At 43.9% G+C, this 243,793-nt stretch overlaps 9 protein-coding genes across 15 annotated transcripts; 5 read left to right on the top strand and 4 right to left on the bottom strand.

Moving 5' to 3' along the window:
• Positions 1 to 246: 246 nt before the first annotated feature.
• Positions 247 to 28,343, top strand: ITK (IL2 inducible T cell kinase). 2 transcript variants are annotated; one of them, XM_065849018.2, is made up of 17 exons: positions 247 to 502; positions 10,327 to 10,431; positions 12,288 to 12,369; positions 13,784 to 13,912; positions 14,578 to 14,618; positions 15,415 to 15,566; positions 15,999 to 16,064; positions 16,254 to 16,308; positions 18,060 to 18,139; positions 18,767 to 18,903; positions 19,681 to 19,755; positions 20,445 to 20,616; positions 21,342 to 21,558; positions 22,287 to 22,351; positions 22,441 to 22,559; positions 25,198 to 25,355; positions 25,885 to 28,343. In XM_065849018.2, exons 1-17 carry the CDS (start codon positions 365 to 367, stop codon positions 25,954 to 25,956), a joined length of 1,863 nt encoding a protein of 620 aa, XP_065705090.1. In that variant the 5' UTR covers positions 247 to 364; the 3' UTR covers positions 25,957 to 28,343. The 2 variants fall into 2 exon arrangements, with proteins under 2 accessions (XP_065705090.1, XP_065705089.1); XM_065849017.2 differs by having other exon boundaries at positions 14,578 to 14,627.
• A 2,923-nt stretch (positions 28,344 to 31,266) lies between these two features.
• CYFIP2 (cytoplasmic FMR1 interacting protein 2) lies at positions 31,267 to 83,249 on the top strand. 3 transcript variants are annotated; one of them, XM_071814691.1, is made up of 31 exons: positions 31,267 to 31,445; positions 38,377 to 38,517; positions 40,557 to 40,646; positions 40,725 to 40,802; positions 42,519 to 42,620; positions 43,836 to 44,017; positions 44,308 to 44,404; positions 44,767 to 44,895; positions 46,072 to 46,176; positions 49,219 to 49,307; positions 51,964 to 52,081; positions 52,940 to 53,059; positions 53,686 to 53,811; positions 54,067 to 54,233; positions 54,500 to 54,647; positions 54,973 to 55,126; positions 55,675 to 55,831; positions 56,537 to 56,633; positions 57,189 to 57,265; positions 58,256 to 58,364; positions 58,715 to 58,834; positions 59,515 to 59,714; positions 60,190 to 60,277; positions 67,375 to 67,518; positions 69,081 to 69,171; positions 69,854 to 69,984; positions 73,068 to 73,140; positions 73,650 to 73,744; positions 77,655 to 77,893; positions 78,377 to 78,524; positions 79,068 to 83,249. In XM_071814691.1, exons 2-31 carry the CDS (start codon positions 38,401 to 38,403, stop codon positions 79,233 to 79,235), a joined length of 3,759 nt encoding a protein of 1,252 aa, XP_071670792.1. In that variant the 5' UTR covers positions 31,267 to 31,445; positions 38,377 to 38,400; the 3' UTR covers positions 79,236 to 83,249. The 3 variants fall into 3 exon arrangements, with proteins under 3 accessions (XP_071670792.1, XP_065704864.1, XP_071670791.1); XM_065848792.2 differs by having other exon boundaries at positions 49,216 to 49,307; XM_071814690.1 differs by lacking the exon at positions 31,267 to 31,445 and adding an exon at positions 37,681 to 37,698 and having other exon boundaries at positions 49,216 to 49,307.
• On the bottom strand, positions 60,376 to 61,762 carry FNDC9 (fibronectin type III domain containing 9). Its single transcript, XM_065849346.2, has one exon. The coding sequence runs from the start codon at positions 61,750 to 61,752 to the stop codon at positions 61,090 to 61,092; it is 663 nt and encodes a 220-aa protein (XP_065705418.1). The 5' UTR covers positions 61,753 to 61,762; the 3' UTR covers positions 60,376 to 61,089.
• Positions 83,250 to 88,844: 5,595 nt separating the features above from the next.
• On the top strand, positions 88,845 to 98,795 carry NIPAL4 (NIPA like domain containing 4). Of its 3 annotated transcripts, XM_071814689.1 has the most exons (8): positions 88,845 to 88,987; positions 90,723 to 90,971; positions 93,656 to 93,712; positions 94,723 to 94,813; positions 95,905 to 96,065; positions 96,166 to 96,749; positions 97,188 to 97,230; positions 98,615 to 98,795. In XM_071814689.1, exons 1-7 carry the CDS (start codon positions 88,951 to 88,953, stop codon positions 97,197 to 97,199), a joined length of 1,191 nt encoding a protein of 396 aa, XP_071670790.1. In that variant the 5' UTR covers positions 88,845 to 88,950; the 3' UTR covers positions 97,200 to 97,230; positions 98,615 to 98,795. The 3 variants fall into 3 exon arrangements, with proteins under 3 accessions (XP_071670790.1, XP_071670789.1, XP_065705275.1); XM_071814688.1 differs by lacking the exon at positions 98,615 to 98,795 and having other exon boundaries at positions 97,188 to 98,262; XM_065849203.2 differs by lacking the exons at positions 97,188 to 97,230; positions 98,615 to 98,795 and having other exon boundaries at positions 96,166 to 97,180.
• On the bottom strand, positions 98,767 to 133,465 carry ADAM19 (ADAM metallopeptidase domain 19). Its single transcript, XM_065849171.2, has 23 exons — positions 133,258 to 133,465; positions 132,940 to 133,025; positions 130,220 to 130,290; positions 120,323 to 120,401; positions 118,923 to 118,999; positions 117,280 to 117,472; positions 116,756 to 116,821; positions 115,192 to 115,263; positions 114,196 to 114,362; positions 112,971 to 113,055; positions 112,591 to 112,730; positions 110,808 to 110,985; positions 110,039 to 110,128; positions 108,623 to 108,818; positions 108,260 to 108,368; positions 107,528 to 107,732; positions 106,869 to 106,949; positions 105,782 to 105,890; positions 105,545 to 105,680; positions 105,248 to 105,314; positions 104,505 to 104,720; positions 101,965 to 102,111; positions 98,767 to 101,221 (listed from the first exon to the last, which is right to left on the bottom strand). Exons 1-23 carry the CDS (start codon positions 133,316 to 133,318, stop codon positions 101,147 to 101,149), a joined length of 2,706 nt encoding a protein of 901 aa, XP_065705243.1. The 5' UTR covers positions 133,319 to 133,465; the 3' UTR covers positions 98,767 to 101,146.
• Positions 133,466 to 138,911: 5,446 nt separating this feature from the next.
• On the bottom strand, positions 138,912 to 147,162 carry SOX30 (SRY-box transcription factor 30). Its single transcript, XM_065849290.2, has 5 exons — positions 146,458 to 147,162; positions 144,986 to 145,225; positions 143,753 to 143,932; positions 141,712 to 142,204; positions 138,912 to 140,198 (listed from the first exon to the last, which is right to left on the bottom strand). Exons 1-5 carry the CDS (start codon positions 147,146 to 147,148, stop codon positions 139,826 to 139,828), a joined length of 1,977 nt encoding a protein of 658 aa, XP_065705362.1. The 5' UTR covers positions 147,149 to 147,162; the 3' UTR covers positions 138,912 to 139,825.
• A 235-nt stretch (positions 147,163 to 147,397) lies between these two features.
• On the top strand, positions 147,398 to 153,453 carry THG1L (tRNA-histidine guanylyltransferase 1 like). 2 transcript variants are annotated; one of them, XM_065849057.2, is made up of 6 exons: positions 147,398 to 147,593; positions 149,001 to 149,177; positions 149,644 to 149,813; positions 150,533 to 150,621; positions 151,231 to 151,338; positions 152,661 to 153,453. In XM_065849057.2, exons 1-6 carry the CDS (start codon positions 147,421 to 147,423, stop codon positions 152,820 to 152,822), a joined length of 879 nt encoding a protein of 292 aa, XP_065705129.1. In that variant the 5' UTR covers positions 147,398 to 147,420; the 3' UTR covers positions 152,823 to 153,453. The 2 variants fall into 2 exon arrangements, with proteins under 2 accessions (XP_065705129.1, XP_065705130.1); XM_065849058.2 differs by lacking the exon at positions 147,398 to 147,593 and having other exon boundaries at positions 149,042 to 149,177; positions 149,648 to 149,813.
• A 2,705-nt stretch (positions 153,454 to 156,158) lies between these two features.
• LSM11 (LSM11, U7 small nuclear RNA associated) lies at positions 156,159 to 166,206 on the top strand. The gene is made up of 4 exons (XM_065849137.2): positions 156,159 to 156,596; positions 160,380 to 160,519; positions 161,254 to 161,337; positions 162,814 to 166,206. The coding sequence occupies exons 1-4, from the start codon at positions 156,179 to 156,181 to the stop codon at positions 163,216 to 163,218; spliced, it is 1,047 nt and encodes a 348-aa protein (XP_065705209.1). The 5' UTR covers positions 156,159 to 156,178; the 3' UTR covers positions 163,219 to 166,206.
• A 14,576-nt stretch (positions 166,207 to 180,782) lies between these two features.
• On the bottom strand, positions 180,783 to 230,712 carry CLINT1 (clathrin interactor 1). Its single transcript, XM_065849172.2, has 12 exons — positions 230,534 to 230,712; positions 205,789 to 205,893; positions 204,661 to 204,757; positions 203,082 to 203,190; positions 202,035 to 202,199; positions 197,998 to 198,172; positions 192,769 to 193,012; positions 192,194 to 192,275; positions 188,246 to 188,323; positions 183,905 to 184,200; positions 182,991 to 183,195; positions 180,783 to 182,542 (listed from the first exon to the last, which is right to left on the bottom strand). Exons 1-12 carry the CDS (start codon positions 230,572 to 230,574, stop codon positions 182,202 to 182,204), a joined length of 1,938 nt encoding a protein of 645 aa, XP_065705244.1. The 5' UTR covers positions 230,575 to 230,712; the 3' UTR covers positions 180,783 to 182,201.
• Between the last annotated feature and the right edge of the window lie 13,081 nt (positions 230,713 to 243,793).

The following is a 243,793-nucleotide window of genomic DNA, read 5'->3' as shown; positions in this document are numbered from 1 at the left end:
TGGGTGAGCGGGAGACAGATGCTTAATCATGCCACACCCCTTTTTAATTAATCCTTAATCATTGACTCACATCTACTGAATGTCCCTCAAGTGTTATTTTTTCCACAACATTTACCTTAGCATGTATTGCAACATGTGCTGTTCATTTTATGACTTCAGAGAGGATGTGGTTATGCTTTGACAGAAAGGAAGCTTTGCTGTAGATGGGAAGATAAAGCTCGAAGCACCTACGCTGCCTTTTGAACACCTTTTTTTTTATTTTTTTCAAATTAACTGTCTTCCTTCTTGTCTCTTTCTTGGACGGGCACCCAGCGCGTAGGACAGGTATCCCGTGTCTTTGGAAAGGACCAATTTTGGCTCAGCCATGAATAACTGTGTGCTCCTGGAGGAACTGCTGATCAAAAAATCCCAGCAGAAGAGAAGAACTTCACCTTCCAACTTCAAAGTGCGCTACTTTGTCTTAACCCAATCCAAGCTGGCTTACTATGAACATCGCCATGGGGTATGTCAGCCATTTTCTCTCTCATAATAGAGTAGCAGAGGGGAGGATGAACTTCATTAAAGGAAAGGAAGGATGGTAATGGAGGGAAGGATGATCTTTGTTAAGTTTTATTAATTTAGCATTTCTAGTCCTTACTACAGCACCGTTCACTGAAAATTGCTAAGTGGTCGGAGGTGTCATGTAGAGCTTCTGGGCAGATGGCAGTTGGTGTGCATGGAGAAATAAGACTACCTTGCTCTTTTATAGAAAAGATCTAGTTTTGTTTTAGCACGGGCTGTTATAACCGGTGTGTAACAGCTGTGTGAGCCTGTGCCTGGCAGGGGTGACCTGGAGTGGTGTATTGCAAAGATCAGAAGTGTACCCTAATCACATCTGTGGGAAAAATCATCCACAGATCTTCAGTCTCATTCTTTTCTTCAGGGCAGCAGACCAATGCTTTTGCATTGCTGCCATGTGTAACAGACTTTGTCTTGGGAGTTAACTTCAGAAGGGATATGATGATGAGATCCGTGCTCAGACTAGGCATTGTTTCCCCAAGCTTGCCTTTCCCCGATTTGCTAAACATGAAGAAAATTACAAGGCAATTTGCGCAACCCCATTGTGCTAAGTGTTCCAGTGAAGTGAGAATTATTTCCCTCTCCTATTTAGCTGGATGTTTGCTGAGCCTCATTACGGTTGTAAATAATATTGCTTGTTTTCCAACAGTCACCGAACACACTGTTAATCCATTGTGTTTAAACAGTGTTGCTGTACTCAGAGCAGAACTGGGGATGCTGCGGCCTTGCTATCCAGCGTTCGCAAGTTCAGACCATCTGATCTTGCTCAGTTGCAGAAAATTAAGTTAAAACTGAATCCCACAAGAAAAATATCATATGCTCTTGTATCATAATGCAGTTGAGGTTGGATATCAGCTTTAAGGGTTAACAATAATTTTTAGTTGAAAATTATTTCTCTCAAATGTGTAAAAAAAGGAAGTTTTTCTTGCTTTTATTTTGTAGTCTGTGTTTTTCTTACCGCCATATTTACATAGAAAAACATTTATTGCTGTGCAGTGTGTCTGTATTTGGTTTGAGACTCTTTCCTATCCAAACTTTCTTTCAAATGCCATTATTTTAAAAGCTTAAGTTCTATTATACCCATTACACTTAATTATTCTGGGTAAAATTTTCAAAAGCATCTAAGTGATTCTTCTGTAGGTATTCAGAGAAATCTTCATAACTAGTTCTCTTTGGCACTTTCTGAATCTTGGTGGACTTGAGGTGAATTCAACGTGCACTTTGCCTATATACAATTGCAGAATCACAGTAGATGTCTCTCATCAGCTTTAGACACTGAAATAGTTTGGAAAATCTGACGTGGTAACTTTCAGTGGGGCACAGATCTCATGGGCTATGTGAATGTCTTTGGAAATTTTCTCCCCTAGCCTTCCTAAAGGTCAATTAGGTTAGATGAGGGTTTGGTATATTATCTACTTTATGTTGTATGTTATGTATTTTAAATGTGTACATACTATATACGTGTAGACATGTACACGCAAACACACATGTAACTTAAGGCTCTTCTACACATTGGGTGGACAGGGGATATGTCTGTAATTACAGGGCAGATTTTCCATGAAATGCTGGTTTTTTGCTGACACGAATCAGGTTGTTATGTGAATAGAACTTCATGCAAAATGGGGAGAGAAGAGTTTGTCCTGTGAAAGGCTCCCAGAACGGATCCTCAGCCTCTTCAATAATCTTCCCCCAAATTAGACCATCCTGACCCGGAGAGGATCAGAAAATGCCAAGCTGCAGAGGAAAGCCCAGGGTAGCCCACGCAAGCACCATCTTGTTTTATGCTGTGAACAAAATGAACCTCCAGCAATTGAATTCACAGCCAGTGAAGGGAAAATTAGGGTACCTGCCCAACACACGGGCTATGCCTATCCCTAAGAGAGAACCAGGACCAGGGAGTGTGCACAGGTGTTGAAATCAGTGATTTGTAGTGCTCATTTTCTGGCACAGGCCCTGCCACAGGTCTGGCTCTGCTCCCCAAGGACTCTTTCAGATAATTTGTGGGGCTGGCAGGGGTTGGCACAGGCTGTCACCACTACCTGTAGGCAGTTTGCATGTGGTCTCCCCGCTCTGGAGGTTTAGGGCAAAGTGGTAAAAGGAGAGAGCTGTTCTCTGCCAGCTGGCTGCAGTGATGGGGAGTATCCCTAGGCGTGTGTACTGCACTGTAGAGATGGGGCCAGCAGCTGTCCAGGCTTTTAAAGCACATATTTTTCAAGGCAAATCTCTGTGGATGTTTGCTCTAAAAGTTTTCAATTAATTTCTTTAAGAAACCCTTACCAACCTGTGCATAAGGTCAGGCAAAACAACCAGCAAACTGCTTAGCAGTTTGAGAAGTCCCACTGATTTCAGTTGGGTGGCTTAAAGTAAAGCATACGCTTATGCATTTAGCCCAGGCTTATATGTTTTGCCTGTATTTAACAGGGTTTGGCACTCAGTCCCTTCCTCTGCATTTTGACACTGTGAGTATAAAAAGATATTTAAGCATTTATTGTAGCAAACCAAAGGTAGGAAATAAGCAGGTCAAAGCGGTACAAGGGTAATTCTGTAAATGATATCAAAAGCTGTCCACACAACCAACATCATAAAGGCAAATTTTTGCAATAACTGTAACAGCATTTTCATCATAGCAGCCATAGCTAGACAGAAAGCACTATTCTCAGGGGCCAAGCACACAATCGCCATTAATGTTAATGAAGGGTATTTACATATCTCATTAGTAGAATGAGCCCTCAATAACTGACAACAATAAGAAGCTGTGTTTTCTGGAATTCATTACACAGTACACAATGCAGGGCTGTCTTAACATCACGCAAAGCCCTGATAACGGGCATGAGTTCAGCCCCTGTCTCTACTATAATACATCAGAAGTGCCTTTATTATAACATGCAAATCAATTCCACAGGCAAAAATTCTTCATTTCCAGGGTCTGATTTTGTAGCTATTGTGCATGTGAGTAAAGGAGCACATGGGAGTAATCATTTTAACTATTTCAATGAGTTTGATCCTCACCAGAATAACTCACAGTGAAGACACTATGTGATCCTCTCAGCGTGCCAGTACACTTGCAGTACTGCAGAAGAAGCAGATGAATGAATCCCTTTGGAGAGGTGCCTAGGACAGATTTTCAAAGGTCCTTACTTAGCAAAAATGCTTAAACTGGTGAGCTATGTGCATGTGATTCACCTAACAGCTTATGTTTTTTGGTAAATCCTTCAGGTTAGCAGACAGGAGACTAAAGAGAGAGAGTTTAGTATTTCAGACACTAAGTAGAGGTGTTCTTTCATGGTCTTCCACTTGTCACATTCCCACCTGAATGGGGACAGCCAGAAATCAGCATCTCTCCCTGTATTTCAAGCCGTCTGTAGTATCAAAGTGGCACAGATGTCTGAGGCCGATGCCACACTTAGTGGATTGGCCACTGGGCTAGTACCATGCTAATGCGGTACTGTCACCATTACATGATCTCCACATCAGGGCTACTCATCTTGGGGTGCTGAGACCTGCAGAGAGTGCTTGAGTCTGTCTGGATCAGCTATGGAGAACTGCTCCTTGTCCCTATGCCACAATTTTCACTCTTCATAAATAGCCATTTTGCCTTATACAGGCATTCTGAAAAGTATTGCAGGGCTGGGAAAGTTGTACCTGACACCTGGGAAGTTCAGTCACATAAATGATTTTATAGATTTTATATCTTCAGGCACTCATGGGCTATTACTGGTGCAGTTTTTAAAGGCAGCAATGAAAGAAGCACACAGAAAAGGACCAACTTCACCTTTCATTTACATCAGCACTATCCTTCCCACACTGCTTGGATGCTCAAGAGGTCACATAGCATGAATCAGCCTTGTCCTGAGCTCCTTCATTCAGATCTTTGATATTGAGATATAAAGATGGCATTTTAGCGTGTCTTGAAATTTGTTTACAGTCTCTTGTTCCAGGAGAATAAAGGATTAAACTTGGGTGAATAGCCTTTAATAGCCTTTTATCAGCACCCTAAAGATTCTTCAGCTGTTCCTGCTCCAGGGGGGTTATTGGACTGGATGATCCTTCAACATCCCTTCCAAACCACAACATTCTGTGATTCTGTGATTGTCTACCTGTTGGGTTACTTGCAGCAGTCCAGCTACCCACAGTAATAAAAGCAGCACTTTGTTCCTCGGTCCATCAATCCATTTTACTTTGATTATTCTACATAGAATCCAACTTGTGCATCTTGCCCTGCAAAGACTTGGGTTTTTTTTCCCCAAGACTCTAATATAAACAGACCAAGACTTCGCTTGTGAAGATCTCTGTTTTGGTGTTCCTGTTAATTAGAGTGACCATTCATACTATTTCTTGTTGTTTAATATAATATTTGCTTTGTGTATTTTGAATACATTAGCAGTCATGAAACTATAATCTTCATCTAAAGTGAATTAACTATGGTTTTAAAGACTGCCTTCCAAATAAATACATATCTGAATAGATGTGTCATTCTTCGTAACTTGTCATATATTTATTAACAAGTCCTGTTTGCTTGCCAGAATCTGCAATACCATCTGTCTTGTGATGCATATCTCTAATTTATTAGTAAGACACATCGCCCACAAAGAAGTCAGGCTTGACATCTATGTACATCACACCTCTTACAATTTTTATGTAAGAAAATCAATACAACCAATGGATACAAGGTACAAACCTGTGCCTAATGTGAAATGAGTCCTTTAGTACATGTCTGTAAATTCAACATGGGTTTTTTTAATAATCCAGTTGATATTATTGGAGTTGAGGGATGATTAAGCTCATATTGTTTGCCACAATAAGCTTTATATCTACTGTGAAATCACAGGATCATAGATACACTGGCTGGAAGACACTTTTTAAATGCATTTAGTCAGCCTTGGTGCTCAGGGCCGGACAGTCGCCAGCGTTAGGTCAGCACTCGCAGCAGGACTATCACCAACACCGAAACACATCACTGTGGTTTGACTGGCCACTGCTTGAAAGCCAGAGATTTCACATCTTTGGGCAACCTGTTCCAATGTGTCATATCAGGTGCTTTTCTGGATATTTACGAAGTTCCCATCTATTGCAGTTCCCGCTCACGGTTTCTGCGGCGTGATTCAAGGTGGTGAGACTGTCTAGACAAGATTGCTTTAAGTAAAATGCGGGTTGTTCTGTGTCTGGTGTCTGTGGCCTTTTTAACTCTACAAATGTGTGGTAGAGTCTGATAATAATAAAAATAGCTCTCTTTTTTCTGGAATAACTCATTTTATCTTCCAGAAGCTGATTACAATAATTTTCTTCTTGCACTTTCTGTGCACACTTGGTTCTGCTCCCGCTAGATCTTTTCCTAGGTATTTATTGACCTTTAATGTTTCAAGAATTATTGAAAATTACTTCTGAGCAGTGTCTTCCCAGCAAACATCAGATACTTCCATTTTCTTTAAATTACAAACTTCAAATCTTTCTTTTGTCGGAAAACGTTAACGATTGGGCCAAGTCTGCAACCCATGTTTTCTTTTATACCATTAAGGAAGGAATAGTCTTAATATGAATATACTACAATAAGTATGGGATTTTCTAATAGTTGCCTGTTATTAGCCTTTTCTACTGTGGCCATTTTTGCTTCCAGTAGCTGCTTTTCTTTACATTGCAATCAGCATTGTAACTGATACTGTTGAAATGCCTTCCTGTTGCTTTATATTTTCTTATATTTTCTGGTCAATTTTTTGTCCTTAAAGCTTATACTTTTTAATGAAAAAGTGATGGCACTTAGTCAATTTAATTTAGCTTCCCTTCTTTCATTGAATCTTTACTGCAATCCACTCCTTCTCCAAGTCATTTCTAGAGTCAAGAATAGTTTTGAATAAACTAATATAGTATTCAGCAGTTGTTCCATATACTTCTCTGCAACATAAAATACTTACTTCCATCATATTAGAAAGTTCATTCGAAAGCCAAGAATCTTTTTTTCTTCTATTTCTTAATGGTGACATTGATTTTCTTGTCAAACCACTTGTGCCAATAGTAGGTATGCGCACCTGGGTGTTCTTCTCCATCTCTACTGCTCAGATGAATGGAGGCATCTCAGGCACTGATTGCAGTTGATTTTGTCATTCAACACAATTCTACAAACTCTGCATCCAGGGAGATAAAGAGGTGAACGCAAACATGTGACAGTGACACAGGGCGAGCAAAGCCCAGCTGCAGCATGGAGAGCCCTTGGTAGCGACTGCTGCTAAAGAGTTTGGGGCCACATGAACCTTAATTGCTCAGTTTTCCACTCACCAGCACAACAGAAATAAGATACAAGTTCTTACATAACTTTTGAGCCAAGCTGGCTTTATGAAACGCGGCATGCTGCCTTTCTGCCTGCCAGAAAAGACTGCCTGCTCTCTCCTCCCATGCTCCTGGAGATAAGGCTGTGCCCACCCCTGCCTTGCCTCTCCGCAGCATCTGGCCTTCCCTTCTTCCCTCTGCTTCCAGCATTGAGGGCTACTTCTTTGGTAAACACAGCGTGGTTCAGCAAAAAACCTTTAAGCATCCACCAAGAGACCTTCAACCCAAATGCTTGGTGTAGCACATTTGATGAATGGGCTTCACAAATAGCAACAGCAAAGTGTTAGCTAGAAAGCAGCAAATTCCTCCGACTGCACAGCTCTATATCTTACAAGATCTTAGATATTAGTGAAGTCAGGGGTTGCAGAGCCGTGGTCAGGAAGTGTGCTCATGGCACAGATCTGGGGCACCTCCAGCAGCCACTGATGGCTTGCTGAACCTCCACCATGGGCTCCACGTCCCCACTCCTTCCCCTACCCCAGAGCCTCAGATGCTAAAAAGTGACTCATTTGGTTGCGTGGCCAAGCTGCCGTGGTGTGGGCGAGTGGTGGTGTTGGTGATTGTGTAGTCTTAGCATGTGACAAATGGCAGGTGGCTCATTCCCCAAGCAAGTATAGTGAGATGCCTTCTTGTGTTGCAGAGCGGGGCTATGTCAATTGTCCCATTGTCATTTGTCCTAGTATCTAAGGCAAATAGGGACCATTGTGGTCATCTAGTTTATGCAGTAGACACAAAATAAAGGATTAATCAGTGAAAGAGCTGCTGGAGCTGTGTGGCAAGAGGAGGTGAAATAGCAAAGATGAAGACCGCAATGCATTTGGCTTGTGATGCACCTGGCTCTGTTTTGACCTGTTAGCCCTCCTTCCTGGAATTGCCATATTGCAAATAAAGGACCAAAGAAATAAAACAGGACAGACTGACGTGCAGCACAGTGGACTTCTCGTGGGACAGCAGCATGCCTTGGTTATCTTTCCCCACACATTATACAGTAAGACCACTGATGTTTTTTTCTGACTGACCAGCTAAAACATCTATATAATTATACTCCAGGCAGACTGAAAACAACAAATAGAGATCTGTCAGCATGTTTTGTCTAGCCCTTTTAGGAACAAGCTTCTGAGGTTTTTGGAGACCACTTTTAAGAGCCTTTTCCTCTCCAATCCCTTCCAAATGGCCCGTTTGCTTTTGTTGGATTCAAGTGCAGTCAGGCATCACAAAAGCAGAGATATGTTTAGCTTCCAGCCCAGTTTCTGGGTAATGCCTGGTTTGTGAGCAGTAATTCCAGTTGTTTGTGCTGCTATGGGACTGTAATTGCTCTTTATCAGCAAAGTCCCATCTGATGACGATCTGCCAGGTAACGCACTGGCTGTTGGAGGCACCCTGACTTTGCACCAAAACATGAGATTATAAAACGCTTCCGTTGCTGGGATTACATGATTAAAAAGAGCACAGTAGGTGATGAGAGCTGCAGGATGACTGCACAAAGCTCCTTGAGAAAGCTGCACCCTGACTCTCATCAGAGTCTGGAAAAATATCACCAAAATCCAGTCTTCAGTGAAAGAGCAGAGTATGTGACAGGCACAGCATCGCTTCCTAAAGCCCCAGAGGAGGAGAGCATGTGGTTAAGCTCTTCAAAGGAATAAGACGAAGGAGGGTTGGATACTAGTAAAATTGAAGGTTTTTATAGGAAATAAATGGCTTGTGTCTCATGGAAGGGGTAGAAGTCCCAGAGGCAGAACAAATGATAGAGGAGGTTTTGGAGACAGAAGAAGCCAAGTCTGAAAGAAATAAGTGAATAGACAGGAATGAAAGAAAATACATGGTAAAAATGGCATGCAGTGAGGCCTTCCAAGGCTTGGCAATACTCTTGATAGTCAATTGGTATTTACATGTAGGGATGCTTTATGGCCTTGAGTTCATTGATATAAAAAAATCCCACTCCACCTCCCAGAGCTATGTAGGCAGATGCTGTCCTGGCAATAAATCCAGAGGCACTGGTTAAACTGCAAGCAAATACAAATACAAAACCCAAATTCACCAGCGAAGTCCAGCAAGAGTAATATGAAACCATACCGTAATAATTTCCCTGTCTTTTCTCAAGTCTGTATACAACAGCAAAATAGACAGTTGTGCAAGAATAAGGCTTGAGGAGCCTTGGGACCTCTCTGTTTCGAGGCTGTTAGAAAGTAGAAACCTCACCCTGTCTCCAGTAGCATCACCTGCTTCCCTGTTTTAGGCTAAATTTACTGACGGAAGGTACCAACAGAGCAGAGTGAGGGTCAGCATAGCATTGGGGATGGCTGCTGCCAGTACGGCAGAGCCACAAGGTCATGGTGACGTGGGGAGCGAGGGACAGGAGGGAGCTGGGGGGCGAGGAACACGAAGCATTGGGTTGGGGGTCTGAGGGAGGATGAGGAGGTTGTCGGAGTCTCGCTGTGTCTCCGAATGGCAACCTGGGACAGGTACAACGCAGTTGTTGAAGTTCATGCTCTCTCCTGTTGACAGTCGCCCATGTTTGAAAAACACAGCTTTTGCTATGTTTTGGGGTTTTGTAAATCTCACCAATTTCCGTCACAGTGTTGCAAAGCTGAGCTGGGAGACAACTACTGTTTAATCCGTACTGAAAACAAATCAAAACAGGAAACCCGTTTGCCTCCAAAGGGCGAATGCGCTCGTTGTGAATCCTTCAGAAGCTGCAAGCAGCAGCTCCCGGGGTTCACTCAGCTCCTGCTTTGCCTGGTCCTGCAAAACCAGGGAGGTTCATAGGATATGGGGTACACCGAGGTAGTTGGGATACCTGGGTATCTGTTCTTACCCTTTCTTAGTTGCCCATACTGTTACCCAGCTATCTGGTATAGGATGAATGATAACCCAGCACAGGCTGCCAGAAAAACAGTTTTTTGAGAATGTTATTTACTTCAAAATTTCCTGTTGTTTTTGCTTAGCTAAAAACCCAGACAGAACAAAAACAGAAGTGTTTTTGTTTCTTGGAAAACAGATGCAGTAAAAATGTTACATTTTAGATAAAATGCTTAGTTTTGAAATTCTCAGTACGCGAATATTTTTTTAAATTAAATAAACATTGGTTTATAGATTTCGGCATGGAAGAGGACTGTTAGTAAACCGAATGCTTCATGAAAATAGTTCTTTTTCATTAAAAAGGTGTTTCATTTTGTTGGAAGTAAAAAATAAAACCTGAAGTTCAGCCAAAAGTTTTGACTGGTTCTCTAAGAATCCATGTGCTGAGCCAAAATCTGTGTATGTGCAATCCATATAGAAGTGCCGCATATGGGAATGGTTCTTTATACTTTTAAATGTCTAACATAATCTGTTACTTTGCTTCTGCTCCATTAAATCTAAATCTCCTATGGACTTGACAGTTTTGTCTAATTATTCTCTTAATCCACAATAATTAGCACTAACCAAATGCTTTTATCTGTCTTTTAGAAAAAAAGGACTTTGAAGGGTTCTGTGGAACTTTCCAGGATTAAATGTGTGGAAATTGTGAAAAGTGACATCATTATTCCCTGTCAATATAAATATCCTTTCCAGGTGAGTCTGGCCTCTGAACATACTGATAGAGATATCACTTCATTTTGTATTTCGATAAAATTGTCCCTTATAGTGCAGTCGGCAATGAACCCAACACCAGGGTGAATGACAATAAAGGAATAAAAAGCAGATTGAGGTTTGAATTGAACTGGAGAATCAGAGACTGTTATTATAATACAACTCTTATACTCATTGGTTTTAAATCGGAAAGGATCATCTAATCCTGTCCCATGTTCAACGCAATATTAATCTATCCCATTAACTTATGTTCAGAGAAAGCTCATCTTTCACATGGGTAATCTATCCAGGGTTTTGGACAATTTACCTATTCGGTGCTGAAACTAAATACATCCAGTAGCCTTTGCATCAGAAACTGGTGGCTGTGGTGTGCCAGGGAGGCTGTTCCAGACTGTTCTTACAGAGATGGCTTTTAGTGACGAAATGGTTCAACGACCAAGAAGCGGACAGTGCTAGCTCTAGTATGAGGAAAACCATGTCTAGCGTTAATTATTAATACATACGGGATACATTTATAACATAAATATGGGATACATTTATAGTATAAATACTACAGAATATTTGCTCAGTTATTGCAACACAAATTCCCTCTGGCAAGTCAGCCCCTCGCAGAGCGGCATGAAATGAGTGATTTTGTGCGGTTGTGCATGCTCATGGCTACGTCTTTTGGAGATCCGCTCTACTGCGTCTTTCAAAATGTGCCTTAGATTGTCAAAACAGTATATAGACATAACAATAATATCAAAAGGGGTGGCTTTAAATGAGTGGGAGCTATTCCACCCCTATTTCTGTTTTTTGCAAAAGAGGTTCTAATTTATCTCTCCATAGCATGCAAAGCAACTGAGTCACACAGCTGTCTGTGTGTGCCTGCAAGGGCTTCAGGCCAAGAGATAGCAAATGTTTCCTGTTCTTTAAACAATAATCAACATTGCCTCACCTACACCTCTGGGAAAAACTTTAAAAAACAGCTGTTTTTTTTTTGTAGAAACCTCTGTTTAAATAAAGTGGTCAAAGTTTTTCAAAGCACCTGTGCATCAAAGAGACCAGGTCCCATTTGGAATTCAATTGTTGAGTTAAATATTGAAAGAGAAACCTAGATTAAGCATTACATAAAATTTTAGGCCCAAATGTAGTCATCTGGTTCCGTTTCTGAGTCATTTTCGTTCTTGTGATGATTTTACTCCCTGGTCTGAAACTTCACAAATATTCCCTATTTCTCTTCACTTGATCATCATTAAGGCCAAGATGATGAAAATGGGATCTTGAGTGCTCCATGTTCATCTGCTCCAGTTTCTTATTTCCCCTCTATTATCATAGAAAAAGCTATTAAAAACTTTGAAGAACAATAGTAATCCAAATAATCTCCAGGGAGTTGCTCAGGTTTTATATTGACATAGAAAAGCTAAATTTGGCTTGTAGATCTTAAGTGAAGGGATCTTATAAGAAATTGCTAAGAAACAGATGCCATTTCCCCAGATATACATTAGCAAAATCACTGCAGTCAGTGAGTAAGTCAGGTTGAACTCTCTGCACATTGAAATTGCTACATCTGTGTTGATTTCACTGGCGTTTCTTAACGGTATAAAATTGAGCTAAAACATTGCTTGTCTAGAATTCTTTCTTGATTGGGGTTTCTGCTCTGTTTTAAATATTCAGAAGTCAATGAGGTTGAGAGATGCTCTGAACAGGCTCTGCTAACTCCGCTTGCCCACATCATCATTTTGTGTGTACATTGTTGGTATGGGGGCTGCTGCCTTGTTCCTTCAGTGACTCCATCATGCCCGGCGTATCTAGAATTGTCTCTAATGGTTTTCTCCCTTCTTTACTCCCCTCTCCAGATCATCCACGATAACTACATCCTCTATGTGTTTGCACCCGATCGTGAGAGCCGGCACAGATGGGTCTTCACACTGAAGGAAGGTAATAAAACCCCTGTGCCCACCTAATTGTTGAAGTTACTTATCCCAGACCAGTTTTCTCTACAAGCTATAATCCAGAGAAAATGTGCAAGAGGAGTCATGTCTCATATCTAAACATGCAAACTGGTAATGGGAAATGAGGTTATAAAATCAAATTGTTTATAAATTGGGTGCATGTGTTTTCAACAGCGGTGGAAAATTTGGACACAGAATGCCTTATTTGCCTCTTTCTAGGATAAACTGTTAATATGTTACTGTAATTTGAGGTTTCTTATTCAGGGAGAGATGAGGATTTGTAGATGGCTATTTTTTTTGTAGAAAGGAATCTTTTCTGGGTGGGAGATTTTGCAGCTCTTATTAATGGTTGTTTTTTTTTTTTTTTGTTTAGATCAAAACCTTCTTGGAGAATCATGAATATTAAAAACAATTTTGTGGGTAGCTTTTATTTCCTGTTCACCTCCTGAATGGTGCTGTAGTTCACTGCAATGATTCTGAAGCAGAGGCACAATAACTAACCACTGCAGGCAGAAATGAAGCATAATACTCAACATAAGGAAGGTGTTACTCAGTTACATGAAAATTGCACCAGGCCTCCGTCATAGCTTTTTCCTGCTGTGTAACACAAGCTGCTGTATTGTTCTCTCTGAAAAAAATGTGCCTGATATAATATTAAGTTAATGCACTTACTCTTGCAACCAGTTGTTTCCCTTCTGGAGAGCACCTGCTCCAAGCTTCTACTTTATCATCTCTTGTTGTTCAATGTCTGGAGACTGTCCACTTACTTGGATAATTCGAATAGTCTCTTAAAACAGGCCAGCAGAAATTTTTTGTTCTTTTTAGGAAAATTATTATTAGAGATAGAGAGGCTTAGCTTCAAAAAGAACCTTTAATCACTTACACAAATATTCAAGACTGGTCTTTACATGTGCAAAGAATGTTTAGTGCTGGTGAATGCCAGTATGTACAGCTCTTGCTGAATACCAAGACAAAGCATCATCTGGGTCCTACATATATACATACTGTAGAGCTGTAGTCTTTCATGGGAATCATCAGTATATGACCTGTCGGGTTTTATTTCTCTTTTTGAGACCTTCCTTCTGTGGTTTTGGTGTTTATCAGTTTAAAGAGAGAGTCACTTGGGTAGGATTCTGTTCTCCTGCAGTAGAGAGGTATGGGTTCCATCACCAGCAGGAAGGCTATTGCTCCACATCAGTGGTGGCATTCACTCCTTTTGAGAGAAAGGAAAACATTAACAGACGAGGCTGATAATATTCACCAAAGTTTGATTTGAAAATAATAAGCAGCTTCTTTAAAGTGCAGATTATTCCCAATCAGTATTAGATGTCTTTCAGAACTGATGCGAGTGCAAATAAATTCATTTTCCCCCTGCTTTTTATTCCCTTAATGTCTTGCAGAAACCAAAAACAACAACAGTTTGCTTTCAAAGTGTCATCCAGACTTTTGGATAGATGGCAAGTGGCGATGCTGTGCCCAGACAGAGAAGATGGCAGCTGGCTGTGTGGAGTATGACCCCACCAAAAATGGTATGGGATTTGTTAATACCATCCTGAAATTGAAAATATTTATTCCTACCAAAAGTAAAGAATCACATCTGTCTCATACAGAACATCAAAGAATATCATGTTACGTTTCCAGCAAGAGACATATTGCTGGCTTCTTGGGACATTCCATATTCTGGCATAGATTTTATTGTATATGGCATTCTTTGCTTTGAGTTAACATTTTCCCCTGTGTGATGCTTGGTGCTGTCTTTGGAATGAGATGGGGAACCAAAAACTTGACCAGCTGTGCTCAGTCAATAAGCCATAGCAACTTTCTTAAGATATGTGCATTTAATCCTGTGTGTCCTGTTTTGTCCTAATTGTATTTCCTCTGCGGTTTTAATGGCCAAGCACAATCTTTACTTTGTCTCCTGAAAAAAGCATGTAAGCAGTCAATCGTTTTTCACCCAAGATGCTTTTTGCTTGTATCTGGGCGATTCCTTAAGTATTCTGTACACTGGTTTCAAACCCATGCTGTGTGGCTGAGAGTCACTGTGTAGGTGCAGGCTGTTGGCACATCTTACTCTGAAAGATCAAGACTTGCTATTCAATGGTTTTGTGTCACCTTTATCAGTTCATTACCTTGGTGGTTTCATCCCTGGTTTTGTCCAGATCTCCTTAAATTAGCTTTCTTGATTTCATTTCAGCCTCAAAGAAGCCTCTTCCCCCCACTCCTGAAGATAACCGGGTGAGTGCAGTGAGGCACGCTAAGCTGTCCTTAGTGCCCTGTGTATTTAACTAGCAGCACTGAAAATATCCTCATTAAGGTTCATCACAGTGCAGTGACCTAGAATATCACCTGTGCTAACATTTCCTGGGCATTCGCTTTACCTTTTCCTATGTTTTCATAAGCTATAAGTCAGCAGCATCCCACTAGATTAAGGTTGTTCTGCAAACCCAGCTTGGTTTCACAAATAGCTTTCCAATGGTGAGTGGAGTTTCAGCTGTGGGGTGGTTTGTTATGTTTCTTTTTGTTTTAATCTATAAAAAGGGAAACTGGGGAAGTAGGAGGGATGTGAGAAAAGTGATTTTCCAAACCCACTTGTGGATGGGACAAAATGTCATTGGCTTACTCAATGAAAAGGGAGAAGTGGGGTGGTTGTCAGGGCTGTGTCCTACTGGAGGGCAGCAGGGCATGGGGACAGTCCCTCTAGGGAGGCCAGGGGGATTTTATGACTAGAGGCTTTCAAGAGGGATTTAGGAAACAGTTGTGAAGAATAGATCAGACAGGTAATCCTGCCCTAAGAAGGAGTAAATAACTATTTTCTGTGCAGCTGAAATTTTTATATGAATTTCATTGTTTGAAAGTGCTAAAAATTCTCATGTTGTCGATATACCCCACTAGACACCCTGGGGTGTTTTCCTAGCTTTGAGGCTTTTGAACACAGAAGACACCAGTGCTGCCAGGGAAACATCACTTTAGAGAGCATGCCATTGTTTTTTATGAATATGAATATGATGACCCTTTTCCCTAATTTGTGCAGAAAATGTTACTAGACCCAAAGGAAGCCTTAGTTGTGGCCATATATGAGTATGAAGCCCAGAATCCGCAGGAGCTGACATTACAATATAACGAAGAGTATTATGTGATTGACAGCTCTGAGGAACATTGGTGGCTGATTCAAGATAAGAATGGGTAAGTCACTTTTCAACAGCCAATTCCTAAATCCACTTTTTTCTTCCATTGACATATATGCTGGCCCCTAGTATAACTTCTGTGAAGCATCTTCTGATATACAGAACAAGAATGATGGAAGGTTATTTACAGTAACTTTCTTCCATTTTATTTCACTTGTATCCAGGCAGCTGAAGAATCCAAAAGTTAAGTAAAAACAAAACAAATCAAAACAACAGTCCTTAGCTCAGGATGATATTTGCTGTCGTACATGCAGGGGGAAAATTGTGAAACTCTACGAGTTGTTTGCTTCGCCCAGTAAGCCTACTAAGTACATAACAACCAGCTTTTCTATCAATGCAAAGAGCAAGCAAATCCTTCAGGGCTGACTCCCACAGATGCAAAGAAAATCCTGTCTGTCTAGCACGCTCATGCTGTGTTGCACTTTAACAGGCATGAAGGCTACGTGCCAAGTAGCTACCTGGTGGAAAAATCGCCTGACAATCTGCAAATGTATGAGTAAGTTGTGCCTATGTTTTTTCTTGTACCTCCATGTGCCCTGGATTTGTTAGAGAAGCTACAAGCCTCCAATGTCCCTGCCCCACAGAATGTGTCGTTCCTAGCGCTGGGGGTGCTCAATTCAGAGGCTTTTGAGCAGAAACTTTAACAGCCTCAAAATGCTGACTCGGAGTCTTTTGATGTTTTCAGATGGTACAATAAGAACATCAGCAGAAGCAAAGCAGAAACACTCCTCAAGGATGAGGTAAACCAGTGTTACGTGCGGAGTGGATGGGCAATAATAATTAATTAATGAGAAATAAGGAGAAGCCTGGGAAGGCTGCTTTGTGTAAGAGACTGCTGAACCCAGGGTCCCTGCTGTGCTGCTGTCCTTGGCTGTTCTTAGTGTGCAATACAAGATAAAGGACCACTAGCAACCCCTCTCACTTCCATGGCCGCCGAGCGTGGGCAGAGCGCTGAGCCATCCTTCTTTGGTCAAACACACCCACCAACTGGGGCTGATGGAAAACGCTGTTTGTGAACACTGTGTCAACTGAAAACCATGATTTTAGCTCATCTTCTCTGTCTCTGTGGGAGGCCTGCAGATGCCAGTAGTTATCCGAAAATCTAACCAATCTCATGCTGAAATATTTTGGGCAAAAGCCAAAAGCATGAGTTTGGGTTTTTTTCTAGTTTTGTGTGTGCATGTGAGCACACATCTGTAACTTTTTAGTTGAGCCAGGGTTTTCCAGTGAGGACTGTAGTGAAAACAAAAAGAACAAACTTCTTGTTGAATTTTTCCACACAAACACAACCTTAGTTTTTAAATCAGCTCTCACACTAACAGGAGATCCAAATACCATGTTGTTTCTTGGAATGATAGTACTTTATGGAAAGAAAAGCATTTTTATGTGGTGTTAAAAATCCTTTTAGTTGCCACATATTGGGGGGAGCTATGGGGGTTGTGAGGTTTTGAACCAGAAGGCTCTGTAGCCACACAGGGGTAGTTGCCACAGGAAAGTTGCGCTGGTAGGATCCAAACGAAAAATAAGATCACTGCACCATGCATGGACACATCCCATAGGAGTTCATAGGAACTAAAAGAATTTTTAAATAATCAGGCACTTGTGATGCCATATGAAAAGCATCTTTTTCTGCAAGCAGAAGAAAAATGCATTTTTTATTATTGATAGATAGGTAAGCACAGCATATTTCATCCAAATTGTGACAGTGAATCTTCTTCTCTGCCACCTGATCCATTAGTGCATGGCCCTGCAGGATCATGGCCTATGATACATTTTAGTATTCAGATGAGTAGAAAACAATTACAATGAAAAAAATAAAGAGGAAAATTGTCCTGTGAGTGCCAGAGTGGAGGAAGCCTGCTTTCCTACACATTTATGTTTAGATACTGTACGACTTAGGTACCTATGAAAGGGCAGGTTCTTGTCCAAACTTCACCCATTTGTGGTAGATTGGTAAATAACCTCCCATATGGATTCTGTGATGTTGAATACATTGTACTCTGGTTCTATAGCTGCTCTTTCCATGAAGGGCACTCAAATCGGTTTGCCTTTCCACTTGGCTGCACATTTCATTGAACTTGTGTGAAATTAATATCACCAGTGTTCTGTCAGATAGGGCTGAAAGCAATCAATGGCTTCAGAATTTCTAGAGGAGAAGCTTGGAGGCACAGAGAGGCACATGCTCTTGTACCCACACCCACGCATACTCAGCACGAGCGCATATGTCTCATTTCCTCAGGAAACCAGCTGAAAATACACAGCACCCAAGAGCCCAGCTGGGTGTACCTGCAGGCCCTGGGCAGCCATCAGAGCTGTGCACGGAACACACCGAGCTCTGTCAGCTGCTCTTGGCTCTTTTTTCCTACATGTTTAACACATCCTCGTGACCGAGCAGTAGACAGGGCTGAAACGAGCAGAGCTCTGCCCCCAGCCCGCTTCTTTTTTTCCATTATGTCTCTAATCAGTCTTCTCTCCTTTGTTTCGGTTACAGGGTAGGGAAGGTGCCTTCATGGTGAGAGATTCGAGGCAGCCTGGCATGTACACAGTCTCTGTTTTCACCAAAGCACTAAGGTACAGCTGAGCTCAGCAGCTTTTCACATCAATTACATCAATGAAATGGCTTCTGTGAGAGTGTAATCTCTCTAGTTATTTTGGCATTATAAAGAGAGAGCAGAAGGCTCATGAAAATAATAGAGGAAAACACTTCCAAAAAAGGCAGAAGAGTTAGTTAACATTCACAAAGTGTATTAAAGGGTCCACTTCTCCCTGCGTATAAATATATGCCTATAAATAGTCCCTTAGACATCACTGGGGTTGTAATTTTCAGAAAATTGTACCCCAAGTGAAGTGTTGGTAAGATCAACATGGACTCATCGGAGGTGGGTAATACAAGACTAGTGAAAGGGTTTCAGTGATGGGGCAGAAAGTTTTGGTTCGGAAAGAAGAGGCAGAGAAGCTTAGTACTCAACCCATTCTTATCAGGAAACCTCAGCCTTTCTAGAGATGAGACCATCTATGAATGAGAGGGAGAACATACAAGTACACAGCTTTTGTTACCAACTGCAGCTCACTCCTTGCTCCCCTCCCCTTAGTTGAGTAGTGAAGGTTCGTCCCCTTGGCTCACTTGCTCCTCTTCCATTTACACCCTGAATTCCTGTCTTTTTGCTGCAACCCCAAAGAAAAACTCCTCTTTTTCAGCACGGACAACAATCCTGTTATAAAGCATTATCACATCAATGAGACAGCTGACTTTCCCAAGCGATATTACTTGGCAGAAAAGCATGTGTTTGATTGCATCCCTGAGCTCATCAACTATCACCAGCACAATGCGGCAGGTGAGTGGAGGCTGATGCTGAGCAGGGAAGCTGCGGTTTTACCATGCATTCAGGTGAAGGTTTTGAATGAAGGAGGGCACTCAAGCCCTCTGTCCTACTATGAAATGTTAAATGGCATCAGCTTTTCTTCCACTTATCCTGGCACTCGGATGGTACAAAAATCACCATCTCAGGCCAGCTTCCAGCATTACATCTTCATTGTGGTTGTCCTTCTAAGGCTGATATGACCAACACAGATGCTGTAATGACATACTGTAGAAAGCCCGTGGGGGTGTGTGACCACTGCCAGACCAAGCTACCTGTTTGAGTTACACTTCAGGGCCTCCTTGCCCAGGAGGTGATATATCTCTGGGATTTTATTTGACACAAAGTTAGGAACATGGCTAGAACCTATAGTCAGACCTGAGAGTCACCAAAGACTGAGACTCCCATCCCTACCATCCAGGAGTACCAAGGGAAACCCTGGGCTTCTAAACTACCCTACAAATAAGAAGTATAATAAAAGGTATAATTTGGAATTTCATCAGAGTTAATAGAGACTCACAGCTCACATTTTCTGACAGAGCAAAAATGGAAAATGGGCTGAAACTGCTCAGAATTGGCTTCCTTTTAGCAGGCAGGAAATCGCAGTCTGAATAGAGGTTCAACTGCCCTCAAGTGGAACTGAGAGCTCAGTACAATAAATCTGCTTCCAGTATCCAGATGGCCTTCTGGGGTAGTGACAGCCACGTTTCCCATGACTGTGACAATAACTGGAACCCATCTTCTCTTATCCAGGCCTTGTCACTCGTTTGCGGTATGCAGTCTCTTCTTGGAGAAAAAAGGCCCCAATCACTGCAGGGCTGAGCTACGGTATGGTACTCTCTACCTAGGAATTGCACTCCTCACTGGTTATCTGAGTGATCCTGAATATCTCCATGGATGCTGATGAATATTCATGTGACTATCACCACAATAAATAGCTTTCTTCAGATCTTTACACTGCACTTTTCACTAGATTATCATCTTTTCATTGCCACTGGTAACTGAATGAACTGATCGTGCAGTGCCTTGAGGGAGGTGATGAGATACCCAGGGTCTCAATGAAGTCAACAGTAGATGCCACGATGAATGCTAAACAAAGCTGATGGGATTAGAAGCATAGCACAACTTGATGAAAGCTGAGTTCTTCCTTAAAGATGCCTCCATTTCCATATTTTGTCCATAGAATTTTGCTAGTATCATCTTTATTGTAACTCTTGACATCAAAGAAATTAAAAACCATGTTGTGCTAGGTAGTGCACATATGCATGATAGAAATAATGCTCCCTGAAGAACTGGATAGACAGGACAAATAGGGAAAGAAAGGGGGTATTGTTATTCCTACTCCTGAACATGCCCTGCAGCATGGATCAGCCAAATGAGCTACCAAAGGTCAGATAGACAATATGGGGGACAGTCAGAGTCTCACTCCGAGTCCTGTCTCAATGTTTAACCCACAAAAGCTTTTTGTTTGTCATTTTACTGCTAGAACCTTACTCTTTCTCCCTTACAATCAACAGGAAAATTGGTCATTAACCCCTCTGAGCTCACCCGTGTACAGGAAATTGGCAGTGGTCAGTTTGGGGTGGTCTACCTTGGCTACTTGCTGGAGAAGACAAAAGTAGCTATAAAGACCATTCGTGAAGGAGCAATGTCTGAAGAGGATTTCATCGAGGAAGCTAAAGTCTTGATGTAAGTAGTAGATTCACCAAGAAAACCAGATCCCATAGGATTCATAAGGTTGAACCAATATGTTGTGATAATGTTCGGGAATATGAATGGGTAATTTAAACTCTGATTATCTACTATATATCTAAATAGTATCTAGAGAGGCCAGTGAGCTCTGGTGGTAACAAAGGGAGGCAATTCAAGGTGTAGGTGAATTGCTGTGCTTGTAAGTCTATCAATATCCAGAATAGCCTTCGAGATCTCTGCTGTTCTGACAGGAAGGGTTAATTGATGGCATGTTTTGAAAAGCAAGGTGGTTTTTCTCAAAAATAGATGGAGAACTCTCTTAACATCTGACGGAAATTTTATTGAAAAATCTTACCTGCAATTTTTATTTTTGTTTCCACAACTGAAAATATTTCTCTTTGCTTTTAGTTACTTTGCTTGTATTATTTACATTTTGTTCCCTTCAAAATAGATAGAAATTGATTTTATTTTTGTTGGATTGGATGATTTTCCATGCAGAAAAGTCTTTTGGTGACTGTTACCATTAAAATGGAACAATAGTGCTACTTGATGTTAGACCTGGTCTACACATTTTCTTCTTTCTACTTTCATAGTTGGCCTTTGCAGAGTGAGGGGCACAGCAGGATGACATAGGCGGCCGTACATATAACACACTTGCTGTAAGGACAGAAGGCACTGAGCTTATTTCAGCCTCTTTCCAACCTTCCCTCCCCATCCCACAGGAAGCTGTCTCACCCCAAGCTGGTCCAGCTTTATGGCGTGTGCTTTGAGAACACTCCCATTTGCCTGGTGTTTGAGTTCATGGAGAACGGCTGCTTGTCCGACTATCTGAGGAGCCAGCGGGGCAGTTTTTCAAAGGAAACTCTGCTGGGGATGTGCCAAGATGTGTGTGAAGGAATGGCTTATCTGGAACAAAACTCTGTCATCCACAGAGACCTGGTATGTCGGTCGCAGACAGACTTTTCCTCTGCTGCTGCTGCTGGGCTTTTCCCTGTGCTTCCTCCCTTCCTTAGTTTCAGCTTTCACACTCCTGCCCATCTGTTGACAAGGGATCAAATATTACCCCTTATTGCAGAAGTAGCAGCAATACTTCAGAAAACAAACAAAAAGCCAAAACACGTCCTCTGGAGAGCTGATTAATCTATTTCCCTTAATTGTGTTTGGGAGAGAAGAAAGGAGGACACAAAGTTTGTCTCTTTTTCTGAGTTGACTCTTTTGCTCCCTGAGAGCCCCAACTCCCACAGTTCCCAGGGACTGACCACTCTTCATGTCTAAATGAAAGTGCCAAAAAGACCTATTTTAATATATGCATAAACATCTCTTTCTGATAAAATACTTTTAATTACATGGTGTTCAATCAATCTGTATCGGTCACTGCTGCTGTTTTGTTAGGGGAGCAAGAACTGTGGATAGCTGTGAGTCTTTCTCTGCCCTTTCTGGGCAACAAGCCCTACAAGTAAGACTGATGGTTGAAGAGCTTTCTTGGCAACAGGAACATGCTGGCCATAAAATGTACAGAAAGCTTGAAAACCTCAAGTTTCTGCCCTCTTTGATGTCACTTTGATTCTCCTTTTTTTAAGCACTAACTGCTCTGCCAGGATAAAACCAAGTGGCTGTGCTAGTTTTTTAGCTGTGACCTTCTGCCTTTGTACCTTCTTTTCTTGCAGGCTGCCAGGAACTGCCTGGTGGGGGAATCCCATGTGGTCAAAGTGTCTGACTTCGGGATGTCAAGGTAATGATACCAAAGCTGTGCCCATTACCTGTGAGGCTGTCACGGGACAGAGGGATTACTCAGCACACTCCCTCTTTTTCCTTTTCCAGGATTGTTCTTGATGACCAGTACACCAGCTCCACGGGTACAAAGTTTCCAGTCAAGTGGTCTGCTCCAGAGGTTTTCTCCTACAGCAACTACAGCACCAAATCTGATGTTTGGTCATTTGGTAAGAATCAATTGTTAGAATGGAAAAAAATTCAACAAACACCAGCTTGGAAAAAAAACAAACTGGGGGCTTTATCCTCAAGTAAAGTCTCTTAAACACTACATTCTTTGGGCTCCAAGGGTGTTTTGCCTGAATAATGGTTTAGAAAAGCAAGCCTAAGTCATTCAAGTGAAAGAAAGGAAATAATAGCAAACTATCTAGATGCTTTGGAACACTGCAAATACTGCCAACTTAGTGTATTGTACCTATGCAAGGTTATACAACACCAAATAATGAACTCTGTTTCATGGTGATATAGCAGGAGTGTCAAAGGAAAGGGTGGAGAGTCACTGACAAGACTATGTAAGGAAAGGAAAGACATTTGGGCACTCCATTTCTCTGCAGACCAGTCCCAGGCACTGATGCTCCACTCAAACCCTCTGCCTTTCCAAGTTTGCTCTGCTGACTCCATTTGCTTTCTGGCAATCTGAAAATATTATTTCACTGCTCACATTTTCTCCCCTCATTTCCTGCTCCCCAATGAATTCTTTTATGATTTGCATCTGTTCTTTCATCTCCCTTCTGGACCCTCATAGATAAGAAAGCCGTTGTATATCTTTTTCCCCCAAGTCTTTGGCACTGGAGATAACAAAGGCTGTCCCTTGGCCTGTTGATCTGGCACACTAACACATCTGGCGCATCTCCAGCTAACATGCAAATCACGGTACTGCAGAATGAATCGGTGCAGTGTGCTGTGCACAGCACACAGTCAATGGGGTGCCACTCAGCTCTGGGCCCAGCAGTAAATAATGCAGGATTATAACCTTTGCTAGTCTGCACTTGTGAATTCTGTGCTTCCCCCTCCCTCTCCCATGCCCTGCTGTGGAGCTCACGCTGCTTCAAGCTGTGCATTCTTGTGGTGGGGGTGCTCAGACCCACGCAACAGCCTTTGAGAACCCAACCCAGATATGCTTCAGAGAGCACCATTCCTCTTTCCATGTGCCCTGGCATGTGGAGGAGGCTGTCTCACCACATAACGCCAAGGGACATTGGCCAGTGGAGCTATCTCAGACACCTCACAGCAAAGTGGCAGTGACATGGGGAGAGTTGCTACTTTGGTAAGAATGTTGTTCTGCTTCACAAACAGGAAACTGGCCTGTACACTGAGAGCCAGATGTTTGCAAAAAGGCTTCTCAGCTTGATTTACAGTCAAGCCAAGCCTGGTGAAGTTGGCTCGCTCCACTTGCAGGGCTGAATGAAATACTGGTGAGCTTTGTTTGCGTTGGTCAGTCCTTCTTTGTGAAATGTGCAGAAAACAGAGTTGTACATCTGTCAGACTTGTTTTCTCCCCATCCAGTGGGGTTTGCATAAGAGGATTTCTCTGTCATGTCATGGTCTCATGACTGTGAGAAGCTTTCTGCTCTGCTACTCCGCAGCCCATTCATCTCTTCTGCCAGGCCTGAAATCCTGCTGTGCCCAGGAGAACAAAGTGGGTGTGAGAAATTCCCAGTGCAGGAATCTGCACACTGGGGGAGTACAACTGCTTTGCTTATTCCTCAGCAGAGCAAATACCATTGGTGACGAGCTGCCATCTCTATGCATCTTCCTATGTGAAGAATTCAAAGCTGGAAAGCAGGTATTATTTAGCAAAGCTGATTGTGGAGTTACACAATATTACTGCAAACCAGTCTACCTATCTGTTTTCTAACACAATGTGGACACAGTTTACCAAGTCAGTCATCTTAGGTGACCAAGGGAATTAAACCCAACAATAACACAGATGCCTTGCATTCACTCAATTTACCCAGCCTCTCTGATCTGGTGGCCAACCACCACATATTCCACAGTCTTTTTGTCTTTACCTGTCGCTCTTCCACTACATTAGAGAAGCATGAGTTTCTGTACTGCTCTGAACAGTAATCATAAGAAAACATTTGACTGTTTAGGAAAAAAGGAAAAATACACTGCAATCCTTTGAAATTCTACTATCATTGCATGTGAATTCATCCCAGTGAATCACACCACCTGGGATGTCTTGCAGGTGGTGATTTCCCAGCACTGAGGCTAAGCCGACTAACAGGAATGGAGCAGTTCACGTTGCTTTCTGGCTCCCGAGTTTCACCAAAATGCAAGCAGATCCTGGTGCAGGACACACCGCAGGCAGGATCAGTGACATGTCTCTTCTGTTGAGTAACTAGAAGCAAAAATAGATAAACTGAATCAGTGACCAAAAGTGGGTTCTCTTTCCCAGATTACACATCTGGATGGAGTACATGGACATCATTCGCTCTTCACAGTTTGGGAGGAGACATGCGACACTTCTCTGCTTTATGACACGTAACACACTTAGACCTCACTGACTCATGGGGAAAGACATTCCTGTCGTGATAGACTATCATGAAGTAGGATGCAGAGAAGTCAAACTTGCAGTGACCAAACTGCTGCAGTCCAGCTGCAGAGATCCCAGTTGGCATCCTCAAACTGTACAGCTGTGTTAGGGCCTGGTTTCTCAGAAGTGCACTGAGAATCTGAGTGAAAATGCTTTTCCAAGTAACAGACACCAACGCTGAACTGCAGAGAAGGGCAGGTGGAAGGTGGCCATGGGCCTGCTAAGGATTCTATTTGCTTTTTTGTGATTTTTCTCATTTGTTTGCTTTAGGAGTGCTGATGTGGGAGGTCTTCAGTGAAGGGAAAATCCCCTATGAGAATCGTACCAACGGAGAAGTGGTGGAAGAAATCAATGCAGGATTTCGGCTTTACAAACCCAAGCTGGCCTCCAAGGCGATTTATGAGGTCATGAGCCACTGCTGGATGACGGTTAGTATTGTAGTTCCCAAAGACAAGAGCTCTCTTCCCTTTGGCTTTTAGCAGAGAGAGGTATACACTCCACATTCTAACACAAGGTAAAATCCTGGAGGTGAGCATTCTGTAGCTTTCATCTTCCCTAGCATGCAAATTCTAGGCTCTTTGCCTTTTATTTAAGCTGCTGTTTCTATAGAATGTGTTGACTTCACCGAGAATTCTATGTAGTGCACCTAACTCAAGTTAATTCAGCAGTTTGCTTCCTAAAAAAGGTGCAGATCTGTGGGGCAGAGTTTTAATAGCGATGGTAAAAATGACAGCCAACCCATTACAAGGTACTTAGTGTCCACTAGGCAATACTCACTTCTAGTAGAAAAGAAACATTGCACAGAAGGAAGCTCGTTCTTCCGTTGGCATTTTTGCTGTAACAATAGATTGTATTTTTGTTAATACTCAGTTTCTTCACAAGGTTTTCCTACCTAACCTCGCCATTCCTCTCAAGTTGACATTAATGTTCTCCTGCTCTCTTCTCTCCCCTGCTCAGAGGAAAGATGACCGTCCATCCTTTTCTGTTCTGCTGTATCAGCTGAGCGAAATCTCTGAGTTTGATCTGTAATCATGGCGCTGGCTGCTAAGTGAAGCTAAGAGAGTCCTGAGACGGCAGATGGCTGGATTTTCCCCACACAAAGCATTAACAGGAATCCTCTTACCATGGACACTTGCCATATGCCTGGGGAGAAGGAGAGGGCAGAGGCTGGTACTTCCAGACCGACAAGATATCCCCAGGTCTTCCAGAGCCTCAACAAACACAAGCTTTGGTTTTGCCAAAAATGTGGTTTGCAGCTTACAAGCAGAACCAGCAACTGAGTACAGTCCTGAACCACACGATCCAGCAAGTGCATTTCTCCTGAGGATACAGCCTCAAAGACTAAGAGAACTGACATTGCTATTCCAGTTCTGTGAACTCCCAAATTAAGTTCTTCCCTGGGGAAGAAAACCCTGTCTTTGATTGACGAGGAATGTTTAGACATATCCATGGCTCTCCAATTCAGAGTGTGTTGGACCTGAAAGCTCTGAACAAGAATAAGCCTGGGACACAGGAGAACAGCCTAGATTTAATGACTGCATTTCTGATGTTGATATTTCAAGGTGGTTCTGTTCTCTCTTTGCATGATTTTCTCTGAAACTGTGGCAAACTAGGAAGAGGTACCCAGTAAGCTGATGAGGTGTCTGCGTGTGCACTGGAGTTTGTAAGGAATGAAGAGAAAAAAGCAACATGTTGAAGAGTCTTGAAATTCTCTCAAATTGCATTGTATAGGGAGTGGGAAAATGGGATTCTGATTCGAATGCAGACATTCTTGGAGGCAGGGAGTCAAACCTGAAAGTTTGTATTAGTTTTTTCTTCAGTCTTTCTACATCAGAAGACAAATATGTTATCTTCATCCATTGTTTTTTTGAGCTGCATACAGAGGACTGAGCGGTGCAGAGTGCTGTGTGCCTCCAGTGCAGGACAAGACACGAATCCATTACCTGATTATCTGTGCAAGGTACAGGACTAATTCCTGAACTCATGTGTTTGGAAGGAAGGAGCCAGAGGGCTCAGGAGAGTAGGTATGGGGAGAAAATATGCAGAGTATGTACTCAGTGCACCAGTGATACTGAAAAGAGTTTTCTCCTACTTCAAAGAGTAACTGAATCATCACAAGTAAAGACTTTTCCACCTCTTCTGTGAACAAACTGGTGAATCCTCCAGGGACTGATCAAAGAAAAAGTCCTGTGCTAATGGACTCCCTGGGTATTTACTCCACAAGGGGTTCCACACTATGTGGTAACAGCAGAAGAAGGTACGAACAACATCAGCCTCCTGGTACTTGAGTGAATATCTGCTTTTTCACTGCAAAACAGACCCTGTTTTGACATTACTGGCCTCAAAACCAAAAGTGTGGGTGTTAGTGTCCTGCAGAATTTGTAAATAAGATCAGGACTTTCTGCTTAGCATTAACAATAACTAGAGAAGTCAGAGGACTCACAGATGATATGTGCATATATGCAGTATTTTTTTGATGCTTCTCTGTTTGGCCAGATGAGAACAGAGGTAAACCTGATGTGACAGCAGTTTACAAAAACTCTGATGTGCAAACTTCCAGCAGGAATCTCTCCCTTCATTACAGAAGTCAGGTTCAAATATGTTTGCCAACAAAAATGGAACAAGGAAATAATGTAATCCCATGATCTCACATATCCTGTGTCAAATTATTTGTTCATAGAAGGACGCTTAACTTTTGGTATTTTTCAGACTCATGGTTCTAGAGTAGCTTTTAGGAGCCAGAATATCTTTTCAGATATATGATTATGGGCAAGGCATTAATTCCTGCCTTATACATCTTTCCACTTTGCTTTGATTTCACATTATTTTCTTTGGTTTACTCCTACCAAATATCATGTAGAACAAGGCAAGGAGAATCCTAACATTCAGACCAAAGGTTGTCAATCCTAAATGCGGGATCAGAGTGCTACCTTCCAATCAGGATTGCTACCAAAATCTCTTGGTAGTCTGAACCAACATGTGGAATGTGAGCATCTATAAACAGATTTTGAATTTTTGCCTGCAGTGAATTTAAGCTAAGTTTCTCTTCGTCCTTCTCACCCTTTACTCTGCGTTAGCCTGTTGTCACATTCTGGTGATGCTGAATTGGGCATTTAGGCAGTGAAGTTTTCAGTAGCTCTAATCATGTTAGACTGCACATCTACAGCTAAATTTGAGGGCAGCTGGCCATAACCCTATTTTCTCACTTTCTCAACTGCACTTAGACAATCCTTATAACCACAGGATACTCTGAAACAATTCTCCCATGAGCACAGATGCTATGACAGGGATATCTGCAGGCTCACAAAGTTCAGCTTCTGGCTTGCTGTCCCTCCAGCCTGCGAGGAACCAGGGGTCTATCAAGCTTGAGGAGGTTGCTATTAAGTAGCAGCAGTATCGCTCTGCTAGGTAATGTTTCTGAGATTATATTTATATTTGGATAAGTGTAATATTTATTAGTTATAGAGTGTTGCACAAAATAATATTGTGATGTTTTATGTTCAGTTTCCTTTTGCAGTATTTCTATGTACACAATACGTATTTTTACAAACAATAAAATTGCTGAGTCCCAACTGTGGGTTTCACTATATGTTAGCAAAACTGCAAAAGCCATCCTCATACTCTTGTAATCATACAGCTTGCTCTTCCTCTGAATCCTCCCCACCAAGAACAAAAAAGGTTTCTTCTGGCTTTCTGAAATATGTCCATTCCCCAGATATTGGAGTATGTGCTGGCTTTATTGGGGGTAGGAAGTATTCATAATCTCTGCAAATTGGGTAATTTGCTATAGGGACACATAAATTTCTACATCTAAACATGCATTGCGGTGGCACTAAATTCTCTGAATCTTCATGAAATGGGGGTAATGACATATGAGTGCTCCCAAAAAGTGTTTTCCCACTATTATTTGTGGGAGACTTCATGAATCTCAAAAGGGCAGTGCCATGCTGTGATAATGTCATGATATTAACACACTGTAACACAGTATTCTCCCACCGTAGCAGTTTCTATGGCAAATTTTGGCTTGTGCCCTTAACGTGGCTTAACTGTAGATGTTCTCCACAAAGCAGAGGTGAGAATGTCAGCTGCTTCTTGCTGCAAAGTGAATGACCCTTCTCTGAATACCCCTTCCCTATCTCCTTGGAAAGTATTTGCAATGTGCTGAATGTTTAAGCCATTCCACCTTTGCCAATTTTATGCTTTTTGCTTAGCTGATCTGCAGAAGGGTGGGAGTTTGTGCTTGTCCCTACCTTTCCTTGCTGGTTATCAGAGGCGGTGGGTGCACAGCTCTGCCTACATTGCACACCTGGCCAGAGGTGAGGCCCAGAGCACTGTCCCAGCACATTCCTGACCTGCTGCCGGGGTGGCCAAACGCCAGCACAGCCAGGGTGTTGTCCCAGCTAGGAAAGGCAGCCAAGCAGCAGCCTCATCTAGAAAGAGCAGCTGATGCTTTTCAGTGGAGACCAAGGGCTGGAGTGCAGCAGCGTTAGCCATGAAAAGCTCTTTCCTGGACATGTGCTGGTCACCCTGGGGGTTGTGGATGCTTGTTCCAGTGGATAACTACCTTAAAATCACAACTGAAAAAATCTAGAATTTCCTGAAACACTTTTTAATGAACATGTTTCCAGATGCTCTCTGGCTTTGCCCTTTCTGAACGCTGTGCTTGTCAGCCTGGCAGGATTCAGGTGAATGGCTCACTAAATCTCACTTGGCAGCCACTTCAGATTTGTGTGTGTTCTTCTGTTCAGACCAGCTCACCATCAAGTTATCTCTCCCCTCCACACATAAGCAGCTGGTGCACACACTCCTGCCCATGCTGCCGTTCTTCCCAGCCTGCAAAGAGATCTGCAGGACACATGCAGAGAAACTCATTCTATTATTCTACAACTGAAGACAATACAGTCTAGAAAATAAAAATAATATCATAACATTCATGGAATTCCCACTGCCCTGCACCTGGCTGATAATGGGAGCAGGTTAAACTACACACACACAAAAAAAAAGTCCACAGCAGGTTTTACTGTCACATTTTTCTTGAACTGACCTTGTTTCACCCAGAGCCTCATAGCAATATTAGCTGCTAAATCTTTTGGATCTGCAGTAATGATGCTTACTTACTGATTTTTTCTGACAAGCAATAAATAGTAAAAGGAGGAATGATGGTTACAAAATGTTCCAATCAAAGGTGAGAGAGAAGAAATGCCATGCAGGGGAAGGAAAAAAGAGGCTACTCTCAGTGATGTTATTTTTTTCAGGTGTGGTCCTGTTTATTAAAACAAAGATTTTTTTCTAAGTCTATCTTGCTGGTTTTGTGGTTTGCAGACCCTGATGCTCTCAGCCCATGGCAACCATTCAACCTATAGTAGCAGCACTATGGTGTAAAGCTGGTGTCAAAGCTTCCCTGCTGAGCCAACATACAACTATGGGGAGCAAGCTCAGCCCCACACTGGCACAGACAACAGAGTAGCAGTCTTGAAGGAATCAGGAGTGGTCACTAATCCAGGACAGGCTGGATGGCAGTGCATTTTTAGCATAGGCTGGTGCTCAGAAAAGTGACACTGCGAGGGCCACCAAGGAAGTATATCTGGACCTATATCTAGACTTTCAACAGTCCTTGGGTATCCATCAATGCATATTAAAAAAAAAGCTGCAGAGAAATGAACGAAGGCCCTGCACAGGGTTTCTATCACCTCACTGTGAGGTGATGTTCCTGTGAAAGCTGTAAGAAGTCCATCCAGTTTGGATTTCACAGCAGATCTGAAGAGCTGTATTGGAGCTTTAGAAAGAAGCATGAGCAGAAGGACTGGAAACGTGTGCCTGAAGAAACGCCAGATGCCAAAAGGAAGATCTTTTGGATACGGTGCTGAGTCAGAAGAGGCTTGGAGCTCTGAGCAAAGGCATTGCCTTCTGGTTTTGCTTCCTTACATGTTCAGTGATCCAAAGCTTCATATGTATTCTATAAACAGGGTTTTTGTTAAAATGGTAGGTAAAATCTAACGATGGTACAGGTCCTCAGAGGGGAAGAAAGGCTGAATAGCTGAGATTCAACAGCAGTGAGATGGGAAATCCCGCCAGGTCCTTGCCTTCTCAGGGACCCAAACGCGCTCACCCAGCGCCGGGTCTCCGGGGGGCTGCGGCAGCCGCCCCCGGCCCTGTCCCCTCCGTGCAACCGGGGGGGGATTGGTGACCCTCCACCTTTCCCCCGGGGAGCCCTCCGGCTCCGCACCGCCGCCACCCCCGCCTGCCCCAGCGGAGCAGCCGCAGCCTGCAGCCCCCAGCCCCGCCGCGGGGGGATGCGGCCCCCGGCCCCGCTGCGCATCCCCCGCTCTGCCCGGGGGAGGAGCCGCCCGCACGGCTCCAGCCCCTTCCCGCGGCGGGGGCCGGGGCTCCCCCCGCCGCCGTGCGGAGGGGCCGGCGGAGAGCCGCGGAAGTGCACTTGCTGCAGCCATTTCCTGCTCTTTGTGCGGGCGGCGCGGAGCATCCCGCGGCGCGGAGCATCGCACCCCGCGGAGCGCCAGGTGAGCGGAGCGGGGGTGGGCGCGGGGGCTGCGCGGCCTCACCCGCCTCCCTCATCCCCTCCCCGGGGCTGCGTCCCCCGCCGCCGACCCCGGTGCCCCCCGGGCCGCTCCGGGCGGGTGCAGTGGGGATGGCGGGGGCAGCGGCGGGGCAGGTGCTGCCGCTCTGGGGCAGAGGGGAGGCGGGAGGCCCGGCCGGGCCGGGATGTGCGGGGATGTATCCCACAATGCTTAGAGCTACCTGCAGCATTCAGCTTCCCCGCAGCCACTGCAAGGCGCCGGGGGGGTGGAAAAATAACGCAAATCTTCTTCTCCCCGTTGCATCCCGGCTCCGCGCCCCCAGGAAGGAACAGGGGCTGACCCCCGGGCCCGGCGGGTGCTGCAGGCCGTGCCGCGGGCAGCAAGGGCAGCGCTAACCCGAGCCGGGGTCGTGGCGATGCTTGGCGCAGGGAGGATGGGGATGAAGGAGATGGAGGAGCGGCAGCGCCGGGCCGGGGGCTGGAGGTGTCCTCGGCGGGGGTCGCGGCCAGCGCCCGGATCACCCGTAACGCGAAAAAATGGTGTCCCTGGGGAGAAGGGGGACGCGACGGGGTCTGTGCCAGGGTTGGGAGCGGTGGGCTGGAGCTGCGCCCGCAGGTTCGTGCTTTGGCGTCGGTCGGAGTTGGCGAAATCCTCCCCTTCCAGAACCGCGGGGTTTGCGCTGCTTGAGCCCATTCGGGAGCAAGGGGCGCCCCGGGCAGGGTTTCTTTGTATTGAACTTTCCACCCGAGGATGCTGGAAATGCGTGGTGCCAGCCACATCCCACCTGGGGAGCAGTGGATGGATTCTGCAGGAAATTTCCGTGGGTCAGAAGGACCAGGAAGGAATGAGGAAAGCAGAAAGAGGCACGTACTAAAACCTGCCTGCCTGCTCAGGGTTGTTTTGGAGAAGGGGGAAGGGTGAGGGTTGTGTGTGCTGTCAGAGGACACTGCCAGCAGCAGAGCTTGTCCCCCTCCGCCATCTGCCGCTTTCCATGGGGGGTTCCTGACTGCGGGGTTTGGATCACAAAGGTTTCCTAGAATCAGGCTGAGTCGTTAAACCCTCTGCATTCCTCCTGCCCTGCACAGACACCAAAAGAAAATGCATCCTCATGTTTTGCATGATGACAGTTGTCTAGGGTTAGTCACTGAGATGGGTGACTAGCCCAGTATTTTAGTGTCTGCCACAGCTGTATAATTCTAGGATAATTCCTTGCAAAGTATAATTATTTTCTCTGTACAGTTAAGCCTGAGGAATATGGAAAAATCTTCCGTTTTCTAACCAGGGTCTATTGAGCAAAGCAGGCTATGCTGATTTAATGATAAGGGTTTTATTAACAGTTATCATATTTGCATGAAAAATAGCAAGATCGTTTTTGGAAGATCAATAATTGGCCAACTATTAACAATGCTGTCCTATATGATTTAATTTCCCAAGATGCACTTCAACTGCCAGCAATGGGGTTGCTTGTGAACTTGCACTAAATTTCTCAACTCTATGGGAGATGTAGCTTCCTATACCTGCCTCCTTCCTTGCCCCTCTTTCTTGGGCATCAGAAAATAACCCAAACAAGCAAAAACCAACCAAACAAAAACCAACCAAACAAAAACCAACCAACGAAAACAAAACCCAAACCAACCAAACAAAAAACCCACCACAAAACAAAAACCAAACAAACAAAACCACAAAGATAAAGTTATTCTAAGAGAAATACATTTCAAATAATTATGTTGCTGAGAGACAAGGACGGTGTAAATGCCTGGAACTCAGCCCTAATGGAATGGCAGAAAAAGTAGAGCGAAGATACAGAAAAACAGCTTCAGGAGTTGTACAGTTTGGCTTCCTTTTTTAATGGGAGGGATAATTTCATGGTAATTAACATCTATGTCAGTGTAGGACAGGAGCTCAGCTCTGCCAGGCTCACTTCTCCTGGCTGTGTTTATTTCCTCCTGCAAAGAACCTTCTGACTGTGGTGGTGGTTGCAATTACAAGTAATTCTTATAGCATGTGAGAAGGAGTTGATGACATGGATGCTAAAACACAGGGAACTTTAATCTCATACATTTTAGGCAACAGTCAAACTAAGTTTTTGTGCCGTGAAGTTATTCTTCTTGGCTAAAAATACATTGATGGCCAGGAGCCATTTATCCTCCTATCGCTGTGAGGCAGTGAGTACCAGAAATGCTTTGCTTTTATGCACCTGAGATGTCAGTCTGCTGGGGTACTTGTTGGGCCAGGATGGTTCCTGACCACAGGTTAGATGCTATTGTGGATTAAGAGGGAGAAGCACTATCACAGGACAAAAATAAGTTGACTTTCCCAGGTTACCCAGGGACTGGGCAGCAGAGCTGGAGGAGAATCCCACATCATCAGGAAGCGACCAGCAGAAGTTTGTCCTTCTCCACATCACCATTTCCCCAGCAAAAGTCATTTTGCTGCTGGTCTCACCCCAGGCTTCCAGCGCTCGAACCCTGTCCTGCTGCCGATCTCCTGGGCAATTCCCTTTTTTTCTTGCCTCCTTTCCTGCTCTTGGTAGCCACTGCAGCTCCAACATGAACGTCTGCTGTAGGAGCAGGCGAGCTGAGAAACCCAAACAGCCCATGCCACTTCCCCAGAGCTATCAGCTGTGCAGCTTCGAAGCTGAGCGCACATGCATGCAACATATTCATTATGGCCCCGCTTTTAAAAGTCTTCCTTTGTTCCCCCAAGCTGCTCTAACAATAAAGCCGGCTTTGTTCCTCTTGCTGCAAAGAGGATGATATTGCACTGATATTTCTGGGCAAGCATTTAGGTGGGGAAGGTAGGACCTACCCTGCAAGTGCAGACATCTAGAAAGTCCATCCTCAGTCCTCAAAGCTTTCCTACGCTGTCTGTTAAATCTGGCTCCCAGGATGCTGCCACAGCAGAATCACCATTTTGGGAACTCTTAATGTCTGCCTTGGGTTGGTGGAGATGTGTGGTCATTTGGCTTTAGAAGATATAAGGGATGTCCAGAGGGGTTGCGATTGAGATGTGGGATGGGGAGAGGAAGTTTCTGCAGCAGATGGGTAGGAAGTGTAGGCAGCACTTGTTAGCACTGATGCTCATTAGCGGAATAGTCAGCTCTCTGGGGTTTCACTGGGGTGGGGTTGGCTCCTGCCAGGCTCATGTTCAGTTTTGTCAAAACACGTAGGACCAGAGGGACTTTGGCTTCTCTGACCCGCAGTGGGATATGGAGAAGAAAGCAGTTTTGTGACATGGCTCCCAGCAGCCAGCGCAGCTGCGTTTGCGTCCACACAGGCAGGATATGCTTCCTGTGTGCGAGGGGAAGCCCTGCCCTGCTGTGCACATGTTACTGCAGCAAAATAGCCCCGTTCCTGGGCAGGATGCTGTGCTGCTCCCCAGCGGTGCAGCCCCCAGCCCCATGGCCACATGTCCCCAAGCACCGTCAGCAAACAGGCGACATGGGCTGACTCCGCTTCCCAGTGAAGCTGCCTCTGCCCAGAGGCCCAGGTGGTGAACGGTGGTTAAGGCTTAATGAGGACTTTTTGATGAGTGTCCTCGGGGATGCCTGTCTTCCCTGGGCAGGAGCCGCTTGGTCACTGCCACGTTACCTGACAGCTGCCCCCCTCCTGAGCAGCCTCAGCTTGTTTGTGTTAGAAACCTTGTTGTGGGAAGATGAGGGAGGGCAGCGTGGGTCTGTGGCAGCGGAACTTCCCCCTTCTGCTCTCCCGGGCAATCCCCATGGTGGGCACACATCACACAGCACCCCATGGTCTGGGCCAAGCAGTCACTGATGCCTTCAGAGCCTTCTCCAGCCTTTGTACCAGCACACACCACCTCTGGCTGGTAGATGCTTGCCACTGGTGGTGATCCCAACCAAGAGCAGGGTCCCCACCAGCCCTACAGCCACCCCAAGGAGCAGGCAAGGGGCCAAGGCACAGGCAGATGGGGAATTGCTCAAGGCTGCTCCTCCATGAATGATCTGGGTTGAGGATCCAGGTCTGCCAGCCCTGGACCAGTGACGGCTCCGTCACGCACTCTGGCTGTGAGGTTGCTGTCGCAGTGTGCTACAGGCATGAGAGCCAGGAGAAGTCCTGGCAAACCATGGTTTTTCTCTGTAGCCTCCACTGGTTTTGCTCTTGGGCTTAAGAAAGCTTAGACTTGAAATTGGGAGTCCCTATAAAAACTCCTCTGTTCAACCTACAAAGTCTGTGAAGTTTTTCCATCTGCGTCCAGATTCTCTCACACTGCTCAGCGATGGTAAAGCTTGGGGTGGGCTGACGGCTGATTGCACTGCTTGCTAACTATCACTTGATGCTTCCTTTTCTGCTCATATGTTTCTACAGCCTACCTCTCTTCCTCTATTTCAGTGCAAGGTCTTTGGGGCAGGAACTCTTATTTGTGTGCTCCCTGGCACAGCAGTACCCTGACACTGTATTTGTGACAGAGTAGAATAGGATAGATTAGAATAGGATAGGATAGGATAGGATAGGATAGAATAGAATAGAATAGAATAGAATAGAATAGAATAGAATAGAATAGAATAGAATAGAATAGAATATTTTCAGTTGGAAGGGACCTACAATGATCATCTAGACCAACTGCCTGACCACTTCAGAGCTGAACAAACCTCTTCTGGTATGGACTAACAGCAGCAATAATTTTTTCCCTTGAGTTCCTGAGCGCTTTGGGTGTCCCAGGGTTATTGGGGAAATGTCTTTGATTACAGCAGACTGCCAGCACCTTGCACAAATGGCCACAGAGTCTGACGTACAGAAAGATGAGAAGTGAGTCCAGATGAATAGCCAGAGTCCTTAAAGCTGTAAAATGGAAGGTTTTTGTCTTCCCAAGCCTGAAGTTTGTAATGAAGCATGTGTGAGTACCAGGGGTGTTGTGCTGGGGTCCTTGCGGCACTGGAGGATGGTGGAGAGCTGGCAGCTGCGGACATTCCGTGGGGCTGGGCGAGTTGAGCCACTCACACAGCACCCGGTGCTCACGGGTGGGGAGGAAGCTGCTTCTGCCTGCGGGTGCTGGGATGTAATGTCTGGTTTTGACAGTTGCTACAATTTGTAACAGGAAACCATTTTAGCAAAAAGGGGTAAAGCAGGAAGCACAAACTCAAGCATGTAAAGAAAAGGCTGCTTGAGGTTGTTTTTCTCCAGACACTTATTTCATGGTGCTTCAGCTGCAGGTATCACCAAACCTGTTTCACAGCTCCCTGGTACCTCGGAGAGGCATTTGTGGAGGTGGAATGTGTTTTACCAGGCTCATACGTATCTTTGCAGCCCATGTGTGCGAGCAGCGATGATAAAAGGCACAGCAACAGACTCGTCCCTCTCATCACTCAACACGAAGCTGCCCCAGGGCTGCACACAGTGTGCAGCCCCCTTGGCCGTGGGCCTTGCTGGGTGCATCCATGTCTATCTGTGGACATCCTGAAGCCATTGTCCTTCTATGCTCCCAGTGCTGGAAGGGTTAAAGCAAAACTCATATTCTTGGAAACACTGACTCAATTTAAAAAAAAAAAAAAAGGACCTGAGGGATTTGTAGCCGATAATCGGCTGAATATGAGCTCCATGGAGCTGCTCTTGCGACCAAAGGAACTGGTGTGACTATGCAAGGAGGGAACCTACATTGCTGTTGTACCTGTCTGGCACTTGTGCAGATGCTGCTGGAGCCCTGTGTCCAGCTACAGTGTCCCTGCTTTGGCAAAAAGTTGCAGAATTGGATCCAGCTTGGAGAAAAGCCAAAGAGGTGATTAAAGGATTGGAAATTATTCTCTATAACGAGGCAGGCCAAGAGCTCCGTCCACTTGCCTGAGCCAAAGCAGTGGTTGCAGGGTGTTTTACTGAAATGTCAGAGGATCTTCACAAGAACTTTGGTAGCAGAGAGTTCTCCTGTCTCGCAGATTAGAGAGGTAAAACGCAACGGCTCATATTTGAAACTAGACAAGCTCTGAGTGGGGGAAAAAAGCAGTGAGGGGGCCAATTTGCTAATCGAATGGTATGTCAGTATTTAAAGCGAGTTCTCTCTCTGCAAATGTTTAAACGCAGCGGGGTGTTTTTCTAAGAGACTGAAGCTCTAGGTCAGCCACAGCACATGGATTAGGTATTAACTGGGGAAGCCTCGTGGCTGTGGTTGTACTGGCGCTCAGCCTGGGTGACAGCAGCCGTCCCTCCATGCTCGTGCCCCTGAAGCAAAGGTCAATGGCCAAGGAGCTGAAGGACAGAGAGGTTTGTCCTGGGGTTGCCGTTAGGTAAGTGCCAGTGAGTGTTCAGAAACGTTCCCCTTTTCTTTTTACCTTATGTGCAACTGGCACCATTGACAGCTCCATGGCAGGCCAGGGCTGGGCAGGGGACACCACATGTGTGATAAAAACAGGGGACATCTTTTATAACAGCAAGTTCTTTATTTGCTGCTCGCGGTGCCCCAGCCTGCCTGCGCAGTGCTCGATCCTTTCCGGGTCAACTTTGAGAACGCAATTTGTTGTTTACGGTTTCCAGCGCTGTTCATGTGTGTCAGAAGGAGAGCATGTGAGTGCCAGCACCAGTCATACTTTTCTAATCGTGCTGTTTCAAGAGATATTTTTGATAGTGCCGCTTTGCATTTCAGAGCGCACACACTTTTACTTGGCGCTGCTAAAGCTGCAGTGCAGCACCCAGCTGTGCTCCGTCTTAAGCAGTTTTGCATAGAGTTAAGCAGAGGGTGGGTAGTTGTGTTCCTCTTATTCGCATTTCTGCTCTCCCGCTGAATCACAGAAGGAGAGATGACATAGAGATGTAGGTTAAATACACAAGAAAACGAGATAAACCGGGATCATGTCTCCTACAGAACCAACCAGTCGTGGTTCCGGTTTTGTCTTTCAGCTCTTTCCCCCTCAGTCTTCTGGCTGCTGTCTGTCTGTCTATCACCTTCTCTTTTCCTTTGGATTTAGTGTGGAAACTGAACACCCAGAACGATGACCACTCACGTCACGCTGGAGGATGCCTTGTCCAACGTGGACTTGCTGGAGGAGCTGCCTCTGCCAGACCAGCAGCCATGCATCGAACCACCTCCGTCCTCCATCATGTACCAGGTACCTTCAGCTCCCAGAGGTGGTGGGGCAGGGGGCTTGTTCTGGTAGCTCATGCAAAGCACAGGGGCACATGGTGCTGTGAGAAGCAGCTGAAAACATCCTGGGTTCACCGTCTTTCAGGAGATGTTCAAAACAGATCTAGCCACAAATCTATTCCCAAAGGTTTTTAAAGTAAAGCACTAGAGATTACTGAAAGGGATCTTTAAGCCTGAGCAAGACATAGCGAAGTTAAAAATGAGGACCAGAGTGCATGAATGGGTAAGAAGCAAGAGATAAGATTTGTGATAACAGCAGAAGGTTCTCAGTGATGTTTTATTGTGCACATATTTCTGTGCTTCCTTTTTATAGTAGTGCGTGCAGCTAAACAGATCAAAATGAAAGTTCTGCCTGACGTTGGCCGGTCTGTGCTGCTCGCACAGCTGGAGCTGCTGGTCTGGGGAGCTGATGGCATGTAAGGGAGGGCGGTCGCTACAGTTGCTTCTCTGCCTTGAACAACCACAGATTTAGCTGCAGCTGCATTGACCAAGCAAACCTTGGCATAAGCCCAGGGCAAGGCTCAACCTCCTGCTTTTGGATCCACAGCAGGATGCCTCAGCTGCTTGGCCACCACACCCAGCTCTATAGCACACACCCAGGGTTAAATATAATGTGGGTTACTTTCTCCATCCTGCCGCTCCTGAATTGCCGACTTACCCATGGCAGTGTATAAATACACCCGTACAGTGATTGCCACGCCATGTACACAGGGGTCTGAAATTACAGTATCTCTTTCAGCAGGTCAGGCTGTGGGCACGTTCAGTAGCGTTGGTATCTCTACAGGTTATCAGACCCAAAGGCAGTTCTGGGCTGCTCAGATTTCAGCTCTCCCTGGAAAATCTTGATATCCTTTTTGCATGTCGCTTCTTTAAAACCTTTTTATTCTTTCCTGTCTTGTATTCTGTGAAGGGATCAGGGTGCAGCCTCCTGTCAGGGCCACAAGTGTGTGCACACAGCTGGGCCTAAAAACCCTCTCTAAACTACATCTAGATGTACCGACCAAGCCTATTTCCTCATCATACCTGGTTTGTGTGTAGCCCTCTCTCCTGCTAGCCAGAAATGCATATGCAGCCTCAGCTTTTGGTGTCACATTAGTCACATGTGATGTCCTGGAGGCACTGAGAAGAGTTGCTCTGTGGCCATAGGTTTGTGCTCCCGGCTTCCTCCTCAGGAAACCAGTTATTGAGGTGAGCATGGTCACCGTGATGCTAATGTTACTGCAAGGAACGGCTCTGGATGCTTCAGACTTCTGTACTCTCTGCCCTGCAGCAGGTACAATCAGCCAGCCTTCGCAGAGGAGATGACCCAAGTGAAGAGCATGTGAATGGGCACTCGGTGCAGAGAGGCTGAGGAGCTGCTTTTTTCATCCCTGCCTTGCTCTGCACTTTCTTATTCCCCCATCTTGACCCAAAGCAGTATCTCAGCTTCCAAAACAACTGTTCCTCCCGAAGCATCTGCTTACAAGAGCAACACTAATGCTGATAATAGTGTCTAGATGAGTGCTGACTTTCATATTTATGTTTTCCAGACATCTCATTCCCTGCCCTTTCTGTGTGTTTATTCTTTGCAATTCCTGCTGACAGGATGTGGTCTTCCCCTAGCAGCCAGGCCACAAATAGAAATTAGTGAGGCTGCATCTGTCTTTGAGTTACCAAGCTAAAATCCTTAAAATAATTGCTGTAGGTTTGCTCTCTGGTGTGGCTGCAGTTCCCTGTAGCTGATCCCCACCTGGTTTGGCTTGATTTCACAAGGATTTGTCAGTCTTGACTGCCATATTTTCACACATATAATCTGCCGGATTTCCTCTAATGAACATGTGTGGTTCAGAAGCGTCTCAGGCTGCACATATGAATCTATTTCAGATCTTGAGGTGCAGAATCTCAAATTGTTCATAAGCTGCTCCTGTCCCCCAAGAGTTGTGCCAACACATTCCATACTCAACTGTATCAGGTGAGCAAACAACTAGCTGTATTTTAACCCCCATCTCTCCATTTCATCCGTAGGCTAATTTTGACACAAACTTTGAAGACAGAAATGCCTTTGTGACTGGCATTGCCAGGTACATCGAGCAGGCGACGGTGCACTCCAGTATGGTGAGTCCTGTGGGCACTGCCCTAGCGATGCTGAGCCTGCGGTGCGTGCCCTGCCCCAGCAACGCCTCTCTCTTTCAGAATGAAATGCTGGAAGAAGGCCATGAGTATGCTGTGATGCTTTACACATGGAGGAGCTGCTCACGAGCCATCCCCCAGGTACTCAAGCCCTTCCCAGGCAGAGATTTTCCCAGAGCACCTAGTTGGTTTTGTCTTCAGTGTGGGTCAGTTTGGACTGGAGACAGAAGAACAAAAATAGCAGAGGAGACTAAAGCAGATTGAAAGGAGAAACCACAGAGTCTTCAAATTGTCTTCTTCTCACCAAAGTCTCAACCACAGATCTCAGCAGCTGGTAGCCATTTCAGAAACAGATCTATACTGCTGCCCTAGCAAAGGTCATCTCCTCTACACTCTCATGTGTGTGCAGGGTCCATCCCTGACATTTCCAGCAGCATCTCTCAGCTCAGTCACACTCAACACAAGCCAGCTGCCTTATATACATTCCATGGTTTCCCGAGTCCCTCCCCTACTCCCCAAAGCAATTGCACCTGAGATTATTTCATCCCCACAGGACCAGTTTGTTAGTTCTACAGCTGCTAATAGGACCCAGCTGAACACAGCTCTGGTCCAGCACAACACTTGGGATAGTGCTGTGTTTTGTCACTTGGGTCTTGGGCAAGACAGTGTCGTCCCATCCTGGTTGTCCCCACAACCTTTGTACCTCTCCAAGTGCAGCTTGTGGGGTCCCTACTCGCTGTCCCATCCTCCCCCCCCAGGCCTGCAGACAATGCCACAAGTGATGGAGGGACCAGACACCACCACAGCAAAACGTTCATTTACACATTCACCAGATTTGATCTTGCAGTTTCCCCTGTGCTTTGCCATGGCGCACATGTCTGCAGCCAGGGGGTCCTATTCTCAGCCCCCCAGTATGGCTGCTTGGTCGTGTCCACCTCCATGTGCTGCATTGGGGACAGTGGTTTTACAGGTGACCAGCAGAGCCTACACCTAAACGTGTACCACTCCACCATACTGTGAGCTGCATCCTCATGGCCATCAATACTGCTTAACTGCACCATGAAACACCAGGGCCGGGACATTAGATTCCCCACTACAGAGAGGGTAACGCTACTTTTGCATCTTCCCACATGTAAAACTGGCTCATTTGTCCCCTTGCACCCTGTGGATCAGAAATTTGCACCAAAGCTCTCAGCCCCATCACAGTCCTGGGTCAGCAACAACTGGAGATAAAACCAGAGGAGGGCAGCAGCATGCACTGCCTTGTGCAGCTGTGGTTTTCCCTAAAAGTCTGGTAGTGACTCCAGGTAACTGTTTGGAAATGAAATGCATGACAGCTGAATAAGCCCTTAATTTAGCTTCCTAGGATTCCAATGAAGGTGACTCACTTCATTGCTAATAGGCACATACAAGCTCAGTGATTTTTAACAGGTCAGCAACAGAACCAAAATTATCCCAGCAAGACTAGCAGAGCCATAGCCTGGTGCCTTATGTGTCCATGGGATGTTGCAACACAAAGTCTCAGATAACTTTGTGATATAACATTCTCGCATTGTGTAACAAGTCCAGGCTCCATACTGCATGTGTTCTGCCCCAGACAAATGTATTAGAGGACTGTCATTTCTCAGAGTCAGGATTGTGCCTGTTTATAATGCATGGGAGGAATTTCATATCTGAGAAATACTCCCTTCTGCTGTCACCTACTTCCTTGAGAACAAGCTCCCTGTTGGGTCTCTCCATTGTCCTCAGATGGGGACAAGATTCACTGTGAAACAAGCAGCAGATGGTGGGCATTGCAGGCCACAGCTCTGTTAGAAACTCTGATGCTGACAAGGATAATTTGTCTTTGTGATGCAGGTGAAATGTAATGAACAGCCAAACCGAGTGGAGATTTATGAGAAGACGGTGGAAGTCCTGGAGCCAGAAGTCACAAAGCTTATGAAGTTCATGTATTTTCAGGTAAAAATAATTTATTACGTTGGTGTTAACATATCTTAAGCAGGGCTGTGCTGTCCTTGCCTGCCTGGCCAGCCTGCAGAGCCCCCAAGCTCCCTGGCAGGTCTCTTCCTTGCAGCCAACAGCAGATGGCCTCAAGTTGCACCAGAGGAGATTTAGGTTTGATATTAGGAAAAAGTTCTTCCTGGAAGGGGTTGTCAGGCATGGGAACAGGCTGCCCAGGGCAGTGATGGAATCACCATCCCCAGAGGAGTTTAAAGGCATTTAAACGAGGTTCTTAGGGACATGGTTTAGTGCTAGAGTTAGGTTAGGTTATGGTTGGATTTGATGATCCTGAGGGTCTCTTCCAACTGAAATGATTCTATGATTCTATACAAGAGACCTATCCAAAGCAAAATCTGTGCCATGTGTCCCTTTTTCAGCCCTGAAATCTCACACACAGGTTGGGAATGAGCACACCTTCATTACATGGAGCTAATGAGTGCCACAGCCTCCTTTTTTTCTGGGATGTTGGCTGGTGGATGTGCAGAGCTGTTTCTCCACCAGCACCTGCACAGCTCATTCTTTTGCTCTTCCCTGTGAAGCAAAGCCAGGAAGAGCTGAGGGCTGGTGGTGCAGCTGGTGCCCAGTGCTGGATCCAGCCCCGCTGCTGGACACCCTCCTCCTGTGCCCACAGGAACAGGGATATGCTCACAGCCCCCTAAACTCGTGAGTCAAATGGCAAGGAGCACCAGAGCTTAAATTTAGCAGTTACTATGCTTGAGGCACTTGACAAAATAATACGCTTAGATCCCAGCAGAGGAGCATGTGGCAAACACAGAGCTGCTATGTGCTCCAGGAACCTCCCCCCGTCACCACCTGCATTTATAACTGGCTGCAGCTGGGTTTCACTGGTTTGTTTATGTTGCGTGTCCTGTGATGCCTTTACGCCCCACTTAAAAAACTGAAGCCTGATTTTACAGAACTCAGTGCAGGTGCAATTAAGAGGCTTTGAGCCCCCATCCTTGCCTCCAGCACTGAGGACATTTGTCTGCACTGGTTTGTAACACTGCTTCACTCCATGGCAACAGTGGAGAGGGACCTGGGAGCCTCCATCCCCATCAGAAAAGTGATATGTTAAAGGAAGGAGATGGTGGGTGGGCAGAGGAGGATCCCATCGGTGGCTTGGTGACCATGCAGGACCTGCTGCTGGGATGACCATGTCCCACTGCGTTGCAGCGCAAGGCCATCGAGCGGTTCTGCAGCGAGGTGAAGCGCCTGTGCCATGCTGAGCGGAGGAAAGATTTCGTCTCTGAGGCTTATCTCCTTACGCTGGGCAAGTTCATTAACATGTTTGCTGTCCTGGATGAGCTGAAGAACATGAAGTGCAGCGTCAAAAATGACCACTCTGCCTACAAAAGGTAAGAGGAGGTGAAGCAGTGGGAACAGGGACAGGACGGTGCCTGGGCTGCCTAGCAGTGAGGCCAGGTGGCTGGGTTTCTGTGCTCTTGTAGGCTCTCTGCGTGGGTTTAGGCGAATCTATGAACCTCACTATGTTTCAGTTCCCTCTTGGTCAAAGGAGGAAAGAGCAGAGCCGTAGTGCAGGAGGTCTGAGGCTGCTGCATTGCAGCTGCAGGTGAAACAGGGAATATGGGTGAGAGTCGCACGTTGGGTGAGTGATCCTTGGTGACGTTGGATTTCTCCCTTCCAGAGCTGCCCAGTTCCTGCGGAAGATGGCAGACCCACAGTCTATCCAGGAGTCCCAGAACCTCTCCATGTTCTTGGCAAACCACAACCGCATCACACAGGCACGTCCCTTTTCTCTGAACCGGTTAACTTCTCCAGAGGTAGAGGCAGTGATCTCACCAGGGCTGACAGCACTTCAGACCAGACTGTGGCAATAGCTGCCTTGTTTGTTGATGGTCCTTGGGTCAGGATGTATAATGCCAGCAGTATCTCCTTCTCATGGGTCATTCTGGGTGGCTTTAGAGGTCTCTTTATATCAAGACAAGGCTGAAGGTTTAAAAGATAAAATAAGAGCTATCGGGAGGAGGTTCTGCCAGAAACTCTTCCATTTTCCCCAGTAAATCCATCCAGTCTGTCTCTGCAACTGCTTGGGACTGCTGTTCCTCTATCCGTGTGGATAATATGGCCCCTGTTGATGTTTCAGTGTCTGCACCAACAACTGGAGGTTATTCCTGGCTATGAGGAATTGCTGGCTGATATTGTCAACATCTGTGTGGATTACTATGAAAACAAGATGTATCTTACTCCCAGTGAGAAACACATGCTCTTAAAGGTGAGATTCGGCCATGCTTATGGGGCTGGGTGTTTGTGTAGTTTCACTTTTGTTTTAGTAAAATGAAATTTCCCTCTCGGGACAATGTTTCTCTTAATTTTCTGTCTTTTTTTCCTCCTTTGTGTCTAAATGCATCCCTTCTCTGCAGGGCCAGCACCCTCTGGCCACATGAGATGGGAAGGCTCTCTGCATGCAACAGCTAAGCTGCCTTCCTCCTCTTCCTGCTTCCCTTCTGACCTCTGTTACTTTGTGTCGTCTGCTGCGATACCTCAATCCTCCCATTTTCTCCTCTTTTACTTCTTCTCACCTCTTCCTCTGTTCTTCCCCATCTCCATCTCTGTCTTTTCCCCTAGTCCTTCCCCAGAAGCTCTCCCTGTTTCGTGTGTGGTTGTGTTCTGCAGGTGGTGGATGTGAGTGCTGGTGGGTGCCCTGTGCTGTCCAGAGCTGGAAGGGGTTTTTCTGTCATTCATGGAGGTGTGATATCATGGGCTTGACCTGGGTAACTCTATAGGACATGCCAAAATCACCACCAGCTTTGCAACCCTGAATTTTCTTCTTGATGCCCATTCCCAGCAATTATTCCCTGCAGAAGGCAGACCCTTCCAGGTTTGGTTTCCTGACTCAAAAGATCCCTCAAGATGAACATGCCGAAGTATCTGCTTGTTTTATGTATTTGTCCTTACTGTAACTCAGTTATTACAGTAATTGCAGTCACTACTACCATAAGAACTTAATTACCACAGTGTGAGTCAACCAATGTTCTTTGAAGGATAATATGGGTAGTCTGAATATCTATAATGATTTGTCCTGAATTAAAGGGAAAAAAAATCAATCCAGGAGCATGTTTTAAATGCTTTCAATTCTTCTCTGGAAGTAAATGTTTGCTTTTGGGTGGAGAAGATGTTTGGGTTGCTGTTATGTGGGAGAGAGGAGGAACAAATTACTGGAGTGAACATCATGTGTTTTTGCACAAGAAAGAGAAGCGATCAATCATGTGTCCTCTATCTGCCATGTACATCCTTGCAGATGTGTGCATGTTTTATAGAGTCTTCTCATGAGTGTCAGGTGGTACAGGAGCCTGAAATGGTCTTTCCTCGTGCTAAGCAATGAAGAACTGGTTTTGACTTGTGCTGCTAACTTCATGCTAATGAAACCTTGTCTTTCTGCCTTCTCCAGGTGATGGGGTTTGGCCTGTATCTCATGGATGGGAATGTCAGCAACATTTACAAGTTGGATGCCAAAAAGAGAATCAACCTTAGCAAAATAGACAAGTTCTTCAAGGTCAGTGACCTGTCTGGGTGAGACTGGAGTTTATTGCAGACCAATGAATTAGCAGCCTGGACCGCTGCACATGCTGCCAGCAAAGAGCAAACCACAGGAACCATTTACAGCTCCAAAAAACACAAAGGTTCAAGAAATTATCTAGGCTGAAGGATGAGGAATTGATTGCTGTGAATGTACACAGACACAGATGAGCAATGCCGGCCCCTAGAGCCAGCAGGCTGTGGATGTGGGAGCGGTGCTGATGCTGGGGAGCTGGTGGGACCAAGGACCTTGCGCATCCTGTTGGGCAGCAGCTGTTGCTGTGGCTCTGTCTGCTTCTGAGGGGTGAAGGACAGTGCTGGCACATGGGAGATCTGTTTTGTGGATGGGGGAATGGTGTGCCTGACTGACATCACTTGTACCTCTTTGCACATTTTTGAGGCAGGTTTACAGTCTGCTGAGGAGCACCAGGATGTCCAGCCACTGGCAAAGCTGGCTGGTTTGCTGAGGTCTGTGCTGGTGATGATTGCACTCCCCTTTTCCTCAGCAAGCTGCTGAGGTGAGGAACAGAGGACACAGCTGGCCAGCCAACATGTGAACTGGCAGTCTTAGTTCATGCATAAACTGTGCTCCCTGTGGGACAGAAAAAGCTTCTTGTGTCAGCTGGGACTTCAGGGTGCTCAGTGAGTTTCTTAAAGGGCTCACCCAGTGGTTTGATGAACCATTTTTGTTGTATCTGAGATCTGGGTTTTGAGCAAAGGCCTGTGAGCACTGGATGCTCCCAGTGACGGGATGGGAAGCAGCCGTGCAGCCTCCCTGTGCCCATGCACATGTGCAGCTGTGTCCAGCCCTGAGCTGGTCCACAGCTGGAGACCAGGCTGCATTGCCCTGGGGCCACTCAGCACGAGAAAGGCTTGGGATAACCCTGTCTGCTTCCCCCCAGTGTGGCAGAAGGAGAGGGGAGCTGAGAGCCCGCACTGCACCAACTGTGGCATCTACGGGTAAAATGACACCCCTTTGTCATCTTCTGCACACAAGCTGGGTCTAGGAGGCATTTTGGGTTTGAGGCAGGTCAGCTCTAGGAGGCATGGTGGGAACTGGCGAAGGACAAATGTATTGGCAACAAAGAATAACAGTATAGTAGGGGGGACAGCAGAATAACTTCCCAGATGGAGCAATTAGTTTTCTTTTAGATGTACTGGACCTGAGCAGTCCTTCCAGAGTCCTGTTGTCTCCACTGTATTTATCTTTCCCCTGAGATGCAAAGATTAGTTTTTGTTACCGACATTTGTTCCACAAAAGGGAAAATGAGATGATTATTTCTTGGGGGGGGACCACAGAGTGCTTCTTCCCCATCAGTCTTTCAGCAGAGTGAATTCTCCCTGCTGCTTTACCCAGAGAGTTGCTGAGGAGCCTGAAAGAAGAGGTCGGTTGTGATGACAGAGGATGCCTCTTTGCTTTTTACTCCAACTTGCAGTTTATAGATGATGTACTGGGACTGTGCAAGAGGAGGGAACGGTCGAGCCCAGATGGCTGGTGTACCAGCTGCCACATCCTCACCCTGAGCGAGTGGGGACTTATTTACCTCAATTTGCATCATGTCCTGGAGACAACCCTGAGATCAGGGCTCAAATGCCTGCATAGGGAACTATGGACAGGCACCATGACCTCATGACAGGGTGATTATGGGGGGTTAGAATACCCTTCAGTCACTGGGGAGACTGCTGAGTACTGCAGCTCTGCAAAGGTGATTTATCGTGCCATCCCTTGGAGTCTTCCAAGTTTTCCCCATCAGCTTTGCTAATTTAACTGATTCTCAGTCTAAATCAAGCCCCCAGTATCATCTGTAGAGTTTGGTCATCTTGGTGCATTCAGACAGGTTTGCTGTTCATTGCAAAGTGCTGTGGGCCATCAGATAATCAGGTAAAATATCTTCCCTTGCATGGAATAACTTTCTCCTTTCCAGATTTTTCTCCATTAACATTTCTCCAACGTCTGCTGTGGTCTCACCTAATCAGTTAAGTACCACTCCAGACTATCAGATCTCAATAAGAAAAGGCCAACTACTCCTCTTAAAACATCTGCTTATTGCATTCTGATTAGATTTCTAGTGGATTGACCAGGAATTTGAGTAGTGAAAATGAACTATCCCTTCATTTAAACCTTTTATGAAAGTGCCACCGGGAATCTCTGGTGAGAGCATTACACATCCTCTGCACGAGTCAGCCTGAGAAGAGAAGCATGTGATAATAAGACACAGAATTTGCCACCATCTTCCCTGAATTTTGGAGCAAGGCTTTTGTAGCTGGGTGAAATTGAAGCTTCATATTTTATTGAAGAAATGTCAGGAGCCCTTGGTTGAATTTTATTTGCAGCTGAAAGCTTAGTGAAGCAGAGACCTGTCTGAGCTTGAGGTACGTTTAGTGCACTTTGAATTTATTTCCCATCCAAATCCTCCTGAGATGTAAAGGGTGAGATAAACCATGTTGTAGTGCCTGTGTCTTTCACTTTGTAGAGAAGTCTGATGACACATCACAGGCAGCCGCAGTGCCGAAGTACAGTCTGAGTCCCTGGGGAAAGACTCCACGTGCCTGGGAGTCCAGGCAGCAAAGCAGCCTACAGCTCCTCTCTGAAGGAAGCCGCAGTGACTTGCTGCCAAAATACCAATGTACTGACTTTTCATCCCTCTTTTCTCTTGGAGGATTAAGATGGGAGGCAATAAGCCCTGCTCAGGAATACACTTTTCTCTTTTTGTTGTAAAAAGGGCCTTTCCTCTGAACCATTCTGGTCATAACCAGCCTGGTATTGGCCTGACCAAGGCTCCAGAGCACTTACATGGGGTGATTTTCCTCACACAAAAGGCCTTGTGATCATTATCAGTCGCTTTCTAGGTGCAAAGTGACCCTGGGTCCAGGTTTGCACCTTGCTTTAAACAGCCTGACACTTTCCATAGCTTCGGAGACACAGGATGCTGTTTTCTAGTCCCTTGTGTTGCGCTGGGGCCAATGGGCTCTCGCTCTCCGCCGTATTTAAACCATCTTTTGTTTTCTTTTCCAGCAGCTGCAGGTGGTTCCTTTATTCGGCGATATGCAGATAGAACTGGCCAGATACATTAAGACCAGTGCTCACTATGAGGAGAACAAATCCAAGTGAGTGCCTGCCGTAATGTCTCTTGGCTTCTGTGTGTGTCCCAAAAAGCCACGGGAGCTGCGACTCCCTGGCGTGTGTGAGGTCTGTGCGCGGGTACCCGTGTGTGTCCTTGTGAGGTGTGAGTCCCGGCGTGCCAGCTCTGTGTCCGCCTCCCTGTCCCTGCATGGGAAGATGTCCCCGCCGGCCCCTGAACCTACGTGTACCGTACCCCCGTGTTCACGGATTGGGGCCGCCGCTGAGTGCTTGCGAGGTGTGCGCGCCCGGAGGTGTGTGAGTGTGAGCAGCGTGTCCCTGCTCTGGAAGATTTTAATCCACATATTTCACCTCAGGGACAAAATCCTCCAGAGCGTGAACACAGCAATGGATCTCTTTGCAGTTAGCCAGGGTGGCTCCTCTAGCCCAGGCAGGTTTCGTGAAGAAGGGCAGCAGGAATGCAGGTTGAAGCAGGGGGTCAGGTGCGCTGGAAATGAATATTGTGGGAGAAATGGAATTTTTACAGCAGTGCTCAGGAGTGTAAGGCACCGCTTCCCAGCCTGGCTCCACAGGCAGTTTGTTGCTCCCATCACTTGAATTTGCAGGCGGCGTTTTGGATCACACCAGGCGTATGGAAGGCCACGCTTCACTTTGTAGCTTTGTATCGTGCTCAGCTATTGCTAGAAGAGTCGGTGTTAGATTTGGATATCCTTGGAAGAGTGTTTGCTGTCACATCTAAGCAAAGCCCCTCTGAGCTGTGTCTGGCTGTAATCGCTGGTGCAACCCAGCTTTCACCAGTGAGTGGCCATTCACCCTGGGACCGTATTGCATGGAAGTCAAATTTCTCTGGTGTGTGTGAGAAGCAGCCCAGCCGAGCTGTCTCTTTAGCAGGACAGGGATTAACCTGCAATCTCATCTCCCAGCTTCTGTTTGCTCGTCCCCTTCCACCCTGGAGGGTCTGGCTTTTCTGGCCCTCCCTTGCCCTCCCGAAGGCTGGTTGAAAAGTGCCAATTAATTGTTCGCGAGCAATTTGCAAACAATGTGGCAAAACTTCCTGAGCAAAAGCTTTTCAATTAAAATTGAAAAAAAAAAATCTACAAACTGTAGTTTTAAAGAATATTTCTGAAAACCCAATTTAAAAGGGAAAAGTTGTCTAAAAGTTTGCACCTTTTTATCCCGAATCATTCAAAAAGCACATTTCAACAAAACGTGTGTCAGCTGTATTTGTTTTCTCATCTCCAAACCAAGGTAGCTCATGGGCTGTTTACCTGTGCACAATTTTAATGTCTGTCTTGAAATCTGTCTTCCCAGGTCTGTGTGCCGTACCTTACTAACCAACATTTCTTCCTCACTCGCTTTCTCAGCAAATTGCATGGGACTCCCAACACTAGCTGTGCCAAGGTGTTTCCATGACTAATACTGTTTTTGTCACTTTCTTTCCCTCCCTGTCTCCATGAAAGTGGAATTAATTGGTGTTTTTCCTGCATGGCGCTTTATTTCTGCACTGTGGACTAGGCTGTGTGTGGCAGGGAGGGCTGGTGCAGCCCTGGCCATTCCTGCCAACCTGCCGATTGTCCGGCGGGGAGCACAGGACATTGGAACGGGTAAGAGTTGAGCGATGGGACTGTGGGAGGATGGATTTCACAAGGGATTACATGGTCCAGCACTTCCAGGACCTTCTACCACCACAAATATTGGCAACAAGTGCCTTGCAGTAAACTGTAGGAATACGTCTTCATGTCTGTGTCCTTATCAGAGGCAAGTTTCTCACCTTCCTTTTGTATGGCCAATCTAGATTGGAGAAGATGACTGCCTATCTTTAGATGCACAATTATTTAGGGGAAAATAAAAAAACACAAACCAAAACAAGATCTGAACATTTACATTGTGATGACAAAGACATGAGAGTCTCACTGATATACATTTGCTTGCAGGAGGCATTTTGGTGGACCCCTTCTGGTTCTACATCTGTGGCTAGTACAGAATGGGGAAAAATGAGATCTTGAATTAAATAGACCTGATTTGCACCATTTCTTTGTATGATTGCGCCTTTGGAAGGGGAGTGCTGCCTTCTTGTAGGACCCCATTACGCTGTTACATGGTACATGTGGCTAAATGCAAATGACGATCTAGTTCATCTAATCACATTCTGCTCATCATTTATGTGTCGTTATATAGTGTCAGCCAGAACCAAAACCAGAGTGGGAGGGATATTTCCTTGCTGGCCTTGTCAGGGTCTTTCCTTGCAGGAGATGGCAGCATGACCCAGCACTTTCAGACCTGGAGGGATGGCCTCTGAAGGCATGATTATCCTTAAGTTTAGCAGAAAGGATGCAAACGATGCCGTGGGTCTGAAGTTCATCCTTCTCTGAAGGCTTGCCCAGCAGTGGCCTGGGAAATAGCCACCTCTGACCATGGGGGTAGGTGAGCCCAACATGGAGAGCAGCCTTCAGGGTGGATGGAGCAGAGATGTTCGGGCTGAAAGGTGGGGTGAGCAACCCTGCCATGTGTGAGATCACCTTTGGAACACCTCACAGACCCAGGGGACATGAGGGAACATGCCCTGAAGGTGCCATGTCTTGAACATGTTAAAGAGAGCAGTTGAGCACAAGACTTTGTCTCCAGGGGTGTCTGAGTGGAGCCCCATGTCCTGTCCTTGAAACGTTTGCTTTTTTTGCCCAGGTGGACGTGCACTCAAAGCAGCATAAGTCCCCAGTACAACATCTGTGAGCAGATGGTCCAGATCCGAGATGACCACATCCGCTTCATCTCAGAGCTCGCTCGCTACAGCAACAGCGAGGTAAGTTCAGTGGGTAGCCACCATCATCAGGCTTGTGAGACAGACAAGGCTGGGAGAAGACAAGTGTGGCAAGAGTATGGTCTGGCAGGAACATACAATGAGGAGGGAAGGACACAAGTGGAACAAACCACTTCTTGATCCAGCAATAAAAAAGCAAGTTATGAAAAGTCCCTGCAGATGCAAAATCGTGCGCACTGGAATATCTACTGCAATAGCTTCTGCTCTTTGGCCACAGCTCAGTTAAAATAAGAAGCAGAAAAATTTTTGCAACTAAATGTTAATTGCCACCCAGGTGGCAAACACCCATGTCTTGCAAAGGGGTCTTTTCTGTTACACAGAGCTGTTGGTCAGGGTTTCGAAGAAAGTTCACAAGGGCATACTGAATGTCGGAGCCCTCTCTGATCTGATTGTGACTGCTTTTTGCAAGCATGTGATCCTCCTTCATCACCATTAGTTTAATGAATTGTTAGCATTCTCAGCTCTTTTATTTTTGGCATTTGTAAGTGCTTATTTGAACTTTAAATCAGGAAAGGATTCTCAAGGATTTCAGTAATATTGGATAATCATGAAGGAACAGGAAAGTGAAACGAAAATAGTCAGTTTTTTGCTCTGAGGTGACAGGTCAGACTCATTTTTCTGTAGGAAATAAATTGACTGCATGGTTAAAAAGAGCTTTGCCAAGTTATACCCATTTTCCTAGGAGACAGTATATGCACTGCACGATTTATCTTGATCATAAGGTCATGAGGAATTCATTTCAGCTGGGATTTGAGAGAGAGATCTATGGCTGTTGTTCAGCTCTGGAGCCTCTGCAGCAAGTTGCTGAGTTTGGCCTTGACATGGTGTGATGTTCTTCAGGTGGTCACTGGCTCAGGACTGGACAGCCAGAAATCAGATGAAGAGTACAGGGAGCTCTTTGATCTCGCCTTACGGGGACTGCAGCTGCTGTCCAAGTGGAGTGCCCATGTCATGGAAGTGGTGAGTGTGTAAGGTCCTCCTCATGCCAGGTGAGCATGGACGTTTTAACATGGCATGTAACAAAGACTGTGGAAAGGTGAGATTGCTTTCATGCCACCTAACTTTAAGCCATTAGGACACATGCTAAGACCAGACAGCTAATGATGCTGAACACCCTCTGTACCAAATGGAGAAAGGGCTTGATCATCTCACCCTAGACCTGAACCACCCTTTGCAGGTGCTGGGGTGTCCCCATTGATGTTAGAGGGGACCTGGGTGACCGTTCTGCTAACCTGGACATCTCAGTTAACTACTGAAAACTGATTGGGATGAGTCTGGGTCTTGAGCAACTAAAACTGTAGTTCAAATGATGATGGAAATTCTATTTGGAAAATTTCAACCATGTGTCTACATAGTCTGTGGATGTCAAAAGCACAACATGACTGGCAACCTCCCAAAATAAACAAAAATATATTTAGTTCACTGATAATAAAGCCAGGAGGAAGCACAAATTCTGCTCCCACGGGAATGTCAAACAACAGTAGTAATGTCCAAGGAGCATTTTCCTGGTATAGGGCCCTCTTCAGTCTCTCTAGCTCTGCTTCTTACTCATTGCAACGTTGACAGTATCTCTTTCCATCTTCCAGTACTCTTGGAAGCTGGTTCATCCCACAGATAAGTTCTGTAACAAGGATTGCCCAGGAACAGCAGAAGAGTATGAAAGAGCCACCCGTTACAACTACACCAGTGAAGAGAAGTTTGCCTTTGTGGAGGTAGGTGCCCACTGCATGATAATAAGAACCAGCAAGAGTCAGGGGCCATTTACAAGAAAGTGGTGGTATAAATGTTCTCCTCAGTTTGTTGTGATCTCTAAAGCAGCTAACATCAAAAAATTAGCCACCTAACTACTGGACCTAAGTTACCTGAGTAGAACTAATTTAGTCCCAAATTTTCTCAATGTTGGATTTATGGACTTCTTCATAGAATGGAAAAATAGCAAGTACATGTGTTTTTAATTTTTGTTTCAGGTAATTGCCATGATTAAAGGTCTGCAAGTGCTGATGGGCCGGATGGAGAGCGTCTTCAACCAAGCCATCCGCAACACTATCTATGCAGCCCTTCAGGACTTTGCCCAGGTGACCCTGCGAGAACCACTCAGGCAGGCGGTCAGGAAGAAGAAGAATGTTCTGATCAGGTCAGTATGTCCTTCAGTGTAATGCAAAGCCCATGTATTTATTTGTGTAACATGTATAAGCACGTGGCCCTGCATATACCTCATGGTATGCAACCAGCCAACATAGCTTGGCCAGCAACTCTTTCCAAGGTAACTTTCAGGTGTAACTGCCCCAATAATGACAGCGTATGTCTCCACCTCAGAAACAGTTCCTGCCATATGTGCACAGCAGTGCATATTTTCATTTGGAGGTAAAATTAAGCTTAAGGACTTTTTTCCCTCTCCAGTGTCCTTCAGGCAATTCGGAAGACAATCTGTGACTGGGAGGGAGGCCGAGAGCCTCCAAATGATCCTTGCCTGAGAGGGGAGAAGGATCCTAAAGGTGGATTTGATATTAAAGTCCCACGACGAGCAGTAGGACCATCAAGTACACAGGTACATGAATCTCCATCTCCTATGTAGGGAATTAATGGCTTTACAGTCATGTCCGAGTCTCCCATCTAGTGGATTAGCAGCTGTTACCGTGGTGTCTTCCACAAAGGCTTCATGCTGTGTTAAATGTTGCTTAGCTTGTTGTGTGGTTCCCAAAGCCTCCTTTTTTAGGGATGTGATTATTTCTAGCTCAGAATGATGGTGGCTTGTGGATGCAGAGAGTAGTAGCCACCTGGGAGAAGTGTTCTTTTTCATTGCAGAACACCATGGCTGTGCCTGATGGTGTCTCACTGGAGAGTGGTAACAGTGTGTTAACTTTCTTCCCAAGCTTTACATGGTGCGGACCATGCTGGAGTCCCTCATAGCAGACAAGAGTGGCTCAAAGAAGACTCTGAGGAGCAGCTTGGATGGGCCGATAGTCTTGGCCATTGAGGAGTTCCACAAGCAGTCCTTCTTCTTCACCCACCTTCTCAACATCAGTGGTGAGATTATGGCGGGAAGAGACTTTAATCCAACTCTTGCATGCTCAGACAGGCAAAGGTAGATAGATCATCTTTGCTCCTCATTGACTGATGCAGAAGATTTTGCCTGATTTTTCCCAAATGTTCTACTTCTGCCTGGTACAGGTGTTTTCTGGTTAGTAATCATTATGTGAACAGCAATGAGTTAGCAATAGTAAATAGCTACAAGTGGTGGTTTGTAGCTGGAGTTTTCTTTCCATCCCAGACAAACTTCTGAGCCACTGGGCACAGAAAAAATGTTCCAGAATAACTCTGAGCCATTGAAATGTTCTCCCTGGAGATCTAGAGCAAAAGGAGTGATCCTTTTTTTGTTCTTCCATTACAAAGTGCTCAGACAGCATGGACATGGTCCAGGTTTAAAAACAGAGACATCCCAGAAAAATGTTCCCCACCCAAAACCTGTCCAACGTAAGGCTGCAGCAGCCACCTCTTGTGCCCTTCTGTCATTGCCATCCCCGTGGGGGTAACATGGGTGCCCTCCCACCGGGGGGATCTCCTCTGCGTTTCAGAAGCGCTGCAGCAGTGCTGTGACCTGTCCCAGCTCTGGTTTCGGGAGTTCTTCCTGGAGCTGACCATGGGCCGCCGCATCCAGTTCCCCATCGAAATGTCCATGCCCTGGATCCTCACGGACCATATTCTGGAAACCAAAGAACCCTCCATGATGGAGTAAGAGCCGATGGGCTGTGTCGGGACTGTGCACGCGCTGAGGCTTGGGATTTTGTTGTGGAGTAGGGTAGGCTGGTGATGAACAGTCTGTTTGAGGCGGGAGGTAAAATAAACGTTTCTTGACATGCTGTCACATGAATGTGCACTGTACAAATACCTCGTGAGCAGATGCACACAGGCTGTTCACACACTGCACTTATGCATCATAAACCAAGCAGCTGGCAGCTGCTGGGTTTGGAGGTGGGCACTGCATGCAGCAGTCAGAGAATATGTGCAACCAAAGGGATGTGGGCCCCTGGCTAAGGCACCTAAACACTTCTTTATGTATACACATGATAAATTATGAGATGAATTGCTGTTACACAAGTATGGTCATGTTCATTATGAAAACTTTGTTTTCCATTTTACGGCCATTATCTGAGCGCTCTGTGGAGTGAGGGCAGGATGAAAGCTTTTTTAACAACAGACAAGAAAGTTTTGATTGAATAAGTCACAATTAGCTCAAATCCAGATCCGTTCTAGCTTTTCCCAATAAGACACAAGGAGAAAGAGGGAGTATTTGAGGGGCTGGAGTGAGGGGAGGTGATAGCAATGAAGTCAGAGAAAAGCCATTTTTTGCCCTGCTCAGGGCATGTGCACTGGCTACCGTTTATGCTGATATGCTCCAAAGTTAATATAAGACATAATCTGTCTTCTTGCCCTCAGGTATGTACTGTACCCCTTGGACCTCTATAATGACAGTGCATACTATGCATTGACCAAGTTCAAAAAGCAGTTCCTATACGATGAAATTGAAGCTGAAGTAAGTTCTCTTCATCTTTATTGTATGGAAAGAGCTCACTGGGGTCACATTGCCCTGTTTGACAGCCCCACCAGCAGCTCAGTGAATTTGTTACAGTTATCTCCTGGTACTACATCGGATTGAGAAGGTTTTAAAAGGTCAACATTTCCAGAGGGTTTACAGGCTCTGCTGATTAAGGGCTTCCCCTCAGTTGTACCCATGGGGAACAGAGGAAGCCAAAGGCTGTCAGACACTGGAGGCGTGGAAGAGGCTGTCTGGGCAGAGGGTGATGAGATATCCATGGAAAACGAGAAACCAGAGATCCCTGACAGGGAAAGGTGATTGAGGATGGGGGACCAGGATCTGTAAGAACATGCAGAAACTAGAAGAGAGAAATGTACCTGCAATTTTCTGCTTATCTTTAGTATATGAGAACTCCAGTGTGGTTTTTCAATAGTGTGACATACGGGTATATATTAAATTAGAGCTTTCTGAGTGGTATTGATCTTGCATGCATAGGAAGGAGCTACTGTGTGCTGGTGACACCCTTACGATGTCTTGTTTTTTCTCCACCAGGTGAATTTGTGCTTTGATCAATTTGTGTACAAGCTGGCAGATCAGATCTTTGCCTATTATAAAGCGATGGCTGGCAGGTAGGAGAACCTGGCTGCTGCTGATGAGCGATGATATCATTGCATCCAAATTGCTGTTAACCAAAGGTTCCCCTCAGGGAGCAGCCACTGCAGGTAGACATAACAAAATAGATCATCCCCATCCCACAGAGCTGGCTGTCCATGTCAGACTAGTGTAGATGGAGAAAATGAATTAGTGGTGGCAAGGAGACACAGTTAGAAATTAAAAAAATAATAATTGACATCCTAAGTAGCTGTCTGAGTACAATTTGTGAAGAACAGCAGAAAAGCAAACCAAGCCTTTCAAAGACATGTCCTTGCTTAACTTCTCTTTGTGTACTAGGCACATAAGGAGTGGAAGCCTCACATCTCTAAGACACAGGAACATGCACTTGTCCTCACCATAGTAAAGCAGCTGGACTTGTAGCGGCCAGAAGGGTACTCAGTATTGTAGGTCACACATCAGACCAACTGACTGGAGGACTTCTGCAGAGGCGCTTGCTCTGCTGTGGGGAGACAGGCCCTTTGTGGCATTTCCTTCTAACCATTTAAAGAACAAGGATGAATTCTAATGGGAGTCCTCCTCCCATGTCCCCAAAGGTGAAGCAAGTCTTCAGTGTAACTCTGCAAGGAGTTTTGTCTCTAGATGGCATTTGGCCTTTAGAGAAGGAGAGCAATCACTATAACCAACCAGATGTTCCAACAGCAGATCTTCGAGAAGGGAGCACACCAGTACCTGGCACTAGTGATATCTTTCAGCACAGTCTTCTATGTTTTGAAATGTTTTAGGCATAAAAGCCAGGAATGATGGACAACAGCACTGCAGTCCTCATATAACAACCGCTGCTCTGTGACTTAGTAGTGAAAGCAGATTTATTGGTGTGTGGAAATTTCTTGGTATTTGGAGCAAGATAAATTAAAAAAAAAAAAAAAAAAAGACGAAAACAACTCTGGAAAAGATCCAGAGAGAAGATGTTTCTTTATTTTCCTGACACTCTTTCCCTTTTTCAGTGTTTTGTTGGACAAACGTTTCCGGGCTGAATGTAAGAATTATGGGGTGATTATTCCATACCCACCATCCAACCGCTATGAAACGCTGCTCAAGCAGAGGCATGTCCAGGTACAGTGCAAGCAGTAGACTCCAGTACTCATAGCTCTTGGTCTACTACCCTTTTGTTGGTGGCTGGTATCCTAGTGCTGGACTCAGTCAAGGTCAGTGTTGAAATGAGAAGGGTTGAAGCTGTTTCTAACGTGCCACACTCAGGGCATGGGGCCTGAGGGGAAAATGAGGAATGCTCCACATTTCCCTCCTTCCCTCTTTAAGTGATGGTAAACTCAAGCAAAATGTTTGCATCGCCACTTTCACACTGAAGCAGACTTGGATATTTGGGTTTAATTTGTGTTGAAAAAAAATAAATAAATTATCTGTTCTCCATCTGTATATAACGTGCAAATATCTTCTCTTCTCAGCTGCTGGGTAGATCAATTGACTTGAACAGGCTCATTACCCAGCGTATCTCAGCAGCGATGTACAAATCGTTAGACCAGGCCATTAGCCGCTTTGAGAGTGAGGACCTGACATCCATAGTGGTAAGAACTGTTATTGATCGAGAATATGAATAGAGAGACTAATGCACTGCCATGGATACACAGTCAACTGTCTTCTGCTTCCAGTCCCACCTACACTAGGTTTCAGCCAGCCATGTATCCTCCTTTATGCTGCTTGGTCTCTACCGTTTCTATTTATGCAGCTTTAATTGCATTATTATTGGACCATTAAGCATCTGCGTTGATCATAAGGTGACAGTCAGCAGTTAGATTTTGCAGAGCTCATGTAAGAGACGCCTGTGATCTGGGAGAAGGAAATCTTGACTTTAATTCCCCTTGTTGGATAAAGGTGGCTGAGACATCATTTTTGTGTGTAGAGATTTGCTGCCTTTGCTATGTTACAGGAGCATCAGAGTCAAGTAGTGTAAAATTACAAGTTTCCACCTTTGAAGGATTCTGATGTGAAAACCAAGCAGTGCTCAGTGGGGAACAAATTAATTTTGCTTCCTGCAGATTTAGGAGATACTGGACCAGGACCCCTTGAGTAAAGTGCTATTGGCCTCAACCTCTGAGTTAAATTGATGTTTTAGCATTTGCAACATTCTCACCTGCAAAGTTCTGCATGGGTGTAGATATAAAATAATTCCTGTGGCAATTAAATCAGCTGTTTCTATTGTCATCCTGGTAATATATTGCATTTGCTGCTGGTTTATGTGCTGCAGGAGCTGGAGTGGCTCTTGGAAATCAATCGCCTGACTCACAGGTTGCTGTGCAAGCACATGACGTTGGACAGCTTCGATGCCATGTTCCGGGAGGCCAACCACAACGTCTCTGCGCCCTATGGGCGCATCACCCTCCATGTCTTCTGGGAGCTCAACTTTGACTTTCTACCCAACTACTGCTACAATGGGTCCACCAACAGGTGAGGAGGAAAAGCAAGGCTCAGGGCACCTGGAGACCTTGCTTTTTTTCACAAAATGTCAAACCTGCCACATGCATTGTGGTGGGGTTTTCATTCCCTATGGGATGCAACATTTACAGTTAAAATGAAGTTAAAGCCCACCAGCTCCCCTTGGCCTTGAAAATGTTAGTTACAAATTCAGGTAACAATCTTGGACAGTGATTGCAAGCAACTGACCTCGTTTGCTTTGGAGGGTTGGCAGAGCTGTGGTAGCTGCTCATATATAGGTTTTTTGCCTGCCTCAAATAAGAAGAAGCCTCACCTTTGGTAGGTTAAACTGATGTTGTACACCATCAATGGACTGGGGCAAGAGTTTGCGTTCTAGTTCATGTAGCTAGTCTGCAACTGCAGTTCGTCCCAAACCCTGCCATATCTGTACTCAACAAGGTTAACCGAGCTCTGACTGCTCTCCTGCCCTCTCCCGTGCCCACCACAGGTTTGTGAGGACAGCAATCCCATTCACGCAGGAACCCCAGCGGGATAAACCAGCCAACGTTCAGCCATATTACCTCTACGGATCCAAGGTCAGTAAATGAGCCACAACAGCCCAAAGGGGTGAATGTTGGAAATATTTATTGAGGAAGAAAGAAATGCAAGAACTAATTCATTAACAGAATGGAGGGTGCAGATGTGCAGGGTCATGTCGCCATGTAAAACCAAAAAGCCATGCAAGAAGTACATTCAGTGTGCTTTTGCTATTGCTTTCCTGTATTCTTCTCCATAACCTGCCTGTGTTAGGGGATGCTGAGACTGCTCAGTGCCTGGTGGTGGCACTGAGACCAAGTCACATATATGTAAGTGCACAGAGAGGAGAGTGAGTTGGAGCTTCAAAGTAGTGCTTCTCCCCGAGGAAGGTACCACTTCAGAAATGCCATTTGTAGTTGAGAATGGGAATTACTATTATACTTGTGTGTGCAAGCATAGACTACTTGAGACTGACAACACTGTGACTGTTTATTCAGGCATTATGAGGGCTTGGAGTGTGATGCTAGTGGAGGATCACTCAAGTGTGAAACTGCTTGAGTGGAGTTTATTTCTTGTGCACATTGATGACTCTGAAGTGAACCTACAGCACTGATGCGGATTAGCTAATGACACTGCAGTCAGCCGTGGCCGTTTCCAGAGAGCTGACTTGGTTTCTTTTAAGAACATTCTCAGCAAATGAGTATATTTTTGTTACTTGACAAAAATCTTTCTCCCTGCAACCAATGTCCCTGCCTCATGTTCTACCCTGGGACAAACAGACCGTGTGGACAGACAGACAGTCCTGTTGGCAAGAACTGGGAAAGAACAGCACTAAACAAACTTCCAGGCAGGGTCTCCCTTTATTTTGCTGTCATTGAAGGCTGTGCTGTGGCAAGATGGCCCTTTTTTCATCAGTATTCTTATAGGAAAAAAAGCAGTGAGGGGAGCTATACGGACTCTCCCATATGAAACTGGAGCTCCTCATTAGCGCAGTAGTCATGGGGACTTCCAGAAGCCCCTCTCTCAGTCCATCATTTGACAGCCCCTCTGGCGAGCGGCTGCCTTCGTCCACTTCTTCAGGGCTGGCATTGGGATGCTTCAGCATCGCAGCCCAGTGACAGCGGGTGGACCAGAACTGCAGGCAGCCGTAGGCCAGGAGAGCGATGAAGCAGAGGAGCAGCAGGCTGCTCACCATCCACATGGAGGTGGTAGGTTCATGCTTAGAGCCGCCGAAAACCAGGGGGGGTTTGTCCAGAGTGTGGAATGTGGTGCAGTGGTTGCCAGAGGGATAAGAGTTCTTGCACGTGATGCAGAGAACGTAGATGGTGGATGGCGTGAGTTGATGGAGGACGACGGAGCTGAGGGGGTGAGGAACTCGCTCCTCACGGTGGAAGTTTTGGCGTAAATAGCCAGCGAAGATGCTGTTCCAGTTGGGGCGGTACATGACATGGTAGTAGTTCTCTGGACAGGGGTTGTTCATGGCCCAGGAGATGGTGGCACTGGTGTAAGTGATGTTGTGCACTTCGATGTTCATTGTGCCCCTGAAAACAGATGCGTGGAGAGGCTGAGTTTCCCAATTCACGCACAGGCTGAAAGGCCACTGACACCACTGAAGTTCTTCCACCAGCTTTACTGGTCCTTAGATTGGACTCAGGACTATGCCTGGCTAGCTTAGATTAGATGCTAGGTCTTAGATGACTAAAATTACAGAAGATGAATCCGGTGGGTGCCCAGACTACTGTGTCATCCTATTTCGTGACAAAAAAAAAACATCTGGGACACAGAGCATACGTTATGCTCTACATAGATTAAAAAAACAACTCTTGTTTCTGACTGGTTCCCTTTATAGGGAGCTTTTTTAGCTTTTTTTGTTTCCCATGGAATAAAAAGGATAATGCAAGTGTGGCTAACATAAACTGATCGTTGCCTTGCAGAGCTTCCAATAGATATTTTGATTTTGCACACCTTTTAAAATGCTATTTTAAAACCTGAATAATGATTAATTTACTGGTTTAAGCTTTTGCTGCATTTCCTGTACCTAACTTGTTGCTTTATAAACTCATTCTGTTCCTACAGCATCTCATAGTGTAATATCAGGATCTTAAACGTGAAATCTGAAGGCCGGTGAAACATAGAATCAGTGCCTATAGAAAGTACAAATATATGCATAATAAGTACAAAGTTCTCCCTCAAATAAAAGATAATGACGACTAACAAACTACTGTTTAGGAACAGCCAGAGATCACTTCAGTACATCACTCCTTTGGATCCCCAAAGTGCTCTCTGAGCACAGGGTCCCCTCTCCCAACTGGCCGAGTGCTCTAAGCAGGAGCTGCACACAACACAACCAGTTTCTTTTTTGAATTCTTCCTCTCACTTTTAGTATAACTAACTTTCCTTTACTTCACTCAAGCAGCAGCTCATTTTAACGACAGTTTTAAGCATTCTTACGTGAAGAGCAGAACAGCCCACGCACCCATTGCTGAGCCCTCCCAGAGCCGCGGGCATCCCTTACCTCCCCGGCAGGTCCATGGTGCCCGTCGGTGCTGGTGAACGGCGTGGCCACGGGCCGGCAGCGCCTTCCCCTCTTCCCACTGCTCGTCTCCCTCCTGCCTCTGCTAAACCACTTCCCTGTACACTGCCTTGTATTATACCCGTCTGGGGCTCCGTCATCTCTCACCATAGCAACCAATAAGAAAGGATGGGCAGGCATCTTCGAGTGATTCGGGAATGTTATTCCTAAAAGCTTCTGCCTGGGAGATGTATGTGTCTCCAAGGCAGAAGAAACAAGCCGGGTAGTTTTGTTTACTGGCTTGTTTGGGGTTTTCTTTTTTCCCCTGTCCACAGTCCCCCGGTAAGACCATCGCTGCCCCTCCAGCAGGGTCTGGGCTTAGAGACACATTGGCACATGGTACGAAATCCAGGATCCTGGCCTGCAGTGCGCAGGGGCACTCAGAGGCATCGTCTTTCATTCTATGATTTCTTGCACGTTTAAACTACTGATTTAAGCCAAAGCCAGTGAGCAGTAGTTTTCTATCCCTGATGCTGCAGTAGGGTCCATCAGCTTTTAAATATTTTCTAAGCTGTGTGATGGGAGCAGGAACTGGATTTTCAATGACCTCAACCCCCTGCTGAGCTCCTGTGGGATCACAACAGGCTCTTCTTTGAATGCCCCCACTTTGCAGGTGACTTGGGGATGTCCCCTGTCTGTGGCCATGAGGGGCAGGACGTAGCAAGGGGCTAGGTAAGGAGAGGCTCTGAACAAGTGACTCACTGCTCTCTGAAGCCAAAATGTGTTCAAGAGAGGAACTTTCCCAGAAGAACTGTTGGTTCTGGGTCTGGAACTACTCATTCCATGTCATTCCTGGGAAGGTGCTTGCAACATTTTGAAGATCTGCTAAATATCAATAGTGTTGAGATGATGCAAACTGCATCAGGAGAGGCTGTTACAAGCCTGAAGTGTGTGTGTGACTTTTGCTTTTGATTTACTTGTTGCCGTTCTGGATGTTTTGGTTTTGTCTTCCAAGATCTGTATTCCCTTCTGTCTCCATGATGAGCTGCGGCTGCCAGCGAACTGAAAACTGGGAGCAGAGATGGAAATAATTATGAACAGGGATGGAAATCAAAGTGCTCCCAGGTGGCATCCTGCCATTTACATGGCTCAGTCCTGCTTACAAGAGCAGGGGGATAGAGAGCTCTTAGCTGGCTCCATGCTGTGAGTAAAGTACATGCTTGCCTGGAAGGAGAGAGCTGAGGGTACAAAACTGTGCTTCAGAAAGGTGGATTACACAAGGTGGTAATGTTTTCATGAGAAAACTGCTTTATTATGGTGTTCGGGTTGTTGAGTTTATCAGTGTACCCAGTTGCTTTGAAATTAAATTTCAGTTGTTCACAAATAAGATGTGTTAGCAGGAGGAGAGGAAACTGAGGAAAATGGGAATAGCTGGATTAGGTCAACAAGTCACAGAATCACAGAGGGTCCTGCTGCCCTTTCTCCATGCAGATATGAGTCCTGCTAGCTCAAAGGGAACCACAGCAAAGCTGTCAGTGCTGTTGATATTACCTACTGCCAAAGTCAAGCTTGAACTTCTCTCATTCGCGAGGATGAGAGGACGCCAAAACCATGCCAGTGCCAGGACTGCTCCAGCACTGGTGTTCCCCATATCTGGAGGTGGACCCAGTTGTGGCCCTGCCTGGGACCTTGCTCCTCACCATGGGATGCAAACAGCCCGTGTGCTCCAGTGGCCAGCAGACACTGAGCCCTTTTCTGTCATTCAGCCACTTACACGACACAGCAGGTTGCCAAGTGTCTGACAAAGAAGCTGCAAAATTACCAGCAACCCACTACTTACTGCTCGTTAACCACTTCTTAGCTCTGTAAATGCTTTAGATTAGGCTTCATTTGTGTATTTTCCTGAGTGCTTCTCTTTTTCTTGGCATTGCTGGACCCAGGGTTACACCGAACTTGCTGGAAATCCCTGCTTCCCTCCCCTGGCTGAATTTGCCCCCCTATTTTTAATGTGCTCGCAGACAGATGTAACCTGAAGGACAGTGCATGCTGCTGGCGCTTGTAAAAATAGTTATGGCATGTGAATGGGATGGAGCAGCTCTATTCTCTGCTGCCATGTCTGCAGCAGCAGCACAAAGGCATTAAGGAGCTGTGGTTGCTACAGGAGGTGTTGGCAGCGGGGGCTGCTGATCCCCTCCACCCCAGGGCTTGGGCTGCACTACCTGGCCCGCCACGGCCATCAGCTTGTTGTAAATCACAGCCATGTGCAGTCTCTGAAAATCACTAGTTGGTATAGCAAGGTGTTATACTGAGACACAGACGAGATACTGACACGGCCACTATACACAGAATATACCCAGACACAGCCTAACACTGTGTATAAGGTGCCTGCTGCGTTGTACATGTCCTGTTCATCCCAGCTGGGGGATATGTATTTTCTTTGCATGAAAGTCTGGTGATAATACAGAGTGGGTAATACAGCTAAATATGGTAAAAGCTTTATAGGGAGAGTGAACATTGATTGTGGCAGGGGAAGGAACCAAGCCATGGCCATATTCAGGCTGTTTGACTTAGAGACCTTTCTCTGACAATTTTGGTCAGTTATTTTTCACTCTCTTATACACCATCTCAGCTGTCACACTGAAGTTGGGCTGGCTGGGAGCCTGGACTAGTCTTGGCTGTGTGCAAGTCCTTTTTTGTCTCTAAGTATATTCCCCTTCTGTTAGCTCTTTTTTTTTTTCAAGGAAGTTCTCGCATAGGCAGCATTATCTGTCTATTGTCTCTTTCTGATCTGTTTTATTAGATAAAACCCTCCCAGCCTTCCCTCAGGTGAGCTCAGACAGTTCTGGGTGATGGCCAACAACATGCTCTAAGACATGGAAATGACAACAGGGCTTTGTTTTGCTTAATTTGCTGTTGAATCCACTCCAGACCATCCCTAGTAACCTCCTGAGCTCCCAAAGCTCCTAAGTACAGGTGGCTTCTCCCTGAGATCTGGGCGCAAGGTGGGACACCAGGAACTCTGCCCCATGCTGCAAATCCCAGCCTGCCTGTGCTCCCAGCCCCAAAACCTGCCTGTTTGGCCCCAAACCAAAGGTGGGGCAAACCCTCTGCAGCGTCTCAGGCAGCTGCTGCTCCCAAGGGGAGGTGAGACCAGGGGCTTTGTTCCAACTCCGAGGGGTGGCAGCGGCTGCCTCAGGCCGGGGAGAGAGCTGTGCTTTGCAGCCAGCTTGCACCTTCAGCTGTTTTGTCTTAAAATACCCACTAGTGTCATTTTTTACATCCTACAGTCTTTACCCCAAGCTGTGTATCTCACCCTTAAATGGAGTTATATTTTTAATTGCTGGCAGAATATTATTATTAGACACAAGCCTACTGCTAGTGCGCTCTGTGGCTCTGCGGAGAGCTCGATGAACCTACCTCATCTTGCAGACATGCGGGGATGAATCATCCTGCTCGCCTGCAGCTAATGCATATCCTAAAATGTGTCTTCTCGCAATCAGGCTTATTGCTGAGACCCCCACTTGAGGGAAAAGCCCACTTGAAAGCTGCTCTCCAGCCCCATTATCCCACTGAGAGGTGAAGGAGTACTACAAGGTGGGCGGCTGAGCCCATACAGTGAAACATCAGCTCTGTTATGGGGAAAATCTGACCAGTTGCTCCACAGCTGTCTCAGGGGACCATTGCATGTGCATGTGATCGTGTTGGCCACTTGTCAAATGTTCCAGGCTGGACATTACCTGGTGTTTAAACAGACACACTTTTCAAAATATAAACTGTTCCTGTTTTTCACGTGTCGGTGTGTATCTAGTGGCTTTAGATCAGTCTGACAAAGAGATTTTTAAAGACTTGGCTGTCTAAATATGCAGATAGAAGCCTGAGCAGGATGCTCGAACACCATTCTCTTAACAGGAGGTGGCAACAATTTCCACATTTCCAAGATTACACTGATAGAGTACATTCCTTGAAATCACTTTGTTTTCTGCTGCTAAAAATTTTGGGAGGCCAGAGCCCTGGGTACTGTTCTCCCTGGACCAGGATTAGATTCCTGCCCTTTTCACAGTCCCATAGGGATGTCTCTTAAGTACAGAGGCAGATTTAGAGCTTTGCAGGATGCAGAGAAAGATATTTTCTGTGTCTCTTCCAGCTGCCCTTATGCTCAGATGCTGCAGTTCCTACTTTTCTTAATAAGGCTCATTTAAAGCAAGTGCCCGTAGAAAAAAGAAAAACCTGTCTGGTTACCTGTATATAAAGCTTTTTGGTTTAGTAGAGAAGAATTTGGGTTTGAAGAGGCAAAGAACTAGCGAATGGAAATCCTTGATCAGGAATGTATGGGAAAGTAAATTACCTTGGAAATGAAAGTGGTGTTGCTACATAGCAGGATAATAAACCTTGTGACATGACAGTGTGTTGAGATTAGAATATGCCCACGTAGGAACATGACTAGAATACGACTACGTAGGAAGAAAAGCCATCTCCTCTTCGCCACAAGAAGCAGAAGAAATGGGACTTGTCATGGGTATTATTATTTCTCCTCCTTTCTTAAAAATTCTTTGAAGTGATGGAACGTAACACCACACTAAGAGAGTTACTTATAGGTCTGGCAAATACTCCTGTCTAACTATCATTGTGCTTCTAATTTCTCAGCCTCTCAACATTGCCTACAGTCACATCTATAGCTCCTACCGCAATTTTGTGGGGCCACCTCATTTCAAGACGATCTGCAGGCTTCTTGGCTATCAAGGGATCGCAGTGGTCATGGAAGAGCTGTTGAAGATCGTCAAGAGCCTGGTAATTCTGAGGCTAACGCTGGCAATGCAAAAACCTCAATGCCTTGAGAGGTGCAAGTTGGACAGTCAGCTTGGGCTTTGGGTTTAGTGTGTTCACGTCTTTGCACCTTTGTGTCCCTTGATCCACACTGAAACACTTGTATTACTGGTGTGATTTTCACTGTTGCTGAGGAATTCCCGTGATTCCCTTGGGATGATGGAGTGTTTCCACCATCTTGAAGTGTTAACTGTGATCAGACACCTACATCTGAGGGTGGGAGAGTTGATAGGCTGCTTTGCTAAAAGCCACTGAGAAGTGATGGGGTGGGATGTGGCACTCACGCAGTCTGGGGGACCTTCAAGACCTGTGCTGGTGCTCAGCGGTAGCACAGGAGCAATGTATCTCCTCACCTTTTGATACCCCTGGAGAACTGCAGGAATGTAGAGGGCAGGCAGTAAAAGTGCTGATACCAGCTTCCCGAGTCTTTATAAGAAAATTCCTGCTATAGGTGAGTCCTTACTCAAGCAATACTGTCCATTTCCATCAGATATTCAGAAGCCAGGGTGCCAATAGCCCTGTCTGCTTTCTAGTTCTCTCTTCTTCAGAAGAAAAATGTGATATCTGCATGGAAATGATCCCATGTCCTCCATAAGTGTACTAACAATACTGAGCATTGAGAGGAGGGAGTGTGCAAAAATGTATAATTTTTCAGGTCATGCTTTTCTACTAAAACACTTGCTTTACTGGAAAGATGATTTTCATTCATTGTAAAGATTTAAATTCTGTTTTGACTGCAGTGATGTAATTTTGAACTTGTCTTAACAAAGCAATATAAAACTGAGAATCTCAAGCATATACCCAGTTTCCCTACTGTGAAGCACCACAGTTACTGAAGATCTAATTTGTGTCACTTAGTTGAAAATATTGTAGCTGGTGTGCAAGATCAGACAGCATTCAACACAAAGACAAAGGTCCTATGTTGGGCTAAACGGTGTTTAGTGCATAATCCTGGATAATGAATGTATCTACAGGATGCAGGTGTATAACTCCAAATGACAGCAAACGCTTTTAACTAAGATATATACTTTGCTCTTGTCCATGTTAGTTTAAAAAATCAGATCTGCAGCAGCTTATTCTACATTTATGTAATTTTTTTAAAAACTCTAAATCTAGTGATCATTCCTCAGGTGGAAGGAGCATTTCCTGTGCTGGGGAATGTCCCCTTTAGTGGCTCTGGTGAAATGCTTTTTGGGTTAGAAGCACCAGTCCAGCTGGATCTAAGACTGAGCCCTGTTTGGATTTCAGCTGCAAAAAATGCAAACACTGCAAGCTGTATTTTGAAGTTGAAAATCCAGGCAGCTGTGATTTATTATTTGGGAGGAAGCTGTAAAATCACTTTTAACTCCATGTACTCGGCCTGAATCTTATATTTGGGTGAAATCCAAATTAAGCAAGCTTCTTAGACTCCAGCTGAAGTTTCATCCTGTGCTGTCAGATGTGAACTCGTCTGCAACCAACCCTCTTTCAAAACCAACGCCAGGAGAAGTCATCATTCCAGTTTAACGAGCCTTTGTCTCCAACAGCTACAAGGCACCATCCTGCAGTATGTGAAGACTCTGATTGAAGTAATGCCCAAGATATGCCGCTTGCCAAGACATGAATACGGCTCTCCAGGTGGGTGCTACAGAAAGATGCACAATGGTTTGAGCAAGGGATCGCCCACATGTTTGTATAGCGTTTACTCGGGCACACACTAGTAATTAAACAAGGTTTAATTAAACGTGCCAGTGCAGAATGCGGCCCAGGCCCACTGCGACTTTCAGCTTCTTTGCTGTCAACACTGGAAGAAGTATAGGAAACTTTTCCAGGAAATCTTTTGGAAATTTCCCTTCGAACACACAGATGACTGATAAGGGAATATCTTCTGGTAGCTTATGTTTTGTTTTCAGGATTTTGTAAGTTTTTGTTATTGTGGGTTCACTGATGTTTTTCAAAAGATCTTCTTAGTTGATGCAAAGATTTTTTGCAGCGTGACTGAAGTCTGCCGTTGAGCTGGATGGGGAAGCACATTCGCCAGCACCAGGACTTCCATTGTCTTGAATCTCTTTTTTCCTCTGATTAGGAAGTCTAAGGACTTCATGTGAATTTCTCCCTGCTTCCCAAGGGTTACTGAAAGCAGGATAAGACACTGCGTGCTAATTCTCCCCAGGGTCAGTCTCCATCCATCCATCCATTTAGCAGTTACAACTTGCAGTTTGTGATTAAGGAAATATCAGGCACTGATTGTCGTTTTATCCAAGTTGTCAGAGGGTGATTCTGCTCTCGCTTTTCTAACTGTCCTTCCTTGTCTTTTAAGGAATCCTGGAGTTTTTCCACCATCAGCTGAAGGACATCATTGAGTACGCGGAGCTGAAGACCGATGTGTTCCAGAGCCTCAGAGAAGTGGGCAATGCCGTTCTCTTCTGCCTCCTTATCGAGCAGGCTTTGGTAAGGCAAAACCCCCTGCACAAACAGATCGTACTTGAAATTACCTGCTCAAGAGCATAAGTGGAAGTGGGTTCTCCAGCAGAAGAGTTTGGCAAATGTTACTTTCCTGCTTCTTGTATACTCAGGGTCTCTATGAGGCTGTGTTATTGGGGTCCGTGGGAGATGACGTACATTGGCACTTGGTCACTGATATCTGGGATTGCTGGAGGAGAATCTGAATACTGGAAGATCTAGATTTAATTTCTGGACCCAAAGCTACTCCATAATTTGTCCTTCTCAGCAATAAAACCAACTGAGGCTTATTTCTAGATTGTAAGCTCTTTGGGGCAGGGATCCTTACTTTTCTATATACATATTTGCACAGTGAGAAGCAGATTTGAGCCCTTTGCTTTTTTTGGGGTGCCAGTGCAATGAAATACTGATTGGTTCTAATGGTGATAAGGATAAAGCAATCCAGCAGGAAGATCTCAGAAGAGCTCGTCCATATATTTCCTGTGACTTATCTTCACCAAATCTTAGCCGGAGCGATGACTTGGTATTACACCCTGCATGAGTGTTTTGTACATGCACAAGTCTCTCAGCTCATGTAATGCCCTTTCCGGTACAGGGCAAAGATTATGGCCAAGAGCCATACATCTTCTTACCGTCTAGGTTTTCACACAATAAATTTACTTTGTAGTGAATTTATCTCGCAGTTTGGCCCAGAGCCAAGTGAGGAGTGTTCAACAACACAATTTTACATTTAAAATGCATATTCCATGTCATAATGGTTTTGGCAGGGTTGTATCTGTTTTTTACAGAAATGGAATTTCCAAGCAAAGCTAAAAAGTTTTGTTTAGAGCAAAAGAAAGTTCAAAGATTTTTAAGTTTTATCTGACCATGGAGCACAGGGAAAACTAAAAATCTCTGCATATCCTCAAAATGTTTATTTCTGCCATTACCTTTGCATCTTAACCCCACATAGAGATACTTTTAGTTCCTAATATGATGTATAAAACACATTCAATGAGTAGTAGTTGCTTAAGATTAGGAAAACTAAAGACGTATATTACCTGGCAGCTTGGCTTTATTTTATAGAATGACCAGAGTTGCCAACTATATCCTGGCAGTTTCTGTTCATTTTATGGCTTTGTAACTGCTCTCTGCTGTTCTCATTGTTGGATTTTATGCTGGATGTACTGCATTTGCCTGTTCCGTCCCATCTTTATGTGGACATTTAAGGGACATAGAGTGGTTTCTTTTAGAAATCCTTCATTTCAGGGCAAAAATGTTCCTTCAGTCCCAGGAGCTGTACATCAGCAGTATATTGGCATTGTAGAATAGCAGAAAATAAAACAAAAGAAGATGGTGAGAACGTGGAGGTCCCTTTAGGAAGGCTGCCCATCCAAGTCCACATCTGCCCACTTTCCATGCCAGCCAAAGTCTCTCCCTCTCTGATCCCCTGGTTTTCTACACTGAAATAGATTTCAGAATATCAAGCCATTTTACATGCAGCAGGCACTAATTCTCGCTCGCTGGAAGATGTCAGATTTGAAGAGCCATCACATAAGATGATTTTCCCTCTAATGGAGGTCTTATGCAGCAGGAGCGATTGCTTTTATGGTGCAGTTATCTTCAGAGCTGTCACAATGAACTAAAGCTGGAGGTATTTGCTGGCAGAGACTGCTCTAGTGAAGACGAGCAGTCTGCTCCATTCTGCTCCTTTTTTATTGTTTAAATTTGAGGAGAGAGGGGTTGCTTGGGACTAAATTTCTAAGCAGAATTCATACTGTCAGGTAATGAGCCTTGGGAAGGAAATCTGTTAATAACATGACTAATTTTGGGACAGATGTCAGGTGACTGCAGGCTGCAAATGGTAAAAATACTCTCTTTATCAGAGGGAAACAGCAGTGAAAAAGCATTCATCTAGGGACAAATAGTGTTTTGCAAACAAATAACCAAGGTGACAGGCACACTCTGTCAGCATCAGCATCTCTCTATACGTGGAGGGACCCTGGGCTGCTCCTGTCATGTCAGCACTGTGTCACAAACTGCACTCCCACAAACTCGCTCTCATCCCAGCATCCATGTGCCGGTACAGCCTCCTGCAGCTCCATGCTACGCTGTCCTCTCCCTCTTGGCTGGAAGGTGGGCTATCCATCCGTGCATCCCAAACAGACCCAGCCGAGCCATTCCATCCGGCCCCCAAGTATCTTTTGCTGCACTGTCATGACCTGCTTTCGAGTATGTCTAAATCTCTATGATAAGCTCAGGACTGAAAGCATGCCCTAGAACTAGACTTTTGTAGGAGCAAACGAATGCCTTGTTGTGACGCAATGCCTCTGTGTTAAACAGCTTTGGTTTCCTTGCTGCTGTTTCCCATTGCAGACTTGTATACAATGTATTGTCAGCCATCGCTCCTCAGTCTCCACCTGCCTATTTCTAGGTTTCTTCTCCTTGTGCATCTGTGTTTGGGATTATTTTTTCTCAAGTGCATCGGCATGCATTCTCTCAGGTGGCATCTCATGATGTTATTCCTCTCTGGACTTCTGTTTTAATCTCCCCAGTGCCTACACCACTGGGATTCTGGTCTGGTAGCCCTGACTGAGAACACCAGATGAACAACCAAATAATTTCTGACCAACATATTCTGTACCTATTTGCAGTAGAGCCATGCATCAGTATATTTTACACAGACACACCCTAAAATAAGTAAGCCAAAGGGTTATTTTCACCTGGGCACTCTCTGTAAAAATAAACAGCAGGAAGTCATCAGGTTAAGATGAAACTGAAATCTCCATGTTCTTTATCGCTTCTTACTTGCAGTGCTAGTAAGTGGGACAGAAAATAAATACAAAGCTCTGGCCTTGTACAGGCAGAAAGTAACTTATTTGAGTTGAGGAAACTTCCTGGCTTAAGTTTAGAGGTATTCCTTCCAGTTTTAGTTCATTTAGGTTGAAACCACCAGGGTTACTACTGAGCTGGGTTGGATTTGAATAGGTGCTGTAGACATGGATTGTGGTGTTGCCCAGGCCCCTGAGCCATACACTCAACCCCTATAGGTATTTTTTAACTTACTTTATCTTTCTTTCTTCCTGCCTCAGTCCCAGGAAGAAGTTTGTGATTTGCTGCATGCTGCTCCCTTCCAAAATATTTTGCCCAGGGTCTACATCAAAGGTAAGAAGCTGAGAGAGAAGCAGTGGACAGACTCAGGGGTCTCTGCCCAGAAGCTGTTTCTCTCCCATTTCTGCTGAGGAGTAGTTCTGGCCCTGCTTCCCCCTCGAAATAGATAAGTGGATACAGCCAAAAGTCAGGTGGAAACAAATGCCAGGGGTGCATTTTCTGTAGCCTAGTTACAGAATGAAACCTTAGTCAGCTTGGGGGTTCCCTTAAGGTTTTAAAGCCATTTCACAGCCTCTTTGGAGAATGACAGCATGAAATGTCCATCTCACCAGGAGCGGTCAGTAACAGGGACACGCTTTTGGACATGTGTGATTAAGCTGCTGCTGAGACTGCAATCGCACATCCCTCCTCTGCATCACTGGTTCCCTCATTTGCTGTCGGTTTGGCTCACTGATCCAAAGGCTCGTTGGATGGTTGCTGGGGGGCAGCTCTGAGCAAACTCGGCGGAAATTGCGGGTCTCCACTTCCTCCTCTCATTTCACTGTTTGCTGCTCGCTTAACAGAAGGAGAACGCTTGGAGGTGCGCATGAAGCGTCTCGAAGCCAAGTATGCCCCACTTCACCTGGTTCCCTTAATAGAGAGGCTGGGCACTCCGCAGGTAAGGATTTCATTGAAAGGGATGGCTGTTGAAAATTCATAGCAGTCCTCAGATGGCCTGTTTGGCCTCAGGAAAGTGATCTAATTTTTTTTTTTTCCTTTTTTTTTTTTTTCCAAAACATCATTCGGACTAGAAAATCAGAATCCTTGCCCTAGTAGACTCCTTGAATGGAAATTTGTGAACAGGTCCAAAGATGGTGTGTTGCTGCCTTCGGGCAGGGAGCTGTAAGGCAAGTGTGCTAGAAGCCAGCTCTGAATATGAGCACCTCTGATTCAAACTCTTTCCTCCCCGTTTTTAAAAAGATGGAGAATTTCTGGGGTGGTTTGAGGGGGAACATGGCAGAGCTGTCCCTGACTTCATCAATTGCCATCACTTTTGGGGATCTCATTTTAGGGCTGCAGTGTGGTCTGTTTTTTAAGCTCATCCCTGTCAAGGAATACATCTGAGAATGGTTTCCCTCCTAGCACATGCTTAGAGCTTCAGCACATGCTTAAAATTACGGCTCCACTTAAGTGTCTTCTTGAGGTGGGTCTCAGCTTGGAAAAGATCTCATTTGTGCCAAAATTGAATACCATTAAAATATCTCCGTAGATTGATCAATGTAATGGGCAAAATTCGAGCCTCATTGATATCAATTACTAAACTTCCACTGCCTACTTAGTGGGGTCAATAGGATAAAAATCATGCAAAATATTAAATGAATCAACACCTTTTGCTGTCATGTCCTGCCAAGGGAATGGAACGAACACTCCATTGTATGAGGTGACAGATCTATGGCAGGTGGGAAGTTGTTCATTTTTTTCTTGTTTTTCTGATGAACCAAGGACATTTTGGACTTGGTTTCATTGGAAATTATATGAAACAAAGAAACTGGCTGGTAACCGAGGGGTTTGTCTTACCTCCTAGACACTTCTCTCACTTCCCATCAGCTTCCTTTTAAAGGAGACACTCGAGAAAAAGAATTCGCCTCTGTGTTTTTGTGTCTTTGTCTTGGTCTTTCTATCTCTCCTCCTTTCCATGCAAAATCATCATTGAAATCTGCTATTAGAGTCCACTCGTTGCTTATCCCTGACCTACTTATAACGATGATGAAAACAAAATGTATTTCTTGTCCTGCTAAAAATTATTTCTTTTCCGTAAACTCTTCCCACATTCATCACACAGGTACACTTGAGTACCAGAACTTTTTGGAGCTCAGATTTAGATCAACACAAGAGTCACTTTCTAGAGGTGCCTCCATAGCTTCTAAGCTTGCTCCTGGAAATGCAGTTGTGGACACAGGCCATACGGGGTTTTTTCCTGCGTAAGCATAAGCACATTTTAGCAATTGTCCAGAATCTAAGCAGAAGTTGCCTGCTAGATGCCTCTCCCAAAATGTGGCCCTATGCATTTCATATAATTACATGCTGTGAAGGGGCTTAGACAGAGGCTGCAGTAGTTGGTGGGGATCTACCAGTCTTTGCAGGCTTTGGGTACCCTTCTTGCAGGCTTGCTAGTTAACAAGCTGCCAAAGAGGTATAGCGCAATAGCAGGAAACCTGTCAGTGATTATTGTAAATAATCAGTGTGCATTATGAATCCACAGGCAGCTGTCTGATAGGTGATTCATAAAGAACCAGGGAGGCCAAAGTGGTTTGTTAAAGGAATCCTCGCCCTTTTAATGCTGATCATATGGATATTTAGTAAGGGGTTTTCAAAAGTGCTTGATTAGTTTCATTTTTTCATTGGAAATAATAGGAGCCTTTCCTTTTGAAGACCGAAGGAATAGTTGAGCCAGTACAGTGGCATCATTTGACAGTTTATCTTGAGAGCACCCTTCTTATCCTGATCTTAGAGGTTGGTGGGACCCCAGACTGTGAGGCAGATCTGGCCACAAGCCTAATACCTCTCCAGCTGCCTTCAGCATGTTAGATACCTACCCAACAGTAGTAGTCCTGTATCAGAGACTGGTCTTAGGGTGATGAATTTTAGAAACAAATTCCATCTGTGAATATGTGTAACTGAGTGGCACTACATCCTTTGAAAGCCAGGTATGTCCCTTTCTAGATTAAGATTTCTCCAGAAACAGTAGACTGAGATAATTGGACCAGTGTGTTCTCAAAAGTACTTGTTCTGTCACTATACCTTAGCAAACAGTAATGCTAACACCTTTGTATGTGAAATGGCTTTACTTCTTCTCTGTCCCCATTTTGCCATCATAGATTATGCAGATACTACTCTGTACCCATAAGAGTTTGGAGCAGATGAGGAAAGTACACAGCCTTTCACTGTAAAAACAAGCTGGGTAAAATAAATCTTTACTTGCTAAGCAAACATACGCAAGCGCGTGCCGTGAAACTGCTGATATCATTCCTGTGTTTAAGAAATCAAAAGATCCCAATATGGCCTCTGCACAGCAGTACAGCTTTCCCTTGATATTTGCTATTAGTTGAACATTAATTGATCAGAGGTTCCCAGAACGTCCTTGAAATTGTGGCACAAGCAGGAATTGTAACACTTCTAATCTCAACAGCCACCAAACTAAAAATGCTTTAGGTTACTGCCAGCATAAACTAATAGTCAGGAAAGGGGATTTGCAGGCACATGCGTGTTTTTTAGAGTGGAATAAAGATCACCCAAGTAAACCGAGCATAATTCATCTTCTTAAATGTCTGGCCAGGACACGTGCCTGCCTGTTGTGCCAGATGCTCTGAGCCCACACTGTGATTCTGCTCAGGATGATGTTTTTATAGGCTTTACAGGGACAGCTGGAAACAGAGCAAATGCTTAAGAACTACTTAAAGCTCCAGGAGGTCCTCTGGGATAGGCGGGGGGCCGGTAATTCCCATGTGCACTCTGCATGCCTCTGCCAAAGTGGTGAGGGGTACAATGTCCTGTGGGACCAGGGTGCCGGGGCAGCCGCTCATCTACGGGGATGAGTGTGGCAGAGCTGGGGCCTCCCCCAGCCATGGGCATGACCGACAGCACTCGGCGCCCATTTCCCATGTTATTTTTGGCAGTGCTGCAAAGAGAAGTGAGCAATGCTGCTGGAAATGGGAAGAAAAGGGGCAGCTACAAGGATATCAGGCAGCGAGCGAACTCCGCACTTGCAGCCCAGCCGCAGTCAGTGGGGTCAGTGCTCCCATACTGGGGGGGAGACCCAACTTATTTAAAATCCCCTTTTTTCTTTCCTCAGGGAGAGCAACGGGGCTGAAATGAAGCCAATTCTCTTTTAATTTTCTGATAGTGTAAAAGCCAAATGAACTCCATCCAGTGGAGCCATTTCAGATTTTTACAAGTAAATCTCAGTGGGGATGTCACAGAAATCCTCCACACATGTAAAGCTTCCACATATGTAAAAAAATATTATTTGAATTTTTTATGATCCACAGGTTTTCCAGTATTAAGGTTCCAGTGGCTTCTCATCTTCCTCAGAGCTTTTATACCCTAACTACAAAAGAAATCAAGAAAGCTACAGGCTATCTACATTTTAAAGAGATAGTGGCAATGTCCTGGGAAGCAAAATGTCCCTGTTCTCTCCTGTTTTATCTTCATAATCTGCAGAAATGATGAAATTAAATCCAGCAACGCTGAGTATCACTAACATAACAGAATAGTGTGCTAGAAGAATTAAGGATCAGTTTTTCTAGTCAGAGCTTTGCCTTCAACTTTTGTTTTCTGACGTACATAGTTATTTCAAAAGATACTTAGCTTAGTGAAATCTAATTGAGGACAATATTAAGTCTTCCATTTGAGGGATGAGTGTTCTCTGGTGGGGAGTGCCACAGGAGCAGCCATCAGAGGTAAGGTTGGACCCTGCACGGGATGTGCGTTAACTTGGAAGGAGCCGGGGACACCAGGAAGCGTTAAGTCCAGCGAGAAGGTCCGTATTACATTGTCACTTCTGTTTCTTTGGCTGTCCTCCTCCCCAGCAAATAGCCATCGCCCGGGAGGGTGACTTGCTGACCAAGGAGCGGTTATGCTGCGGGCTGTCCATGTTCGAGGTGATCCTGACACGGATTAGGAGCTACCTGCAGGACCCCATCTGGCGCGGGCCACCCCCGACGAACGGGGTCATGCACGTGGACGAGTGCGTGGAGTTCCACCGGCTCTGGAGTGCCATGCAGTTTGTGTACTGCATCCCCGTGGGCACCAACGAGTTCACTGCAGAGTGAGTCCCTCAGCTGGCTCTGCCCTCAGTGCTGTTCATGAGGTAGCGGGATGCTAGGATGCTCTCAGCCAGGCTAGAGGTGGAGGGAGAATGGGGGTCTTTGATGAAAGGACTTTGTCATGCACGGACATAAAGAGTCGCTCAGCTTTTTATCTGAACAGCTGTGGAAAAGAGCAATGTAAAAGGACATACCCAAGGCGACATGCAGAAGGAGATGGGTAGATGGGCAAACAACCCAAGTCAGGGGCTAGGTCCTCTTCCATCGTACCCTGTGATGTGCCCTGCACAGCCTGGCCCTGGTGTTAATTCTGCATATCTCCTTCCCAGTTCGTTTTCTCTAGGTTTATACCACATTCTAGGTGTAGGACTGCATCTGAATTCCCCAGGAATTCACCAAGTAAAGTTCCTGGTGCCACAGGAGGACTTCTCTTACCTAACTCTATCCTGTCATCTCTCCCCACTGTTACCCTGTGTTCCTTCCAGGCAGTGCTTTGGAGATGGTCTGAACTGGGCAGGTTGCTCTATCATTGTTCTCCTTGGACAGCAACGGCGCTTTGACCTCTTTGACTTCTGCTACCACCTGCTGAAGGTGCAGAGGCAGGACGGGAAGGATGAAATCATAAAAAACGTGGTAAGTTGAATCAGTACACTTCTCCCTCTCTGTTTCCTGTCTTGCCTTGTTCAAACTCATAAATTACAACCATGCCCCGTGTTAACTTTATTCAAACTGGACATGCTCACTGTGAGATTTCCATCTGCAGCTTCATCAGAGAGGCCAAGGTTTTAATTGGCTTAACAATCAAATCTTTTTTCTCCCAAAGCTTTTCCCTTCTTCCTGGGATTGGGAAGCTGGAGCAGAGAAGCTGGTATTTCCAGCAACCATACTGTGATCTCAGTGGCTTTATCAATAAGGAGTTGGTAGTCTACACTTCAGATCAGTTAACTTAGGACCACTCACTGACCTTGTTAATGCTTTGTCTTGACTCTTCAAACCCTATAATGAAGTGGGTCACCGGTCCCTGGGAGGTGCTAAGTGGAACCGTAACGTGTTATAGCTGCTTTGCTTTAGCAGAGGTTTCTCAGCAGCGGGGGCAGAGGTACTGGTAGTTTCTAGCTGGCTGGATGATATAAGACTTTCTTCATCTGCTCTTTTTCTCCTTCATCATCCCTCCAGCCCTTGAAGAAGATGGCTGACAGGATCAGGAAGTATCAGATCCTGAACAATGAGATTTTTGCCATCCTGAACAAGTACATGAAGTCGGTGGAAACAGACAGTTCCACGGTGGAGCACGTGCGCTGCTTCCAGCCCCCAATCCACCAGTCGCTGGCCACCACCTGCTAGTGTGGACACTGACCCTGCGCTGGCTGGGAAGGGAGAAGAGACTGAGCCCCGAAGAGCTGGGAGGGGTAAACTCAATGGTGTGAGATCTGGCAACAAAGTAAGACTGGGTATGCCTACTACACACAAGGACGCATCTTCCCATCTGGCCCTGTTTGAGTGCATGTTCTTCTGTCCCATCCCTGTGATCAGTTTTACTTGTAGCTTTCAGACTTGGGGATAGGTGGGGGTGGGCGGGCAAAATGTGCTTTTTTTCCATGATGAAGCGGTCCGTTTTTTCCTTGTGGTTCATCCAATCGAACACGTCACTCTGAAGCCATACTGCAGCCCCAAACGTGGTGCTCCTGGTGGAAGAGCTCCATGCTTCCACAGTGCCAGGAGCCTACTCCCACCACAGAAACAATGGGGCAAATCAACACCCCCAATGACATGTGCCACCAGCCATGGAGCAGGAGGGTCTGAAGGCAAGCCCTTGGTTCACTGCTTGGGGAGAAGAAGGGATGAAGGCAGGATGTCATCTGTGGCAGCACCCTGAGGATCAAGTGATGGGCACAGAGGAGCTGTGCCATGCTGGTCTTGGATGGCTGCGTGCCCCAGGCTGGGGCTAGCTTTGTGTCCTCTGCCACATCGTTGGCCTTTCTGGCATCTGTTAAAGAGAGTTTTTGCACGTGGGTTTCAGAATAGCAATGATGTAGTCGCCAAGTAACTCCTCAGCACTTCAGTGAGCTGGGCAAAGAGAACCTGGCCTAGCTTTTTCCCTGCTATGGGACATCCATTTCTTTTAATGCAAAGGGTTCTCCCCTGTAGACACATCTTCCCTGGACTAAACAAGATTTCTGAAGGACTACAGAAGAGGCTGCATTCATGTGAATGTGTTCATGAACATATTAATTTGGGTGGAAATAATCACTGGTCCTGACAGGAGGCAGGTGTAGTTGCCTTGAACATATATGATCTTTCATCTTCAGCCAAGGATGAGAGCTGAGGTGTGTTATTTGTGTATGTTCTGGGATGCTATTTTCCCTTGTTTTAGACAAATTCCTAGCAGCACAGAGACCACATATCTTTCTTCAGAGAATGGTGACTATCAGCAGGGCTTAGGAAACTTCCCATCACTCAGAAAAGATACAGTGGTTTAGAAGAGGTAAAATATAGGATAAGCATTAAAAAATACCCAGAATTTTCCACATTTAAAAGTGTTCAGAGGAAGCACTGACATCTGTTTCCTCTTCCTACTCAGCCAATCTAAGATTCCTGGATACTGAGAACAAATCCAGTAGGAACTTCAAGGAGGATTCCATAACTCATGGTCTTCCTTGCTTCCCCACAGTAGTGTCATTGAAGTGATACAAAAGCTTGTGCTTAAAGGAGATCAAACCACATACCCCAAGAGAAAACAATGCTAGCCTTGCCACTGGCAATATTTTGATTTCTCAGCTTTAGACAGATAACAGCAGATAATTGCTGTTACAGCATACAGATGTGACAATATATATTCCTTTCATGCATGCCATCATGCCTTGTAAACTGCATGCTATTACAGATGTTAAAAAGGCAGAGCCTGGGCATTTATTCTCTCAGAGGGAACATACAATTAATTAGCAGAAATGTCCCAGCTGGAGCATTTTGTCTTAGGAAACAACAGCCAGCACACTACTATTAGCAAGAGGAGATCTTGCTGGGTGGGATGAATTTCTTCTCACAGACACTCACCACCTTCTCCCTTGATAATCAAGAAATACCCCACACATGAAAAGTGCTGGACATTATCACATCGCGAGTTTCCTTTAATTACCGAGACAGACGTTTAAACTGCAGGGAGGAAATTGTGTGGCACAGTAATCTGAAAGTAGAATGGAAACTCAAGAAGTCTGGCTGAAGTGTTTGAGTGGCAGGGAAGGACCAGCCCAGCAAGGGGATTTGTTTCCTCTCTGTTGTGACAAAGAGCAGAAGAGCATCTGGGACTCGATGACACCGCAGGACTCTTGCTCTCTATTTACTGTTCCACTAAGGATGTCAATTTTGGTTTTCCATCGCATTCAAACACTTCTAGCCTACTGGAGTGAGGGTATCTACAGATATATATTTTTAAAAGGAAGAGGAGAATCAAGCACTTTATTTTTTATGGAAAACGAGATACAAGGAAAATAGATGCAACTGAGATCCTGTTTTTCCTGACCTAAATAGCAAGTGCTTGTTATTTTGGTATGAAAGTGTTGCTGAAAAGGTGGCACAAGTCCCTGTTTGGCTCCCAGAGCCTCCTTTGGGCACAGCACAAATTAAATGTCCTACTGCGTCTGACACATTATGGGATGTTGGAGCCTTCTCAGAAACCAGCAAGAAGTTAATACAGAAGGATGAACAGTACCACATAGCCCAGTCTCAGCTACCTAGACAAGATAGGATATAGTAAGGTCAATTTAAATATCTGTTTAGGTCTGGAGTGAGTCAAGAGGTATTTTACCTAAACATGAATATCACTTTGCATTCTTTTGCTGAAGTTTTACCCATAATAATTCTCGGAAACTCTGCAAAACACAGTTGCATGTACTTGAAAGAACAGGTAGATTATCTCTCTCTGCTGCCCTCGCATTTGCTGGCAAAAACACAAAATCCCTTCAGATTGTGAGGGCTGAAATGTTTTGAGCAAAAAGTCCAAAGTGCGTGGACAAAATGTGAAGTGTTTTTGACTGTAGAGCATATGCAGATGTTTTGCCTTGTTGCTCAAGTAGTATGAGATATCAGCTAGGAATAATCTTATCTTCATTTCTGAGGTTTGATGTTGTTGTCCTTTTATTATCTAAAGGATGCAGATAGTCTTTAGCTTCAGTTCTGTAACCCTTCTTGAGTGTATATGAGAAAGAGGTCCAGTCTTAGGTCTTTAAAGAACTCCATGAAAATGGAATTTTTCTCCTATCCTTTCTTAATGTCATAATTGTTAATGAAAATAGGAGGCAAATTTGTAATATTAGGGCTAAACAGTAACTGAATGGCAAAAGATCAGTCATATTTTCCACACTTGCAGACATTCTGCCAAGTTTGGGTGTCTTCTTTGCAAATATGCTCTAATCCTGTAATTTTCAGCCTTTTACAGTCTGCAGACACCTATTTTTTTTCCCTAGGGAAATGTGGACCCCTGTCTGGATACTTTTAAGTCCACTGACTATGGATTTGCTTTTTTACTTACATTTTCCTGCTTACCCCAAAGTAGTCTGCAAACTCCCCAGGATTTACCAGCCACCACTTGGAATGTCTACTGCAAAGACAAATTGTTGGCTCCATACAGGAATTACAGAGGGGAGAAAGGATGGCCTGTGCCACAAATTAAGTCAGACTAGATTATTTTAATGTTCCCTCTGGCTTTGACATTATAAAATACAAGTATTGGCAGTGCACACGCCTTTCTTGAATGATGCTACACTTGACTTTCGATGATGAAATAGAAAGGGGAAGCAAACTAGTTCAAGCTCAGCACTTCAATAGTTTTCCTTTTAAACTCTGACAGCACTTATTAGAATTGAACAACATGTTAGTCTTTTTTCTCCTGCATTACTCCAGCCCAGTAGGTTCATGTGTCTTTGAGAACAAAAGAAAAGAGAATTGAAGGTGTAAAAAAAAAAAAAAAAAAAAACCAAGAAAATATTCTTAAAAACTCTTGTCAAATGTACCATATTTGTATGAAAAGCTGCTTTGAGTTATTTTGTACAATTAATTTTATTTATGGTGAGGTATATTTACGCTTGTGATCTGATAACGGTGTTAAATTTTTGATCCATATTTGCTATGCAGCCGAAGATGATATTTTGGTTTTGTATGATTCTTTTTTGCTGTTGTTCTAAAATTCAGCTAATAGAAGCTGCCATCGCCATTAGAAATGCTTCTGCAAGAGTAAAGCATCTGGTACATGGTGATATGTCCCGTAACACAGCAACCAACAGTGTGTACAACAAATGTGGGATGACTTTTGTGATGAAGAAGAATAAAAATCGGGCTCATTCATGAAATGGGCAGACTTGATTTTGTGGTGTCATCATTTGTGGAGAGCCTCCAGTTGTACCTGGCACAAAGAAAGAGCTCAGAGGAATAATGGCAGCATTGTGGTGATAGAAATGTCAAGCTTTTGTCAAAACCAAACACCGAAACAAGCAAACAAACTTTCATATGAAAAAGTTGATTACTTTCAAAAAAATCCTTACACTTATATTTTCATTTGAAAACTTATTTTAGTATAAAAAGGCTAGGGGAGGGATAATTATATAGTTTTTTTAAATAGAATTTGACAGGCCCTGCTCAAAACCAAGGAGTTAATTTCCTCTCATCACCACAACCTTTTCAACCCAACAGGGGCCTTTTTATTCAAGAGACTGCCCCTACTATTGTTTTCCATATCTCAATTTGAGACCATTCTGAGGTTTGTGTTAAAAGCACCTAAGGAGCAGAGCAGCTGTGGCTGTTGACTTGCAGAAGGAGCAGTGGGAACTGAAAGGAAAAGGTGTTCTGGGCACTGAGGAACTGGGGTGAAACAACTGATGTGGGTCTGTGGGAGGAGGAGCACCTATGCTTCATTTGCTCTAGACAAAATGCTACCACTGATGTTCCCTTTTGTAGCTTCTTCCCAAGGTTCCCTCATGGGAGCAGCTTCTGAGCTTGAGAGGAATAAAAATGCAATGATTCCTCACCTACAACTGGAAGTGAACTTTACACCATGACCAGCAGCTCCGATGATCTTTCCGATGTGCTGCAAGTCACAGGACATACGAGGTGCCTGCAGCTTTGTGTGTAGCACACTGCTGTGGAGGAGGATTTGCCAGATGGCTGGAAGTTGCCCAATGTTTACTGATTTCAACATGATTCTGCAATGGGGAACAGCAGCAAGGAGAGCAGGACTTCCCTCCTGACTCAGCCACTGGTACTAGGCAGGTGGTTTAGTTTTCATCCTTTCCTCCATCAAGCTGGTTTTTTTAATTATTTTCTTTTATTAACTTCACCTGCTGTCACACAGACACCCCAGTACTAACAGCAGCCCCAAGAAATGGCAATGCCTCCCAGGCTGCAGGGTCTCACCTGGAGCCAGAGGCAACACTTGCTCTGAGTGTCAGGCTCCAAAACTCTGAATTTTGGACAATCGACCCTGAGGGACCAGCATCAATGATACAGGCACACACCTTTCTTCTTCCTAGTGTTTCTAAATAGATTTACATCTTCGGATTAAAGGCACTTCACCAATGCGAAGAACAGTTCATTAATGATTGTTTTATTCTTTCAAAAGCATAACAAAACAACCCTTTCTGTGACCCATCCTGCAAGCCAGGAGTGCCCTTCACCTCTGATTTTGCTTGATTTAGTGTTCTTATGCAAACATCTGGCAGGTAAGAGGTCTGCAAACAAACAACCTGCTGATTACGCGTCACTTCACCTTGTGGCACCCACTGCTGCTCTGATGCCTTAAGGCCTCCAGTGCTTGCAGAATATCCACCTATCCCTCACCAATCCACCACTCCTGCAAACATACATGATTTATGGGGCCACAGTGACCTGGAACACTGAACCAACCTGGAGAAAAAAAAAAAAATGTAGCAACCCTGGGAGAAATGCATTAGGGTGTGTTCTATGGTCTAATGACCCTGGATCACTCAGCTGCTCCACAGCACAGATCCACAAGTAGGTGCACTGGCACTAGGAGGGCAGAACAGGGGTGGGAACCCACCGTGGGTGTGGTGGGCTTGGGAATTCTGTGCGTGTTCTCTAAACTCTTGCAGCATGAAATGACAACCTCAGCCGCTGCGGACATGGTTACCTTCAGACAGGCTGAATTAAAAGCTGTCTGCTCAACAAAGTCCAGTCTTTCAAGCTTCTGAGCATCCTTTCATGTAGTGCTGCAATCTTCTGAACACCAGGCAATTCCCTTAACCCCTACACAGTCAGGGCATCATTAGAAAGAGAAGGATTTACCCTCTGTTTGAAGCAGCAAGTGGCCCCTTGGAGCCTTCAAACTCTACAAAGTCACGGCAGAAGATCGCAACCCTGTTCTGAACGTTTGCACAGGAACATCTAGCAGACATCTGAGGGCAAAAGTTTCCATCACCTGTTAGCAGGATACTTCTACCATTATTTGAAACACAGGACAACAGATGGACGGTGTTCTTCCATCATTTTTTCTAGACCAAAATAGATGGGCAGAGAAGAGCAGGGGAAAGAAAAGCCTTTTGATGTTGCTAAAGAGGTTATTTGCATGCAAAGGTCTCTTGCTCTGCCCCTGGATTCCAGTCAAGTCTTTTGGTCTGGAAACCAGCATTTCAGGAAGAACTGCATTGTTAGAAGATGAGCTGCTAAGGAAGACTCCCTGATTTCTAATGAATTATTTTTAAGGAAACATCTGATGAGAGTATCAGCCAATGAGGTCATAGCTTGGAGCTGAATTCCCTAATTACAGCCTTCCCATTAAAACGAGGATATGAAGCAATAAAAGAGGCATTGGTTGCATCCCTGCTTTACTGTTATCAGTCTCAACTTGCCCTTAACTAAGCCAATTCCATGCCAATCCTGCCTGGCTTTTAACTCCCATATTGCCATACACAGCCTTGTTAAATCCATCAAACGCAACTCCTGTGACTTAGAGATTTTATACACCACACCCTCGCAGCCCCTGCACCAGAGAGAAAAATACATGACACACTTGTATCCTTTGTTTGATAGCAAGACCTGACTGAAGCTTTTCCCACGGTGGTGACAAGTGGGTACGCTCTTTCCCTGACGTCTGACAGCTCACGCTATGGTGTCCCCTCCCTTTGGGGCCCTGCCACGTCTCCTCTCTCCCCAGAACTGAGAACAGCTTCTCTTGGAGACTTCACCTCTTGTCAAGTCTGGCAAAAGTGGCCTATGGGACCAAATATCTTTGGAATGAAGTGGGGTACATAAACAAAAAATCTATGTGTGCCCTTTCCTTTAGGAAAGTAAGGTGACAGGGGAAAAAGCTGTAGCCCAACGTGCCTTTTGCTTTTGACTGCACCACCCCCTCTGCTGTGGCAATCACTTATGAGGTTGCACCACGACCAAAAAGATTAACATAAGATCCCTTCCATAAAAATTTGCTCCCTCCCCAACACCTCTCTGCTATTAGAGTCCACTCATTGCTTATCCCTGACATACTTATAACAATGATGAAAACAAAATGTATAATTATTTTTTTCCCATAAACTCTTCCCACATGCATCACACAGGTACACTTCAGTACCAGAACTTTTTGGAGCTCAGATTTAGATCAACACAAGAGTCACTTTCTAGAGGTGCCTCCATAGCTTCTAAGCTTGCTCCTGGAAATGCAGTTGTGGACACACAGGCCATACGGGGCTTTTTTCCTGCATAAGCACTTTTTAGCAATTGTCCAGAATCTGAGCAGAAGTTGCTTGCCTCCTCAACACCTCTCTGCGTAGCAATTAACTGCGCTCTGCACTGATGTCAACACTGACCCAAAAATGCTTGGAAATTATTTTGGATGCAGTTTAACTGTCCATCACCGCATCACCATTAGGACTCCCCAACTATCAGCAAGACCTCAGAGCCCCACAGTGCCCCGAGCACCCAGGTGGAACAGCCTGGGAGGGGACAACAATTCCCCCAGCCAGATGCAGGCAGTCGGCGCTGCAAACACAGCAACGCTCATCCCACTCAGCCATCACCTCAGTTTCTACAGTCAGCCTCAGGCTCACACATCGCACTTAAACAGCACCTGCAAGTAAATTCACTAAATAAAGGCTAAATCCTGACAACACTGTCTTGCCCAGAGTGCCTTTTACCTGCATACTATCCACAGCAGGAGCTGCTCACAGATCACTGATAAATCAGCACAAGTTTCATTCCCTACATCAAAACCTGCTGGCACACATTTTGGATCAATTATCAAGGGCTCCTATGACAAAGGGGAAGATGTGGGGCTTGGCTGGCACAGTCTCTCCCAATCAGCGACCCACAAGTTTGGCACCAACAAACAGACCCGATTAAAATCAAATTACTCACAAAACACTTGAATGTTACAATTTCCGGAGAAAAGAGTTGTACAGAGATACGATCAGGCTGCTGAGCAGAGGAGCCACACGGTGCTGGAAATGCTACAGTTTCATAGTCTAAGAGCAATTTCTGTAGTAGCAGGTAATGTATTTTATGAAAGAAAAAAAATACCAGATATGTTCAGATCCTGCAGATCTCACATCTTTACATTGCCTTATGACAGATACAATTTCTACCTATAAATGTGGGCTTGACCAAGTAAAGTTGTTGGTTTTACTATTGTTTTTGCTTGACTCTGCTGACCTACAGCAAAATGTGTCTAATGGCTCCTGCTGCAATGAAAGGGCCTTTTTATCAGCAGTAGGTTTCTGTGTACACACAATCACTGTGCACACACATAGGAAGGGAGGATGTCGGTAGAAGAGGATGGGGATGAAGGCAAAATACTGGTGTGCAGCACACTCCAAAGCATTCACACACTACTATTAGCAAGAGAGGCTTTGGCTGCAGCTGGGCTGGGAGTTGACAGGGCAGTCATGGCTCATGATCTATAGAAAGGACTGAAACATGTGGCCATGATAAGGCCTGCCAACTAAACAGTCACAAAATAAAAGGGTGTAAAATAAGGTTAAGTGATGGAGGAACCCATGGGCTGGAGATGACTTTCTCAGCACTGGAATTCAGTATGGAGGCAGTTAAGTCTTAAATCACAGCTGTTGGTGGCGAAATTGTATCCTGTACTTCTGATCTTGTGCTACACAACAATTTACAGCACAAGAGTGCCCTGGTCATTACACACTCATCTTTTGTTAATGTTTCTTTTTCAAACACACCTTTGTTGGGAGCCAATCCTTTCCCACTATAATTCAAAAGTCAGGAAGGATCATTAGGTTAATTTTGCACAACCTTCAGCACAGAACATGCCTTTGCCCAGCAAGTACATGATGCATGGAACCCCACAATTCCACTTAGGATATATCCATCTTCCCTTGACACCTATGTGTTTCTTGGCCCCTCCACCTCATCCTTCAGTCCTACAACCTATCGCACACAGCTGTAGTACTAAGTAGAGAATAACAAACACCAACACTTGAAGCAATAAGATGCTTTCTGAAATGCTTCCTTGCTTTATGAACTGCAGTTACAGCTTTTAGTAAGGTGAAATCTTTCCAGGACCACAAACACCATTGGGGATTTAATTTCTCTTGTTTACTTTTATCATCTGTTCCACTATGCACATGCATGAAGTCCACAGCTTTGCAGCATGCACAACCTACGCAGCACACACCTGCAGCTCGGCCACCGCAGCCAGGCTCACACGCCACCTCACCTGGAGTGCAGCCACCTGCTTCAACACCTTGTCCCCTTCCCTCCTGCTCCCAACCACTGCAACAAGAAAACCCACTCCAGAGCAAACGTATCTGTCTGGGTTGAGGCAGCCGAGTCTGGATTTGTGCAAGGGCTGCTGAACCCACCTGCTGCTGCTACCATACCCTCCTCTCCCGCTCCAGTCCCGAGCCCCAGGGGACAGGGCAGCAGTGGGGCTGCTGGGGCTTGCACAGGTATCTGCTGCCGCTGCACCGAGCGCAGCCCCGTCCCGGAGGAGGAGCCGGCCGGGCAGGTGAGCTGGCAGCCCGGCCCAGCCCTGCCCAGTCCCGCCGGTTCAGCCCTCAGCGCCGGGATGCCCTGAGCCGGCCGGAGGACGAAGGAGATGGAGCCGCTGGGTGCGAACAGCAGCTGCAGCAACGGTGGGTGCAGCCCGGGCCGGCAGCGCGGGGAGCGGGACAAGCGCGGGGAGCGGGACAAGCGCGGGGAGCGGGACAAGCGCGGGGAGCGGGACAAGCGCGGGGAGCGGGACAAGCGCGGGGAGCGGGACAAGCGCGGGGAGCGGGACAAGCGCGGGGAGCGGGACAAGCGCGGGGAGCGGGTCTCGAGGAGGGGGCTGAGGCCGCTGCACCCCCGGCCTTCTACCCCCACCCAGCTTTGGGGCTGCTCCCTGACGCCGCTCTGCTTTTCTGGGCTTCAGGTTTGTTATTGTTGGGGTTTTTTGTTTGTTTTTCGATAGGAGTGGGAAAACTCACTTTATCCGCAAGGCACACAGCCCGCTCTGCCGGCAGCAAGCTCCGTGCTCTGCCAGCCTTACAGCTCTTACAGAGAAGCTAGTTGGTTTTTTTCCTTCCTTTAAAGATTACCTAAGCTGGTCTGTGATCACCCCATCCCGGTGCTTTACAACTGTGCCCCACAGCACATTGCAGAGACTTTTACCTAGCTGAAGAGGCAAGGTGTCCCTCCGTTCCCCAGGATATATTTCCACAAGAAAAGAAAGCTATTAGGGAACCTTTGGAAACTCATCTTAGAAAGTCACTGGATTTTTTTCCATTAGAAAAAATTCAGATCCAAATCCTCAACTACATGTGCCAGGGAGAGGGGTGCAGCTGCAAAAGATCTAAGCCAGCTTCTTGGTTTAAAAAAGAGGTGAGACCCATGCTCAGGGGGCAGTTTAACCATTGCATACCCCTGCTTGTAGAGACAAATGCTTGCTCCATACTGTCTACATGAGTTCAGGCAAAAAATTCAAATCTTTTACTACAAAGGGACTTTTGTGCCACTCCACTTGGGTGTTCTGCTCCCCATGGTCACAGTCACGCTGTCCTTATTACACTCAGAGTGAAAACTATGATAGAAAGAAGTGCTGGGTGTGGTAGGAGTGTGAGGGTAGGAAGAAACTCAGCGATTTTCCCACCCACACACAGTAACACACCTTGGTTAGAGGCACAAAGGACTTAGTGCTTTTGATATTAACAGTGGAAAACCATACCTGTTTTCAGTCCTTCTACACTGGCAGGACTTGATATGATTTACAAGCACTTGGGCACTCTGCAAATAGGTAGAATAAAACCATTAGGCAGTAGAGGCAACACAGAGGTGAAACTTTGGTCAAGGATGAGCCTGTTGTTGTCATATGAGCAATCCCATGACACTGCTCAGTACACAGAGCCAGGACAGAAGCACTGTTACAAAGTACTGGCATCACTCCACATTAGACCCAAAGCAATAAGCTGCAGACAAACTGGCAGATGCAAGGATCAGCTGGCTGGAAAACACCAAAGCCTTTGAATCAATGAGGCTGAGTATTGATAAGGCATAGTTCAAACTCATAACACTGAAGTTCGGTAGAGAGACTCTGATGGGGATGTTTGGAAATTCAAATTAAATTACTACAGTGGTCCTTGTGGCCATCCAGTTCAGAGTGTGGACCAGCAGACACAGAGTCAATGAGCTGCTTGAACTGCACACCATAAAATCCCTTGCCATTTCCATATCCAAGTAAAGACATGTCCTGAATTTTTGAGAGCTGATGGGTATGTGCTGTTAGGGTGACAGCACAGGTGGCTGTTCAGAGGGACATCTGGATCAGTCCAAAGAGCAGAGTTGATAGCCACATCAGTAATTTGCTGTTTTATCTCCGTGGTGGTCTCACAGGGTCTCTTGTCACCCTTTCCTGCCTTTCCCATCGGGTTGTGTGCCAAGTGATCGGCAATGCTGAGCCAGATGACGCTGTCCAGGACAATGGGACTTCAGATAACTTCTGGGTAACTTGTCTGGAAAGCAGTTATGGATTCTACATTGGCCTTGGCTTGGCTGTCTTCTCCAGCTTCCTCATTGGAAGCAGCGTCATCCTCAAGAAGAAGGGGCTGCTACGGCTGGTGGAGAAGGGAGCCACCAGGGCAGGTAAGGCTTTCATGGGGGGCAGGAGGGAGGAGGTCCCCATGTTCCCAGAAACACATGGATCAGCCAAACTCCAGCATTTGTATGGCAAGGGAATACCTCTGGGTACAAGTCAGCCTTCCATCAGCAATGTAAGATAAACCTTTTCTGCATGTATGTTCGTGTGTGAGACTCAGAAAACAGTGCTGTGCTGGAGCAGAGGAACTAATTTACAGAGCCCTACACTGGAAGGCCCAGCTAAAACCAGCATTCCCCTGCCTTGCACCACAAATAGCAACTCACACGTGCAGCGTTATCAGATGTGCACCCACCAAGAGAACAATACATGCCCATCACAGCTTTCACATGGGAAAGTGTGAGGCCAGGAGTAAACAGAGTGTTAAAAGCTTTTTGAAACGTGCCCCTTTGCACAAAGGTGCAAGTCATCCCCATGCCGCAGACTGAAGCAGAACAGCACAGCCCCACTCTTGCTCTTATTGACTCACTAGGCATTTTTGCCACCAAGTCACTGAGACAAGGATGTGGCCCCATGCACTTTAATTGCACTAGCAAGAGCCATTTGTTAATGCAAGACTGTATGCCAGTTGTCTGTGTGAACTCTGCTTGTGGTTTTCAGAAAGGATACTACTAAGGTGTGTTGCTCAACAATGTGTAGATAACTTTCCTCTAGCTCTTAGGGCGAGGTGCGTGTTTATGTGCACTCATATTTGCATGGGAAATGGTGGAGGAGCACTGCCTACAGTGGGATTGCACTGTGGAATTGGGTGCATCCCATCAGCATCACAGACATGCACTGAAGCAGCAGTGCAAGTCCTATCTGGCAGCTGACCTACTTGCATAACTACAGAACAAAATAATGATAATTAAAATACTACTGCTTCCCAGTTCTGGCCTAGGAACAATTCTTAAATCATTTTACAAAGGAAGTCAGTGTCACTGTTCCTATTTTAATGCCCCTGTGTAGGGACACAGAGGAATGGAACAAAGTGACTGTCCAGAGTCAATGAGCAAAGCTGCCAACAGCACCTGGGCCACAGCTCAGTCTTGAGTCCATCCCCTGCCATTAGGTTGGCTGCATGCAGCTGCTGAATTCACATGGATTTGCTTTTCGGCCTTATATTTTCACAATGAAATATCAGTATTGTTTCAATTGTAGAAGAGGTCTCTCCTCCTTCCCTCCACAAGCTCCTCTTACAACAGAGCCAAGCAAGCAAAGCAAGAGCAAACCCCTCCCTATTTTTCAGGGTCTTTAACCAGGAATTAGTGATCAATGACAGAAAACTGCAGCTGACAGAGAGTTCTTGAGAGAAAAAAAAAGCAAAACCAACAAAACAACCAACAAACAACACCCCCACCTAGCAGTTTCATAGGAATACCGAAGCATAACATTTGAACTTAGCATTTGTATATTTTAAGAAACAGAAGATGTTGAATTCAAGCAAATTCCTGTCCACCTTCTCATTTCCCCTTTCCCTCTCTCACTCTTTAATCTCTCAGTCCACACATTTCACCCCAGCTATCTGAGCTTGTCACTTTTCTCCAAGGCAGGCCAAACGCTGCTGTCACCGACAGCTCTGGTCACGTCACACTTGCCGAAAACACAGGCTCTCTCTGACCCAGTAAAACCAGGGTGCACAATGTCAGCAGACTCAAGCTCCTTATATCTAACAGCTTATGTGTTAAAACAAGAGCTGGATTAGTTCCCAACACAGTATGTCCATTCTTCCTCATTTATATGCACATTTCTTTCATTGTGTTGTTCCAATGCCACAAATCACTTTTCACCAGAAACACTCAGTCACAAAACACTCCACATCAAAGTAACATCAGGATTTCTGGCAGTTCAGGCTGAGGCCTTATGAGACAACTACTATATGACACAAAGCAACATACAAAACCAGCAGATAGCAGGGACATGATGCAGGGAGCCTTCACCACAACTGTATAGCAACACAAACTATGGCAGCACATGCCAGCCCAGAGCAACTGTCCAGTTTTAGCCCCCTTCATCCTTCATAGCTATAACCCCCACTTGAACTGTGTTTGGAAAAACTCATTGCCTTACCTTAGTGCCCACATGCGAGACTCCCTAACAATCCAATGCAATGCGAGGTGGAGTGCAGGTTCCCCATGGGCAGGATGCAGGTGGCAGCATTCCAGGGAGCAGCTGTGGGTGGGGGGCACCCAGCACAGAGCATCATCCCTCTGCTCCAGGAGTGCTCCATAGTGAACAGGCAAGTGGAACATACAAGACAAAACATGATGGGTCCATGGGAGCTCAAGCTGGGGTGTTTATTGCTGGGTTTAGAGGCTGATGCACCCTGATGAACCAGCAGGGATAACCACAGCTCCCAGGGCTGAGCAGCAGCCCCAAGGTCCATGCTGCACCTGGGCAAGCTGCACCCCAGGATGATAACCTCTGTGGGTGCCATTCCCATTGCTACCCAGGATTAAACAACTGCTTTTATTGTATTTGTATTGTCCAGCCCTGAGTTCCAGCTTCTGCTAATGCCTTGACTCAATTTCCACATAGGATAGCATGTCTGCATATTCTGTCTTTCCAGGATGTATTCTTTGTCACATTCTTCCCCTTGCAGTTTACCCCTCTCCAAAGGGACACTTCTCATCTCTTACTCTGAAGAGCATGGTTGTTAACTCCTGCATTCCTCTGTCCTTTGCTTCCCCAGGAGATGGAGGCCACGGCTACTTAAAGGACTGGCTCTGGTGGGCTGGCTTGTTAACCAGTAAGTAGAAGCTGTTTCCCTGGGTTTGAAGTTTATCCAGGGTCTGTCCTTGTGAATCAGGTGTAAAACAAGCCCAGCATGTGGTGGCTTAAATCCTTTTTTATGGTGAGCAGGGGTACCTCAAGGAGAGTGGAGGCAGCGAGCCACACAGAATCTCCTTCACCATCCTCCTGCAGAGCTGGTAGGACTTGCTAGTTCAGTTTTACCCAATGAAGTGCATAAAAAGCCAGGTTTCAATAAGGCAGCTGGCTGTTCTGTGCACTAGGCACAGTGCAAATGGCCTCCCATGCATGCCTGGAAGCTCCAGGAAAGGTTACTGCTGCAGCACAAGGAAGATAGCAAGGAGATTTTGGTAGCAGATCCTTTCTTGAGCAAAACTTGCTTTACCTTCGAGCAAGCTTTAAATCTTCCTTGTCATCTTCTCCAATTAGAGTCACAGCCAGGCAAAGAGCAGCAGAGGGTTTTTCAGAGCAGTCTTTTCTGGCTCTTACTGCTGCAGCAGCTCAAGGTGCCCCCTGCTTGCTCTGCCCTTGCAGCTCCTGCTGTACAACCACCATCATACAACCCCTAAGCAAGCACACAATACTCACTGCTCAGGGGACAGGAAAAGCTCAGCCAGAAGGTGACACCACAATCCCAAGGAGACACTTGTGTAGGTGAGGAGCAGCCTCCCAGAAGCTCCCACAACTGCCCACCCCCTTGCTAATGACCCAGACGAGCTGCAACTGCTGTGGGGGCTTAATGAGTAGATATGGACCAGCTGTGGCACAGCTGAGTCCTGGCACCCACAGCCATTCTCTCTGGGGGTGAAGGCTCCAGGGGTGTTTCTCTGCTTACGTTAATTTGTACAAGAGAGATTTTCACCTGCTATCTAGCTCTGTCCAGGAGCAGCATGAAACCCCCATAATAAAACCCACTCTCTGGCATCTTATTACTTTGCAAGCCCACAAGAGAAAACAGAAGTAGTAAACTGTAACTCACTGGTATTTGTTTTTCTTGTGTTTGTTTAGTGGGTGGAGGAGAAGCTGCTAACTTTGCCGCCTATGCCTTTGCTCCTGCAACTATTGTCACGCCTCTGGGGGCTCTGAGTGTGCTCATAAGGTGATTTATGTGTCTGTAATTTGCAATTTGCCTTTTTTTACTTGTCTGTTTGTCTTGTAAGATAGAAAGACTTGAAGGGATGCTGATATTATTTATTCTGCTGGAAGGAAGAAAATATCTCAGTGTTTTCTAAAAAACATGTTAACAGTTGTTGTCCTTTGAGGGGATCATCTGGAAACTGCTGATTTAAGTAGCATGCCCTTCTGGAAATGCTGGATGTGGAGAGCACCTGCATACACTTCCGGTTAAATGACGGAAAATATCAGTGTTGCTTCCATCCTTATTCAAGGTTGGGTGGTATTGTTTTGGTTTGGTTTTGTAGTGAACAGTACTAAAGATCAAAAAGGTCAAGAATATCAGGCTTGTTTTTAAATTGTCTTTTGTTTGCTTTTTTTTTTTTTCTAGGCTTTTAGGGTGTTCTGATGTTGTGGGTTTATATTTCTGTCTGTTGCCAAAGGGTTGAAATTCTGCTTTATTTTTTATATATATTTTTAACAAGGAAATTTATACCAAAATATGTGGCTCCAGGTACTGAAAATTTTATAGGAGTGTTAGTGTGAAATGCGTAAGTAAACTGAGTGTTAGGACTGCTCTGGTGTCTTGCCCAAAATTTTTATGGAAAATTAGATATTTTTGCAGATATATCTATAGCCCCAGTGCTTTCAGAGTTTCTCTGGGGCTCAATAGTTCTGATGATTTAACATTAACATAACTCTTTTGTTGTTAGGCTGGGTTTTTTTCTCTCTGTTATGCTGGTCCTTGAAGTAGTTTCCTTGGGCACTATAGGGTTCATAGTGTTCACTGGGTGATGAGTGAATCTGGAGACCCTGATAATATTTCTGAGGATGCGCTAACATATTCAGGATTTTTTTACTTTGCTAATACATGAGCTGTGATCTATAGATCACACCTGCATCTCTGCAGGTTCAGCTGTCAGTAGATGCAATGTGATTACGCATTAACACATTAGATTCCAACAAACCTACTCCGAACTTGTGTCCTTCTATCACATGAAGGCATTCTTTACCTTGTTTTAGCTGCTGTTCCTTCTTCAAAGCACCAACTGATGGTGTTTTTTCTGTCCCATGCAGCGCCATCCTGTCTTCATATTTGCTTGGAGAACGGCTCAACCTGCTGGGAAAGCTGGGCTGCATGCTGAGCCTGGTGGGCAGCACGGTGATGGTGATACACGCCCCAGAGGACGAGGAGGTCACCACCCTGGATGAGATGTTGTCTAAGCTGAAAGAGCCAGGTACACAGGTCGTGTTTTCCCTCCTGGGGCTGGGCTGTGTGTACCGTTCTGTTCCCTGTGCCTGCTGCTCAGTTTTAAGTTATTTCTCTCTCTCTTTCAGGTTTCCTCGCTTATGCCGCAATCCTCTTGGCTCTTTGCTTCCTCTCGATCTTCTACCTCGCACCCAACTATGGCCAGAGGAACATCCTCGTCTACCTCACCATCTGCTCCGTTATTGGTGCCTTCTCTGTGTCGTCGGTGAAGGGCTTGGGTATTGCCATCAAGGGCTTCTTTGCTGGACAGCCTGTGCTGCAGCACCCATTGACATGGATCCTGGTCATCACGCTGGTGGCATCCATCACTACACAAATTAACTACCTCAATAAATCTCTAGACATTTTCAACACCTCTTTGGTGTTTCCCATCTACTATGTGCTGTTCACCACCATCGTCATCACAACGTCCATCATTCTCTTTAAGGAGTGGGTCACCATGACTGTAGTGGACATAATTGGGACAGTTTGTGGCTTCCTCACCATCATTTTGGGGGTGTTTTTACTCCACGCCTTCAAAGATATGGACGTCAGTTTAGGAAATCTACCACAAGTCCTCCAGAATGAACAGCAAGGACCAGTCACCCGAGACGACAAGAACATCCTGATAGAGGTGGACAACTCCAGTATCGCCCCAGAGGATAAACCCAAAGTATTCACAATCTACACCTAGTGCATTCTATTTGAGGGTTTGGAGGGTGGAGGAATGGGTTGGTGTCAATATTCCAGATGCTCCTGAGCAATTTTTAAAGGGAAAAGCAGAAAATCAACAGTATTTTATCCAGAGCTTGGTAGAGTCAAGCCAAATCTTTCCCTGGGCTTTTGGATTGGATCTTTATCATGGTGTGGCAGCAAGGGGTATGTTTAATCCTCACTGGGCTTTAATACATGCAGCCACTGAAAACGAGAACCCTCTCAAAATACGGTAGACCTGTGACAGAGCTCTTCTCTGAGGCCTCTTCCCACCTCTTATTCTTGGCAGGGCTAATGTTTCCTCTTGCATTCCTTCTCTGAGGTGACCATTAACGTGTTTATTTCCAGGCCTTGATTGAGTAATTGATTGGTGGTTTTTGTCTTTTTTTCTTTCCAGACACTTGCGTGAACTCTAAAACACACACAAGTACCAAACAGAGGTGAGAGCCAAGGACTGAATGGGGCACGCCTGCTATTCAGACTCCGCTCATCCATGTTTAATTACTTGTTCTGCAAATATAGGACAAGAATATTGATGAATATGGGCAAAACATGGCAAATTTTGGAACAGGTGCTCACTTAGGCTCAGTGGCAGAACCCAAGCATGAAGTGTTTTTACAGGACTGTGGCAGAGAATTATTTTTCAGCTTTTGGTTTTTGCTTTGTTGTTTTGTTTGTTTGGGGTTGTTTTTCCTTAGCAGCTGTGGTGCCCAAGCCATGGTGATGTGGTTGGTGAAGCCACTGGGTCTGACCTAGGTGTCCCCTGAGCAAGCAGCAGCCCTGGCTCAGGCTGGGGAGCTCTGGCAGTGTAAACCCCATGTCAGAAGAAACACCACCACTGTCTTCAACACTTTTTGTGGTCTGTGAAAATCTTTTCAGCCTGAAAGAGTGAGTGGCTGTAAATTTTAAGGTTGGTTTGTGGGGCTTTTTTAACAATCGTCTAGACCTTGGAGAGCTTCCCAACTATTTGAGCCCCATGACCTCTCCTGCCATCGTTTAAGCCCCAAAGCTTTTTTGTTGTCATTTAGAGGGAGTTGTGAGCTGCATGTGATGCTCTGCAGAGCTGTAGGGATGCAGTTTAACCCAGAACAGTCCTGCTCATCCCCTTCCATCTCTCAATATAGTATGGGTGCTACCTGGACTCTTTGCTCGCAGCTCACCTTCAAAACCCCTTTGGATTTGTGTCAGTGGTGAGAACGAATGGATGGGAGGTGTGATATTTTGGGCTGGAAGGTGAAAAAGGAAGGTGTTGCAGCAGCTAAAACTTTCTCCCATCTTGCCACTGGGTCTTACAGCACAGGGGAACTGGAGCCTGTTTGCTCACAGCAAATCCCAAACAGGGTGCAGCGAAGCCTGAGCTGGCTTTGCCAGGCTGGCTCAGACTGGAGGCAGCTCTGGCTGGGTTAGCCCTGGACCAGGGCACACACTGATGCTATCTGAGATGCTGAACCAGTTATACCTGGATCTAAGCGTAAGCAATTTGGGGTTGGGCGGGAGAGGAAAATGCAATCTCTTATCTTAATAACATTTCAGGGTTGTTTTGGGATTTTTTTGGGGGGAATATGGAAAGGGAAATAAAGGCTTTTTCTAAAAAAAAAACCGAAACAAAACCAAACCAAACCTTGCAGGTGTATCGAATGATTTCTCTACCCTTGCAGGTGCAGCACTAAAGGCTAAACAGGCTGAGTGCAGCAGAAAGAGAATTTGGGGCAGCGAGTAAAACAGCAGCGCCCTCCTTTGGTAGCAGAAAATAATCCAAGTAATTTGCTCCAGTTACATTTTTGGCATCCTAATCGGTGTAATGTTTTATGCATTTTCTTTTAGAAAAGGATGTAAACAGGACTCATCTTTCCTCACTGCCTAGAACTGCATTTCATAAAGGCCATTTCTTCAGCTATCCTGCCAGCTCTGGACAAACACACATATATAAAATGAAGATTTTAATCAAGGTAACAAAACAGCACACAGTGACAGAATAATTTTTAATGACAACTGATAAATTTATTAAAACTAAGCAAAAGGCACAATGAATTGCATTATTCAAGTATTTGCATAGGTGCACAGAGAGCATTATTGTAAACCATTAATATGTGGACACAGGAGAAAGTGAGATGTATTTTGGTATGTGTTCTCCCAAGTAACATTATCTTCAAAAAAACACAAGTTTTTACCATCTTTTACTCCTCCTGCAGTTCCCCTATTCTTATTCACTCAATTTGTACGCATATAAGAAATTTAAAGAACTTAAAACTACCTTATGATATTCCAGCAATAGAGTTTGTCATTAGAGCCCAGGCAGTCCCAGTTGTTTTCCGAGCTTTTTGTGTATGGGGAAGCTTTCTAAAAGCTTGATCCCATGTTCACATGAAATGCAGTGAAAATATCCCTAGGGATTTTTGGTGGCAGTTTGATAAAGACCAGGGGCTGTAGCAGAAGTTTGCTGCTGTCTTCAGCGAGGGCTTAGATACAAGATCAAGTTCTTGTGGTTGAATGCGCACTATGTGTATGTACAGTATGTGCCCAGCTCACTGCTCCACCTGTGAGCAGTAAAATATGCCATTACCCCAAGAAACAACAGATCGGGGGGTTGTTTGAATATACATTATTTATATGGAATATAATTCAACTATAGAAAAAGACATAGAAAGATTAGAAAGCTGATGTCTTTCACTTTGCATCTCTTATTTCAGAGAGAAGTGTTTTAGGGTTGGTTTGATTTCCAGGCACATAGAAGGTAAGAAAAGGCCCCAACTGATCAAGATAAGGAATAATCAACCAGAAATTCAAGACACACCCTGTGTACTGTTTCCTTGTGGAGAAAGAGGTAGTAAAGTTGCAAAAACTGGAGTGGCTTATATCATCCTACATATACACTACTACATATCACTGCAAATTTAATGAGCACTTAGGGTTTATCTAGTTGTTGTTGTTGTTTTTCAATCAGTAGAGCTTAGGGAAAGAGGACTATCAGACAAGACTTTTTCTTTATGCCAATAATATAGTTTCTCACACATGCAGCAGCAATCACCCTTAGGATTTGTCCGTAATAAATCAGACACAACAGAGTTGTTGTAACCGTAGCTCCAGAATTCCCTGTGTTCTCTTAGGAAATCGTTTCAATTCAAGGGAAAAACAACAACAACAAATTGGCGTAACAGAAGGTTGTCGTCTAAAATCCTGAGAAAAAATGTACAAAAGCCCAAACCATTATGAGAAAAAAAAAATCATAAGGGAAGGTCCTTGGGGTCAGAACCATCAGCTGCTTAAAGTGCACACAGACAGCTCTTTCCATCCATGTCATGGAGGAAGAACTCTTGAGTAAATGAGCTGCCGTACAAAAGCACCATGTATCACATGAATATTTCCGCTGCTTTACCACCCAGGCAATTTTCAGGTGGGTTTCTCACTGGTATGGGGAGCAGACAGCCCATGCTGGATTACTGCTCAGCACAGACCAAAGCCTGAAGAGACAACTACAAAAGTATCTACTGATTATGCACAGTACCGTATGCTGGAGAAGAGGTTTCAGCACTGACTTTGGCTGAGGTTCCTTCTGGCCAGTGCTCTGCATCTCGGCCAGAGAATTTTCCTGTCGTACCTTGACTGTGTCCCAATGACACGGATGAGAGAGCGCAGGCCATGCTGGGGATGCTGTTGGGTCTTACAGCACTGAGGCAAGACAAGCGAGTGCTGGAGGACAGACAGGTTGGAATGCTCCTGCTGAAGATGGTTACATGGGGAAAATAATCCCCGCTATTAAAGCTAATAAAAATCTACAGTGACCCACAAATTATTTTAACCAGGAATATTTCCATGGTTTGCTCCCTGTCATGGCCTCAATTGCCACCCACTGTAAACTCAGAATAAGCTGAAGAATATCAAAGGCTGCCTTCTGCTCTCCCAAGAGGCAGTGGTTTCTGTATAGCACCAATGTATGCAGCTGCGTGGATGGGCTGAGGAAGCCAACAGGGCTGGGTCTTACATGAAAGCCCATCAGGGCCAGCACTTGCACTCACAGTTTGTTCTCCCTGGTAACACTTAAATAACTGATTAAAAACACATGAAACCCTCATCACCCCATCCTTGCATTGGATATTGCACAACAATATTTAAATACCGTATAAACAAGTCATCCCTATATGGAAAAGGCTATCAGCAGAGAGGATTGAGTTCAGCTTGGCATGTACCGGTGCGCTTCCTGGGGACACTCCTGCCAAACCTGATGGCAGCTTGTTGAGTCACGTAAGAAACAGGTGAGGGTAGAAGAAAGGAACCAAGACACTGTGGCTGTTTTTCGGGATGATGAAGTCCACCCAGTTCCACGGAAAGGTCAGAACCAGCTGGGAACTGACTGCTTCAGGAGTGTCCACGGGAGCCCAGCTGTCCCACTTTCAAGATATTTGCTGCTCCAGTTGTCCCGGCACCAGCATTCTGGGTGAGATGGAAAATGGAGAAAAGAGAGAAGGGTGAGCACTGATGAAAGAGCAAATACTTCCCACTCCCTCTCCCAGAGCTGGTGTTACAGTGGGCCAGGAAGCCTGTCTCCCTTCACATGCATTCACACCCCAGCACAGGAAACTCTCACATCAGTAGCACAATGAAGTTCATGCGTTTTTTTCCATCTTTTACAGGTGGCCTCAAGTGTGTTGTTGGCTGGAGGCAGCACCTGTGGTGTGTGGAGTGGAGGTGTTTTGTGTGAAGGGGTCCAGCTTGCAGGGAGCTGAGCTCAGCGACTGTCCTTATTGATGACACCTTTGGGAAACGCTCCCTGCAGAGAAAGCATCTCAGCCATGGCTAGAGAGGTTGGAGAGGGTTTCTCTTCCTTATTGGGGTCCTCAACTCCCATAAGCATCTTCCTGTTTTGCTGCTCTTCACTAAGCATTCTGGGTCACACACCCCCTCATTGCTCAGCCCCAGTCACGCAAATGTTTTATCTGAGAAAGCGCTCAGGGATGCTGAGGACTGAATTAACTGTTTTGCTTAACCCAGTAAATGTTTAAATGAAAAACAGGTAAAACTAGAGGGAACCAACATAACAACCCTAATGTTTCCACCCATTGGGGCTGTGCATTAAGGTGTTTTGCCATATGACAGCAAGGTTACTCCTTTCACGGTAGTTTTATCCCCCGGTAATGAGGGGTTGCTGCTTTCCCGTCACCGCACTCAGTGCCTACCTCTGCCGCAGGCTGGAGTCGTCCTGGGGTTCTGGGGTGCGCAGGAGGCAGCGAGATGACAGAGCTGTTCCCCAGCCCGGCTCTGGGTCTGGCTGGGATGGGATTAGCCGGCAAAGCTCTTTGGGGTGGCCGAGGCCTAGAAATATCCTGCGCAAGAAAGAAACAGTTTTCAATTCTCAGCCTGGAGAGATGCCTGGCCTGAAACCAGAGATCATTTTTTCAATTGTTGGTAAGTCTGAGGCAGCAGCTTGGATATGCAGCTGCACACTTGGTGTCTCTGATTTGGAGTTAGCCCCAGGGATATTAAAATCCAATGGCTGCATGATGAAAAACAGGAGAAAACTTACAGACTGGGCAGGAGTCCCCATCACAACCCAGCCTGTAGCATCCCTGCCTGAGACAAAGGACTGATGGGGGACAAGCAAACTCATGCTTACAAAGACCTCCCTGTCTCTGAAGAAAGGAGGGAGTGCAGGTGGCTGCTGCTATGGTTTATCATACTATGCTGGTGATTAGTGGTTTTCAACGTGTACGAGTTTTTCACCTTTCAAGCTTCATGAAGACCAGGTGGCCTTAGGCTGCTGGGCAGGTGGCTTCAAACTGAGGACAACCAAACCAGGTGACAGGGTTGCCTTGTTCTGCCTCCTAAAGGGAGCTGCGGGCTGCAAGCACATCATGTTCTGGCTACTAGAGGATCCAGAAGTTTTAAGCCTTGAATTTTGCAAGCAATAGGGAAACTATGTTCCAGACCCTTTTAATTAGCCACGTTATTGATGCATTTAAGGTTGGAAGCAAGTTTCACACACATACACTCACTATATGATTGCCCGTATAATGCCTGTAAACCCTGTATACATGTGCCCATACAAACACACGCAGCCCTGCACCCACCACCCATCAGTTATTACTTTGTTTGTGCACACAGCTGTCCCTAATAGGATACTCAGAGCATTATATTTTCCATTTGTCTAATGAATTTCAGTGTAAAGCATGCCCCTGGGGAGAAGTTACCCACACAAGAACTAACCGCCTGTTGTTTCTTAGTCTCTGTGCAAAGTCGCTGGCTTACAGGTGTTGATTTAATAAACACAGCTGCACTCACAACTTGGACAGCACCCAAAACCCTGCAGTCTCCTTAGACTATGCATAAATATGATGCTTGGGGATATATTGCTCTCCAAGGACCTCGCCCTGTGACTGCAGGAAGGACAAGGCAGACTAAATCCCACTGGGTCCAAAGAGCTCCTATAGGAATAGCAAGAAAGCAAATCTGGCAGATACTGCAAATATCTAGGAAGGACACTGACACTAACAAACAGTGAAATTAATGACTTCCCCTGTAACTTCTACATTTTGTGGCTCTCCTCCAAGCCAGAAATGGCAAGGTTTCTTTTGGAAATCCTAGGAAAAGTGTCCCATCTAGTAGGTCTGACTGATGTAAGGAGACTGGATGCACTGTGGAGGGAACACAATGGAGATTGTGGAGAACTTGTCAACAACCAGCTGGGGGAAGGATACCTATTCCTTATTGACTGCAGTCATCTTCCTGCTTTTGTTTTGGTTTTCTTTCCTGCTGAAGTGCCGGTTGTTCACAGGAACAATGGAGCTAGAGACAAAACCCATTCACTAAACCTTTGTGGGTTTGTTTTCCTCTGTATCCATCAGAGAGAGACTGCCTGGGAGCCAGCCTCTGCTATCCCCTGTAACTGAGCCCTTTGCTTCTTTGCTGGCCTTAACCTAATAAAGCTAATAGGAAAGGATTTTGGTAAAATGGGTTTAAGTCAAAGTGACTTGCCGTCTTTTCCATAAGAATGCAGGGTCTGTACTTAGCTTAGAACAAAATTGCCAGCAAGAGAACTACATTAATAGCCTTTTCTTGTAACTCTCGAAACAACCTCATGGCTAGGACGTTCCCATAAGATGAAGTCAGTCTGGGTTAAGTCTAACATTTCCTTTACAACATGTTAACAGTCCCATTTCTGCTCCACATTAACATTTGTCTTCCCAAGGTTTTAGTCCAGGAATGGCCGAATGCAATCTACCTGGGGGATCATCCCAGGGAAAGGGATCCTGTACTCAACACTGAACCTCAGACTTCTTGATGACCGGTAATCTCAGAGGGGCTTGTTTCCAGGAGACAAAAATATGTGAAAATCAGAAGAGGAGCTTTGCTAGGCATGTTTAGTGAAAAATATCTACAGCCTTTTCGTTCCTGGCAAATTATCCATCTGATTTGCAGCAAAAAAAAAAATGTTTAGGTGACCTTGGTGAACCAAGCTACCTGACTCTAAGTCCAGATCAGAGGTACTGGGGGACCTGAATGAAGGGTAATTTTGTATGCTAGTGTCCAGCACAGCCCTTTTCAGCTACACTACGAAGCAAGGAGACCACCGGTAATTGTCCTGTGGCAAGAGGGGGCACACACCAGTGAGGACTGTAACTCCTACACCACCACCAGGGCTAGAGAGGCTTCACCAGTCTCTCTCAAGAACAAACCTCCCATCAAATCGCATCTGCAGGACAATGGCACGACTCCGTACCTGAGAGATGGGGGGTTTGGGAGCAGGAGGTGCTGGTCTGCTTGGGGGTGTCCGTCGGGGAATGTCCTTTGCAGGTGCTGGGGACGCTGGCCCGGCAAGGTGCCCCACACCACAACTGTAGCCAGTGGAGAAGGCAGACGGCTGCTGTGTGTTCATTTGGAGCCCTGGAGCTTGCTGGGGAGGAGGTTTCGATGGGATTTGAGGGAAGCCAATCACCTGTGCAGAAGACCCACAAATCCTGGGAGTTAGGTACTTCCACTTCAAACCACCTTGTTACTCTCTGCTGCACGTTTTAGGATCCGCATGAGGTGTTTGAGCCACACAGTAGAAAAGATTGCCGGCAACACCGGTATGTGTTGTATATGTCTAGTAGGTATTGATTAGATAGACTGGGACAATTTGGGATCATGAGGCAGAAGCGGGAATCAAGAGAAAAATGTAACACTTTGAAATAACTGCAATGCTTGTGATTTCTACAGTTTTGAGAGGGCGATGCGATAAATGAGGATCTATCAGGAGACACAAGCAGCCACACAAGCTTCATCAAACCCCATTTAAGGAAATGGCTAGAAAGAAATGCTACATTCAGCTCCTGCTGCCTTTCAGCCATGGGGGATGTCTGCCTGGTTTTCCCATCCTTTGATAAATCCACTCCCTAATTGCAGTGTGAGAGGGAACCACATCCCACATCTCAGGGCAGCTGCATCTCTCCCTGGGGAGGTGGAAGGTGACCTGGCCCCTACCTTCCTCTGCTCCTGAGGGGTTTTCAACTTGAAGGCAGGGTTTGCGTGCCCAGTTCCAGAGGTGTCACTGGCAATGACAGAAAGAACAGAGTGTTATTTCCTTTATGCACTTTCTCCTTTTTCTTTGCTGTATTTTCCATTATATCTCAACTGAAGGAAAGAAAAATGAGAAGTATATACTGGCTATACCAACAAACTGACTTATATATGTTCCTCATAGCCGTTGCAATTTCTTTTCTGTCCTGACACTGAAAAGGTATGGATGTAAGCAGACAAGGCACAGCACTGACAATTTACCTGAACTGCGGGGTCTTCTTTAGAGAACAGATGGCAAATTTATTCCAGCATTTCAGATAATAGAACAAAAACATGATTCCAATGAGAAAGAGAACAGGGGCCAGGATGGCGAGAGTTATCACAACTGCTGAAGGGCCTGAGGGAAAGAAAGTAGCGTTAGTTAAGTGGAAAACTCTCTGGTCCCCATTTAACTCAAGTCCTGAAGTGCCACCATAGTTGAGAGTTGGTTCCACTCACCTTCGGGCATGGGGGGACCACTGTCCAAGCTTCCTCCCCTCCCCTCTTTGTTGCAGAATGGGGGTGCCCAGCCCTGGTTGCAGTGGCAGTTCTTGTTGTTATTGCAGACCTGGAACGAGAAGACTCACAGATTTTAGTGCCAGGTCCTAAAGAATCTGCAAGTTAAAAAAAATTTAAGCCATTGCTGGATAAAACACAACAGAATAAACTCTTATTGGCATAAATAGGGAATAAAGTGCCTGGAAATGTTTTCTTTTCAGGGTGTGAAAGAGTCTTTTATTTCCTCAGAAATTCTCCCCTTCTCCAAAAGATAAGGGTTCCTCAGCTGAAGGGCCACTAACCTGGATTCAGTAGAAAAGCAGCATTTAGAAATGCCTTTTTCTTGTTCTTATATCAAAACTAAAGGATAAAAGTCTTCCCTTCCATCCACTGAAGACTTCTTAGTGTTTAGGTTTATTGCTTGGCCCATTGCTATTTTTTTATCATCTAGGCAGTCCCTGGAAGAGGGGCTGGTCCCTCTGATTAGGCATGTTCTGTGCTAATCATAGCATTTAATTTAATCCTGTGAAATAGCTGACAATCACTTCTTACAGCTTCATGGGTTTTAAGAAATGAAGCAGACTGGGAGTGAAAGAGTGGAGTGGGTCCCTCTCCTCATCGGATCCCTCATGGTGGCTCCCAGGCTGCTCAGGGCAGCACACACTGCTGCACACTGCTGTATTCATCACTCCTCCCCATTGCCTAACTGGACCATGAGGATGGAGAGAAGCTGATGTTTTGTGCCAGAAATATTTTTTCCAATCTAAACTGGTTCCAGAAGATCTTTCTATAAGATTACCCCTTCTTGTTTTTAATTCATTGCAACTCCTATCCCTCCTGTAGACCTCCTTCAGTTCTGCGTCAAAGGGACACTCACACACCAGAAAACACATCAAACATTAAAGCAATGTGCAAATTAATAATCAAGGAGCAGAAGTCCAAAGTGAATCTAAGCGTGGTATCAGAATTGATCTGAACAACCAGCAACAGACGAACAGGAACTCATCCTGCTTCAGTCTGAAATGGAGACGAAAAGGAAGATACCTACTCCGTGCCCATGGCACTTCTTGCTACAGCTGTCAGAATCAAAGATGATGGATGTGTTCTGGCAGCGTCCCTCAAAGCAAGCCTGCAGAGACAGGATCCAAAAACTCAGTGTTAGAACTTTGGGTTATGTACCATATTACTGCCTTATGTTATTTTGTGACTTGTGGGGTCCCAGACACCTTGGCAACACAAGTAATACCCTGGGCAGAACAACAAGCTGTGAAGTTAACCTGTTTCCAAGGCAAACATTTAATCACTACCCCAAATCCCAGCTAACGTGCATCAGAGAGGAGGGGGAGCTTGGAAGCTGATGGCTGGACCATGCCCCTGTGGAGAGTCCCTGGAGGAGCTCTCAGGTGTCTTGATTTGTTATCGTGTGTCTCACCTCTCAACAAAACAACCTCAATCAACTAGCAAATCCCCAGTTTAGGACTGGGCCTGGACTTCATTTGGCAAAGCCTTACAGTATGGCCTTTGGTGAGTATTCTTTCATTGCTCCTCAGAAGCCTCTAAGAAATTATTTTTCTAAAAAACATGAAAATCCCCTAGAAAGGCATTAGGCATAGGAAACTGATGGCTTGATAATCACAAATCACTTTCCAGATGGAAAAGAGACACCCTGAATCTCCCCCAAGCCATTACAGGCAGGACTGTACCTACATGATGGCTCCCACATTTTGTTCCTGTCAACACCAAGCCAGGATCCAACATCTCCTTTTCTTCACTCTCAGATCTGTACACGTGGGTCCCTCGGCACCTCAGCTGCGTCCTCTGTGTTCGGATAGTTGTGTCTATGGGCACCGCGTTGGACTGCAGGGGTTTGGAAGCAGAGCTCTGGCACTGGATCTTCCCGCATTTAGCATCTCTAATTTCAAAGGAAAGGCTAAAGTGATTATTCCTGGCTTGCTGAATCTTTTGCAGGCATCAGCTCTACATGTAAATTAAGCAGTAGTGTTGAGTCATCGTTCAACGGCAAAAGAGCAAGCAGATCCCAAAAGCTAGCCCAAGCAAGAGTGTTTCTGATGGGTACTCATGGTACCATTTTACTGTCCCCACAAGTAAGCCAGCCTCAATAAAATCACAGATAAGACTAAGAAGTTTATATCTCCATTAAAAAAGCTCCATTTAATTTACAGATTTTAAAATCCCCTCTTCTGTTGCTTTGAAAAAAATATCAACTAAATGTTTGAAAATGCAAAAGGCGGGGAAAATGGTAAACTCAAAGCTTCAGTCATAAGGGCTCTAAGTGTGACAAGGATGCAGCTGACTTCCCAGGAGGCAGAGGGAGGGAGTGAAACCAGAGCATGGATCAGTTTTATCTACTGGCCCATAACTTGTAATATATAAAAACCTCTCCAATGAGCAAATCTTGGCTGCCATTCTGCTTTCTACCTCATCTCACACTTCCTGTAGTTGCCATAGATGTCCTTCCCACAGTTCCCGTAGATGTCTCCAGCAGCATTAACCTTCTCGAAGCAGGCATCTGGTGCTGGCCTGGCTCCTGTGTGGAAGAGACTCATGTGGCCGATTCTTGTGGAGCCTGGCATCCACCTCAGCCCAGGCCAACCATACCGTGGTTCTTTTTCTGGGATGGTTGGACCATGGGAAATTTTTGCTGTCTCCTCCAAGCAAGTGAGGAAGGAGAAAAGGCTCCTCAGACTTTGCCACTGATAATGGTTATGGAAGGCACTACTGCCTTACGCAGGGTGAATATCATAGTAGGACAACATATTTAGCTGCCAGTAGTGTCCTTACCAGGCCCCCACAGCTGCAAGCACTGGTCTTTATAGGTGAGACACATGCCACTGTAGCAATAGGCCTTCCCTCCATCGCAGGAAGCCCCATCAATTTGGTAAGAGTTGGGGGGGCAAAACGGTGACTCGCCAGTGCAGTATTCGGGGAGGTCACAGAGTCCTGATCTTTCCCTGCAGAGAGTTCCTGGAGACATCAGCTAAAAAGACACAAATTAAAAATAAAATTAATTATTGCTTGGCTCCTTTGTGGTTTCACATCTGCACAATGTCTCCCTGTAGATAAGAAAAAAATCTTGCATACATCTCTGCATCCACCTTGCCTTAGGTTTTTTGAGGTCAGCAGTGATTCAAATGACTCTGTAACTTTATTAACTGAGTGAGTTGTGTACAATCAAATTAATGACTGCTTCCCTTCCCTAGGTAGCAATGAGATCATGCACGGAAAATAAAGCTGCCAGACCTCAGGAGGACACAGATCCATCTCCCTCTACCCTAAGGTAGAATCTGACTTATCTAAACCATTTCTTACAGAGCTTTGCGTAGTCCGTTCTCTAAACCCTCCCTGTTTGGGAAGTTTGCTTCAGTGTTTGTCTGACACTTCTGCTTGAGACATTTTCCTAATGTGTAACTTACGTCTTCCTTGCTTACAAGTTTACCCAGTTCATTCTTATCCTGTCTACCATGGACATGGGGAACAGAAGGGCACACATGGTTACACCAAGTAGGATTTTCCAAGTCTCTTGTGAAAGGAGTGAGTCCAGGGGCATTCCTGGAAAATTATTTTCCACATGCTCAGGATAGGTCAGTAAGAGCACGCAGTCGATGTACAAGCACAAAAATGAGCTTAAGAGAAACGTTCATTTTTTTTTAGTTAATTTGTTGTCAAAGCTTGAGGTCTTTGGCTCCAGAACCAGAAACACATTTTACCCTGCCTCTATAAGGAAAGCTGAGATTTAAAATTATAGCAGTCACATGTAAACAATCCTCTTCGCTAGTGTTTCTTCAGCAAGCACTGGGGCTAAAGGAATTCAACAGTATCCCAGAAAAGGGGGTTTGGAACAAAGATAGCATCCAGCATAATCCCTGGAGGAAGCGTTTGCTCTAAGAGCTCTGTCCAGGTTTCTTCCAGAGCCGAAGGAGAGAAATATTCATTCTGATTCATCTCATCACTAAGTGTTTCAGAGATGTAGTGTGACTGACTTTGTTCCAGCAGCTCATCTTAATTTACTAAAAGAGTCAATTAAATTAATCAGCTAGAAGAAAGGACCCCACTAGTTTGACTGCACCCCTAGCTGCTTGCAGGTAAGGAGCTGAACTCTGTGTTTGGTTGTGTTTGCTTCCCCTTCTCCATCTTTCAGCCTCACACTTCCACCACCATTGTTCTCTCTCCTCTCTTAGGAAAACCCAGCGAACCCACCTTGCACTGATGACAGCAGCTGCCATGGGCACATTCGGCACCCAGCTTCAGGGAGCAGGTGCTGGCATCACAGCAGGGGTTATTGCATTCCTGGAAGACAGTGAGATGCAGCAGAGTTTACAAGGCAGATGTTCAAGACAAGAATGTGTCAGAGCATCAAAGTGTGAGGCTGGCACTAATCTGCTCTCATACACAATGAATTACGTGCAAACTAGGTAACAGCTTTCCTCCCACAATATGTTCATAATACCAGCATGTGCTGAGTTACAGTGCTGCATAATCGTATCGTCTGTTGGACTGACTGAATACTATAGGTTGTGCTCATTACACCTGATGAATCTGGGCTGCTTATTCCAGCTCCTTTTTGTCTTATTAGTCAGAGTATTAATTTGGAGATGTAAATACAGTGCTAAGAGAAGCTCCATCTTTATCAAGAATGGAGCTGTAGGTGAAGTGAACTTATATATGGAACTGCAACATCTAAGAGCACTTTTCTTTTTTAAATGAAGTTTTCATCACTTTTGTTCAACCACAGATTACACCATCCATGATTTCTGGGATGTATTGTACTGTGCACTATAAATTTAGTTAGACATGATACTTTACAACCTTGATTTACATCGCATATACATTTACATACAGGGACGGTACGCATATCTCCTGCACAAACAAAAGCTGTTTACATATCACATAACTGAATTTGTGAAGTACATAATAAAATCATTGTGTCCCACTAAACCCCAAAGGGCTGGATCTGAGCAATTGTTACCTCTGTCTCTCCACAGTCACATTCCTCCCCCTCTTCCAAGTAGCCATTTCCACATTTCTTCCCACCATACATGTTCTTGGTATCCGGCATATTGGAGAGACACATCCCTCCACCAGACTGCAGATACTTCTCCAGCTCTTTTCTATTGCACTGGTTGAACACCTTGGGGAATGGGTGCCTGAATATGGACAGTGTAGATGAACATTATGACAGATCTGGGCAATGGTTTAGAGAACCAAAAATGAACACGTGCAAATCCTGACATGGGCCAAAGAGCACAGGTCCTTCCCTGAAGTCTATGAGATGTGCAAAATCAGATTGTGATTTTGTGCACCTGTTCAAAATCAGATCCATCTGGATTTCATTTGGAGATAAAGAGAAATTGCACTGCAAAACTGTCTAGTAAGATAACTGCCTTAAAAACTAAACTTTATTGAAACAAAATATGTTGAGTTAGGTTTGACTTTCACAGCCGACATATACAGCAGTCCTTACCTGCTCAATACTGAAGCTGTGGCTTATTCCTAACTCTGCTTAAACAAGACTGAGAATCGAGCACTCGAACTGTGAATTCAATGGATAAAAATAATATTTTGTTTTTTCTATCTACTGCCTCATTGCAAAAGATGTGAATATTTTCTGTTACATGAATTATTAATTTCTGTTGCTACAATGCCAAAACCTGTGCACTCTATATATGACCGTGCATGGTTGTGTTCACGTTGCATGTTTTACTTGCATGCCACTATGTCTTCACTTCTCACCTAAATGTTTTTCCTTATTTGGAGGGAATAATGCATGTAAAAGAAGACATCTATAGAGAAAATGTTGTTAAAACCTGCTAAAACCCAACGAGGAAGGCTTGAGGAAACAGGGAACGCGGCTTTAAGTGAATGGGTTTGGCTGACGTTTTTGCATGACTGAAATATGGAAGCTGTTGTGGTTCCTCAAGTAAAATGAGCTCTGGAATCCCTGTGGGTTTCCAGAGTCACTCTTGCTTCTGCTTTCTCTCAAAGCCATCTATTTCTTTCCTTTTAAACACAGGATTTCTGTGGCTCACTGAAACCAAGCAGTGTTCTTAAGAATACACACAGTCAATTTGGTTTTGTGTCTTCTGACCTAGAAATATAGCCCTATCACTGTGCCTTTTAACAAAAATCAGTTCTTTCCTGAAGCAATCTTTTTTCTTCTCATTACCACATTATAACATACATTAACTTTTGCACTAAATGCTTTAGAAGTCCTATCAACTATCTATCTACGCATCTCGTGTGAACCACAGAAATGAAACCCATGTAAACCTCTACATGCCAAGGTCACGCATGTTCTGGTCACCCCTTGTTGTTCTGTACTTGCTGGCAATAGGCAATCCAGGTTTTGCAGAAGGATGTGTGTGTATACACATTGAACTTTCTTTAGGGTGACGGATCATTTGGTAGGACACAGCAAGAAGAACAAACTTGGAATCAAGGGGTCAGAGGGGTCTTGAAATGGTCATTCAGGACAGAAGATAGGAAGATTTTCCTTTCTACCAGACAGTTTAGAACTCCAGATCTCTACATTACCTAAGGCCAATCTCAGGCAGGAATAAGCTCACTTGGAATTTAGCAAACTGATACTGAAACATGAGCCAGGCTTTGCTCAGCAGCATGTTCTCTATAAACACATTGGCTCCAACAGGCAGCAACAGCCAGACCTTCAGTCTGCATTTCTAGCTCCTACTCTACCAAGTCTCTTGTAATGAAGCCCATTGTGTTTCTCTGTGAGACCAAGACAAACTCACCCAGTTGCAGAAGCCATGATGCAGCCTCCATCTTCTGCAGGGGTAGTACAGCAGCCAGGTGAATCATGATTCATGCCAAAATTGTGTCCCATCTCATGGGCAATGGTAGCAGCAACACCAATGGCATTATCAGAGTGATCCTGTGCAAGGTTAAAAGGGCATGTCAGCATTTTGCCGGTCTGCGCCTGTCCTGTGCACTCTGAGTCAATGGGGTAAACCGCACTTCACTACATGCAGAAAACATCTACTGAAGGTATTCCTGCCTATGAGCAGGTGAGCTAGAGGCCTCCACAGGAAATATTTTCTTCCTGGGCTTTAGGAGGCATCTATCTATTCACTGCTGGCAAGAAACATCGTATTAGGCATTAGCAATTACTTACCATGTTCACTCCACCTGACTGGAAATCAGAGCACATGGCCATCACGGGAGCCAAGCCTACTGTGGTACCTTGGAAGGGCACACCCCTAAAATCAACCCAGAAAGACCATGAAATGGCACCAAGTCACTTGAGGAGGCAAAGCAGAGAAATACATCCTGCAGCCTACAGCTTTATACATATGCACAGTGGCAGGTGAACACATTTTCTTTAGTAATATCTTCAAGTAGAGGACATTGTAGCAGAGTTACAAAGCCTTAAGATCTAGTTTTCTTGGACTAATAATTTGTTTTATGGGCCAACCAGCCAATCCTATTTTTTATAATGGTCTGGTGCCAAAAAGTGCTCCCCCTGAGTTTTGCAAGAAGCACAGAAGAGACTATTTCTGGATCCTTAATTGGGTACTGTTTCAAATGCTTATTTTACCTTAAGCCTGCTATTTGCAAGTTTGAGATGCAGGGGCTTGACAGATTATTAGTTGACACCTCTGAGGTGCATCCATGCTCAGGCCTTGCCTGGTGAGCTGGAATTCTGCACCATCCATGCTGGCATGTCTGGAATGGGAGCCTTGGAAATTGTGCTTAGGGCATGGCTAGGCAAAGGTGGAATACAATAGTGTTAAAGGGGAAAAACAAAACAAACGAAAAAAGGGAAAAGGCACTGCATCTCCACATTTCTGTCCTACAGGTTTCTCCTCTGACTCATCACTATTTACTGGTGGATGAATTACCATGGGAGAGGTAAGGAAGTCTTAGAGTTGCTGCAAATTTTTCTTCCAATGACATTTGCATTGCTGGCCATAGCTACTGGCCCTAATGAGATCAGTAGGATGAGTCACAGACCAGCTCACTCCCAGCACCGTGTCCCCTGTGTCTCAGAGGGATGAATTCAGGATGGATACCTTCCACAAAGGGCTTAACTCCCTTTTACAGGTCTACTTCTTGTTCAGATTTTCTTGACATTGTACATGTGGCTGAGACAGATCACGGCACACCCAATGAAGCTGATGCAATTTGCTGCTTGTGTATTGCAGCTGCTACACAGCCTGGAACCTCCACTTTCCCTACAGCGGTTGTGTTCAGGGTGCCAGAGCTTAACGCTGGCTGAGTGGCCACTCTATACAGCTGCCACCATGAACCTAAGAACAATGCAGTCTTTACACACTGATTTCTCATCCACCCAACACCCTCATCAGAAACAGGTTAATTCAGGATAAAAACAAACCTACGTGATTAGTTGGGCATTATCGTGTTTTCTGTGCACCCGCTCCTTGCTACTCCAGGCCAGAAAGGACTTCAGGGTGGCGTAGGGGTTCTCAGTTACATCGCATTTATTCCAGTTACTCCAGATCTCCAGCCCCACCAAGGCAATCCGGATATTCAGGGATCTGTAAAACTAAGATACAGAAAAGGATGACAAAATGAGCACTGCGAATTTATTTCACTGACATTTAATTCCTGTATATAAACCCTGCTAAATGCTACTACAGATACACAAGTCCAGAGAAGATGGTCTCTCTGGAAACACATTGCAAGTCAGTGCCATGGCTCTGCAGAAAGAAATGTGCACCACCCACAAACCTAAACTCAATTGAACCAGAGATGTTGAACTTTCATTTTTAAAAGGATGACAGAAAGATAATCTGTGAAAAAAAGGACTGTAGATTGAGATCATGTTTATCTTTAGATACGTCAAAATTCCTGAAAAGAGGAAGGAAATAATCTGCTGCTCACATAAAATACAAACAGGGTAAGCCTTCATGGGCTGGGGGGTAAAGAGAGCAGTACGAGGAGCTAAAGGGGAGGAGTATGAAGGGAATAGATCTGAAAGGTTGTGACATTTACTTCAGCAGCACAGGGAACCACTGCAAGGATGAGCTCTGAAGGCTTCTTCGAATTCTACTTGCCGAGATTTCTACAATTTGAAGTCAATACCTTAGCCCTTTGTCAAAAAGCAGTATTTAGTTAACACCGTTAATGCGGAGATGTATTAAAACACAGAGGTGCTCATGATGGCTCCAACATAAGGAATGGAGATTCCCCCACCCTGCCCCTGGTGTCCAACAACAGAATTGTTTGTCAGATGCTCTCCGCTCCCCAGGTCACTGGGAAGAACTCTTGAAACATTTTCTCTCCCAAGAAGGCAGTCTTCCTCTGTCACAATTAATTTGCGTAATTCATTATTTGGACTTGGCTTTCTTCAGTTCATGCACATCTGATCTCACCTTATCTACATAATTAGCAGCCTCCACTAATTTAAGCCTTGTTTCTTCAATGTTGAAGTGATGCTTCTGAAACTGAACAAAATGAACACGTCAGGCAGCACAAAGGCAACTAGAAAGAGCTGAAAAGTGCTAAAACAAGTCACTCGCTATAAGCCCACCTGTACATGTATATTCAGAATTCATCCCCAGCATCCCACCACAGCGATGTTATTCAAGCTGTGATAGTAACACAGTGGAGCAACCCAAACTTTTCAGAACCCCCAGAGCCAGGGGCTGACAAAGAACTGACAGATATGCCGGGTAAAATATCTGGTAACATGACTTCATGTCTGGGGTCAAGGCTACTGTAGTACTCGTCACATCTCATTCATCCAGCAAAGTTGCCTGTTTAAACCACTGGGCAATTAACAAGTTAATTTTCACCAACTGTTTGATTTAGGAAATTAAAGTTGCAAAATTATTAGATTTTTGTTTAACTGACAACAAAAGCTGGGACTTATCTTCTGGCAAGAGTGACAGTAATGGCAGTCAATGATGACACTGCAAGAGTTTCAACCCCAGGTTGTCTCATCAAATGGTGAACAACACATGGCAGTTCCTGTGTATAATGTGTTTTCTCGTAGTTTCCCTGGCATGCTGGTGGCTAACAGAGAAACCAAAATAGGTTCTGCCTCTTTAGATTTGTTCAGAATAAATTATAGCCCAGAGCACTACATGGCTTTTACTATTGGAGTTTCAAGTTGTAAATTATGAATCGGACCAGTCTGACTCCCATCTGTGCTGAAGATTAAATGATCAGCTAAACACTGCACAGTCTGCACTCTCAGTAAGTACATCTGGCGCGTCCTCCAGGCTGGGGAGTGGGGAGTGTTTGCTGACTTCACTGGGTCTCTTTCTGCCCTATTCTATGATCTGGACACTTAGAAATGTCTATTTATGTGTCTGCTACCAGCTCAGAGCAGAGGATAATCACAGTTATCTTCTCCAGAGATTAAGTGTACTGCAGCATTACAAAACATATCATTCCTGGAAAGACCCACGTCACCCCTGGCTAAAGGCAATCTCGCCCATCAAGAACCATGGCCAACCACTGGTACCCTGGGAGTCTAAGGATGGAGATTCCACAGCCTCCCTGGGCAACCTGCTCAATGTGGCACAGAGCAAGACTAGCCATAAGAAGACGGGTCTCTAGTGTTTCAGCACTGTTCACTACTATTTACAAAAAGTACTGCAATATTACTGCAACTATTTCCTATAAAACAGTGCTGCATAAACACTATAGAATAATACTTTACAGAACTGACCTACAACCCTGTTCCTTCATCCAAATCACAACCTGCATCTCTCCCAGGGCCAACAGTGGCTGACAGTGGTGGCAGAGGGGTCGTGGCTGCTAGGACAAAAGGAACAAAGCCACAGCTCTCCCTGTCTGTTGGTGGGGATCAGGATGGCAAGAGGAAACATGTTGGGCCCCAGCTGTGCCCCCGTTCCAGGAGAAGCTGCAGGAGGGATGCTTGCTCTGGGTTCAGAGGTCAGTTAGTATAAACATGATCCTTTTTCTTACCTCTGCATAATCAGCCACGAGCAGAAGCTCCACGTACTTTGTAGCCTGCAGAGTCTCCCGTTTCACCTGTGGCAGCAGCAACATGGGTTATTTCCTCAATATCCCCCAAGAAACACTTTGCAAAACATATGTACAGACCATTTTTCCCAGTTTGTTTCTCACTGGCCACTCACACCATCTCACCACACACAGGCACCTCCAAATGAGATTGACTTATAGCAACAAGCATCACAAAGTCAATATAGCTACAGCAAGCGGCCCTGTGTCCTTCCTCAGCCCACCCCAGCTTGTTCATGTATTGAATGCAGAAATCCACGCAGGAACAGCTACATCCCAGATTTGTCACGCTGCACAACACTCATTTATCTCCCTGCTGGAGCCAACCAGCTTGCTACAAACCCTCTTAAATATCTTCCTTCCTTCCACTTTCCAAGCCGAGCTCCCAGAGAGCAACAGGCTCTTGGGCTTGGAACAGGTGGGAAATTTGCAGCACCATGTATGGACCTGATTTAAGCTCTGCTCACCCTCTGGCGAGGTGGTTTCATCCCAGTTGTGAAGTCCCTGAGCCAGTCTTCAGCTGCATCCCCCGTGCCCTGGTAGCCACAGACTCCTCTCTGCAGCCTCAGGTCATCCAGCCTGTAGATCAAGTGCTGGTCTGGGCTGTCAGGAACTGGCTCTAGGATATAGCTGGAATTGCTGCTCAATACGATAATTCCTCTGTTGAAACGGGAAGCAATAAGAGGGAGTTAACTACTATCGCAGCAACCGGAGGTAAATCCTTCTGCTGCTACTGAGTTCCCATCTGACCCTGACAAGGCACTTATCCTCACTAGGCCGTTAAGTTCATTAATAAAACGATGGGGTTATTCTGAGTTCAGAGCGGGGAATCCCTGAGCTTGCATATATTAAAATCTATTCAATGGGCCTCAGACATTCAATTAAGGGGCTATTGTAGCACGTGCTGCAACAGTGCTAAGCTGAGAAGTACTGATTTTTTTAAGTACAGCTCTTACTTTAGGGGCAGTGGAAGCTTTTCAACTGATTGAAGAAATTTGTCTTTAACACAACTGACCTAAAAAATGGGAAGACTCTGTCAGCGGAAAAAAAACACAGGTCTCTCTGGGACTTGCGTGTGGCCATAAGGTTCCAGTTTCCTCGATGAGCCTTTTACAGCCTCAAGAGCTGGAAATCTCCTGGGCTTGATCCCCACTGCCAGATGTGTGGTTTGACAGGCAGCACCCCTCCTTGTGTAGGCTCAAAGTGAAAACAGCCATGTGTGCTCAGCTCTTGTGCCTTCCCCACAATTGGAAGTGATGTCGAGGAGTTGCCAGCACACGGCTGCCAGCTCAGGCGAGCAGGAAGGCCACTGCATGTGCACACTGGGACATCTCCATCTCCTCTCCTAGGAAAATACCATCTTACAGAAGCAGGGCACACCTGTGACTTTTGCTTTTGGTTTATTTATTGCAAACCACAGGTGGCTGCACTGTCCTGTTTATCTCACTGGGCTCATTGGCCTGTGCTACATTCACTGGAGATGTCTCGGGTTTGCTTTGGCACAGGTTGTTTCCCGGTTGGAGTCGGTCCCATCGGCACAGTTTCCAATCAGTGCTTGAAAGCAGATGACCACTAATATCAATAAAGCCCATGTGGTGCTTTGGAAACAAACTCTGAGCTGGTGTAAACGAATGCAGCTCCTTGGTCACAACAAGCCATGTCAATTACTCCTGCTGAGGATACAGACCGTCTTTTCCTGCCAAAGGCTCCATTACTACCAAAGCGAAGGTTTTAAATGCATAACACACACAACCTCAGCACCACCCAGGGAGAAAGCAGAGAACTGGGCTGACAACCCAGGAGGAAGTTCAGACTTGAAGATTTTACCCCAAAACACACACAAAAACTTGCCATTTGTAAGAGACTGGGAAAAGGAGATGGTTTCTGCATTACTGTAGAGTGTTGGGCTGGGACATGGTGAGTCCTGCCCTGTCTGTGTAAGGGATGCAGCCCTGAGTCAGGACGCTTGACTGGGTGGCATTTGGGAACATGTATATCTGCTCAGGAAGAAATAAGGCAACCAGGCTCCTGGGGAGCCGAGCTGGCATGATAGCACGCTGAGGAGCTGAGCTGAGGTGTTCCTGCAGCTTCAGCATCCCCCGGCACTTACCGCAGCCCTCGGCATGTGCTGAGTGTGACGCTGGAGCCCTCCCAGCCCCTCACAACCCCATGGTAGAAGCAGTGGTCCTGGAAAGCAGAGGGGAGCATGGCTGTCAATGCAGTTTCAGGATGGACATAGGCTCTTCTCCCACGTAGCAAGTGGTAGGACAAGAGGAAATGACCTCAAGTTGCGCCAGGGGAGGTTTAGATTGGATATTAGGAAAAAGTTCTTCCTGAAAAGGGTTGTCAGGCATTGAAACAGGCTGACCAGGGCAGTGGTGGAGTCACCATCCCTGGGGGTGTTTAAAAGGTGTTTAGACAAGGTTCTTATGGACATGGTTTAGTGCTAGAGTTAGGTTAGGTTATGGTTGCACTCGATGATCCTGAGGATCTCTTCCAGCTGAAATGACTCTATGATTCTATATTTAGGCATCACTGACACCCATGTGAGTGCAGCCAATACTCCCCTAATTGTTCTCTTTCCACTGCATTTGGTAGTTGACTGTCACAACTAAATCTCTGAGTCTGCATTGAAATTTGGCCTTTCAGCCACCATGTCTGGCCTAGGCGAGTGCATCAAATGGTTCTTTTTTGCCACTAAAAACTAAGCTTTGAATCCCCAAGGAAGCAACACAGATGGCTGCAGCATTAAGGCTGAACCAAAGCTTTCTGCCTGTAATGGGAGCTGCCTGTGGACGGCAGCTGGCCATGGGTCAGGCCCCGAAGGACCTGCCTTCAGCCCCAGGGAGGGTGATGCCATGGACAGCAGGGAAGTCCCCATATGGGGGCTCCTAGAAACACAAAGGCAGCCTCTGGCAGGGACAAGGAGGCTTTTGGGCAGGAACACCAACATATTCATCACATCCTCTCGCCCCAGGGCAGCATCAGCAAAGATGATCTCATGGGGTTTTCATCTCTTATTTTTTGCATCGCAACCAATGCACATCTTTGTGCCACTGCAGCAGAGAATCAGCCAAGGCCTGTGTGTGATCGTAATTCATGGGATTTTTACTGAACAGGAGCCAGCTTACACAGGCTGGTTTTCCCAAAGGCTGGGAACATCCCTAGTGTGGAGTACCCAGTGGCAAAACTAAAAGCAAGCGGATGAGCAGAAGGAGGAATAAGCAGTTACCCAGCACCCAGAGAGATGGGAGCAATGCCAGAGGCTGATCTGGGCTCTCATATCAGAACTCAGGCAAAACAGTAAGAAGTTTTACCATTGCTGGGGGATGGGTAAGCTTTGGTGCTGGAACCCCCCAGGTCAGAGAATCAGACTGCACCCCCCCTTCAGCTTAAAGCAGACCCACAGCCTCAAAGAAAGGCTCTAGAGAAAAAAGGTCATCGGCTTCTCCAGCCCCCTGCTCGGCCTCCCCTTCACGCCACAGAAGGTAAAGATCTCTGTGCACTCACCGTGTGGGTCAAAGAGGTGGTCTGGGTTTGTCCAGTTGGGCTGTAATATGTCTCAGTATAGCCTGGTGCAAAGAGGTTTCTGCAGATATAGGGAGAGTAAAAGAAAAGAAAGAAGAAAAAAAAAAAAAAAGACAATAAAACCTTTCTTTAGACCTGGATTGTTGTTTTGCACATGTGTTAGAAAATTGACTAGATACAGCTCTTTCTGAAGTCCAGGTAAATATTCTTGCTGCTGTGAACCACTGTTGTGGACTTGAGGTGATCACTGCTTGCTACCTGCAGTGCAAAACCAATTGCAATGCACAGAGAGGCAGGAGATAGGGATTTGGGGGACACCAACCCACAGGACACTTTATCTCTGCACTCCACTCCAGATCATCACTTTCTGCCTGTGAGGCACTTATTGACAACTGTCCCTGGTGGCACTGAATCCACAGGAGCTGTTGCAGCACCGGTGCCGCAGGGTGCGCTTGCCTGGGCAGAGCGTGCCGCAATGGCAGAGGGTCAGAAGGTGGAAGTATAGCTGACCTGGCCACATCCATCTGTCTGCTGCCCTGGCCAGAGCTGAGCACTTCTCGTGGAGTACACTCACTTCTGAAATAGTGCAGTGAGCAATCTTCCTAAGTGCTCTTTCAAGACATCTATTAAATTAAAATAATAAAATAGAGCCTGTCCCTGAGTTTGATTAGGCACTGAGATCCAGTTCCAATAACTGCAAGTGTACATATCAATTTTTATGTGAAAACCTAAAAACACCCCTGGAAACTCAACATCGTAATCCTCCCTTAATGGGTGCAAGTCTCTGACTGGAGTTTCCGTTACTACTGCAAAGTTATGGCCCAGTTAAGCTGGGATTAGGTTCAGCACACCAAGTCCAGCATAGCAAGAACACAAAAGGTCAGTTCAGGATACATTTGGGCACTGGAGTGAGTTCTCAGCTCAAATCCAGACTCTCTCCAGTGCCCAAATCTGAGCACAATTATAAATCAATCTGCATCTGCTTTTCAACTTCTGCCCAAAAGCCAATTTATATCTTTGCCCTAGGAAAATGCTTATTTCCCGATTTGAATTTGTTTATGTCATTCTCATGTGGACAATATTCTCCCTGTCTTCAGCCCAGAAGTCTACAAAAGGCACTCCTGTGCACTGAATAGTAAGCATTTTGATTTGGTTCCAGAGGAAACAGCCTTCCCTTTCTTTTTAAACATCTGCATTTGCTAAAGTGATGTAAAAAAGTACAGCATGTCAAAATCTGGGCCAAACCAAGAAGGTTACATCCTGTGTCCATCTCAGCAGCAGGGAAATGTAGGTTTAAAACAGTTGTGGGGTTTTTTTTAAACAGAGACCTCACTTCCAAAAATTTGGAGTAGGATCACAGAACATGCCCCATCTATGAAACATGCTTCTGCAGCACCCCTGCAGTGCCGTCAGGCCACCAAAGCATCACGTTTGCCACGTCACGAGGATGCCACGTGTACCCTGAGCAGCACGATGCCAGCAGGGCTGCAGCTCAGCCCTTCTGTAGCCCTGTTCAATGCATTTCATGCACCAGATTTTTTGAACTATGGCTTGCAAGAAAGGAAAAAGCTTTCTTCCTTTATTTGCTTGGTTTCTTTAGGCTGAAGAAAGCTGTATCAAAAGCAAACCCAAAGATTTTTCCATCTGTCTTAGTTTTTGGTATGTGGCAGTTAGGTCTAATCTACCTCAAAAAGCCTCTGAATGAGGGACTGAGTGCTTGTGATATCTAATTAAATTAGGCCACAGCAACAGGAAACACCACCTTTTATCAGTGTTTGAAAGTGCTTCCCCCATCCAGCATCCAGAGGCTCAGACACCTGAACAAGTACCAATGGCTTAGTGTCAGACAAAACTGTGTGTTACTGTTGTATTTCACAGCATTTGATGTCAGGAATACAACAGCTTTTATCTCCACTTCCAAAGTTCACTGTAGCCCAGGAAGGCTCATTTTGTTTCTTTCTGATGTGTTAAGTCTCATCACCAGATCCTGTCAGTGATCAGAAGGCGAGATTACTGCATTTCAGCTATCTTGGGTCTGTAAACTGAAGATAAGCACAGAAGCACCATCCCACAAAAACTTCATCTCCCTGACTGTAGTAGCTTGCTCAGCATGAGGCTGCAAGAAACAAATGTTTAATCAACAGATTGCATTAACTTGCAGGAAATTGCCTTGAGCAATGTGCTCTGGCAGGTATCTGGTCTGTGTTAGAGACTGTCATCTCGAGAGTAGACACTAAACCAGTGTGCATCTGCCCAGTGCTACTAAAGCCAGAATTAGGCACCAGTCCACGGATTTCCAGTAGCTGAGGCTTGCACAGCCTACTTGTTTCATTTCCGAACAAGCATGCTTATGTTCTCTTCCTGCTCCTTTATTCTTGGAAAGCATTCACTATGAATAACTATTTTATCTCTCCTCCAGCACGCAAGATAAAAATCCTCAGTGCTCTGACTCTTGCCCAGCCCATGGTGCTGCCACCCAGCCCCAGTGCTGAGCTGGGCCATGCTGAGCACCAGAAGCCGGCACACCATGCTTCAGGGCACAGGATGATGCCACACAACACGCAGTGTGAGCACATCTCTTCCTACCTGGAGACTCAGGTTCTATCCCCTCCAAGGGTGGATTAAGGAGCTGATATATCTGCCTGAAATTTTAGGGGTACTTAGGCAGCTGCTGAGCTCGAAGCATCTATTATCTGGCTGAGTGGTGCCATGTCACAACTTTGAAGCCTCTCTCCACCAGCTCACTCTTATCCCACATTGCAGGCTCTCTACGAAAAGTCCAGTGCCTCATTTTGAGCTTGAAACAGTTGTGTTTTGAAGGCCCTCCCCTGCCTTAATGCAGAGGAGCCTGGGGGCTCTTGCAGCACTGCTGAGAAGGGCAATCACCATGCATTGCACAGTGTGCGGTGGGGAGGACAGCGAAGAAAGAGGAAAAACAACAGGACATCTTGCAACACCCTTGGGGTGCTATCCTCACATCAGAGCCTGTGAAAGTTCATTCCCAGCCCAGCTCACTTCCTCAGTGAGCATCAAGCTTTCTACCAAATTGTAAATCTCAGAGTGTACCAGACTTATCAGCCACTCTTGTCCCTCTTCTCCATGTGTACCAGTTACTGGATAAACAGGGGAGATCAGTGAGACACAAGTACCCCAAAACCCTAGCAGTGGCCTTTATCTGCCATCATTTCGGGACAGTGTCACTGCCAGGCTGAAGGGCTGATGCCAGGGGAGCTCAGCCCTGCAAACCACTGATAGATCTGATCCACTGTTTCAAGAGGAGCACAGAGCTCACCTCCTTGCTGGAAGAGGAAAGCCCCAAATAAACAGCATTATGTGATCCTTTCTTCTCTACTACATTGTATGTCTCAGTGACTATCTCTGCAGCAGCTCAAGATGAAGCTGCAGAAGTTTGGATGCCAAATAACACCATTTAAAGGCTTCTGAGATGGTCAGGCAGCTGGCAGATTGCTAGCGTGCATCATCTTCCTAAAAGGCAGCATGGAGTCCATCATTAGAGGAGTTATCAGCATGAAGAATGGATGAAGTCAGAGGAAAAGCTGTTTTGGGGTGGGAGCATTCTCCTTTGCTAAACCTCAATCACAGCTGCAGCCACATGGGGCTGTGTGGAGCCAAGGTGAGCTACACATGAGCACTCAGGATGTTCTAGAGAGGCCCTCACACCTTTCCAACAGCGAGCAGCTTTCGGCAAGATCAGTCATTCCCCAGGATCCAGCTCAGCATGCAGCTCAGGGTGGAATAGCCTGCTCTTGGCAGGGTTTCCCCCAGAAAGCCTTGGGAGCCGGGTTAAATACAGGCAAGGAGGCCAAACGAAGGAAGTGTGGCTCCGTGCCATAATGTACAGATGGCTTGAGACTGTTTCTGCTGATGACCGACATGGAGCGACCTTGGTCCCACTCCAGCCTGTCAATGATATCATTGTTTGAAACAAAACCCTCCTCCCCGTGCTGCTGTGCTGCTCCCCGGCGGGGCCCTGGCACACAGAGCTGACATGGCAGCCAGCATGGCTCTGTTTGGCCACATCGAGACACCACGCTGCGGAGGTGACATACTGTCCACATGAGCTGATGGTATTCAATGGCAGAGGCAGACCGAGGGCGTGGGGCAAAAAATCCAGATTTCTTGCCAAGCAGCTGCCCCTGTGGCACTTGGGGACATGGCAAGGATGTGGCCTCCAGCTCAGCCAGCCACTGCAGAGGAGCAGAGAAGCAGCTGGGGGACACGAGCTGCACAGCACACCCAGTGCTCCCAAAAACAGCAGAAGGAAAGCTCAGGCATTTCTTGCATGACCATGTTCATTTGATGGAGTGCACTTTTCCCAGCTGCTCCAGAGGACCTCATCCCTATTTTCCTCATAAATGGGAGCAGTTTTCTCCTGCCTGTGAAACATCAGTTGCTAGCACAAGCCTCAGAGGGGCTCAGAGCCACCCACCCCAGGGGACCACCACGGACATGCCTGGCTCCACCAGCCAGAGATCACCCATGGACACTGGGAGGGCCCTGATCACACACTAGCACTCTTGCTAATTGGAGCAAGAAGGTTTTGTCTTTTTTATAATTCAGTCCCATTAGCAACTTTGTTTGGGTTCATTTTACAAAGATTCTAGTCTGCATGGGCAGCTGCCAATTTAAAAACACCCATGAGTATCTGGGAGACAGACTATTTTTTATTTCCTCCCGAAAAACAAAAGCCAAATGGTCCATGAAGCTCTTGTGAGAAACATCAACTCCAAATTTTCAGTCATGGGACCAAGAAAAGTGAAGCCTGTGATCTCTTACATCTCTTTCCTTCTCCCTTTCCTCAAATCGCAATAAATCTGTCTGGCCAGGCTGCCAGGATCTGGGGTGGAGGGAGTTAATTCTCCCAAGAAACCTTAGATACCAGATTTCTGTCTACAACTTGTGGTCCTACTCCATTGCCTCTTAACAGGATTCAAGTAGGGTAAGAAGTGGAACTTGACCCCTTACCTCCCAGTCACTTCAATGTTCCCTGAAGTCAGAATTGAGCATTAAAACCTGAGGTGACCCTGGCTTGGACACCACCAACACGACCCATGACAACAAGAGCAGGCAGGCCTGCTTTCCTTATCCACTACTAGTGGGAAATCACATATTTCTCATCTCTGGAGTCCTCTAACCAAAACCTGGCACTCCAAGAAAATCAACAAAATCCAAAATCTTTCTTCTTGGTGAGTTTCATCCAAATGAAGCCTGGAGCTCTTAAGCTCCCTTCCTCAAGAGCCTTTGCTGATATATCTGAGGACATGTTTATTGTGTGAACAGCCACAGTTTGGAAGGAAAAAAGTAGTTTCTGAGCTATTGAGGTAGAACTAAACTAGCTATTAGTAATGCCTGGGAAAATATTACAGGCTAAAGACTCTCCATCCCCTTTTACCACCCACATTATCTGTGACATTCATTGTGTAAATTAGGTTACAGGACCAGAGCAAAATTTGTCCCATAGTCCCTTGGCTTACCAATGGGAACCATAAAAGTTGCCTGGAGAGGAAAAAGGAAATAAAACAAATGGGAAACTGCCTGATAATGAGTCAGGGAGCAAAAGATTTAAAGGACTTCACTTCCTCATCTCTTCCTGCTGTAAACAGAGAAATCACTGAATATCCCAAGGGAATCAGGAGGCTGAAAAGCAGCTATGGCTTTCCAGGTCCCAACCCTGTTTTCCTGATGACTTTAAGATCCAGTAGAGTATCATAAACTCAGATTCCCTCCTTTACATACCCCTTACCCCCTCCCCATGCAGGAAGCCCATCAGACATTGATGATGTGTGGCACATCAGTGGAAAAATTTCATATATCCTTCCTGCTCGGAGGTGAGCAGCAATCTCTCCTCTTTCTCACTTGGTAGAAATGAGTAAAAGCAGGAAATGGTAAAATACAAGTGACATATAGATCTCTTATCGCAGCACTGAGTGCTTGTTGTCTACACAGGTGGGGCCAGAAGAGATTGGAAACGATACTGCTCTCTGTTAGATCCAGTTGGCTGAAAACAACTCTCTGTATTGCTCCCCAGGTCAAACAGGATAAGCTTTAGACTCTCTTTGCTGTGTCCTCAGCCAGTTGCTGCACATCCCCACTGGGGCTCTGCCACCCAGTGCCCCAAGCCATTGCTGCTGCTGTGGGCAGGCGGCAGCTAAAATACGCTGCTAAAACACACATCTGTGCCCCACGCTGCCCACAAGACTCACTCGCAGGCAGGGACATCCCCTGGAGAAGGTGACTTCTCCTGGAGAATCCTCCTCTGCCCCTTGCAGCCAAGTGGGCCTTCCCAAGTCTGCTCCCCCTGTGAAGAGACACAAGAGGAAGAGGATAAGAGGGATTTAAGTCTTGTTGATAGTTTTCATGAACTCAGGTGAGAAGACAAATTCCACGCAGGTTTCTGCTGCGCGAATATGAGCTCTCCCCACTGCTATGAAGAAAAGGCTCGCACCAAGCAGCAATGCCACACACATTCAGGGCATCTCAGCATCCCCTCCCCGCTTAGCTCAAAGCTGCTTTTTATTAACAAATGCAGATGCCTTTTAAAAGTCACTTTTCATCCAAAGTTTGCAACTCACATTCTTCCGTTCCTAAACCACAGCCAAATTTAAAGCTGCTTTACAGGCAATTCTCCATATATTTGTTGTTTGCGCAGCTTTGAGCTTTCCAATCCTGCAGCTGCAAGACATGCGTTTGAGTCATTCAAAACAAAAAAAGTGTCATTCAGGGGATATAATTTTATAGTTATTCAGGAATGTTAAATAGTGCTGTGAACTCTGTTTGGAACTACAGTATGGTTCCACATTCTGATCAGACTCCTACACAGGAAATAATGCAATATTATGTTTACAGCTAATGCAATAGTTGTATTTGTAGATATATGAAGCCCAAACTCAGATGTGTGCTGAGCTTATTACAAAATGCAGAGTTGTGCACAGTTCTGAAGAAAGATATGCAATAATTGCTGTGTTCCACCTCTGTGGATGAACATGATGTCCTTTTCTTATGGAATATGACATCACAGGCTTGGTGTGAACATTTCTTCCGCATATTGAAAATGGCACATTTCTTTCAAAGTTGGTGCATCCCTATCAAAGCTATAGGGATTATGACTGTTTCCCCCCACACCCCTTTTGAAGTAAGCTCATATTCTCATCAGCTTTGTCTCTCCATGAGGAGAGTGGTGAATGTGTAATGAGGCTGCCCAGTCCACCAAGAACACCACTCACAACAGCTTCACTAGCTTGGCATATCTCCTTTCTGGCTTTGGAGGCCATTGGGTAAATGATATCCCAACCAGACCTGAATTATGTCAGTCATCCCAGGCTTTCTTAGAGTGGTGGGAGTCTGGGATGTGGATACAAGAGTAAAACAGAAGCCAGGTGGATATGTTTGTAGCCCCATGCTGAGGCGAGGGACGAGGTAGGAGCAGAGGTCCAACCTTGGCAGCAAAGCTGCTTTCCAGAGGCTCCTCTAGACTGGATCAATTAAATGACCCAGAGCTGTGGGGTTCATTTTAATTTAAAAAGCCCTAAGTACCTTCCTTAAAGTTGCAGTTCTGTTATACGCACTTTCACATGAACCCGAAACCAGGAGCGGCCAGGTTTCAGACAGCTTTGAAGGGATGCTTCCCACTTGGGGGATTTCATCTTCTCTCCCACTGCCTGGGCGCCCAACAAACCCTTCAGATAAGAAGTCTCTGATGCTGAAACTACTCAGTGCCCCAAACCTCAGCTGGGACCTCAGGCTGCCCTGCAAGAGGAGCAATTGCAGTGGTGAGCTCCTAGGCACTGGGGAGCAACCTCAGGCTGGTGACCTGAGGAGCCAGGCTGGACTCTGCCTTGCTGCACGCTTTGTCAATGAGAAGCAGTTTGCCTCCGCTTAGAAGAGCTCTAGGGATGCTGACAATTACAGCATCCACAGGGCTCACAAGGACTTCATGTGTTTGTTTGCTCCATCATTTCTCTTTTAATTTGAGTGTCCCTAAACTACTTCAGCACCTTCACAAGCCTCTGAAAAGTGGTGGCTCTCCAGAGCCTCTCATCTAATCAGGTTCAGACTTGTATTTTGGGATCATGCCATCACCTTTCTTGAACAAGGACTTGAGGCCTGGCGAGACTCCCACGTGAAGCATGGCTATCTATGAATCACTTGCATTTTCCACAGAAATAAAAATAAGAAACTCCAAATCACTTGCTGTATTTCATCAGTCCTACTAAAGCAATTCATCCTGCAGTGGAAGTCTGTGTGCACACTTAAGCCTGTGTGTACACATCTCAATGAATGAAAATACATTTCAGGAAATAAACACAATAGAAACCTTCTATTATTGCAATTCTGTTTACTAACACCAGCAATGAGTTTGTCTGCACTGGAAATATCTCCCACGAGGCACCTGGAGGTTACATCATGCTGGAAGCACAAATGGATTAATTCACCAAGGATCCGCACTCTTGCCAGCTTCTACTGCACCAGAAATAAATCCACCTTTGCATAACAATTGCAAAACATGCAAGACCCAACAGTCCTTCCACCAGGAAGCCCCCCACCAGCTCCAGCAGGTCTGTTCTTCCAAGTTCATTTCAGAGAGGGGCAATACTGACCGCTCTTGTCAGCGATAGCTACTTTTCCCACTTTAGTGAGGACACAGCCGTGCTTGTGTTGCCTGGTCTCCTCTACCACTTCTCTATTTTCTCAGCTGAGGGGTGCCAAAACACACAGAATTTATAGCTGTTTCTGTTTAGCTCTACACAGGTGCCCGGCTGCCTGGGAAACGTGTCCAGCTTTTGCAGCTCTGAAACCCCCAGTAGCTTATGTGGCCTATTACAGGACACACCTTTCATCAGATTTCAGTCTTTACTGCAGACAGTGCCAAGAAAAATCTGGTTTTCCTCCAAAATGCCCTGAATATCATTAAGGTCTACGCACTGTCATCAGAATTAATACAATCTTCTGACACTTCACTCTTTCAGGAGGAAAGCTGAGCCCCTCCGTGGTTGGGATGTCCAAGGAATAGCATTTAAAATACAACCAGGGTCATAATTCCAAGGTTTTTATTCCTACTGGTTCTAGTAGATAAACATTTGGTTGTGTTTCCATAGACAAATCTTCATACTTACTTACAACTAAATAGAATACCAACAGTGCAAGTGGACTGCTTAGCAAAGACAAACTTCTTGGCAGCTGCATTTCCAGCTGTTGTTCTACAACTGGAAACTAATGCACTCAATGGGCAGAGAACACCTGGAACAAACCTCCAGACAAGAATCCCCCTACCTACCTTAATCTCCTGCAGCTTCAACTGAATTCAATACACATCATGCCCTATGATATCTCACAGCATTTCTGCATTAAGCCTGAGTGGAGGCTGCATTTCAGTTAATGCAAAAGCATTTTCTCAGTCTACTTGAGCATGAATGGCACTAACAGAATTGAAACTGTCAGATCATTTCTCCCAGGAAACAGAGCAGGACCTCTTCAGATCACAGCCAATGAAATCCTCTTTTGGGTTTCACCAATTTTAAAGCATTGAGATGTTTGGTAAATAGCGCATTTCATATCAGCAACATTTTCTACTTAATGTAGTAAGAATTATGATGCAAAAATAAGTTTAGACAGTAAGGGCCAGGTCACTGTCTGCTTTTTGCTGACGAAGCTCTATTACAATCAGCTCTGCTTGGCCGATTAACATCAGTGTGGACTCAGACCTGGAATAACCTGGATATCCAGAAAAGGACTTCCTCATCCTGTCTTTCTCAAAACCCCGTTGAAGTCAGTGGAGGTTTTCCTGTTGACTTCACTGTAATCCGTACTCATTATTTTAGTGAGACCACAAGTCAGAATGCAAGGCAGAAGTGCACTTACCCATTTTTCTCCAGTTCCAAGGTGAGCTCCTGGCCTTCTGCCTTTATCTTAACTTCAGCTCGGAATGGGTGCTGCGTGCCAAAGAGACAGAGCCTGTTACTCGCATATAATCATAATTATGAACACATCCAGAAACACAAATGGTTACCCTGGAAATCACAGCTGACCTTAAACCACTTCTCACCTCCCTCCACAGGGGAAGGCTTTAACCTTCAGACCCGGGGTGCTGGGGAGGGAAGGGATGGGCTGTGGCGGCTCCCAGCACGGGCGCACAGATGGGATGCCATACCCCAGCTGGTGACTCTGGTGGCTCAGGGGGAAGGATGAGCTTGGACATGGCAGCAAGTCCTGGTGCTGGGGTGCCTGGAGATTTGGATGGGTGAGAAGGGTGCACTGCACCCCTTCACCTGTACGCCATGCTCAGGAGCACATCATGGGACATCCCAACTTGCCCCAGAGTCAAATATATCAGCTTGTTAACCGAAGATTCCTTTGTTTTCTCAGCAGAAAATGGCATAGTTAGCAGCCTCATTCAGGACAAGAGGAATCACGCCTCTGAAAGAGATTTTCACAGAATTCCCTCACTCTCAGAAAATGCCATTAGGATGCGTGCAGCAGGGTTCCTTAGATGTCTTCAGGCTCTAGCCATTGTTCAGACCATATTTCGCAGCGGCTCTTGGATGAGCCCCAGGCTGTTGAGGGACTGGAAACCATGACAGCAACTTTCTAGTGTATTCAAGCACATGATCACAGCATGGGTTTGCAATCTGCCTACAGCTCTGAATGAGGACACAGGACAGCTGGCTCCCCAAGACTTACTGGTGTTCACAGAAAGGACCCACATTTCTTAGTGCAATGGCAAATGCACACACTAAAACTATTTTAATAATAATAATTATAATTCAAGAGACCACAAGTATAGAATATAGGCCCAACACAAAGGGCCTCTGGAAGTCTCCAGTTTTACCTCCCTCAAAGCAGGACCACTAGCTAAGGTCAGCTGGAGATTTCTCAGTCCAAGTGTTTTCTCATAAAGAAAATGGACAAATAAACTCCTTAGAGGACAAATAACCCACTTGATAAGAACAGACTTCTCTATTCAGCTGAAAGAAGAAAAATAATAAAAACCTGATGAGATCATCAACTCATACTATTTCCTAATTCATTGTTGGAAGGGATTTTGCAGAACAGATCAACTGAAAGCAAAATAAAGCAAGGCTGACTGAATAGGATGTTGTGTTGATGGATCCATCATCCCAGAGAAATGCTCGGGTGCTACTTCATCAATTCCAAGCTCAGTTACAAATTTCTCCTTTCATCAGCTCCCTGCTCATATTCTGAATTTTGCTCATCTTTCCTTTGGTTTCTGGGATATCACACCAGGCCCACACAGATGATGAAAAATAAGTTAATACATTTAGTATACGCAACAAGGGCTAATTCCCAGGAGCTGAGTTTACTGAATCGCAGGTGCTCAGTATATCCAAGGGTAGGTCTGTTTTTTGCTAACTAGCATGGAAACAATGGAGGTTACCTGGGGGAGCCTGAGAGTCCCCATCATCATAAAACTCTCTTTGCAAAGGTTGTGCAAACATCATTATTATTAATAACACTTTCCCTTCTCCTTCAATAGTCTCACTACTTAAAAGTCCATCAGTTGTTGTGCAACTGAAATATCCCAGCTGTACATAAGCTTTGCTAATGCTGGTTTTAGAGCCAACAGGAATTTGTCTGAAACAAACCAAGTACTACCCCTGAGACCCAGTAACTTTGTATAAGTGGAAATGCTGTCCAGATGTATTTGTATCACTATCAATAATAGACAGAATCAAAACAACAAAGCACCTTTGCGACAATATTTTTAAGAGAATTAGGATCATGAGGGAGTCTTTGTAACTTTTTTTATATATAGGACACAACAAAAAGTTTTAGAATGTCTCATCATACGGAGAGTACATAAACCCCAAAACAACACCACCTGGGGAGATGCCACGATTTTTCTTTAGTATAATGCTGTGGCTTCCCTATTTCTGGTTCACAACGTAAATAACACCAGCTGGATTTTCCTCTTTCATCCGATTTTGCAACTGATAACTTCTTGATTGTGGCAACGCAAAGGCTGGGAAGTTGAACTGTGGTTTGCGGTTGATGTTTAAGTCTGACATCCCTGCAGTTCTCAGAAGGGCCGCAGATAACTGGCACACCACTTCATCTCTCCATGTAAGATAAGAGGGGGTGCGATCTTTTTCAATACATATCATGCCTTAGACACAGTTAGACACATCTGAGCTGCTGGTTGGCTTTTCTCAGTGAAACACAGCTGAGATTTTTCTCCTCCTAAAGCAGATACCTCTGCTAGGCTGCACCCTAAATGTAACTGACTACTACAAATATAGATCAGGTAGACTTGATCTAGGTTTTCAGGCATGGCAGAGGACAAACCATCACAAAGTCTTGCTCGGGGTGAATGCAAGCGGCCGGGAGCAGCCTCACGCTCAGCACCCGAGCTCACGCAGCCCTGCTCGGGATTTGGAGGAGCCACCGCAGCTCCCCATGCTGTAGATGGGCTTCGTAGCTCATCCCTGCGGCTCCTCAGTGAGCTCAGCTTGCAACGAATCACACATCGCATGGTCCTGTGCTAACCGCGACATCGGCCCTACCCTGGCAACGGGACGAAGGCTTGAAAATAAAATATAAATAAAGCGCCAGACGCGACCTACCTTGTCGCTGCTGGGGGTGCCCAGGGCTGCCCAGCGCGGCACCACCACCCTGGGCTGCGGCTCCGTGCCGGCGGCGACCCCTCCGGCTGGGGAGACACAAGAGGAGCCGCTCAGGACCCCCACCCCATCCGCACCCCCACGCGCTAAAGAAAACGAAGCCGGGGCGGGAGGGGAGAGCTCTGAGCTGGCCGGAGGGGCAGCAGAATGACCCCCCCACCAAACCACCCCCTGCCCTCCCTTGCACCCTCCCCGCGGGTTCATGCAGCCGGAGGCACTTTAGCAGGATTGGGGTGCCCGTTGCAGCCCCCCCGCACTCACGGGGCGGCGCCCACAGCAGCAGCGAGAGGGCGATGCCGCAGAGCAGCCCCCGGCCCCGCATGGCTCCGGGCAGGACGCGCCGCTGCGCCGCCGCCTCGCTATAAAACCGCCGGCGCGGCTTTCTCCTCCCCCTGCCTGGGGGTGGGGGTGTCTCCTCCTCTTCTTCCTCCACCCCACCCCGGACAGCACCTGGAGGATGCACCCTGACCGCAATCGCGGCTCTGTCCTCCAGGGTTGAGCTGTCCCGCCGGTACCCAGGGTCAGGGGGAAGCCTGAGTACTTCCCCCTGGGGCTCCCCCTGCAAACCCGCCCCGCCACATCCCAGCTCTTTTACCAGCAGGGAAATCCATTGTCCCTCTAAAGCTAGCAAAGAGAGCTGGTGGAGGGCAGCAGCCAAACAGTTGTCAAGAGGCTTCTGTAGGAGCTGTGTTATGGCTTTGTTTATTTATTTGTTTGTTTATTCTATTTATGTGTAATTCTATCAAATAATTCATGGCTGAACCCGTGTTTCCAGAGCCATTCTAAATCCCCCTGCTTCTGGGAAGTGTATTGCTCCTGGACAGCTGAAGGGATACAGAGTGAAATTTGTTGTGCAAAGGGAAGCAAAAAGATGTTTGCTGCCTCTCTTCCCTTAAGACATATGGGTGGGCTGGGGTTGGAGAAGGGCTTGGGAGCATCCACAGCTCATATTCCCTGTGCTGCCCTTCAGGGATATCCACTCTCTCCCATGAGGCTCCCGAAGGAGCATCCCTGTCTTCTGCATCCTTCAGGACTGAGCCAGCAGTTGCAGTCCCTGCATCGTCTCTTTGCTGGTCCTCCGCCCTTCATGGGGATGAGCACCCAGGGGCCCACCAGACCCAGTGGGGTCACAATCACACCGAGAAGAGAGTCCAAGTTAGTGGGGTCATGCTGAGGCTTCCAACTGCAAACATTTGAGCTCCACAGTGCTGTAGATGCTCCTTACACACACTGAGCCCATGAAAAGCAACTGCCTTCCCATTTCTGCTGTGGTTCTTGGCCAGCTCAGTTACAGCCGCGCTAGCAAAGCCGCAAGGGTGGACTGATGGCAAGGAAAGGCATCATCTCTTAGTCATAATCATCAGACAGCCATCGTCTGACACCCTTTCCATTCATCTCTTCCTGGAAGTGCCTCTGTAAGTGAACCAGCAGGAAATCAACTTAAGAAATGGGGAGAATTTGCACCTGTCCATGTTTCAGAGTGTATCAGTAAATCAGGCCGATAAGAAATTAATATTCTGTTTAGAATAAAGGTTTGCTAGATAATAGTAATTTTGTCTCTTGTCCAGAGGTTTATTTGTGCTATTGAAATCACTGAGGTCTCCTTTGCTGAAGGTCTTTGCTGTTTCCTGTGCTGTACCCAAAGGAAATGTGACTGTTTCCATTTGCAGATGCCAATTTGGTTTCTGACTTTCATATGTGTCCACTCTATACCCCAGCACTTCACATGACGAACAGTTGTGATCTTGCGAAGGCCAGTTCATTCCTGATGTCATCCTGGCAGAAGAAAGCTAGGACACCTTGGGGACACCTGGAGGGAACCATGAGGGTGAGTGGGCTATAAATGACATTTTGGCTGACCCACAGACAGGTCACGAATTTTCATCACACCACTAAATCAAGTTATTTCCCAGAGCAAAAATCCAGGGACCATATGTCAGCTGTTTTCTAATCATATGGAGTATCCTGAAGGGAAATATTGAATTTTTTGTGAACTTTCCCATTTATTTATAGCTGCCTGTAATATAGAAGAAAACAACAGCTCTATTGTTGGTGCTTTTACTATAAATAAGGAGAAATGCAAGCCAAATTTAGACACAAATCTAGCTATTCTGCTTTCATCCCTGCATAAAATTTCTGTCTATCCAAAGGAAAGTACTTTGATGAGGAACATGTATATTTGGATGGAAAGACTGTGACAAATCTTCCCAGTACAACAAATCTTCACAGGGACGGCTCCATATATTTCTCTATAAGAAGATAAGATATATATAAAAAAGCATAAAATTATATCAAAGGAGCTTTGTTTAAAGACTGCTAAAATACTTAGGCCAATAACTATCTGATTGTGATTTTTGTCAGCATTCCTGTATAATAAAAATGAACTATGGACAATATTTGCATTTGTTATACAGTGATATTTTTATATTTGGATCTTGGTAATATGAGAATTGGTATCTTAATTTGTAATCACCAGAAACTCCCTCTATAAAAATATAACCACAGATTGTGCAGTTATATATAGTTTAATCTATCTATAGATATATGATATATCACTTACATTGCTGAGACATCCTTGCATGGAAAGATTCGGGATATTCCAGCCCTATTAACCGTGCTCAGAGGCTGTAACGCTACCTGCCTCTGGCACAGGATGAGTCAGATCCTGCCTGTGCCCATCTCTTCAAAAGGTTCTTACCGAAGCAAATAGGACATTCGTCTGATTCAAAGAGCAGGGTCAGGCTTTGGGTTATCTAGAAATTACACAGACTCAGACCCATTTCCTCCAGGATCGCAATTGCCTCATTAAAGGTATCAGCTGGGAATTGGGAAGTTTGAGCTTATCTATTGCATCCCCCATGATCAAGGGATGGACATATTAACTGCAGCCTCCATGCAGCACCCAGAGCAAGTGTTGGTCCTTCACTAGGTTTGAAAATTAGGTGTTTCAGCTCCCCCGGGTCAAAGCTGCTGAGAATACTTTTGCAGTGGGGTTTCTGCACTTACTGGACAGTTTGCAAGGTGTTTCAACACCACTCTTGTCAGCTGGGAAGCAAAATATGATGATTCTCTCATTATATTCACAGTAAATTAGGAGTTAGCCACCTAGAAGGAAAGAGATAGACATAGAGAGGAGAACGCCTGCTAAAGAAACACACATGCAGAGAATGACTCGAATGCCTATCAGACTAAAGGCTCAGTAATATTTCATTGGAACTCTCTCTTCAGAAATGGGAAAGGTTGTTGAACAAACTGTTCTGCAAAGACTCCCGCTGACACTGGAGACAACATCACCAAGAATCAAAGTCTCAGAAGTAGAAGGTAGAAGACTTTTTGTCCTGCCTGACCTCTGCATTTCAGACATATGCACTGATTAAAGAAATTTTATGTCTTTGCCTGACTTCAGTGGAATGTGAGATCTCCCATTTTTCAGAACATTTTTTCTCCTGCAGATCACTTGAAATGATCAAAGGAGGAAGGCTGTGAATCCACTAAGGGAACTGGAGATTTAACAGTGGACTTCATTGTTCTGAGTCTTAACAGCTTTGGCTAACCCAGAATCTTCTGTTTAGCTTTGGTTTTCCACCACCCATGTAGGACAGCGGTAACACTTGGAAGAGCCTTAGAGCAGCTGTCCTGCCAAAGAGGGAGAAGTGCTGTAAGATGATCAGGTACCAGGCTAGGGCTGGTCCTGATGTGCTGTTAGTGAAATAATATCAAAGCACTCTCTCTGCTTTTTTCAAAGGGTGGGTCACTGCTGCTACTTCTGCTTCATTCCTACCAGCAAGCGAGCTTAATGGTAGAAGGTTGTATATGCAGACACATTTCATCTTTTTAACCATGTTTGTACATGTAAAGCACCGTAGCCCTCGCCACACCGCCTGCAGATTTCTCATATGCAATGCTGATTATAATGAGGTAGTTTATTCTCATAAGAGAAGGGCAACAAGTGTAAAGGGACAAGGGCTTTTAGTAACATCCAATCAATAAAACTGTACAGTAACTTTGGAGAAGCAGCTCATCTCTGCAAATGGATAGCCAGAGGCAGCGATGCAGCACTGCTCAATGTCTTTAGACCTTCACAGCAGCAGGAGGAAAACGAATTTTGGAAAAGCCACGTCTGATTTGTTTTTCAAGCTGAGAAGCATGCAAGGTGACTTCTAGTTGAGATTAAGGTAAACAGCAGAGAAAGAGGGGAAAAAAAACATTAGAAGAGAGTAGAACATGTTTCTCATGTTTCAAGGACCCTCTGCCCCATCACGGAGCAGGAGGGCACATGGTCACCATGGGACTGGCTCTCCCTGTGACCAGCTTCACACATTGCAAGGGGAGAAAGAACAGCACAGATACTTGGCACTTCAGGAGTCTGCATTGAGGAGATAAGTTCAAAGGTGGGCTGAAAATTACCTAAAAATGGGAGCTAAAAACCTCTTCCATCACAAGAGAATTTCCCTATGCGGGGCTGCCAGAGCATGCTAAGGAATGACTCAGAGGAAGTCAGGTTTGGATGGGTTGTCTGTGTAATTTTCACTTCTGCTGTGGACAAGACACAATGTGGACAAGAGAGCTCAGCTGGGCACTGAGTCCAACACCACGGACTTGCAGGCACAGATCCCGTCTGACCGATTCAGGACTTCAGGTCTCGCTGGGAAGGGGAGATCAGCTCTACATTTTGTTTCGCATCGATACATCCAGGATGTGTTAAACCTCGGTCTTCTCGTCTTCTGGCCTTTGTGGTATTAAACAGAGCAGATTTCCACTTGAGGGTATAACATGGTGTTTTCCTAAACAAACAGCAAAGTTCTCATTAGCAGACAGATGCTGTGCAGCAAGTGTTGGATCCCTCAGTCCACTGAAGCTCACTCAGAGCCATCAGCACCAGGTTCACAACAAGCACCGGGTACAAGTAAGCAGCTCGGAGGCACCTCCCTTAAAACAATGCTGACACCCCCAGATAGGAGCAAGTAAACTTGTATTATCCATAGCAAGCAACCATTCTAGATCCCGGTGCACTGCAATATGCCTTATATTGCACCATAGTGTATAAAAAGAAAATGGGATAAGAGGGAAGTTAGACCTAGAGAATAATCCCACAAACAGCTGTTTTATACCCTTAAATGTACTTGTGTAGGAATTAGTGCATTTGTCCACATGCATTCCTGGAAGCCAGATCAGCTTTCAGTGAGAAGATAATTTAGAAACGAACAGGCATTTTCTACTATTTATAAGACTTTACTCTTAATGACTCATCTGCATTGCAGATGCAGGGGGAGCGGGAGGCTGCTTACAACATGGTTGCAACGTGTAGGGTAGCCAGGATTTTTCATGCTTCTGTGTTCTTTAACTACAAAATGCAGTTCTCAAATGCGCAGTTTTGGTTTGGGACTTGGAAAACGGAGTTATGAGCCCACAGAAGCAGAAAAGCATGAAAATGTTGATACAAGACTGAAAACTTAAAATGCAAAGAAACCAGAAGATATCTACTCTACACTGATTTAGGACTAACCTTTGAGGCCTATGGAAATTTCATTTGTACCTGTCTTCGTCAGTAATGCAGACCCTACGGATTAAGGGGCTGAAGCCTCAGGTTTGACGGGACACTCAGGTCCAACAGATCCAGTGTGATAACCCACAAAATACAGGATGTTCTGTATGAGATGGTCAAACTTCCTCTGAATCGTTCCTTAGCACTCTCTGGCAGCCCAGCATGGATGGGCTTCTCTGACTATGCCTTTCAGTTCTTCCCATATTTCTCTGGTAGATGGATTTACATCATTATAAATACACACACACATACACTAGAATCACTGCAGGCACGTGCAGCTCAGCTGCACAGGAAGTCTGTGGGTTCCACGGCTTAAAATGAAGCACCAGGTATACATTGTTCAGGTGAGTTTATTCAAATGGAACAACAGTAAAATAATAGGATTCCTGGAAGAAAATGACATTCTATTCCACAAAACAAGGGAGGAAAAAAATATTAACATAAATTACAAATTTTGGCCAAAAGATTTTGTATTTCATGACTTTCTGAGTTCAGCACAGATACCTGGTATTCTCTGCAGAATTCTTTACAGTAATAACTATGTTCAGGAATCAAATCACAGCCCACTAGAGTAGGTCACAGGGCCAGATTCCATCCCTTTTCCTCTGTGTCTAGGTGCTACCATAACTCATCACAGGTTCTAGACAATCCCATTATAATTAATGAAACCAGTCGCAGACCAAGGTATTACTGAAAGTGATGTAAATTTTCAGTGTGTTACATAGCAGTTGTACCATAAACTACAGTAAAAAATTAAACAAAATAAGTTTAAAACTATCTCATCAAAGGAAAAAAATAAAGCATTGTAGAATAATTCTTGACTTCACTCTCCAGGCCTTCTAGTATTTTACTGCAGCAAGAATTACAGTACAGTCATAAACCAGAATTACTTCACTTGCTAAAATTCCTAAAGTAATACCTACAAAATTATGGCAAATACCATCAAAATGCTTATTTTGGCATTAAAAGGATGTGTTTAAACACAGCTCTCCTCAGGAAAGCACATTGTCACAGAGCTGAATTCCTGTATAAGTGCTTTCCTGAGCCAGAGCCCGAACAATTCCCTGACAGAGCAGGTGAAACTCCAGGGGCTTTTGACCTTCCCAGATCTGTGTGTGACCTCTCAAAATACAAACAGGTCACCAGACTCTTCAAAATGACCTGTACAGCTCACTCAAGCTACACGGGTTTTCCACTGAAATCACTGGTTGAAAAGGCAATGTTGAGGAAAACACTTATTTCCCATTCTATGATATTTCTCTGGATTAAGATTTGTTTTAAAAATTACAATTCTTGCAACAACTTTACTTCGCCTTCCTCATCGCTGTCAGTTACGTTGATAAGGTGGATGCTGGAGGGAGAAGATGGAGTGGCTGACAAAACCTCCTCCAACTCTCCAACATCCAGCTGTGGCAGGGGGCTTAAATACCGCTCCTCGCTGCCGCTGTTGTGACAGGACACCACGTCAAGGCTCTCACAGCTGAGGGGCTCCTCACGGACGCTTCCTTCTGGGTATTCCTTGAAAGGATAGTCTCTGTCCAGAGCCGAAAACATCACCTCTGCTCTTGGGTACCTGTCTTCATAAAAGCCAAGGCATTCAGGCACTGAGCTGGAGAAATTCCCACAGCCAAATGGAGGTCGGCTGAACGGGCAGGTGCTGCAGTGAAAGAGATGGAAAGTTGGCTTTCAGAAATGCAGGTTGCAGCTAAGAAAACCAGAATGACACTAATGTTCTTTGCTAGTCAGCTTATCCTGTTGAAATATTAAAAACATGCATACTTTTAAGCCATGCCTATTCTAAACACTGGGTCCATAACAACAGCCATGCACAGATTCCATATCTGTATACACGCACCTTTTCACACTAGATACATGCATGACACTGCTTTGAGAACAAACACAAACCCACTGTATTTATCAATGGAATAATGTGGAGAAACCAGCACTGGATAAGCCTGCAGCATGTTAACTCATAGAAGAGTAAAACAAAGCATCAAAAGTCAGTTTGTGTTATTTCTCTGTGCCAAAATTTGTGACAGAGCTGGGGTAAAACGCTCTCATTCATTCTCAGAGTGAGCTCTTGCACCGTTACATTGTTATTAAACAGGAAGACTGTGAGAGAATCTTTGTGCCCAACATGTGGTTGACAATGTTACTATTTAAAGAATGTACAGTGATAAATTTTTCAAAAGCAACTCCCGGGTGGATTGCAGGGAGTTACTGTGTCAAATGTCACTGTATCCCTCCGGTGTCAGCAGTCTGAAGTTTTATTCTGATGCAGAATGACACACAGTTACAGAAATGAACTACATTGTTAAGAAAAAAAAGTATGTGGAGAAGTAGCAGAGCTCTACAGTGCAGACATTATAAAGACACCAATACAGTATCTATTGAGTTGAAACCTAGAGACTATTCAGCTTTCCAATCTAACATTTGAATTTTTAGTGCATAAATCTGCACACAGGTCTTTGCACTGTCAATGCCACTTAGAAATGATGGTTCTTGTATGCAATAAAAGATTTTATAGGAAAGCAAATTTATAAATCATTGTGTTAGAAAGATCCCGGCATTAGCAAAGCTGGCAGCTGTCACAAGTCCATTAATGTGAGAACTCAGAATGGTCTTTTATGGAACAAAACCACTCCTCTCCCCCACAAAGGCCTCACAAAACTCTAATTTCACAGACCAAGGGCTAAGCAAAGTTCATCTTTAGCATTTTGGGGAATATGTGCCCTGTGTTTCTTTAAAGGACTTCAAAAATTGAAATATATTGTATTGCACTTATCTGCTCATTAAGTTCTTTTGAGTTTGATGGGTCATCATCAGCCATAATTCATGACCAGGTAGTCTCATTACTGTAGGAACATACTGGTTGTTGCTATTTGTAGGAATAATAAACAGAATTTAAGTCTAATAGTCATAAGAATTTGTTACATTTGATTTTGCATGGTCCTGAAAGAAAAATGGTGCCTCACAAAGAATAAGCATAGCCATGGGTTTGTGAAATGAGAGCACATCAGTCAGCTACCAGACTTCTTGTGTTTGACCAGCGCAGCTGCTGCTGGGAGAGCACTGGGCCTTTCTGTGCCTGCTTAGCTTAGGAAATACCTATGGGATACTAAATGTGTAGCGTTTATTCTTACTGGTATTGAAAAGAAGGGTTTCATTACCTTGAGGGGAAATAGTGCGGTCCAGGTACAAAGTAAGGGTGGTAAAATGAAAAGCGAGGAGGCACTCCAAACAGACTGGGTGGCTGACTGACAGGAAAAGGCTCACAAAGGTGTGAGTGAAGAAAAGGAGTAGCCTGGGGCAGAGGCACACCTCTAGGGAAAACAGAAACCCCTGGGTACTCCTTTGGGGGCTCGCTACTAGTGACAGAAAATCTGCCATTGGTGTTGGTTACGTTGCTCGGGTTTCTGCTGAAGCTCTCAATGAAAACTGGGGTAGGTCTCTTAGGAGAGCAACTGAGCCCAGATGATACATCAAGAGCTTCTGTCTGAGCAGGTTCAGCAAAGTGCTGTGGTGAAATGACAGAGCGCAGGGGCAGGGCTGGAGCTGGAACAGCCACTGGTGCGGTGCTTGTACTGGTAGTCTGGAAAAGAGTAATTGGACCAGCATGTTGGATGGAAGAAGCCGGCAGACGGATCGCAGGAGAAGCTTCACCTTTAGGAAACAGAACAGTTATTTATGAGACATGAACAGAGGAAGAGATTTCATAAACAGTAACGTAGCAAACCACTGCCAGAATCATTTCCCCAAAAACACTTTCTAGCACTACTTCCCTGCAGCTCACAGTCATACACCGCCTGACCTACATGTGTTCTGACAGATGGGGTGCGATCCCACACATTTAAGCTTCCTTCTACAGAAACCCAAGGATGAAAGACAAAGGAATTGGCTGTGAGGCTGCTGAGGGTTGTGTCTTGTCCTGAGCACAGAATGGGCTTGGATTGTGCATTTAACACCTGAAGCTCAGAAGACCTCCCAAACCTACTATCTGATTTGGAGTAAGCCAAATTGTTAGCAGATCTGTGTGGTACCAAAGCAGCAGCAAAGAGCAGAAGTAACAGTTATAACACCCCACTCTCCAGTTTGTTTTCTTACTTGCTTCACCAACAAACACACTAGCTGGCCCATTTCATTCTGAAACATTTTGCAGAATATACACTTGAATGTACACTTCCAAATCATGGCACATCCACAGGGATGCCTTTATAGGGAAAGATTTCAACATACATTGCACAGGTATTTTCAACCCCCCACTACCTACTCTGAGACTCTCAATTCTGAGTCAACAGGATTTAAATGTGTCTACATTTTTATAGTTTGTGTTTAAGAATCATTTCAACCACAATGGGGAAGTAAACTCCGGAAAGAAATACAGTAGCATCTGAGGACAATATAACATTACGAAATATACTAGGGGTAAGAAAAAAAAATACAAACTTTATTCAGTCAAATTTACAGAAGGATTTGGGAAAGGATCACATCACTCAGAACTTCACCAGAACGAAGCTGAGTGCTCTCTTTTACACCTCTGAATATTGCCACACAGCATAAACAGGCATTTTCATTTTCTTGTTTTATTAGAAGAGAAGCCCTTGTCAGTATGCTTAGAGAAAAATGCTATTGCCTGAATCTAAGCTATTTGTTGTTGAAATCCACTACTTGTGCATTGAGAGTTCTTTCAACACAGAATTCGCACATCAACTATTGTAGCTGCTTGTGGGCTCTCGCACTACAACCTGTTACATTGCCCATATCGAACTATTCCAGGTGTGTAGATACCGAAGTAACTGTTCATGGAAAATGCACAAACGAAACATTTCTTTTTCAGATTTAGTGACCACTTTAATATTGCAGCACACACATTGCTAACACCCTGCTAACTGCATTTCTGGTGAGGTAAGATATACATGAGGCAGAGACAGAACAAGAAAAAGAAACAGTAATAGTAATAGACATCCAAAAAGATTTAGAGGTATCAAGAGGTAACCAGGAGCTACAAAGAGCAGAGATCTGTGGGCAATGAAGAAGCAGCCAGAAGAATTTAGGAGGCTGAGGAAACAGTGCAGGGGAGGACTAATAGAAACAGTGGTGTCAAGAAAGACAGAGAAATTGTTTCAACTCTATCTACACTGCCATAAGTATAACTTTTACTACAATAGGTAAATTCTGAATTTTTAAAATCATTTACTACTGAAAACTCACAGACTGGATGTCCAATACTGTTCTTAACATTGGGGATGACAACAGAGTAAGCAGATGGCTGGAAGGGACCAATGCCAGGTGGGTTTGTGGTGATGATGCTCTGAGGAGCGCTGGCAAACACAGCAGAGACAGGCAGTGGAAAACGCTTCCTTTTGCCCTGTCGTGGTTGATAAACCCAACCTGTCAGAGATGAAAAGAGATGCAGACATCCAGTTTTTGGGATGGTCTCATTCATTACGTAAAGCCATGATATCTGTAATTATAAAGTATCTAAAAAAATGAGTCCAAACCCTGCTCCTATAGTAAATGGCAAAACTCCATTTGTTTCAGGGAGCTAGCAAATAGGGCATTTAATCAGAGATGGGGAAAAATGGACATATTTGGGCATTGTTTTTATGTTACTAAATTGTAACTGTTTGTGAGACAAGGAAATACAGAACAATGGGGAGGAGTTAACATAGGTTAACTCTTAATGAAACTTTGAAGAAGCTTTTTTCTTTTTAATGGTGCAAGGAGGGCAGGAGAGAGAGTGCTGCTCTTATCTTTTGCTTATTGATGAGAGATTTGTCAGTTCGTGTCTACCAGGATTAGCCATAATCCTGAACTAGCAGGATTATGACAACAGAGAGAGAAAGGATCACGACACCTGGTATCTCAACAGCTTTTAAAAATAATGTTCAAAGTAATTATAATCTGATTTACTGAACTGCACTGTTATGGAGAAGTAAATTTGTTAAGGGTATAAATTTTTAAATCTTTTGAAAAAAGGCTGAGAAACACCTTCCACAGTGTTATTTTAGAATCCCAGGTCTCCATGTTCAATCCCACAGAATACAGTGCCGTTCGTGCTTGCTGTGGCATTTCCCTTTCCTGCTTTTAAGGAAAGGACGCATGTGTCACCACAGGCCACCTGGGCAGCAGTTTCTGGAGCATGTAAAATGATGCACCAGGCCCCCTTCACACTAAACTCAGTATCTCGCCATAAAGCATTCAGAAGAGCTGCTGTAGCTGCAGTAGTTTAAGACCATAAGAAACATCAGAGCCTATGAAACATCATTTTGGATGCTTTAAAAAATTCATGTACTATCAGGCACTAGAAAGCTGACAGAAGGACTGTGTGCTTGAAATTTTGGTGATTTTTTCCTAACCCTATTACTTGCTCTAATGAAAGAGATTCATCTTTCAAAAAATGTTGCACTCCTAAAGCATTCAAGTAAATAAATATATGTTTACCGGGAAATTCCTCTCTGTGCCTCTGTTTTATTTTCTGAGCTTCATCATAATAGGGCTGCTTCTGCTCTTCAGTCAGTTTGCTCCACTCCAGTCCAAGCTGAACACTGATTTCTGCATTATTGGCAGCTGGGTTGGCTTTTGCTAGGGCAGGCCGATGAATCCTTGCCCACACCATAAACGCATTCATTGGACGCTTTACATGGCCACTTTTGTCCCTGCTAAATGGAGTATCTGGCATACCTATGCAATGAAACGAGGAAAGATGATCATCTTCCAGACAATATACGCAATACAGGTTACATTCAATAGCACATCAAGAGGATATTTGGCAACAGTCAAAAGAATCACTAGAGCTTTGGAACACATGAAACTTGATGGGCGTTTGGAGAGCAGTTCCTAGAAAAATAATTAAGACTAAGGGAATATTCTCTGCTAACCTTTGCTGAGTCACTGCACAAGGAATCATTTACCTGGCTTTTGTTACATATTAAAGAAAGAAAAAAATAAAATAAGCCTATGGGACTGCTAACACACTGGTTTGGATTTCAGTTGACTAGATGGTTTTCTTATTAATCAACAAACTTATGAATTTATAAACTAAACATTGCATAGTATAGACCGTATCACTGCAAATTTGTCATCACCACCAGAACTGTGTCTCCACAGCTCTAATGATGCAGGGACCAACTCCAGTGAGGGTGCAGCAGTTCAGTCCCACACTGGTACAGCCCCTGGCATCCCAGTGGAGGTTGTTGCTGTTCTGGGCTTCTGGTTGAGGGTTTTATTTTTCCTTCTCACTCTTTTCTCAGATTTGGACACTTTTTTGGTGTAGGAACCTGTGTTACCAAACTACTGTTACATGACACCCTGCACTGGCTTTGTAAATACGGACTGTATTTAAACTGAGTTGGTGACATGATGAATCCCCAGACCACTCACAATGATCCCCGAGCAAGCAATTTGCTCTCCAAAAAAGGCTTAGAAATTAACTCTTTCACATTATCAATAAAGGGCAAAGGACTTCTAGTATTTAAACGCTCACTTTAAGTTGTTAATTTTGAAAGCCTTGATATCTGTCAAAAAAAGCAAGCTTCTAATCGAGATGTTTCAACATGTTCCTGATTTAACAGATCCAGATTTTCTCAAAGAGGTGTATGAATGTTTCATAGCTTTAAAAATCGAGCAGATTCCTGACCTTAAACTTGCAATCACAACTCAGTGCGATTCTAAACACTCCTGTAGGGGGTTTAATGTAGTCAGGGAGCAAGTGGACAAAATTACATTGATTTTAACAAACCGATAGAGAACTCTACTCCCGTATGTTTACATTCTATACTAGAGAGTTGCACAAACTCCAGTCTACTCAAAGGGATGGTTCTCCAACACAACATTCCTACTTGTGTTCTCTTATCTGATAACTTGTCAGCTGTGTGCCGCTTACTGAACCCTGGCAAGCTCTCTTAACAGAATACCTGAGTCAGAGGGCAGTACTGTGAGGGGAACATTTTTAGTTTCAATCTTTACGGAGGGCTCCAGCAAAGACTGCATTTTAAGCGGCACTTGTTTCACCGGCACTTTGGTCACATGGATGAGCTCCGGCGGCAGAGGCCCTTGGATCTGAATGCGGCTCCCAGGAGGCAAGGGGTGAAACACGACTGGGAGCTTCAGATCTTCAGGGATGATCCCGAAGCCCTCGCACAGCTGTGCCTTGCTGTCAGTGGGGCTGGGCTGAGCGGGGCCGCATGGAGAGCCGGCTGGGCCATCATCCTTCTCCATCTTCACCCCAAAGGCCATGGGAGGCAGCTCTGTTTTGGCAGCAGCTCCTCTCCAGGGCTCCTTCCCATCGCCTCTGTTCTTCAGCACCTTCACCTCACTCTGGTTTTCTCCACCGCCCCTTTCGTGGTCCCTTTCTCTCTTGGTGACAACATGGGGCCCCTCTTTGCCCCACCATGGAGACGGGGAGCGTCTGAACTCGCTCGCTGATTCTCTGCTGTCCCCGCAGCAAGACTGGCCATGTCCCTCCTCCACCTCGGGCTCCTCGACTTTCATGTGAAGCAGCTTGCGGGGACCCCTGGTCTCCTCCGGCGGGGGTCCGCGGAGGCCCGGGGGCGGCTCCGGGTCAGCCCTGGGACGGAGCCGCCGCTGCCGCTGCCCCCGCTCCATGGGCCGCGGCCGTTCAGCCCCTGCGGCCGTTGCGCCAACGCTCCCCGCGCCCTCGCGCCGCCGCCGCCCACCAATGAGCGCGCAGCAAGCCTTCCTCCCGCCGCACTGTGCGGTCGCCATGGAGACCGCTGGCGGAGGCCCCGCCCCCGAGCTCTGCCGTGCTCCCCTCCCCACGCTCCGCCCACCCGCTGAAACCATGGAGAGATCCGCCTGGTCGCCTAGAAGGGCTCGTTGCCGCGCTCTCAGAGGGCGTTTCCGCTTCCGCTCTGACCATGCTGAGGTGCCGGTGGGCGGCATCAGCCATCGCTGTGCTGAGCGGCAGCGGCCGCCGTCACGTCTCCATGGCGAAGAGCAAGTTCGAGTACGTGCGGGACTTTGAGGCGGACGATACGTGCCTGCCCAACTGCTGGATAGTGGTCCGGCTCGACGGCCGCAACTTCCACAGGTGATGGCCGGGCGGGCAGCCAATGGCCGGGGCGCTTATAACGGGGTGGTCGCTATGGCGACGCCTCAGAGAGCTGGAGGGGGAGGGTTGGGGTGCGGCGGGGCAGACATGAGGGTGCTGAGGCGGGAGGAGTCTCCGGGCTGGTGCCGTGGGGTTGGCCTGGGCTGTTCCCTGCCGGCCTGTGCGAATTCGGCAGGCGCGGGGGTTACAAATCCTCCTTTTCCTCCCTAATCCCGATGCACCCTGGAATCACAGAATGTCCTGCGTTGGAAGGGACCGACGAGGGTCATCGAGTCCAACTCCTGTCCCTGCACAGGACACCCCACAGTTCACACCGTGTGTCTGAGGGCCTTGTCCAGTCTCCTCTTGAACACTGTCAGATTGGGACTGTGACACCTCCCTGGGGAGCCTGTTCCAGTGTCCAGCACCGTCTGGGTGAAGAACCTTTTCCTCATGTCCAGTCTGACCCTCCCCGGCACATCTTCTGCCATCCCCTCGTATTCTGTCATTGGTTGCCAGAGAGAAGCGCTCAGTGCCTGCCTCTTCTCCTGCCCCTGTGAGGAGTCTGTAACTGCTATGAGCTCTCCCCTCAGGCTTCTCTTCTCCAGGCTGAACAAATCAAGTGACTTTAGCTGCTCTTCATACAGCTTCTTCTCCAAATCCTTCACCAACTTCGTGTCCCTCCTCTGGACACTCTCTAGTAGCTTTATATCCTTTTTATCCTGTGATGCCCCAGCCTGCACACAGTGCTGCAGGTGAGGCTGCACCAGGGCAGAGCAGAGCGGGACAGTCCCCTCCCTCACCCAGCCAGCAGTGCTGTGCTGGATGCACCCAGGACACAGCCTCCCCAGCTGCCAGGCCGCACTGTTGCCCTTCACTCGACCTCTCCAGGGCACAGAAACTACTGGTGTTTTGTCTTCAAGGGCCATTGATGTTTGGAGTGAGCGTGTGTGTGACATTTGCTTTTCCTTGGGATTAATAGAACACAGTTCTCTTGAGTGGTGGGTGATGTATTCTTGCTGGGCATTTGGACTCTGGTTTGGTCACATGCAGGCCTGGTAAAGCCCTCATGTTGTGACAGTTTTACTGATGATGTTGCCCCTGTTGGACTAAAAGACACCCTGGGAAAAAGGGAGTTTGCAGAAAATAGTATTTGTCATCTTCTTACTCCAAGAAAAATAGGAACACCAGTTGTTTTGAAGGACTGGCTAGGGTGGAATACTGATGGGAAAGAGAATGGGTTATCCAGAATTATAACAGGAGCTTTTGTTACTATTTTTCATACCTGGAGGGATTTCTGTGTCCATATTGACAGGATACTGGAAATTAATATTCACAGAAAGCAAATATGAAACTGAATGGTGTAGCTGTTTAAGGGATTCTTATTCAACTGTTCTTGCTTTGAAGGTTTTCTGAGCAGCACGAGTTCAAAAAGCCAAATGATGACCGTGCTCTTCAGCTGATGACCAAATGTGCCCAGACAGTGATGGAAGAATTGGAGGATATTGCTATTGCTTATGGACAGAGTGACGAATATAGTTTTGTTTTCAAAAAGAAGAGTAAATGGTTTAAAAGAAGAGCAAGGTAACAGCTGTTTTGATACAGAAGTGAACTTGTTTAACGTCTCTAACTCTATAATTTAGATTTGCCTTCATCTACACGCAGAAATGAGGAATAGGGCTGTGTTTGGGCACAGATGCTACAGTTAGTTCAGGTTCTTCATGTGAACTCTTTGCATGTGATCTTGCAGGAAAATATGTTCAATCATGCAGAGTTTTAAAAGTTTTCATAAAACAAACATTAGAAACAAGCATTGTTGGAATAAACTTTCTTCTAACAAAATGTTACCTTTTTCAAAGTCTTTTACTTGATTCTCAGTACTTGCTGTTTTTTAAAAGACTCTTACACTGTTGCTGATCTGTTGAGTCATTATTTAAGAAAAGCTGCTGTCCACCAAATTATTGATACTCAGATAATCACAGATATTTATATATATATGTAATCATATTGATGTATTTATTTATTTTTCCTTTTGCTTTGTGTTTGCAAGCAAGTTCATGACTCATGTAGTCTCCCAGTTTGCCTCAAGTTACGTTTTCTATTGGAAGGATTACTTTAAGGACCAGCAGCTTCTGTACCCACCAGGATTTGATGGACGAATTGTCTTGTATCCAAGCAACCAAAATTTGAAGGACTACCTCAGCTGGAGACAAGCAGATTGTAAGCGTTTCTAGAGAACGGAGATTTGTGCAGTTGAGTTCTCTTCCTCTCTGAATAGAAATGCCTTTATTTCCAGTGTGTAGATATAGGTTATCAGTGAAAGAAGAGCAGCTATGGTCATAGTTTTAAATAAACAATATTAGAATTGTTTGAGGCTTTGTATGGATGTAGAAATACTCTGAAATTCTGAGTCTTCAGGCTACAACTGTATTTGTTGCATCCTGGGAGTGAGTTCAGCCCAGGAAATAGTATAGTTATTAATAAATTTATTTATTATTATTATGTTCTGAGTTTGTCTGGCCAAGTAATCTTTACTGAAGAGATATGAATGTTCAAATTCAGGCCATGTAGCAGAACTGTAGCAGTTGAAACTGCTCTTTATTCCAGGTTAGAGCAGACCATTGGATTTATTCTCTAGGTTTTTGTTAGTACCTAGTCTGTGTTGCTCGAATGAAGGTAATTTACATTACACATAAACACCCTTCACCCTCTCTTCTCATTTGTCAGTATTTTATAATAAAATTTATCTTCTAATAATTTGTATGGTATGCAGTACCTTAAAAATGAATCAGAAAGATTGTGTCTTCTCAAGCAACTGATATTATTAATTCCTCTTTATTCTTGGCTGTTTCTTGGATGTGACTCTGGAAATAAAGTGTTCTTTTTGAGTAGTAACTCAAATTTGGTAAATACTCTTTCTCTCTTCTCTTCCTCTGTAGGCCATATTAATAACCTTTATAATACAGTGTTTTGGATGCTTGTACAGCGAAGTGGTTTGACACCCATGCAAGCACAGGAGAGACTCCAGGTAAGACTGGCTTGAGGTCTTTTTTTTCTTCCTAGCTCCAAAGAAAATAAGATTTGCTAAGCTGTGTCTTGTCTACCTAGCAGCACTGACTGGCTTATCTGTTCTTCCTGTAATAATTTTGCCATCGTAGATTCAACAGCTTCTTGAATTGTACAGATGTTAATGTGATTAGCAAATAATTTGGTGTGGTCAGATGTTAGCAGGATTTTTATTTCCTAATTGGCGATTTCAGCAATCTTAAAAATGTCATATAAACAGCCAGTAACCATAAACACAAAGTACAATAGCAGGATTCAGCTACTATTGATTCCCAGTCCCTTCTGTAGTGTTTTGTCTCATTGTGTAGACTTGAGCAGATTATTTCTGTTTTCTCCTGGAGTCTGTTAACTTTCGTTTGCTTGTCTTGAAAATGTAATAAAAAGCGTCTCTGTTTTAATATCTTCATTTGGCAGTTGGAAACAATTCCTCTGTTGTGAGAGGTAATTAGGCCACCTAATGTAAAGGTGAAAAACCTGCATAAATGTCACTCTTCCAATATTCACTTGTCTTCTGCCCTAGAGATTCAGTTTGTTTTCTGTAAGAGTACTTTTTCTTTTCATTTCCTCGCAGGGAACTTTGGCTGGAGATAAGAATGAAATCTTGTTTTCTGAATTCAACATCAACTACAACAATGAACCTTTGATGTATAGAAAAGGAACTGTCTTAATATGGCAGAAGGTAAAAAACTATATTACCACTTGCTTCGTGCTTATGTTTTAAATAGCTGCACTGTGTCAAACAAGCAATACTGTAAGATCAACAGAGGTATCCCAAATGTATGTCTATGTACACATATATTTTAAACTAGCCATATTTGCCATGTAATGATGTGTAAGGTGGCTAATTGTTTTGAAGGTGGTTTTGAGATATCTGTATCTATGAGCATAGTACAAAAACTAGTTGCTGAAGTCTGGCTTAGGTACAGATTGACTTGAAATAAAACATTTATCAACAGATGACAATGTATATGTAGAATTTCCCAAGCCTGATGTATTTGTAGGATACATCTCTCTTGTTTAATGAATCATACAGTTGGTTTCTTACTGTTAGCAGCTTTGAAAATTGAGGAAGCATTCTGCTTCCTGAAAAATTGCATTTTAATGACTGTTGTCAGTTTGATATGGTAATCACTAAGGCTTGTGCCAGGCCCTTCACTGGATTAGTTCCCAAGTATTTCCACTGCAAAGGGATTACGAATTTGCATTCAGTAAAGTAGCTCAGCTCATAGTGTGCTTAGTCCTTTTCCGTTTCTGTAAAGGAGCATAGTACGGAGTGCAGCAGTTAATGAGGAATTGCTTTTAATGATAACTTGGAAATATTCATCATTCTGGAATTGCAGCGTTGATTGAGAGTTAGTGAAGAAATTCCTGTCTTGTGTTTTGTATGAGACTCCAGAAAATCATAAATGTTTCTGGCCGTAGTGCCCTTCTGTACTAGAGGATCTTAACTAGAAAGGTGTGTGTTTTGTGTGATCAGGACTCTATCTGTCTATTGTTAGGAGTTCTCCATAACTTGCTCAGCCTTTTGTCTTCCATACTAAAAAAAATTCAATCCTTTATTTTATTTATTATTTACATTTTGTCCAGCAATTTCTGTTACTTTCTTTGAACTAACTAGAACAGATAGAGACTCCCACCTGGAAATACAATGCACTCGTTCCTTATGCATATTTTGTCCTTGGTAATTGTAGACATTTGCAAGGTTTTCTGTTTGCTTTATATAGCTCCAAATTAAATATTGTGCTTTATTCAAGAATACTTGCAATCAGTTATGTGAATTTGGAGGTAATTTCTTCCAGGTATGTGATTATGACATGCAGTTTCAACTGCTCATATATCAGTCTTTAAACTGAGAAGATTCTCTTACAAAAAATTCAGTGTTCAAATTCTGCAGTATGCTGTAGTGTTGGTAGTTGCTTTTGTTGTAGCTTTGTTTCTTATCCGTTTGTGAATCTTCTCTGGAGCCTTATATGTCTGCTTATGTATCAACTCTATCTTCAGATTAATGAAGTCATGACTAAGAAAATAAAACTGCCAAAGGAAGCAGAAGAAAAGGAAGTGGAAGTGACCCGGACAAGGACTAAAGTCATTCCCCTGCATTGTGACATTATTGGGGACCAGTTCTGGGAGGAATATCCTGAAATTCTGGCTGAGGATAGTTGATGCCTCTGAGTGTAACTGACTATAACATGGTGCTCTGCTGGCATTGTTGGCAAGTATGACTGGTGGCTGGTTCAGTTGAACCTGTGACCCTCTTCAGCAACTACATTGGTTTTAGCAATGTTGTTGCCTGAAAACAAGACACTTGTATGTTGTCTGACATACAATATAAGTTTTTCATATAGGCATATCCTTGTATTTTGAATGTTAAGAACCAATCATAAATTAAGACCACTCTGCCTTTCTACATGTGTATTTGTAGAAACAGAGTATAGAAATTTCATACATTTCTATAGCATTTAAACCATGAGCTATCTTACTGAACTGTTGAGCTACAAAAAAAGCTTGTATATTTGAACAGTTAAAAGCAGAGGAAAAAATAATTCCTTTTTTGTTTGTTTGTTTCAACTGAGACAGACCAGAATACTTCAATTGGCATTTGATATTAGACTCTAATCCCACTGTGTTCAGTCAGATTAGTGACAAATTGTTTAACTGCCTAATGTCTGATTCTTACGGAAAGGACAGGCAGTACAGCAGTTTCCTATGACTGATTTTTACAAGCTTTTGTCAGATGTACAGGATTTTTATGCTTTTAAAAATAAATAAAAGATCTTCCCCGCTGTGTTTATTACTTGGCCTTTCTTTTTTCTGGGATTTTTACTAGTAATTGGTGAAGGTTCCAAACAGTTAATAATAAAGATACTGTACAGACTCAGATTCTCTTAAGACGTGGGTAGACGTTTTCTCATCTTCCATGGCCTGAGAAGTCATCTGTCTCCTCCAGGGGAGTGAAGGGTGGCAACACATGAACTGACACCAGCTTGCATTGCTGTTCCCTGATTTTCCTGGGGATGATGCAGATGTAGCGGTCCTGACAGTACGTGTTGGTTAGAGGGAAGGGAGGCATGTTGCCTGATCTATGCACAACTTTGATCTGGTTTAACAGTTAAACCCCTTTGTCAACTGCTAATGTAAAGGAGCGCATCCCAGTGTAACTGCAATTTGAGGGAAATAACCTATTTCAGTATAGAAATACAACTATAATGGTATAATGGGTGTTTATAAGCATATTATTACTGCTTTTAACCATGCTAGTTTCAAAAACAGTTTTAGAACAGTAATCTGGCTGGCAAGGTGTTGCTGAGGGGTAGATAATCAGCAGTTGGGACTGGCCATCAAAATGGAAAGGATCAAATCTGACTGAAGAAGATGCGTACTGAGTTGATTTTCCATTAATTCATATAGCGGGCTACTTGCTGCTTTCACCCTCCCCACAGAAGAGCCTGTACATTTAAGGAAATGTGCATTTTGTGTGTGTGTTTTAAAAAAAACCAACCAAACCCCTAAACAGATACTGATGTAAAATACTAGTTTGCAGTCTCTTCTTGAGAATGAACAAGGAGTCTGTGAATTTAAAATAGCACAGGACTTCCCCCTCTGCTGCTGCGTGCAAATAGTGAGCAGTTAAGTCAGTTCAATGAGAGAACACGTATTGGTTTTAGTTTGTAGAATGAGTTGTATCATTCCCAGGAAGAGGATATGAGAAATCGTGAGATGATGATTCTGAATGAATCACTGCACCAGTCATTTACCGCTAAGAACTTCCTATCTGTCTAGCTGGGGTTTTTCAGTCCTGTAACACAAATGTAACTTACTTGACTTTGCTATGCCATATGTTACTATCTGGTGCCTGACTTCAGACTTTACATATAAGGCACCTGCCTCAGAGGTGATAACGTTCAGATTTTGAAGTGTGACTAAAGATGAAAAACTATTTTGGCAACTATGATTCATGCATGGAAAGTATTATGTAGGTTTTTTTATCATATATGTTATGAGTACCTGATACATAAATATATTGTAGAATGTATGTACATCATGTGTGTGTGTGTGTATAAAAAATAGGTATGTATTAGGTATTAAGAGTGTTTTCTAATTAAGTTATCCTTACAATAATATGTAATGAGTAAACGTATCCCTTTACATGTGGATTTTGGAACCAAGATGTGGATTGTCTGTACAGCCATGGCCTTTAATTTATATTAATATAAATGCTAGAGAAAGGAACTCCCTATGATACCCTCATGCATAAAGTCATATATGACTTTGTAGCTGTAGAAGAAAATAAATCTTGAGGATCAAGTGGACTGCCATTAGTAGCATACACACCTCAACCTGTGCCCGTACTTATGGGTATTTCTGTAGCTGCAGAAGTCCTGTACTGTGACCTGGTGAAGAAACAGGTGTTTTCTCTGAAGTTGGTCTGCAACCAGAACAGGAAGTGTTAAATGTACGGGAACCCATTATGAAAGATTAATGACAGGTGGTGGAATCTGTTACAGTAAAACCACTCTGCAGCATTAACACATGTTGCCTTGCTTCTCTTCAGAGAAATGTTTCTGCACTGTACGTCCTTTTATGGATTAAAATGCAAGTTATATTGCAACCAACTTTGCCCAGGTGCCATTTCATTGCCTGGGGTTGGGGGCAGGTGGAGTGAGGTCCCTGTTTGGGGAGCACACCCAGAACAACCTGGGGGCTCAGGCTGGGCTGCAGAGCGAGTCCCAGGACAGAGACCAGTGGTGGCATCACACTGGGGAGTTAACTGAGGGTGCAGCAAGGAAGGAAAACATAGAATCATAGGATGTTCTGAGTTGGAAGGGACCCACGAGGACCACTGAGTCCAGCTCCTGTCCCTGCATATGACAACCCCACAGTTAATGTGTCTGAGGATGTTGTCCAGTGTCTTCTTGAACACTGTCAGGCTTGGGGCTGTGACACCTCCCTGGGGAGCCTGTTCCAGTGTCCAGCACCCTCTGGGTGAAGAACCTTTTCCTCATGTCCAATCTGACCCCCCCAGCACATCTTCTGCCATCCCCTCGAGTTCTGTTGGTCACTGAAGAGAAGAGCTCAGTGCCTGCCCCTCCTCGTCCCCGTGTGAGGAAGCTGTGGCCATCATGAGGTCTCCTGTCAACCTCCTCCAGGCTGAACAAATCAAATGACACTAACCACTCCTCAAACGCCTTCCTCTCCAAACCCTTCACCAACTTCGTGTCCCTCCTCTGGACACTCTCTAGTAGCTTAACATCCCTTTTATCCTGTGGCGTCCAGAATTGCACTCGGTGCTGCAGGTGAGGCCACGCTAGTGCACAGCAGAGTACAGTGACAGCGGAGCCTCCGTAGTGACAGCGGAGCCACCTCAGTGACAGCGGAATCACCTCAGTGACAGCGGAATCACCTCAGTGACAGCGGAGTCTCCGCAGCGCCCGCCCCGCGCTGGCCCCGCCCCGGGGTTCTCCGGGCGGCGCAGCGGCGCCCCCTAGCGGCGGCGGGCGGGGCCGCTCCCGCAGCCCGGCATGGAGGAGGACGAGGGGGCTGCGGGAAGCGCGGAGCAGCGGCGGTCCCGCCGCCGGCCCGGGGCCGAGCGCTCCCCCAGCCCCAGCCGCCTGGACGTGAGCTCCAGCCGCTTCGACCCGCTGCTGGCGCTGTACTCCGCCAGCACGCCGCTGCCCTTCCCCGCCGCGCCCTGCTTCAACAACCTGGCCGAGTACGAGAGCTTTCAGCGCGGCCTGCTCCGCCCGCGCGGCCGCCGCTCCGCTCCCTCCCGCCGCGGCCCATCCGCCGCCCGCCGCGGCCCGCCCGCCGCCGACCCCGAGCGCATCCAGCGCCTCCGCAGCCTCATGGTCAACGCGGGCCCCGAGCAGGAGGCGGCCCAGGGCGCAGCGGCCGCCAGGCGCCGGCGGGCGCCGCGCAACGTCCTCACCAGGATGCCCCGTAAGGGCGCCGGCGGAGGGAGCGCGGTCCTGGGGGTGAAGGGGCGAGTGAGGTGGAAGGTTGAGAGGGGCTGCGGTGGGGAAGGGGAGTGAGGTGGGGCTGGATAAGGGCTGAGGAGGCAGCCTGGGGTGATGGGGGGTGTGAGGGCGCGGACAGGAGGCTGTGGGGGCTGAGGGACCCTGGGCTTGGATGTGGCCGGAGGTGTGAAGTTGAGATGGAGCTTGGGGGACTTCGGAGGTTTGAAAAGAGCTGAAGGAAGTGGTTGGGTGACAGCGGAGTGTGTAGGGGTGGAGGGGGGGGAATGATGAAGTTTGGGTGGAAAATGGTCCGTGTGTGCTGGGTGAAAGACTGGGGGACTGCGTCCAGAAATGGGAAACGGTGCATTCACAGAACTGATTACTCAGAGGTGACACGGGTTTGTTACTGTGATGTCCTCCCTAGTTTTGTTTATTACATTGATCCTCTTGATTTCACGGTAAAAAGGATGAGAAACTGCTGTGCTTTGAAAAGTACTCTTTTTAAACCAGGAACCGGATTTGAGTCCATGCAGCTCATGGTGTGAACTGTGGAGTTGTCACATGCAGGGACAGGAGTTGAACTCGATGATCTCTGTGGGTCCCTTCCAACTCGGGACATTCTGTGGTTCTAAGTCGTGGATTACCGCAGCATGAGTCTGTAACACACTGCTATATCTTGGTTACTAACTGTACAACCCGGGGGCATAAATACAGCCCTGGCATTTCTGATAACATGATGACAGAACAGTGGGTTGAGGTGGGAGGCAGGTGTGATGTTGCTAAATTTGTCATCTGCGATGATGATACAAGTTTCTTGTGTACAGTCAGGGTGAGAGCCCCTAAACACTAAAGGGTGCAACTTGTGCACCTACACCAAGAGCCAGATGGCATTGCTATGGAGTGAAGTATAACTTCAGTGCATTTAATTAAAACACAGAGCTTTTATTGAAGTCAAAGTATCTCTTCTAATCACCAGCATCACCTTATTGTTCTTTTTATAAAAAGGCAAAGCCCAAGATATTCAGTTCTGAATGCCCAACACAGAATGTTTTTCATGCTTAGACACCGAACAATATATGCATTGCCATAGGTTCTGCATGATCCTAAATGTCACATCAGCTTAATGTTCTGCACAAATGCAGAGGTTCTCTTGGTGTAAGATTTCCAGAATAATTAACCCGAAATATTTATTTAGGATCTTAATACAAAGAATCTGTGTTTAGATTGCTATGAGGGAAATAAAAACAAAACACTTCTGTAAAAATTAACTTTAGTGGTGGCCTAGCAAATAAATTACATGCTTTCATTAAGAACATGTATTTAATATTCTGACATCTAAGGCTGGACAGCATCGACTTTGAAGAAGGCTGGCACAACTGACATAAAAAGTGCTATCCAGCAGTCTGGAGACTTTTACTAATAATTTATAGCCAAAATTGTGTGTTTTCAGTGTAAGTAGGGGGTCTGTCTGCACAGCCGGTGGGCCAGCGCTTGAAGCTTGGATTCTAGGGCTGTAGCCACCTCTGAAAATAAGTGTAATAGGTGGTTTACTGCATTGCACTGTCGTGACACTGTGCTCCCAGGTAGCTGTGACAAGGAGCTCCTTAAATTTAGTGTGTTAGACCTGTAAAATGGAGCCAAAATCTTGCCTGTCATGAGTGTGATTTCAGTAGCCATGAAAGTGCAAAGGAAGCTGCTTTAGCAGTGCCTGGTTTGGATCAGCTCAGGAGAAGCTATTTCTAATTACTTGGCATTTACCAGGGGGCAGGGAGCTCGTGCAAGCGGTTACCACAGAGAAGTTAGAAAGGCGTTTGATAGTGTTCTGAGTTATTTCAACTGTTCTGACTTGCTTTGCTTTAATGTTGCCTCTTAATAAAGTCTACCCTGAGGACAAGGACTTGAACTTAACCAGAGCTTGGATCTTTATTTTCTCCTTCCTGAGGTACTTGCCTCTGGCTTACAGTAGTTTTTTAGCCATCTTCAGAATCCTGGTATTAAGCATGTGCTTATTTTATACAAATAGGGGTTGGATTTTGCGTACAACACCAACCAGGTAACTTTTCCTTATGGATTGAAGATGTATTAATACTGGTACTTAACAACATCAAAAGCCACAGGCAAATCTAGCTGTGTGCAGACGCTGGTCATTACAGGCTTTGATGCTTGCAGAAGAGATATGTTGTGAAATGGAATTCTTTGTGTTGCCAGTTTCATTTTTGTCTGAGAAGCAGATATCAGATTGCTGAAAGGTTTTTGGATGGTTTGTTTTGCCCTTTTAATCAGGTGAAGTTGAAGGTTTGCCCTGGCAAACTGGAACTTTACACAGCAAGGGAAAGCAGGAAGGGCACGGGTGCTCTAGATGTGGTAGAGCTGGAATGTAACGTTTTCCACCAAGCTTAATGGGGCGTCAACACACAAAGGCATAGTTGGAAATAAAGATTGTGCTTGGATTTTATAAGAAATCATAGAAAAAAAATTCCTGTGTAAAAGGAATCTAAAATCTAAAAAAAACCCCTGGATCTAAAATCTGAAAAAAGCTAAAACTAAAACAATAATGTAAATTTCAGGTTGGTGAGTAAAAATACTGTTATCTGATTGAAAGCATCAATCTGATGCAGTGATGGTATCACCTGTGGTTCCCATGATGGGCCTGTGAATTCAGAACAGAAGTTCACAGTCAGGCTGAAGGAAGCACAGACGCTCCTGAAGAGATCCCCATAAACAAAGCTGGGAGGTACTGACACAGCTTATGCCCTGTGTGAAAGCAATTTTCTCCAGCTACCTTGCCAGAGAGAGCTGGCATCAAGACAATGGATCTCAAAAAATAAATGTGATTAGGTTAATTCAGAGGAAACTGCTTTAGATTCTCCTGCTGTGCCTGAGAATTACCGTGCAACCAAATACTGCAGGTCAGCTGTCACACGGTAACATTATATACTCACAGGATGCATTTTCTAGTGTAAATCAAACCATGAATAGTCTAGGTAGTACCCGCTTGCAAAGATTTATAGTGTGCAGATAAAGCTTGTGTTTGGCAGGTATATTGTATATTTTACTGAATTCCTTTGGTTTTACCCTGACTAAAAGCATTATTGTTCTGTAGTTCAACATGGTTTCATTGGTGGCTGCTGCTTATAGTCATTTTATTTCTTTGCCAACAACTTGTACATCATTGAAGGATGAAGACTTGTACGTCTTTGAAGGATGTTCAGCTGTCTACTGAAAGTTTTAGCTGAAACAATACGGTTTCATCAGCTTAAACGGATCCAACTTTGAGTCATCTGTTGCTTCAGAAATCTTGCAAAGAAAAGGAACACATCTGAGACAACACCTTCTTAACAGATGATAACTCACCTGAGATAGCCTTAACTAGACATTTGTCTTCTCTGCAAAACTCTGCTTTTGTGAGCTTTCTGTTCCCTCTGAACCACTTTTATTTAAGATTAGCATTACTTAGTATGTTTTTGAAATGTAGCAAAAAGATTTTCAGCTACGGCTGATTTGGCTGTGGGTTATGTCAAGTGAAACCTTCGTATTCGGTGAATCCATTTCTGTCCTCACAGTAAGGAGAGTTTTGGTTGTCTGGTAATTACAACTGCAGTGCGTTACAGTGCTCTGGGGCTTCTCATTTCCTTTGCTGTGAAGACAAATGTTGTACAAAGATCTGCTCTACTTCTACATAGAGTAGATTTCTACATGTGCTATATATATATAGATATATATCTGTATTTTGTTGCAGATGGGTGATGTTCTCTTTCTGTTTCAGTCCATGAAGGCAGCCCACTGGGGGAGCTTCATCGCTGTGTCCGAGATGGTGTAAAAATCAATGTCCACATCCGCACTTTCAAAGGTCTTCGTGGAGTCTGCACGGGATTTTTGGTTGCATTCGACAAATTCTGGAATATGGTAATTATTGTTCCACCCATTGATTTGTAATGGCTATTTTGAAAGCTTGAAATTTGCAACACGTTTAAACAAACTACATTTTGAGAAGGTGAATGTGGTTGCGAGGTTCATAAAGCTGATTTGCTCTGGCCCTGAGTGCTGGATTTCAGATGAAGTGATGGTTGGTGCTGGGTTGGTACGTCTGAGAAGTGCCTGGCCATCTTAGAGAGGTTTTAGGTGAGAGAGCAGCTTCAAAGTGTTCCCAACAGCTCTAAATGTTTTGTATAAGAACTCAGGAAGGTGGAATATGAGGAATATCGGAAGTTTCCAAAGCTTTCTCTGCAAAACCCAATCTTCTTACAGTGGTAGTCACTTCTCCATTTTCTTTCACTACCACATCACTGGCATGTCAGTGGCAGAAGCTTTTCCCTGTGTTCTGTCTCATGTAGATCTTAAAGACAGTGGATGGGAAAGCAGCTATGAAATACTTGTGAACCTGAGGCTGTGAAAAGTTTGGAAATAGGTGACGGGGGGAAAGGATTTTGCTGGCGAAGCTCAGAAAGGTTTTGTGGGTAATACAGAATGTATGTTAGGCTTTGCTGTTGCTTTTACACCTCAGTTTAACTTGGATGATTAAGAAGCCATGTCCAAAGTACAGTGAGAGCATAGTTTCATTATGCTGTGACACAAAACTGCTCCAAAGCTTCTTCATGTTTTCTTTTAATTTGGAGCTTTCGGTTTCTTTTATGTTCTAGGCCCTGACGGATGTGGATGAGACATACAGGAAACCAGTCATGGGCAAAGCTTTCTACGCAGAACCTCAGCTCACACTAACCCGGGTGGGTGACCGTCTCCAGTTTTCGTCTTTATTTTAGGATCTCCTTTTTCAAAGTATTAAAAGGGGTATATTGATTGGAAAGTTAAATTTACATTTGAAATATTTTACCTCCTTTTATTACAGGTGACTCTAAAATGACTTGAATGGTGGGGGAGGAAACAGTTTTCTGACCTTTTTGAAAGTATTTTTGCCATAGTTCAGTGTGAGAGAAGTTCCCCTTGGCAGTTCCTAATCTTCAATCACAGTTGCTGCTACTGCTTAGTGCAATAAGCTGATCTTCTGTAAGCTCATTCTGTGGGTTTTGATTTATTTGTGCTCTGCATTTTTTGCACCTGGGACTGATCTGGTCTACATTTGTCCTGCCGTGTGATTTGGCAGCACATAACTTAGTCATGTTCATGGAGCAGCAGTCTCCTGTCTCCAGCCAGTGAAACAGTACGTCTGGTCACTCTGATCTAGGTACTGTGAAGCCCAAGGTTCTGCATGTTACTCCAAAGCAAGACACTCTCTAGGATCCAGCTGCAAAAAACCCTATGTTTATGAAGTTGAGAACTGAAGAGATGATAGATGAACTTCTGAACAATGAAGGGAAAAAAAGTGACAGGGCTGTGCATGTTGAATGGCATCGCTCTGGGCCTTTTGAACATCAGAGAGGCTTCACAAAGACAGTTTCATTGTGAGGAATTAGCTTTCAAATTCCTGTCATTTAAATGTATTTTCTGATAGATCCCACCCTTCCTTTTTTAAAGATGAGTTAAAAGTAATGGAGTTGTCATTGTTTCTTTAGCCCGCCCGCACAGGGTCTGGCTTTCCATCCTGTTGCTGGGAAGGCTAACTGAGAATCCTTTGCACTTGTCAGTGTATCATAAAAGCTTGCCTGCTGACAGAGTCAAAGCAGTTTCTTTTCCAGTTTCATCACCATGTATTCTTAGATTAATGAGTTCATTCAGTGCTTTGAATTTGCTGCTCTATCTTTTATTATTTTTCTATTGTTTTTAGTCTGCTCATCTCCTGGAATGCCCAAGCACCCTCTTTGTGTCGGGGAACACAAAAGGTCCATCACTTTTTCAGTATATGCTCTTTACTCCCCTTGTCTTGGGGATTCATGTTCTGCCTAAGGGCAGAAGGACGGAAATCTCTCTAATATCTGACAACATTACAAGAACATTGGGGCAAGTGAACTAATGGAGGAACTTGGTTTCTTTCTGTTGTTCCTGACCAAAGTTAAATGCTACTGCACATCTGAATTGCTCCCCAAATTAAAAACACTCATGCGCATGCAAGAGATCTGTCACCTTATGTCGCAGCTTGACTTTGACAAGAAAATATAGTATTTATTGCTGGGAAAGATTCTTCACTAATTGTGTATTGTGAGCTCTGATTTGGGATTGCATACACAAATACCATGTGGAAATGCCAAATAAGCAGCCTCTCTTGTTTTATAAAAGTGGTCACAAATACAAATGTTCTTTTACAGCTGTTTGACAGACTCAAGCTGCAGGAGTCCTCAGTGAAGAAGGGCGCTGACTCAAAGACTGTCTCCGAGGAGCTGGCGCTGACAAGTGACTCTCAGACACTCGGACGGAAAGTTGGATCAGGACGAGGGAAAACGGAAGATGAGCGTGAGAAACAGAAACGCTCGGGCAGAGCTGGAGAAAAGAAGATGCCAGGTGACAGTTTGCATCTGGCTGCCACAGGTGAAGCTGATGTGGGCAGCGGGACTGCCCACGCAGAGGGGGCCAGCGCTGGCGGTGCCCGTGCAAGAAGCCAGTCACGGAGAAAAAGGCGGCCCAAAGTGGATTATCAACAGGTGTTCACCCGCCACATAAACCAGATTTTTATTCGAGGAGAGAATGTCTTGCTTGTCCATTTAGCACATTGACTTGGCTGAGCCTTCATCAGCGTATTTATTTGATAGCATGAATTGCGGCTGCAGCTCTCATCGCTATTTAGCGTTCTCATTAATTATGATGGTACCGTGACTGGTTTCCTGTTGCCATAACAAGGTAGAGGAAATAATTCTAACTGGAGCATCCTGAGCTGGATGCCAAAGCAGCCTCCTTAACTCTCCGTTGGGGGTCTCAGGATGAGGTCAGTGAGGCAGTTGTTGCTGGGAGGTGAGGGAGGTAAGCGCAGATCCCACTGCTCCTGAAAAAGATGCGACCTGGAGAGAGTTGAAAGAGAATTTTGGTGTGCTCAGTTAGAGGATCTAATTGTGGCACACACATAAGGAGCTTAAGATTAGCTCTCTACCCAAAATGAATCACAAATGCTTTTTTTGCATGTTCTGAATAATCTCAAGAGAAGATTGCTAATGAAACCAACAGTTTAACTGCAGTTGTTACATGGATGTGTTATTTTCCAGACATAATTCTGACAGTCATTTTGAGATAGTATATGAAAAGGTGGAGTGACATACTACTGATGACCGTTAGCCTCTTTGCCATAGGGAGCTCTGTAATGCCCTGTGTGACCTCTTTATTGAAAACTGCTCTTTTTCTGTGAATGATGGCAAGACTTGAATTGATTTTCCATATCAACGCTTAGGCTTCTGTTTGTAAAGCTGTGCTTTAGCCCCGTGTCACCAGCAAGCAACTAATGTAGCTGATCCAGGGACTTCCTCCGTATTTGGAGTTTGTCTGGGAATGTTGTGGATGCAGATGGAAAATTGTACTTTTATATTCCAACCATTCGCTATTTAGTGTGATAGTGAAGTTTGCAAAGATGTAGTTATTTCTTCTCAGATTTAAGTATTTGTGCTGAGCACAACTGTACTGTATCTAAGCGCCTTTCAAGTCCCCTCTGTTGAAACTAGAGGTGCTGTGTCTCCAGCGATACTCATGGAGCAGAAATCTTCATGGGTCTTTCCTATCCATATGAATGATGCATCATCTAATTCCAGTTGAACAGAGCTTTGGAGGTGTGCCTAGAAATGTTTTGAAATATGAAAGTCAAACTCAGCTCATCAGTGGTTTTATTTTAGCAAGGTTGTTAAGCTACAGTAGATCAGGCCAGGCTTCTGCAGCTCTAAACTGCTTTCTAAGAGCTACATGCAGAAATTTGGGGGTAGATGAAACTGTTCTGTTATCTAGACTGTTCCTCTACTTGCCAAAGGACACTAGATTTCACAGTACTATTCCTGTTTTCGTCTCAACTACCTTATGATTTGCAGCAGCTCCATGTGTTTAAGATGAGGTTGGGAAATTGCCAGGGTAACGGTCAGGTCTGACAATGGGTAGAACATTTAATGCCTCGTAGCAGGTCTTGTATTGTGTATAGAGGTCATAAGTCCTCAAACTAAGTGACTGTACTCTCAATGATGTATATTTCTGTCGCTGCAAATGCAGCGTACTGCTTGTTGTTAGGGGTATGTCTGCTGCTCGGGTGAGTTACAGAAATCATTTAGCAGGGATTTCTGGACACACAACACAGATGGATGCCTCTGGAGGAGCCTGAAACTTTTATGTCAGTGTTTCAGATGACACGGGGCTTGGATGGCTGATCAGCTGAGCTGCAAACCCAGGTTCAGCCTGGGACAGCAGTGCCTCAGAAGAGAAAGTACTGTTGGCACAGAGCAGTTTCATTGAGAGTGGGGAAAAAAAGTGTGGGGGGAAAGGAAATAATATCTACAGTTTTTTACAATGCATAGCTTTATTGCTATAATCCCTTCCTACTGTCAGCTGAAACTGAAAGGGTTCTTCTCTTGAAGGTTCTTGTTTCCTCTCCTTTTTTCCTTTCCTGTCTCCTGTCAGTACTTTGTCTCCTCAGGACATTCTAAACTCTGGTTTAGGAAGATTGTTCTTGTATTCTCCTCTAGTTGTCCTGGCTTTCTGAACCTTTCCTGCTTGGCTTTCCATGTGGTTCCCAACTGTCCAGAACAAGTGATTATTTTTCTTCTTTGGTTGTGGGCTGTTTTTTCCCTTCTGCTTTCTGATGGGTTTGGTTTGATTTCAGTTGCCTGGGATAACTATCTCTCCTCTTCCATTCATGCCAAAGGCTCCTGGGTTTGACACCTCTCCTCTTTCCCTCATACTTGACCAAAGGGTGTCAAATCTCCACTCAGGCCTATGTACTAGGGCATCTAATTGTATTCTGGCTTTTCTTTACCTCATATTCTTGATTCTCTTTGTCGGCCTAGTTCATACTGCCTAGGGCATTAAATAAGATATAACCACCATGAATGTTCTTGTGGCCGTACTGCTGTGCTCTTCCCTTGTCAGTTGACCACCAAGTTCTCAGTTCCTACTGGAAGTCTCAGCCGTCCTTTCATCAGAAGTTCTTCTCTTCCAGGTGTTTGTTGCTTCACATCTACAAGTTTCTTCTTTTATGTTTTATGAAAAATGCTGGTGCTTAGACTTGCGTTTGTGCCTTGATTTTTATGTCATCACTGACCCATTCTTCCAAAACCATCACCTCAGTCAACAAACCTCGTTAAGAACTATACAGTTTGTCTACTTTTTTTGCTCTACCTCATTATTAAACTCTTCCTTCTCTATTGTCTTTTTCTCAGTTGGTTAAAATTCTCTCTTCCAATTTAGATTTAATGGCTTATCTGGTGGGTCTTCCTTCTTTTCCTACTTCCCTATCCATCTCTCATTATTTTCAAGCTGCTTCCTAAATACAGCCTCTTCCACAACTTCAGATCTTCCAAAGGTCCTTTCTTTTCCCTACTTTCTATCTTCTCAAGCCCATTGTCAAAATGCTTTTTTGTGAATTTTGTCTCTTTCAAGCATAGCATTTGTGATTTTTGTCTTTTTCAAGCATCACAATTGTGGCTGAGCAAGTGATCCTGGATGTGTGTTGTCGCTTGCATGGTTAATACTTCAGATAAAGTTGCTCTTTGAATAAAATTGAATGTGATGTTTCAAAATGAAGTCTTCTACCTCACTTAAGTATTCATGTAAATCTGTTTGGTTTTGTTTGTTTTTTGTTGTTGTGGGGTTTTTGTTTTGTTGGGTTTTTTTAAAGAAAACAATCCTTGGAAACAAATCAGGTCTGTGGGGTTTTTTATTGTTTCTGATTATTTCTTTCCATGCTCTTCCTTTGCCAAACTCAGCATAAAATCCAGGTTCTTTGTTCAAAAAGCTGGCTGCTCCGGGCTGTTCCTCTGTGCGGTGTCACAAAGATGCTGTGAGCACAGGCACCTGAAGTCGCTACACTAAAGAATGAAGAGCAGGAGCGAGAGCCACTCGTAGGAACAGGGAGCTGTGTGAGAGTGGAAGAGCAATGGGCCACATACAAAGAACTCTGGAAAGGATGCACCTACTGGTTGCCATCTGCAATTTCTAGGACATTGTTCAGCCTGGTGCTCAGTGGTGATTCCTAGAGCGTGTTTATGGTGAGGCACCAAATTACTGTGAGGAGCAAAGTTTGCTGAACTACTTTGGAAGAAGCGTTGTGATAATTTGAGAACTTTTCAGGATCGTTTCTAAGATAGAAGGCGAATGGGAAACTTGTGAAATGTCACAATGGCAGCTGCAGGAACAATGTAATGCACTAGTCTTGGGATGTGATATCACAGATGCACCTCCCAGTGTCATCACGTATCTTTTCATTGCCGGCGCAGTTTGGTAGGGAGCTGAGTCTCGTGGTTACTCTGACAGTGACAGTTTTCTCTATATGGTGGTAAAATTCTAGAGACCTTTGCAGATAGTCTGGATGGGGTTTTCATTATCGAATACTTCTTAAGCAGGGCTGTCATAGTAGAGTAGAACAGGCCAAAGGAAACAAGAGCTTGTAGAAAGTGTGGGTTTAGTTCCTTCTCTCAACTGGTCCGCCTTGTTAATTGCCTGAAAGTTTGTTTTGTTTGCTGGGTTGCATTTTCTGATGTAAAGACAGATACTTAGCATGTGCTCACCAGGTCATGACTGAAATAGTCAGTGAGTGCTGTTTTCCATCTGCTTCTTGTCCTTCAGTTTCTGGATTTGTTATTTCTGATGCAGTTTTCCTCTGCATCATTTGGAAGCAGAACAAGGTTTCTCAGCAGGATCAGACTTGACTGCCCACTGTTTTCCCCTCCCTAAGGACTGTTACCGTGTTGCATCCAGATAGCCTGTGGCTATTCTTTATTTTCATGCTGTTCTCTGCAGACTTTTGGAACTATTTGGTCAGAAGAATTATTTATCTTAGATCAGCTGGAGCAGACCTTTATTTAATAAATTTTTTAAACTTACTTTCCTTGCCACAATGCCAGGTCTTCCTAGTGTGGTGTTGCAGTCACCCACTTACACCTCTGAATCACTGTGGGCAAAGAAGCATCCAGGAGAAAAGAAACAGAGAAAAACCATGTCTTATTTCTGTTGAATTTGACATTCTGTCCAACATGCTGCCCACACTTTTTATTCCGTTTTTATTCCTTATTGTCACTGACTTAAATGCAACAGGTGGAAACTGCTTTCATCACTAATCTTGAAAGACAGTGGAAAAGCAGCAGGAACAGCAAGCTGTGAAAACACCCTGAGTTTCTGAGGATGTGTATCTCCAGGTAAACTTCCTGTCTTTGATTAAATAGATCAGGTTTATAACCACTATCTCAAACTGCAAGCTCTGCAACTGGATAGAATTGGAAGGCCCAGCACTGTACCCTGTCAAGGGCAGCGCAGCTGCAATGATGCAGTGATCCCTTCAGCCAGGCAAGCGCTTTCCTCAGTTCTATTTGGTGTCTGCCTCAAAGTGTTACTGCAAAATACTGCGAGTTAGTATGTGGATATTTTCTCTCCTGCCTGCATTGTATAAAACATAAATGCTGCAGTACATATCTTCTGCAGCCCAGAACTATTTCAGTTCACGCTTTAGCTTCTTGACATTTGGCTTAAAAATGTGAAGATTGTACTACAGCAATCCTAAGACCGTCTTTGCTAAAACATTGTGAAAGGCTAGCGCTTACTAGAAATGATGTTTAAAAGCTAAGGGATCGCAGAATATGTGGAATTCTTACTGTAATTAAGGGATTGCAGACCAAAAATATCTATTGCTGGGGATATTATCGAGATGCGCAAATAGAGATGCATGAAACCACAACTGGAAGAAGAGAGGATGAATAAATACTTTCCTTCTGGTGAAGGAAAATTCTCTCCCTAGAGCGAGGTACTAATTTCAAAGCTAATTCTCTCCATTTCAAGGCTTTGTGGTAGGTGGGCCTGAAGAAGCCCAAACTCAAAGCGATAAAGCACGCACAAAAAACAGAGCTCAAAGAGATGTGGCTCATTTTCCAGCCTGGAGTATCAACAGCGTAACTTTACAATGCGAGTTTCTAGAGAAGCAACTCCACTTTACAGTCCTAACGTCTACAGCAGTGGCCCCACGCAAAGTTTTCTTGGCATTATTATCCTCTCCCATAAGATGACAAGTACAAGGATCCATGATGTGTTAGTTTTTTCAAGATGCTGCAGGGTCCCTGGTGAGATCTGACCAGGTGACAAAGGAAGATGGGTGGCCAGTTGCAATAGGAACTCAAGGAGAGAGACATAAAATCTTAGTAATATCCTTCTAGCTAATGAGCTAGAAGTCCAGTAATGGAGAATGGAGTCCAAGCTGAGCTTCAGTTTTTCATTTACCAAAAATATTAATACATTGGTAGAATCTTGGACCAAAAGATAAGAATGCACTCATTTCATTTAGAAACTTTCATTTGGTCAGAATTTCCAGCAATGCCTGTGTCTCACCTCCAGATAAACATTATTAAAACCTTTTCTTCCAAGTACTGTGCTGCTCATGTAGCTGGTAATGTGCATTTCATATCTAAAAGGTGCTTTTAAGAGCCGCTGTCGTTAGAAGCAAAGACCTGTTTTCAGGAGGTTGCATGGCTTTTCTTACATTCTGACTCTATAACCCAGTGTGAAATTGGGAACAACTGGATGCAAGTAAAGCAGTTAAAATTTTCTGGGAAAGAAAAACGTTTTCAAAAAATCACAACTTTTTCTGTCAGATGTTGCCGATGTATCATCAGGAAAAAGCATCAGTTATGAAATGGTAGAGATGTTATGGAGAAAAACTTTGCTATTTAAGAGCATCTTTTGCTGCCATCTTTCTTACCCATCAGCAGCCTGGGCAGAAAACAAGTGGAGGCTGCTTGGGAAGAGCTGTGCAGGGCAGCCGGCCGGTCCCTGCTCCAACAATGCACTTGATGAAGACTTTTCTTGATGGAAAAAAAGATGTGTGTAGTATACTGTAAGTATAACATGTATCTCTCTGTACACTTTCCCAACTATAGGCTTTCATGGCATGAGGAAAGTGGGGAAGAAGCCAAGGAAAAGGAGGAATTCCTTTGCTCAGTGACAGCTCCTTGCAAAGGGAGGTTGTGACTTTGCGGGCTGTGGCAGCCGTGCCGTGTGGGCGAAGGGGAGCACAGAGACAGTTCTCTAGGGCAGCCCGTGTTACGTTGTGTTTCACAGCACGTGAATTGCACCTCAAGAGTCTCTGCCAGACTCCATCCCTAATCACTGGCACATTTGATCCTGCCTGTAAAATTTTGCAGAGGAAACCCAGTGGGAGAAAAAACAAGTGAGCAAATTTCCCCTTTTGAGGCAGGGCCGTTAGGAGGCTCGGTTATCCTTGTCAGCTTCCTGGGGGCGCAGGGGAGAGGACCGCTTCAGTGGAGGAAAATCAGAGATGGCTTGTGTCATCATGTTTACAAGTCCTTTTAGATGTCGCTGTAAGTGCTCTTGCTCTTAGCTGGTAAAAGTGAGGGCCTGTCAGGGAAGGAAAATGCCTTCTGATGTTCCTGGATAACTGTTTTATTAGCTGCTAGCTTCATAGTGTACGCTTGGATGACTTAGCTGAAGAAAATTAGTACACGTGAGACTTTCAGTCAGTCTTGTATTCGCTTAGAATGAAAAGTAGTTTGATCAGTTTGTATAAAAACATATCCACCCTTTTTTCCTCTCGAAAGATCAGTGCTTTCCCTCAGGAAAGAAATGAAAGCTGTTCCTGCACCTATAGCGATGATTTCTGATTTCTAGTGCTTCAGAGAGAAGTGCAGCTGTGTCATTGTATCTTCAGTGTGACAGATCATTCTGAGATGAGAAAATGAGACAGGTGTTTGGTTTCTTTAAAACTAAAGTGGGCATTACAAGGGGAGCAGTTGTGTTGACCTTTCAAATGGTGCATGCATCCAGTGTAATCACATCGACTGGGACTTGTTAACCAATTAGTCATCTATAAAACTTCCCTAACGAACCCAAGAGGAGCGGCATGAGCTGCCAGACTGATATGGGACTGGAAGCTGAGTGCTGACAAATTCTGATCTCTCTACTGCCACTCGTGAGGACGTGGGGAAGCGGTGAGTGCTACTCAAGTGCTAAGTATTGTTATTAAAACCATAATACGTCAGGTGACACAGATGCATAGATCATCTGCCCTCTTCAGGCACTTGACTGTTAGCCTGATATCTTGGCGCACTGAGAATGTGCGGGATATCAGGTATAATGATGCACTTCGGTCTTGATATTACTTATGTCTTCAAGGTCAGATTTGGTGACTTCAATATCTGTTTCACAGCTGCAATAACATGTTTTGGTCAAATGGTGATAAATGAGAGTGTAACAACTCATTTCTAAGTCCTTCTCTGTCTTCCTAAATACTTTGTTTCTTAGGAAGCTGATACTGCTATGAACATATTGAATAACACTGAATTTGCAATATTCTGCTTTCTAGATATAAATGTTTATATTTTAAAGTGCTAAGACTGCAATGCAATAAACATATCCATATAACATTTTGCTTGAAAGCATGTTTTTTGTGCTTGTTCAATATACTTGTGTCAGTGATGAAGCTTCTACCGCAGCAGTCGGGAGAGATGCCTGGATGTGGAGACCACCTCGTTTGATAACAGTGTCACATAATTTGGGGCAAACCAGTCATCTGTGTGTTTGTTAGTCTACAAAATAATATCACTATACCTGTCTTAGAGGTGTGGGAAGGAAGCATCATGAGGTTTCTCAGTTAATGAACAGTGGATGGGAACTGAAGAGCACACAGCAGCACCAGCTGGGTTGGGTATTCTGATAACGTCGGTTGTGCTGAATGGAGTTGTAGCTTTTGGGAAGCTCTGGCAAGACAATTGCATCTCACAGTATTTGTGTCCTTTACAAGCCTTGGCCGTGGGTGCAGCTTTCAGCAGGAGAAGGTAATTGTTTGGATCCTGACGGCTGCTTTGAGGATCTTGCTCCGCCTGCACCTGCCAGTGTCTCAGCACTTCTCTTCCTTATCCCTCCTTTCACGTTTTGCAACCTTTGACAAGTTTTAGAACAGCTATTTTTATCATAGCCACCAGTGTCACCCTCAAATCTCTCTTGTGTGCCAGTCGTCTCTGCTGGTCTCTGGTCAGCCGAAGTGTTTGAGATCGGGATCACATGGAATTTCCTCCTCTTGGTTCCGCTGTTCCCCAGCTCGGTTGTTCCTTCCCTCCAGCTGCTGGTTGTGCCGTTACAACCCGCTGGGGCGGCTGTGCCTGTGAGGTCGCTCACCCCGTGTCCCTGCCTGACGCTGAGGAAATGGGGTGCACAGGTAAGGATGGGCCGGGGTACCCGTAGCAGCCCCATCTGACACTGCGCGAGGAGAATCATGGAATCATCTCAGTTGGAAGAGATCCTCGGGATCATTGAGTCCAACTGTAACCTAACCAGCTCTAGCACTAAAAGCTAACAGATCGAACTGTAAAGAAATCGCTCCAGGATTCTAAAATTTATGCAGATCCTTTTTAAAAGGAGAGTAAGTGGTTCCAATCCTGGTTATAGTTTAAATCTGGACTGTATGCGTAAAGACTGATCTGTGCCAGTTGCCCAGAGGTTTTCAAGCTGGATTTTGGTGGTCTGGACTCCTCTGGGACGTGGCTTCAAACCACACAGACCCTGTTCTTGCGACTGTCGCTCTGCAAGGGCCACAACAGAGGGAGGACCCAGGTCTGGTGCACCCTATGGGGATCCCATCAGGAGGGGACGGATGGGCTCCGTGGGGGGGGCGAGATGCACTGGTCCTGTTCTCCAGGAAAGGACTGGAGAAATTTTCAGGGGCTGTGGATTTCTCTCTTCCACGTGCACTAAAGGCTCCAAAAAGCATTTTTCAAAGAATCCCCGATGCGTTCCAGCCCTTCAGGTTGCTCTTTTTTTCACCTGAGGGTCTGTTGGCCGGCTCCTCCCTTCAGGTTTGGGCAGCAGAGTGACGGAAATGCCAGGCGGACTCTTCCCAAGCCCGGGAGTGGAAAACCGAGCGGAAAACCCGTCGGTGCTGCAGGAACCGGGATGAATCAGTGAACCGGAGGCCCCTTCCCTGGCCCTGATAGGGAGGAGCTCGAAAAGCTGCCGGCCCCGCCTTGTTGGTGCTGCGCTCCCCACGAGGTGGCGGTAGGTGGAAGGGAAACCCCCGCGGGCAGGGCCGGCGGGCCCAGCCGCTCTCCCGGAAAACGCCGCCCCGGGAGCCTGCGCTCCCCCGCTGGGACGCGGAGGGGTGGCCCCGCTCCTCACTGCGTGTCCTCCCCGCCCCACCCGTGTCTCTGGGAGCGGGTGGAGGTGACAGCGGGGCAGCCAGAAATCCGTAGGGAGCTGTTACTGAGCTCCAGCCCAGGAGTGCGGGGGCTCAGCAGACGCTGCATCCCGGGCTTTGCTGCGCTGAGGTCAGGCCCTGGATGCCACAGCCCTCACGTGAATAGTTACCTGTTAGATCTCAGCACGACGTGGCTTCCCACCTCAATAGGCTAAAATTTTTACAAGTTCTCCTGTAATAATAGTTGTGATTGCCTGGCTGAAATCCCTGGGAAAGACCCCTCGTGTCCAGGGCAGGGGCTGACAACAGGAGGTGGAGGCAGGAACTGGCCCCAAATTTGTCGTTGTGTGTTGGCTTAGGGGTGTTCTCTGCAAAGGGAACACCAAGGTCGGCAAAACATCCCTGGGTTTGTCAGAGGGGACGCAGATGCAGATCTGAAGACCTGGCTGGGGAGGCGACGGTGACCGGGCCAGGCGGCAGGAGCGGCAGCGCCACGCTCACATGGAACTGCGGTGTGCGGTTTGGGTGTGAAAGGAGCAGGAGTCCTATGGCCAGTGGGGGTGATGACTCTAACGATGGCCGCGGGAGGACAGCAGGAGCGGGTGCTGCTTGGTGCTGGGTACCGGAACACAGCTGGAAGCAGCAAACATTGGCAGATGCTGCCCAGGCTGTAAAACAGGCAGGGATTTGTGTTCCGTGGGTATCCGTATCTCGTCACGTATTCACAGGCAGAAATCATGTATCATTTATGCTCAGTGATGCAGTGGAGTAAACCCTACAATGTGATGTGCTCTGAGAGTACATGATGGAGCTCTCTTCCAGCTCTTCAAGATATGGCAAATGTTAGTGCAGCAGAGTGTGAATCGCTTGCTGAGAGCCATCCTCTGCCCCAGCCTCACATCTATTACCAAGTGTAAACTCATGAACAAAGAGCTGGCGTTTGTCACAATATCCAGTGTAAGGGTTTTCAAAAAGCGCTGCAGGCTGATACGGAAAGATTGCAAGAGGCTGCAGCCCTGACCTCAATAAGGCTTCAAAGGAAGCTCCTGAAAAGTTCTTTTGCAGTGCAAAAAAGAAATGCTCCTTGTAGCGTAGCAGCTGATGCACTTTAATAGCAAAAACTACGTCAAGGCTTCTGCTGACTGGGTGGAAATGACATCTTTGTCTTGCATGTAAACATGGTTCTGTGATGGCTTTTTTGCTCTGTTAAAGGAGGAACTTGAGGTGCAGAAGATGAAGGTACCAACTTATGCAAGAGCCGGAGCCGGGCAGCGCGGGGGAAGGACGAGCTGGGGAGCCAGAGCCAGGCTGGGCCCAGCCCCTGCGCCAAAAGAGAGAGGAGACCCCCTCTCCCAGGGGAATAATGGGGACAACCAGGAACTCCTCAGGCACCCCAATTTGCTGTGAGTCTCTCCCTGGAATGGGCACAAACAAACAAGTCTTGGGGACAGAGGGGACCCAGGGCTGCGCTGGGCAGGGAGGAGGGAGCAGCGCGATGCGATGCTTTGTGGGGGAAGAGGCTGCTGAGCTCTCGGAGGTTGTGCCGCCTGCTTGGCCACGGCCGTAACCTCGGCTGTTTTCCCTCTTGGCAGCTCTGGGCGGCTCCAGCCGGGGTCAGGGTTGCGCTCTGGCGCACACCAGGTCATTCACTTTGCCCACAGCACCGTGGTTTCTGTTGTCAGGCTGCAAGTGCTAAGCCCAGAGAGAGACGCGCTCTGTGCCTGCGCACCGGAGCGTGCCCCGCAGAGCCGGACCGCGTCCGTGGCGCCGAGAGCCATCACCGCACAGACACCGCTGGTGAGAGAGGAGACCTGGGGCAGCGCATCTGGCCAAGCAGTTTGTCTCTAATTAAGTTGAAAACTGTCATCCTGTCTCCTCTCCTGCCTGCAGCCGACCCAAGGTCTCGATCACGGGCCATGGGCAGCCGACCCTCCCACCTCCCATCAATGATGTTTTTCCAACCCTTTTTTGTTTGCAGATACCTGAGATTCCTGTGACCTGCAAGCCCCAATGCAGGGAGCGCGAGGTGACATGCAGCAGGTTTGGCTCTTTCCTACAGCCCAAAGGCAACAAAAGATCAAGCAGCCACCAGCCCACTTTCTGCTGAATCCCCGGTGCTGTGATGGACCTGGGGTCCAGGTGATGGGGAAGGAATGTGGCACTGTGACAGTTGTATGTATGAGACAATGGAGAGTGTCCCAGCACCAGGTAGGGAGGATTTGGTCCCCTGGCCAGAAGGACGAGGACCAAGGGGTGAAGAGAGGCAAGGGCAGAGATACACCCGAAAGAACCACATTTCCTGGGTTTTGGGAATTTAACCTTTAGTGTTGTCTCGTCCTCGATTTTGTTTGCAAACCAAAAATGGGGAAAGATTTTGGTAACCTCACAGTATCACCAACAGTTTGTTAAAGGACTAATTGCCAAGTAGCTTATGCATGTGGGACCATTAGTAATTCTGTAGCTATGCAAATTAAAACAGTGATGTATGATTTATAGCTTTAATAATGTTCTGAAGGCTCTTAAATTTTAATCACTTGCAACATCCTTTTTAATATTCAATTACTTTATTAACTAATTAGGTCACTTGCTGAAAAAGCACATAAGGCTGGTGCTATTTTAATATCAGCTGAACATCACAAAATACCTTTGAAATAGTGTAAATGGTTTATTTATTTTAAATAGATCATTAAGATGCTATAATTAATCAATCAATTACAGAAAAAAGACAAGAAACTGATAGATACCAAACCACAATAGTAGTGGCTTCTCTGCTTACTTTAGAAATGTTCACGGGGATGCTGAACTCGGCAAACGTGGCCACTGAAGCACCTTCCCAGATAATTCATATTCAGCTGAAGGGATAAGGTTCAAGATATGCTTGGTTCATTATAGATGCTTTTTGTACGAATTTAGCTTCCTGATTGATAAAAGCTCGCAAACGACCTTGAAAAGTTGAAGTATTTAAAAGGACAGCCCTGCTTTACAGCCTGCTCCTTTTTCAGGCTCAGAAAACAGATAAAAACCGTAACATCTTAGTCCTGCTGATGCTGGGCTGGAGGCAGCGCTGCCCAGGGAGGGCAGGGGCTGCGCGGAGGGGACGAGCGCTCGGTGCTGCCCTGAGCCACGGGCAGCGGGAACAGGGAACGAGCCCCTGGAACAGCCCTGGACGGGCTCGTCTGGCACCCAGGGGTTCGCCCCCCCAGTTTGCACCGGCCCTTGGTGTAAAACCCGAAGCCTGAGAAGCTGAATTGGTCACGGGTGCGCCCCACGACTCTGAAAAAGACTTTGAATAATCTCATGTTTTAAAACTTAGTAATTAAGGGTAAGAAAAATACTATTCTAGGAATTAATCTTTTTAACAGATTTGGGCTTAAATTATATCAATGTGATGACACAGAGTGCAATAGTTTCCTCTCTTTAGAAGCTGCTAGAAAAGATCTGCAGTAACTACACAGCACTCATCCTGTTCTCGTTTTCTCATAACTAAAACCTGTAAATCAGGGGGCAAAAAGCTTAACGCTACAGTGATCTTTATGCTGGATGTAAGACCGCCCTTTACAACGGAGTTGCAAAGAAAGCAATTACAAATCTCAATTTACAGAGAGTTTGCTGGGAACTAAAACATATACGGGCTAAGTCTGGCTCTGAAGCAGAGCCCAGATGGGGTACAAGACACTGCTCTGGTTCCCTAGAACCAAAAATCCCAGCTACCCTCACCTCTGATTCAACAGCTGACAGTAACTTCTATCATCGCTGTGACTTAAGATCAAATAGGAAAAAAGATCAATAGGAAAATAAGATCTCTTAGGAAAATTCTACGCAGTTAACATTTCTCATCAAAATAGTTCTCTGTGCTTCAAGGGGCTGCTGCTCAGTGTGACTGAGGGGAAAAACAGGCCAGACTAACCTGGGCTGGATTGAACAGCTGTGCAAAAGGGATAAGGATGCCTAAAATGATGCTAAATCCACGTCATTTCATGGGAGCTGCCAGAGGAAATCAAGGTGCAGAGTAATATAGATATAATATACCAAACATTGCTACAGGTTGGATAACACATGATGCTATGCACCTTCGAACAAGCGCTGACACAGCTCTTAGGGGGTCAGAGAGATATATACAGTCAAATGAGGTCAGTGTTTTTAAGAGTGTTTATTTCACCCTACAAAACCCTGTTGTACAACATGGCACAGGGGGTGTTCTCAGTGCCTTACAAAGCCCCAGCTCTCTGTCAAATAGGTGCATTTTTATCACCTTCCTGTAACTTCTCCCCAGTCACTTATTCGCGTGACCAACTCCTGCGTCGCTCAGATCATTTGTGTAGAAAACGCATCCTCCTCTGTCAGCAAAACCAGACCAGTTGTTGGAATTGTGAACAAAAGGCCGTCAGTGCCGCAAACACAACTGGTACCGGGAGAAATAGGGAAGATGCAGCAGAACCGGCCGGCCCAGGCCGCTCTCTCCAGCCCTTGCTGTGTATCCACCTCCCCGGCTCGATTCAATGTGACAGTGACACTTCACAGCACATTGCATCCAATCTCATTTGGAGCTGACAAAGATTGTTTCTGTTTTATATCTATTGGTTTATTAATGGCCTACAGCCTCTTAAGCAGATGCATATTCATTAGATAGCCAGCTGTTAGGAGCTTCCCAGATGTCGAAAGTAGCTCTGTCTTGGAATGCCTTTTTTTTTTTTCACTTATCATGAAACAAAGTAATTGTAGCTCTGTTAAAGAACCAGTTAATTACTGAATCAGTACCTTATGGTATGATTAAAAAAAGCTGTAGATATGTGGGTGAAAACAGTTTTGAAACAGAGATAGGCTGAGCCTTCGCTGTGCTGGACACCGGCAGAACTCCCATAGGCGTGGATGACTCTGTGTCAGGACCCCCAGCTGCAGACATCCAAGCTCTGCAAAGGCACCTTCCTTCATTTTCCGTGTTCTGCAGAATTTGTGCCTTAGCCCTGTTATCTGAACAGTGGATGCAGAAGCACGTAAAAAACGAAAAAGAGACATCGCCGTTTTTAAAGGTCGTTTTACACGGAGAAGCACATTTCCACAGCACCCCAGCTGAACTGTAAGCAGCTCATTGAACAGGCTGTACAGATTGACTTACACGTTCCACGGGCCGTCCTTTCAGTCTCACAACATTAACCAGGCTCACCCGGTTGTCTTTGCATCTTGCTGGTTTCTCCTTTCTCCTTTCTTTCCTGTGAGCTCCATCAGCAGCTCCCCAAGGCCGGGCTTAGCACGACCACAGCAAGAACCACCCAGCACCCCCATGGAAACGTTTAAATCGTTAAGTCGGCTCCAAATCCAAGCGGTCTGGGGAAAAAAGGAGAATAATTGGAAGCATACAACTAGTATACAGATATTCAGTATTTAGTTTCCAGCTCTTACATTTATACTTCTAGTTTTTGCCAGTCAAATATTTCGCTTAAAACGAAGAGTTTCAATGTACGTGCAAACCCAATGAAACAATTTGGAATTTTAATCAGCGACAGCTTGGAATAAAACCTGGGGGGGGAAGGCAAAAAAGAATTACCCCCCCCACCACATCTCCATTCAAAGCCTCAATCAGAAGGAAGTGATAGTACTATAAAATGTCATCTGCTATAAACCTGTTTACAGTCACGCACAGAGGAACGTGGAGGCAATTTTGTAAAGCGAGTCCTGGAGCAAAGGCCTCTGAGAATAAAAGTGTCTTTAGGTATTTGTTATCCCGTTCTGGCTGGTATCACCTTGAGCGCACAACGCCTGCCTGCATTATGTAAACACCCCATTGATAAATCCCTCCCCCACCTCCCCTAAGCTGTGTCAGACAGTTCTGAGCTGGCGGATGGAGCTGAAACAGATGCTGCCATAAATACCCTTGTTTCGCTGTTTCGGATGGAATTTCTTTTGTAGAACACGGTGGGTGCTCTGGTTATCACTGAACTTGCACCTGTGCTGGAATTTATGACTCCTTTGTACACATCAAGATGCATTTTTTGAATGATTTTATAAAGAATACACACAGGGTTGGACTCTGACGGCCCTTTCTCCTCCCAAGTGGAGACATCATTACAAAGGATTTCACTGAACTCTTACCAAGTTAAGAAGCTACAGAATGGAGAGGTGGTAAAAGTTCAGATCTTACGACCACACAAACAGCAAATTCTCGCTATTTACTCCCTGCAGGCTCCAAACTTGCACGATAGTTGCTGCTTTTCAGCCTGGTGTGAAAAGCTCACCCAGCTCTGCCGGCAATGGCCACGGTCACAGGGCTCATGGGCCGGGTTTGCAAACCTCATGTGCTGGGTTTGCAAACCTCATGTGCTGGGTTTGCAAACCTCATGTGCTTTGGACAATATCATGATAATACTTTTTTAAAATTCGTTTTTAATTTTAAAATAATATGTAGGTAACAACTTGCAAATAGTCTGGGAGAGAGCAAGGACTCCAGATTCCTGACAAGGAGCAGAGGGGGAAAGCCATGCTGGGCCGGACTTTAAAAATTGAGAAGAGAGTTGTAGCAACAAGCACAGCAGCATGATTTAGGTTATAGTCAAGTTCTATTCGGCAGCAGCCAATAAATGGTAGATCTGTCACCATTCACACAGCAGCTCATTGATGTTTTCACCCGGAAAGATAATTTCCATTTTTAATATATTATTTTGCTCATACCTGAAATATCAGAGATGGAAACATTTTGTGATATACACTTTAAACAAGTTCAAGATTGTTTTAAGCAAACAAGCCCCATTTTATATTTATCTAAAGATGTAAACCGTATTCTGTTACGCTGCTACCTCTGATCCATGTCCTGTAGCAGGGAGAGAATGGGACAAACCACCCATGGAACAGGCTCCGTCAGCACAGGCTGAGGGAGCACGGCCTGAAGGAATCTTTCTGGGTTTCCTCTTCTGCTGTTTATTTTGGTTCAAAGGACTAAGTTCTCATCCACCTCCATACAACCTTTTTTAATCCCGAAGATATTGATCCATAAGATGAACAACATACGGCAGAGGTGGTCAATCAGTTCAGTACAACTGCTCCATAAGCCCACGCACCCTTGGCTACGATTCAATGGACGCAACCACAAAGATCCGCTCTAAACTGACCCAATGTTTGCCACAGGAGTTATTCTAACCCCAAGAAGCGTGTTTCATTACAACTTATCTCTTGATTAGAAGCAAAATCTCCGGTTCCTCTGAGGAGACGTGAGCAACCTAAACAAGGATGTGATCCTTCAGCTCAAAGCCAACAACTTAACCAGCTAAACTTACCTTGAAAGAACAGGATTATGCACAGACTCCCTCTCCTCATCAGAAAACCTTCAAGACCACCGCGAAGCGCTGCACCTGTCAGCAACATGGTTTAGGTTTGGGTTTCCTTGCCACCCATTTACCACCCCAGGAACGAGCTTTCCTCCCACCACAATTTGCACATACTGAACCAGTTTGAATCTTTCAATCTGTTAGAACTGGAGGTTTTGAAGATGATTATTCGAAATAAGTTTAAAGGCTTCAGCACGGGAACCAGAGCGATCTCTCTTCCTCAGCCGTTCAAGCCTGCCTTGATTACTTTGATGTAACAACACTTGAAAGCTCCTATTCTTTGAAACTAATTTAAACACATTGAATTGTTGAAAGATTAAAAACCGCAGTCAGCTAATTACACTCACTCTCATCTCTTATTCAGCAAATGAATCACTTTTCATTACCACTTAGCTGAAGTACATGAATTTCTGCCTAATTAGAAATGTTGTAGATGGAGCATTAGCAAGGCTGGAGCGGGTCAGGATATCTTGCCTGCTTCATTTTTAATTCCTAACAGTAGAGCCAGATAGGAAAGGCTTCAGATAAGAAGTCATTAAACAATTTTAAATTATTTATAAAAATTACTTTGCCCAAATTATAATTATTTTTTTTCCCAAATGCTCTCATAAATGTCAAATGGAATGAAAGGAAAAGCAGCCCAACATTGATTTTAATGAACATTTTAATGTTATGTATAACAGAACATTATGAATACAATGGAAACAAAGTTTTATCAATTTAATAATAAAAAAAGAAATTCAACATAAGAAAAGGGAGGCAATAAATTTCATACCTATAGTATAGTGCTTATTCTTACCCATATTCCCAGCTTGTGAATATAACATCTTTGTATTCCAGATTCTAGAACCATGATTCATGTCAACTTAAATGCAGAATTACAGAAGGAAAACCAAAAACTCCCCAAACCGTAATTCATTCTTTTGTTTTCAGTAAATCAGTAAAATCTTTGACTGCTACAGGTTTCCTTTATTAATATATATATATTTTACTCCTCTATTGGATTCCACAGCTGCTAATGCCATATTTACACAAAAGAATCACCAAATGTTGTAGAAAAGCTAAGATCCAATGCTGTTGGATTAGGTAGGGTTAGAGATTTACATCAGTGTAATCCACCCTGTTATTTTTTGTAACGACGCAGAAAATAAATACTTCTTTTTGCGTTTTGCCTGCTGCCAATGCCCTAAACCAGTGGATCCCAATGCCCTAACCCAGCGGCTCCGTTGGGATCCTGGTGGTCCAAAGGATGCAAAGTGCCACTGTAAAAGAACTGCAAGAAAGTGCATTTTCTGGAGTTTTCTGAAAGGAAACCTTCCAGCAGTCTTGGCTAAAGCTTCTCCCAGACCTGCACTGGATATCAGTACTAACAGAAGCATGATAGGACCCCAAAAATCTGCTGATCACCAAATTGCCGAGAGAGGGTTTTTACAATAAAAATTTGGGTAATAGAGCAGTGTGGCTGGAACATTAGCAAAAGTATATATACATTCCAGGTCCCTTTGAATTAGCCATAATCACATATGTAAGCCATTTTTGGACAAAAATATATATTCTTATAAAAAACTGATCATAGTAATTGAGTGACTTCAATTGTGGACTCAGTGGTAGTAAAAGGAATGATCCAATTATGACCAAGCAATCAGGGAGAGGGGGGAAAAGAAAGTCAAGCTCTTCAAGAAAACAAAAAGTATAAAATTAGATTCAAACATTTCTACCCAGCTCCCACTCCAGTCTTCCATCAAGTCTCAAAGTTAAAATTGGTTCTTCTACATAGGAAAGGTTTTTTTGGAAGGTCTCGATACAAATTATGTTGCAAAATCATCTAACACATTCCTTAGAAGAACCTTTCGCCCCTCTGGAATTCAAACACGAGTTATTTCAACACTTAGAAAATAGCTTTTGGTTCTTTATGTAGACACTTGAACTGATAAAGAAAAAACAAAAAGTATTGATCGGTGTTTTCCATCCCTTCCCCAGCTCTATTTGTGCAGCTAAAAATCCTTCATTCAGTCTGCCCATTTATTTTATTTTAATTTCATTTTATTTATTTATTTTACAATCTTTATTTGCTAAAATTGGCAAAATTTGCAAAGGCATCTTGCTTGGGTTGTATAGTCCCAGGAGTCAGGGGGGTCATAGCGATATTGGGTACCCCCATTCCTATTGTGCCCATCAAACCCATTCCAGTCGCCGGCACTCCCGTGTTCATGTTCATTCCCATCACTCCCTGTTTCATCATGGGCGAGGGGCCCATGGGCGCCATCCCCATCGTACCCAACATCACATTGGGCATTCCCATCCCCAACGGGCTTGTCTGGGGTCGAACAGGCATCATGTTGGGCTGAGGATTGAGGTTGACGGCTGCAAAGTTTTGAGTCATGACATTCACAGGTTGTTGCATATCTGCCAAAAGGAGGATGCAAAAAATCGTGAGTCGCGACCTGATGCTGAAGGTGTATTTAAGAAACTTCTGTGGCAACTGCTGTGAACAAAGATATGATGGCCCAAAATGTGGCTATTTCACTCATTTCTCTGCTCTCTGTGTGAAGGCTCAGAAAACTTTGATAAAACTTTGAAATAGCATTTTATAACAATACATGCTACTATGTATATTCTAGAGAAATCTTAGATTAGGAAGCCTGAAATCAAGATACAGCAGATCTCCAGTAAACACATATACGGACACAAGCCTCCTCGCACATTGGTCTCCATTTAGAAAATCCCACTTGTGTCAGAACCATCACAGTTGCATAAGAAATGATGACAAAACACAGGAAAACAGTAACTGACAGAATACTCTGTCTCCAGGACAGGGCTCAGTGTTGCGCAGAACAGCGCAATAAGCACTTACTTTGTTGCTGCATCATGGTATTAAGTGATGGCTGCTGGGGTTTGGAAGGCTGCATCCCAGGCACTAAATTGTCCAAACTGATATTTACACTGGGATCTGACCAAGTTGAGGGTAGAGTTTTGCTTGCGTTCTTCTGCACCACCTCTGTGCTTGCATTATAAAGAGGATTAGACTTCGGCATCATAGTGTTCACATTTTGCAGAGGCTAAAAAAGAAAAGTTTATTGGTATCTACTTCAAACAATTTATCAATAAGCATCAGGACTGAACAACAAGCATGAATTTTTCCACAGAATACAATAAAAAGCTAATGAGATCTTAGCCACGAATCAGCTCTTCCAAAGCAGTGTTGCCACGTGCTGTTATGCCACTAAAACGGGTTAAAAGAGCATTTTGTAAGCACTAATATCAAGCTCTCATTGAACATGTAGAATGACAGGGATCACCTGCAGTCAAGTTTTGAACTCTAATACTGATTTTTTTTCGTCTGAACACCAAGCTGGCCTGTTCTGGTTTCCAAAACCACTCCCCACTGAAGCACAGACCAGTCCTCACCTCCATCTACTTGAGGCTGGAAACCTGTAAGATTCTGTGCAGGATGGCTTTAAGGTTTAAAATATCATCAACCTTGTTTTCCCCAACAAAGCAGCAACACTCCACAGAACAATGAAGATCATCTCAGGGAGGACCAGCTTATAAAAGGAGGCTTTTCAAGAACTTTCGACACCTTTTTTCTTTGTAGGAGGCTATGCAAACATTTTCAGACAATTTCTTACAGAATGCTGATCACAATATTGGAGTGAGTAAGTAGACACTCCAGGAGTGGAATGGATTAATTCCCAAAATGGTGATTAAGGAGAAGGCAAAAGATTAATTGAGGAAGGTCGTTAGCCAGCTGTACAAATAGCAGCATACCTGTGACCTCGACATGGGTAAACTGATGCCCACAGCATTGAAGTTCATCATAGCGAAATTCATACTTTGTGAAGCGGTCATGGTTGTCTGAGAGGGACCCATCAAATCAAAGAGATCAGTAGAATCTGAAGCAGTTGGAGGCTGGCCAGATGACGGCTGCGAGCTATTGAAGAGCTCCATAGATGGCTGCTGTGCCGTGCTGCTGAAGAGGTCTCCAGCTGAAGCACTGGGACAAGGAGAAGCTTGGTTGAAGGCACTCCAGTCACCAAAGTCTCCATTTCCACTTGTTGCTGCACCTGAAGAAAAGGCAACAGCGCAGGAGGGAGGAAGACAAGAGAAAAGAAAGGCAGAAGAGTCAGAGAAAGGCACTGAACAAATGCCATATTCCACGAACTGAAACAAATGAGAGCTGATCTGTGTCCGTCCACATTAACATCTGCAGGTAGAACCTCCATCTGGACATCACTCCCCTCATGAATATTCCAACAATTTTAACAAGGTAGTAAAAGGAATATGAAACACCCATGCACAGAAACAAGAAGGATGTTTGATAACATCACCTGTGGATGCGAGATGAGTGGGGACAGGTATTCTTTAGTAGAAACATGACCAAAAGATCACTTAGGGGGAGATTGGAGACTCTAGTCAAAACACCACCCAAAACTTTGATAAGATTTATCAAGTTTTTAATCTCAGTTATCTGGTGTTTTCTGAGAGAACAGTTGTCAGGAATGAGCCACTTGATAAAGCAAATACCGTCATGATAAAACAAACACAACTACTTCAAAAATTGTTTATATACAACTAGTAGCTCTTGTATAAAACAATGCTGATGGGAATAAAAACCAAAACTTTGCAAGCAGGTTGCCAGGGAATTCTTATTTGAGGTGATAAGGAATAATTTCTTCCCATCCCACAAAGTGCTCAAGTGAAACACATTAAGCTTTCTACATCTGAAAGCCTTGACTTGAAGCTGAAATTCAATCTTAGATCTAACAATTCCCTCAGCAGAAGCTTTGCTGAAATCTTAGTTGATCACTTAAACTTTGTTTCATTTCAATAGACCGTTTTTTTTCCAGACAAGCACTTAAGTGAAAACGCAACAAGTTACAGCGCTCTCTGTATCCTACGGTGAAGAGCCAAACAGTATGAGCTGTTTGTAGACAACTGCAAGGGCGGCTATTTCAGGATCATAGATGTCCAGAGACACAAACCAGTGAACTGAGAATGTGTCATAACCTTAGAGCCAAATGGGAGGAGATGTTATCTCCCTTAAAAACCACATGTTTTCTATTAAAGGGTTACTTCACAGGAGTGATAGGGGAAGAAACGCTTACAAAAACATCTACAGGAGATGCTAAAAATAAAGCAATGCCATTTAAATAGCTCTTGTTGTTACACAGTGAATCTTGTTCCAAGTTTGGGCCATCATATGGATCAGATTTTGAGTATGTCACTGATAGACTTCTGGTACTGCAGCTACAAGCAATGTCACTGCCATATGCAATGAACTCTGAGTTCCAGCAAGCAGTGAAATCATCCCTTCAGTTTATTTAGATGAGCAAATGAAAACTCAAACAGTAAAGCTGGAGTACATGAATCCAGCGCCAGTTTCCAGTTCCATGTAAATATTTATCAACAACCACCTTCCACCTTCAGTTGTCTTTGTCTTTAACAATACACTGGAATTTAAAAAATAGTAGGAGAGTAAATCTGTTCACAAAACCCAAGTATTGCCAACAACTTCAGTGCACAAAGTGGACAAATATTCATTAGCTTAGGGCCTTACTGGAACATTTGCTTTGATCTCCCTCACAAAGAAGGGCTCTACTAGAATGTTTCAATTAGTATTACATATTAAATATTAAAACCTACTTTAAATATTCCTGATAGATAAGTAAATGCTGAGTGTGCTCCTTCTGCGTTCAGACCTGTGCACTGGGCGCCAATAATGGAAGTGGGGGTAAAAGGGATAAGGTTTTGCCCCTTCAGTAGAACTTCAAAGATGATTAATCAAAAAGGAAAAGATTTCTAGAGGGGCTTACGCTGTTCAGGAATGATTAATCATTTCACAGGACTCCTTGTCCCTTGCATAATGGTGATTGGAATAGATTAATCATGTTAATGCAGATAAAGGATTGTATCAATTTAGACTGTATTAACACACAAATTATTTGCATAGTAGGCAGCTTTGTACTTGCAAAACAACTTGGTTTTGACTAAGAAAGCCTGTTTTAAAAAAACCCATCAGAGCAGTTCTTTCCGGCCAAGCAGATTAAAGGTGTATTAACTAATCCATGCCCTGTACTAGTTTTCCCAACACAGCAACATAAAGGAAGAGATCTAAACATGCTGAATCAAGCTGGCTCACAGGCAGGTTTGCTGATCAACCTCTTTGCTATTCTTCTCTTATTCTTGACTTAATCCCACCCCCTTGGTGAGAACCCCCAGTCACCAACAGCACTGCTGCCCAGATCAACTGCCCAAGAGGCAGCCAGGAGCTCCCTCCACTCCGTGGCTGTTTGCAGCACTGGCCTGTCTGGCTCCCAAGAACTCTCCAACAGAAGGAAGCCAGTCGCTTCAGGGAGCTTCCCAGGACATATGTTTTTCAGTCCAATTTTAAGGGAAAAGTTTTTCAGACAGTGGCCATGTCTAGAATCACAGAATGTCAGGGATTGGAAGGATCTCAAGAGCTCATTCAGTCCAATCCCCCTGCCAGAACAGGAACACCCAGCTGAGGTTCCACAGGAAGGTGTCCAGGCGGGTTTGAATGTCTGCAGAGAAGGAGACTCCACAACCTCCCTGGGCAGCCTGGTCCATGTTCTGTCACCCTTACTGAAAAGAAGTGTCTTCTCAAATTTAAGTGGAACCTTTTGTGTTCCAGTCTCAACCCATTACCCCTTGTCCTATCATTGGCTGTCACCGAGAAGAGCCTGGCTCCATCCTCCTGACACTCACCCTTTAGATATCTGTAAACATTAATGAGGTCACCCCTCAGTCTCCTCTTCTCCAAGCTAAAAAGCCCCAGCTCCCTCAGCCTTTCCTCACACAGGAGATGCTCCACTCCATCATCTTTGTTGCCCTGCGCTGGACTCTCTCCAGCAGTTCCCTGTCCTTCTGGAACTGAGGGGCCCAGAACTGGACACAATATTCCAGATGTGGTCTCACCAGGGCAGAGTAGAGGGGAAGCTTGTGTATTTGCAGACAAAATGACTGTGCATGCACCAGCCAGCTGTCCGGACACCCGACAGCTCAGAACCGCACACCACGCACCCAGGGCAAACCAGAGTGCTGTCCCAACAAGCGTTACTAAAATCCTGCTCTTGTGACGGGCAGGGACTTGTTTGTGCCTGACTTAAGTAAGATCTGGGTATCTTTTATTTAACAGGCTTCGCCAAAAAGGGAAAGAGACCGTGACAAATTGTTATTTAGCCAAGCTGAAATAAAGCGTTGGTCAGCTTCGTCCCACAAATGCGTATGTGCAACTTCAACGGCCGTCAGCGAGGTTGTGCTGTGTGTGGAAGACACAGCTTGGCTAAATCCCTCTCCAGCGTATGAGCCTTCCACTAGTAACCCAGACACCACTGGAAGCTTTGGAAAGAGCCTGTCTCAGGCTCCCCTCATTATGCCATACCAGAGCAGCTAATATTTTTTTTTCTTAATAATTAATACCTACCTGTACTGGAAAAACCTGAAAACTGTTAGTTGAAATATTAGAAAACTAAATGCTTTTTATTGCAAATGAAATAGTTGAATAACCTTACATGAAACACTGGGAGGACTACAGTGATTATTAATCTGAATGGTCTTATTGCTACAGCCAATTTTCCAATCATTCTGGAAACACAAATACTGTCTTCTTGAAGCATTCATCATGGTAGAACTCCAATTAAAACAGCTCCTTGCCCACCACTGCAAAAGTGGGACACGCTGGGCTCTTTTTTAAATTGTTGGTGAGTGCTCTTCAGCCAGCATTTGGACCCACACTTATTTCAGGTTTTACTTTTCCTCTCCAGAAGTTGCATCTGATTTCAGTGCATTTCAGAATTAGACTTGGAGCTATGCTTTGAGTCTTATTATATGCTTATATTACTAGATGAACAGGGATATTTGTAATTCCTACTAACATTTTTCTGAAATAAAGCCCATGAAAAGTTTCAGGTTCGATGAGACGTGCTGTGCTGGATTGTAGAGACCCTCCTTACTCAATATAGCACTTGTGGTCCAGTTACATAAATCCAGTTTGCCGTGGAAAGGGAAGCGATTTTCAATAATGCCATGTGGTGTCTCTTCCCTTCTTTCTGCCCTTAACTAGCATTTCAATCTGTAAATTAATCCTACCTTGTGATGGCGGGAAACTTGCTGAAGCAGCAGCTGAACTAAAATCAGCAAATCCTCCAAACGGGTCAGTTGATCCACCTAGAAACAGAAGGAGCCAAACGCTGTTAGAGGGTTGTGTAAAGATCCACTGCAACAACCGCACGCGGGCTGATGAAGGAAAGCTGTTCTGTGCTGGACATTGTTTTTCCCGTTCACCATCACACTGTAATTACACCAGCCTGAGCAACAATCAACTGGATTACTTCCAACTGTCTTGCAGAGCTTGTAATTGTGTTTTCCTAGGGAAGGACTAAAAGGCTCAAGACTTTGCTATCTCTAAAAGGTTAACAAGGTTTTTGCTAGTGAGAGATGCTACTAGTTTGGCAGCTTGTAAAATTAAAGCTTTGGAAGTGTTACATATAAAAGCCAAATATTCTTATTGTAAAAAAAAGTTGATTTATTATGCTTACTGTGAAAAATAACATGTTCCCTTATATTTAGTTTTTGTGTTACTTAAAGCATGAATGATTCTGTAATGATTTGAACTGGGATTTCAAGGACAGAGCTTGCTTTTTTGTTAATTTTTTTATAAGTTTGCTTCTTTTCTACCGCAGGAACATTAAGTTTTCCAACCAGACGTTTGCATACAGCACATGAATTATTAACTGCTGAATACAGCATAGTAACAAATTTTCACTAAAAAAAAAAAAATACAGCCAAGATGTAAAACCAGAAAGACTTAAGAACCATACTGGAAATCTGCCTTTTTTAATAAAATAAACAGTTTACAAAAAGGAAATAATCAAATTATCCTTGCTATTGCTTTTAAGTAGATATTGCACTGACCTGAGGAAGCTAAGGTGTTGACCTTATTTGTTTGTCCTCAAAGATTTCACCTCCAAGCAGTCCCACCCTTAAAAGGAGCTGCAGCAGTTCAATTATTTTGCTTTTAGTGTTATGCGTACATTATATAGGTTACATCACAGCTGCTTCGCCTGCAGTGCTTAGAAACCAGCCAGGTGGGACTGGAACATCTGTGCTGCACTCAAACACCACCAGGGACAGCTTCCAACATCTGGTACCATTTCTGAATTGTCTTATCGCTGCAAGACATTCTGCCCCATCTGCTGCTCTCAACTGGGTTAATTAAACTAGAACCATCTCCTTTTTAATAAATGGCTAGCAGTAATAAAAGGAACCATTCCCTTTCTGATACATGTGTACTTGTATTTCTTTTTAATGTTATTTTACTGTAGACGTTGCCAGGAAGGCGACTGTTCTTCCAAGGGGAAACGTCTTTTCGTGCTGAGCATGTAGCATATGATATATAAAATACGAGAAGGGAACACGAGGATGGTCTCTTTGAATTTTCAAAAATATAGCACTACCGAAATCCTTTTACCACCTTTTCAAGAGGGAGAAGATTTCACACAAAGTGAAGAAATTTCTTCAACACAAGTTGTGAAGTGATCTACTAAGCACCTTACATATGTTTATGTACAAGTTTTATACTGACTGCAACCTGAGAAGGAAAAAGGGTAAGAGGAGCCAGTGAACTATCAAGCTGAAAACTGTTCTGATCATGTTTATTCTGCCCACTGCAAAGAACATTTTCAAATAATTGTTTTTCACCTTGTGTCCTTACAGAGTTCAGAACAGGTTAATGGCTTGAGGATTTATATGCAGAATGAACAACGCAGATGACATATGCTCAACCAGATCCTCAAAATAAAGAATCAATGCTCTCATGCTACACCTCTTATCCCTGGGCTGTTCAAAGTATCTAGGGATTAATTTCATTTTAAAAACAGAACTAGGTTTAAACCTGAAATAACCCCTTAACATTTTCAGTCAACTTCTCCTCTACCTCTATTGTTTGTTTTTAAATGAAACATCAAGGTCCAGCAAAAGCTGAATGCGGTAACTCTCTAAAGAAAGGTATCACCAGCTAAGATTAAAGACACTCATCTCCAGTAACATCAAAAAGATGCCGCCAGCAGGCCTCACCACAGATTCAACGCCTTCTCAAACATATTGTCCCTTCATGGCAACCAGCTGCCCCCCTCATATACAAACTGTGTTGCTTAAGTGATGTGTCACCCCCCCAAGCCTCACCAACCATCCTCCTGCATCTGAAAACAAAACACAAAGATAAGCAAATGTTGAGTTCCCTGAATTCACACAACTTCCCTGGCGGCTCCTTCACAGCACAGACCAAAGGCCACGTTTGACTCTGTCCCCATGTCCTGACACTGGGAATGTCCCCGCACCCTGTGCTGGGGGGAGCAGTGGGCAGAACAAGTGACCTGCACAGGAAGGACAGTGCTGATCTGCTCAACGTGAGCTGTCCTCAAATGAACCCTTTCCATCTGCCTTCCCAGGTCAGCAAAGAGGTTATTGAGCAGGAGCAGCTGGTAACACGCCTCCTCTCAACACCATTTCGAAACGCTGCTTTGGATAAGAAGAAAAAAAGGCAAAAAGAAGAAAGGTTTGCTACAGCAAAGAGCCAAACTGAGGAAATATTCAAATACACTGTAATACGGAAGCTGCCATAGTTCCCTTCAAAATACGGGAAGGCTCAAGCTGAAGTTGAAATGTATTCTCACTGTGATTTTATTTTTATACATAGAAATAAAAACATCCACATCTGTATATAAATAAAACCAAAAAAGGCTCTAATCTCTCCTCCCATAAGAACTGGATAGGAGATATTTCAGTGTTGATTCGGGGTAGTGGTTCTGACGCAGGATCTTCAAATTCCACAGGAATTGTGGTAATGCCAATGTACAACGAGCACCTTTGTAGATGAAGTTAACAAAATAACGCAAAATAAGTTGTTCCTAAAATGTGGGGGCATTTGTGCACAGAAGAACAGATGCATGAAATTAATTTAATTTCTTAACCATTAGGAATTAACACATTTCAGAACAGACATATAAACTTACCTACTTTCCCAAAAAATAAAAGAGCGTGAAGTTTTAAAGATCTACCCAAAATAAGAAAGAGAAGACTCAGCTTTCTCATACTAAATTACCATGAAAATTTCCCTCCTATTAACTACTTACACAGGTTATCACTTCGGTAGCCCAGTGATGAAAGGAACCGTGTGGCGGACAGTACTCATTATATATTATAATAACAATCCCTAGTGTGACATATTACAGGGGTTCCCGCTACAAGTGGCACAATCTTGGGCAGAGGTAAGAGTAGATTTTACACATGCACGAATGCGTTCACTTTGTCACACCCGTGTGCTTTCAGCCACTGAACTGCCTTTTTTTGGCACAGTCTCTGTGGTTTTACATTGTCTTTAAAACAAAGACTGGAGCTGAGTATCTGTTGGCCCAAAGATACACACATACACGTCTACAAATAATGTCAAGGTGATCCCATATATAGTAAGAGAAGTTGCTTGTTTATAATGGAGAAAGGTTACATGGAAAGTTTCTATCTATGAAAATGCACATTCTCGAATTTTACTCGCTATTCAAAGTGATCCTTAAGCAAAAATTCTGCTCTCAAACTCTCCATCAGTCCACAAGTGCCTGAAAGTCCTTTTCCTATTCCATGGTAGTGCCAAGCTAAAATGAGGTAAAGAAACAAGTCTGCCATATGCTTTAGATGAAAGCTTATATGAAGATCATGTAGGCGCCTGGCCTTTGAATGGCACTATAAGAAATGCTTGAATGTGAATGGATTGCACTTGCTTTTAGAGTTAATTATGAATAACCGCATTACAAACACAGCTTCTGACAGACTGATCTGGCAGTTAATCTTTGTGCTGCTACCATTTATTAGTCCCATGCAATCGCACATAGAGTACATTGTTACAAAAGGTTCCAGACAGCTCCAAAGTTTTTCAGTATTCATTTCTCATTTTATCTGTTACATCCACGTAACATCAAACAAGCTCATCCTCAGAATTGGTGTGAAATACACACTAAGAAAATCAAACCAAAATGTACCTACCTGTTGGGACTGGCTGGCTGGCTCCATCGAACAACAGGTCAACCAGGTCGTTAGATGACTTGCTGCCAGAGGGTACAGAAGCCTGCAGAATAAATTACACAACAGATCTGATAATGTAACCACTTATCCTGAATGACTTTAAGTAGTCTGGGTTTTCTGGAGGGCTTTTTTGGATTGTTTTCTTTTGCTTTGGAGTGATGGCAGACTTATCTTTGAAGTCAACAATCACTGGAACCTGGTTACATTTAAAATCAAATACTGGCTCAGGTTTTTTATGATAACTGATGAATTTGATAACTTTTCAATAAGTGTGCAGGTTCAGAGAATCCTTCACACTTCAGGCCTAGATCTTCGTTTTACTTTCCTGAAGAAAGTAAAACATAGTAACGAATATATTTTAAAAATTCTACATCTTAAAGCAATCACACAATTATAATTAAACTGTTCCACAGCCTTTGAAAACCCCAAGTAAACATTTTTGAAGTTCCTTGAAGGCTGCTTAACAAATATTGTACTATAAAGTGTCTCAGAGAACTAAAGAAAAGAGTTTCCAATGTCATGTTTTACTGTCTCACCTTTGCAGGTTGGGCAGCGTGAGCAGCAGCATTCTGCTCCGGACTTGCTTTATCCCCTGTATAATGTGCTGCTGCTCCCAAGTCAATGGTTTTTGAAGGATTTGCTGTGCGTTTGTGTCTGGTGGTGGTGGTAGTTTCTGTAGCTTGTGTAATATGAATGTGTTTCGTTGTCACAGTCTCCTCTTCATCTTTAAATTCAGCTTTGGGAGATTTACCTCTTCTCGATTTTTCCTCATCGCTGTCACTAGAAAAACAAAAGCAATAGAATATCATTTGTGATGGACTCCTCAGTTACTTGAGTGGATATGTGGCTTAACCCACAAGAGTTTTGGTTACTGTAGCTCCTTATAGCAATGGTTCGTAATAAAAACACTGCTTCTTCCTCCATTTGAGAAATTTTACCCTTACGTAACGCATCTAGCTAACACAGCATTGCACCTATTGTACAAAAGCGATGAAGAAAAGCAAGTTATTTTGTGAAACATCAACTGCAAGTCCACAGCAGAGGATAATAGGAAATCAGTGTTTAAATCCAGCACGTTTAATTACCCTCTGACAGGAACTCCCCCACACGTTATGTAACACTTCAGCAAGAGGAAGTTCAGTTGGCAGCTCTGCTCAGCGCTTATGCCGAGAGACAGAAAGCAGCGAACCAAATACAGGTACTACCTTTCAGGTTTCAAGAACTCCATTCCTATTTCATCTCGTTTCCCTTTCCGCATAAACAGGCTTTTACATCCTTTAAAAGGTTTGTGGAAGAAGAATGTTTACAGAATTATGCAATGCAAAGATGCCATTCAGTTTCTATCAGAGAACACACATTTATTCTTACAATGTAAAAGAACACAAGTGTCACTTTTTTAGGTAGAAACTTTTTAGATGTCACTGCATAATATCTGTTTAATTTGTTTACATCTTCCACTTTTATAGTTTAAGTATTTCACAAACAAGGCAATTGCCCCCACCAGTCATACTGCCTGTTACCATCAAGATAGGATTTGTACGTAACTGTGAAAATTGCCACAGAGAAAGCTTAAATACATTGAAACGTATTTTGAAATAGTAATTCCCTTAGCAACATAGTTGAAAGTGGAAGGTTTTCATATTTTAATAATGCATTAAGATACTAAACCCACAAAATTTAAGAAAGGCTGTCCCTTTGTCAATGGGAATGTGCCAGCAAGTGTGGTATACTCCAACAGGGCAGCCTTTGTTCTCTGTTAACAACAGTGGGCTGTTCGGAATACGCTGTGTGTGTCATTTCCTCTGTGCACATCACCTGCTCACAGCTGGGGATGGCTCCATCCATTAACATCAGGGAATATGAACACTCACTCCTTTTAAACTTTTTATTTTTAAAAGAAAAATAACCTAGTGGCCGGTCAACCCAGCAACTACCGGCATTTGTGAGAACCAGCCTTACAGGGACAAGCGAACTCCAATGGCACCAGGTACCATTGTCCTTCCAAGGCACTTCAACCCTGTCTCACAACAACAGGTCAACTGGCCCAGCTTTGATTTCTGCCGCCGGGCTCCCTACACGCGCAAACACCCTGGGGACCGCTACCCACATTTTCATTTGTGACATCGGGATTTTAACACAAGCCCCCAGAGAAGCCTGATCTGCACATTAGCACAGCACACGTGGCACATCCACCCTAAAAGCCTCAGAAGATCGTGGACGAAGTTGCCTTTTAGACACGTGTTGAAGACCAGGACAATCACAACTACGGCTCAGGCTCTTCAAGCCGGCTGCAAAATCTTTCTTGTCATCACTACAGAGCCCGTCCAGTCCATATACATGGTCTGTGGGCTAAGTGATTGACAACCATCAAGGTTTGGTCAAGGGTGCTACTGCTACAGAACCAGTACAGACCAACCTCACTAATGTAAGAATGAAAAAGAATAGGTCTTTGGTGATCTACAGCAAAATAAATGTCTAAAAGCTTTTTAGAAAAGAAGTTAAACCGACATGCCAGAAAGCAGGACAAATATTACAATATTCCATTTTCCATGACAATCTGCACTGCTTCCAAACTGTCTCAGGAGATCTGTTTGTATTTTTCTTTAATGGTCACATTAACAAAAAAGGAGAAATATTACAAATTAATGTTCCCTTTAAGTGTGTTTACTGTGCTTGGAAGAGTGAAATTGCAGTGCTTCATCTGAGAATTGCCGAAGGAACTTAAAAACAAAAGTTATAGCTAGCATTGTACCAAATGACTAAAAACAAACCCCAAACTTCTGCAAAAGTAGTACATGGTTCCAACTTCCGGAAGACAAAGTATGGATATATGCTCTTTGTCTTTGCCATAAGTTTTTTCTAGTGTGTTTGTTTTTTCTCCTGAACATTCTTTAAGACAATTAAAAAAGTTTACTGGGACTTTAACACTACCTGCATTATACCCTACTACAAAAATAATCCTTTACACACACAGGAGTTGCCTTTTAGCACGGCTGTTGCACCCTTGTGTAGGTCTACTACGGGTTTTGCTTCCTTTCTATTCTCTTACCTGCATCAACCTTTCTGAATACTGGACAAACAAGGCTTGACAGAGTTTTAAGAACTCTTATGAAAAAAGCATAGTGTTTCAGAATAACCTCTGTATATCTACAGCTCGTTTAGAAAACAGAACTTCAGCATCTGAGGCCAGACTCAGGGCAACAACTGGTTTATTTGCTTAAGTCAAGTTCTAACAAGAACTATGAAAGAACAACAGCGGTCTGCGCACCCCATGGGGTATTGTTTCTGGTCACCTCTACTTCCAAGGGGATATATTACTGGATAAAACGAATCCAATTCCCCAACAGCAGTACTCAAATTTTCTTTCTAAAGAGGAAGAAAAAGGCAGACGAGGCTTCTCCAGAGTCAGCTGTGTGAGCTGCGGTTTCACTGGAATCTACTGTCAACTCCAGCCACCTACATCACAGCTTCAACTCTTCTTGGTTAATTCAAGCATTTCTTTTTTTCTTCTATGCAAACTACAAGTTTTGCAAGTAGACCCACAAATCCAGAAGTCTGGCCAAGTTCTTCTGGTGCGGATACTGGAGATAAAGATGGTGTCAGCCAAATTCCATTAATCAAGGTGAAAATGCTTAAGTCACATTTATTCTTTGTGCTTCAAGACCTTTATTGGCTTCTACAGTACTGGAGTAGTAATGATTTATAAAGCTATTAAGATAGAAACAATAGAACATACAACAGCAGATTTGCCAGCTGAGCAAGTATCACCATTTAGTCACTTTTCCAGGGGAAATAGCAACTTAATTCAATGTTGTTATATAGCAGTGGGCCACAAATAAACTAGGAAATTTGTGCAGGCTTCTTCTGTGTAAAGACACAGAAATGCATGGATTTCATGAAGCATTTACAATGTTATGCTGTTGTGAGCTTAAGTCACATGATAATTAAAATTTAATGTTTGTTTCAATTTCAATATTTAACTTCCCACAAAATATCGTATTCTGTTAATATGGCATGAATTATAAGGTTTGTATTTGCAGTATCCCTAAGTATAAATAGATATTCTATAACCTTGAGTTCGGTTGTCTTAGGTCTTTTGATGCCTTCTGCAGAAAGAAACCCCCCTTTCTTTCAACACTGATGAAATCCCTTCCGTGTTGCTTAATCACCATGGCAAGAGAAGCCAAAAGGGAATTTCAGGCTGGTAGCAATGCAAGAGCAGCCACGCTGCTGCAACCTGGACTCCTCCTTACGGCAGGATAACCTGCAACTACCAAACTGGTTTTTGCTCATGTATGTCCCCCAAAATCCTACTTTTATTTCAAGACCTGAGTTTGTTTCTTTCACAAATTTTAAGATGAGTATCACACCCAACATTTAGCAAAAAATGCAAGAAAAATAAAGAACAGACAAGGATTACAAGAGCAAAATGTAAACGAAAAATGTATTAGCCAAAGAAAAAGATCCATGTAACTTGGGGTAGAGACGTACAGCGAACAAGTCCTCAAAATAAGTTACTTTTTATAAAGATTAGAGCATGGAAAGGACTGTAATACACTGGAAGGTGCAAGACTTTACACCGGCACAAGCAAGAGACCAGGAGCCATTTGGAAAGAAAGCAAAGGAGATAAGATTAAAAACATGTTTACTGTACATCCTCTACATGGCGTGCGGACAGTGAGCTTCACAGACCGCGTGTGACAAGCTGCTTTTGAAAGGTAAGTACAGAAAAGCACACGACAATGCACCATTGTTTCATCTGAAACTGTTTACTTTTCTTCTGATCCCTTCCCTTTGTGGCCTATTGATAGTAAGTTCTGAGACGGAACCCTGATGAGTGCAAAGAACACCATGTTTATGATTTATTAATGCCCTAGCAAGAAGTCCATATTGCCTTTTCCTCGGAAATACTACCATTATCATTATTTTTGTTTCTGTGCAAAATTGCTTGAGTTTTGTAATATCTGCATGTGTATTTCTATACACATAAATATAAAAATGTGTGACTGCATCTGAAGATATTTCTGTAAAATTATTAATCAAATCTCAGTGCAAATCTGAATTTTGTTTCCCAAAAGGGAATTATTTCAATATACTTCAGTACTTTCTCTATAGCATTTTCAGATTCTGTTAAGTACAAATCTGATCTCCAGACAATAAAATTCAATGCACCTGTTGAAGTGTGATGTATGGAAAGGTCTTTCTGCAGGCAAAGCAGGGCAGGTTTTCTTCCTTACTGAAAACAATTTAACAGCCAGATGTCAAATACAAGTTTCTTGAGAATGTTCAACTGAAACTGACTTATTAATAAGTCATCTGCAGTCTGTTCTTCCTGAGATCAGCTGGAAGAATCAACGTGGCAAGGTAGGTCTAAGTAATTTTACATCATCTTCTTCAGCATTTCAGCATTTGGAGTAACTGCAGCATTAAGTGGCAGTCTCCAGTACGCTGGCGCAAGGAAGACCACTGAATTGCTGAGAAAAAGTTTAGGAAATTTCAGCCCAATTCCCTGCTTTGCCAGCAGTTATCTAAGCCACAGGCAGTAACGGGAGGCAGCCAAGAGCAGTCACCTGTTGACAGAGCTACATTATTCCCCAAGGCCAGGAAGAGCTGCATAAGAAGTCCAGGAAGCAAATAATGAAGCCCAAAATGCTTCCATACAGACAAGAAGAATGGCAGAGTATTGTAACTAATGATCAGCAACATCAAAGAGCTTCATAATAGCAATTTCACAGAATAAATTCATGTTAAAATAATTCTAGTACCTGCACCTTTCTGGAGAGTCTTCTCTATCTTTCCTTCGGAACTTGCTGATGGTATCGTCGATCGTGCTTCCAATTTTGTCACTTAGTTCACCTAACTTGTCGCTGAATGGAAAAGCTGGTTTTTTATCCCATTCTTCATCCCATTTTGACTTGGGCTCAGGATCGTATCTTTCACCTGTGTAAAAGCATCAAGATAAGAAACACTAAAGATAACTGGGAAAAGAAATCAACGCCTGCGGTCTTTTTGGAATGTCTCTCAAGCCCCCCTGCCTTCTATACAAAAACTTTACAAGTTTTCAAAGCAAACTGAAAGCTCCCACAGTGCTGAATCAACACCATTACAGCAAGGCACAGCAGGTAACCCAAATCATTAAGTGGCAGGAATGCAGATTCAAAGACTTTTGTTTGTGACAGCAACACAATTTTAATGCACATCAGGCCAGTGTTGGACTCTGCGGAAGAAGCACAAGGGGCACAATCAACCCTGGCTGCATAAGAGCTTATCAGAAATGGGATGTGCTGGTTTTGTAGCAGTCACTTAGCGCATCAACTTCCACTCTTGGCCAAGCTGTGTGCTCAGAGGTAAAGTGATGGGTTTTGAATAGGCTGACATCCATGGACACATAAAAGCATAGCTCTGGAATACTGAAAGACATTAAGTGTGCAATGCACGACTAAAAATCCTTTTAAAGAGATGAAACAACTCACCTTTCCAGCAGCCATTGAGTACCCTCGACATCTTTACTAAACACTACTATCAAGCAATCAAAATCATCTTTCCTTCTAATCAAGTATTCAAGACTACCATACTGGCATCTCAGCTTAAAAACCGTTGAGAGTTTTACTTTAAATAAGTACATTTGCTGTACAATCTCAATAAGAAAGTTTAAAAAGCTTAAGCCTGGGTTTATTCATACACAGTCAGCCAATCTGAATTTAATTTAAAAGAAAAAAACAACACTTAAATTTGAACAAAGATTTAACAATCAGCAGCAAAGCGCACTTTCCTAACTTGTACCGTGCCCTTATGTCAGACCTTCTGCTGAAAATACAGGTAGATAAAACAACCCAATGTAACTCAGTTTCTAGAAAACACTTTTAGACAAACATTTTCAATTTTGGGCCACCAGACACAAAACTACTGTTTTTGTAGTATTGAAATGTGTGAAACACCAAATTTTTACTCCAGCTGAGCAAAACTGAGCAGCGGAAGTGAAGAATGGTGAAACGTTCATTACTTCAAGTTACATACAAATTATATTGTAGCTCACATCATGCTCTAGATGTATTAAGTTCAGCTATTTTAATAAAAAGAAAATAATGGAGGCCGGTACTACAAGGTTCAAAATTCGAGTTGCATCTGTCCAATAATACCATTTATCACAGGATATATTTTCTTATTGAAGAGGTAAGTGCCAAGTCTCCCATGATATTTGTTTAGATCCATGAAGTGCAGACAAACTTTTTCAAAGTAGAGAACGTGGTAGAACGCAATGAGATATTATATTCAGTGAGATCTTTATCTTTGGAAAAGGAGAAATTGCTAAGAAATGTACCACTGCTAAATTTTGCAGGAGAATAAACTGGCCTTATTTCAGTTTATGTCAGGCTCCAAAAAACATCTTAACGTAGATTCTATTAGAAGGTTTCCTTATGCGACAGCAATTTTAAAATAAATAAGAAAACCTGAGAGCTCGGTATTTCAGGACAACAAGAACTAAGGAAAATACAAGTATTTTATACATAAATAACAAGAATCTTTTAGATTAGAAGTGTGACCTGAGAGCAAGTTTGTTTTGTGCTGCTAGAACGTTGGTGGGGTTTTTTTTCCACTTTATTCAACAAATGAAGGGATAATTAAAAACCCTTCCCCATCAAAATCAAATACAAGACAGAGAAGATAGTCCTTTAAATTAAAAGGCTCAAATGAAAACTGCATACAGAGAAAAAGCTTCTCCCTGGCATCCAGGGGTAGATCACGACTCTAGAGAGCAAGTCAAAAGATAAGCTCAATGAAAGAACAGGGGGACATGTACTTAAAGTACAAATGCAATGACTCATAAGCATTTCCTATAAAGAGAATTGCCAGAATTCCAGGCAGGTAGCAAAAGCCTTAAGGAATATAATAAAAGAAGATGTAGCATGCCAAGGATATAGATTTTCAACCATTCTGCATACGAAAAGGGAGAATAGAGGAACATGAAAAAGTAATTTGTCAAAACCACAGAGCAAATCGCACAGTGAAGAGGGGTAAAAAACATACAGAGCACCAGAGAGGGACAGGGTGAAGTTCAAGCCCTGCACAGTTGCTACTCAGACCATACACCGAACCCTTCTCTCAAAGAAGTCACCAACTCCACCAAACCAGAGCCTTGTGCCATTGTGACTTTGGGACTCATCCCCTAATAAAAGCAGCCAAGGATTTACTCAGGCCAAAGAAAACATGGATAAACATCTCAAGAGTAACAGCTGAATCACAGACATGCTGGGACACATCAGACATAAATCCAGCTCGAGCTCGGATCCCTGCTGCACTCTGTGGTGGGACCAAGAAGCAGGGGAAGCTGCACGCTGGATGAGCAGAACCTCGTACGGGTCGTGTGCCTTTATCTAATCGGGCTACCAGGGAACACTGCATCCTCTCTAATGACAAATGACATCTTTAAGGCCAAGATCTTACAACGCACTACTCTGAAGACGCAAATAGCCTGAAAGAACTCATTGCACACACAAAGAACAAGATTTGCTGCAGCAAAACTGGTGAAATTTATTTCCAGATGCAAAGATACATCAGACTACCTGTCAGCAGCATTGGGATTATTTTGTTTCCTTTGTATTTTTTTGTTTCACGTGTGTATCTTTTTAAATAAAGGACCTTAATAATGAAGGTCCTACTGCAGGTATCAAACCCAAGGCAGATATAGGGCTGGCACCTTGTACATGATGGCTCAGATTCATGATGGCTGGATTCTTTAGTTTTGTGGAATTTTGATTTTTGAGAATCTAATGGCAGGTTTTTTGATATTTTTTTTTATGAGGGTGTAAGTGACCAACTGACCCTTCACATGGATCTTTTTAAATATGCAAAATGCATGTTTAAAATATAGTGCGTCTTTGTTGTTGTTGTGGGGTTTTTCAAACAAAAATGTTATAAGTTTCTTTCTGGTGTTAATTACGACCTCTTCACTGGCTTCTGCAGTTCCCCGGGATTTAGGGATGAACACTGGTGCATCACATTTCCAGCCTGCATATGGGTGTGCTGTGCTGTGCAAGCTCAGTGTGTCTACACACAGCAAACTGGGTATTACCCCCGGGAGCCCCTCAAAAAGCACATGGGATCTACAGCACTCATCAAACCAGATTTTAAACACACACTGAGACAGTAACAACTGTGTTGGAAAATGCCTGAAGTATAAGCACTATCACTTACAAGGTACTTCTATAATATCAGACATCAGAATCCGTACAGATAACCCACAGATATCTTTCACGTGTCCAAAGAGTATTACTTGGGAAAACAAAGTCTAATGGTGTTACAATATCTACATTGTTCCACCCAAACAACCCAAATTAACCAACAGCTCTAAAGGAGGGTGGCAGGAGTAGGTATAGCAACTCTTGTGCTGTGGTAGGTAGAAAGTACCATTACTATTTTCTGGTAATACTAAGAAACCCTGACTTACAAGAGCATTTATTTATCTGCTTCTGCTACAGCACCATTCATTTCACAATGAGACTCTGCCTATGGATGAAAACTAGACAGCTAGTTTTGGCTACGCCAACGCATTAATGTCATTTGTGTAAGCTTCTAGTTAGTTATTATCTAAAAAAGACTAACTTAAAGATTTTTCAAGTAATTAAATTTCTATGTGGGGGAAAATGGGCAAGATTTCTTTTTTAATAGTAGCACTGACAGTTAAAGAAATATGAAGAAAAAGCATCAAAAGGAGTATTTTAGAAATGCCTTAAATTGTGTTATCTAAGCGAAATGAAAAGTCGAGATTGTCAGTCCTTGGTGAAGAAAGCCTCATACTCACTGTATCTGAACCCTCCAACACTGTCCGAAGAAACCCCAACGTATTTGTCTTTGTTCTTCTTTGCTTTCTTCCTCTCTTCTCGAAGTCGATCATCATCTTGAGCAAATTCAACCATTTCTTTTACCTTCTGGCGTATGTTTATACCTTGGTCTTTGCCATTTTCATCTGTGTAGGTAACGCAGGATACAGACAATGGATGGAAGAGAGGGGGAAAGGATAAAATAAATTAGAGGCGGCAATACTGAGTAAACTGATAGAAAATCTGAATTATGACCACAGCAGTCAGATAAAGATCAAGGCCACTGAGGTCCATTGTATTTATTTAAAAATGACCAAGGATTTTATTTCAACACACATTTTGATCCTTTCATAATTTTCCCTGAATGGTGTATTTAGAAACACCTGACTGCTGCTGAAACATTGAAAACATTAATAAAGGCTGAGACAGAAATGATATTCTCCACTTGAACAATTTTAACCCTTTGATATATAAGCCCTTTTCCTCAGTCTTTCCAGTACAGTTTTTGCAAGTTTAATTGCAAGAACTCAGTCTTAACGCAAAACTGGATTTTGAGAAACCACTTTCTGTTGGGATGTACTACAAGCTAAACGTGCTCCTTTCCCAGCCTTTTTCACATTCAAAACACACACTGGCCTTGCTGCCTTTGCACTGTAAATATTATTTGGTGGGAGGAAAAAACCCCAGCTTCAAACAGATGTGTGTGTTTTGGAGCTCTAACCTTTTCTTCCCATATGATTAAAGCTATTCCTTTACGGACACCACAGGGGACCAGTCTCTAGTGCATATTTTAATATAAACCCGAACACTCATGTTGTGTTGGTTCTGTTGTTATTAGCCAGTCTTTTCTGCAAGTTCTTGTCTTCACTAATTAATACTCTAGGGCCCCACGTCTTGGATTCTGCACTCTTCACACAACTGGCAACAGTCACATTCTAATTAGACTGGGGAAGCTTCTAAGCTGGTTCAGGTGACTGACAACTCCAACTACTGTTTTAATTTGCTTATAAGATTTTTCTATTGCTCACCTACAAAGTGGTAATTTTCCAGGGATCGCAAATCATAAATGTGTTCTCTGGCACTTGTAACAACACGCTCTGATCCATTCCTTATGAGGTAAGCTAGGAGCAGCAACGACTATAAAAATACAAAGCACCTTATGATTGCATGAACAAAAGCTCTTTTTTTTTAAAAAAAAAAAGGCAATAGAGAACCAAACCTTCCCCCCTCCCTAAATTAGTAAATAATAAGACTTCCCCCTTTTAAATAAATGCTTATGAGTTCACACAAAAAAACTCCCATGTTTTCCCCACATGCACCTTTTCTTCTTTAGAATATCAAAACTGTATTTGTCAAACTATTCTGTTATTACTAAATCACAAGCAGTTACCTTCATCAGCTCCTGCTTATTCTAAAAGATAGCAGTAACAATTAAAGACAAAGAGTTAACCCTGCTAAATGAAGCATTTTCTTCCCCCTCTTTTTGTTCTGATGTTTTCCACTGAAAATTCACTCCTACAAAAACTCTAGGAGCCTTCTGCAGGATGCAATGGAGACACAAAACTGCATTTCAGGACAATTTTAAGCAAGCGACAAAAAAAATGAAGTTTAAATAGTACTTTATTGCAATTTGTTATGTTTCTCCAAAGCAGTGCCTTTATCAGCTAAAGCTGTCATTATATTTCAACCTATCCAAACCCGATAAGCAATTCCAAGCAGTCTTTATAACATTAAGTAGCTATGTGTGATAGCATTAAATATTAATTTATATTGTACTTCAGGGAAAACAATTACTATGAATACAAAACATCAAGCACCTGTGAAAAGCACAAACCATGCCTTAGAATTAATTCTGTCTTGTTACAATCCTGGCATCAAGAAAAACAAAATATAAGCTGGTCTAAGATGTCAGTTCCAAAAAATGAGGTTATATTTGCATAATTCAGTGAACATCGAACAAGACTTTAAGTGCAGCATGATATAATCTTAAGCAAAAAGTTTCTGTGTTGTGCTAATTAGCCAAAGACAAGAAAAATGCAAATGATTCGGTTATTTTTCCAAAACACAACTAGGACATAAAAGCCTCATATGATAAGATCTGCAAGACAATTTGGTCCACTCAAAGCTAACCTACCAGTTTTAGAGATTTATGAGTTGGCAGAAAATTAAGATTAGTTTCCATTTTATTTCAGGTATTCTTAAATTCCTTCAAAAACATTTTCCTGACAGCACAATAACTTGGCATCTGCTTTTCACCACGTACCACAACTCCTTTGGGTAGGTTCAAAACGTGAAAGCTACTCCAATACTTGAACATCGGCAAAATGTAGTCGCTCTATTACATTTGTTAGGTAGCATCTCAGACACACTTCTAAAAACAGGAATTTTGTGGGGTTCTTTCATATACAGCATTTGAAAGACATCTTTGCCTTCAGTAATGGAATTATAAGGATTTAGTTATGAAAAAAATATAGGCTGTTAGTGGAGTAAGTGATATAGCAGTATCTAAACAGGACCTACATCAGAACATTATACTGGCAACAAGCATTATGTCCTTCGTAGAGCAACACAAAGTCTGGAACACATCCAGCTCGTAAACATACACACCTTATAAACTCTCCTCCAGTTCTTTTTATTGTCTTTCAGCATTCGAGTCCAAAGCATGTTCATGAGTTCTGGGAACTGTTCATACATAAACGTAGCCCTAAAGAATTAAACAAAAGGAGGGAAGAAATGCTATTCTCCACGGTTTGCCAGAAGAGCTTGTTAAATTCAGGGCTGACAGTAGATGGCAGGCTTGATCTAAGCCCATTCACATCACATGGCATTACAAGGGAAAAAGCCATCCCTATTTCTTAATCTATAGAGTAATTTACATACCAGTACTTCAAAAGAAAAAAAAAAAAAAGCAATTCTAAAAATCTGAGGCAGTAAAAGAACCTCCTCTAGTTTATAAAAAAAATAATTATTTACATGAATACCCTAATACCCGTTGCATCTGGTCAAACATGCAACTTCCAAACTCATTTTAACAGGAAAAAAAAGTTCCAGTGTTCTGTCACCCTTACTGAGAAGAAGTTTCTTCTCCAATTTAAGTGGAACCTCTTGTGTTCCAGTTTCAACCCATTACCCCTTGTCCTATCATTGGTCGCCACCAAGAAAAGCCTGGCTCCATCCTCCTGACACTCACCCTTTAGATATCTGTAAACATGAATGAGTCCCCCCTCAGTCTCCTCTTCTCCAGCTCCAGAGCCCCAACTCCCTCAGCCTTTCCTCACACGGGAGATGCTCCACTCCCTTCAGCATCTTGGTGGCTGCGCTGGACCCTCTCCAGCAGTTCCCTGTCCTTCTGGAACTGAGGGGCCACAACTGGACACAATATTCCAGGTGTGGTCTCACCAGGGCAGAGCAGAGGGGCAGGAGAACCTCTCTGACCTACTGATCACCCCCTTCTAACCCACCCCAGGTACCACTGGACTTCCTGGCCACAAGGGCCCAGTGCTGGCTCATGGTCACCCTGCTGTCCACCAGGACCCCCAGGTCCCTTTCCCCTACACTGCTCTCTAATAGGTCATTCCCCAATTTATACTGGAACCTGGGGTTGTTCCTACCCAGATGCAGGACTCTACACTTGCCCTTGTTATATTTCATTAAATTTTACCCTGCCCAACTTTCCAGCCTGTCCAGGTCTCACACTTTTCTTTTTCTTCATCACTGAGCCAAATTATCACTTACTTGGCAATCTCTCCCATGAGTTGCCCCGAAGGTCCCCATGGATCATCATTGGTTGCTTCTCGAACCTTAGACTCAATTTCTGAATAATTCATAACCACATTGGTGCTGCAAAGGAAAAAATTAACACACATGAAGATTAGCATCAAAACTGAGAAACACATGAAAACTTAATAATGACACTAGTGTGTGTATCTCACTTAATGAGATACCTCTACAGCATGGGAAAGAAAACATCTTTAGTGCCGAAGTTACCCTGAGGACACCATATAACACACTTAAGTTATCATTAAGAAGGCTTTACTATTCTATTAGTCTGCAAGAATACAGGTGAGAAAGCAGGGATTACATTACAGCTGGATTCAATCCAGTAAAAACGGCTTTGGGTCAAATGAAAATCCAAACCCAAGCACTAGATTCCAAGCGGAGAGCTTCCCCAACCAGACGGGGTTTGCTTACAGCTTTGTACAGTGTACAGGGATTTGCAAGAGGCTTTATAACTCAATCAGCGGCAGATTCCACCCCCCCCCAAATGATGAGTGCTACAAGAGAAACTCGAGAATATCGGTACCAAACAGGAGCTTGCAAAAAAATAAATGAAAAGAAAAAAACCTCACAAACAAGAGTGAGGTAAGGGAGACATGAGTCACTGGAAAGTCTGTTTCCTAGCTTGAATTTATTTAATTGAGGGAAAACAGCACACAAGAAAAGCTGCAGAGCACTCTGGATTATGACTAAAGCAATGCAAATATACTGTAAGGAGCTCAGGTTGTCTCTACGGGAGTTCAGAGAGAAATGCAACTTGGAAAATGAAGCAGGTTTTTGCATATCAGTTATATTAAAATAGTCAATGTGTGTGTTTTGTTTGTTTGTTTTAAATTAATCTCTCAGACCGGTAACCTTAAAGTCCAGCAACCTCCTTTGTGCCCCTAAAAGCATCTGGATACATTCAATAACACAATGATTTTCCTTATATTTTAAGGTGAGCAAGCAGGCTCAAAACATAATTCATACGAGGAATGCTTGAGAAACAGCTCTCTAGTTATGGAGCAATATACCATAGAATGATAATAACAAAAACATCAGTCAAAGGAAACCTAGTGGCCTCTGCTTTCCCCACCTACTTTCCAGTGTATTTGAAATAAGGTGTTTACAGCTGCTGTAGCTAAAGTTTGACAGTTCGCTTAATCATAGAACAGGTTTCAGAAGCCGAAAAAACCCTCTAAATGACTGGGTTCAACAAAAACCATCCCATAAAGTTCAATTAAGTAAATTGTAGGAAAGATCTAATGATCTTCTACTACAATGTGGAGAAGGCGTTTGCTGCTTAAAAACCTCTGAACCTGAAAGGACTAGGAGAAAAAGCAAAATGCTGGATAGTCATCCCGCTGTCCACGCAGGAGCTGGCACAGAGCTGTGCTTGAGCTATATCCCTTCCATTTTATTCGGCATAAGGACAGCAAAGGTCTTGGAACTTGGAGTCATGAACAGCAGAAACAAGAATGAGATCCCTTGAAGTCCAAAGGAGGACACAGAACGTAATTGTTAAAACAGAATAAAATTCCTGGACTCAATCTTCGATTCTCACCGTGAGAGTTCCTGCTGTTGGATTCGGGTGTATTGCTTTTATTCAACTTTGTGTCTAAAAAGAGTATAAGCTACATGACTGAATAAATAATCAGCAAGCTAACAGCACCCATCTATATATTAAAAAAAAGCATGTAGGAACACAGCAATAATTATGAACAACAGCAATGAAGGTTTTATAAATTCATTCATGCCAAATGCACCTCAAGCTTCTGTTTCTGCCATTTTCTTTACCATACATGCAAACGTAAACTAATCCCATCTTTATCTGCCGTATGCACGGAATGTTAAAAGAGAAAAGAAAACAACCCCAAACACACAAGCCCAAAGCTCCAGGCTCAAGTGCTTTGCAGCTTTCAGCACAGTGGTGCCTTGTCCGGATCCAAAGGTTGGTTGTTGTTATAACCCCTCTTGAAGCACTTGTGTGAGACGTGATGGGGAGTTGGGGGGAAGCATAAAACGAAGTATTTCCTCCATTTCTTCGAGCAAAGAATTTAAGACTGGAAAAGGCATGAAAAGATGCAAGCTTACTGTAAGAAAACAAAAAACAACCAAAAAAACCCCCCCACAAACTATATCTAGCACCAGCATTAGCTATGGAAGAACTCAAAGCACATGGCTCAAGCGGCATCAGGGTCGAAAGGGGGAAATGGAAGGGAAACAAGGGAAATTAAGTAATGCCAAAAGAAAGAAGAAAGTGCCCTTAAACCCTGACAAGCAGAGAGACATACTCTGTCTCTAAAGCTATCCTGCATAAAGTTATTGTTCTCAGCAGCCAGGAGAAAGCTCTTTTGTAAATGTCAAGATGAGATCTAATGGCATAAAGCGTTCCAAAACAAAGTATCTCTAAGCAGCATTTAATTCAGCAACAAATGTAAACTCCAAGGAAAAAAAAAAACAACAAACTGTTGTATAGTTTGGCATCGTTCCAGGTCACTTAAAAATAACCATTTCTAAAAAGGTGGAAATACAGTTTTATTCTTCCTTTCCCATGTTTTCTATGGCCCTCATTCCATGCCCTACCCATGATTCCTGGGACCTCCGCAACAACAAAATCATTTATGTCCAGATGTGAAGGGAAAAAGTGACGAGCGTGATTGCCAAGACTTCCTGCGATTGATAGAAATTTAATATCCGAGGATCCCGGCAGACACCAGAGGGGGCTCTCTGATCGGTTTATACTGGGCGGCTTCCAGGGAACGGTGCCGGATCGCAGGGCCACGTTCTGCTTTGTGAGCAAACGGACACGCAGCGGGCAGGACGGACAGACAGTGTTTAAAACACACTATTATCTGTGAGACTACATTGGGATTTACCCCAAATCACTAAGTGACAAGCTGTCATAAATATGTACATAAATATACGTACTTTTACAGAAACTTTTGACACAGACAAAAACATTAAACACAAGAAATGTATCTTGAAAGTTACATCCACAATAAAAGGGTTGATATTAATGTCACAAACTTTTGCGTGATTTTCTGCTTGTGTCTCACATTTAAGTCTATTAAATCATAGACTAGTGCCAACAGATGATTTTTACTTTTCATTGTACCCCTTATAAATTATTTCAGTATTGTTTCTTTAAAAAAAAACAAAGCTGTTCAGAAAAGCCAAGAGAGGGCACTGTCACATCTGTGAAACAGCCAGCATGGTGACAGCGAGCAAAATGTTCGCTTGTCATTTATTACAACTTTAAATGTTTGCATCTACAATTTATAGCAACACTGAATAGGTAGCTCAAGTCTGAGACTAAATTCTTCCACATGAATAAATGGATAGAGTGAAAAGCCAGTGGGTAATGGTTATAAATATCTGATCATCTCCGAGTGCATCAGACAATAGGACACACTTCCTCTTAAAAAAACCAAAAAGGAAAAAAGATAGATATAGTTAAAAGTTTTACAGGCACTTCATAAATTATATTTTAATGTATTTTGACTCTGAGTAGATGTGAGACACCCCCACAACACTGCTTTGGCTACAATTCTGTCTGCATTTTTCAAAGAAAAGTCTCTCTAAGGATTCAATTGATTGTAAATCGTTTCGAATGTCGTTCTAAGTTTGAGATTTGTAAATTGAGATAAAGCTGTCATCCAGGTGTCGTACCCTAGAGCATGCTATATAGTTACGCTATATAGCGTAACAATATCCCAGAAAATAAGAAGTGGATGAGGAGAGGGATGTGAGGGACAAGAGGAAACATTGCATGTACCTTCAATGCATAATTTGAGATAAAAATAATGTCTCAGTGGTGTTGGAGACAGCAAGCAGACCAGCAAGAGGGGACAAGAAGTTCCGTACCTATTCATATAAAACCAAGGGGATCCGAGAAGCTACCAAGGTCCAGCCCAAATAGGTCCAGCCCAAATGTTAATCCAGTATCTGCCACTTCAAACTTTACAGTTGCAAAAGCCTGAAAAGCACTTCAGTCTTCTTCAGTGGTTTTGTTGCATAAAATATCCACAAAATAAATACTGAAAAAGAAACCTTTTCTCTTACAGACCAGGAAGAAGAATCGTTTTTATGCCAGGAAAGTAAAATTACTGTATTTCCAACAAACACTCTACTAGAATATTAAATATTCACAACATTGTGAATTGAAGTGTTTGTTTCAGAGTGAAGATTTTTCATTGTTGAGGACCACAAGATGTTCTCTATATACATACTCATACGCTGTAGCTGAAGTCAGGTCAACTATCTATTAGAATATTATCATCATTTGTAAAATACTACACAGCTATAACTATGCTGCTTCTAGTAATAGCTTCCAAGTGGCAACATTACAGCCAGCTCTGTTGTGCCTGAACTAATCACCCCGTATCAATCACGGCTGGTTCCACACTGAAAAATCCCACCTTAAAGCCCACCCTTGAACCAGGAACACTTTGGAAACATGGAAACAAGGTTTTGAATGCAGTCAGTAACAGAAATGGAAGGAACCCCTTTTCTCAGCTAATCTCTACTCAAAAATTAACCATCAAACTCCAAGGTTAAATCTCCAACGATAATTCCTAACAATGATTTACACACAGTACTAGCAGACCTGCTAAAGAAAAAGATGCAACGGTTTTTGCCTTTGTTCACTCGATTCACCAACACTTTGGTTGGAACCTTGGCTGCGCACGTAGCACTAGGAAGAGCAAACAGTTCAATGTCCATGGTCTTCCCAAAAAACACCACACAGAGATTTCCACTACATGCCCCCCAGCATCTCCTGTATCTTCCAGGTGTTTTCTGTTTTCAGTGGTGTTCTGTTCCCTCATCGCACGGACAACGCATTCAAGTGTGCGAAATCACAACTCCTAAAGGAAGCTCACAGGTCACTGCTAGATTTTGGGAACAACACCTTTTTGAAATATTCCTGAGATAGGAGTTCATTGGGAAAGGAGCAGAGTCTATATCTCAAAGGTTCAGATCTGAAAACAACACGTAAACTCTGCGTTAAAGCAGCAGAGTCTTAAACATGCAGAAACCTTTAAATAGCATGTGCATAGGAAACCTGTGATAGAGAAAATAAGCACCATGAGAAAATAAGGTATTTATGCATTAAATGTAATGAAAGGATGATAAATATCTATCCATCCATCCATCCAGAATGGAACTTACTTTAAAACATATTAAGGAATCAGAAAGCTTAACAGATCTTAGTCAATGTTTCTGCACTAACTTAAAAGCCTTGAACACGCCCCGGGGCAAGAGTCAGAGCTCTCCATTAAAAGCACCATTAGGATTAGAGCTGCTGTGATGTGGGTGGTGTCACTGAGGACACCAGTACAGCTCTGGACATTAAATCCACAGAAGATTTGTGAAATGCCATGCCTAATCTTGTGAAAACTAAAATAAACAGAAGCCACAGAAAGGGTACATTACAACAGTTTCTTTCTAGTGATGATAAAGGTATTGGATTGGACAGGGTGAGCCTAATTAGAAACACTTCTGGAAGCTCTGGGAAGCTGCCCACTGAGCTCAGGGACTGAGCAGCAGGAACAAGAAACCTGGTTATACAGTTCACATTTTTTTTCAATATATATTTCAAACCAATTACAATATCATGTATACATGGGACTCCTATGTGCATAATATTATGCCTTTAACTATTACTCCAAGGACATCACTGGATTATGCACCTTCTGTTTTCCTTTTTTTTAATTCTACAACTGGGAGCACTAAAATACTAAAAGCTGAGATGAGAAACTTTCTACATTTTACCACCATTAACAGTTTCCAATGAGACACCATTCTGCAAATACCTGTTTAAAATCTAAGTGCAGAAGAAAAAAAGTATGCAAGCGTTACACACATATATGTCCATCATACATATAGTTTGAACATTAATGCTATTTGAACAAACAGCAACACTAAAGAAATTATATATTTTTGAAGGAAATAATTAGTCAGTTAGAGGGGGAAGGGTCTGGATGAAGAGGATGGGAGCAGCTCTGTTCCAGCACCATGTAGCATGATACCAAAGCCTTGCAAGAAACACATCTTTTAACCTTTTGTTATTTAATGTGCCAAAACAGACACAACATAATTTTATCTTTTAAATAACTACGTGTTTAGCATTATCCTTTCAACAGGCAGTCTCGTATACATTAATCTCATTCTTCCTCTAATTTTGTTAGAAGCTTCTTTATTTTTACAAAATCTTCTCCTTGTTTGCTATGACTTTATAATTGAATAAAAACAAAGCAAATGTTAAATTTGGTCTGTAACAGATGTTACTGACTCAGACTAAAATCTCATCACCTCACCTGGTGACATAGCAAAGGAGATTGTTAGAGTAACCATCTCTAAAGCTCTATTAGAGAAAATCCAGTAAGAATACGCTTGCACTGCTCTATGCTGTGCTACTTGCTTTTAAAAATTAATCAATTGCGATGTCTGACCAGAAAGGACCATAAATGGCATCTGAAAAATAAATAGTTGAGAAACCATTAAATTACAGCATGAGGAAAGTTTAGTTTAACTCTGAGTGAGGAAGAACATACGCAGCTGCTTCATTTATTCACCTTGCATATATCCACCTGAACACTGGTACCGTTCCAATGAAGGGCACCCGGACAGGAGCGGGAGCGTTCTGCTCTCATACGGACAGTTTGTTACCAGCCTGGTGGTGGCTTCACCGTGAACCCCTGAACAAAGGCAGCAGTAACTCCCATCTGGAGGCCGAGCGAATGCTCTGCTCCTCCAGCTCAAGTGCCGCCTTTGTCTCCCAGCAGCTCCCTCTCTACTGACAGCTGGGTTGTTCAGCACCTTCCAGCTGAGAAGTTTGCAGTTTGTCACTATGGGACTCAACAGGGACCCATGAGCTATTTATTCTTCATCTGATCCATGGTGCAGCTTTTAGGAATATCAACCAAAACACAACAGGAGCAATTTATTTTCAGATTCCCCCCAAAAAAATCAATACATGGGCTGATAATTTAAAGGAAAAAAATATATAATGTAGCTTCATTCTTAGATGTTTGAGACTGCATCCATACTTAATTTTTTTTTTTTTAAAAGAATTGAATGCACTATAAAATGAGTAAAGCAAACTTTCAACATCTGGAGAAGAGATACGGCAGACCCCAGTAACATTTTCTCAGTATAGTTATCTAAAAGACCCCCACCCACAGACACACATGCATTTAAATGAAGCCCTTGGAAAGGAGGGAACACATCATCTTACCCCCTCTGTTCATCTCCTGTGAGTCATGCATCAAGGCTATTTTTAGTGTCTAGATTAAAAGTTTCCTGTAAAGCAGGAATGGAAAAAGATGGAAAGGTTTCTGAGAAGGCTAAAAAGTTAATTTAATATTAAATTATCTATTTTTTAAACTGTGTGCAGAAGTTAGTTTTAACTAGTGAGAGTACAAGGTAACTGAAAAAGCTAAACACCTTATCTGAGTACAGGATACATCTCCCCTAATCCCAGGTGTGGGAATCTTGGCATCTATTAAATTGTTAATTAGTTTCCAGAAACATTTTTTCCAATTAAAAAAAAAAATCATTTAATGCTTATCCATCCGGGCACGAAATCCTTCTGAAAGAGTATTTGAATTTGTGAGCTAAAGAAGAATCGCTCCTGATCTGCACAGCACTATCTCCCAAACCCCCGAGAGCCAGCACGCCAAGCCAGAAGCACCTCGGTATATTAACTCCACTTAGTTCTGTTAACTTCACTTCCCTCAGGATCCGAGGGTTTGAAGCTGTTCACCAGTCCAAACCTGCATTTCAAGAAAGTGAAAGGATTTAAGACAAAGTCAAAACAAAAGGTACATTTCAGCCCCAGATTTCCCTGCCCTGTGACAACCTGTCACTACTTTAGAAAACTCAACCACAGAGGACACAAAAATAAGACATCATGTATCCAGCTCTTTTCCCAAACAATATAATGGACATTCAGGACAATTATTCAGACAAAAAGATATTAATCGTATTCAAAATAAAGATGGTGCTGCCCTTCCCCCCAGTGATATTCAATTGGGATATTCAATCTCAGCCAGCATCTCTCTCCTTGCTTGGTGAAGGCAAACTAACAAAAAAACATGTAACAAACTTAATGCATTTTCATTTTGCTCCTGTCAGTAATGTCACTTTTATTACAAAACACGCAGCTTAGATTTAGAGCCTTACAGATGAAACATATGGATACCAAATATCAAGCCAGCAGTCCACAGTCAAGGAAGAAACAGATGGGTACCCATCTGCACAAATGCCTGGTGAAATACCTCAGGTTACACAGAGGTAACAGTGCAATATTAGCTGATACTTGACCGCTTTGAGTTACTGATTTTTAAACCACTTCTCAGAAGCATCACAAATACGACACCAGTCAATTTAGTACAGGAATACCAGGCATTCTTACAGACCTTGAATGCAAGTTGTAATTACGCATTTTCTGACCAACACGTCATCTTCATTCTGGTACAGTAGGATCTGAAATACATTTTCAGCTTTTCAAGTTACCAGCTTCATAATTTATGTGGCAGATGTGCAAGGCAAACTGCACAAAAAGAGATAAGCCAAGAAAAATATCCTGATGGCCACAAATGAATGACGACTTGTGAGAGGAAGGAACTATAAACTATTTCCTGTGCCTTACAACTTCTGATCACAAAGTCTACAAGTAAACAAGATAACCCCATATCCACCACACACACACTGTCCAAAAAGACAGTGACTTTTAAGAATTAAATGGAAGCCTGTTAGAGAACTGGGAAGATCTCTCACTTACAGAAACCACCACTGCAAATTGCTCAAGTGTTCCTTGGAAAGCTTCCCCCCTCTCACAAATCACCCAACTGCAGCTGGCTAGATTCTTAATGTTTCGTAATTGCTATGCTGCAGCTGAAGTAGTTTTTACAGGTGTTGGGAACATGAGGTGACTAATTACATGGTAGTTTTAAAGCATATTTGTGCAAGGAATGAACACTTCCTCCCCGAGTTGATTTAAGACTGATTTCATCTCTCCTACTGCAGATTCCTTGTAGTATGTAAGTGTTAATACTTCCATATTCTTACATAAAACCATCCCTGGTGGTTTATACTAACAGACACATGGCTGCTTTAAATATCTTCAGTTGCCAACAATTGTAGAGCAGCAATATGTGATGGTAAATAATTGCTCAAACTCACTGAGGATTTTGCCATGTTAATATTATTAACTGTGGTTTTGTACCACATCTACATATAGTTTTACTTCATCTGAAGCCCAGGCCCATTTCTTTAGGAGATGTTTTGGTTCCAAACACCCATCCTGACATTCTTCAGTCAGCATCCTCTCATCTTCAAAACCACATTTCCATTTTTAAAGGCTTAGTAAGTGTTGTCATTTTCCTCCATTCAAAAACCCCTTAATAGGTGATTTACCACAATAAGTGTTATACAGCAAGCAGCACGAATCAAAACACTTACTTTTAACTTCCGAAGTAAGAACCCTGCAACAGTATTTCCATTCTTTTTCTGTACTAGTTTTTAGGTCACGTTTTTTAGGTCAAATTTTAGTTGCAATTAGAGTACAATTAAACCTAAACCATTCTCACAACAAATCTGATTCATCTTAAGCATGAAAACAAATTTCACAAACAAGCAGAAGAAAGCTGCCTTTCAGACAACACTTCACACTTTGGCGGGACAGTTACAGCGCTAAATGAGCGGCTCTGGGTTTGATTCAGACAGATTTCAAATTTTCAGTCTCCTCAGACATGTGTGAGCATCATCTCCCTTACCAGACTGCAGTCACTGCTTCACAGCTCCTACCCCCGTGGGTTTCATTGCTTTCAAAGTTCAATACACTATGTTTAAAAAATAGCAGCCATATAGCAAAGAAAAAGTGGAATTACAAAACATGGATAACTTTTTGTAATTGCGGAACTAGAGATTTCCATAGGTATGCTGTAGTCACAACTAGATTTATTTTTGCTCCATCCTCCAACTTCACTACTCTACTCCTTACCCTTCAGATGTTTTCTTCTGTAACAAACAAGCTGCAACAATTTTTAAAATGTTTTTTAGAGTTAATGACATTTCATTCCAGAATTCAGTCACTTTGCTCCTCCTCCTTCAGGACTCAGCAAGAGCCACTACAAATTTCCCACCAAGTACGATCCAATTAGGTAATCTGACATAAAGAAAACAAATGTCTAACCAAGCAGGACAAAGAGCAAGAGAAATCTAATTAAAAACACACCTTCTGTAGAGTGCTCTTTTTATTGAATAAAATGATAGCACACAAAAAAGAGACAGTCCCAATGAACACTACTAGACACTTAGAAAACTCAAATATAAATACATTATTTGGGAGAGGCTGCAACACTCTCCACCATAGCTGACACCCTCCAAGCGGCTTTCTTTGTACTTTGTTGCATCCCCGTGACTTCAAGAGCAACTCCTCCCCAAACCAAAAAGCTCATTTCAAGTGTTCATAATACGTTGCATAAGCTGCCTTCTGAGTCAGGTACCTAGTGACCCCGTGCTACTCCCTTCTTTGTATGCACAAAGTATTAACACACCACGTTGAAGCCCACAGCTTAAGCATTTTAAGTGTGTAGAGAAACCTTGAGCAGATACAGAGACTTCCAAGCACTCTCAGTCATTGAGCTATTAAAATTGGGGCCCAATATTTTAATATTGAGAGATAAGTATTTACAAGAAGAATGAGGTCCTATCCTTCTTTTGAAACAAGAAATAAAAGGGGTAAAAGTTTTCAGAGGACAAGTAAGCTGTAGGTACACCCAAGATGAGTCATTTCAACTCACTTGCATACCTCAGGCTTCCTATTTAAGAGTGATCTTGAATGGAAGAGGAAGATGAGAGAGAGAAAATAACCAACCAACCTCACACTGAAAAGAATACCAAGACTCCCAACCCTACAGAATGGTGTGCAACAACCTCTGTACTTAAGACAATGCGTGTCCTATTCCCAAAACAAACCTTAAGTTTTAAGAGTGTCAAAAGAGCTGTGCTATTAGTGTCTTCACACAAGATAACACTCCTTTGATAAGCCCCCCTCACCTCTAGAGTTTTTGTAATTCTGAGCTATTTATATTTGTAACTATTCATTCACTATTCATGTGAAATGTGTTCAACAAATAACTTCACACTAGGAGCTTCTGACACCACTGAGGTCCATGTAACAGTTTTGAGTTTGCAGTAATGCAACGACTGGTTAAGGAAACCTCCTAATGATGCTATGCATGCTTGGAGTATATTAGTTGAAAAACTAGAGATTTTACCCTGAAAAGCAGGAACATAGCCTGAATGGTACAGACCTATTCAGTGTTACTAATCACACTGAATTCTAAATAATCTAAACCTTGCTTAGACAAAGAACTGTTTCAAAAATTTGTCAACTGAGAGTATTTGGTGTGGACAGAATTATCACATGCGATAATATGGAGTTTAATACTGCCAAAAACTACGCACCCCTAAACATTCATGGCCCATGCTCAATGATCCTTATGGTTTCAGCTATCCCTTCATCACAAGCTGAGTACCATTAAAACATTGTCCTAATTCCAAAGTTTTTACACATTAAGCATTACTCTGAACACATGCTAGCTGTTCCACTAGGGAGGGCTGACTGAAGTTTAAACAATGCAGGCACTGAAGCTTTTAATACAAACTGATCATTCTTTGCTACTACATAATCACTTTGGAACTGTGACATCCCATGCAGCCCGGTACTTCACAATATCAACCATCTTCTGCAAGCCTTTTGAGAGGAAGAAACCTGAATACAGATAACTCCTCTACACCAACAGCAAGCACCTGTTACAAGATCTTCTCTGATCACATCCACAGGCAAGGGTACGAGATAAGGTTGGAGTCTCGCTCCAAAAGCACCACCTTTGTTCCCTCCAGCCCGTCCGAGGGCTCTAATTCCTGTCAGCTCCTCCAACACCCCCGACTTTCACAACACAAGTCGCACACGGTCCCTAACACCCAGACCAGCTTTGAAGGACCTGTAGTTTCCTTCTGCCTTCAACTACAGAGCTATTATGACTCTGTACAGCTTCACATTTCATCCATGATGTAGCAAAGCATTCATGTCATATTAGCTAAGGAAGCCTGAGACATGTAGCTCATCGACAACAGAATCTAGAAGTATGGTCCAAGCCGCAGATTGAAGCATCTAAACAAGAAAACCTTCAGCTGTCCATTTAATACAATCCTGTGTCCTGGTTAACATCTTAAGACTGAGGCAGAAGCTGCACTGCACTTTTCAGAGTAGGAGAAAGGAAGAGGAGGCAACAGCTTACACAGTTACCAAATTGCAGGCTCATAACCACTTGTTTTCCTTCATTTATTCAAGTGTCTTTCAGTGCAATTGCTACACAGGTGGTGTTCAGTGGGAGAGAGGGAGACACTTGAGACTATCATCTTTGTTTTTCTAAAGTGAACTGCATTATCATTCACTGATCTTATTTCTAAACACACTGCAATGAATTCTACAGTTGTTGCTGTTTGCAAAAATCCCACAACCTCAACATTAGATCTCAGGACTTTTATTTCCTGAAAATAATTAAAATCAGAAAATGAATACTGATGTTGCTACAGAGAAGCTGATCAGCTTCTCTTCCCAAAATCTGTTCTTACAGTCTTAACTCTCTTCACCAATGATGTTTCTTTCTCATCGTCTTCAAGAAGTGACAACAGTTTTGTTATGAGCCACCAATATAGCATTTTTTTCCTCCATACCTGCAAGGATTCCATTCTTCAGCAGGCCCTTGGAAGCTTTTTTCCCTCCAATCCTTTTTTTCTCACTAGAAGACTTTAATCCAAGTGCTTTATGTTCACTATTTGCTCTGACAGTAACATCCTGAACCAGAATCAATGCACAGCTCAGGCTCAAGTCCAGGCCTTACGACTACTGCCCTTTTGACTAGCTCTTTGGGGAACTGATCATCTAAATGCGTCCTGTTCTCAGGATAAGACAGTGATGCAATGTGCATCTAACCCACATAGGACACATGAAATCACCCATCGCTCTCATGTTTCCTGCCCACGTCACCTCTCCCTCACCCGCAGGGGGTGGTTGGATTTCAAGCAATACAGTCCTGGGCTTGTTCTTGCTCTGCCCTCACGCCTTTAGTCCTGAATTTTCAGTTTGTTGGGACTGACTGGTTGACACAGTTTGCTTGTTAATTTGATCTGAAAAAGTTCTCTCCAGCATGTTGCTCCTCCGTTGAGTCATGCTTGTGTTATTTCATACTTGGCCTATAACAGAGTCCTGCCAACCAAACTGTTTTAATAGGACACTGACAGAACAGATTCATCAAAAATTTTCTGAAAGAAATATATTCCAGGTCCAATCTTATTCTTCAGTCTTCTAAAATCTGTCTTCTACCAAGATGGATATACTTTGTAAAAGATATACATCTTGTACAGTAGATCCAAGATCTATTTTGCCATTCACCAACTGGAGGCCTTCCTTCCATTAAATTAGTTGTCATCTCCTGATTAAGATAATTTAGTACAATCACAACAAAGTTATGCTGACCAGCAGTTCTGACAATCAGCCATTTCCCCACTATTTCTTCTGTAACATCTTGTTAAATGGGATAAGTACACCATATATAATCAAAAGTACATCAGAATAGTTCAACTGATACAAGAATTATAGGCAAGGCTCATGGCACATGAAACAATAATGAAATACTACAGAAGGGCTGCACCACACTTTGCGTCACTCACAGTATTTCTGCTGGCTGAAACAGCGTTTTTTTTCCCCAAAACTGAGCATTAGGAAATCCAGGGCTGTTGCACCTTCTCAGTCCACTTTCATTTGATGTATTCTGGCCGATACTTGTTACAGTGTTCTGTAAAGAGCTCTTGTGACCGCAGAGATGCAAGATGATGTGCTTTAATTTGTGCCCTCTGCCTCTTGCCCTGTCAAGTTTTATTACTATTTACTGCGTCTTCTACAACTATTACTGGGATATGGTGTTTCAATCTTATTTGTCATAAACAAAACTTTGGTTTCGGGTGAGTCTTTAGAAAGAGAAAACTGAAGTTTTTCACTAAACCACACCAGAGTAATTGCTACAAGGAAAAAAAGTGCATGAGGAAAACAAACACTGTTCCAAGAACACACTGAGAAAAAAATACTTGCACAGAATTTAAATCAATCCAAATGCAGTTCCTAGGAACAGCACAATCACTTCGTTTTCAGCTTATTACACTCCAACCAGTAAATTAACAACAAAAAAATTCTTTTAGAAAAATCTAACTAAAATCCTACTTCAGATTGTTCATCCTTTAATGACCATGAATTATGTTTCCTTCCTGCTACAAGTGTATCTAAGAATAAAAAGCAGTAACCGTAATCCTAAATAGACTAAATTAGCTTAAAACCTGCTTTCTTTTGTCATTCAGTTTTCTCTGAAGGCAGGTCACAACCTAGAAATCCTTCTACTACTGTAGTAAGCAGTTGGACAAAGTAACTTTGGTTGATAGCTAAAGGCAGAGTGTCCTACAGCTGTTCGCAGCTGAGCATCCAAAAACGGGCACGAGCAGTAAGAACAGATCATTCGGAGTATGTGAAGTATTATGATATCAGTGTTATTAATATTCATTTCATTACAATTTTCAAATTGGTATCTCACATTAAATAAAAAGGGTAGCTCAGCAAACCAAAAACCCCACAAGTTCACATACATGCATTTTTACTCAAAGCAAGTGTTCTGTTGTGGAATGAGTCTGCCAAATTAAATACAAATTAACTTTCAAAATGCCGAGCCGTGTTTATTTGTGGAGGATAATGATGTTTCCCCTCCTTTCATAGGTATCATTTGTTAAACTGGTTCCTCCAGGAGATCAAGTAACTTATGTCCTAAAAAAGTAACAAGAGCTGTTTCATTTGTCTCAGAGACCCAGTTTCTAGTTCCTGCCCAGATACAGATGATAATTTCAAATTACACTGTATTTACAACAAACTAATTCCACTATGGTTCAATAAAGGAACAATTTATTTATTTACTCACTAATCATAAGATTACTGGATTTTTATGAACTAATGTCTGCAGCTACAGAAGTTTGAAGTTACTGTGTAAGTAACGACAACCTGATGCTGGCAGTTTTACCCTAAAGGATAAGAGACTCCACTTTCCAATTAGAAGTCTATTAGCACTAAGTTTTCAACTGTCTCAGGATATGCATTATCTGTTGGGCAGCAAGGAGAGATAAAGCGTTGTGCTAGAAGTTCACTCATTTAGACAATACACACCTTTGAACAGAGGGATTTCTTTTTTCCCCCACCTCTCTTTGCTTGATCAGATGGAGGAATAGCTAATTAAATCATTGTCAAAACAATGAATAATTAAAAGTGACGGCAATCATTAAGGTATCGGCTCTGTTTGCAGATGTAAGTTACGAAGGACGTAATTTATTTTTCAGAAGATGTGGTCACCCACTGCAACTCCAATGAAATTATCTAAGGTTATCCAAAGCCTTTTTCTCCTCTTTATATTCAAAATAGACTTGAGAAACCACCTGACCAGTCTCATAGAACACAAAACACTCACCTTCCCAGAACCACACAGGGACGTGTTTGTTTACTGAAGTTAAGTCTTGAGAGGAAACACTGAACAGTCTGTAATGTACATTAGGATGTTTCTAAACAGCTTGACAAGGTGGGGAGAGCAACTAACAAGGAAAACATTTATTGTTATGAGTCAGAATGGAGCAGAGAAAAAAAACAAACCACATACTCCTTAACTCCCAATAGGGCTCATTATTATTACAACAGATTAAAAAAAATGCAGGTCAGTCTCATTAAACAAGTTGAATATACACTAATATTCCTAATTGTATCCCAAATGAACCAGTTAATATCTATTAAAGCATGCAGTCAATATTTAACTGGTTAGAACAGGACACACTAGCTGGATGAGGGGAGGGAAGAGTGCAACAGCTTTGAGGTATCTTCCTTAAAACATAGTAATAATACTGATGTTGTCATATTAGTTTCATTTTCAGTGGCAAACCAAACATATCTGAAAAGATTTAATATTTAAAATAAGTCTACTTAGAATACTACTCTCACCACTCTATAATAACTGAAATAGACACCATCAGTAGTTCTAATATAATTAGCTGCGCTTTTAAATTTAATTGAAATCACCTCTCATAAGAATACCTGTTGGATCTTGAGGTCACTTCCAGCCCGAATCATTCAAAGGAGCACCACATAAGATACAAAACTATCTATTTCAGTCTATACCCCTTCTCCCAAACTAGGGACCAAGGAGTGGAACTAGACAAATTGACACACATCCCCAACACAACAGTGATACAAACACTGGAAGGTCAGCTCAGGAGCCTGAAGCAGTGATCCACAACACAGAAGAGCAACTTTGAGAAATTTAAACTTATAATTCAGATTTGTGATGGTTTAGAGCAGTTTTGTATCTAACAAACCATATACTGTGCAGTTTCAAATAATACATAAAGTTGGGCAAAAAAGTATTCGCATTAAAAATTGGTCCCCGCCAATCTGCTTCTCCTTTCCCTCATCAACACAAGGGCTTGTGAGGCCAGAAGCAGCCGCTTACACAGCACGTAGCCAAATCAGCTCCAAACCCTAAAAGCTTGGGGTTTTCTCAGCTCTGTCAGCAAGACAGCACAAGCAAATCCTGAACTACACAGTGGCAGCATAAGGAAGGCAAAGACAGGGAATCATCCGGTATAAAAGTGGGACATTCTCTTTTAGTGGAAGAACAATCTTGAAGTTCGTCACCCTGTTGTGAAACCACACACTAAGGGTGCACTTCAAACACTGAACCTGTACCTTGCCCTCCTTCTTACCCAAACACCATTCCTTCCTTTATGCCAGTACAAATATTTGTGTGACCATGGAGTTAACTACACCAGGGAACTGATCCAGTCAAGAATTAAATTGTCAAAAACAACTGGTTAGCCTGAGAGATTCTCTCATCAAGCAGAAAGTATGTTAGTGCCAGCCAAAGGAGGAGAGGAGAAACGCGCCGTCTGTGGCAGACGAAGGCTGTAAAACCTCTTTTACCATCAGCCCACGCTTACGCTGTGAAACTACAACTGAAGACTTCATGGGTTAGGTTATGTTTTCATAGTTGTGATAGCACTGATGATGTTTGAGACTTCAGGGCAACTACACGGGGAGATTCAGCCACATGTTCCCATGTCCTCTGCTTACACCAGCTTTAACTGTGTCTCTCCTCTCCCCTCCCCTCCCAACTCAGCACCACTTCCTCAGACATGCGATACAAATACTGGTACAGTTGTATAGCAAATGAAACTAATCTAACTTAAAAAAAAATAACCTACAAACTCCTTTTGGGAGAGAGAGAAAGAAAGAGAGAAAGCTTCCAATTTGATCTGCTCCTCTATCCAGCTCACTGAATGGCAACTAAAACCACCTTACTTACACAGCACATGATGGAGGAATAAATAAGTAATGAATAGGTTTTTTTTCCTAACACTGTTATTGAAAACTTTAAATGAACAGAGGTAGCTATGAGATACAAGAATCAGAATTTTAATACTGTGTTTTAGGACCAATGCAATGCTTAGAGCTGCACCTTGAAACAGACAGGAGAGAAAGCAGCAGTGTGTTAGGCATTTGCACAATGTTTTGGAAGTAATTATATCTTGTATATAAAATAATTATGCAAATCAGCTAATATTTTACCATGCACTGGCTGGCAATGCAACCAAGAGACAGTAGCACAGAGCTCAGCTAAGCACCTGCATCCTTTTGACCACAGGTACACAGTGATGTAGGTAAAGCTCTTCGGTTTGATGAGCTTCACCTACTTCTCAAGCAGAAGATGTGGTCTTATTTCTGGCAAGGCGATGTAAAGCTATGTTTTAAAAATAATTCAAGGACATAGAAGTTACCACACATCATTTAGATTCCCTGAAAATACATAAGACCAACACCTTATGTAATGTAATACAAACTATTGTTAGCTTCCATAGGGTGTAAAATGGCAATTTGAAAGAGCACTAACAAAAGCACCACTTGATGTGGTTTGTTAATGAAACTTGTGTGTTTGGTCCATGCCGGTGGGAGTTTCCCCAATCCTTTTTTTCCCTTGAAGCTGTTTCAAAGGCATTTAGATGAAGTTCTTGGGGATACGGTTTAGTGTTAGAGTTAGGTTAGGTTATGGTTGGACTTGATGATGATTCTGTGATTCTACCTTACGCTAACTCTGAATACACCCTTCAGCTTGTAACGTTTACCTACTTTTGATTACTCCACCAGTTGAATATTCAAACAGGAGAATGACATATCTAAGTACATGAGATAAGAGAGCATAACGCTTTCAAAGATGCTTATCACGAACACTAAATTACATGGCCCAAAGACTATAACCATTTTTATTCCTTATTAAAACCAGCAACTTTTTGGAAGTTTTTTAAAGGAAGGAAGAAATCCCTAAGAAATAAGTGCTGCAACAAGTGCTTGGCAGACCCAGCTGCATACTGCTGCAGTCAAATAATCTGTTTCAAATACAGCCTTACTTTGCATTCCCAAGACTATTTCTTCTCTGTCTCATTCTCTGGTAACCAGGCAGAGGACAAGTCCTTATAGGGCTGGAGATAATAATCATCACCTTGCTTGTAATAATGATACGAAACGCTGTTCTTAAAGCAGTTATCAGCAGGACGTCTCTTAAGCAGCAATAGCAGGACAATTCATGCAGCGAGGGTTAACTGTCCCTTACATAAAGCGATGGAAGTGTTCACTGCTCTGAAGATCTTGCTTATGCAAACCAAATCAATCTTAAATATAAAGAAAACTAAATGATCCTGGAACTGGAGCAAGGGAGTTTATGGGAAGGTCAGACAGCAACGCACTAGTGTTAGACAGTTATTTACCTTTTTGCTGGATATATCATACGACGGATCATTTACCATAATGCCTGCTATTACTAATCCAGCAAACAGCACTTCATTACAGAAGAGCTCAATAGTCTGGGTGGACAATTCCATGAACCATGAGAAAATCGCCCATAAACAATAACAATTACTGGCACATTGAAAAAAATAAGGTAGTTAGGCAAGAGGATTTAAAACCCCTAGATGAGTATATGTAGCATTCTGCCTATATGTTGGTCAAACACAAGCATGGTACAAGCAACAAGCAATTGAATTTTAACTGTAAGCCATGTCATTGTAGGGTAAATTACTGGTATGCATTTACCATATTAATAAGTATAATGAAGACATAGCACGAGTTAGCAGATAACAACATGAGACTGGAAGTCGGCAAACCCACAGTATTAACTGTTATCAACTCGCTGTGACTTGGTTTACCTGACGCAATTATCTTTTCAGTTTTCCTCATCTGTGGAGCAGGGGTTGTCCAGAAACCTCTACTTCTCAGCTGAAGTGCAAGGTCTAATTTACATGCTATGCTTTAGGCTACAACAGCAAGGAATTACAATGACAATTGAAGTAGTAATTCACTCTGTTTTATCCATAATTTATCCTTTTCTGTACAGCTTGTACAATTAGAAGTGCTAAAGAAAACCTGCTGCTTATTAACTAAAGGAACTTCTCCTCTACCTGGTTGTATTGGACCTGATGACAGCAGCTTCTTTAATCCTTTTTCACTAACACTAAAAATCCTTCCTCCTTGAATATACACAACACAAGAAGGAACAGAGTACACTACTGCCTAACTCTACAAATAAATGCTCAAGTGTTATAAATGCGTCTAGCATTTAGTAACCGTATGAGCATCACAGTCCCTTCTAAACAAGATCATTTGCTGTCCATTTAAAAACAGCTAAAAATATTACATACTTGGGTAAGTAAGTAAGCAAGCCTGCAAAATCTATGAAAATATGGCTCTGTAATGCTTCACCTCCCCCCTCACAACACGAGGGAGTGGAAATACGTTCCTGCTGGGTCACTAGGAAGGTGTGACTAAGAGCAAAGTAGGCTGGACTCAGGTTGACCAACAACTGAACTGGGCAGGGAATGAGAAAAAACAGGAGGATGGCAAAGTCATAACCCTAATAGTGGGAAGAAATTCACAGACTCTCCTCTTCTTTAAGTACACACCCAAGAAACTAAAAAAACTCAGTGACGACTATCTCACCCACTTTAACCAATTCAACTGAACATTTGGGTTATACCATCCTTACTACATACAGAACTGTCACCTTTACCACATTTTTAATTAGACTGTTTCTTACTCTTTGATGTGTGGAAGGTGCTTAAAATGAGCTCGCTCACATTCTGGTCATACATGTAGAAGATCACAAAAGCTAAGAATGGTAATGAAATCTTAAAGAAAGTGGCTGTAAAGTCTCATAACATTGTGACACAGGCAGCAATCTAATCTCAACGGGTCCGAAGGTCTTCCATCCTATTTACTGCATGTCCTACATGTCTGTGACAGAGACTGGGTAGCAAAAGCCTTAAATTAGAATGACATATTGAGAAGAATTATTGCTACGAGGAGTTAGACTAGCCTTGTTAATTATACATGCACAAATTCTGCCTTCTGCTCTAAACCAAAAAACCTTGTGCTAGGTTAACAACATTCAGTAACTTTTCAGAAAAATAAGAATCAGCAGATTCTGCTTCAAGAAAATTCAAGAAAACTAGAGGGATATGGCAGCCCAGCTTTTGAACTTGGCCACGAGGCCAAGCTAAAACCTTTCTGCTTCAGCCAAGTTAAAAACTGTTTTAACAGGCTTTCTTTATACTTGTTTTCTTTTGAAAAAGCCAGGGTGTTTTCTTGGTAGAACTCACCTCAAAATTTCACAGAGAACAGAAAGCACAACATATACTTGTCTTATAAGATTAAAGAAGGAAGTTACCAAGTTGCACCATAATCTATATTTCCATAGCCAGGACTCCAGAACTGTATCTTAGGGACCACAAGACAGTCGGGAGATCCTTGTTTGGAGCCTTTGATGGTTTTATTATCCAAGTACAGATGCACCTATACTGATCAAAACACGACATTTCTCATATAAGCTGCTGCACAGTACTGGCCGGCTCACAGATCCTGAGTCTCACGCAGCTCACAAGCAGTTCAAATGCAACTCTTTCCCTTGAGTTTCACCACAACTACAGGTCTGTTTGGGAGCAGGATGGGGTAACCTGACCCCCCTGCTATGGGAGCCGCAGAACATCTGGGGCTGCTGTCACCAGGTCGTGCAGAGCCCAAGCAGCAGGGCCATAGTGCAGCAGAGCAGTGGTGACCACGATCCTTCCCACCTCCCAAGCAATCCAGGGCTCACACTCCCACCAGCTATCTGAAGTATGCGACGGGTGTCTCTGCACTCTGTCATGTTAAGATGTTGTTACGCAGCTCGTTAGGTCAGAAAAACTGGCCACCTCTTGCATATAATGCTTAGGCTACATATTTCTACTGTAGACCTAAGTTTAGGACAGAACAGAATCAAATCTCCGACATGACTTCAGGAGTGACTCAGAAATGCCACCTGACTCACAAACTTTGTATCAAGCACCACCCTGGACTTGAGCCACCAGAAACCTCTGTCATTTAAACTGAGCTTAGTGTTGCAGAGCAAATAAGTTGAGCACAGAGGGCTGCATTTATACAGTTTATTTTCCAATTCAGTTTTGACCAACTGAGGAAAAAGAACCCATGCAAGTGAACAGCTAAAAAAAGAATTAGTGAAAAGCTACCTTCTGAAGTTAATTTATTGACATCATAAAATAACGTGAAATAGAACTTATTCCAGAAGAAATAATTAGCTTGTACTTCAGAAGGTGTCTAAATTTAAACAGAAACTCAACAGAAACTCAATATAATTCCACACATTTGAAGAACTCTTACACACATTGCAGTGCCTGGGAAGGAACTGGAGGGTGAAAGAAGTTTGACATTTATTTAGATACTGCAAAAATAAAGCTTAGGACAAGCAAATTGTACTAGGCACAGACATGCTTTATTAGTTATTTGGTTTAAGCCCCAAACTTATTGGGAATGCCCAATCAGGAACAAGGTTTTACTGTTCAATTTTAACTAATGAAGGCACTTAAAATTTAAGAAGTGTGAGTTATATCAGCAACTAAGAACAATGAAGTTAATGAAAGCGAGAACAGACACATAACGAAGTATCTTTTCACATCTTAAACAGTCTAAACCTAATACTCTATCACACAGTCTTCCTAAATTTCATATATAATAGGACCACCGTTTAGTATAAAAAATAACTGTCTTATGGACAAAAGTATGCAGATCCATACTTTTGAGTTACCAGAAAATGCTACAGAGGTGATTCCAGTGTAAAGAGACACAGAGTGGACCTAACGAACTTCACTGCTCAACTTCTGTCACACCAAAGAAAATATAAATACCAAATACTTCAACATACCAAATATAAACTTGAATTTTTACTGTGTATTTTGTAGTTGATAACTTCTTAGGTTCCAAAACTTTTCAGAACTTTAAGAGGCTATCATTTTTACTTCATTTTTTTGATGTTAAAGCAACCAGCAGACATTAAAAAAAAATAAAAAATTAATAGTAGCTTAACTATGTATCATCGCTTATTGAACTTTCACAGACCAAAAAAATCAGAAAATTGTTCAATACAAGTGCTCCACCTTAAAGAAAAAGATCTGACCTCACAAAGCTCTCAGTCACCTGAAGCCCAAATAAGGTTTTAAAAAAAAAAAACAGACGAGTAAGCCGAAATTCTAAGATAAGTATCAGCTGAATATGAAACCAAGATGCAGAGCTAACAATCACTATAAAGCCATCGACATTTGAAGCAGCAAAATTTCAAGCTACTTGCACATTTTCAAAATCCCCATATAGTCATATTCCTCTTTTAAGGAGAGATTTTCTTGTTAAAGTTCAGTATGTTTCTGCCACAGCCTCAGCAGTTATTTATGATGCAGATAACATCACTTGGCCTCTTCTGAAGAGAATTCTCTAAGTCATGGCATTAAGACAGAAGACATTATGACAACCCTGTACCACATACAATGGGACTATTGATTTTGATGCCTCTAAATATTACTTACTCTGCAAGCTCCACTTCTCTCCCACTCCCCCTTTTTCTTTTTAAAAACACAATCTGCTTTATTTGGATAATGTTATTCCCAGAAACTGGAGTTTAAGAAAACCCATTTTTTATTATTTGAAACATCCTATTCTTGCACCTGGTTTGGAAATTGAATGTCTTTTCCAAATCAGATTTTGATGTACTGTTTGGCTTAATAACTTGCAAAATATACTTAAACATTTTAAAAACAGTGACAGCGTTGTAATGCTATAATGATTGTGAATTCTACATAAATAAAAGTACACAAGCAAAAACCTGATTTCCCTGAAAGTGTCCTTTGAGGTTCTAGAACTCAAGACGGGGCTATTTGTGTTGTCCTGCTATATATATATCACTTGTCACATTATTAAAACGACTTTAGCAAGGGCTGACTTTGCATGCAAGAAGCTATAAAAAGTAAACAGGATGGAAGTCTTGGTGGTTTTTAAACGTTGTCTGATTCTTGGCCTAGAAAAGTCTCAGTCTGGTATACAGCACCACAAGCAGAACACTTGCTTATCATGAATGAGCTGCCATTTCTCTTCAGTTTGCTGTCTTTAAGTCTACATACAAAGCAGGTCAGTTTAAAAACTGTTTGGAAAAACAACATTATAAAATGTTCAAAATGGAACTTCAATTTTGAACAACTTGCTATTCAACTTCTAAGGCTAGACAAAACTATTAGTTCATGTAATCTCATTTGGCATGTATTAATCTACAGACTATTATTACAAGTAGTCCACAATACACGGAAAAGTGGTCCAAGTTTGCCCCTAAAGATAATTTAAGGTGACAAAACAATCTTTTTCTCATGTCAAAAATAAAGGAGTGGTTGAGAAACGCAACAATAGCGTCACGTTCTCAAGCTGCAACACGGTGATCGTGACAGCCAACACATTAGCCAAGTTTGCACGTTCTAGCCAAGGAAATAAACTCGCAAGTATCTGAGCTATGTAAGTGTTCAAGGGGTGGGACACAGCATTTCACTCCTCTACCATGATCCCCCTCTGAAAGGCCCAGAGGTGGGGATTCAATGGCAACTGCTATAGGAACCTGTCCATAGGGAGGAGGAAAACATTTAGAGAGCATGTGGCGACTTTGGAAGCACTCTGAAAATGTCCTGCTGCACAGGTGGTTCTCCACTCCCCTCCTACTTTCCGAGTGACTTGTCTGCTCCTTCCTGACGGCCCGGGGGCCACGGCAGGAGCCGATCCAGGTTTTAAAGGCTCATGTACCAAAAGGGACACACACCCCCTGGGACCCCGGCAGGGAAGGGGGTACCCAAAGAAGAAACACAGCTCGCCAAGAGCCGGAAGGGCCCAGACGAGCCCGAGAGGGGCGGGAAAGCAGCCAGCCATAATGGGAAGGCCACAGACTCACTGGAAAGCTGCCCTTGCCTGGCGGAGAGGCCGAAGCGGCACCGGGCGGACGGGCCGGGGCCGCATCGGACAGGGACTGGGGGAGCAGGGCCAGGGGGGAGCGGGAAGGGGGTGAGCCGGGCACGGAGTGGGTGTGAGGCAGCCACCTCAGCAGGGGGAGGGGCAGCGGCCATGTTGTGAGGGGGGCGGGGGAGCACGGGCCCACTGAGGGGCCACAACCGAGCCGCCCCGGGCCCCCCGCCCTGTCCGCCCGCGCCCCGCCGTACTCACGCCTTGTCCACCAGCTCCCGCACTTTCCACATGTTCAGCATGGCGCCGACCGCCTGGAGACCTCCCCGGCCTCGCTGCCCTCCGCCGCCGGCCCCTGAAGGCCCCGCTCGCCGCGCTCCGGGCAGCCGCCGCCGCGCCGCCGAGCCAGGCCCGCTCCGGGCAGCCGCCGCCTCTGCCTAACGAGGGACGCGGCACCGCTCCCGGAAATGGAGCTTCTCGGGGCCGCACGGCCTGCTGGGAGGTGTAGTCTTCCTGCCGGCGGGGCGGGCCGGGGAGGCCGGGCCATCCCGTAAGGCCTGCTGGGAGCCGCGCGCCGGCGGCCGCGGGGCCTGCTGGGAACTTTAGTCTCCGGCGAGGGGCGCTGGCTCTGCGCGCAAGGCCTGATGGGAATTGTAGTTCCGCGGCTTTGCCTGAGGGGCCGGCGGCGGAGCGGGCCGAGCCGAGCCGAGCCGAGCCGAGGTGATGGCTGCGTCGTGCGGGCCACGAAGTCACACCCCGCTAAAGCCCAGGCTTTGTGCCCTCCTTGGCTCGGGGTGCCGGTTCAGCCCGGCTCTGACCTGCTCTCACACCGCTGCAGCACCCAGCCTGTGGGGGAACTTGACCCACAGTCTGCGAGGCACCGGAGGGAGAACAGTCTGTGCAAACAGCTGGTTAAAGCACAAAACGCAGGTGTAAAAGTCATGTCTGGCTATAATAAGATACCAAATACCCTGCTTTTATTGCAAGGAACTCGTTAAAGAGAAGCATTCTGTCTTTACGACTATTCACTGGTCGTGGCGTATTGACTGTGGTGAATTTGGGCGAACTCTCCAGATTCCTCCTACAGGCCCTGACAGGGATTTCTGCAAGAAATGCAGCCCAGGAGCGCGGCTGGAGGAGCCCAGAGTGTGCACAGACACAGCACAGCCCATCGAGGCACAGCACACGGGGGACCCTTGGCTTCACTTCTCGAGAAAGACCAAGTCAGTTGATACAAATCCAAGGAATGATCACATCCATTAAAGCTGCCTCAGGAGGATATTAACTGTATTAAGATGCTTGTCAACAAGCATTGCAAGACTCTCTGCAAATAGTGCCTGTGCAGGGTATTGAACAGGAATCTCAGCTCCTTGGGCATAATGAAAACAGTGAGGTCAGTGAAGTGATTTTATAATTGGGATTGTCAGTTTCATCACATACCTTTACTTTTGTTCTCTAGCAACTTGTTTTCAATGTGAGTTTTGAATGACCAGTCATGATGGGGAGGATTTCTTCTCCAAAGATATTGAAGTTGTCTATTTCTTTGCACATCACAGGGCATGAACAGAGTGCCTGGGTGTTATAGTTAGTCCCCAATATAGTCTTGGTGTGTATTTCTTGTTTGTGTGCTTGTGTCATAAATGAACATATTTTGCTTATGACAATATACATCTGCAAGCTTTTACCCAAATGCAACATATACCTGTAAACTTTTTGCCTTTAAACTGTTTACTCAGAGCAAGCAAAAAAAGGCATAGGAAAGACTGGTTGCAACTGTACTTGCTGCTCAAATAACAGTCACCTCTTTTAAAAGTTGGTGGTTCTCTGAACTGTTCAGGAAAGCTAAACAGCCTATCACCTGACAATGTTCTGACATACCATTATATCTTTTTACATAGATACTTTTATGGCTTCAGTCTCCTGAACAGCTCAGTGAAATCTGTTTGTATATAAGAACATCCTGAACAGATCATCAAATCCCACATCTTCTCACCAACAATAGTAAGTATTAGACGTTCATGTAGAGAATGTAAGAACTGGTGAATGTGGATGGATCAGTCCCGAGGTACATCTTTCCTATTTTCAGTTTTCTGTGTCTTGGAGACTTCGTTCTGGAGTATTGGTGCTCAAGCTTTCTGCTTAGGAGCACCAGATGGACTTTAGTTTTATGAATGTAACTGGTTGCTTTTTGAATCCTTTTAGATTAGCTTACACAACACCTGGTGGCAATGGATTCTGTGATATAACTGTTGTGTGAAAAAGTAGTTCCTTTTGTGTATTTTAAATCCTCTCCTTAATAGCATTAGCAGTTCAAGCGTTATGAGAATTAGTATATAACAATTCCCTGTTGCTACTTTCCTTGTCAGTTGCGAATTTAGAAATCTGTCAATTTCTTACTACACTGTTTTCTTCACTGTGACTAAGACTTGCAATATAGTCAATTTCTCCTCATTCAGAAGTTGTGCCATATCTTTTCAGTTCTACTGTCTCATTTTTGAAATCGAAGGGGAGGAACCAGTCCTGTGTGCAGTAGTGAAGACACTGAACAGCCTTGCAATGTTTTGTATTTTTTTCTTAGTTCCCTTCGTAAGAGTTCTTAACACAGTTTGCCTTTTTGAAGGCTACTGAACACAGATAATATTTGAATCTGCAGCACAACATCTATGGTGACTGTTTGTGGCTGGTGTTTAATTGAACTCAGCACCATCTTTGCTGCCCACACAAATGTGGGGCACATCATTACCATGTGCCTTTCCATCTTGGACTGGGCAGAGGGAGATCCTTAATTTCATATTATAACACTTGACAAAGCAAGCTGGGTAACAACTCTTCCTCTTTGATACCTGCCTTTCATTTTTTTCTGTGAATAAACTGAGGACACTGGTCTTCAGGAGTAGAAGATGACATTTATAGTCTCTGTTTAAAGAAGAAGTAATATAAAGTATTGTAAGTGGAGCTTGCAGAAACACCACTTTTCTGATTTGATAAAAATGTTCTTTTTAAATTGGGCTTCAGTCCATAGTGGATCAAAATAAAATTTCTAAATGCATTTCTGATGAACTGCAAGTTTCCCAGATTCTGCTGTGGTGCAATGAAATTGGTGTTTGTTGTTGTTAGTGCCGCTTTCCTGGAGCAGCTGCAAGCAGCTCCCCAAGTTGTGGGTGCTGGAGCAGACCTGCCAGCTCACCATGGGCTGCAAGAGGCAGTTTCCAGCATCCAGATTCTGACCACACCTCAGGGTGCACATACCCCCGAAGTCAAATCCACCCATTCCTCCCCATTGTCCCATCAGGGATGAGATTTGAACTGAAACAGTTACAGGTCAATAAGCCAACAGGATTTGGTTGATTTGTTTGTTTGTTTTAGAATTTTTTTTTCCATATTAAAAAAATATGAGTCACTGTAATCATACACTTCAGAAAAAGAGACTATTAGAGTATTTTAGATGCAGGCAGAGGAGAACAACAGTATTTGCAGAAGAAAGAGAGAATGAAGCTAGAATTTAAAAGCAGTTAAGATGAAGATACATCTCTCTTAAGCATTACTAGCTATGTCTGAATGCAGTAATGGGGCAAGAAGAGACGACTGGCATTTATTGTCAATTTTAAGGTATAGTGAAAAGCAGGTCTTTATGTGAGATTGAATGAACATGACTGACTAATTTTGCCATCCCCATTCTGTCAGCTACTGATAAAGTGCATGAGCATATGTATAATTTCTGAATGATGTGAAGACACTTTCTGGTTCATAAGTAGTTCCTTTAAAAGAAAGATCTGATCGGTGTAAGTAGAGAGTAATGCAGTTTCAAAGCAATGCAATATCCAGCATAACAGGTTGTAACATATATCATGCAGAGGAACTGTACTTTATTATAATTTAAGCCATCAATTATAGGAGAAGCAGTTAGAGAAATTGAACTAATTTGAACACTGCAATAGAGTTTGCACCTGGCTATTCCAGAAGTTAATACGGGCCATTTGGTGCACAAAAAAGTCTTGCGCATTCCAAATGCCTGGAGAGCAATATTGTTGTTAATATCAACCATATTAATGCACAGTAGAGAGATGTCCAAGTCAGTGATTAATTTACAATTAAAATGCAGGAAAAAAAAAGAGGAGTGTCAAGGAGAATCACATTGCAGCAGGGGAGGGAGCCAGTGGCACAGACTGAGACACGCTTTTCATTTACAGCAGTATTTGTTTTCATGATTTCATAAAGCTCCACTTTTTACCCACTTACACAGCTGAAGTCTGAATTTCGTAAAGTCTGTTTGTTCTAAGAATTAGTCAATAGGCCAGAAGTAACATTGAAATAATACTCTGTGGGCTGGTTAGTGTCCCAGGCTTTTCTAAACAATTGCAGCTTCTCCAAATGCAAATCTGTCTTTTGGTAACACACCCCATACACACAAACATATCCTGTTACAAACAGAAGGTTGCTAGGTGGGCTGTTTCTGCCTGTCTTCCTGCTCTGCCACGGAATGGTTCTGCCTCTGGGAAAAGTGGCAAAATCCTCTAGTCTTTCCATGGTCATGAAACTGCCTGTAAAGTTTCCACCACTCAGCACCTGGACCCATATCACAACCATCTCAGAAGGAGAGAATCTTGAGGTGCAGGCGGTAACAGGGAATTTTGGCAGTGAATACCCCCTAGAGAAAGTGTGAGGAGAGTGAAAAGGAGCCTCTGGCAGTGATTTATGCTGGTCCAACTTCATCCCTCCTGTCACTGCCCTCTCTCCCTCTATAATTGAGCTGTTACACCCATTTACTAACAGCATTTGCATGTCCAGGACCTGTCTGATTCATTATAAAGGAATGTAGGTAGGAAACTTCCTTCAAAATTTTTTTTGAGAAGTGTAAATGATCCTATTTAAGCTTTAGAGCTAAGACTACAAGTGCCCATGTTATGCCTGTGGAAGACTAGGAGTGCTGAGCAAGGTGCTGACTTATCTCAGAAGCTGGGAGGACAACTCAGCTTCTTCTGCAGAGGTAACCCTGGCGGGTTTTTGCAGGAAGGCCCTGCAGGGAGGCCGTGTTAAATATTAACATCAGTCTGCATTTGGCCCCAATGCTACTTTATTTTTTAGTCTGAAGAAATGAAGGTTGATTCCCTACTTTGGGCATATTGTGGATTTCACTCTATCTCCTCACTGTTGAAAAGGTTGAACCATTTCACTTAGGTGAGGCAGATGGTTAGTTCTCCAAGTGAATTACCGATTTATGCAAAAATCTTACAAATTTCCTGAAACTAAATGACAGAATAGGAGGGACCTTGTTGTTACCGCTCCTGAAAAAGTAGTGCAAGCTGAGCTCAGCCTTTAATGGAAAGCATTTAAGGTCAAGGTTCTCTTCTTGGGGTTCTCCATTGTCCAGTAAGCAGTAAATTCTGGTTTTTTCTGTGCCTAGGGCATTCACAGTGTTGCTGTTTGTTGTGGATTCCCTAATGTCTTGAATGGGGTAAATTCCTGCTGCCAAAATATTGCCATTTAATTATCAAACCAACCAACTGTGAGACAAATGTCCCCAGAGAAGCAGTTTTCATTAGTTCCACTTTTTATGGAGTTACTTGGGTTTTTTGGTTTCTCCTACATTAACAACTGGCAGTGTGTGCAGGGTTCCAAATTAGGATGAAAATGTGGGGTTTGGGGATTGCCAACTAATGGCGGATATTAGGTGTTCTGAGCTTTCTTTTGGGCTTTATCTGATACTTTTCTTGGGGAGGCTTTGGAGCCATAGTTTTTAAAATGTTCCCACTGTTATAAGTGCAAAATATGGGGAAAGCCCCTCTGAATTATGTCCTGGTGTCACAGCTATCTCTGTCATGCCCTTAGATACCTCCTTGGAGTGGCTCTGGTACTTTCCAAGGGAAATTTAGGAGATTGTATTTGAGAACTTATCCTCAGAGTAGAATTCTTGTCTCTCAGATGAATCATGCATGATCTTTATTCTTCTCACAGAAACTCATCTCCAGATTCCTCGGTCTTTTGTTTTAGCTCCAGTAAATTCGAAGAATCTAGAGCCTGGACTATTGCTGGTATTTGCTATTATGCAGCTGTTCCAGTAAGTTCTTTTGTCCACTGACAACAATCCATCTCTCTCTAGCACTTAAACTATACAGGAGGAGGAGAAAAATGCAGGCCACTGTCTGTTTTTTGTAACAGTCAGCCCTTGACAGGTTTGTCTTGGTTTCAAGTTCCAAAATTCCTGTGACAGTGGCCAGAGTTAGAAAACTGGTAGCAGAACAGGGCTGAACCAGAAGCACATGCCAGACTGGTGAGGTCAGAATTTTTGGGTATGGCTGCAGCCCCTAAGTGTTCCCATTTGTTATGTTGTCAGTTTGACTGGAGTCCAAACCACTCAGCTTTGTGCCAGATCCCAAGCCAGAAAGGTCTTGTTTGCCTGATTTCCTAAGTATACAAAGCTTAGGAGATCTTGCCATTTTCTGCCTTTGTGTCCCTCAGTCCCCTTGCAATTATTGTTGGGCCAATTTCAAACCAATTAGATACAAGGGTGGCAGGCTTGAGGATATGAAGTTTTGTTTTGTGGAAATGCACAGCTGTATGGAGAGAGATGCCGTATGAATGCCCCTATAAGCATGTAGCAGGAGTAGAAAGGCTGTAGTAGGCGTTCAGCTGGATAGCTGGGGATCCCCTTGGAGAGCACTGTTACCCGTGTTTCTGCTTTGAGGGAGTTTGTTCATTCTTACACACAGGAGAATCCAACCACGTGACACAAAACTATAGGAGAACAGATCTTTATTGCTCACTGACTGTTTCAGTTTGATCTGGCTATCCTCACATTTATTAGCTGGCATCATAGATGTCTTTGTGTCCCATCAGATGAAGCCCTACTGTGGCTTTTCATCAGCTGCGAACTATGAGGGCACAGAAATCTAGTCATGTTTCCCTCTTGATGCCACTAAATAGCCCCCTAAACAGGTGAAAGAAATGGCAAATCAAAATAATCTTCAAGCTGTGGTGCAGGGCAACTGCTGTTAGGTAACCCAGTAAAACATGGTCAATGAAATCACTGCAACGTTTTCTCTTAAAGATCATGCGTACATGATTTCATGGATATAAGCTAACAAACAAAAACCAGGGAGATAGGAAAGCAGCGTTTAAACAGCCAACGATTAGTCTCAATTTTGTTTGGCTGGACATGAAAACTGCCGTGGCAACACTTCACAAGATGGCCTTCAAATTCCTTTCTCAGAATGTTTAGCTGGACTTGGATGGAAACACAGTAGATGGAGACATTTTCACAGACTGGCAACCCAGGACTCTCCAGCCTGGAATTATCCAGCCAGTTTTAGTCAGAGGAACTGGCTTTCTGTCTCAAAGTGGGAGACAGTGCTTTTCCCCCTCTGCCAAAAATTGTTGATTAGATCGTGTTCCAAATAAAAGAATGGAAGAAAATGCTGCTAACTTTTCTATGTTCAAATAATAATTAAATTAAAAAAAAGCTGTTTAATGAGTTTCTTTTCTCTCTGTCAGTTCACATAATAATTTATATGCATCAACAGCAAAATAGTACAAGTGCAAGTCCTGCAACGAAAAGTTCTCACCTGAGTAACTTCTGTTGGGAAGAGGAAATGGTGCTTTAGTGACTTTTATTTCCATGCTTCCCTCATCCTTCTTTTCTGTTTCAGTTGCTTGCATGGAATGTGTTTGGTTTGGTTCATGTTGGTTTACAAAATAAACCTTTAAAAGCTGCTGTTGACTGTTAGTATTTTACAAAAGCAAACTGCAAACACCATCGGCAGCATAAAAGCTACTGAGGTTTTCATGAATGAAAAGGAAAGTTGAAAGAGCAAAATCAGTCTCTAAGATGAAACTGATGAGGTTTATTGTCAAGAAGATTGTCATATGGGAGAAATACTATAAATTAATTGCATCTATTTCATGTGCTATCTACAAGAACCAGATTTGATCCACTGGAATTTAAGTGGACGTTTTCTTGCAGCATTGCGTAACCTTATCCACAATCATTTACTACAGATTATTTGGTACTGGCTGCCACCAGGTAAAATACAGTAAATTAAACAGATTGATCATCTCCAGTTGCAAAGTTCTTCTGTGAAGTTCTTGATGTTTCAATCAGTATTGAATTTACTGTGTCTGGAACCTTCAATTCTTAGATCTGGACAAAGAAAGTGAGAGCTGCCATCTACTCTTTTTCTGATCTTGAGGATAGCTTTGGGAACAAAGTGATGCTTGTTTCCAAGTGCCTGTCTCCTCCTTCTGGAATAATTGCCAGATAGATCTAAAATTTTGCGTTGCACATGGTACCACCCAGTAAAACGAGTATGTTACACAAGACCATAATGCAGTGTCCTGGTTAATTTTGTACCAGTTGTTCGACTGCTTTCTTCATTTGCGATGGTTTCAATTCCTCTCTTGTTCCCAATGGTGTGGCTTTTATTTGCTGTCTCCCCCTGTGTCATGAATTTCACTCTCACCTTTATATGAAGGCTGAAGGCTGAGTTGAGAGAGAAGACGTGAGCAGCCCTCAAGCTTCAAGGTGTTTATTCATTAGAGTTCATCAGTCTGGGAACAGCCTCCTCTTTTGGAAGACAAGAACAGAAAAGGAGAGTATAAATGCTGCTAGCCTGAATAAAAAGGTTCTGTTATTGGGAAGAGGGGTAAAAAAAATAAACCTGCAACAAAAACAAAGAGGTAAGAGCTCTGGAGAGGCAGGAGTTGTCAAAAAGCCTTCCCCATCAAACAGACTTGAGAGAACCATAGCAGACGGATTTTCAGTACCAGTCAAATGTAAGAGTGTAGAAAGTTGACATGCTGTCCCTTGGAGAGCCGAGGTATTGACAAAAGACATGCAAAGCTGAAAAATGTACATTTGTGGAAAAATCCATCCTGACAAGTGACTGCACTTAAGTTGCCAAATGGACTTCACCCATGGGATGAAACTCAATTATTGTTGCACATCCAATGAATCCATCCATGGAGAAAGCACATGGCCAATAAAAGGGAACCATGCAGTAATCAGATCTTTCAAAAACTATTTAGCTCTTTGCCACTGAGTACCTGCTGTAAGTGACGTGTGCTTCCCTGCAAACCTGCTCGGCTCCTCCGCTCGCCCGGTAGAAGTGCTGGGCCATTCTGAGCTGTTGTGGAGCACAAACACATCTTGCACAAGCCATTCAAAGAATTTCTCAAATCCTTCTGAGGAGATGTCCAACATCATGGCTTTTTCAATTGCAGTTTGTATTTAGTGCATATGAAGGATGCTTCTGTGTTTGGAGATATGTTTATGATATTGGCAGCAGGGGCTATTTAATGCTAAAAGGATTGTGTTAAATGGTTTAGCCCAGAGAGTCCCAGTCAAGGCTCCCTTAAGTAAGAAGCTTGCAAGCGCTAAGTCATTGAGACAGTCTTCCATTTGGAGTGAGGAAGTGTCTGGTGTGCAGCTGCTGCTCAGAGTTTATCTTTCCATACCAATATTTACTAGGTGCCATCTCTCTTCTTTTAAGATTACATTATCCTTTGCACAATCTGTGTACTTTTTATTTGCCATCTTCTTGATTTCAGCATGGCCACAGTAATGATCATGAATAACTCCTTCTTAGGGAAAAATCTGTTTTGGGTAATTTTTTATTTTCTGCTTCATAAATGAAAGCCAGCCCCACTAATGGCATCTAAGCCATTTGTTTTAGGATGCACCTGCACACATATTTGTTTTGTAACAAAAACTTCTTTGTGAAACTGAAACACTGCAACTGTTGTTTTCAAAAAAGAGGCAACAGTGGCTGGCAGTGGATGCTTTTAAAAACATGATTATTAAGTGCAAGTGTTTCATAAGTCCACTTAGTTGCTATGGCCAAATTTGAAACCTTCACTTCTTTTACCAGCCATCTAGTTCTCTGCTGTGTCTGTTTCCACAGATCTGTTGTGGTGCTTTTTAGAAGATGTGTTTCCCTGGAATAAATGGAATATCCAGTTTTTCTTGACAATTCAGAATGCAGTTTCCTTGAGATATGCGAAATTCCAGTTCCAGCACTGTGTACACACACATATGTGGGCGGACACACAAACATCTGTCCTTACACCATCAATAAAAGGAAAAATGTCTTGGGGACTAATCTGTTCTCTTTTTTTTTTTTTTTTTTAAATTTCTTTTCTTTATTTCTTGTTTACTCCCATTGTTTCAACCAAGCTTTTTTTCATAATCTGTCTGCCTTTCTTTTTACAATCTGGCAGTTTTGCCTTGGAACGTTCCCTGGACTGCCAAACGACAAGCTTCTCCTCCTTCAGATTTTCAGGGAAAGATGTAGCACATCCATTTCCACTGTCACCCTGACGGAAGTTTGAGGCCACTCTCAAGATAAGAGGTAACAGGGCCTATTGAGTCAAGTAGCAGCGATGAAGGATCGAGCATTAACTGTCAAGTCTGCACTGTTCCAGCTGCAGAGCTGAGTGCTGGAGAAAGCTGTTTAGCACAGTTTTCTTCACATGGTATGAGTGGATATGAACAGGGTACTGGATTTAACTCTTGTTTCAGCAGCAGATATCCAGAACTTGACTGTTCTGAACCATCACATGAGTGTTTTGATCTCAATCCATAGCCAACAATGCAAATGGAAAGGCAGAGGGGCACATGGCCCAGCAAGCTGACATCCACTCTCAAGCCCACTCTTCACTTCTTGACATAATATGAACCAAAGACATTTAACATTTCTAGTGATTACATTAGCAATTTTGTCTCAACAAAATAAAAATTCCACATTGTTTTAAGAATCTCTGTGGGGAGCTTTAAAAGGCTGCCTTTGAACCCAGAAACACAATTTCATAAAACCACTCTGTATTTGCTTCATATTTATGACAGGTCTTCATCACACTCAAAGCTGTTTCTCTGTCGAACACAGGTTATGGCTGGACTTAATGATTTAAGGGTCTCTTCCAACCAAAATTATTCTGTGATTCTTTTCAGCATCTGTCTTCACAGACACAGTGACTCAGCACAAGAAGAACACAGCATGCAAGTCTACCATTAAACAAATATTTTTCATTGTTTGCTGAATCCCTAGAATTCAGCAGAGGAATAGACTGGTATTTGAGCCAAGAAACATCTGAATGTCATGTAAAGTTCAGTTAATTATTTTCTAAATAGTCACCAGCACTACTTTAACTTACAGTAGGGTTCAACTGTTATTGTTGTGATCGCACTGGAGCCTTTTAGAGCAGAGGAATGTTTGCTTTCACTTCTGCCTGCTTAGTTTCACATTGTGACAAAGCCATTTCAGTAAAGGATGCATTCTCAAAGACTTAGAAAAAACATGGCCGTGATCTCTTAAAAATTGCACCGTTGTGCTTCCAGGGAATCGGCTTAGTCTGATTAGTACTCTGCACCTATTCCATGTACCCTTCAGCCAGAAGCACACAAACCAGCTGTGGCCACAGCAAAATTCAGGTGAACTGTGTCTTCATCATAATCTCTTGTGTCTATGTTTATGGCAGCATAAAGTAAAGAGGAAACACTTCGAGTGTTGAGGTTCAATGCCACAAGCCTTCAGATTTCTGACTTTGCTCTGGGCTCCCTGACCTGTTCTAGCAGTGCTGAGGGGCTGGGCAGCTGGTGATAAAAGAGTTGCTGTAACAGCAGTGAGTCAACACGAGTGAGCAACCTCTGAACACACCTCAGCAGCTCTACTACTCTAACACCAGAAGTTCCAAAGGTAGCAAAGAATCACCTGATTTGGAGTTCATATTCCAAATCTGGAGATCTGCAAGACAGGCTAGAAGATCTGACTTTGTTATATTACCCAACCTAAAGAACATGGGAGCTCACCTTTGCCCAGGTTTACAAAGGTATTTAGGCACACAAAGCTGCAGACAGACACCTAATAGGATTTATAAAAGTGCCTAAGGGAGTTTGGGACCTAATTCCCATTGGCTGTCAACGGGAATTAGATGTGTAATCTACTTAGGCAATTTGAAAATCCCACTGGCTGCATCTTTTCATGGCTAAGTACCATTACAAGCCTTAGCCTCAATGAATAGAATTATTATTATACTTGGTTTAGTTTCCTAAAACTCTGATCTTGGGTATGGAGGCTCAGGGAAAAACTGCTTGACTCCAAGCACAGATGGGTGTCCTGGATATGAAGTGTCAGGAACGAATAACTGAGCTGCTGCAACACTCCTCATATCACCATTGTGTCTGCAACTGGCCCAGAGAGCTCCCAGGGGTTTTGTGTATTGGTCAGCTTGGCTTTAACGTGTGTCATGTAAAAAATGCAAGTGACTTGGTGGAGGAAAATTCTGCTCACTCACAGCAAAGTAATAAAGAAAACAAAATCATAAATGCCCAGAGGCTGTGGCTAACCAGTTGAAAGGGTTTCATTTTTCCTGCAAAGAACAGTGTTGGAATCTTCTCACCACTCCATGGTCTGAATTAAGTACCATCTGGTGCTGGAGAGAATTCACAGCTTTGGGCAGTACAAGGACTCTTTGGTTACCCTCTTCTGCTGGGGCAACCCAGACACAGGCTGCAGTTCAGAGTTTAACTAAACAACAGTCTATTCCTTTCCTTTTTTCTTGTCCAGCTTGGACTCAAACAATAACTAATATTTCCCTATCCATGCAACTTTTCAAAAGCTGTGAAAAGTTTGATTTTCCTAGACTTCTAGATGATGTAGTTTTCATTAAACCCAACTTCTCGTAATTGTTTAGCCACTTAACTTTACATGCTTAAAATTATGTTGTGAGAGTCAATTCAGCATACAAAATGGTCTGAATGAGTAATTGGGGTAGGAAATAGCTGGGATGAGTTTCTACATTGTCTGAAGCTGCAAGAAGGTACTAATTATTTATAGGGTTTCCATAAATGTGTATGAACAAACACGGTGGTTGAAATGCCTTTTGAGCTTGGTGGCATTTGAAAATACCATTTGTGTTCAGTCAGAATATTTTGACACTGAAAATAACAGGAAAGTGAGTCAGCACTGCACCGTGTTTGACAATAATTTTGCAAGTGCTGCTTTTTACTATGTCACTGTTTGCATTTTGTGTAGAGAGTGGTTATAACAAGCTAGTATATGACTGTATGCCAGCCTGACACTTAAAATGTAGATGGCTGTTTCCCAGCGTACCACACTGGAGAACATGTCCCATAACAGGATTTCTTGATCTCCTGGCCAGAACTCTCACCATTTCACCATCTGAATGTGCACAGAGCTGAACGCAGCCAGTCTGCTGTACGGGATGCTCTCGCTTGAGGTTCAGTATAATTTTTTGAATCGGAGAGAAAAGGCTACACACTTAATGTGTCTGTAATACCCACTGACAGACTTCAAGGCAAAGAAAGAGCTGAATGTCCTGTGAAAATGGACAAGTGCGTAGGTGCAGGCAGCACTGGGGACTGTGATTGTCTGAACAGTCACCAGGAGCCCACAGAAGGCTTGGCTGTAGTCAACTGAATTCAGTTTTATTGCAGGCTGCAACTGCCTGCTGAAATCTTGCCACGGCTAGAATTTCTTCCCAGCACACCCATGGCTGAGCAACAATGTG

This window comes from Patagioenas fasciata, chromosome 14 (assembly GCF_037038585.1).
Source record: "Patagioenas fasciata isolate bPatFas1 chromosome 14, bPatFas1.hap1, whole genome shotgun sequence".
Classification (NCBI taxonomy): domain Eukaryota; kingdom Metazoa; phylum Chordata; class Aves; order Columbiformes; family Columbidae; genus Patagioenas; species Patagioenas fasciata.
This window is presented reverse-complemented; position numbering and strand designations above follow the sequence as displayed.

Coding starts and splice junctions, on each gene's coding strand:
- ITK (XM_065849017.2), top strand. CDS start 365: ATGAATAACTGTGTGCTCCTGGAGGAACTGCTGATCAAAAAATCCCAG. Junction 16,065..16,253: donor GACAATCTGCAAATGTATGA/GTAAGTTGTGCC, acceptor TGATGTTTTCAG/ATGGTACAATAAGAACATCA. Junction 20,617..21,341: donor GAGGAAGCTAAAGTCTTGAT/GTAAGTAGTAGA, acceptor CCCATCCCACAG/GAAGCTGTCTCACCCCAAGC.
- CYFIP2 (XM_065848792.2), top strand. CDS start 38,401: ATGACCACTCACGTCACGCTGGAGGATGCCTTGTCCAACGTGGACTTG. Junction 53,812..54,066: donor AGAAGTTTGCCTTTGTGGAG/GTAGGTGCCCAC, acceptor TTTTTGTTTCAG/GTAATTGCCATGATTAAAGG. Junction 78,525..79,067: donor ATGAAATCATAAAAAACGTG/GTAAGTTGAATC, acceptor TCATCCCTCCAG/CCCTTGAAGAAGATGGCTGA.
- FNDC9 (XM_065849346.2), bottom strand. CDS start 61,752: ATGAACATCGAAGTGCACAACATCACTTACACCAGTGCCACCATCTCC.
- NIPAL4 (XM_065849203.2), top strand. CDS start 88,951: ATGGAGCCGCTGGGTGCGAACAGCAGCTGCAGCAACG. Junction 90,972..93,655: donor GAAGGGAGCCACCAGGGCAG/GTAAGGCTTTCA, acceptor TTGCTTCCCCAG/GAGATGGAGGCCACGGCTAC. Junction 94,814..95,904: donor GCTCTGAGTGTGCTCATAAG/GTGATTTATGTG, acceptor TGTCCCATGCAG/CGCCATCCTGTCTTCATATT.
- ADAM19 (XM_065849171.2), bottom strand. CDS start 133,318: ATGCGGGGCCGGGGGCTGCTCTGCGGCATCGCCCTCTCGCTGCTGCTG. Junction 120,402..130,219: donor TTGGAACTGGAGAAAAATGG/GTAAGTGCACTT, acceptor CTATATCTGCAG/AAACCTCTTTGCACCAGGCT. Junction 115,264..116,755: donor TCGTGGCTGATTATGCAGAG/GTAAGAAAAAGG, acceptor CATTTTGTTCAG/TTTCAGAAGCATCACTTCAA.
- SOX30 (XM_065849290.2), bottom strand. CDS start 147,148: ATGGAGCGGGGGCAGCGGCAGCGGCGGCTCCGTCCCAGGGCTGACCCG. Junction 143,933..144,985: donor GCACAGAGAGGAATTTCCCG/GTAAACATATAT, acceptor CATCTCTGACAG/GTTGGGTTTATCAACCACGA. Junction 142,205..143,752: donor CAGTATTGGACATCCAGTCT/GTGAGTTTTCAG, acceptor TGTTTCCTAAAG/GTGAAGCTTCTCCTGCGATC.
- THG1L (XM_065849057.2), top strand. CDS start 147,421: ATGCTGAGGTGCCGGTGGGCGGCATCAGCCATCGCTGTGCTGAGCGGC. Junction 147,594..149,000: donor GACGGCCGCAACTTCCACAG/GTGATGGCCGGG, acceptor CTTGCTTTGAAG/GTTTTCTGAGCAGCACGAGT. Junction 149,814..150,532: donor CAGCTGGAGACAAGCAGATT/GTAAGCGTTTCT, acceptor CTTCCTCTGTAG/GCCATATTAATAACCTTTAT.
- LSM11 (XM_065849137.2), top strand. CDS start 156,179: ATGGAGGAGGACGAGGGGGCTGCGGGAAGCGCGGAGCAGCGGCGGTCC. Junction 156,597..160,379: donor CGTCCTCACCAGGATGCCCC/GTAAGGGCGCCG, acceptor TTTCTGTTTCAG/TCCATGAAGGCAGCCCACTG. Junction 161,338..162,813: donor CTCAGCTCACACTAACCCGG/GTGGGTGACCGT, acceptor GTTCTTTTACAG/CTGTTTGACAGACTCAAGCT.
- CLINT1 (XM_065849172.2), bottom strand. CDS start 230,574: ATGCTGAACATGTGGAAAGTGCGGGAGCTGGTGGACAAGGC. Junction 188,324..192,193: donor CAGCCAGCCAGTCCCAACAG/GTAGGTACATTT, acceptor TTCTGTTTCTAG/GTGGATCAACTGACCCGTTT. Junction 182,543..182,990: donor TACCATGATGCAGCAACAAA/GTAAGTGCTTAT, acceptor TCCTTTTGGCAG/ATATGCAACAACCTGTGAAT.